General features: G+C 34.4%; 16 protein-coding genes, 3 long non-coding RNA genes and 2 pseudogenes across 62 annotated transcripts in view; 10 read left to right on the top strand and 11 right to left on the bottom strand.

Moving 5' to 3' along the window:
• LOC113712923 (uncharacterized) overlaps positions 1 to 346 on the bottom strand; it is an 868-nt gene extending 522 nt beyond the window's left edge. The window contains exon 1 of the long non-coding RNA XR_011822039.1: positions 1 to 346. This exon is cut by the window's left edge and continues 105 nt beyond it. This is a non-coding gene — a long non-coding RNA (uncharacterized lncRNA).
• A 29238-nt stretch (positions 347 to 29584) lies between these two features.
• On the bottom strand, positions 29585 to 30133 carry LOC113712962 (chlorophyll a-b binding protein 3, chloroplastic-like; annotated as a pseudogene).
• Positions 30134 to 88605: 58472 nt separating this feature from the next.
• Positions 88606 to 92001, top strand: LOC113712185 (protein IQ-DOMAIN 33). 2 transcript variants are annotated; one of them, XM_027235492.2, is made up of 6 exons: positions 88606 to 89249; positions 89464 to 89850; positions 90090 to 90293; positions 91008 to 91121; positions 91192 to 91546; positions 91627 to 92001. In XM_027235492.2, exons 1-6 carry the CDS (start codon positions 89175 to 89177, stop codon positions 91641 to 91643), a joined length of 1152 nt encoding a protein of 383 aa, XP_027091293.1. In that variant the 5' UTR covers positions 88606 to 89174; the 3' UTR covers positions 91644 to 92001. The 2 variants fall into 2 exon arrangements, with proteins under 2 accessions (XP_027091293.1, XP_027091292.1); XM_027235491.2 differs by having other exon boundaries at positions 91687 to 92001.
• Positions 89771 to 97070, bottom strand: LOC113712184 (pentatricopeptide repeat-containing protein At1g71490). 9 transcript variants are annotated; one of them, XM_072067485.1, is made up of 7 exons: positions 96868 to 97070; positions 93973 to 96274; positions 93711 to 93797; positions 93008 to 93090; positions 92728 to 92850; positions 91221 to 91468; positions 89771 to 90287 (listed from the first exon to the last, which is right to left on the bottom strand). In XM_072067485.1, exon 2 carries the CDS (start codon positions 96122 to 96124, stop codon positions 93986 to 93988), a length of 2139 nt encoding a protein of 712 aa, XP_071923586.1. In that variant the 5' UTR covers positions 96125 to 96274; positions 96868 to 97070; the 3' UTR covers positions 89771 to 90287; positions 91221 to 91468; positions 92728 to 92850; positions 93008 to 93090; positions 93711 to 93797; positions 93973 to 93985. The 9 variants fall into 9 exon arrangements, with proteins under 9 accessions (XP_071923586.1, XP_027091286.1, XP_071923587.1 ...); XM_027235485.2 differs by having other exon boundaries at positions 93008 to 93137; XM_072067486.1 differs by having other exon boundaries at positions 89771 to 89847; positions 90065 to 90287; positions 93008 to 93137; positions 93711 to 96274.
• Positions 97071 to 99261: 2191 nt separating this feature from the next.
• Positions 99262 to 112646, top strand: LOC140015006 (abhydrolase domain-containing protein C22H12.03-like). 2 transcript variants are annotated; one of them, XM_072066784.1, is made up of 13 exons: positions 99262 to 99762; positions 100457 to 100570; positions 100695 to 100721; positions 102586 to 102676; positions 104087 to 104139; positions 104919 to 105017; positions 107097 to 107154; positions 107271 to 107323; positions 108263 to 108364; positions 110333 to 110398; positions 110994 to 111115; positions 111426 to 111597; positions 112286 to 112646. In XM_072066784.1, the coding sequence occupies exons 1-13, from the start codon at positions 99616 to 99618 to the stop codon at positions 112346 to 112348; spliced, it is 1167 nt and encodes a 388-aa protein (XP_071922885.1). In that variant the 5' UTR covers positions 99262 to 99615; the 3' UTR covers positions 112349 to 112646. The 2 variants fall into 2 exon arrangements, with proteins under 2 accessions (XP_071922885.1, XP_071922886.1); XM_072066785.1 differs by having other exon boundaries at positions 99267 to 99762; positions 104087 to 104130.
• Positions 112647 to 112835: 189 nt separating this feature from the next.
• LOC113712210 (uncharacterized) lies at positions 112836 to 126151 on the bottom strand. Of its 5 annotated transcripts, none has more exons than XM_072066788.1 (6): positions 125587 to 126151; positions 121686 to 123955; positions 118096 to 118225; positions 117827 to 118016; positions 114671 to 114917; positions 112836 to 113479 (listed from the first exon to the last, which is right to left on the bottom strand). In XM_072066788.1, the coding sequence occupies exons 3-6, from the start codon at positions 118203 to 118205 to the stop codon at positions 113139 to 113141; spliced, it is 888 nt and encodes a 295-aa protein (XP_071922889.1). In that variant the 5' UTR covers positions 118206 to 118225; positions 121686 to 123955; positions 125587 to 126151; the 3' UTR covers positions 112836 to 113138. The 5 variants fall into 5 exon arrangements, with proteins under 5 accessions (XP_071922889.1, XP_071922887.1, XP_071922888.1 ...); XM_072066786.1 differs by having other exon boundaries at positions 121686 to 124109; XM_072066787.1 differs by having other exon boundaries at positions 121686 to 124117.
• A 506-nt stretch (positions 126152 to 126657) lies between these two features.
• On the bottom strand, positions 126658 to 127726 carry LOC113711225 (receptor kinase-like protein Xa21). Its single transcript, XM_072066953.1, has 2 exons — positions 127270 to 127726; positions 126658 to 127046 (listed from the first exon to the last, which is right to left on the bottom strand). Exons 1-2 carry the CDS (start codon positions 127724 to 127726, stop codon positions 126658 to 126660), a joined length of 846 nt encoding a protein of 281 aa, XP_071923054.1.
• Positions 127727 to 135087: 7361 nt separating this feature from the next.
• Positions 135088 to 140646, bottom strand: LOC140014945 (uncharacterized). Its single transcript, XM_072066649.1, has 4 exons — positions 139343 to 140646; positions 138880 to 139242; positions 135638 to 137635; positions 135088 to 135516 (listed from the first exon to the last, which is right to left on the bottom strand). The coding sequence occupies exons 1-4, from the start codon at positions 140253 to 140255 to the stop codon at positions 135161 to 135163; spliced, it is 3630 nt and encodes a 1209-aa protein (XP_071922750.1). The 5' UTR covers positions 140256 to 140646; the 3' UTR covers positions 135088 to 135160.
• Positions 140647 to 151027: 10381 nt separating this feature from the next.
• On the top strand, positions 151028 to 155382 carry LOC140015397 (uncharacterized). Its single transcript, XM_072067928.1, has 3 exons — positions 151028 to 151513; positions 154691 to 154948; positions 155043 to 155382. Exons 1-3 carry the CDS (start codon positions 151106 to 151108, stop codon positions 155229 to 155231), a joined length of 855 nt encoding a protein of 284 aa, XP_071924029.1. The 5' UTR covers positions 151028 to 151105; the 3' UTR covers positions 155232 to 155382.
• A 4659-nt stretch (positions 155383 to 160041) lies between these two features.
• Positions 160042 to 160736, top strand: LOC113711694 (ethylene-responsive transcription factor ERF020). Its single transcript, XM_027234864.2, has one exon. It carries the CDS (start codon positions 160090 to 160092, stop codon positions 160594 to 160596), a length of 507 nt encoding a protein of 168 aa, XP_027090665.1. The 5' UTR covers positions 160042 to 160089; the 3' UTR covers positions 160597 to 160736.
• Positions 160737 to 161328: 592 nt separating this feature from the next.
• Positions 161329 to 165704, bottom strand: LOC113712085 (11-beta-hydroxysteroid dehydrogenase B). Its single transcript, XM_027235374.2, has 6 exons — positions 165365 to 165704; positions 163418 to 163610; positions 162771 to 162856; positions 162283 to 162414; positions 161949 to 162113; positions 161329 to 161785 (listed from the first exon to the last, which is right to left on the bottom strand). Exons 1-6 carry the CDS (start codon positions 165545 to 165547, stop codon positions 161474 to 161476), a joined length of 1071 nt encoding a protein of 356 aa, XP_027091175.2. The 5' UTR covers positions 165548 to 165704; the 3' UTR covers positions 161329 to 161473.
• Positions 165705 to 173497: 7793 nt separating this feature from the next.
• Positions 173498 to 180192, top strand: LOC140014939 (probable serine/threonine-protein kinase At1g54610). The gene is made up of 8 exons (XM_072066629.1): positions 173498 to 175215; positions 175829 to 176113; positions 176414 to 176731; positions 177354 to 177581; positions 177858 to 177958; positions 178564 to 178666; positions 178757 to 179056; positions 179551 to 180192. Exons 1-8 carry the CDS (start codon positions 174748 to 174750, stop codon positions 179749 to 179751), a joined length of 2004 nt encoding a protein of 667 aa, XP_071922730.1. The 5' UTR covers positions 173498 to 174747; the 3' UTR covers positions 179752 to 180192.
• Positions 180193 to 180266: 74 nt separating this feature from the next.
• Positions 180267 to 182820, top strand: LOC113711732 (potassium channel AKT1-like). Its single transcript, XM_027234918.2, has 7 exons — positions 180267 to 180282; positions 180810 to 181189; positions 181316 to 181561; positions 181638 to 181736; positions 181868 to 181900; positions 182033 to 182218; positions 182366 to 182820. Exons 1-7 carry the CDS (start codon positions 180267 to 180269, stop codon positions 182477 to 182479), a joined length of 1074 nt encoding a protein of 357 aa, XP_027090719.2. The 3' UTR covers positions 182480 to 182820.
• Positions 182821 to 183611: 791 nt separating this feature from the next.
• Positions 183612 to 189749, bottom strand: LOC113712597 (uncharacterized). Its single transcript, XM_027236079.2, has 3 exons — positions 189317 to 189749; positions 185839 to 185990; positions 183612 to 184469 (listed from the first exon to the last, which is right to left on the bottom strand). Exons 1-3 carry the CDS (start codon positions 189585 to 189587, stop codon positions 183795 to 183797), a joined length of 1098 nt encoding a protein of 365 aa, XP_027091880.2. The 5' UTR covers positions 189588 to 189749; the 3' UTR covers positions 183612 to 183794.
• A 4665-nt stretch (positions 189750 to 194414) lies between these two features.
• On the top strand, positions 194415 to 196607 carry LOC113711227 (uncharacterized). Its single transcript, XR_011822143.1, has 6 exons — positions 194415 to 194957; positions 195039 to 195155; positions 195258 to 195337; positions 195762 to 195794; positions 195946 to 196059; positions 196233 to 196607. It is a non-coding gene; the product is annotated as an uncharacterized lncRNA (long non-coding RNA).
• An 866-nt stretch (positions 196608 to 197473) lies between these two features.
• LOC113710865 (uncharacterized) lies at positions 197474 to 201893 on the bottom strand. Of its 11 annotated transcripts, XM_072068120.1 has the most exons (8): positions 201443 to 201893; positions 201101 to 201171; positions 200935 to 201002; positions 198824 to 198867; positions 198650 to 198733; positions 198481 to 198576; positions 198291 to 198392; positions 197474 to 197952 (listed from the first exon to the last, which is right to left on the bottom strand). In XM_072068120.1, the coding sequence occupies exons 4-8, from the start codon at positions 198827 to 198829 to the stop codon at positions 197824 to 197826; spliced, it is 417 nt and encodes a 138-aa protein (XP_071924221.1). In that variant the 5' UTR covers positions 198830 to 198867; positions 200935 to 201002; positions 201101 to 201171; positions 201443 to 201893; the 3' UTR covers positions 197474 to 197823. The 11 variants fall into 11 exon arrangements, with proteins under 11 accessions (XP_071924221.1, XP_071924229.1, XP_071924223.1 ...); XM_072068128.1 differs by lacking the exon at positions 201443 to 201893 and having other exon boundaries at positions 197474 to 197833; positions 201101 to 201267; XM_072068122.1 differs by lacking the exon at positions 201443 to 201893 and having other exon boundaries at positions 198481 to 198553; positions 198828 to 198867; positions 201101 to 201262.
• A 27693-nt stretch (positions 201894 to 229586) lies between these two features.
• LOC140014919 (proline--tRNA ligase, chloroplastic/mitochondrial-like) lies at positions 229587 to 236119 on the top strand. Of its 17 annotated transcripts, XM_072066608.1 has the most exons (12): positions 229592 to 230180; positions 230279 to 230366; positions 230741 to 230809; positions 231302 to 231402; positions 232160 to 232297; positions 233085 to 233169; positions 233870 to 233967; positions 234127 to 234181; positions 234371 to 234431; positions 234502 to 234564; positions 234664 to 234720; positions 235014 to 236119. In XM_072066608.1, the coding sequence occupies exons 2-6, from the start codon at positions 230351 to 230353 to the stop codon at positions 233097 to 233099; spliced, it is 339 nt and encodes a 112-aa protein (XP_071922709.1). In that variant the 5' UTR covers positions 229592 to 230180; positions 230279 to 230350; the 3' UTR covers positions 233100 to 233169; positions 233870 to 233967; positions 234127 to 234181; positions 234371 to 234431; positions 234502 to 234564; positions 234664 to 234720; positions 235014 to 236119. The 17 variants fall into 17 exon arrangements, 16 of the variants coding, with proteins under 16 accessions (XP_071922704.1, XP_071922710.1, XP_071922709.1 ...); XM_072066604.1 differs by having other exon boundaries at positions 234127 to 234564; positions 235014 to 235089; positions 235775 to 236119; XM_072066597.1 differs by having other exon boundaries at positions 234127 to 234720; positions 235014 to 235089; positions 235775 to 236119.
• Positions 236120 to 238889: 2770 nt separating this feature from the next.
• LOC113712775 (uncharacterized) lies at positions 238890 to 239985 on the bottom strand. 2 transcript variants are annotated; one of them, XR_003453345.2, is made up of 2 exons: positions 239654 to 239985; positions 238890 to 239097 (listed from the first exon to the last, which is right to left on the bottom strand). It is a non-coding gene; the product is annotated as an uncharacterized lncRNA (long non-coding RNA). The 2 variants fall into 2 exon arrangements; XR_011821692.1 differs by having other exon boundaries at positions 239366 to 239985.
• Positions 239986 to 240141: 156 nt separating this feature from the next.
• LOC113712774 (cytochrome P450 CYP82D47) lies at positions 240142 to 244375 on the top strand. 3 transcript variants are annotated; one of them, XM_027236338.2, is made up of 3 exons: positions 240142 to 240548; positions 241967 to 242895; positions 243536 to 244375. In XM_027236338.2, exons 2-3 carry the CDS (start codon positions 242089 to 242091, stop codon positions 244157 to 244159), a joined length of 1431 nt encoding a protein of 476 aa, XP_027092139.1. In that variant the 5' UTR covers positions 240142 to 240548; positions 241967 to 242088; the 3' UTR covers positions 244160 to 244375. The 3 variants fall into 3 exon arrangements, with proteins under 3 accessions (XP_027092139.1, XP_027092140.1, XP_027092136.1); XM_027236339.2 differs by lacking the exon at positions 240142 to 240548 and adding an exon at positions 240891 to 241359; XM_027236335.2 differs by lacking the exon at positions 240142 to 240548 and having other exon boundaries at positions 241375 to 242895.
• Positions 244376 to 245012: 637 nt separating this feature from the next.
• On the bottom strand, positions 245013 to 245957 carry LOC113711229 (uncharacterized; annotated as a pseudogene).
• Positions 245958 to 279741: 33784 nt separating this feature from the next.
• LOC140015359 (cytochrome P450 CYP82D47-like) lies at positions 279742 to 282244 on the top strand. The gene is made up of 2 exons (XM_072067754.1): positions 279742 to 280767; positions 281405 to 282244. Exons 1-2 carry the CDS (start codon positions 279805 to 279807, stop codon positions 282026 to 282028), a joined length of 1587 nt encoding a protein of 528 aa, XP_071923855.1. The 5' UTR covers positions 279742 to 279804; the 3' UTR covers positions 282029 to 282244.
• The last annotated feature ends 6114 nt before the right edge of the window (positions 282245 to 288358 follow it).

Consider the following 288358-nt stretch of genomic DNA (forward strand, 5'->3'; position numbering starts at 1 on the left):
ACAAAATGAATGAAGACCTTCTTGAGACAAAACTATTTAATGAGCAGAAAGTAGGCAGCAGTGCCTGCCTGTTAAGCAGGAAGAAATGAACTGAACAAGCATAACCACTAGCACAAAGTTTACAAGATGCTTGAGACAAGGGCCATATTGCTGATTTAGAAGAAACAGTACTACTACTTTTGACTATGTTTGGATGCAAGTTGGGGATACTAGTCGATCTAGTAATACCATATCACAGCAAAAGGGAGGAAATTCCATTATACTATCACAGTAAAGAGTTAACTAGAAGAGGAAACTAATGCTCAGAGGGAGAGAATCTTCGTAAATTCTTCAAGAATTTTGATGATACAGACCTTCCCATCATATTCCTTCCTTGACAAGACCTCAGGTGCAATATATGCTGGTGTTCCAACTGCCGATTTGGGTTGTGAGTGCAACAAACCGGACTGCAAGTAAATGCCAGAAACCAACAAAATTTCAAATTATCCACAGAAAAAAATATGAAGTCAATTGAATCACAATTTTTTTAAATTCCAAATGCAAAGATTTGTAACCTTAGAATAACCAAAATCACATATTTTAAGACGTGGTGTTGGACTCCCATCCAAAAGTGTGTTTTCCAGCTTCAAGTCCATGTGACAGATTTCCTGCATTGAGAGAACAATGAGATAATAATAAGAGGACTCAAAAAGAATAAATAGTTCTAATATCTCACCATTGAATGACAGTAACTAACACCAGATATTAGCTGCTGGAAGAAAAAGCGAGCCTGCGTTTTAACAATAAGAAAGTCCCATAAGTATCTCTCTATAAAATCAATGCCAAAAGAAAATGAGATCAAGGCAAACGAAATATATTTTGCATGTGTTTACACCTCATCTTCATTGAATCCACCAGCACTACAATGCTGAGGCGATCCAAGGACTACAACCTAAGATTAGTGTTTGGTCAAACGGAGAGGCCAGAGATGGACCAGGTGCTGCAAATTCAGCCATGAAAGAAACAACATTAGTTTACGTTGCATTGCCACCTCTGTTCCAGACTGTGCACGAGCACACCAGTATGTTGCCTCCGGCTTGGATGGGCAGTCTACCTAGTCCTAGTGCAGGCAAGGCTATATCAAACTAGCCAGAGAATTAGATATCAGGACAGTTGCTTGTTATAGTGCAGTTTCTTAGGTGGAGATTTTCCAACAAAAAGCTTCTAGACAGTTACTCATTTCATTGTTCTTGTTAGAAGAATTTACTTGTTATTCTAGTACATATTTGACAAAAAATTTTATCACTGCTGGATTGTAGAAGAATGGTCATCCATGTCTGATTAAGTTCATTTTGTGATTTCAATTTATGTTTTTCAGCATTCCCACAAAATTTTTTTTTGTAAAATTACCTTAGGAATCTAGCACACCAATAACTTACTATGGAAGACCTTGTTCTTGAAATTTTAATTGAAATAAAAGAAAGAATTTTAAGTCCCAGGTTAGCAGGACCACTGAAGATGAAGTCTACAACTTTAGATACCTGCTTTCAGGTTTTATTAATGATGGAATTTCAGGTGCTTAAATATCACTTCTTGTCTAACATGGATTTGGGAAGTACAGTGCTAGAGATGGTAGAGTAATTTCAGTGGCTAAAGGAAGGCAAGATAGCCTGAGTTTCCTTTTATTTGCTTCAACATAAGACACATGGGTTAACCTGCCACCTCCCCACTGTCGCCCATTTTTGTTGTATGTCTACATTTCCTTTTGTGTGCATCAGCCTATGCCTGAGGGGCGAGTGATTTGCAGCTAGGAGGTTAAATCAGTAAAGTTTTAAGTCAGACAAGAAAGCTGAAAATGCAAATAATGTATGAAAAGATTTGGAGAAATTAGCTTAACTATTTATGAAACGAACTTGGATGTCATACCATAGAAAGTTATAGGCAAAAGTCTCAGTAGGAACAAGATTAAACAAGCCAAAGAACAAAAAATTACCTTATGAATCACGTAAGGTAATCCTTTATCAGAGAAACATCTTGCAAACATGTCAAAATGGAAAACCATGACAGCAAAGTAAACAAAACAACACCAGATTTTGAAGATAGTAAAATTAGCCACAATATATATCTACAAAAGGGTAGACAAATTTTCATAGCTTAGATAGAACACAATACAAAACATCAAAGTATAAATAAACAAAAGAATTGGAATATGAAGTACAGCAAATTAGCACTTTTGTGTAGATTTCAGTAAACTATAACCTTTAGGCCATAAAGAAGTCATCTTTTCCTTTAGAGATAACACGATTGTAGAAGGACTAAACTTGCTTGGTCCAATGTCACTGCCATCAGCAAGCCTGAATTTCATCTCAACCAAATCTTCCACAGCCATTGAACAACCTCAGCACATTAAACCAACCTCAAGTTTCTCGAGTCCACAAACTCAAATCATCTCCAACTCCACAAAAGGATGAAAAACAACAATCTTTCTTGCTTTTACCGAAAAACCAAATCAAAACTGAAGCGTTCACCTCTTTAAAAACTCAAATTTTAGATTTCATAAAAAGCCAAAATGGGCTAGCTCGTTTATTATTCTTTTCAATTAGAAATAGCACTTTCAAAGAGACATGAGAAATTTGACCAAATTTTGCCAAAACCCAAATCAAGATTCACAGGACTCTACCCAAAAGTCACTAATAAAGAACCAATTCATGAAAATCCAACAAATCTATAAAACCAGAACAAAAAGGGATTCAAGAACCTAAAAACTAAATCTGACAAGAAACAGAGAAGGTGCAACTAGCCATAGCCATGAACATCCCTACCATGCAATGCAAAATTAGACACAAATATTGAAATTACCTCAAACTATGCCTTCAATCCCTAACTTCCCGTTTTCCCCAAGCTTCAAGCTCTAAACTTCAGCTTTCACCCAAGTTTTCAAGCCCTAATTTCTAATTTCTTGCCACCAAGCCAATGTATCAAGCTCTTAATTAGGGATGTTGGTGGTGCGAGCTCAACAAAGTAACCCAAATTGAAAGTGGTTGCACTAATTGTTTATGGAAGACAATCGAAAACTCTAGTTCATGGATGGATTTGGTAGTGCGAGCTTGATACAGAGTAGTACATTCGGTGAAGTGAGGAGGATAAAGAGAGGGGGAGAAGATGTCTGAAAATTTGGCTAAGTGTTTTGGACATAGAGTGCATACTACTGAAGCAACGATGTCGTTTCCTTAAAATTCTTTCACCGCGCCATGCCTCTTGAATTTTTCAATTTGCCGCTCTTAGTTCTGAATATATAAATAACACGCCTTCTTCTTATTTAGATGCAAAAAATTCACGCTTTCTTCGTTCTTTCTCCTATCTCTCTATTTTTTCTTTTTCTCAACTTTATGTTATGTAATTAGTTTTTCTATTTTTTTTTACTCTCAGGTTGCATTAAAATAATAGAATATGATAATTTAGTGTGTTTGGGCAAAATTTTTTAGCATTTTTAACTAATATAGGACTCTTTCTAATTTATTATATAATAAAATAGTACAAAAACTAAAAATGTTGTTAGAAATATATTTATGATTCGAAAAAAAATAAACATTCTTTTAATCCAAATCTTTTCGGTACTCATTTTTTGGTGCTATCAATTATGTATGATTTATAGTCTAACAAAATCTGACGATTGAATTAGTTGATTGAACAAGCGAAATAGTTTACAAATACATGTACGAAACGCTAAATGTATTTGGTATAAGTACCAATTCATAAATGATAAATGTGACTATTATAATTAATAAAAACTTTTTGATCATGGAAATGTTAGGATTAGACTTAATTTCATATTCAGATATTGTTAGGTATTTGATATAAGTACCAATTCATAAATGATAAATGTGACTATTATAATTAATAACAACTTTTTGATCATGGAAATGTTAGGATTAGACTTAATTTCATATTCAGTTATTGTTAAATTCTACTATTAACAACCTCTATTTTCAGATTGTCCTATTTATTAATTTTCCACCATGTTGTCATCAGGATAAATAGGGAATGTATGAAATTTTTTTAGATTTATAACAAATTATTACCTAAATTTGGAAAAATTATAAAATATGTATACATAGTTTATTAAGATACCTTCTATATTTTGCAAATAGAAAAAAGGGCTAAATTGCAACATCATAGGGTGCCCTAACAGAATTAATAAAATTCGTGTATTACATATGGGGATAAATTGTAAAAGTTAGAGTGCCATAGTTCACTTAATGAAATTTGTGAATTAAATATGGGGCTAAATTGCAAAAGTTAGGATGTAATAATAGAATTAAAGAAATTGGTGTACTACATATAGGGCTAAAGTACAAAAGTTAAGGTGTCATAATAGAATTAATGAAACTTTTTTTTATCACATTATTGTAAATTGTAATACATTACAAACTCCAGTCATGCAATTGTCAAGATTTTTACTTACTTTCATATTAAATTTTATTATTCTCTACCATTATTTTCACACTACTATTATCAATAATTTCCCCTATGTTGTCAACAGAACTAAATAATGAATTCATGATATTTTTTAACTTTATAACTAGGTATTAGTTACATTTGGAATAATTAAAAACTAGGTAAACATCTTTTTTTATAATACCTTCCTTATTTTGCTAATGATGAACACAACCTAATGTGTAAAAGCATAGGGTGTCATAATAGAATTAATACAACCACTCTTTATTGCATACGAGACTAAATTGCAAAAGATACTAGTGTCATGGTAGAGTTAATGAGATTAGTTCACCAAATACGGGCCTAAAATATAAAAGTTCAGTGAAATAACATAATTAATTAAATTTATTTACAACACATGGGCCATATCGAAAAATTAATGTGGTATATGGGGCTAAAACGTAAAAGTTAGGGTGTCATAGTAGAATTAATAAAATTTATTTATAACACATGGCCCATATTGAAAAAATTAAGGTGGTATATGGGGTCAAAATGTTAAAGTTAGGGTGTCATAGTAGAATTAATAAAATTTATTTACAACATATGTGCCATATTGAAAATATTAGGGTGTCATAGTAGAATTAGTGAAAGTGGAATGGGAATAAACGCTTTGTACAGTGACGACTACTTGTTGTCATTAATTTAGAACGTTTCACCATATTGTGACGATATTAACAAGTTGTCACTAAAGTTGGTCCTACAGTGACAACATCTTTTTGAGTCGTCACAATGGTGATCTCCCGCCAGACTGGATAGTTGCGCGCCATCCATACTGTGACGACTTATCCCGTGTTGTCACTGTTGATGGGTGAACCCACGATCAAGAATGATGACTTTTAATGTCGTCACTAAAGTCTTCAATTGTGACAACTTTATATATTGTCACAGAGTATGTTGTCACAAAAGGCAAAATTTCTTGTAGTGAATTCATAGTAAATTGTAGGAATATTTTGCCAATAATTTGCATCCATTGTTGTATATGTTGTATTGGCTTTTCAATTGCTATAGTGTTGCCATCCATCAACTCAACAATTTATAGGCAAAAGAAAAGATTGAGGTTGCCATCACTTATTATGATTGGCCATTTCGCATTAAGTTGCATGTGGTGTTGCAAGACTGATAAATTCTAACTAATTTCAAATTTTTGAAATGCATTCTATTTTTTTTATGGGATTCAACTTTAACTTCCAGCCCCATTGCCTATAATATTTTGCTGAAAGAGATATGATGTTGATTTAGTTCAAGTGTTGTACTCCAATATGATCTTTGTTGGTGAAAATTTTTGCATCACTTCAAATTAAGATCAATTAAACATAAAATTTCTGATTGTGAAACTTGAGGACTACATACCTGGAATTCTCACCTTCTATTACAGAATTCGCATAAGATGTTATGTTGCTGAAAAAATTTTAATGGTAGAGTATTCTCGAAATGGTCCTTTGCATATTGTATACAATTTTTTGTTGGTAAAAAATATTTGTAATAGTTGGCCTAGAATCTTTCACGTTCTTCATAGCAGCTAGCAAAATTCAAGGTTTTGGACCATTCACACTTAGATTGTTTTCAAAAGAGGTGACTATCTTAAACCAACTAGAATTTTTTTCTTGTGACCTTGTATTAATTCATGTTAATTTGTGCTTTACACTCCCCACTCGTTGTTTAAATTCCGTCCACTTGACTATTACTGTATTGATTTCTTTAACCAATAGATGAGTCTTATGGCAACTTTGCAATACTGTTACACATGAGTCAGCCTGTTCTTTTTATACGTGAGTTATACATGAGTCAGACTGTTATACATGAAATCTTTTTGTCTAGCTCGTCATTTATCGTATGATAGTTTATTGTTTATATTTCTTCTATTAATAAATGTTTGCAATTTTCAAAAGTTTAGCATTATATTTCATCTTATATGAAAACTTACTTTTTATTATTATCATTATTATTTTTGTGGGAGAGAGTTTGCAATATTTTGATCCAAAAAGCAGCATTAAACACTAAAATCACATATGCCATTAAATTAACTACTACTCAAAATATTAGGAGATAGAATAGAAACAAACTAATAACTCTGAGCCAACAATTTTAGTGCCCTAAAATTTTTGGTTTATAGACTTATTATCCAAATCTAGAATGACGAAAGGAAAACAAACTAAGACACAATAGAAGAAAAAACAACAAAGGAGAAATATGCTTAGCTAACAACTTTACTACCTTAAAGGTTTTGGCTCGTATAGTTATTATAAGCAACTTAATTGGCTCTATTTCAAAGGAGCTTTAGGTGGTGGCATTCGTCTGCATGCTTCCACATATCACTTTTGCTCCCGAATCTCCTCCCGTAATTTGGACATTTGCTCTTTGACCCTTATATTTTCGATTTTAGTGATTGAGCACACTGGTGAAACCCTGAAGGGTATCATAGTTGCCATTTATATCAGTAAATTTCTCTTGTTCTTGTTTTTTATCCTCTTCCTTTTCTTGATTTTGGAGCTCTTCATCAGGAAGATTGTTGGGATACCACCCAACATCTACTTGCTCCATCTGATTGTAGAATTGTCAGTCAACACCCAATTCAATTGTCGGATCTTTCAGACACTAGAAAGCTCTGGCATGATCAAGACCCTCCTCAGCAGGATTTACTGCAAGTTAGAAGACAATGCAGGACCCTCATTCTGTTCTTGATGATCTTCCCCAATATAAAATGATAGTTGTTCTGCTTGATCCTCATTATGAGTTTCTTCCTATACTTGTGAGTTGTGGCTCTTGTTGTTCTTGATCCTTTCCTACAAATTCATAGTAAATTGTAGGAATATTTTGCCAATAATTTGCATCCATTGTTGCATATGTTGTATTGGCTTTTCAATTGCTATAGTGTTGCCATCCATCAACTCAACAATTTATTAGCAAAAAAAAAAGATTGAGGTTGCCATTAATCATCTTGACTGGTCAGTTAAAATTAAGTTGCATGTGGTGCTGCAGGATTGATAAATTCTAATTTATTTCAAATTTTTTAAATGTATTGTACTTTTTTTTATGGGATTCCATTTTAACTTCCTGCCCCATTGCCTATAATATTTTGTTGAAAGAGATGTGATGTTGATTCAGTTCAACTGTCGTACTCCAATATGATATTTCTTGATAAAAATTTTTGCATCACTTCAAGTTTAGATCAATTTAAGCATAAAACTTCTGATGGTAAAACTTGATGACCACCTACCTGGGATTCCTACCGTCTATTACAGTATTTGCATAAGATGTTGAGTTGCTAAAAAATATTAATGGTTTTTATATAAAGTCTTCTTGAAATGGTTCTTTTCATATTGTATACAATTTTTTGTTGGTAAAAAATAATTTTTTGTTGGTACAACTATTTCTTGAAATAGTTGTAACAGTTGGCCTAGAATCTTTCACGATCTTTATAGCAGCTAGCAAAAGCCATGGTTTTGGACCATTCACACTTAGATTGTTTTCAGAAGAGGTGACTATCTTAACCAAACTAGAATTTTTTTTCTTGTGGCCTTGTATTAACTCATGTCAATTTGTGTTTTACACTTCTCACTTGTTTAAATTCCGTCTATTTGACCATTACTATATTGATTTCTTTAACCAGTAGATAAGTCTTATGACAACTTTGCAATACTGTTACACATGAGTCAGCTTGTTTTTTTTTATACGTGAGTTATACATGAGTCGGACTGTTATACATGAAATCTTTTTATCTAACTCGTCATTTATTGTATGACAATTTATTGTTTATATTTCTTCTATTAATAAATGTCTGAAATTTTCAAAATTCAGTATTATATTTCATCTTATACGGTAACTTACTTTTTATTATTATCACTTTTATTTTTGTGGGAGTGAGTTTGTAATGTTTGGATTCAAAAAGCAGCATTAAACATCAAAAGTACAGATACCATTAAAATAACTGCTACCCATAATATTAGGAGACAGAATTGAAACAAACTAATAACTTTGAACCAATAACTTTAGTACCATAAAATTTTTTGGCTTATAGACTCATTATCTAAATCTAGAATGACGGAAGGAAAACAAACTAAGACATAATAGAAGAAAAAACAACAAAGGAGAAATGTGCTTAGCCAACAACTTTAGTACCTTAAAGGTTTTGGCTCAAACAGTTATTATAAACAACTTAGTTGGCTCCATTTCAAAGGAACTTTAGGTGGTGGCATTTGTCTACATGCTTCCACATATCACTTTTGCTCTCGAATCTCCTCCCGCAGTTCGGACATTGCTATTTTACTCCACATATTTTTTATTTTGGTGATTGAGCACACCGGTGAAACCCTGAAGGGTATCGCAGTTGCCATTTGTATCAATAAAATGTTCATGTTCTTGTTTTTGGTCATCTTCCTCTTCTTGATTTTGGAGCTCTTCATTAGGAAGATTGTTGGGAAACCACCCAACATCTACTTGCTCCATCCGATTGTAGGGTTGCCAATCAAAACCTACTGCAACTGCTGGATCTTCCGGAGGCCAGAAACCACCAGCATGATCATGACCCTCCTTAGCTGGATTTATCGCAAGCTAGAAGGCATTACAGGACCCTCATTCTCTTCTTGATGATCTTCCCCAACATAAAATGATAATTGTTCTACTTGATCGTTATCATGAGTTTTTTCTTATACTTATGGCTCTTGTTTTTCTTGATCTTTTTCTTCATATTCATGGTAAATTGTAGGAATATTTTGCCTATAATTTTCATCCTTTGTTGCATATACTGTATTGGCTTTTCAGTTGCTAAAGTGCTGCCATCCATTATCTCAACAATTTATTAGCCAAAAAAAAAAAGATTGAGGTTGCCATCAATCATCTTGACTGGTCAGTTAACATTAAGTTGCATATGGTGTTGCAGGACTGACAAAATTCTAATTGGTTTTAAATTTTTGAAATGCATTCTATATTTTTTATGGGATTTCACTTTAACTTCCAGCCCCATTGCCTATAATATTTTGCTAAAAGAGATGTGATGTTGATTCAGTTCAAGTATCGTACTCCAATATGAAATTTCTTGATAAAAATTTTTACATCATTTCAAATTTAGATCAATTAATCATAAAACTTCTGACGGTAAAACTTGAGGACCACTTACTTGGGATTCCCATCGTTTATTATAGTATTGCTAAAAAATGTTAATGATATTTTATATAGAGTACCCTCGAAGTGATTCTTTTCATACTGTATACAATTTTTTTATTGGTGAACATTATTTACAACAGTTGGCCTGAAATCTTTCTTGTTCCTCATCGTAGCTAGCAAAAGCTAAGGTTTTGGACCATTCACACTTAGATTGTTTTGAATAGAAGCGACTGTCTTAAATGGATTAAAATTTTTTCTTGTGATGTTCTATTAACTCGTATTAATTTGTACTTTACACTTCTCAGCTCGCTGTTCAAATTCCATCCACTTGATCATTACTATGTTGATTTCTTTAACCAGTAGATGAGACTTATGGCAACATTGCAATATTGTTATATATGAGTCAACTTGTTCTTTTTATATATGAGTTATACACGAGTCAGACTATTATATATGAATTTTTATTATCTAACTTGTCTTTTATTGTATGATAGTTTATTGTATATATTTCTTCTATTAATAAATGTTTGAAATTTTCAAAAGTTCAGCATTATATTTCATCTTGTATGGAAACTTACTTTTATTATTATCATTATTATTTTTGTGGGAGGGAGTCTGCAATGTTTGGATCCAAAAAACAGCATTAAACACCAATTGTTATAGTGCCACCATTCATCAATTCAACAATTTATCGGCCAAAAAATGAATAAGGTAGCCATTAATCATCTTGATTGGTCAGTAAGCAATAAATTGCATGTGATGCTGCAGGACTAATAAATTCTTATTGGTTTTAAATTTTTGGAATGCATCTTTTTTTCTTTGTTTTTGGATTCCACTTTAACTTCCAACCCCATTGCCAATAATATTTAGGTGAAAGAGATATGATGTTGATTCAATTCAAAGTACATACTCCAATATGGTCTTTCTTGCTGAAAATTTTTGCATCACTTCATGTTTCGATTAATTTGAGTGTAAAACTTTTGACAGCGAAACTTGAGAACCACCTACCTAGGATTCTTACCTATCTAGGTTATTATTCTGGGATCACATTGTTCTAAAAATGAATAAATTGATCAAATAGATCGGATGGAGTTGATGATTTATTAAAAAATTGACTGAATTGTCCTAAAAATGAATAAACGGGTTAAATAGATTGAATGGAATTGACGGTTTACTCGAAAATCGACTGGATTACCCGCCTATTTGTAGTCTCAAATTTCACAAATTTCGTTACAATGCATTAGTCTATAAGCCTTTTAAAATCAAGAATTGGTCTCGATATATTTATTATCTCAACGATGAGGAATCATTTGTGAATTTTTTCAATTTAGTGTCCTTTACGTCAGGAAATTTTACCAATTCTAATAAAATGGCCAAAAGATGATTATTAGATGCTCATAGTCTAATACGCTAAAGTTGCTCTGTCATCTTCGATGCCATCATTGTGGAAGGGATCAGATCCTACCTTACCTTATGCACTCTCCCTTTGGATGATGCTAAAATATAAACGTATAAGTCTCATTGAATTATATATTCAAGACGAAAGGTAGTTTATCCCTAACATGGGGTCCCCTATACGACATTCCCTCTATGGTTAATGTATGATAACAGTTTATTAAAGTGTGTAAATATATACAATGTGATAATTGGAATATGACTTAAAAGTGCCCCATTTAAATATCGGGGTAAGTTTAAAATGATGTGCAATATATATACATATTATTAATGCAATAACAAAAATTTAAACGTACTTTTTATAAAAGGCAATTTTTCCTAAACGAGTGTCACGCCAGAACTCTTATTTTTTAAGGTTTGTGAATGCAAGAGAAGAGAAAATAAAGAGAGGTTAGTTTAATTAATAAACAACACATAGCACGTTGGAGTAATAAAATGATACAAAAATATAAAAGAAGAGAAAAAGGGTAGAATCCCTTCCCTCGTGTCTAATGTGCCTAATAGGGTAAAATTGACTCGATCCTATGCGATTTCTAACATGGATGCATGAGGTTGGACTCACTAATGCATCTAGACTCGATAGAGTTTCGAGTTTCCAAACCTTCAGACCAAAAGACGAAGGGTCATCAATCCTAAGCTCTTTAGTCGGTGGTTCGAGTGATCTCTCGGACATTGCTATGCACACGTCGTGCCACGGCCACATGTCCAAATGAATCGAACATAATTCTAATAGGGAGGAGCGGCGTGATAACCACTAAAAAGAAAATAAGATGAAGGGTTATAAATAAATAGCGTATACACGTATGAAGTGTTCTTTTAAGGGGAGGAATTAACATTAAATACATGTGAAAACTCTAAGGTGATATTTCCCACCCCAAATGCAAAAAGTGCTATAACATAAATGAAAATAAATCATTCATCACACGTATGGCGAGCGAGAGGCGATTGCGCGTGTGAGATGCAATAATCCTAAAAAAGAAAAGAGAAAGAAAAAGGAAAAGAAAATGCAACTTAAAACATCCCAATGTGATATGTAAAAAAAGTTAGAAAAAGAAAAGAATCGACTAAACTAAATGTTTGGACTCTCTAAAAGTCCCCAATGGAGTCGCCAGCTATCGCACCCCATTTTTTGAAAAAATAAAAATAATTTAGGTGTTTGAAAAATGTACTTTTATTAAAAGATAAGTGAATTGAAAAAATGAGTTTTTGATTAATTTTTATTATTTTATTTTTAGAGGATAAATAAAGAAAAAAGGGTCTAAAATGGGATTTTAAAAAGTACGACGGTTTTGATCCAAAATAATAGTCTAAAAGGGTTTTTAAGAAAAAATAGGAGTTACCACTTGATATCGAGTTTCGGTGTACCAAATCATGTAAAATGTATTTTTAATAAAAAAAATTGGATAAAACTCTTTTTAGACGACTCCAAATTTTTTAAAACAAGATAAAAGAGTTCGAGTCACGGTTGAAAAAAAAAGGAAGACAAAGATTTGATAGAATCAAACCTAAGGCACTCTTTCAATCTAACCAAGGTTAGTTGCGAGATTTAGTCGAAAATTTTCTTAATCTAACCTATAAAACTTATCACATTTTGATGTTTTTGCATGGATACAAATCTAGACCTAAAGGATATCGAGAGGGTCGAAATATCTCTTCAAAGTTTAATTGGTGCAAATCACATTAATTATGATGTTCAAAATGATTCTTTGAAAAGGTCACAATATACAAAAGATCAGACTTGAAGAAAAGAAGAATTATAATGTATAAATATACATGACCTAAAAGAGAGAAATGCAACATAACGGATATGGTGGACTAAGATTTGTGACTCAATTTTGCTTTTTATAGAGGAGATACTAGCATGCTAAGGTTAACAAACCATACTCGTCCATTTTTCATATTTAAAGGGTGACTCTCTAACCTAATCAAGCGAAATGGACTAGCCTACTTCTAATTTCTTAAATGAAATGCAAGTCTAAATGTCATGTTTCGCACACATAGGAATAAGAGAGGTTATATATGGAGTCAATATCATGCAATATAAGAAAATATCTTTAAAATGAAAAAATATGTATGAAATGTGATAAATGGCACACAAAGAATGTGAATCTAGCGCGAAAACGGTCTAAAGAGTTTAGCATTGGACTAACCCATTTCTACAAGTCCTCACTAGCATTGGATTAGTGAAAAATCGAGAAAAATGGTCATAACTAGCATTGGATTAGTGTGGTAACGTCATGCATTTATTATAACTAAATAAATCATATAAAATATAAATAAAGCAAGTAAACACATAAAACACATAGAGCACATAACACTTAAGCATAATTTAGATGCAAAGATCCTAAGGAAAGTGGGTAAATACATAAGCACACAAGCATTCAAGCATACAAGCAAATAAACGCAAATAAAAACCTAACTATTACATTCGGGGCCCTAACTATTACATTTATCTAACTAATTCTATTCTTGGCAAAAATTAAAACCTATCTATTACATAACCTAGGTAAATACATGTCTTGAGCATCTATCTATTCCAATTTGGTATTTAAATGCCTCTCAAATAACCATCAAGATTATATAAAATACATGACACTTAAAATACATAAAAATGAGTAATTAAAAGAAAAAGCACTCAAAACATGCAATTACACATAAAAAAAAACACATAAGAGTACATAAGAGGATTAAAAATAATGAAAGAAAGTACCTCCCTTGAAGTAGTGGTTAAATGAGGTTGGATTTATCCTATTTATACTCCAAAATCAATAAAATGGTCAAGACACCAATTTAATTAACAAATGAATGATAAATATGTGGAAATAAACATGAAATATACCAATTAAATCATTTAAATGAAGTATAATTAACAATTAAAGAAGATAAACAACTTATACTTAAGAAATCAAAATAGTTAGGGATCTAATTGCAAAAATTTAAAAAGTTTTTAGGTTCAAATTATAATTATTACAAAGGGGTCAAAATAAAAGAAAAATAAAGTTTAGAGATCAAAATGCAATTAAATTAGTGAACTAATTGAAATAAATTAAAATTTTTTAGGGCTGAAGTAAAATAATTCAAAAATCCAGGGATTAGAATGTAGTTTACATTACCAGATTGCTTGATAAAAAGGCCATTGGGCCATTTCCATTTCTTTAGTGGGCTGAAGAGCCTGGACCGAACTGGAAATCCAAGGAAAGAAATGCAGGCCGGCCTATTAATTTTGACCAATTCAGCCCAATCAAAAGGATTGGGTTTCAACCACTCAAACCCATGCAAAAAATCCAGAAAAATAACAAAAACCCATTTGCTAAACCCAACCAAACTAATCCAAGCAAATGGCCATCCAATATTAGTTCCTATGTAGTGATGTGGTAGCAAATGAGGTGGTAAAGTTAAATTTAATAACGTCAACCACTTAAAATGATTTTGGTAAGTAATTTACACTTTAAAAATTTTTGTGAGACAGAATTAAGGAAGTCAAGAAATATTTTTAGCGAGTATGTTTTAATACATGATGTAATTCAAGTTGTATTCAGAATCAAAATAATCTTTTTCATATATGTGATTTGAAAGCCTATCTATAGGAAAAAAGCTTTTATAAGTTAGTTAGTATTAAAAATATAAATAAAAAAAACAATCTCATGACCAAATATCAAAACATTGCTATACTTTTTCTTTTCTATGAAAACAATATTGGCAATTTCTGGAAAATTTTGACTTTATTTTTTAGCCTTATTTTATTTTTTTTAATTATTGATCTTGGTTTCATAAATAAGACAAAATAAGGGTAGGCTTGGAATTAGAATTTTATCTTTCTTGCTTTTCCACGAAAGAGTCTAAAATGTTTTTAAAAATATCAATGCAAGAGAGGTAAGTGACATTTTAAAAATTTTAGAGGTGCCAAGTGATATTATAGGAAACCTCAAGAGAGCTTTTTGAAATTATTTCTTTGTTTGAGTTGCAAACCTCAATTGGACAATATGGCCCTGATGTTATGTTTTCTTGTTTTTTCATTTTTTCTTCTCTTTTCTTTGAAATATAAGTAATATAGTATTATTTTAAAATACCTATTCAATCAATTAACTTATTTGTATTACAATAGGTCATTGATAATTACATGGGAGAAATGCAGTTTTAATCTCTAATATTCAGCATATGTATTAATTTGGTTTCCAAAACAACTATGGTCCCCATACTTTTCGATTTTTATAATATTTAATGGTCAAAATCAAATTGTAGTTAGTCAACAGTTTCCCATGATCTTGAATGCTTCTTTCTTATTTTCATTTAGTCTTTTGAATTCTAAAGCATAGCTCAATAACTTGAATACTAAATTTCCTCCTTTTTCTATCTTTTCTCTTAGCAGAACTTTGGAAGCCTGATTAACGGTCTTCTGATAACCTATTTCTCACATACAGAAAAAACTCTACGTTGCATGGTCTCATGAGACGTTTCCATTGAATCAAAGGGCTATATGGGTATGTGCAAATATGATGCTCCCTGTGTTCCAATTATTTTGTCAAATTTCGGTAAGCCAACTTTTAAAAGACAGTGCTTTGATTGTGATATTTGTGCTTCTCTTTTTAATTTTATTCTCTCAAATTCAAAATTTGAATTGAATGATAACATGTATACATATCATTAAAGAGAGGGACTATGTTAGACGGAGAGACTAAAAAATGTTTTGACTTTTTCAACATAATAAATATTTTGAAATATTCTAAAATAAAAAGTATGACACTTGACGAAAGAAGTAAGTTATGAAGCTCGCCTTCCATTTATTGATGGTGTTTTTTAAATTGTTCTTGAATTTTTACCTTTTTTTTATCATGACTTATTAGGTCCAAACATAGACTTAAGCAATTCAAAAACCTCCCTTAAGGTTTCTAATAATTACCCTTTCCATCCCATAATATTATACTTACCTCCCCTATTTCATGTTTTCTATAACAAAGTCAGCCCATCTGCGTAACAAATTTATATAAGATGTTAAAAACTATTTTCTTTTCCAATTATCCTTGCCTAACTTATGAAACAAATTTAACTCAAAATGAGGACTTGAAAATGCAGAAAAAAAAGAGGAAAGAAAGAGATATAAGTTGAAGCTAAAAATTACTTATGCAATTTAATGGAGTATATAGCTTATAATGAACTCATTGAGGTAATTAAAAATATAAACCTTTGATATTTGGAAAATATCTAGTGAAATTACCGAACTCTGTTTGGGCAAATTAAGACGCCCAATTTCATAACAATCTATATATGAGGTGTAATAGTTTGGCTTGTTTCATTACTGTTAATAGGGGTAATTTCTTTCCCTTTTTCCTTTTGTAAGTTGAAGTCCTTTCTTAAAGTCATAATTATTATATCAATTTTTAGGACTAGGTATGTCCATGCATCAAGATCTAGACATTTATTCTCTCCATGGTTTCTATAACCTATCTAGTTCTTTATAAGATATCACAAGCAATTTATAAGATCAACATGTCACAAGCAATTCACAGCCTGTCTAAATTCATGGTATAGGATCTTCACATAGGCGTGCGATCTAAATGACTTTGAACCAGTTATCTTAGTGCGCAATCATACGGAGGCTTCCGTTCAACTGGGTTATAGATACCTCGCTTAACGTGGGTAGAATTGCAAACAAGTTAAATAGAGTTGAATTATGACTTAAATTGAGTCGAGCTCTGACCTAGTCAAGTTGAGCTCAACTTACTTTTACTAAGTCAAATTTCATGAGCTTTTAATTAAAATTCGGGTTTCAACTCGACATCAAATCAAGTTTGAACCTAATCAAGTTGAAACTCGATTTCAGATCTACTCGAGCTTCAAAAACAATATTATATTTTTAAATGGATAAAATTGACATCTTAACTTAATAAATAATAAATTCTGTGGGACATACACTTAATTTGACTAACCAAAATAATATATATATATATATGTGTGTGTGTGTGTGTTCTAACTAACTCAACAAGCTAATGAGTAGAGTATCTTTATGCTTGGTTTGATTTTAACAGCTCAACTTGGTCGGCTCAAACATGGCGTCGGCTCAATTCATTTGCATCCTATTGTATGATTCATACCAAATGGTGAAGAAAGCTACAAGTAAAACCGTACTTGCAGGATCCGAACAAAGCATAAAATGGGAAGTTGAACATTTGTCTACTTTTGAAATCAGAGATTCCATTTCAATTACAGGCACCGTGTGAATTGGAGAAGATTGAGATGCTTCAAGTAAATAAATTAACAAAGAATACACGTACGACGCCAAGAACTTTGCCAATTATCATTTCGATCATTTGGAAGTCAATGTACTTGGGACATTTTCGACAATGAAAACAGAGCGACACATTGAAAGAATCATTTAGAATGTCTTATAACAAGAGCCATCGTCAAGATCAGGACACGAGGAATTTCCGATGATGACTTGTGGAAAATTTATCATTATCATACTTCAACATAGTTTGAATGTAGTTTTTGAAAGACTTAGATTGATCAATCCTTAGTTTTAATGATTAACAAAACAAAATAATGATTTAGACTAATATTTCAAGTGAATTTTCCATTAGTATAATTGTTCAAACAATTGGCAAAGGAAAGTAAGTAAAACAAGAAGGAACAATGTTTTTCGCTAAGCATCGGATGATGGATCAGATGCATAACTAAACTATCGGACGTTCCACAGATTAAAAGGAAACTTTGGAACTCTTTGTTTTCGTCAGACGCATCTTTCAAACATTGTATCGGACGTTTGAAACTCCTAACAAAAACTCACTCAACACACCTTCGGATACAATGTCAGATGTAGAGCAATTGGATTGCGTAGGATCGAATGTTTGACAGCTCGAAAGGCTAATTTTTTAATAGCTAATTTTTTGACCATTGGAAAGGCTTTTGGGGTAAAATTTTACCACCTATAAATACTCCCAAGTCTGAAAATATGAAAGACTTTTGCCTACACAAAATACAAGTTTTCAAGTGCATGTGATATTTGGTTAAAAATATTTTTTGATTATTGGATAGGTGTGAAAAAGTGTTTGTAAAATTTTTCAAAGAGAAGAAGTAAAACCTTTGTAAAGATAACCCTCACTTGTAAAGTAATTCCCAATTGGTTGGGTGAACTTTTAATTATAGCTAGCTGAGGGTTAACTAGAAAATTTGTAAAACTCCTTAATTCAACTAAAGGCTTTTAGGGTGAGGAAGGAGCGAGTTTTCATTTGTACAAGTTAGATAGTATCACGATCAGTTGAAAAAGTTACTTAGTTGATTCAACTTCAAGTTTGGCGAAACTTAAAAGTTTGTTGGTTTGCATGTCTATCTTTTACCCTTTTTTATTACTTAATTATGCAATCTTTATTGAGTTTCATTGAATTAATTGAATAATTTGTTATATCTTTATAAGTTTTATTTGAAATATTTTTATTGAGTGCACATTTGAAATTACTTGTTTGATTTGCGAACAACCTAATTCACCCTCTCTTGGATTGTTTGAACCTTACAATTAGTATTAGAACTTGGTTTTTATTGATCAAACTTAACTATTTTAGAGAAAAGATCATTATGGCTACCAATATTTTGTTAGGAACATCTATTGACGAACCACCAATTTTTGATGGCAAAGATTATGATGTGTGAAAAAATAGGATAGAAACCTTTATTAAATTTATTGATTTTGAGTTATGTATGTTATACAGATGGTCCTTATAAAGTTTTAATCACAAAAAAGAAAAAAAATAAGAGAAAAAACTAAGAAAAAATTAAATAAAAAATAAAAGAATGTTGGGTCAAAACATACAAATTATGGATATGATTTGGAAATTCTTGAAGGAAGATGAACTTAAAGGAGCTAAAATGATGTGGGTTAAAAAGGATAAATCTATAATTCACAAATAAAAACTATGATGTTTATAAGAAAAATGATATTAGGAATATGTCTCTAAAATTTAAAGGTCAAAATGATAATAAAGGAAACACACATATTTGTTTGAATAACCGGATATTACCATGTGTTGAACCATATTAAAGGAATAAAAATATTTTGTGATACTTCAATATGTAATATTCATAGAAAATTTTAAGGATGAGAAATTCAAGAACTACCAATATGGTTTCTATTCATGGACATAAATGCACACTTGTTAGCTTATTTGTTAGTTTAAAAATGCTTGTATTTCTTGAATTGTATATGATTGTGCATGAACTTATATGAGGCATTTGGATAAAATGGGAGAATGAACATAAAAATGATTTGATGCACATTCTTGAAATTGATTAAAGGCTTATCGGCTCAATTATGTCATGTGGTGAAGATGTCAAAGTATGTCAAGTCAATATGGATGATGTATGTGAGTTAAAAAAAAAGTTTAGGTTGTTCAAACAAACTTGATCAATCATTTTTTTATTGTCTTAATATTTTAATTGAGTTAACAAATTGATGATAATCTTAAATTTATTTTTTTTCGTGGCACATATTATTACATATACAAGATGATAAATATATATTTTCTTACACTACTAATGCACACTTGTATAAAGTTTATGATTTAAGAATAGTGTAGTTTGAGAGTGATTTTCAAGGATTCATATTTTTTTCAAGTTAAGATAATCTATTTTCAAGTCACATTTAGAAAGTAGTCATCTAAATAGTTTGGAGGTTTGAAAAAAAAGTAAGAAACAGTGCTCTCATTTACCAAATTCAATTTTGCACCAATGATATTTGAATGCTTAATTGATGTGTATTCTAATTTGCATCTTGTGAGTATTGTACGCATGGATTTGGAATCCCTAATTATTTTGAAATACTATTCAAATATGTCCTATGTGTGAAAATATCTTTCAAAATGATGAATTTGAATATATAAATGTTTGATTCTAATAACCCCCAAATTTCTGTCAAATGTGTTCATAATTTACAAAAAAAAAAAAAAAAAGGGAAACTTTGACAAGAGTTTTTACGTGGTAAAATATCCTTTGTGCAATCTTATCATGAGCCTTGTATATGGACTATGTTAGTTATGTAAGTTTGATACAATTTAACCACTAGGTATAATGTATCTACTTGTTTAAGTGTGAGAACACTCTATCCTAATTTAGTTAAATTTAACATATTATTTTGTATAAGTGAAAGGATTGTGATGTTATTTGTCAACTTTATACTTAAATGCTATATCTATGCTTATTGACATCACGATAGAAAATGACTTAGATATCCATCTGATGAACTTCATATCTTCATTCATGTTTAGAAAGATTGAATGTTTTTAGTCTCATAATAATTGAGGTAGTTGTATTACATGTGATTGAATGTTGATCAATTCTTATTTTTTATGATGTTTTTATGTACCCCTTGATGCCCATTTATAAGTTTTTTCAAAATAGGAGGTACAATAGTAAGGATGAATAAAAATTACTTTGAAAATAATTCTTTACATGATTCCCTACTTGTTAATATGCCTTTAAAGGGAAGTAACTCTTTGAATGTGACTCATTCCTTTGTACTTACTTAATTTACATAGTTATTTTAAGAGGAAGATATTTGATGAGAATGATGATGAAAATTGATGCGACTTGATTTTAAGGGGAGTTTTACTTGCAATTATCCATAAGCAACTTCCCTTCACATTTACATGCTTAATTTTTATAATGCCAAAAGTAGGACTAGATTGAATGATATTTCTTTGAATATTGGCTTGTGTTAAGGGTGAGTTTATTTGAATTTATTTCATAAAAAAAAAAATCATCAATTTCTTTGTCATCATCAAAAAGGGGAGTTGATCAGTCCTTGTATTTGATGATTAACGAAACAAAATGATGATTTGGATTAATATTTCAAGTGAGTTTTGCATTAATATAGTTGCTCAAACAATTGAAAAAGGAAAAAAAGCACAACAAGAAGGAACAAGTTTTTCGGTAACCATCGGACACATAGTTGGACTATCCGATGCTCGACACGCAGAATTAGATGTTCGATACCTCCAATGACTAATTTTTTAATGGCTAGTTTTTTGACCGTTGGAGAGACTTTTAGGACAAAATTTCACCGTTTATAACTACAACCATTCCGAAAATGTGAAAGACATTTGCCTACACAAAATACAAGTTTTTAAAAGTGATATTTTGATAGAAATATATTTTGATTATTGTATAGGTGTGGGGAAAGTTGGATTTGTGAGGTTTCTCAAAGAATAGAAGTAAAACCTTTGTAAAAGTGACCCTCACGTGTAAAGTAGTTCCAAATTGGTGAGATGAATTTTCAATTGTAACTAGTTGAAAGTTAACTAGTGAAGTTGTAAAACTCCCTGATTCAACTAAAAGCTTTTGGGGTGAGGAAGGAGTGAACTTTCACTTATACATGTTGATTAGTATCACCGTCAATTAAAGAAACTATTTAATTCAACTTCAATATTGGCAAACTTGAAAGTTTGTTGGTTTGCATTTCTATCTGTTACCTTTTTTTTATACTACTTAATTGTTCAGTCTTTATTGAGTTTCGTTGAATTAATTGAATCATTTGTTATATTTTTGTGAGTTTTATTTGAAACATTTTTATTGAATGAATATTTACAATTACTTGCTTAATTTGTGAACAATCTAATTCATCTCCCTCTTAGATTGCTTGGACATTATAGTTTTAATCTCAAAAATCTTTAACACAACTTTTTCAAGTCTATACCTATCTATATTCCTTTTAATCTACATTGACCACAGTGACGGACCCAGGATATTAATTTAAGAGGGCGAACAAGGATCAATAGAGTTAGGAGAGTTTAAACAAGTTTAATGTTGTTGGGAAGATAACAAACATAAATTGTTAGGTACAGGTTAGTATTTGGTTAAATATATATTTTTTAAAATTCTAGTATAAATGAAATGGTTTCTTAGCCTAACGCGCATCCATTAAATAAATCTTAAACAAAATTGGTGTTTGAATTTTCTTTTGTTTTTCAAAAAAATTTTCTTTTGTCTGTCCTTCTTTTTTTTTTTTTTTTTTCCTTTTCCTTCTGATCCTAGAACAAAATTGAGTCAAAAAATACTGGATAGGAACACACTCGTTCTAAAAAGAATAAAAAGAAAATGAATGATGATGGACCCTGAGATACTTTAATTACAATTTATAAATTATACTACTGAAAGTTATTTTTCAGAAGTATAAATTACACTACTCAAAGTTATTTTTTATAGTGATACGTTTATGCTTTATTGTTATTTAAAAATGATACTAATCGTGGCCTAGAGTCACAGTAATCGTATTCGATAGTTATTACCTTAATTGCATATTAAATAAGAGTTGTACTAGTAAAAGGAAACTAGTTTTACTGGTAGAAGGATTGCGAGTAGAGAATACTTTGTACAGAAAACTAGAGGGGATATCGAGAACACTGATTATAAACGTTGAGGGAGCAAATAATTTAATTTCAATTAAGTGCTATTACTCTAAAGTTTTTTTTTTTTTGTGGTGGTGGTGGGGGGGGGGGGGGGGGGAGAGGGCAGCATTGATTGACCAGCTATGGCTAATTTTCATTTCTTGGCTTGTATTCTTATGACGCCCTATGATATTGTGAAATTCATTATATTTGAATTGTGCTTGGCATTACTGTGAAACACTCTTTCTTTGTGTGCAGCCTTCCTCGCATTGTTTTCTATGTCAACACTCCTTATAAAGAAAAGCAGTAACAAATTGTTGTAGCAATGAGTCCCTGTGAATGCTTATTTAAAAATATGTTTCTTACAATTAAGTTCAGGAGTGAGAAATTGAAGCATTCTACATTTACTACGTGGACAATACATTTGTTAATAGATTCATTTTGAGGAAAAAAGACACAAATAGTTTGACTTTGTACTTTTTTAGCCCCTTAAGTTTAAACGAAGCATTTTGGTCCCTCATATTTTAGTATTATTCTATTTTGGCCCCAACTCCTTTTGTGATCCATATTCTACAGAAAAAGTGTAGGGGCACGAATCCTTTAAATGTTTCAAGAGGAAAAAAAAAGAACAAATCATCTCTTTGCTTATTCCTAAACTGAAAACAATTGTAACTCTTTCCCCTGTATCATGCTTTCTTTTCCACCCCAAAATGTTAATCATATGTTATCATATGTTATGTCCATGTAATTGTAGGGCAAAAAATAGATCGATATGAATTTTGGGACTCAAATTTAACATTTTTGAAACATGAAACGCTAAAGTGCTTCACTTCCAGTGTGAGAGACTCAAAATGTATAAAGTAGAACTGCGTGGGACTATATGTGTGGCTTTCCCCCATTTTTTGATGTACAATCTTTGATATGTGCACTTGATCATTTTGTGTACAATATTCTAAAGTGTTTTCTAGTTTGGTACTCCAATTATCTTTTTAAATTAGCATCGTACAACCGTCAAAGTGTAGTTAACAAGAGAAAGAGAAAAAGAAAAAGGAACAAGCCCAAAAATATTAATGACTCTAAATCATTAAAGCCTCTTCATTAAGTTAACCACTATCCAAAAAGTCATAAATTATACTTCACAGGATTTGCATCTATTTTACATTGAACAAATACTTCATCTAAGTTCACAAAATAAGACTCAACTCACCTAATAAAGAAAAACTTACCTAATAAATTTGTTTATGCATCCTAATAAAAGATTTAGGGTTAGTTACACTTTGAATTCCTTATACTATATAAGATTGAGTTTTGGTCAAAGAATAGGTTGAATTTCAACCGCATAGGTGGGGGCTTTCTAGGAATGTGAAATGTTGTATATTAGTTTAAAAGCTTTAGGTACAAGTTAAAGAAACATGTATTTGAGTATGTTTACTGAAATAACCACATTTTAATACATTTAAAGTTGTCATTGATGAGCCATCTGGGTATTGATGGGAATATGTACTTAGTGTGCAACTTTTTTTGCATTTTGTACAACCCATATATGCTTGTATGTTGGTGTAATTACCAGAATATCCCTTAACTATCAATAATTTTCATTTTCAGCCGCAGATAACCGTTTGAGATGTTGCTTTGTTTGAAACATTTGAATGGCAATCGGATTTAGGAAATGAACCAACGATTTTTCTATCAATGATAAGAAGCCATTTCTATATCATTTATAATCTGCGTTTATGAACCATAAACGTTGGTCATTTTATTCCCTTTCAGCTTGAGGAGTTAAGTTTTCCTTTTTTGCCTTTATCTACAACGATTTGCCTCATCATTTTTTCTTTATTCTGAGCTCAACTTTGAAATTACTTATTATTTCGTCATTAATTACGCCCAATTCAATTGCCAAACCGTTTGTATCTTAATACCTAAACGGTTTATTATCAGTTTCTCTCTGTTAGCATTCTAGGATTGGGATAATTTTATCTGGTTTCATACTAATCAGCTCAGAATGCTCTTCAGTCCCAGCTACTCCTGGTGGTTCAACGTGAGGTTAGATTTCACCCCCCCCCAATTTTTCAGTTCCTCCCTTAATTTTGTTGGTGTGTTCTTAGTACTTACAATTAGCGACTCTTATAGCATTGCCCAGCTGCAAAATAGTGTTTTTCGCGTTGCCTAACCCCAATTGGTTTGGGTTGATTATAATCTTATAGGTTTGGAGCAACAGCAATAAAGAGCTCTCGGTGGGGATTCTGGAATAAGGTTAGTTTTTTGTGTTGCTCTACCTTTTTGCATTATCAACGACCTTCAATTTGACACAGTTTTATTGTAACGCTGTGTGAATTGATTGATTATATCGTTTATTTTTTCATACTAAGTTTTATTTCTTCTCACAATGTACTATTGTTTGTTCAACAAAAAAAATCTCCTTTCCCACAGGCACCAAACACCCGCGCGATGCGCGGGCACTCCCCCTAGTCTTGAACATACACACCAGTTGCACTTTGCCTCCCATAGACTAGGGTTGTCAACTAATCGAATTGAGCTCTAATATTGGTCTGGTCGGGTTTGAGTTCGAGTTTGAGTTCGACAAAGTTCTTACAGCTTGAGATCGAGTTCGAGATCAACGAATATTAGTTTTGTATGTTTGAATTCGATTCGTAAGAAAATTGTGAGGCTCAAGCTCGTGCTCAAAATCACTCGAATATGCAAACAAGCTTGATTTTGAGATCGAGCTTGAGCCATTAAATTTTGTGCTCGTTTAATATAAAATTATAGGGAGCTAGTTATTAGAATCAATACAATCTATTATTCTGCTCTTTAAGTCTTTACCAATTAATCTGCCATTTCCATTCAAACATTCAAGAATTCCCACAGAAATCGACAAAATAAAAAATTTCAAAGTCCAAAGTCCAAACTTAACAACTTTCAATCTCCACTCTTATTGCTCTTGCAAATCAACAAGCTATTGACTAATGAAACATCAGTACCAACCACTCGTAAATTCCAAAGTGTCAACACTTTTCAGCCATTATGCCAACGGCTATCCAAATTCATCCATACAGGGAAATGGATCCGAGCTCGGATCCAGTTCTGAACTCACACATCTGAGATCTCATTTGAGAATCTAGAGGAGTGGATCAGAAAGCAAGGGGCCGAGTTTCAACATAATTTATGAACTTCGAACTCAAGGGCCGCTTGGTTTGAGGGGTTTGGCATGTGGAATGACAATAATTCCAATATTTAGTGCTTGGTACACTGTAATGGCAATTGAAAAATTGGAATCATGTCCAATTCATGATTCCTGACTAAATTGGGAGGAATCACTCAAAATTCTCAACTCATTTCCAACAGTGAATAAATAAAAGATAAAATATTTTGTTAAAATACTTCCTTTCACCCTCTCCCAAGCTCCCACCATCGAGCCTCCCCTTCCTCCTGTCTTCAACATTCCTCTCTCCCCCATGGCATCTGACAACTCCTCCCTCTTTCCTTATCTCTGACCACTTTTCCCTCTTTATCGGCATCTAACAACACCCCCTCCTCCTTTGTTTCCAATTTTCTTCTTTTTCCATGGCATCTGACAAATCACTCTTCTTCTCCCACTGCCGGTCACTCCCCCCTCACCCCAGTTGACCCTTTCCTCTCCTCCCTCGCCATCAAATCGTCCTCCTCATCACAATCGATCTCTTCTCTTCTCTTTGTGAAGGGCTCTAACTGGATTGCATTGTATGGTGTTTCTCATAGGTTTCAGCAGAGGATGCAATTTGCCGTTTTCTTTTGCAAAATTTTTTGTGAATATTTGAAAGTTGCAGTTGCAACTTATTGAGAAAAGGAAAAAATGACAAACATCCAGATCTTTTATTGATTAGTCATGAGTTTTTGTTGGTAATTGTTAAACAAAAAACAAAAAAAGATTTGGATTGGTAGTGATTCGGTGGTGGTCTGATGGTGGGCGTGATTATCAATCCAGGAAAGAGAACAATAATTAAAAAATAAAAAATTAATTTTGATATCATTCCAACTATATTTATACCAAGCACCAGTCTGTAAAATGATACCAGGGGTTCAAACCCATACTAATTTTTTGTATATGATTCCATCTCAAATACTAATTCCAAAGCATCAACCAAGCACCCCCTCAAAATATCAAGTTCGATCTCAAGCTCGAGTTAAAAAAAAATAAATATTATTATTTTATTTTTAAAAAATAAATAAAATAATATTTTTTCTTAACAAATAATAAAATATTAGGAATATATATGTAATTTTACTATTAATATACACACACACACACACACACACATATATAATCGAGCTCGAGCCACCTCGCGAGCTAATGAGTTTAGTATTTTTAAAGTCAAATTCGACTTAGTCAGCTCGAACTCAATCTTGATAGAGCTCAAGTTGAACTCGGATTCAAGCCGCTAGTGATCAACTTGCGAGCAGCTCGATTCGTTTGTAACCCTAGTATTGAGGATGCTGCACCTGCCACAATTTATTAACATAGTAGAGAAGTGAAAGAACTGGCGAAAGGGGACAAAATTGGTGTATGTGTGCGGTGTGTCACCATCTATTGTTGTGGATTACCGTTCGTTTGAAATGTTGTACAATATGGTTCTGTGGCATTCTCCTTGTGGCATTTTCAAACTTAGCATTGATGGTTGTTTTAAGGGGAATCGGGGAATGAGTGGGGGTGGTGGTATCCTTTGTGATCTTGGGGGAAAATTCGTACTTGCTTTTTCGGCCTTTTTTGGGTATGTTTCAAGTATACAAGCTGAAGCTAAAGCAATGTTGATTGGAGTGTGAGGCTATGTTTTGAGCGTGGTTTTACAAGTTTACAAGTGGAGTCTGATTCGCAAGTCTCGGTTCAGGTTCTTCGAGCAACTTCATATTAGAGCAAATTAAGCAGTTAGGCCTTGGTTCTGATCGGTTTTTCCTTTGTTACAGGGTAACTAATAAAGTTGCAGATATTCTATCCAATGAAGGCTATGCTCATAGGAATTCTACCGTTAAAATCTATGAACATGAGGTTGATCTTCCCACTTTGGCTCGGGGTGAATTTAGGCTTGGTCGTCTAGCTTTTCCTTCTATTAGGCGATTCGGGACTTAAATATGTGTACAATTTTCAATTATTTTCCAAGTTTTACTTTTGAACATTAATCATGTACTTTTGGAGGTAAGGTTTATATCATCCTCTTATAAATTTATCTCATATTAATAAAGAATTAATATTTCCTACACTGTCAGTGTATATATTGATGGAGTTAGATAAATGCCACATCATCCGAATTTGAATTTGAACATCAAATTTTGTATATATAACATGCATCTAAACCCACTAATATATACATTGTCAGTGAATAAAAGATTTACCTTTAATAAAATTTTGGATTGGCATCCCACCCCTTTGTACCGGGTTTGCCAATTAAAAAAAAGAAATATTGTACAATAATTATCAATTATCAAAATTAGTTTATGTTCACAGTGCGTCACCATTTGTTGTTGGTGAATTACTGTTTCCTGAGAAAGTTGTATAATAATTAGCAGTTATCAAACCATGTGAAGTTGTATATCTCACTAGTAAAGACCCCTACATTTGACATTCACTAACCGTAATTGAAAAATGTCCACACTTTTGACTTCATTAATAGTGTATTTAATGTTCAATTTTACATAAAAAGACAACAAAAAAAGTAATAAAAAAAAGTTTAATCATTTCTATACGATCAATGTATACACTGACGATATTTGGTAGAACAAGATTTAACGTTTGTGTTAAAAATAAAATAGGAAAGATCCAAAACTTATACACTAACGATATATATAGAGGAAAGATTAATCAAATATATGAAGCCCTCCAAAAACTACAAGAAAGATCAGATTGTGTTTACCCTTCAAAATATATAGATTTTTGAGAAAAGATCCAAAACTTATACACTGACTATATATATATAAATATATATATATATATATATATATATATATATATATATATATATAGGGAAGATTAATCCTACAGATGGAGCCCTCCAAAAATTATAGGAAAGATCAAGTTGTCTTTACCGTTCAAAATATATAGATTTTTCAGGCTGGAATTTTAGGGCTCCATTAATTTACAAACATTCTCGTCAACTTCCATGGCATAACTTTAAAGAAGAGATCCATCATGATAAAGATTTCTCAAGAAAATTATTTTGATTAAATTCAAAGGTATAGGTGAAAACAGTCATTTCAATCTTGTTCTTGGAAAGATAAACCCCACATATATAGTAAATTAAATGAATGCACTTGATTTGGGTGGTTTTCAATTTTTTTCAACACCCTCACTATAAAGCTTAATAACAACATTATGTTTGTAAGTTGCATGGTAAACAAGGTTGAACTTATTTAACACTCCCTTGACCAAACTTATTTAATTCGGGAGATAATGAGTATGTAGTTGTGTGGTAAACAAGGTCAAAATTAAGATTAAAAAATAAAATTGGTGGCGTACGGGTAAGTCATGTGAAAGTAAAATACTGGGCTAGCTGTAAATGTACAGCATAAGTCCATCAGCACAGGTAGATCACTGTCACGTAAATTAGAAGATCTGATGATATTCGATCGAACAGGGAACCAATTTGAGATTGAAATTGGAAGAAAATTTTACCCATCTAGAGTGTTAAAAAAAAGTATAACTTTCTTTACATTAGTGACAGAGTCCACGTTCTTTCAGTTTGATTGCACTTTGCCACCTTCAACTTTGACACTAGCCATATTTTACCCTCCTAAATAGAGCTGTTAAATGAGCCGAGTCGAGCTCGAGCATAGGACAATCGAGCTCGACTCGAACCTCTAATCGAGCTAGCTCGAGCTCGCTCGATTAGTAATTCGAGCTTCACAAGGCGCTCGAGATCGACTCGATGTACTGGTAGAAAATTCGAGCTCGGGCTCGAACTCGAGTTTGAGATCGAGCCGAGCTCATCGAGCTCGAAGCTCGAGCTCAAGCTCGTTTACGGGAGACACCACATCAGGTCCCGCCACACTCGTATTTAGCCTAACAAAAGAAGATAAACTTTCCCTGATTTATCATCTTCAATTCAACATTTCCACAACACATCAGTGACCAAAATGTCCAAAACAGATTATTTATCGCGGATCCGTGACGGTACATGAACTCAATCGCTTTATATACTTGGGCAAAATAAATATAAATTAATAAAAAAGTTTCCATTCACAAATTTTAGTCCAGACAAAGCAAGAAAACTTTACGATCCGGGGACAAACTTGGTGGCATAGACCAGGCATTGTTAGCAACTGGGTTGTCAAGATGGTCCAAGAGATTTTCAATAGAGCCTTTGCCAGTGACAATAGCTTGGACAAAGAAGCCGAACATGGAGAACATTGCAAGCCTTCCATTCTTGATTTCCTTCACCTTATGCTCAGCAAAGGTAACAGGGTCATCGGCTAGACCAAGAGGATCAAAGTACTGGCCACCGTAGAGATCATTGCCCTCTTCGACGCCTTCAAGACCATTGATTCTATATCCTTCAACAAGACCCATGAGAACAACTTGGAAGCCAAGCACTGCCAAAATGCTCTGAGCATGGACAAGGTTGGGGGTTTCCCAAGTAGTCAAGCCCACCTTCTGAGAAGATCTGTGCTCCGGCTTTGAACCACACTGGCTCCTTAAAGTCCACTTTAAGATATTTCTCAAGGACTTCTGGGGTGATGCATCCCAGTGCTCCGAGCATAGCCCCTGGCTCTACCGAGGTGGCTCCGTATGGTGCTGCTCATGGAGTCACGAGAAGGAGGGTGCGGCTGCTCCGTATGGTGAGTCGGTGATAGTGGTGAGAATGGAGGGTGCGGCTGCGGGTGTGGAACTGGAAAAGAGTTGACAAAAAAGGAAACAGGGGAGGTTAGGGATGGCGCCTGGCGGTGAGAATGGAGGGTCCGTGCAGCGTGCGGCGTGTGACTGAGAATGGAGGGTGACGGCTCATGGCTGCTATGCGGGAAAAGGTTAGTAAAAGAGGAAAGAAAAATTAGGGCTACAGAGTACAGACGGGAGATGACTTAGGTTTAGTACCACATATATGATGAAATGACGACAATACCCCTACCCTTCGAGCCTCACGAGCTTCAACGAGCCGAGCACAGCTCGGCTCGTTTAATAAACGAGTATTGAGTAGAGCTCGAGCTCAGCTCGTTTCTCTCTGTAAACGAGCCGGGTCGAGCTCGGTTCGCGAGCTACCCGGTTCGATTAACAGCTCTACTCCTAAACCTAAAAATCATGCAATTTGTCCCTGTGAAGACTAGTCAAATGTTGGAAATTTTGACTGCTAAAAAAAAAGTGTTAGCAATGATATTATTTCCCTTTATTGTGGAAATTATCTGTAAATTTACTCTTATTGTCCTTTCATTGCTAAAGCATATGCATGTTCTTTATTGTATTTTTAATGGAAAAATATTAACTAATAAGAGCTAAAAGATCCATTTTCAATTTATTTGCCTTAAAATCTTTGCTTTCTCCTTTTGGGTTAATTTTTTTTTCTAGAATTATTTTCCAATCTAGTGGAATTGAAATTGGACAACAATGGAAATAGCAGTAATAAAAATAGAAATTGAATTTAGCAAAATTTTAAAAACATAAGGTACTATTAAGCTTGTTTATTGTTAAATAGTACTTTTCTACTTTTTTAGGTTTAAGTAAATTGTTAACAGAATATTACTATCATTTTTTCATTAACTAAAATTATTAAAAAGGGCTAATGTGCCAAATTTTTAAACTTAGAGAGAGCCATAGACGTTGACTTAGACCTCACTTTTTTTTCCCAGCAATATAGGGGTGAGTAAAGCACTAGAAAATGCATCCACTCGTGACGAATTAAATGGAAGTCTCTTGCGTATGCAAAAGCAAAGCTAGTCTTAGTACTTCCCTGTATTGTTATGCTACAGGAATTAAGTGCTCCAAAAGAGTTTGTTTGTTCTGAGTTCTGACGCAAAACATTTTCAACCGCAAAATATTACTATATTTTCCTATGTTTGATTGCCTAAGAATTACTTTCTCGTGAAGGAAATGTTTTACACCAAACAAATGTAACAAAAACGTTCACGAGTAATTAGCCAATAATCACCAAAACTACTCCAAACAAGATGGAAAGAAGTAGATATTGAATGGAAAAAGAGGTATTCCAAAACTATTCCAAACAAGATGGAAAGAACTAGACATTGGATGGAAAAAAGAGACATTCCAGTTCTAAGTGAAGTTATCGATGTTGGTTAATGGATGAAGAAACAAACATGTTTGGGCATACAGACAGTTCCCTGGGTATCAAGTACTTCATCAGAAATGGTTTTGGAAGATATACCGAACACCGTAAAGCATGGGAGAGAGCAGATATTTTCATGAAATTATGACCTCATCAAAAAAAATATAGATTCACATCATCTATAACCTATGTCCTTGGAGGTGGGCGCTTGTAAGGAGGATTCCACACTGTTGGGTTAAGCGGTAAATGAGGGTCTACAGTCAAATCATGAACAAACGGACAACTTGAAGCATACTCGCAGGATCCAAACAAGACATAATGGGAGCACACCCTTGCCTCCTGCATTTAGAAGTATAAAGGACGTTACAAATCCAAAAAAAAAAAAAAAAAACCATGAAAGTTAAGATGCTTCTAGTAAACAACTTAGCAAAGAACTCACCATACTGACCAACATTTTTCAGGAACTTCATAATTTTTTGTTTTATCAAATATTTTAAAACTCAATGCACCTGACATTTCTAGAATTTCAATGACAATAGAAAGGAGATATCACAACTTACCGTAAGAGTCATTTTGGGTTGTATCACAAGAAGAATCATCCTTAAGTTAAGAACACCGGCCAGGAGTTCCATAACAACTTCTCGAAAGTTCCTCATTCTCATATTTCAATGAGAAAAATTTTTTATACAACTTTTTATGCTCCCCGTAAAAGTTGAAATTTTCAAAAAGCAGCTTTAATATTTTCACAGTGAAAGTGCACAAGATTTTAGATTGAGAGAAATGCTATATGGAAGTCATAACTCCTGAAGTTACCACTTACCAAATATATCAAAATTATAATTGTCTCTTTACACTCAAACAAACATGTAAGAAAAAAACAAGACAAAGAATCAAGAAAGACCAATTTTTTATTCTCATAGAATACAATTACTTTAGATGGGAAGAGCAACAAATATAATTTTGACCTCCAAAATAATTTCCGGTAGCTAACATATTGGATTAACTAGAAAACGAACCGTGGGATAATTCCAAACTCTCATGTAGGACTTCCAACTCTTGGACTGCTACGGTGGTACATCTCTATGCGTCTGAGAAGAAGATCTCGACATTCCATGAATAACACAGCCCCAAGAGCTGGTCGCGAAGCAGGTAAGCGATTATCTGTGGCAAAATGGAAATGAGCGTACAGATATCCCATAAAAGAATACACTAGTCCTCTAGTAGGGAGCATAGGATACACCGGTGCTATGTGAAACGATACAGGAGGCAAATAAGAATACATGTTTCCCATTGAGGGATATCCAGACCCTCTGGTAGGCAACGGGATAGACAAATCAGACTGTCTAGACGGCAAGAGATGAAACTCTGGATGATTGCACTTGCATAGGACTACGCGTAAATATCTACCTTGTAAATAATTATTACAATCTTCTGCATCCTATAAAATTGCAACTCCTGAATCAACATTTTAAAGCTAAAAGCATATCATCCAAACTATAATTGAAAAAATTAAGAAACATGAATTGACGTGTTAAAGAAGCACCGGATGCAAAGGAAAACCTATACTGTTGTACATGACTCCTCGTTCGCAACCATTCAGAGGATGATGATATTTACATCTCTTCCCGTACGAACAATCACCAGAATACAGGTATTCCTATAAAAGAGCCAAAAAGAAAGAATTGAACAATAAAAAGTATGATAAAATCCTGGGGACTGAGATTAGCAGGTTAGTTTTCCCCTTGCCAATAATCCTTTCTTAGTCGAAACCTTCAATTTTATAACAACAAACCAAACAAACCAAAAAACCTTTAAAAAAGAGACAGAGACCGGTAGAACAAGCCGGATGATCAATAAAATTTTCCTTATAAACCACAGAGATTTCTCACTATAAGTTTTACCTTCTAAAAGTACAGTGTACAACAAAATAAAATAGTGCACTCCAATTCATTATAAGAAGATAATTGTGCATATCAACATGCATCAAAATTCTTTTTAAAAAACAAAGTTATTATACGTTCTCCCACTAATTCCAATTGTACTTGTCCAAGTCTCGGATAAATTTGCTCATCTCTACCACATCTAGTATGAATTATACCAATTGACTAATATTGTGTGTCCAATTGACTATGCAAAGTAGTTTATTTTCGATTGAATGTGTTTACTTGAGAATCGAATAACACATATTAGTCTCACTACTTTTCTTATTGCCAGAATACAAATTTTAAACCCAACAAGCAGAATCTACTAGTAAAATGAAAATGATACAACTACCAAAATGTTTACATTAAAATGGTAAAATGCAAAACCATCCACCGAGGAAAAAAACTAACACATATGACTAACAAATGACAAGTTTAAAAGATTAATTTGTTGCATGCAAGAACCTTCAAGTGCAAATTGCAATATGAATTTAAAAAAAAAAAATCAATGTCAGATCTCAACCTAAAGGGTTTACAACATAGAGGAAACGTACATCTTACCGGATAAAATATTAAAAACTACACTAACTGACTGCACCCCTAACTCCCATGTAGGACTTCCAACTCCTAAACTGCTGCGGTGGTACATCTCTATGCATTTGGGAAGAAGATCTCGACATTCCATGAAAAACCCCAGCCCCAAGAGCAGGTCGCGGAGCAGGTAAGCGATTATCTATAGTAGAATGCAAATGAGCGTACGGATATCCCATAGAAGAATACACTGGTCCTCCGGTAGGGAGCATAGGATACACCGGTGCCATGTGATATGATACAGGAGACAAATATTGAGGGATATCCAGGTCCTCTGGTAGGCAACGGGATAGACATATCAGACTGTTTAGGCGGCAAGAGATAAAACTCTGGATGATTGTACTTGCATAGAACTCCACGTAAGCATCTACCCTTTAAATAATCATTACAATCTTCTACATTTTGTGAAATTGCAACACTTGGATCAACAATTTAAAGCTAAAACCATATCAGCCAAACTATAATTGAAAAAAATGAGAAACATGAATTGACAAGTTAAAGAAGCACCGAGCGCAAAGGAAAACCCAATCTATTGTACACGACTCCTCGTTCGCAACCATTCAGAGGATGATGATATTTACATCTCTTCCCGTACGAACAATCACCAGAATGCAGGTATTCCTATAAACGAACCAAAAAGAAAGAGTTGAACAATAAAAAATATGATAAAATCTAGGAACTGAGATTGGCAGGTTAGTTTTCCACTTGCCAATAATCCTTTCTCATTCAAAACCTTCAACTTCATAACAACAAATCAAACACACCAAAAAATAATTAAAAAAGAGACAGAGAGAGCGGTAGAATAAGTCGGATGATCAATAAAATTTCTCCTAAAAACCACAGATATTTCTCAATACAAGTTTTACCTTCTAAAAGCACAGTGTACAACAAAATATAATAGTGCACTCCAATTCATTATAAGAAGATAACTGCGCATATCAGTATGCACCAAAATTCTTTTTAAAAAATAAAGTTATTGTACATCATCCCACTACTTCCAACTGTACTTATCCAAGTTTCGGATAAATCTGCTCTTCTCTACCACATCTAGTATAAATTATACTAATTGACTAAAATTGTGTGTCCAATTGACTATGCAAAATAGTTTATTTTTAATTGAATATGTTTACTTGAAAATGGGATGACACATATTACTCTCACTACCTTTCTTATTACCAAAATATAAATTTTAAACCCTACAAGCAGAATCTACCAGCAAAATGAAAATGATACAACTTCCATAATATTTACATTAAAATGGTAAAAAGCAAAACCACCTACCGACGAAAAAAAATGACACATATGACTAACAAATGACAAGTTTAATAGGTTAATTTGTTGCATGCAAGAACTTTCAAGTGGAAACTGCAATATGAATTTAAAAAGAAATCAATGTCAGATCTCAATCTAAAGGGTTTACAACATAGAGAAAATGTACATCTTACCTGATAAAATATTAAAAACTACACAAACTGACTGCATCCCTAACTCTCATGTAGGACTTCCAACTCCTGGACTGCTGCGGTGGTACATCTTTATGTATTTGGGAATAAGATCTCGACATTCCATGAATAACACCAGCCCCAAGAGCTGGTCGCGGAGCAGGTAAGCGATTATCTGCAATAGAATGCAAATGAGCGTATGGATATCCCATAGAAGAATACACTGGTCCTCCGATAGGGAGCATAGGATACACCGGTGCCATGTGATAGGATACAGGAGACAAATATTGAGGGATATCCAGGTCCTCTGGTAGGCAACGGGATAGACATATCAGACTGTCTATGCGGCAAGAGATAAAACTCTGGATGATTGTACTTGCATAGGACTCCACGTAAACATCTACCCTTTAAATAATCATTACAATCTTCTACATCCTGTGAAATTGCAACACTTAGATCAACATTTTAAAGCTAAAACCACATCAGCCAAACTATAATTGAAAAAAATGAGAAACATGAATTGACAAGTTAAAGAAGCACCGGGCGCAAAGAAAAATCCAATCTGTTGTACACGACTCCTCGTTCGCAATCATTCAGAGGATGATGATATTTACATCTCTTCCCGTACGAACAATCACCAGAATGTAGGTATTCCTATAAAAGAGCAAAAAGAAAGAGTTGAACAATAAAGAGTATGATAAAATCCTGGGAACTGAGATTAGCAGGTTAGTTTTCCACTTACCAATAATCCTTTCTTAGTCAAAACCTTCAATTTCATAACAACAAATCAAACACTCCAAAAAACCTTTAAAAAAGAGACAGAGAGAGTGGTAGAACAAGTCGGATGATCAATAAAATTTTCCCTATAAACCACAGAGATTTCTTACTACAAGTTTTACCTTCTAAAAGTATAGTGTACAACAAAATATAATAGTGCACTCCAATTCATTATAAGAAGATAACTGTGCATATCAGCATTCACCAATTTTTTTTTAAAAAAATAAAGTTATTATACGTACTCCTACTAATTTCAACTGTACTTGTCCAAATCTCGGATAAATCTGCTCATCTCTATTACATCTAGTATGAATTATACTAATTTACTAACATTGTGTGTCCATTTGCCTATGCAAAGTAGTTCATTTTCGATTGAATGTGTTTACTTGAGAATCAAATTACACATATTACTCTCACTACCTTTCTTATTAACAGAATACAAATTTTAAATATAACAAGTAGAATCTACCAGTAAAATGAAAATGATACAACTGTCAAAATGTTTACATTAAAATGGTAAAAATCAAAACCATCTACTGAGAAAAAAAAAACATATACGACCAACAAATGACAAGTTTAATAGATTAACTTGTTGCATGCATGAACCTTCAAGTGGAAACTGCAATATGAATTTAAAAAGAAATCAATGTTAAATCTCAAACTAAAGGGTTTCAACATAGAGGAAATGTACATCTTACCTGATAAAATTTTAAAAACTACACTAACTGACTGCACCCCTAACTCCCATGTAGGACTTTCAACTTTTGGAATGCTGCGGTGGTACATCTCTATGCATCTGGGAAGAAGATCTCGACATTCCATGAATAACACAGCCCCAAGAGCTGGTCACAAAGCAGGTAAGCGATTATCTGTAATAGAATGAAAATGAGCGTACAGATATCCCATAAAAGAATACACTGGTCCTCTGGTAGGGAGCATAGGATGCATCGGTGCCATGTGATACGATACAGGAGACAAATAAGAATACATGTTTCCTATTGAGGGATATACAGGTCCCCCTGTAGGCAACGGGATAGACAAATCAGACTGTCTAGGTGGCAAGAGATGAAACCCTGGATGATTGCACTTGCATAGGACTACGCGTAAACATCTACCTTGTAAATAATTATTACAATCTTCTACATCCTGTAAAATTGCAGCACCCGAGTCAACATTTTAAAGGTAAAATCATGTCATCCAAGCTATAATTGAAAAAATTGAGAAACATGAATTAACATGTTAAAGAAGCACCAGACGCAAAGAAAAATTCATATTGTTGTACAAGACACCTCGTTTACAACCATTTAGAGGATGATGATATTTACATCTCTTCCCGTACGGACATTCACCAGAATGCAAGTATTCCTATAAAAGAGACAAAAAGAAAGAATTGAACAACAAAAAGTATGATAAAATCCCGGGAACTGGGATTAGCAGGCTAGTTTTCCACTTGCCAATAACCGTTTCTTAGTCGAAACCTTCAACTTCATAACAACAAACCAAACACACCAAAAAACCTTTAAAAAATAGACAAAGACCGATAAAACAAACCAGATGATCAATAAAATTTCCCTTATAAATCACAGAAATTTCTCACTATAAGTTTTACCTTCTAAAAGTACTGTATATAACAAAATATAATAGTGCATTCCAATTCATTATAAGAAGATAACTATGCATATCTGCAAGCACCAAAATTCTTTTTAAAAAATAAATTTATTGTATATCCTCCCACTAATTTCAACTGTACTTGTTTAAGTCTCGGATAAATCAGCTCACCTCTACAATATCTAATATAAATTATACCAATTGACTAATACTGTGTATCCAATTGACTATGCAAAGTAGTTTATTTTAGATTGAATGTGTTTACCTGAGAATTGAATAACACGTATTACTCTCACTACCTTTCTTATTAACAGAATACAAATTTTAAACCCAGCAAGTAGAATGTACAAGTAAAATGAAAATGATACAACTGCCAAAATGTTTACGTCAAAATGGTAAAAAGCAAAACCATCTACCGAGGAAAAAAAATAACACATATGACTGACAAATGACAAGTTTAATAGATTAATTTGTTGCATGCAAGAACCTTCAAATGGAAACTGCAATATGAATTTAAAAAGAAATCAATGTCACATCTCAACTTAAACGGTTTATAACATAGAGGAAATGTATATCTTAATTGATAAAATATTAAAAACTATACTAGCTGACTGCACCCGTAACTCCCATGTGGGACTTCCTACTCCTGTACTGCTGCGGTGGTACATCTCTATGCATTTGGAAAGAAGACCTCAACATTCCATAAATAACATCAACCCAAGAGCTGGTCGCAGAGCCGGTAAGCGATAATCTGCAGTAGAATGTAAATGCGCGTACAGATATCCCATAGAAAAATACACTGGTCCTCCGGTAGAGAGCATAGGATATACCAGTGCCATGTAATATGATACAGAAGGCAAATATTGAGGTATATCCAGGTCCTCAGGTAGGCAACGGGATAGACAAATCAGACTGTCTAAGCGGCAAGAGATGAAATTCTGGATGATTCTACTTGCATAGCACTCCACGTAAACATCTATCCTGTAAATAATTATTACAAACTTCCACATCCTGTGAATTTGCAACACTTGAATCAACATTTTAAAACTAAAACCACATCAGTCAAACTATAATTGAAAAAAATAAGAAACATGAATTGACCAGTTAAAAAAGCACTGGGCGCAAAGGAAAACGCAAACTGTTGTGCATGACTCCTCGTTCGCAACCATTCAGAGGATGACGATATTTACATCTCTTCCCGTATGGATAATCACCAGAATGCAGGTATTCCTATAAAAGAGTAAAAAAGAAAGAGTTGAACAATAAAAAGTATGATAAAGTCCGGAGAACTGAGATTAGCAGGTTAGTTTTCCACTTGCCAATAATCCTTTCTTAGATGAAACCTTCAACTTCATAAACAACAAATCAAACACACCAAAAAACCTTTAAAAAAGAGACAGGGAGAGCGGTAGAACAAGACGGATGATCAATAAAATTTTTCCTATAAACCACAGAGATTTCTCACTATAAGTTTTACTTTCTAAAAGCAAAATGTACAACAAAATATAATAGTGCACTCTAATTCGTTATAAGAAGATAACTGTGCAAATCAGCATGCACCAAAATTCTTTTTAAAAAATAAGGTTATTGTACGTACTCTAACTAATTCTAACTGTACTTGTCTAAGTCTCGGATAAATCTGCTCATCTCTACCACATCTAGTGTAAATTATACTAATTTACTAACATTGTGTGTCCATTTGACTATGCAAATTAGTTCATTTTCGATTGAATTTGTTTACTTGAGAATCGAATTATACATATTACTCTCACTATTTTTCTTATTAACAAAATACAAATTTTAAACACAATAAGCAGAATCTACCAGTAAAATAAAAATGATACAACTGTCAAAATATTTACATTAAAATGGTAAAAATCAAAACAATCTACTAAGAAAAAAAAACACATACGACCAACAAATGACAAGTTTAATAGATTAATTTGTTGCATGCATGAACCTTCAAGTGGAAACTGCAATATGAATTGAAAAAGAAATCAATGTCAAATGTCAACCTAAAGGGTTTCAACATAAAGGAAATGTACATCTTACCTGATAAAATATTAAAAACTACAGTAACTGACTGCACCGCTAACTCCCATGTAGGACTTCCAACTCCTGGACTGCTGCAGTGGTACATCTAAATGCATCTGGGAAGAAGATCTTGACATTCCATGAATAACACAGCCCCAAGAGCTAGTCGCAGAACAGGTAAGCGATTATCTGCAGTAGAATGCAAATGAGCGTACTGATATCTCATAAAAGAATACACTGGTCCTCTGTTAGGGAGCATATGATACACCGAGATCATGTGATACGATACAGGAGGCAAATAAGAATACATGTTTTCCATTGAGGGATATCCAGGTCCCCTTGTAGGCAACGGGATAGACAAATCAGACTGTCTAGCGGCAAGAGATGAAACTCTGGATGATTGCACTTGCATAGGACTACGCGTAAACATCTACCTTGTAAATAATTATTACAATCTTCTGCATCCTGTAAAATTGCAACACCTGAATCAACATTTTAAGACTAAAACCATATCATCCAAACTATAATTGAAAAAATTGAGAAACATGAATTGACATGTTAAAGAAGCACCGAACGCAAAGGAAAATCCATACTATTGTACTTAGCTCCTCGTTCACAACCATTCATAGGATGATGATATTTACATCTCTTCCCGTACGGACAATCACCAGAATGCAGGTATTCCTATAAAAGAGACGAAAAGAAAGAATTGAACAACAAAAAATATGATAAAGTCCTGGGGACTAGGATTAACAGGTTAGTTTTCCACTTGCCAATAATCCTTTTTTAATCGAAACCTTCAACTTCATAACAACAAATCAAACTCACCAAAAAATCTTTAAAAAAAAGACAGAGACCGGTAGAACAAATCGGATGTTCAATAAAATTTTCCCTATCAATCACAGAAATTTCGCATTACAAGTTTTATCTTCTAAAAGCAAAGTGTACAACAAAATATAATAGTGCATTCCAATTCAATATAAGAAGATAACTGTGTATATCAGCATGCACCAAAATTCTTTTTAAAAAATAAAATTATTATACGTACTCCCACTAATTCCAACTGTACTTGTCTAAGTCTAGGATTAATCTGCTCATCTCTACCACATCTAGTATAAATTATACCAATTGACTAATATTGTGTCCAATTGACTATGCAAAATAGTTTATTTTCGATTGAATGTGTTTACTTGAGAATCGAATTACACATATTACTCTCACTACCTTTCTTATTAACAGAATACAAATTTTAAACCCAACAAGCAGAATTTACTAGTGAAATGAAAATGATACAGCTGCTAAAATGTTTACATTAAAAGGGTATAAAGAAAAATTATCTACTAAGAAAAAAAAAACACATATGACTAACAAATGACAAGTTTAATAAATTAATTTGTTGCATGCATGAACTTTTAAGTGGAAACTGCAATATGAATTTAAAAGAAATCAATGTCAGATCTCAACTTAAAGAGTTTTTAACATAGAGGAAACGTACATCTTACCTGATAAAATATTAAAAACTACACTAACTAACTGCACTCCTACCTCCCATGCAGGACTTTTAACTCTTGGACTGCGGGGTGGTACATTTCTATGCATCTGGGAAGATGACTTCGACATTCCATGAATAACACCAGCCCCAAGAGCTAGTTGCGGAGCAGGTAAGCGATTATCTGCAGTAGAATGCAAATGAGCGTACAGATATCTCATAGAAGAATACACTGGTCCTCCGGTAGAGAGTATAGGATACACTGATGTCATGTGATATGTTACAGGAGGCAAATAAGAATACATATTTCCTATATGAGGGATATCCAGGTCCTCTGGTAGGCAACAGGATAGACATATCAGACTGTGTAGGCGGCAAGAGATGAAACTCTGAACGATTGTATTTGCACAGGACTACACGTAAACATCTATTTGTAAATAATTATTATGATCTTCTGCATCCTATGAAATTGCAACACTTGAATCAACATTTTAAAGGTAAAACCACATCAGCCAAACTATAATTGAAAAAAATTAGAAACATGAATTCAAAAGTTAAAGAAGCACCAGACGCAAAAAAAAATCCACGCTGTAGTACATGACTCCTCATTCGCAACCATTCATAGGATGATGATATTTACATCTCTCCCCGTACGAACAATCACCAAAATGCAGGTATTCCTATAAAAGAGACAAAAAGAAAGATTTGAACAACAAAAAGTATGATAAAGTTTTGGGGACTGGGATTAGTAGGTTAGTTTTTCACTTGTCCATAATCCTTTCTTAGTCGAAATCTTCAATTTCATAACAACAAACCAAACACACCAAAAACCCTTTAAAAAAGAGATAGAGAGATCGGTAGAACAAGCCGGATGATCAATAAAATTTCGACTATAAACCACAGAAATTTCTCACTACAAGTTTTACCTTCTAAAAGTACAGTGTACAACAAAATATAATAGTGCACACCAATTCATTATAAGAAGATAACTGTGCATATCAGCATGCACCAAAATTTTTTTAAAAAAACAAAGTTATTGTACGTCCTCCCACTAATTCCAACTGTACTTGTCCAAGTTTCGGATAAATCTGTTCATCTCTACCACATCTAGTATAAATTATACTAATTGACTAACATTGTGTGTCCATTTGACTATACAAAATAGTTTATTTTTTATTGGATGTGCTTACTTGAGAATCGAATTACACATATTACTCTTACTACCTTTTTTATTAACAGAATACAAATTTTGAACCCAACAAGCAGAATCTACCAGTAAAATGGAAATGATACAACTGCCAAAATGTTTACATTAAAATGGTAAAAAGCAAAACCATCTATTGAGAAAAAAAAATAACACATATGACTAACAAATGACATGTTTAATAGATTAATTTGTTGCATGCATGAATTTTCAAGTGGAAACTGCAATATGAATTTAAAAAAATCAAATATCGGATCTCAACTTAAAGAGTTTACAACATAGAGGAAACGTACATCTTACCTGATAAAATATTAAAAACTACACTAACTGACTGCACCCTTAGCTCCCATGCAGAACTTTCAACTCCTGGACTGCTGCGGTGGTATATCTCTATGCATCTGGAAAGAAGACCTCGACATTCCATGAATAACACCAGCCCTAAGAGCTGGTCGCGGAGCAGGTATGTGATTATCTACAATAGAATGCAAATGAACGTACAGATATCCCATAGAAGAATACACTGGTCCTCCGATAGAGAACATAGGATACACCGGTGCCATGTGATATGATACAGAAGGCAAATAAGAATACATGTTTCCCATTGAGGTATATCCAGGTCCTTTGGTAGGCAACGAGGTAGACATATCAGACTGTCTAGGCGGCAAGAGATGAAACTCTGGATGATTGTACTTGCATAGGACTCCACGTAAACATCTACCTTGTAAATAATTATTACAATCTTCTGCATCCTGTGAAATTGCAACACTTGAATCAACATTTTAAAGCTAAAACCACGTCAGTCAAACTATAATTGAAAAAAAATGAGAAACATGAATTCAAAAGTTAAAGAAGCACCGGACGCAAGGAAAAACCCACGCTGTTGTACATGACTCCTCATTCGCAACCATTCATAGGATGATGATATTTACATCTCTCCCCATACGGACAATCACCAGAATGTAGGTATCCTTATAAAAGAGACAAAAAGAAAGAGTTGAATAACAAAAAGTATGATAAAGTCCTGGGGACTGGGATTAGTAGGTTAGTTTTTCACTTGTCAATAATCCTTTCTTAGTTGAAATCTTCAATTTCATAACAACAAACCAAACACACCAAAAAACCTTTAAAAAAGAGATAGAGAGATCGGTAGAACAAGCCGGATGATCAATAAAATTTCGACTATAAATCACAGAAATTTCTCACTACAAGTTTTACCTTCTAAAAGCACAGTGTACAACAAAATATAATAGTGCACTCCAATTCATAAGAAGATAACTGTGCATATCAGCATGCACCAAAATTCTTTTTAAAAAATAAAGTTATTGTACATCCTCCCACTAATTCCAACTGTACTTGTCCAAGTCTCGGATAAATTTGCTCATCTCTACCACATCTAGTATAAATTATACTAATTTACTAACATTGTGTTTCCATTTGACTATGCAAAATAGTTTATTTTCGATTGAATGTGTTTACTTGAGGATCGAATTACACATATTACTCTCACTACCTTTCTTATTAACAGAATACAAATTTTAAACACAACAAGCGGAATCTACCTGTAAAATGGAAATGATACAACTACCAAAATGTTTATAGTAAAATGCTAAAGATCAAAACCATCTATTGGGAAAAAAAAATAACACATATGACTAACAAATGACAAGTTTAATAGATTAATTTGTTGCATGCATGAACCTTTAAGTGGAAACTGCAATATGAATTTAAATATTAAAAACCACACTAACTGAGTCACTGGTCATCTCATCTCCAAATTTCTTAATTTTTTTAAAATGGTTGCCAATTGCTGACCTCGAAATTGTAAGTTTTTTTATCATTATTTCTCACCATATACTTTAACATTAAATCTTTAAAACTTGTGATAATTTCACATAACCATGTGGTCACATCTTAAAGAATAGAACAATCCTTTTCATATCCAAATTTTCAGATTTGGCAAATTTTTTTATGGTTGCCAAGGATCAAATTTATCTATTCTATATCCTATATGGACACGATGAGGGAAAAAGAGGGATGGGCCACCCATAAGAGCTTAGAATTTTACCCGACAATCTGCTTTGTCTTCCTGCTGCTTAAGTCCACCCAGATTCAAAGCAAGCTGCACAATCATATCAGCATACATTAATTAATGTAGTTCATCAAATTTGTAATGATACATGAAAGCATTAGTCGTATTCCAACTTTCATACTCTGGGATGATTACACAAGCAACTCTCCCCCTTGTCACATTTTCCGATGCTATAAAACTGCTCACAAATCTGTCTGGACGGAGCAACAAGATATGAATTGTTGCGGGCCATATATATATATATGTATATGGCCAACGATGGTAAGTTGAAATGGGAACCAAAAATAGAAATAGTAATGGTCATAAAATGGAAATAGTAATAATCATCACTAATTGAAAGTGAAACTAGTGTATATAAAAATAATATATATAATATACAAAGTAATGTGTATATATTTAAGTTATATGTGTAAGAGAGAGTGTTAACAAAATTATATTCATTACTCAGAAAGGAAAAATCAATTACAAAAAAAAATCAAAAGGAAAAAATACTTTTGGAAAGGTCAACATATTTAAGATGGGTTATTTAATGTAAAATTATATAAATGATTGGAGGGGTTTGTGGGGGTTTTCACTGGAGATTTTGTGGGTCCTGTAGGAGTAGAGTTTGAAAAAATCGGAAATGAATAGTAAAGATCAAATTTTTAATATTGATCAGGGATGGATTAGAGGCCAATGGGCCATTTTCTGACTTCTCCTTGGGCCAAGACCACTTGGCCCGACCGGAAGTCCAAAAAAGAAGCGGGCCAGCCCACTTGTTTTTACCAATTAAACCCAGGTATAAAACCCAATCCAAAAGCCCAACCAAAAGTGTTGGATTTTAAGCTCCTAAACCCAAGTCAAAAACCCAGAACATAAGCCAACAACCTATTTCTAAAACCCAAACAAAATACACCAGAGTTTTATACCAAAACCCAACCAAACAAACCTCAATCCAACCCTCCAACTATTTTTACTAAACCCAACAATATAAAAATCTATTAAAATTTATTAAAGACTGATTATACTCTAAATCCCAGAAATTATTTGCTCAAAAATGGGTTTGAAATATGAAAAAGAGGATTAGACCTCAATAGGGGCAGAAATGGTTCAATTGCAGAACTTTTCGGGCCATAGTGAAATTATACAAAAGTTGAAGGACCAAAACAAAATTTTAAAAAGCTCATGCAAATCAGAATCGAAGCTTTCTTCTTCATTCTTCTTCCTGCAACTTGCGAAGCTTCATGACTAGGGGTGCAAACGAGCCGAGTCGAATCAAGTTTTAAAATTATCGAGTCGAGCTAGGCTTATTTATATACGAGTTCGTAAAATGAAACTCGAGCTCGGCTCGATTTAGAAAAAGGCAAGTTCGAGATCGACTCGTTTATGGCTCGCGAGCCTAGCTCGAATTCTAGCTCGCGAGCCGCTCGATTTTCGTTTGATTTTCTGGCTCGCGTTTCGCTTGAATTTAGCTCGATTTCTAGCTCGTTAAGAACTCGAGCTCGAGCTCGAAATCAGATCGAGTTTCTGGAATTTTGGGCAAGAAAACAACATTTTTGTCCGCATATTTTTTATACAATTTGAGCATGATAATAGTAATTTTCACATATTCCTGATCTTAAGGCCTACAAATCATCCACTAATATAATCATAAACATATAAGAAATAAAAATCTAAATGTCCAGCACTTGAAATGTTCAACCATTGTTGCACGAGGAAATAAAATACAATAAGTAACCAACAAATTTCAAATGTAAATAATGTCTTCAACACTTCATCAACAAATCAAGCTTCGATGCATAAGCTCTTCAACATTAACTATATTAAGAAGCAAAAGAAACCAGCAAGTGAGCTGCCAAAAAAAAAGCGCAAAACAGCAGCCAAAAAATTGAAAGAATCAGACACGAAAAACCAGCAAAAAATAGTCCAAAGAGCCAGCAAAAAGTAGAAAGCAGGTGATGCTTTAAGTCTTGTAAAGTATGCAAAAGTATAATTATTTTAGACTTGCTACCGAGGGATAGCTCTCCATTTTGTTCAAACTTCAATTAGCAAATCAAACCCAAAGAAAATGACAAGAAAATTAGACGATCAGCAAATTGTGGCCAGAAAAAGCAATACATTACTTGAGGAGGTCTCTTGTTCAAGCGCAAGCCCACACATTTCAGGGCTAACCTGGGCGACAAATTGTCGTGATGATTCATGTTCTTCGGAGCTGCCTCCCTTAATGGATCTGTCCTCTGATGAGGCTCAAACGAGAAGCACAGTTGCTGAGGCATCCAACGTGACCTGCTTCTCCAACCCAACATGACCTCAGTACACCAACTTTATCAAAACTCCTTATGCAACTTTGGCTTCAAATATCTCTGCTAAAGTACACAGCGGAATTCGTAAAGCTCAAACCTTAATCCAAGAACTGACACCTTAATCCAAGCTCAGGCTAACGACCTCTGCAACTGCCTGAGCAGCAGCAAGAGCAGCCTCGGCAACGGCGGCGGTGGCAGCCGCTACGGCTATGGCGTGTTTGTTTGGGTCCAATTCTGTGAAGGAACTGGAAGAAGGGTTGTCAACAGGCTTAGCTAGGACTGTCGGCGAAGGAAGATGTTAGATTGGGGGCAGTGAAAGTGAGGAACAAAAATTAGGTAACCTAAGGGATATTTTTGTAATTTCACATTTACTCGAGCCTAACGAGCGGCTCGTCAAGCTATCGAGCCTAAAAAATAAAGACTCGAGCTCGACTTGTTTGTATTAACGAATTTCTCGAACTCGACTCGAGCTCGGTCAACACGAGCTCGAGCCGAGCTTTGACTCGAGTCGCCAACGCCCCTATTCATGACCCAGAAACCACACAAACAAAATCCAAGCAAACAAGACCCCATACTCATGCCTTTTATTTCCACAACCCAACACTAAACACAAACATGAACAGGCAACAATCAAGAAAATCATATTAAAAAAAAGAAACAAGCAGCAAAAGGCAGCAAACCCATCAAACCCGTAGCAAAAGATTCAAAGTTCACGTCCAAAAAGCTTATTATTCGTAAAAATGTGCTAAACCAAGCAAGGAAGGGTGAAATACTTCACCTTTAACAACTTAGAGGGTCGAAATCGTGTGTCCAACTTCGAGGAAGGAAACTCCAAGATCTGTCGCAGGAGACGCAAGAATTCCGGACCCAGCAACTTCAAGCCCCGATTCAAGGTAGTAAAGATGTTCGATTCAGGAAATTTTCTAAATAAGAGTTCTTCTTCTAGGATCGTAGATGATGCAGCAAGAAAAATCTCCTCAAAAGGAGTTGTAAAGACGGAGAAAACTGAGCTTGAAGTTTGCTAATCGGCCAACCTGGTCAAACGAAATTTTTCCACAAACTTGCTCTCTTTTTTTTCTCTTTTTGCTTTCTGTTTTTCACTCCCCCGACACTCTCTCTACTCTCTCATATGTTCTCTTCCTAATGGATGCGTTTTCATCCATTTATATGGTACAAAAATCCTGAAAACCCTTGGAGCAACGATGGGGATGAAGCTGCATTTTCTTGTGGCATTTGGAGCCGTTTGATGCTCTTATTTCCAGAATATTCTTGACATCTTCTGGTGAGTGAGGTGGCATTGTGTACTGGTAATCTTGGAGAAAAAGAAAATGAAGAAAACCCCATTTTTTTGCCTCTCATTTCCAGCTACGAGGTCCTATGCTTCATGCTGGTTCTTGTACCAGCAATGAAGGAAGAAGGCGCGCGCGTGAACCTTTTTTTTTTCTTTCTTTCTTTTAATTTTCTTTCTTTTTCTCTTTTTTCTGTCCTTTTGATTTTTAATTGTTTTCAAAAATGATTTTTCTCAAAAAATAGAAGTGAAACAAAATAAAAATAAAAATATATTTTAACTAAAAATGAACTAAAATACAAAAAATAAAATAAAATGATAAAATTTTGGTGTCTACGTATGCAGTTTTGATTGCTAAATGCATAAAGCAAAATTATGATCTTCTATTACTTTTCATCCGAAAATGGTAATTATCTTGTTAGTTACAGCGTTTTATGGGTGGTTATATTGACTCTTGATAAATATGTTTAGTAACTAGGGTAGGAAATAGTTCCGTCCTTCCTTATAAAAATAAAATGAGAGTTTTTAATGTTAAATTAATCTTTTATCCGCTATCAGTATTGAATTTTTCTCATATTGACAAATGTAGATGCGTGCAACCAATGCACAAATTAAATTACAAAATTGAGCAAATATTATGGAGCATGCATCTAAACTTGCTAATGAAGTGGAATTCTTACATTGAAAGTGTATTAACAAAAAAAAAAAAAACAAGGGTCCACCTATAAAAACGCTCTAAATCACGAACATTTTTAAGTGATAGATATAAACATGAGAATCTCTAAAATAAAAAAAGATAGGCTATCCATTAGCTTGTTTTTGTTGTTTAACTCGTCGTATGTCGCTTACTATAGAATTTTTCATTACAAAAAAAGTCAAGAAAATGTTTATATCAAAAAGCATGCCTCAGGGTCTTTTTCCTTTTTCTCTTAGATATCCGAAGATGCCTTGAACATATGCTTAAATGACCTCATGTGAGACTTGAGGATATTTTCATATATATATATATATATATATATATATATATATATATATATATATATATGTGTATATTTACTAGAGGTACTTGAGTTGTGCAAAGCACAGTTTGGACCCCCTAAAAATTTAGTCGAACACATAGCATCAAATTATTTTGGCACATGATGAATGAATAGAAATATAAGAGAAAAATGGAGCATCAAAACAATTAAAATTGACAAATGTTATTTGAAATCTCATTTTTGTTAATCACACTTCCACTATTATTTTTATCATATAGATTTTATTTATTGTAGGAATACAATTAACAAAATGTGGAGTATAAATCAAATTTCCCTCAAAATTTGTTGTGAAGAGAAATTTCATCTATGAAGTCAATCTCCCTATTTATTGTGATTTGAATAAAGATTTTTGAACCACTATTATGATGATACCCAAAAAGGAGAGAAAAATAATACACCATAAGTGTATTGTTGTATTAATAGCAGCATAATTTTAGTTGTAACTAAACCAAAAGCAATTATAATGCTTACAATACTTTAATAATGAGAAAAAATTTAGTAAGTCACTAAGACATGTCACAATCTTTAACATCAAGATAGCTTACTATAAACTTTCACATTTTTCTTTCTTTTGATAGAAGAAGCTAGTTCATCTATTTAAATCCCGCCTAAAGGTGATAATATTATCCTTCAGCTCCAAAATATAAATAGCAAGGTTAGATAAAAATATGAATTGTTACATTTCCAAATCTGCATATACAAATTAGAACTAAACCATTTTTTTAGTGCAAAAAATATTGAATTTTCTAACAATTTTTTGTCAAGTCACACACTGGCTGAAAGCCTCGATTGTGACTTCCACCACCAACTACAATCCTTATATGCCAACCCAATTGATACTACAACACTTGAGCACTTGAAAAACAAACAAAAATTAACTTTAGTTTAAATATATACAAAATCTTATTGGATCCTTCAATTAAATTGAATAGACCATAAAGTAATTGCAAAAAGGGAAGGGGAAAAGAAAGAAACAGAGAAAAACAGAGGTAGAAAAATGTCTAGTTAGATTTATCTTGGTGGAAACATCACATGATATATATTTCTCCTAAAAAAAATACACAAAATTGTAGATAATTATAAAATGTAACCAAAAAACAAAGAAAAGGAAAAAAATGTGAAGTAAGAAATCAAATCATGGGAGGAGAAAATAAAAGAATGAATTTTTGTTTCATTCTTAATAGAAGATGATCACCGGTATAAAATGAATTCTAAAATCTTTTTACATATTTTAATATTTCACCTTTTATCCATGAGGAAATACCAAATAACAGCGTCATCCTATAAATTTAGCAAAACAAACGCCCGTTGGCTATAACATTATGATCGAAGAATAGAGCAAACATGAGAGGTTAGAGATGAAGAAAAAAAGGAAGAAAAGAAAATGTAAAATGGGATAAAAAAATTAATAAAGACTTCTTTTTGCTAAGTAGCTAATCATCTTGACGAAAAAAAGAACATGGCAACAATCTTAGTTAGATTAGTTTTAAAAAATAAAAAATACGAAAGGTGAAAGATGACAATAGTTGCCGCAAGAAGAAGAAAAAGAAGGGATGAAATTGATTTTTTTGAAGGAAAATAAATATTTTAATCCTTTTGACCCAATCGAATCAAAAAGGAAAGGAAAAATTTATCTAAAATGACCAAGACTCCACTTGTCAAAAATATATACAATACATGTGTCAAAAATATGGATTGCTACTATAACTTGACTTTCTTCTTGTATACAAGACTAGAGGTACTTGAACTGTGCAAAGCACAGTTTGGGCCCCCTAGAAATTTAGTTGAATGCGGACAAGGGGCAGGGACCTGAACAGTCAACGGCCAGATTTTGGCAAAAAAAATGTGCGGTCCAGATTACAAGTTCTATATCAATTTTCACAACGTGTGTGGGGCCCGTAAATTTTTGTACTAAAGTTACACGTTATGCAAACGAAGTTACGCCGTATGCAATTAAAATTATGCGCTGTGTAAAATGACCAAAATGCCCACTGTCCGTCAAATGCATAGCATCAAATTATTTTGACACATGATGAATGAATAGAAATATAGGAGAAAAATTGAGCATTAAAGCAATTAAATTTGACAAATATTATTTGAACTCTCATTTTTGTTAATCATACTTTCGTTATTATTTTTATCGTATAGTTTTTGTTTACTGTAGGAACACAATTAACACAATATGGAGTATAAATAAAATTTCTCTCAAAATTTGTTGTGAAGAGAAATTCCATCTTTGAAGTCAACCTCTCTCTTTATTGTGATTTAAATAAAGATTTTTGAACCACTATTATGATGATACCCAAAAAGGAGAGAAACTTAATACACTATAAGTGCATTGTTGTATTAATAGTAGTATAGTTTTAGTTAAAACTAAATCAAAAGCAGTCATAATACTTTTAGTACTTTAATAATGAGAAAAAGTTTAGGAAGCTACTAAAACATGGCACAATGTTCAACATCAATATAGATTACTATAAACTTTCATATTTTTCTTTCTTTTGATAGAAGGATCCAGTTCATCTATTTAAATTCTGCTTAAAGGTGACAACATTATCCTGCAGCTCCTAAATATAAATAGCAAGGTTAGATAAAAATACGAATTGCCATGTTTCCTGGTCTACATATACAAATTAGAACTATTTTTTTATTGCAAAAACATCTTCCTAATCAAAATTGAAATTTCTAACAATTTTTTGTCAAGTCGCACTCTAGGCCGAAGCCTCAATTGTCACTTCCACCACCGATTGCAATCCTTGCATACCAACCCAATTCATACTACAACACTTGAGTAATTTAAAAACAAACAAAAATTAACTTTAGTTTAAATATACACAAAATCTTATTGGATCCTTCAATTAAATTTAATAGGCCATAAAGTAATTGCAAAAAGAAAGAAATGGAGAAAAACAGAGGTACAAGAATGCCTAACTAGATTTATCTTGGTGGAAACATCACATGATATATCTTTCTCCTAAACAAATACACAAAATTGTAGATAATTACAAAATGTAACCAAAAAACAAAGAAAAGGAAACAAAATGTGAAGTAAGAAATCAAATCATAGGAGAAGAAAATAAAAGAATGAATTTTTGTTCTATTATTCATAGAAAATGATCATTGGTATAAAATGAATTCTAAATTTTTTTTTTACATATTTTAAAATTTCACCTTTTATCCATGAAGAACTACCAAATAAAACATCATCCTATAAATTTAACAAACAAATGCTAGTTGGCTATAACATTATGATAAAAAATAGAGCAAACAAGCGAGATTAGAGATGAAGAAAAAAGGAAGAAAAGAAAATGTAAATGGGATAAAAAATAATAAAGAATTCTTTTTGCTAAGTAGTTATCATATTGACAAAAAAAAAAAAAAACATGGCAACAATCTTAGTTAGATTAGTTTTAAAAAATAAAAAATAAAAAAGGTGAGGGATGACAGTAGTTACTGCAAGAAGAAAAAGAAGAGATGGAGTTGATTTTCTCAAGGAGAAAAAATATTTTAATTCTTTAGCCCAATTGAATAAAAAAAGGAAAGGAAAAATTTAGGTAAAATAATCAAAGGTCCACTTGTCAAAAATATATACAATACATATGTCAAAAAGATGGTTACTTACAGTAACTTGGCTTTCTTTTTATATACAAGGTAGATGATAGAAAGATGCTAGCATCAATATTAAAAATTGCTGGAAAATTCATTACCTTAATTGGCTTCGCGGTGAATTGTTGTCGTTATGATTTTACTTTATTAGATTGTCATTATAGTTACTAAAAAATCTCTGGAGTTGAAAGTTAACCAATATTATATACTAATTTGTGAGTTTTTATTTTGAAATACGTGTAAAGATACATTAGCGTGCAATAGAGCAACATACATTACACAGAAGATATTTTATCGTTTGTCATGGGTCAACTGCCGATAGATTTATAAGTCAATTGCTTAATTTTGCTTATTCTCCTTCAGCTATCCAATCGAATCAAATGCGATAATCATATTTTTCAAAAAGAACAAAAAAAGAAATCCTTTGTATTTTTCTTTCTCTTCCAACTTTTACATATTTATTTGAAATGTTCTATGAATAAAACGCACACACATGTATATGATGAGATGCTGCATATTCATCAAATTTACTTACTCAGTTCATTGGAAAAATCGTTCAAAACATCCTTCACATTTCATCAAATGAATTTTTTTATCATTTATTTTAAAATTTTAATTTTACATTCCTTATAAATTCAAGTTAGCAAAATTTTGTCCCAATCTAAGGGTGCACTTGATAAAACTGAAGTCCGAATCTATTAAGTTACTGAATTGTTAAGTACTAAATCTAATATCACATTCAATGATAAATGAATAATTTATTACTTAATTTTGCGAGTAAGTTTTGCCGAGAAAATTTAATACCACTTAATTAATTCAAATGTTCAATTTTTAGTTATCAAATGGTCTGAATGTGTTAAGATTTGAATCCATTAAGTTTAAGTGATGAATTAAGTTATTAAACATGGCCTAAGTTTTTTTTTATCACTTTTTAGTTTGAAATCACCATATGACCTATATGTAGGTCTTTTTTGAATACAAAAAAAAAAATAGATCCTACTTTTTTTAATTACAAAAAAGAATATGGATTGTATCTGATGCTGCTTTTTTTTTTTAGGAAAAAAGTGAAATAATTCGGCCAAATTTTACCTTTTTTACGGATAAAAATGAATATGAATCGAATCATTTATTTAACGCAAATGAAATCTAACTTTTTTGCCACCAGAAAAAATGACCATGTGTGGTTCATGTGATAGATTCAAGATAAAATGTTGTCGAGAACTTAGATTGGAACAATATTTTACTAACTTGATTTTGTAAACGACGTAAATTTAACATTTTAAAAGTAAAGAATGAAAACATTAATTTGTTTTGATCGATTTTCGCCAACTCATCTTAAAGATCTTCTTATTTTTTTTCAATACAAATCTCCTTGAGAAAGAAAATATTATTCAAATTAGGTTAAATATATAATTAGCTTGAATGATATTCATTGAATAATGTGCATTGATGGTCCTTTTAAAATCTACTACCATAGTACAACTAATTTATGGAGTTAGGATAAATGGGCCAAAATTTTAAAACTCTTAGCCTACCGGTGAAAAAAAAGTGCATACGTACATGCATCTATACATCTATAGACAAAATGCCATTTATAGTTTTTAGCTTCCTTCTCCCTTTCCTGGGAGTAGTGATCAAGTTGGGAATTGGGGCAGGTAGCCGGCGATGGAGTGTCGTTATACCAGGTGGCCTGCGCTGTATGTATCTGATCTAGAGGATAACGTAACGGATGGCCGGCGACGTGATCCTTTTCTTCGAGGGGTTTCGACGGTGCCTGACCGGTGATTGGGGCTGACATTTGCAATGCCCCAAAGTTGGCCGGTACGCACAAGTGAAGATTTACAATCAAGGAGATGGCGAGTTAAATAGCAAAGTTAACATGAAAATTCACACTATTTTTAGGAATTGCATGCCTGTATGTGGTAGTTGAATTTGCCTTTAGCTGCCTGGGTTTGCTTTTTTAGAATTAATATGCCTAAATATACACGTTTGTGCGCGAGTCTCTTCTTGCCTTCAGTCTTTTTACCAAATCTCAAAGAAAAAGAGGTGGGAAAAATAAATAAAGAGAGAAGTAGAAAAAGTTATAGCTGTTAAGAAGCTAAAATTGTGGTACAAAGAAACAAAATTAATATTCAGGATTTTATGGCTTCTTCTTCTTCTTGATTTTTTTGTTTCTTTGGGGAATTTAATCAGTCTGGTTAGTTTACACGATCGTAATTCTGCTCTCCATATTATGCTTCTGCTTGAATTTCTTTCCCTGTTATAATTAAAGAGCGATGCTGCTTACCTTTGTGTAATTTCCTATTCCCGTGAATTTTGAGAATTTTACTGTTTCATGCTAGTTTCAAAAATGTGTTGCAATTTGCAAAGATCAGGCTGAATGTACTAGCACTAACTATCTTATCTTTTGTCCAAAGCAGCAGCGCGAAAGTGTGTTCCTTTCAAGCTTCTAGTCTACTTCTTCTAGCTAGAAGGCGAAGAATACCTTCATCACAATACCCCCACCCTTTCCAGCAAACTTTGTCTGAGCTTCTTCTGCACTTAGTGCCTGTTTAATAACATAAAAAAGTGCTAAAACTGAATTTATTCAGACATAAAGAGGTTTTGGGTGTTTGATAAATAAAAATTCACCTGCTGAACTTATTAAGTGGTGCTGAATTTGTATGTATTTTTTTCAGCTCAAGAATCGTAACTGAATGCTTAATTTGATAAGAATCAAGAGATTTACTTCAACTACTTTATCTTATCTACCAAATCTATCCCTGTTTGTTAATTACATTCAAAATTCTTATCTAATTAAACAACCTAATATTCTCTATTCAAAATCCTTATCTAATTAAACAAAACAATCATTTCTAAATTTTTTAGGTCGAATTTATATGTTATATGAATTATTGGATTGTAATGTTTCTTTTAATGTTTTGCATAATATATTTCTTCTTTTATATTAATTTGATTTAAAAATAAATATTATCTTTTTTATACCTAACAATTTTAAGCTAATTAAATCATAGGTTCTGTTTCCTTTTTGGATTAAAAGATAGAAGGGCAAAATTGTACAATTTAGCTTATTAAGCATTAAGTTATTGATATTTATCAAACAGTATAAATAGATTCAGCATTAAGATTCAGACATTCATATATCTTTTTTCAGTGCTTAAAATTCAGCAAATTAATTATTTCAGTATTCAGAATTCAGAATTCAGATTCAGTGTTATCAAACGGAGCCTTATTCAACCTTTTTACCTGTGCACATTAGGCATATGAAGCATGCATCTTTTATGTTAGAAGTTTGGATTGTTTTGCCATCATAAATATGATTCCAACTATTTGTCCACAATTATTACTTTGGGTTACTTCTTCTTCTATTGGTTGTCTTGTATCCTCTATTCTCTTGTGTATCCATAAAGAACTAGTGGCTTCTAAAAAAGATGACTTCCTCTTTCAGTTCGGCTTTCCCTTTGCTCTAGGGTGGGTCTTGTGCTTTATGAGAACAATTTACTGTTTTGGACGTTGTGGACTAGCCATGCATGTATTGTGGGGCTGCTTTTCTTGCTGGCTGGAAACATTCATTTGCTCAGATCATTCACTTTTGGTTCTTTCCAGTTGCATCTCGCACTGCTATGTCTAATCATTTTTTTCCCATCACATTCTCAGCTGATTTGGCATCAGAGAACCAACATTCTCCTCTCCTCAGTGGAAAGCCCGTTAGGATACTGCATTCTCATCCAAACCAGAGTGCCATAGAACATTTCAGCCACAATATAGTCATTGAGGTAATGAGCTGTTGTATTTTCTTCTTTTCCTGGCCAAGTTAATTGCGACATACATCCCATTCGTTTGAAGATTTTTTCCATCTAAGTTCTTCTTTATCTTTTATCTTGCCTCTTTTCCCCTCTCTTTTAACAAATGTATTCTTCCAGTTTCTTTATCCTGTCTTCTCACGACAGAATTTGGATGTTTGAGCCACCTCAGACACGCTATACGGCTATATGGATATGTTCTAGAAAGCTGGGTGGACAGGGATTATTCTGGTAAATCAAAGGGTGTTGGATATGCGTATTTTGATAATGTGGAAACCAGCCAATGGGCTATTCAGAGTCATAATGGCAAGCTGCATTGTGCAAGCAACTGCACATACAACCTTTACCCTCGAAGTAACATACAGAACTATCTGTAGATGCCTTAACATACAAGGTGTTAAAGAATGTTTCAGAATCAACCACCAACGAAGACCAAATGAAAATATGTATATTTGGATTGGTAAGTTGTGTTGCAGTAATGGAGAAGTCAAAAGGCTTTACAACCTTTGAGTAAGAGAAGCCAGAACTTGCTGCGAAATTTGCTGAAGTGCTCAAAGCAAAGGTTTTGAATAACATGCAATAGTCTTTCAGGAGGCAGAGAAGAAACATGACCAGAGCAAAAGCTTTAGATTCAGAGTCGCAAGTGCTGAAGATTCTAATAACAATAAGCAGTTCAGTTTTTATTTTAAGAATATAGATAAGAGGATTGATGATGAGAAGCACAGGGAATTGTCCACTTTCATTTAGCGAGATAGCTTCATGCAAGGTCTGTAATGTTGCATTCTATACTTGTGAATCGAAGCACCCATATGATCACTGATGCACATCTTTTTAATGAAAAATTGTTTGTCATTGCCTGCTGGTATTTGACAGGTTATGTTAGATCAGGATGGCTTCAGTGAGGGATATGGTTCTGCCATATTCTCGACTGTTAAAGAATCCCCTGGAACTGTAAGTTTGTGGCACTTTGAATTGTGTTACCAAATCTCATATATTTCTTTACTTAACGTGGTTGCATTGCGAAAAGATTATTCCCTCTGTTGCTGCAGCTATATAAAATGAATGACGAGATGCCTGTCATCAATCATCTTTTTGTTGCACATGCTTTCGAGAAGAAAGCTACAAGAGCAAGGTTGCAGGTGCAATTTACATGTTTTTCACTTCCAAATGGGAAAGAAAATAAAGATTTTCTTTGGGACCATTGTCTAGATCTCAGTTTGCTGTACAAAGTCTTAATTAGCTTCATTTGGCATTGACAGTGTAAAATTGGATTATATGATTATCCAATTCACCATGTTTTTGGGGAAATGATAGTCGGACGTCCCTATTTGATGTCTACAGACCCTTTGAGATTGTAGTAAGGTTTAGATTTCTTTTGTTGTCACTAAAACTTGCAAACAGCCTAAGGGAGATAAAAGAAATCATTCCTGCCATTGTATTTCAGAACTCATATCATTAGGCGCTCTTTTTTTTTGTCTCTTTTAATAGCGTCGTATCGTTAGTTGACCCCCCCTATCTTTGTTGATCACGGAAGCTCAAACTCACCCAACGACTACAACTAAAATTGCCTGGCTGCAATTTATTATCCATTGTATCCCCTGTATTTTAGCAGGATTACCTACTGTATCCCTCATTTATCTAAATAAAAAGCACATAAGAAAATCATCCACTGCGACCTTTTTGTTGACCAATCTATGGTAACTCTCTTGGGATACATCATCATCAGAAGGATCTCGTGTGTTAACAGAAAGATGGACCTTCTGTCTGGTGAAAGCTAAGCAAGGCCTCCCCGCTCTATTCTCAAAATTAAAACTAAATCTTTTGAATTATGTTGTCTGCAGCTTGATAAACATTAGTTGTTAGGCATGAATTACAATCAGTTAATGATAGGTTGCAATTTTATCATTTATTTTATAATTAATTTCTCCTATTACCTGACTTGATGTGGATTAATTGCGGGATTCTACTCACTTTTAGTATTTTGCATTTATTTCAGGGAGTAGAACGAAAATATAATAACATGTGCTAATTTGACAGAAAAAGAGTCCAGATGATAGAGCTTGTCCTAGGGGCATTTTTGGAACAACAAAACGTGAGCCCTTGTTGGGCAAATTGGGCCGAAGTCTTCATTTTTCCGCACAGGAGCCGCCGCAAGGAGCACTACTTTATATAGGAAAATTGCGCAGGAAAAAGAGAGCTTCTTCTTCCTCTGGAGTCCTCTCCGCAAGGGAGGGCGCCGCACAAAGCCGCCGCACATTGGAGAGCATTTAGATAGAATAGGAATAGAGATTGCAGGGAAGGAGCACTACCTTTTTGTCTTCTTTAGTTTTTCGTCTTGTAGTGTAAATGGGAACTTTGACTTTTCTTTTCTTTTGCTTCTCGTTAGTAGTTTCTTTTCGGCCGTATGTTAGGGAGAGCAAAAACATTGAATTCCTTCCTGTGGCTTGTCTTTCTTCTTGATTTCTCCGAATTGAATTTGACAATGGCCGCTACTGTTGCATCAGTTTTGTATGGGTTTTTCTCATCAACAATGAGCTAAACTCTTTTATCTGGTCAAGGGACAACGGATGCTTTGGGTCGCCTAAAATTGTGAGATCGATTTAATTTTATCTTTTTCTTTTATTTATTGGTATTCGCATATTTCCTGGTTACAGTGCTTATGATTGTTTAATTAATTAATTGTCTTGGATCCGGATAATTAGTTAATTTGGTAATCTATTGTCAATTGGGACGTTAAATCCGTAATTGTTTAATTGTCTCAAAATAGTGACGACTGGCATGATTGGGTTCGTGTCAGGGGAATACGCGGCCTAATCTAAAATAACCCGGGTAGTGCGTTATTTGATTAGAATAGGGCTCCTCTAATACGTAAGGCAATTGGGGAATTAAATTCTATGGGCGTACCTAGAATTATTTCTCAATTAGAGCAGTGATTAACGGGCGTACCTTAATCATCGACACAGTAAGGAGGGGTTGACTGTCATCGCTTGTTTGGCAGTTATAACCTATTTATTAATAAATAATTGGAATTACCTTTGCTTATCGATGATCAATTAGGTGAACCATTGCCGAAGTTATTCCTTGGCTAGATCCTTAATTATCACTAATTTGATTTTAGTAATTTGTTATTTAATTTTTAGTAGCTTTTTATATTTTAGTTGAATTTCTTTGATTGTCATATTCTGCACAAAAACACCCCATTGTCACTGTGAACTTGAAAAGAAATAATTACTCTCAATCCCTGTGGATTCGACCCTGCTTACCACGATCTACAGAAATTAATTTTAGTTTGAGCAGGTATTTATTATTGTACAGACTTCGACAACCTGTCAGTTAAAGATTGAAGATTGGACAAAAAAAATTAATTAGTTACCCCCAAAATTGTTGTGAGATTTCATAAAATGAAAATATACAGTTTAGACCATGCCACATAATTATAACACAAATGACATGTACAAGTAACTATGTATAGTAACATGAATTGGTCTCGATATATTTATTATCTCAACGATGAGGAATCATTTGTGAATTTTTTCAACTTAGTGTCCTTTACGTCAGGAAATTTTACCAATTCTAATAAAATGACCAAAAGATGATTATTAGATGCTCATAGTTTAATACGCTAAAGTTGCTCTGTTATCTTCAATGCCGTCATCGTGGAAAAGATCAGATCCTACCTTACCTTGTGCACTCTCCCTTTGGATAATACTAAAATATAAACGAACAAGTCTCATTGAATTATATATTCAAGATGAAAGGTAGTTTATCCCTAACATGGGGTCCCCTATGCGACATTCCCTCTATGGTTAATGTATGATAACAGTTTATTAAAGTGTGTAAATATATACAATGTGATAATTAGAATATGACATAAAAGTGCCCCATTTAAATGTCGGGGTAAGTTTAAAATGATGTGCAATATATATACATATTATTAATGCAATAACTAAAATTTAAATGTACTTTTTATAAAAGGCGATTTTTCCTAAACGAGTACCATGTCAGAACTCTTATTATCTAAGGTTTGTGAATGCAAGAGAAGAGAAAATAAAGAGAGGTTAGTTTAATTAATAAACAACACATAGCACATTGGAGCAATAAAATGATACAAAAATATAAAAGAAGAGAAAAAGGGTAAAATCCCTTCCCTCGTGTCTAGTGTGCCTAATAGGGTAAAGTTGACTCTATCCTACGCGATTTCTAACATGGATGCATGAGGTTAGACTCACTAATGCATCTAGACTCGATAGGGTTTCGGGCTTCCAAACCTTCAGACCAAGAGACGAAGGGTCATCAATCCTAAGCTCTTTAGTCGGTGGTTCGAGTGATCTCTTGGACATTGCTATGCACATGTCGTGCCATGGCCACATGTCCAAGTGAATCGAACCTAATTCTAATAGGGAGGAGCGGCGTGACAACCACTAAAAAGAAAATAAGATGAAGGGTTATAAATAAATATGAAGTGCTCCTTTAAGGGAAGGAATTAACATTAAATACATGTGAAGACTCTAAGGTGATATTTCCCACCCCAAATGAAAATAAATCATTCATCACATGTATGGCGAGCGAGAGGCGATTGCACGTGTGAGATGCAATAATCCTAAAAAAGAAAAGAGAAAGAAAAAGGAAAAGAAAAATGCAACTTAAAACATCCCAATGTGATATGTAAAAAAAGTTAGAAAAAGAAAAGAATCGACTAAACTAAATGTTTGGACTCCCTAAAAGTCCCCAGTGGAGTCGCCAGCTATCGCGCCCCATTTTTTGAAAAAATAAAAATATTTTAGGTGTTTGAAAAATGTATTTTTATTAAAAAATCAGTGAATTGAAAAAATAAATTTTTGATTAATTTTTACTATTTTATTTTTAGAGGATAAATAAAGAAAAAGGGCCTAAAATGGGATTTTAAAAAGTACGACGGTTTTGATCTAAAATAATAGTCTAAAAGGGTTTTTAAGAAAAAATAGGAGTTATTACTTGATATCGAGTTTCGGTATACCAAATCACGTAAAATGTATTTTTAATAAAAAAATTTGGATAAAACTCTTTTTAGACGACTGCAAATTTTTTAAAACAAGATAAAAGAGTTCAGAGTCACGGTTGAAAAAAAAGGAAGAAAAGATTTGATAGAATCAAACCAAAGGCACCCTTTCAACCTAACCAAGGTTAGTTGCAAGATTTAGTCGAAAATTTTCTTAATCTAACCTATAAACCTTATCACATTTTGATGTTTTTGCATGGATACAAATCTAGACCTAAAGGATATCGAGAAGGTCGAAATATCTCTTCAAAGTTTAATTGGTGCAAATCACATTAATTGTGATGCGCAAAATAATTCTTATAAAAGGTCACAAATATACAAAAGATGAGACTTGAAGAAAAGAAAATTTATAATATATAAATATACATGACCTAAAAGAGAGAAATGCAACATAACGGATATGGTGGACTAAGATTCATGACTCAATTTTGCTTCCTATAGAAGAGCTACGAGCATGCTAAGGTTAACAAACCATACTCGTCCATTTTTCATATTTAAAGGGTGACTCTCTAACCTAATCAAGCGAAATGGACTAGTCTACTTCTAATTTCCTAAATGAAATGCAAGTCTAAATGTCATGTTTCGCACACATAGGAATAAGGGAGGTTATATATAGAGGCAATATCATGCAAGATGAGAAAATATCCTAAAAATGAAAAAATATGTATGAAATGTGATGAATGTCACACAAAGAATGTGAATCTAGTGTGAAAATGGTCTAAAGAGTCTAGCATTGGACTAACCCATTTCTACAAGTCCTCACTAGCATTGGACTAGTGAAAAATCGAGAAAAAGGGTCACAACTAGCATTGGATTAGTGTGGTAACGTCATGCATTTATTATAACTAAATAAATCATATAAAATATAATTAAAGCAAGTAAACACATAAAACATATGGAGCACATAGCACTTAAGCATAATTTAGATGCAAAGATCCTAAAGAAAGTGAGTAAACACGTAAGCACACAAGCAAATAAACGCAAATAAAAACCTAACTATTACATTCGGGACCCTAACTATAATTTAAGGGAGAAATTAAAATAATAATAACCTAACTATTACATTTATCTAACTAATTATATTCTTGGCAAAAATTAAAACCTATCTATTACATAGCCTAGCTAAATACATGTCTTGAGCATCTATCTATTCCAACTTGGTATTTAAATGCCTCTCAAATAACCATCAAAATTATATAAAATACATGACACTTAAAATACATTAAAATGAGTAATTAAAAGAAAAAGCACTCAAAACATGCGATTACACATAAAAAAAAACACATAAGAGCACATAAGAGGATTAAAAATAATGAAAGAAAGTACCTCCCTTGAAGTAGTGGTTAAATGAGGTTGGATTTATCCTATTTATACTCCAAAATCAATAAAATGGTCAAGACATCAATTTAATTAACAAATAAATGATAAAGATGTGGAAATAAACATGAAATCTACCAATTAAATCATTTAAATGAAGTATAATTAACAATTAAAGAAGATAAACAACTTATACTTAAGAAATCAAAACAGTTAGGAATCTAATTGCACAAATTTAAAAAGTTTTTGGGATCAAATTATAATTATTACAAAAAGGGGTCAAAATAAAAGAAAATTAAAGTTTAGTGATCAAAATGCAATTAAATTAGTGAACTAATTGAAATAAATTAAAATTTTTTAGGGCTGAAGTAAAATAATTCAAAAATCCAGGGATTAGAATGTAGTTTACATTACCAGATTGCTTGATAAAAAGGCCATTGGGCCATTTCCATTTCTCTAGTGGGCTGAAGACCCTGGACCCAACTGGAAATCCAAGGAAAGGATGCAGGCCGCCCTATTATTTTTGACCAATTCAGCCCAATCAAAAGGAGTGGGTTTCAACCACTCAAACCCATGCAAAAAACCCAAAAAAATAACAAAAACCCATTTGCTAAACCCAACCAAACTAATCCTTGAACTTGGATGCATTGCGTTTAACTTCCTTGAACTTATATGTTTATCTCACCTTGGCGGCTTGGCCTGTCAATTTTATTCATTAGCACCTAACTTCCATTTGTTTGAACGGATAATTTCAAAAATCTCCCCTAAGTTTTCTTTTAATATCACTTAGCTTTTCTCAAATTTCTAAAATCTTACTTACCTCCCTTATCAGCTTGACAAGATTAGATGTCCCTTTCACTAACAATATTACCCTTACAATTTTATTAATCATTTAACTAAAATCCCAAACAAAAAGAGAACTTTTAACCCAAAAAATGTAAAAAAAAAAAAAAAAAGAAAAAGCAAATGACCATCCAATATTAGTTCCTATGTAGTGATGTGGTAGCAAATGAGGTGGTTAAGTTAAATTTAATAACGTCAACCACTTAAAATGATTTTGGTAAGTAATTTACACTTTAAAAATTTTTGTGAGACAGAATTAAGGAAGTCAAGAAATATTTTTAGGGAGTATGTTTTAATACATGATGTAATTTGAGTTGTATTCAAAATCAAAATAATCTTTTTCATACATGTGATTTGAAAGCCTATCTATAGGAAAAAAGCTTTTATAAGTTAGCTAGTATTAAAAATATAAATAAAAAAAACAATCTCATGACCAAATATCAAAACATTGCTATACTTTTTCTTTTCTATGAAAACAATATTGGCAATTTTTGGAAAATTTTGACTTTATTTTTTAGCCTTATTTTATTTTTTTTTTAATTATTGATCTTGGTTTCATAAATAAGACAAAATAAGGGTAGGCTTGGAATTAGAATTTTATCTTTCTTGCTTTTCCACGAAAGAGTCTAATATGTTTTTAAAAATGTCAATGCAAGAGAGGTAAGTGACATTTTAAAAATTTTAGAGGTGCCAAGTGATATTATAGGAAACCTCAAGAGAGCTTTTTGAAATTATTTCTTTGTTTGAATTGCAAACCTCAATTGGACAATATGGCCCTGATGTTATGTTTTCTTGTTTTTTCATTTTTTCTTCTCTTTTCTTTGAAATATAAGTAATATAGTATTATTTTAAAATACCTATTCAATCAATTAACTTATTTGTATTACAATAGGTCATTGATAATTACATGGGAGAAATGCAGTTTTAATCTCTAATATTCAGCATATGTATTAATTTGGTTTCCAAAACAACTATGGTCCCCATACTTTTCGATTTTTATAATATTTAATGGTCAAAATCAAATTGTAGTTAGTCAACAGTTTCCCATGATCTTGAATGCTTCTTTCTTATTTTCATTTAGTCTTTTGAATTCTAAAGCATAGCTCAATAACTTGAATACTAAATTTCCTCCTTTTTCTATCTTTTCTCTTAGCAGAACTTTGGAAGCCTGATTAACGGTCTTCTGATAACCTATTTCTCACATACAGAAAAAACTCTACGTTGCATGGTCTCATGAGACGTTTCCATTGAATCAAAGGGCTATATGGGTATGTGCAAATATGATGCTCCCTGTGTTCCAATTATTTTGTCAAATTTCGGTAAGCCAACTTTTAAAAGACAGTGCTTTGATTGTGATATTTGTGCTTCTCTTTTTAATTTTATTCTCTCAAATTCAAAATTTGAATTGAATGATAACATGTATACATATCATTAAAGAGAGGGACTATGTTAGACGGAGAGACTAAAAAATGTTTTGACTTTTTCAACATAATAAATATTTTGAAATATTCTAAACTAAAAAGTATGACACTTTTAATAGGACAAAAGAAGTTATGAAGCTCGCCTTCCATTTATTAATGGTGTTTTTTAAATTGTTCTTGAATTTTTACCTTTTTTTTATCATGACTTATTAGGTCCAAACATAGACTAAAGCAATTCAAAAACCTCCCTTAAGGTTTCTGATAATTACCCTTTCCATCCCATAATATTATACTTACCTCCCCTATTTCATGTTTTCTATAACAAAGTCTGCCCATCTGCGTAACAAATTTATATAAGATGTTAAAAACTATTTTCTTTTCCAATTATCCTTGCCTAACTTATGAAACAAATTTAACTCAAAATGAGGACTTGAAAATGCAGAAAAAAAAAAAAAAAAGAGGAAAGAAAGAGATATAAGTTGAAGCTAAAAATTACTTATGCAATTTAATGGAGTATATAGCTTATAATGAACTCATTGAGGTAATTAAAAATCTAAACCTTGATATTTGGAAAATATCTAGTGAAATTACCAAACTCTGTTTGGGCAAATTAAGACGCCCAATTTCATAATAATCTATATATGAGGTGTAATAGTTTGGCTTATTTCATTACTGTTAATAGGGGTAATTTCTTTCCCTTTTTTCCTTTTGTAAGTTGAAGTCCTTTCTTAAAGTCATAATTATTATATCAATTTTTATGGACTAGGTATGTCCATGCATCAAGATCTAGACATTTATTCTCTCCATGGTTTCTATAACCTATCTAGTTCTTTATAAGATATCACAAGCAATTTATAAGATCAACATGTCACAAGCAATTCACAGCCTGTCTAAATTCATGGTATAGGATCTTCACATAGGCGTGCGATCTAAATGACTTTGAACCAGTTATCTTAGTGCGCAATCATACGGAGGCTTCCGTTCAACTGGGTTATAGATACCTCGCTTAACGTGGGTAGAATTGCAAACAAGTTAAATAGAGTTGAATTATGACTTAAATTGAGTCGAGCTCTGACCTAGTCAAGTTGAGCTCAACTTACTTTTACTAAGTCAAATTTCATGAGCTTTTAATTAAAATTCGGGTTTCAACTCGACATCAAATCAAGTTTGAACCTAATCAAGTTGAAACTCGATTTCAGATCTACTCGAGCTTCAAAAACAATATTATATTTTTAAATGGATAAAATTGACATCTTAACTTAATAAATAATAAATTCTGTGGGACATACACTTAATTTGACTAACCAAAATAATATATATATATATATGTGTGTGTGTGTGTGTTCTAACTAACTCAACAAGCTAATGAGTAGAGTATCTTTATGCTTGGTTTGATTTTAACAGCTCAACTTGGTCGGCTCAAACATGGCGTCGGCTCAATTCATTTGCATCCTATTGTATGATTCATACCAAATGGTGAAGAAAGCTACAAGTAAAACCGTACTTGCAGGATCCGAACAAAGCATAAAATGGGAAGTTGAACATTTGTCTACTTTTGAAATCAGAGATTCCATTTCAATTACAGGCACCGTGTGAATTGGAGAAGATTGAGATGCTTCAAGTAAATAAATTAACAAAGAATACACGTACGACGCCAAGAACTTTGCCAATTATCATTTCGATCATTTGGAAGTCAATGTACTTGGGACATTTTCGACAATGAAAACAGAGCGACACATTGAAAGAATCATTTAGAATGTCTTATAACAAGAGCCATCGTCAAGATCAGGACACGAGGAATTTCCGATGATGACTTGTGGAAAATTTATCATTATCATACTTCAACATAGTTTGAATGTAGTTTTTGAAAGACTTAGATTGATCAATCCTTAGTTTTAATGATTAACAAAACAAAATAATGATTTAGACTAATATTTCAAGTGAATTTTCCATTAGTATAATTGTTCAAACAATTGGCAAAGGAAAGTAAGTAAAACAAGAAGGAACAATGTTTTTCGCTAAGCATCGGATGATGGATCAGATGCATAACTAAACTATCGGACGTTCCACAGATTAAAAGGAAACTTTGGAACTCTTTGTTTTCGTCAGACGCATCTTTCAAACATTGTATCGGACGTTTGAAACTCCTAACAAAAACTCACTCAACACACCTTCGGATACAATGTCAGATGTAGAGCAATTGGATTGCGTAGGATCGAATGTTTGACAGCTCGAAAGGCTAATTTTTTAATAGCTAATTTTTTGACCATTGGAAAGGCTTTTGGGGTAAAATTTTACCACCTATAAATACTCCCAAGTCTGAAAATATGAAAGACTTTTGCCTACACAAAATACAAGTTTTCAAGTGCATGTGATATTTGGTTAAAAATATTTTTTGATTATTGGATAGGTGTGAAAAAGTGTTTGTAAAATTTTTCAAAGAGAAGAAGTAAAACCTTTGTAAAGATAACCCTCACTTGTAAAGTAATTCCCAATTGGTTGGGTGAACTTTTAATTATAGCTAGCTGAGGGTTAACTAGAAAATTTGTAAAACTCCTTAATTCAACTAAAGGCTTTTAGGGTGAGGAAGGAGCGAGTTTTCATTTGTACAAGTTAGATAGTATCACGATCAGTTGAAAAAGTTACTTAGTTGATTCAACTTCAAGTTTGGCGAAACTTAAAAGTTTGTTGGTTTGCATGTCTATCTTTTACCCTTTTTTATTACTTAATTATGCAATCTTTATTGAGTTTCATTGAATTAATTGAATAATTTGTTATATCTTTATAAGTTTTATTTGAAATATTTTTATTGAGTGCACATTTGAAATTACTTGTTTGATTTGCGAACAACCTAATTCACCCTCTCTTGGATTGTTTGAACCTTACAATTAGTATTAGAACTTGGTTTTTATTGATCAAACTTAACTATTTTAGAGAAAAGATCATTATGGCTACCAATATTTTGTTAGGAACATCTATTGACGAACCACCAATTTTTGATGGCAAAGATTATGATGTGTGAAAAAATAGGATAGAAACCTTTATTAAATTTATTGATTTTGAGTTATGTATGTTATACAGATGGTCCTTATAAAGTTTTAATCACAAAAAAGAAAAAAAATAAGAGAAAAAACTAAGAAAAAATTAAATAAAAAATAAAAGAATGTTGGGTCAAAACATACAAATTATGGATATGATTTGGAAATTCTTGAAGGAAGATGAACTTAAAGGAGCTAAAATGATGTGGGTTAAAAAGGATAAATCTATAATTCACAAATAAAAACTATGATGTTTATAAGAAAAATGATATTAGGAATATGTCTCTAAAATTTAAAGGTCAAAATGATAATAAAGGAAACACACATATTTGTTTGAATAACCGGATATTACCATGTGTTGAACCATATTAAAGGAATAAAAATATTTTGTGATACTTCAATATGTAATATTCATAGAAAATTTTAAGGATGAGAAATTCAAGAACTACCAATATGGTTTCTATTCATGGACATAAATGCACACTTGTTAGCTTATTTGTTAGTTTAAAAATGCTTGTATTTCTTGAATTGTATATGATTGTGCATGAACTTATATGAGGCATTTGGATAAAATGGGAGAATGAACATAAAAATGATTTGATGCACATCCTTGAAATTGATTAACGGCTTATCAGCTCAATTATGTCATGTGGTGAAGATGTCAAAGTATGTCAAGTCAATATGGATGATGTATGTGAGTTAAAAAAAAATTTAGGTTGTTCAAACAAACTTGATCAATCATTTTTTTATTGTCTTAATATTTTAATTGAGTTAAAAAATTGATGATAATCTTAAATTTATTTTTTTTCGTGGCACATATTATTACATATACAAGATGATAAATATATATTTTCTTACACTACTAATGCACACTTGTATAAAGTTTATGATTTAAGAATAGTGTAGTTTGAGAGTGATTTTCAAGGATTCATATTTTTTTCAAGTTAAGATAATCTATTTTCAAGTCACATTTAGAAAGTAGTCATCTAAATAGTTTGGAGGTTTGAAAAAAAAGTAAGAAACCGTGTTCTCATTTACCAAATTCAATTTTGCACCAATGATATTTGAATGCTTAATTGATGTGTATTCTAATTTGCATCTTGTGAGTATAGTACGCATGGATTTGGAATCCCTAATTATTTTGAAATACTATTCAAATATGTCCTATATGTGAAAATATCTTTCAAAATGATGAATTTGAATATATAAATGTTTGATTCTAATAACCCCCAAATTTATGTCAAATGTGTTCATGATTTACAAAAAAAAAAAAAAAGGGAAACTTTGACAAGAGTTTTACGTGGTAAAATATCCTTTGTGCAATCTTATCATGAGCCTTGTCTATGGACTATGTTAGTTATGTAAGTTTGATACAATTTAACCACTAGGTATAATGTATCTACTTGTTTAAGTGTGAGAACACTCTATCCTAATTTAGTTAAATTTAACATATTATTTTGTATAAGTGAAAGGATTGTGATGTTATTTGTCAACTTTATACTTAAATGCTATATCTATGCTTATTGACATCATGAAAGAAAATGACTTAGATATCCATCTGATGAACTGCATATCTTCATTCATGTTTAGAAAGATTGAATGTTTTTAGTCTCATAATAATTGAGGTAGTTGTATTACATGTGATTGAATGTTGATCAATTCTTATTTTTGATGATGTTTTTATGTACCCTTGATGCCCATATATAAGTTTTTTCAAAATAGGAGGTACAATAGTAAGGATGAATAAAAATTACTTTGAAAATAATTCTTTACATGATTCCCTACTTGTTAATATGCCTTTAAAGGGAAGTAACTCTTTGAATTTGACTCATTCCTTTGTACTTACTTAATTTACATAATTATTTTAAGAGGGAGATATTTGATGAGAATGATGATGAAAATTGATGCGACTTGATTTTAAGGGGAGTTTTACTTGCAATTATCCATAAGCAACTTCCCTTCACATTTACATGCTTAATTTTTATAATGCCAAAAGTAGGACTAGATTGACTGATATTTCTTTGAATATTGACTTGTGTTAAGGGTGAGTTTATTTGAATTTATTTCTTAAAAAAAATCATCAATTTCTTTGTCATCATCAAAAAGGGGAGTTGATCAGTCCTTGAATTTGATGATTAACGAAACAAAATGATGATTTGGATTAATATTTCAAGTGAGTTTTGCATTAATATAGTTGCTCAAACAATTGAAAAAGGAAAAAAAGCACAACAAGAAGGAACAAGTTTTTTGCTAACCATCGGATGCATAGTTGGACTATCCGATGCTCAACACGCAGAATTAGATGTTCGATACCTCCAATGACTAATTTTTTAATGGCTAGTTTTTTGACTATTGGAGAGACTTTTAGGACAAAATTTCACCGTTTATAACTACAACCATTCCGAAAATGTGAAAGACATTTGCCTACACAAAATACAAGTTTTTAAAAGTGATATTTTGATAGAAATATATTTTGATTATTGTATAGGTGTAGGGAAAGTTGGATTTGTGAGGTTTCTCAAAGAATAGAAGTAAAACCTTTGTAAAAGTGACCCTCACGTGTAAAGTAGTTCCAAATTGGTTGGATGAATTTTCAGTTGTAACTAGATGAAAGTTAACTAGCTAGTAAAGTTGTAAAACTCCCTGATTCAACTAAAAGCTTTTAAGGTGAGGAAGGAGTGAACTTTCACTTGTACATGTTAATTAGTATCATCATCAATTAAAGAAACTATTTAATTCAACTTCAATTTTGGCAAACTTGAAAGTTTGTTGGTTTGCATTTCTATCTGTTACCTTTTTTTTTATAATACTTGATTGTTCAGTCTTTATTGAGTTCCATTGAATTAATGGAATCATTTGTTATATTTTTGTGAGTTTTATTTGAAACATTTTTATTGAATGAATATTTACAATTACTTGCTTAATTTGTGAACAATTTAATTCATCTCCCTCTTAGATTGCTGGGACATTATAGTTTTAATCTCAAAAATCTTTAACACAACTTTTTCAAGTCTATACCTATCTATATTCCTTTTAATCTATATTGACCGTCATCAGTGACGGACCCAGGATATTAATTTAAGAGGGCGAACAAGGATCAATAGAGTTGGAAGAGTTTAAACAAGTTTAATGTTGTTGGGAAGATAACAAACATAAATTGTTAGGTACAGGTTAGTATTTGGTTAAATATTTCTTCTTTTTTTTTTAAATTCTAGTATAAATGAAATGGTTTCTAAGCCTAAAGCGCATCCATTAAATAAATTTTAAACAAAATTGGTGTTTGAATTTTCTTTTGTTTTTCAAAAAAATTTTCTTTTGTCTGTCCTTTTTTTTTTTCCTTTTCGTATAGAGATACTTTAATTACAATTTATAAATTATACTACTGAAAGTTATTTTTCAGAAGTATAAATTACACTACTCAAAGTTATTTTTTATAGTGATACGTTAATGCTTTATTGTTATTTAAAAATTATACTAATCGTGGCCAGAGTCACAGTAATCGTATTCGATAGTTATTACCTTAATTGCATATTAAATAAGCGTTGTACTAGTAAAAGGAAACTAGTTTTACTGGTAGAAGGATTGCGAGTAGAGAATACTTTGTACAGAAAACTAGAGGGGATATCGAGAACACTGATTATAAACGTTGAGGGAGCAAATAATTTAATTTCAATTAAGTGCTATTACTCTAAAGTTTTTTTTTTTTGTTGGGGGGGAGGGGGGAAGGGCAGCATTGATTGACCAGCTATGGCTAATTTTCATTTCTTGGCTTGTATTCTTATGACGCCCTATGATTGTGAAATTCATTATATTTGAATTCTGCTTGGCATTACTGTGAAGCACTCACCCAGGTTAGATATCAAGTTTCAGGCTGTTAAAGAAAGAGTACAAAGTGAACAGTTATTGATAGAGCATATCGGGACAAACTCTATGGTTGCAGATCCGCTTACTAAAGGATTGCCACCCAAAATGTTTCATGAGCATACTGCTCGTATGGGTGTCATGTTATTAAATGATGTACAGTTTTAGTGGGAGTTTGTTATTTTAGATGCTCTTATGATACCTTTCGGTTATTAATGATTTAAGGATATTTTATGCATAAGTAAAATTTGGATTTATTTTATACTCTGACTTTGGTATGATTTGATCTCATGAAAATTTAAAATGGACCAATTGAAAATAGGCATGGTATGATCACATTACATGAAATTTCCATGCTACACATCCATATCATGATTCATGTCATTTAATTATATCAATATATGTGACCATTGATGAGTCGAGTTGCGAAATTGTAACAAAGGCCGCTTTGATCCTATGTTGGTATGATTGATGGACCGAATTGGTTACAAATATATTGTGGTAATGACAGTAAAGTTGAACTCATACGATTAATTACAAAACATAATTATAAGGTTACACATATAGTCCAAGTGGGAGATTGTTGGATCCTTAATCCAACATTGGATTTATATGTGAATAATTATGTAATACAAACTGTCAAATAAAGTTAAGTCCAATTAAAGTGATCAAATATGGTTTGGACTTAATGTATTTAATAGGATATGGGCCTTTAATGTGTAGTAACTTAAGAGTTCCTAATTCTATGATGGGTTAAAATAGGGTTCCAAAGGGTAACAGGAATGTTACCTATAAATAGAGTTATGATCCCCAGGTTACACGGTGTATTCTATTTGTCGTATTTCCTAGTACCATAAAAACAGCTCTCCCCTGATATCCCATCGTCAGGAAAGATATCAACGAGATACTAAAGGGTTCTCTCAAGGTTTGGTAAATATGTGTTGACCTGGAAGGCCACCCTAATTCTTTGGAGATTCAAATATCAGTTTGTCAATATGAATTCAAGTACGCTTCCTCTATTTTACTGTTAATTTATTTTTTAATAATCGCCATATAGATTTTGGGTTTAATAGGTGATGATTTTCACCAAAGGTGAAATTTAGATAACCACCCTAACACTATAACCTATGACCTTGGAGGTGGTCGCTTGTAAGGAGGATTCCACACTGTTGGGGTAAGCGGTAAATGTGGATCTACAGTCAAATCATGAACAAACGGACAACTTGAACCATACTCGCAGAATCCAAACAACATGTAGTAGGAGCACATCCTTGCCTCCTGCATTTAGAAGTATAAAGGACATTACAAATCAAACAAAAAAAAAAAACATGAAGGTTAAGATGCTTCTAGTAAATAACTTAGCAAAGAACTCACCGTACTGACCAACATTATTTAGGAACTTTATCATTTTTCACTTGATCAAATATTTTCAAACTCAATGCACCTGACATTTCTGGCATTTTAATGACAATAGAAAGGAGATAGCAGAACTTACCGTAAGAGTTATTTTGGGTTGTATCACAGGAAGAATCATACTTAAGATAAGAACACCAGGAGTTCCATAACAACTTCTGGAAAGTTCCTCAGTCACAGATTTCAACATAGTTCCAATGAGAAAAATTTTTTACACAATTTTTTCTGCTCCCCATAAAAATTGAAAATTTCAAAAATCAACTTTAGTATTTTCGTAGTGAAAGTGCACAAGATTTTAGATTGAGAGAAATGCTATATGGAAGTCATAACTCCTTAAGTTACCAAATATATCAAAATTATAATTGTCTCTTTATACCAAACAAACACGCAAGAAAAAAAAAAGACAAAGAATCAAGAAAGATCAATTTTTTATTCTACTTTAGATGGGAAGAGCAACAAATATAATTTTGACCTCCAAAATAATTTCCAGTAGCCAACATATTGGATTAACTAGAAAACGAACCGTGGGATAATTTCAAGCTCCCATGTAGGACTTCCAACTCCTGGACTACTGCGGTAATACATCTCTATGCATCTGGGAAGAAGACCTCGACATTTCATGAATAACACCAGTCCCAAGAGCTGGTCACGGAGCAGGTGAGCGACTATCCACAGTAGAATGCAAATGAGGGTACAGATTTCCCATAAAAGAATACACAGGTCCTCCGGTAGGAAGCATGGGATACACCGGTGCCACGTGATATGATATAGGAGGCAAATAAGAATGCATGTTTCCCATAGAGGGATATCCAAGTCCTCTGATAGGCAACGGGATAGACATATCAGACTGTCTAGGAATATTTTAATTTTATGTTTAGAAATATATACTATTTAGTGGCCTTACATTCATACTTTAGAAAAAAACATTAAGATCCAAATTCTTATAAAAATAAAATTCTGTGAAGTACTTCATTTTTTATATCAAAATTATATGAAATACTTAACATGAAATAATTGGCATTAAGAAGGATAATGAATCATCAAATTTAAATTTAAGATACTAAGGATTGATGGGGATGATAGTGAAAATCATCAAACTGAAGACAAAAGACATTGAAGACTATAGTGAATTATCAAATTGGAAAGTCTTAACTTTAATAGGATTGTGGAGAGTTTTGACTAATTGTTAGCGATGAGAAATCTAATTAGTAAGGATATATTAGACAACGTAAAAATACGATTATTTTATATAGTAATAAAAAGATGATTATATACTACTTTTGTTTTTGATATGATTCATGTGATAAATATTGCATTGTGCAATTAATAATTTTTCAATGTCTAAGGTTCCATTTAAACTTGATGTATCTTCAATCACTTCATCAATCAAAAATAGAAATTGTAAAATTTAGGTTTGGAATAATCACATTCAGTGTTTGAGTCAAACTTGTTTTCATTGATGGCAATTAAATAAGTAAATTGAACATGTACTTGTATGCACATTAATTACACATGTCTAAGTTATATAAATATATTAAAATATTTCTCTTGTTTCATTGTTATTATAAACATTTTATTTCTTTTGTTGCTAGAATTATCACTACCATGAAATGTACTACATACGGATATTTTTTCTCTTTGATATTATTAAAATTTAATATTTTATAGGGACAATTTCAGAAACCTCCCTTGAAGTTTTTGACAATTTCACTTAACTCCCCCCAATTTTAGAAAATTACACTAACCTCTCTTGGTTCAATAAAATGACTACAATACCATCTACTTAATAGATAATTTACCACATATGTGGGATACAAAAACCAAACCAAAAATAAAAGAAAATATAAAAACTTGCAACAACTTGTCATCATTCCCAACTCTACTTTAATTAACAGCAGTTTCTTTTCTCTTTCCCCCCCCCTTTTTTCTACCTCTTATGATTCTCTCCTTCCTACCTATAACCCCATAGTATCTTCCACCATCAACTACACCACCATCCAAACCTACCCGAAGTATTTATTTCTTGTCTATTTCTCTCTTTCCGTAGTACTTAATTATCATCCCCCCTTGTTTATTTCTTCTCTTATTATAATTTGCATATGTTAGTGAATCAGAATTTCTAAAATTACAAATTGAGGGAGCAAATGAAAATTTCATGGTCAAATTAGATGGAGATGATGAAGATGGTTGTGATAGAGAGGAAAAAAAAATTAAATGGGCTATGATTGGAAGAGAAAAAGGGATGACTCTGGGTTATGCTATTATGTCTATTACACGCTAGAATCTAATATATTCATTTAGTTTCATTTTTGTTTGATTTACAAGTATTGGTGGTGGTTTGTCATAAAGATTAGTTTCTCTATTTCTAACGCCATTGGAGTATGGGGTTGTTCTTGGCATAGACATCAATAGTGGTTGGCCAGGTATTCTGTTCAAGAAAGGTGATTTGCGATAGGTGTTGGATTTATAATTTGAGGTGTGAGTTTAGCCAATAGACAAAATATAGTGTTAATTTGGGGCGGGAAGCTTTTGAGGGTATTTTAGTTAGTGGTGGTCATTATGGTCTATTTGTAAAGTGACTCAGGTAGAGTTTGGGATTTTGATGATGCCGAAATTGATAGAATTTGGAGATTAAGCTGGAGTACGATTTTGGTAAAATTTGGGATTTTAGTGATACCAAAATTGATAGAATTTGAGAATTAAATTGGAGTTTGCTTGAACGGTTGATGAGGTTTTGGATTTACAACTTTCGTGGAAGCATAGCAAATTTGGATAAAAGTGTTTGTTACTTGTTTTTTTGGTTAAATTGATCACTAAACCTTTTTGCACTTTCTTTTGATGTTATGATATTGCATAAGGGTATTTTAAGATACATAAGTATAATTATAGCCTAATGGGTCTATAATGTTACTTAAATAGTAAAAGTAAGGGAGATTAGTGTAATTTTTAAAATTGGGGGGAGCTAAGTGAAATTGTCAGAAACCTCAAGGGAGGTTTCTAAAATTATCCCTATTTAATACTATCATTAACAAATATAAGAGTGTTAATATCAACATTTTATAAACAATATCAAGTTTATGTTTTTAGACCAAATGATAAGTATCTATATTGTGATAAGACATGTAAAAGCTTCATGAGATGTGTAAATATCATCCCCTAAAATCAATAGCATAACATAGTAATGGTATAATAAATTTTATTGATAAAAATAGATTTTATAATATTCTAACAACTATAACATATTAAAAATTATAAATTTCTGAATAAAATTTTGAAATTGAGTACCAATATATAAAGTAGCATCCTTATATTCTTAAAATATCATATAATTTTTTTTCTTTAATAATTTCCATCAAATAAGTATAGTAACTGCAGGCATGTTCTATTTTATTTTTGTTGCCAAAAAACTTGACGGGATTTTTTTTTATCAATGCAAGTTTAATTCCGAATTTACACCCGTTGGACTGCAAGTATACAGGTCGCAATTGTAGTACGAGATGTGTATCGGGTCGATCCCACGAGGAGCAATTTAAAACAATTATTAGATACTAATTTACTCTATTATTTAGACTCACAATTAATTTGAGCAGAAACTTCAGATTTTAATTCAACTACAAAAATTCTTAAATAGATAAATGCAATATCTCAAGGGGAGTAGAATTCACTAAATATTAAGATCTAGGGATGTAGATTCCACTTATGACACAAAAGATCTAAAATGAATTAATTCAACACTTGTTACTGCTCTTGTTTAACCAAGGATTCATTTCCAGAAATACCAAAATCACATTCTCATGATAATAATAGGTTAAAACAGATTAGTTTGTCCTAATCTCTTGGTAAATACTAAATCTGTTCTTATTCACACATGAAATGCAGATTTCATCCACTTGAACGTATTTCTATTCTCATGAATATACAACTCAAGTTCTACTTGTGTCATTCCATTATTTTTACCATTTCTCAATGAATAAAAATAACTATAAACCTGCTATTGGTGATCAAGCAACAACAAGTAATCCAACATACACAAGTAGATAAGTTAATACAAGACATAACAAGAATGAATAACAATCACTTCATATCATTTGGCCATAAGTTTCATCTACTCCCTAGATAAAGAAAATTAGCTACTCATGAATGATAAAACACTCATAACTTCATTAATGTAAATCATCATGAATTACAAATACAAACAGAGTAAAGAAAGTCTTAGCCAAGATATGGTGAAGCCTTCCAAAAATCTCCTTTTGTCTTGAACTTAGATGATTACAAGATGAAATCCCAATTGCCCCTTGCAAGTCCTAGGTAGAGAGAATATGTTTTTCTGTAAGAAACTAAGCTACGAATGGTTCCCAGATCTCTCCCCATATCTCTGCATAAAAAACACTCAAATGCTCCATTTTTCCAAGTCAAATTCTATCCTTTGATTCCCAAATCTCCACTTTGTTAGCATAGTCAAAAACCAATATTTTTGACTTGAAAATAAGCCACTTTTCTTGCCCTTTTGTCTTCTGAAGCATGTGCACCGAATTCCCTTGCATCTTATAGCTGGAAAGTGGTATGAACACAAGAGAATTGGCTGAGTCAAATTGCAGAATTTCGGCTATAAAACGCGCCTACACAAAACGCGGTTACAAGTCACGTTTTGTGTACTCACGTATTCACTTTGGCCTTACTTCATCTGCGATTTTCTCTATCATAAAGGCCGAACTAGCTTTTGTGCAAAACACAAAAGTTGTAGCCCTTTGAGTTAGCTTTCCAATGCTTCAAGAATCATCCAAATCGGAGCTTTGTAGCCTGAGATATGATCGAAATACTGTCACCTGTTCAAACCTCTGTTTTAACTTCCGACCACAGGGTGCAGCTTCTGTATTCCAACGTTTTGCCCATGAAGATGGCAGAAATGGATTTCGATGTCTTCATACGAATTGTAGGTCTCTTTCTTAGCTTTAAAATGGTATAAAAAATCACCTCAATCCGATAAGTGTAGCTCCAGATATGGTCAAAATACTGAAAAGTGTCAAAACTGACTTGTATTGCATTTCCTCACTTGAACGTTTTTCACTTCATTCTTCTTGTTGCCACTTAAATTCATCACCAAATCTCTATTTTTCACCTCAATTGACCTCCTTTGGTGATTGATTCATTATTCCTGCATAAAAATGAAGTTTTTACTATTAAAATCAATAGAAATGCAATATTATCCACTTTTACCAAAAATATATAATTTTACCAAAAACCTCTTTATTTTAATTATAAAACTAAATAATCAACTCAAAATTAACTAATAAAATGCACTTAAAAATACGTAAAATAAACTCTTATCACATGTGTAGCAATATAGTCTATAAATTTGTTTTGACAGGCACAAGTTTGTTTGAAATTTTTCAAAAATATTTTTTGTGCAAATTAGCCTACCTCCCTCTATTTTTGGGAATATTATTTACGAGGAAATACTTTTGTCTTTCTTTTAGTAAGTAAATAGACATGAAAATTATCTGAATTTGAGACTTACATGAAATAGGCTTTTTTTTTTGGCAATAGTTGTGATGCTAAATATATTTACTAGACTTATAACTGATTTCAAAGCATTCTCTATCATTTGTTATGTTAATCAAATAATATTTGAATCAATTAAGGTACAAAATTGGGACAAAAATTTTTATCAAAAATCTAAAACTTTTATGTTAGAACGTAGTAATAGGATATTGTTTTAACATTTTGTATGTTGTTATTGATATTTCGCTTTTTTTTTTCCACACTAACAAACAAAAATATCCATCTTCATGAATTTCATTTGATTGTTCAATTTTAAACTTTAGCGAGTATCTTAGTGTAAAAATTAGATATAATAAAAAATATATAAAAGGATCCAATAAAAAGGTATTGGTTGGAAGTTTTTGTTTCCGACAAATTACTGATCTTTTATTAAAAATCACAAAAATAATAAAGTTTGAGGGGGCCCAGACCTGACCTCGGGAAGTTACTGAGAAAAGTGAACAAAAAATGTTACTCCCTCACCCTTTGAGAGCGAACATAAAGAAAAGATCTAAAATTTAATGCTAGGACTAGGACCAACCATGATCCTCGTAAGATATAATGGGTCTCCGAGTTCAACAAGACAAGTAGCGAACGAATTTCACGTAGAATATTGCAAAGAGGCCATTTAGCCAGGGAACCTGCCTTGACTAAAGAAGCCAGAGACTCTGAATCCATCTCCGCTTGAAATGAACTATAACCTTCTCCTTGCAAAGTTGAAGACCATGCAGCAACGCCAGACCTTCAGCCAACAACACATCCACATCACCAAACTCCTTGTAGAATGCAAAGATCAAGTTACTATCATGATCCTGGAAAAATAGTAATAGATATATTATGAAACTTTCTTGTCAACTATTATTGCCAGTAATAACCAAAACATCTAGTTTTCACTAAAGTCACGGATACAATCCTATATGGACAAATGTACGACATATATTTTAATATGTAAATCAATGTAAATTAGAGCAAGAATGTTGGTGAGACATCTACATTTCTTAGAGGAACTTTATCAAAATTAGTTCTTTATGTACTTCCTATATCGATCATTTTAAAGTGTTTATAAAATTTTCTTCGACACAAACAAACGCTTTTGTTTCTACCAATATAGCGGTGCGTCCAATACATGCCAAGGTATACCATATCTCTTAAATTTGTTCCAAGAGTTATCAATCGTCTTCTAGAGTTTTTACATCCCTTTTCTTGCATAAAAATTTATTATTCTACTCCTAAAATATTGGATACAATACAAAAAATTTATTATTCTTCTACTAAAATATTAGATACAACACACTCTAAAATATTTGTTAGAATTGGGTTACTTGTAGCATAAAATGAATTAAGATCACAAAACAATATTATAATTGTATTCAAACTACATATTTTTTTCCTTACTTATTTATTATGCAAGAAAATAAAACATTTACACTCATATTACCATTAATATAAACAACATGGATAAAATTATGGTATATAGGTACTACAACTTTTATAAAGATATATTTCTAACTTTTAAACACATCTCAGGCTTCTCATAAAATAATATTCCAATATTAGCCCATAAGTACGCCCTTTGTATATCAATATACATTACAACTCTAGACATGTATTATACTATACTCAATTCATAATTATATCTAATATTATGATTTTACAAAATAAATGTAAACAAATGAAGGACTAGTTGTCAAGGTCATTTATTATCTTTGCAACAATTAGTCTTAAATTGCCTATTATAAATGCAGATATGGTTGTATTAGTCAAGGTAGATATAATGGTGTAACAGAACCACATAGAGGGACTATACCTATTTATGAAGTGAAAAATAAAATCAAACAACAAAATAGATCAAACAATTTCTTTACACCTAAGAGTTGTAGTAATACCACAAAAAACATTATCAGTCAGAGCATACCCTGATTAATGATATAAAATCACCAAACCTATATATCTATATTTTCTTGAATGACAACATTTTATTTGATATTGGATTATATGTCCATGAAATTATAACATGTCTTCTTTGATTGCTAATTTGACTTGAGAGAAACATTAAAATTTCTGTGTTAACAGAAGAATCTTTGCACATGGATATGGATATGTTAAACATGCTTTTAATAATTAAGAATAGTTTCCTACTATGAAATTTAACATTAAGTTTCATTCCAATTTTTTATGTAAATGGAAATCAAGCTAATGTTGGCATGAGGCAAATGAAACCTTTATATTTTCTTAATATAGATTCAAGAAGGATTGACGTTAAGTTGAGAAAGAGGTGATTAGTTAGATCGAGCCAGTAAGAAACATCCATATCACATGGTTTTACTGACTTATATTTCCACTATCAACTCAAATTTTGAAATAGATAGGAAGAGATTCTAAAATCATGACCAACCGAGCCTCTTCTTCTTCTCTCTTCATAGATGAAGGACTTGCAGAATCCTTTCCATCAGGACTAATTCTTTTGATGTCAAGATCGAGACTAAATCTAAAGTTTCATGGTATAAAGACTAAATTTAAAAGGTTTCATAGACTTTTATAAACTTCTCTCTTTTTCTTTTTTCAATTTAGCAAATTTATGGATGATTTAAATACTTTCTTTTGCCATGCATAATGTTGCAAAGTCAAAGATATCCTATGATTGTTTTCTTTTCACTTTATTCAAATTAATTTTTTTTATGATTGATTACGATTTTGCCATAGTAGCCTTTGTTTGCCATTTTCTAAATGATCATCTTCTTTGACTGTATTAGCATAATTGAAATCTTGTTTCCCTGTCTCTTTCATGTTTTTATTTAGTGGATAATTAAAATTACAACTTATTATAATTTAGTGTAGTTTGGATGAATTAAATCTGATTTTTTTTTTAATCAAAGTTTACTAGTCTTTTGGAGATGAAGCGGCCCTTTACTCCCATGGAGGTTCTTAATATCACTTAGGTTGTTTCTAACATACTTTAGAATACTAAGGGTTGATAATGCCTTTTAATGATAAATTATTTGGGATTTCGTTAGGAAAAGTATTGAAAATATTTTTGGAGAAATATTTGCAGGTTTTTGCTAATCTACTATGGAATCTTCTATGGGACTTCATAAAATAAAAATGTACGATATAGGTCACACCATATAATATATTCTGAATCAGCAAACATGTATAGATGATTGTATATTGTAATTGAACATTATATTCATGTTAATATGATGCACAATTTAATTACGAATGAGTTTCAATCAGTTAAAAACTAAGGAATAAATGAAAAAATTAATTAGTCATCCCCAAATTGTGATAGGACTTCATGAGATAAAAATGTATAACCTAGATCATGCCATATAACTCTAACATAAATGATATGTACGCATGATTATGTATAGTAACTGAATTTTACATTCATATTACAAAGATGTACAAATTAATTTGTCATGAGTTACAAAGATGTTAATTCCGAATCTATGGACATGTATAAATAATTATGTACAGTAATTCAATATTACATATTAATGTTAAATTTGTACATATTAATTTTATATTACAAATTGTGCGCAAGTTAGACATGAGTAACAACTGATTAAAGATTGACTAATGGATAAAAAAAAAACTAATTAGTTACCCTCAAGTTGTTGTAGGGTTTTATAAGATGAAAATGTACAATCTAGACTATGCCACATAACTCTAATGCAAATAAAATGTATGGATGATTATGTATAGTAAACTAGATTTTACATTCATGTTAGAAAGGTGTACAAGTTAATTTATCATAAGCTAAAAATATGTTAATTTTGAATCTATGGACATGTATAGATGATTGTGTACAGTAATTGAATATTACATTCATATTAATAAGATGTATAAATTAGTTAAACATGAATTACAATCAGTTAAAGATTGAAGATTGGACAACAAAATTAAATAGTTACCCCCAAAATTGTTGTGAGATTTCATAAGATGAAAATAAGATGTATAAATTAGTTAGGCATGAATTACAATCAGTTAAAGACTGAAGATTGGACCAAAAAAATTAATTAGTTACCCCCAAAATTGTTGTGAGATTTCATAAAATGAAAATATACAGTTTAGAGCATGCCACATAATTATAACACAAATGACATGTGCAAGTAACTATGTATAGTAACATGAATTTTACATTCATATTACAAAAATGCACATATTAATTTATCATGATTTACAAAGATGTTAATTCTAAATCTATAGGTAGCATAGTTGATTGTGTATAGTAATTGAATATTTCATTCATATTATTAATGATGTATAAATTTATTAGGCATAAGTTACAACTTGTTAAAAATTGAGAATTGGACAAAAAAAAAATTATTAGTTACTCTCAAATTGTTGTAGGAGATATGAAAATATATAATTTAGACTATACTACACAACTTTTATGCATATGACATATATGGGTGATTGCGCATAGTAGTTGAATTTTACATTCTTGTTACAAAGATGTACAAGTTAATTTACTAGTTACTATAGGTTTAATATACATTATACTTACCATTCCTACCACTCTCAATTTCTTCTTGTTTAAGGAGTATCTTGATGATGATTATTAAACCCGCATGGCTTTGGAAGAAGAGCTCGGAGATAGACAGTGCAACTACCTCTCAAAAGTATAAAAATTTTTACCAATTATTTGTAAATCTTAACACATAGATTTGGATTTACTAATAAATTATCGTTCATGGACATCTATACTACTAAGATTTGGATGGTCAAATCTTGACCACTAATCTATGAATGATTGTCTATGCCATTGATTCAAAATATATAATATTTATAAGAGCGCTGAGTTCTGGATGACGGTTGATCATGACACTAATTATGCCTTTGTTGGTGCTGCTTGTAAGATTTTAACTTTCAAAATTGACAGAGGAAGAAAAGAAGATGAATAATAATGTTTGAGGATCTTGAAGACAACGTTAAAAAGGAATTGATGTATTCAATTATAGTCGTCCAATATTTTGATGCAGTAATCATCGCTATAGTTTATATGCTAACTGTTTTTTTTCTTCTTTTCTTGCTTCCAAACGAGGTTAGATAGCGTACTATATACATTGGAGTTTTAAATACAATTTTTTTGGCTTCATTTGATACCCTTTTTGAGAATTTGTTGAGCATGCATTTTAATTTTTACGATTGATTGACTTGAAAACAATCGACAAAAAGTTCTAAAATACCAGTGGACTTACATCTTACAATGGACCAAGTTTCCAAAGAAAAAAAAAGAGCATTTTTATGATACTTAGTAATGAACTGATATAACTACAGATCATGTTAAAAAATCAAGTGTTTCAATATCAAATGACTTGTTCAATATCCAAAACACTTCAATAGTTGCTCTTTTTCATTTTTTTTCTTAACCACTTACAAGGTAGTCTAGTCTTTCTTCATTTTTCAATCGTCAACTCCTCGTTGATGTTTATCGTATAAAATTAAAAAAAAAATTGTAGCTACATGATAATTTTTTTTAAAAAAATTACAATTGTAGATTGGACATAGTTCACGAAAAATAAAATTTTACCTCCACCTGATTTGATTGCGGTTGAGAAGTTAAATTCCATGGGAATAAAGCATTGACAGGAAATATTTAATTGCTAATATAAGTAGAAGCCATAGAAAAATTGGAAAACATAGACATATTCGTGAAACTAGAACAATGAATATTTTGAAGTTGCAAATAATCTTCCTGGACTAAATTTGCATTGTCCTACAAAATAATCAAAACATCAACATTCAATAAAAGAAACATATATAGTACATATTAATAGAAATGTTATACAAGAGCATCTTGTGATTGTAGATTAGTTTCACTCTTTGATTTCTTTGTTCTCTTCTTTTCGCATGAGCTTTTGATATTAGTAGTGGATCTGCCTCTTAATCTCCTCTTGACAAGATAAAAAATCCGAATATCATTAGATTTAGTTTGTGATCTTCCAATATCATTTGATGAACCACATCTATTGGAGAATTTATGTTGTTGAATTTGATGAGTTTCTAGTTGATCCATGCAATTATTTACAAATTCCTTCACTTCATCACTCTCAGCACACAAGCTCAATAAATAAGAAGCTCTTTGCATCAATTTATTAAACATATAAGGTTTGAAATCATGGCTACAAACTTTAATGCTAACTTCACTGTTATTCTCTTTAATTTTCACCTTTAGTCCATCTCTTCAAAATATAACAATTTGGAATACTTGTTAAATGTTTAGCATGATTCATCACATGCAATGTATGCCTACACAACCAACCTTGCATTTCAGATAACTTACAACTACAAGTAACATTCTTATACTGTCATTGAATTGCACAATATGCTCTCTTCAATTTCCCTTATTCTTCAAAATGTAAGTGTACTCAAATGATCATCAATGTTAGAACTAATCACATGTACAGATAAACTTTGCTTGAACTTTTCTTGAAACATTTTGAAAATAACATGCATGTACACATTAGTTGCATGTTTCAATATTCCAATACTATTCATAATAATCTTTATAGGTCCTCTTACATATTCAAAATCATTTGTAACTTCTGCATCACGTATTTTTTCAACTTGAATTTTATGGTGGAGCACAAATTAGTTAGAGGCATAGATTTATGTTGCCATGTTACGGAATATATTGTTTGTGCTTTCACTTCTTTGTGTGGATATATATTATACCAGTTGAAAGCACATGAAAACTAAACATATGACTCCTTTTGTTTCTCAAGTCATAAAATCTGTTTAATCAACTATCATCATACACCTTAAATTCTTCACACATAACTTTCCATATTTGCTTAAATTCAGCTTCAAATTCATACCTATGCAAAAGTTTTGAAAAATATATATTTTTCTTTTATACCTCTTTGTCTATACAAATGATCGATATATTCTATTGCATTTTTAGAGATATACCAACCACATAAATGATATATATCATCTGAAAATAATTGTTTAATTGCATTTGCCATTGCAGCAGCTTGATTGGTAAAAATTATCTTTGGGGTCTTATTTTCATAGTTTCCAGAAAAGTTTTGAATACCCACGTAAATGAAGGTATATTTTCATCCAGTAATATATTTTTATCATCAACTGGAAAATATTAGTATATAGGGCAAATTACATTTTACCCCCCTGTGGTTTACTCTTTTTTACATAACCACCCTATAGTTTTAAAAGCTATACATAACCCCCTCATGATTTGGATTAAAGTGTCAAAGTGATGGAAATAGTCATTCGTAACGGAACTTCTAAAAATGTCGAAATTACCCTTATAAATACATGACACATTAACCCCATATACTTTTTATATTTTACCATATAACCCCATTATGGTTTAGTACTTTACCATATAACCCCCTTATGATTTTTAAAATATACACATAACCCCCCTTGATTAATACATAATTTTCAATTTTACATAAGGGTAATTTTGACATTTTAGGTGACGCCGTTACGAATGATCATTTCCGTCACTTTGACACTTTAATCCAAACCATAAGGGGGTTATGTATAGCTTTTGAAACCACTGGAGGGTTATGTGAAAAAACGTTAAACCACAAGGGGATAAAGTGGAATTTACCCTAGTATATATATTATTTCCTTCCAATTGCAAATTTATCAAATAATTCAAGAATGTTTGACAATCTCCTGCAGTAATCAAGATTACCCTTTCAGAATTTGCTAAGTTTGTAGCATCACGAGAGCAAATGAAAGATTTTTGGCACCACTAACATCATCCTTCATGCAATTATATATTATTGTAGTTCTCACCCCTGACTTTGCCATAGATTTAAACGTATCCCTTTGGTTTCACTTATCTTCCTCATTGATCTGATTAAGTGCCTCTGATTTCAGCAGTCATGGCATGATTTTGGAAAGAATTAAACTCTATCGCTTCCCAAACACCATCATCAATCTTGAATCTAATAAAAGGCGGACAGCCACATCTTTTTGCAGTTCTATAACATTTAGGAGCTTTATGAGGTGAACTCTTTAGCCCACAACCTTCATAGCAATACATAAATGTACAACTGCGCAACTTCTCTTTAGTATTTTTGTATTTTTGCCCTTTACGGTCCCCAAATCTTTGATTATATGCATAAGAATTATAGTTATTGAAAGCTTCTTTCTCGTTATTAAATACTAGCCCAATTCTAAACTCAATATCCTTATCAGTTTGACAGTCAAGATAAAATTTCGTTATTTTCAATGGACTGTCATATTTGTAAAATGAACTAATCAGATTAACAGCAGCAAAAATATAAACAAAAAAAAAAAGCATCTTTCAGGTATATAATAATCCATACCCAAATCCACATTTATGCTTAATTTGAAAAACTATTAAAAGAAATCCAGTTCTTTTGCTAGGGCAAAGGATGAAAAATATACAAAAACCTAACCTTTAAACCGAAAGGCTTCTGAAAAGTTTTAATTGCTGATAGATGCAATGAGTAAAAATGAAGGTAAAGGAGGAAAGGATTGGTATGAATATTGAATTGGATTTTGGAAAATAGCAGGAAGTAAGGTTGCAAACGAATCTAACCGCTCACGAGTCAAAACTGATCGAACTAAAGTCGAGCTCAAACTAACCAAATCGAACTCGAGTTCAAAATATTAAATTCATTAACTCGCGAGTTCGAGTATATATATATTTTTTTATTTTTATTTTTATTTTAATAGTAAAATTATATATATATTCCTAATATTTTATTAATTATTAAACAATATTATTTTATTTATTTTTTAAAAAATAAAAAAATATTTTGTTATTTTTTTCAAGTTCAAACTCGAGTTCGACTTGACTCGAATTTGAGTCAAACTTGAGCTCGAGCTTGAGCTTTAAATTGCCAACTCATCGAGTTCGAGTTTGATAAAATTAAATCAAAACTCGATTCAATTAATTCAAAACTCAATTCGACTTAATTCATTTGCAACCCTAGAAGGAAGCAGAGAAAAGGTTTACAACACAAGACAAGACATTTTTTTGGACCTCCATTTTGAATAAGCAAAAAGTCAATTCTTGAGTCAACAAAAACTTGCCATGCAGCTGTTTCTTATTGGTTCTTAACCACCGCGTCATTTTGATTAACAACCATATAATACTTTCTCACGATGGCAAATTGGCTGAGACACCCGGCCAAGCTATCTTGCATATATCATCCCTGTGGGTGAAAGCTGGATCCTGAGAAAACCTTAGATTCACATAGCTCCCTTGATCAGTAAGCAAAAAGCTTATTCTGCTCCAATGTGGTGCCAGCCATGTGCCTAAAGGGCAATGAAAAAGCAAATAAATTATGACATTCCCAGCCTTACTCTTATCTGTACAATCCTGATCTACTTTTGGAAACTAAAGACCTACTTCCAACTCAAAAGTTCTGCTACAGTAGTAGATCATTAAAGCGTACTAGTTTCAAGCACCACGTGATGATTCTATTATCAATAACCAATTCTCAATCAAGCTTGAGAGGCAAGAGAAATTTCCCTTTTCTTTCTCTACTTTTTTGTTTTCGCGGGCATTAGGGTGATAACCATCAAATGTTGTCCTTCCGCAGTGCACTAACATTAAATACATGCCCACCAGATAAACACTTGAGCATCCAATGAGGACTGCTCATACACACAAAAGCGTTGCCTGAGACTTTCCAGAGGTTCTAACACTCTGGTAGCAAGCAAACGCATCAGGAATACCAGAGCTAGGAGAAACATACCAGTCGTGCTTCCACTTTCCCTTGATCTATAGCTTATACAGAACTTGCACCATAACATAAGATATAACACACATAAACACGCACGCAAGTTCTTGTGTATAAATGCTTTAAACAGGATATATGTACTAAAGATCAAGGGCCATTGCTCTGTTATTGCTAGGCTGAGATGGGAGGTGCCAAAGCAGAGTTGGTTCGAGGTGTCTTCTTCAAAACTCGTTCTGGCAAAGCTCGTGATGGCCGTGTAAGTCCATGATTGAACTTTACTAGAGCTTTTCTTGAACTGCAATTATGAATTCGTTATGCAGAATATAGCAATAGACGTGCTTCTTTTCTTGTTTACTATAGTTATACTCCATAATTCCGCACACGTTTAGCTCTGCAAAGTAATCAAGACAGCAATCAAGTTGCCAATCTTCAATTACAAAAAAGTTTTTCTAATGATCTGATCAAACCAGGGAAGAAGCAATGCAGTGGAAAAGAAAGGATGGAGCTCAGTCAAGTCATATTTGTGTGGTGATGAATGTGCTTCGGTCCTGGGAGAAAACGATTCAGCTTCATTCGAACAGCTTGAGATCAGCTCAGTTGTCGCCGAGGAGAATTCAGCTAAGACAACTAGACTATGTCAAATTCATTCAGACTTTACAGAGGAAGATACAGCTTCCTTCAAGAGTTCCGAAGCCACTGTAACTCAACCCATCATACGAGAAATCCCAGGCAAAAGCGATAAAAAGAACATTTTGAACAGTCAAGAACTTTGGGGAGTGAAGCAAAACTCAGCCTATCAGCTCTTTCAGCAAGAAGATGCTGCCATGACCATTCAGTCAGCATTCAGAAATTATCTGGTCAATTCACCCGTATTACAAGATATTAGTCTACTTCAGTATAAAACTGATTGTTTTCATTGACTCTTATTTTAAAAAAAGAAAAATTCGTTAGATTCAATAACCAGCAAGAAATTCAAGATAATTGAAGATCACGGTGATCTTAAACATTACGGGTTTCTCCAACTAGTAGGGCCATTCAATGATGAAATACTTGTTTCATGTAGTTTGTAACCTGGCGTGGGTGCTTGAATTTTCAGGCCAGGCGTTCCTCTCGGATGAAGGTGAATGATGGAAAGCAAGAGATCATTGTGGACACAGCAATTCCAAGCCCAGAGTCTCTAAGCTCATCAATAAAAGTTCAAACAGGTGATTCAACAGGCACATCTGTAGTTGATGTTGAAAGCATTAGCCTCAACCAACCAATGCAAAAGCGTGTAAGAGTCCAAGTGGCAAAGCTGCAGGTAAACCCCAAAAAAGAACTTAAGACACATCTTTTGGAGTTTTAGCTGCAAAATACATGCATCTTCAAAAGACGAAACCTGGAGTTATAGATGAATCTTATAGCTTCCAACTAAGATTCACCAAAATGTAAGCAGTTGGGACAATAAAAGGGATGTAATTGGACAGTACATTGATGCTAGAGGCTTAACTTTCTTTTCGCATGTTACTATCACTAATTCAAGGTTCATTTGTTGACCATATAGTTGTGACTAAACCTATCAAATTGAGTTTATGGTCCTGCTGAGTTACGGCTGCTCGCTAAAAAGGTCATCATCTTTGATTGCTCTTTTCTTCTCTCTTATGCAACACCCGACATTATCATACAAAAAGCTTAGCATAATCTTTGTCAAAGGCACTCAAGAATTTAACTGAAGCAAAAATTCACCTGAATTTACCTGAATTCCATCAAGTCAGATCTCACCAAGAAAATTAATATGCAATGCTCTAGATCATTAAGACTCTCTCTATATTTTTGAAATTTCAATTATTAGTCAAAAATTGATTGCTATTCCTTTTCTCGATATTGATGCAAACCAACCTGAATGCAGTTGCAAATTACTTAATAAGCACCATAGCATTTGGATAAGAGGAAAAGTGAAAAAGGAAAAGAAAAGGCAGTAAGGAATAATTGAACAGAAAGCATTATGTATGTTTCTTCTGCGCAACTTTGACAGGAAGATTGGGATGATAGCACAGTAAGTAGTACCATATCAAAAATGAGGATTCAGAAAAGAATAGAGGCGGCAACAAGGCGTGAGAGAGCTCTTGCATATGCTTTTGCACAACAGGTACAAAAAAATAAACTCGTGAACAAGCAGTGATTAATTCAAATTTGCTATAAACAGAGGCTCTTTGCAGTTAAGAGTATGTGCAAAGAAGAAATGTACCAAATCCAATAGCTTGGATGCCAATATGAGCTGGAGCTGGCTAGAAAGATGGATGGCAACCCGCCAGCCAGAAAGTTCTTTGGTTAGTAACAATGCATGCAAGAGGACCAAGTTGGGTAGCTGCACATCACTGTCCAAAAAATTAATGGATGCAACAGCCGAAGAGGAAAGCTGTGGATCTAATGAGGTTTCTGCACACATTGATGGAATATTGGTAGCTGGTCAAAGAACACAGGATCGTATTAGGCCTGCCAAGATTAAAAGCCGTAAGGAATATCGCAAAGAAACAACTCGTTTCAAGCAGGCAGTGTGTAAAAGAGGCAAAGGTAAATCTTCTAATAAGTAATGTAATTACCAACAACTACTCTGTTATAGGAAAAAGATTACAATGACATTTTATTGACAGATAGGATCTGCTCCTAATTCTGGCCTGTATATTTATTGCTTACTACTGCTTGCTGGATAGGCAAGCAAGAAAGATTTTCTGGCAGATGATGAAAAAGAACATGAAAACAAATTCAAGCAGTCAGGGCAATAAAAAGAACTGAAATGTCAGCTTATCTTAAGTATCCTCTGATCTTGCAAGGTGCAACAACTACTGTCAACATACCTTGTGAGCTCTAGACCCCATTACCCAGTCCATAAAATAGAAAAGCAAACAAATTGTTGACAGGGATTTTCTTAGTTTACTGTGCAACTTCCAGTTTGCTGCTCTTGGAAGGCAAAATGTAAACTACAGAAGCTTGTGCAACAAAAAGAAACCATTTGCCAGTTTGTTCAAGAGTTCTATTACAACATTTAGAAGAGTACCTAAAAGAGTTCACTATAACTTCACAGGTTAGAGCTAAATATAATTTCTGCAACATAATCGCCAGAGGACACAATTCTTTTTAAAACTCCATTAGCAAAAGCAATACAAGTAAAAAAAGACAAGATGAAGAGGATGGAAACAAAAGCAAAAATATATATATATAGATTCAAGCCATTTCACAACTGTCAACAGTTTCTCCTGAAAAGAAAATGAAAGATAGAATTAAAGAAAAATCAACATACAAGCTTAATAAGCCCCTACTATAACCAGACTGAGATCTATTTTTAGGTTTAGAAGGAAGAAAAGTCCAGCAGTAATTCAAGACTTCAAAAGTTGCAATTGCGACTTAGGGAAATGTAGGAAACTAGTAAATGTAACCAAAGCCAGCCAAACCCATTGAAACTATACACTCTTTCACAATGTAAAATCAAAAGTTAAAACTTCAGAGAAAGGAATGATATAAAGAAACAATTGAATGAGCTCCTCGATCATGCTTGACAAAGTGATCTTATTAAAATATAATTTGAGCTATGGGATCATGATAGAATCAAATGACGATAAATAGATTGCATAAGAGCAAGGAAAATAAAAAGACAGAAGACTTGAAGGGCTCAAAAGCTCATGGTAAACAAGAAACAGCGTGAGAATCACAATTATAAATGATGTATGCAGTCAAAGGGGGGAGAGGCCAGTAACTTTAACTTTGGAACCTCCTCCAAAACATTCAGTCCCCTTCCATTCCCTGCTTCAGTAGGTTCTCTGCTGATATTGGGATATTCCAGACAAACCAAAAATAAAGCAACTCCAAAGCTCATCTGTCTAACAAATTAAATAAAAAAAAGAGACAAAAAGTATAACCAGTTTGTTTTCCTGAGAAATTTTTAGCTTTAAATTCTCTTATGCACAAAAAAAAAAGTAAGTAGATTTGTCAATGGCGAAGAATTGAAACAGAACTTAAAACGTCTAAAAGTCAAACCTATGTCTTGCCTTTGTCAGAAGATGGGACTTTGTAAGCTTAGAGACTGGAGGGATGGCCTTGTCCTCATTCATCGGATCACGCTGATGAAAAACCAGGGCGAGTGAAGATAGGACAGCAGGTTGCATATCTGTGTGTGGGTGTGAGAGAGAGAGAGAGAGAGGGAGAGGAATTCATGGTTAGAGAAAGGGTGTCTACAGCCAATGAGAGGAAGAAAAACACGTTTGGGAGGAGCAAATATGCTGTATAGCAAACAGGCAGTTCAGAAAACCATTGAAAACATAATTTTGGCCCCTAAAAAGGTGACAGATACAGTGGATAATGAAGGATAAAAAGGAGAGCAGAAGGAGGAGCAAACTGAAAAGAAAATTTTTCCACAACTCACAAATTATTTCCCCATCTTAAAATATTGAAAGATATAATGATTCAACACCACCAAACAAGCCAATAACAAGCCTAAGTTTCTGGTTAAGATCCTAACTTGTTTATGTAGTGCCAAAACCAACGTTTCTTACCAAAAGGGGTGGGAATGTGGTTACCAACTCGTTACTTTGAACTAAACAACCTGGCACAACTGTCCAAGAAATTTGAATTTCTCATTTCTCAATAAGGTAACGCACTAGAACTGTATCTGATTAATATTGAATGTGATAGCTAGATTACTGATAAATGAGCAATAAAAGCATGAATGAAGCATTTATACCTCCTTTTGATCTCCATTAGTAAAGCTCAATTTGAGCATGCAGCTGTCTCTACTTCTTTGTTAATCACAGCTCAACCTTGTGATAGACTAAAACAAAACTCATTTGAGACATTTCTCATGGGAAAGATAGACTTAAAAGATCTAATTTTGTAGTTTTTTCTAAGAGAGCCCTGTAATTGTTAGTACAGTCATCACTTCTAGAGAGCAAATCTCAGTTAAGGAACATGTCTGACCAGAAGAGATGATTGGCAAATTAATATACCAGTTAGCAAAAACTATTCCACTAAAAACTCTTCCTCCATAGTAGAATCTGCACAAGCAACATAACCTGCATCTTTCATTTGCTTAATTAGTCCCCCTAATAGAACATATATTTCATTTGTTTGACTGCTAGAAGAGTCCTCAACCAGGAACGGGGAAAATCCACCACCAACATCAACCCAAGCACAGCCAGGGTCCTTTCTGACACCCAAGTCTCTCATGAAAGTCCTCACCTTGGCCAGTTTGGTCCAAGACCCAGCAGCTGCATACATGTTAGCAATTAACACATAATATCCAGAATTCTGAGGCTTCATCTCCAGTAGCTTTTCAGCTGCCCATTCTCCCATATATGTATTCCCATGGATCCGACATGCTCCAATGAGCGTCGCCCACATCGCAGATGTTGGTGCATACGGCATCTTTGTGATAATTTCCTGTGCTTTTTTAAGTAAACCTGCTCTTCCATAGAGATCAACCATGCAAGCATAGTGCTCCAAATGAGGAGCTAAACCATAGATGGTTTGCATCTTTTCGAATAGTATCTGACCTTGGACTACAAGACCTGAATGACTGCAGGCTGACAAAACAGCAACCATTGCTACATGATCTGGTTCAATATCAGACCTAATCATCTCTTCAAATAGTTCAATTGCTTCTTTTCCTTCTCCTTGAATCCCATACCCAGCTATTAGTGAAGTGTAAGTGATAACATCTTTCTTTTCTAGCAGATAAAAAAGTGTTTTGGCAGTTGAAACTTTTCCTGATCTTGCATATGTGTCCACAAGCGCATTCCATAGCAACAAATGGTCTTCAAACCCCTCATGCTTTATAATATAGCAATGAAACTCTCTGCCATGCTGCAGATCAGCCACCCGAGCACAAAGGGGCAGGATACTTGCAATAGTCACATAATTCGGTTCTACACCAGAAAGCAACATCTCTCTGAAAAGAAAGGAGGCTTCATCAGATCGATCCCAGTGTGCATAACCAGAGATAATGGAATTCCATGTGATTACACTTTTAGCTTCTAATAATCGGAACAAAACATGTGCATGCATAAGGTTGTTGCACCTAGCATACATAGTAATTAATGCATTTCTAACGTTATCAAGACTACCATAACAACTACGAACAGCCAAACCATGAAATTGTCTTCCAACTCTTAATATACCCAAGTGTGAACAAGCACCCAATCCTATAAGCACAGCCACAGGATCCAAAGGAATACCGCCAGTTCTCATCTGAGAAAGCAACTCAAGTGTCCCTTTAAAGTTACCCGTCCTCAAGCAACCTCCAGCAATGGTATTCCATGTTAAGAGATTTATTTGTGCACCATCTTTTCTCATGTCTTCAAAAAGCTCAAAGGCTTCAATCCACCTACCTTTAGAAGCATATCCAGAAATTATTGTATTCCAAGAAACTGTATCCTTATCAGGCATCTTATCAAAAATCTTGCGAGCAGCATCAATTTCCCCAAATTTCCCATACATGGAAACTAATGCATTTTGCACAAATATGTTGTGTTCTGAAGAGCTGCCATCAATATAGCTGTGAACCACCTTCCCATAGTTCACATCCAATTGCTCACCACATGCCTTAAGTATGGAAGGGTAAGTAAATTTATCAGGTCTTATTCCCTTATTCAGAATACGTTGGAAAGTAGAAATAGCTTCCTTGCTAAGCCCATTTCTGACATATGACGAGATAAGAAGATTCCAAGGCAATGGGTGCAAAAAATTTGATATTTCAGTTATAGTACGTGCATCAACAAGCAAATCGAAGCTAGTGTAAAGAGTTATCAGTTTTGGGACCAGGGCTGGGTGCTCTTCAAGACCCAAACTGATAGCTTGGGCATGAAGTTGCTTACCTTCTGGAAGCAACTTCAGGTTAGTGCTACTTACCAAAAGAGAAGACAATGCCTGTATAGTAAGATCAAACGAGAAGGATGCTACTGTGTGACTTCGAAAACTTGAAAAAGTCCTAAAGGCTTCTGATAAGTGGCCTTGACAGGCAAATTCCTTCAGGGTTTTCAGGAGGGTATCCACCATTGATTCCGTGCGATTGTTCTCACCTATTTTCCACTTTTTGGGAACAAATTTTTGAACATGGGACAAAGAGATGTGTCCTGGTAACCAACTAGATACAGAAGGCATACAATGTAGCTACTGAAGCTATAAAGAATACAGACACAGTAAATGAACAATGAATGCATAGCTGCACTAGCATTGGCAACACTCACAAACAAAATATCCAGTAATATATTGATCAATCACCTCCAAATCTCCCTCTCTGCACTGCAAATACTGGAATAGGAAAGGAATACTATCAGCTAAACCATAGAAAGGTAAAAGGACACATAAAGTGAAAAAAAATTATAAAGCCACTTCTCCACGTATCAATTAATTAAAAAATAAAAAGCAAATAATCCCATAGAAAGATTTAAGTTATTGCCTAAAACCAAGTCCCTCTATACTGCCAACCAACAAGGATACATGTATACATGGTCTTCAAAAAAGAAGTTTCTTTTCCTAATGTGGCAAAAATGAGAACTTGCAGGAATTGAACTGAAAAAAATGTGAAGCCAAGATGCAAAGAATAGACAAAGAATTACCAAAAGGCCGCACCATACACAGCGAAAGGTAAAATGAGGCACATATTTTTCCGATTTGGGGAATCTGATAGACAACTTTGAATCCCTTTTCAGAGTCGACAAAGAGCGTATAATATACTACCTAGTAAGCATTAAGCTCAATTCAATTGGAAAATGCCAGTAATTGATATCCATGGCTACCCAGTTTTTCGAAAATAACTTCGACATTTGTGCCATTAATTGTGAAATGCCAGTACTGATATCAATGGCAGTATTAGACAAGAATTAGGAAAAGTAAAAACTTACCCTGAAGAGTAAAGCAGCAATTGAATTAATCCCGAAGTAGACAAGAGATGAAGAGGAGGCAAGGGGGTTGAAGGGAGAAATCGCCGGGAGAAGGGGTCTTCTGTTTAATGCAAGATTGATTCATAAAGATGTTCTTTTCTATGGGGTTTTAGGGGGGTTTTAGTCAAAAAAAAAAAAAGGCTTAAACCCCAAGTCTACGAGGCTCTTGGATTTTCCACCGTTCTTCTTATTTATCTATATATTTATTTATTTAATTTTTCCTTTTTTTTTAAATGGTTTTTCGCCAAATCCCAATTAATCTTTCAGTAATTTACTTCTATAATTTTTCCTGATTTTATAATCTCGTTGTAACTTGACTTAACATTTAAATTTTTTGTTTGGATCAGAGATTTAATGTCTACGTATTATATTAATAACAACTAAAACACATTTGACATCACCATTTTTCTAGCAAAATTTTAAGAGATTGAATTCAATGCAATTGTCGGAGCAAGTTTAGATATGTTTAAGAGCAAATCGTGTAAAATGTCATCAAATTATACATTTGTACTGACTCAGGTCACTAACGAAATCCATAATATGATGGCGGTTGGGCAAGTAGGCCTCTACGTCTAGTCGTTCAGAACATCTCTTTTTCAAGAAGGCAGCGAAATTCGACTTTTTCTAAAAATAGAGTACTACGAAAGGAAGTTAATCATAGATTATCAATAAATCTAAAAGTAATTCTTTCCAAGTCGATGCCCGAGCGGTTAATGGGGACGGACTGTAAATTCATTAGTAACATGTCTACACAGGTTCAAATCCAGCTCGCCCCAATAATTCGTCAATCCAATCTATCATGAGAGGATATAACCCCCTATCTTTCGTAAAGAGTCAATGTGGAGATAAAAAGAATAAAAATATCTGCAAGATTCCTTTTTTCATTGGGGTTGTAGTTCAATTGGTCAAAGCACCACCCTATCAAGGCGAAAGCTGCCGGTTCTTTATCTCCACTTGCGGCTTGATTTTGGACAAGTATAATCTCCGGTTCACCTCGTTGGCTAACTTTTGTGAGAGGGTAAATACTTGGGTAAATTTGGTCTACAGCCCTGTTCGTAGATCGAGTGACCCAGAATTTACCACGTCATCAATGCGAATTCAATACTTTTTTTTTGTTTTTTTTTTCCTAACGAGAATAATTGAATTCAATACTTAGAAACCAAAAATTTTTCTCTCTCTACTCACCATTCTGATTCGCAACACCACCAATTGAATCAAGAAGCTCTTCTCTTAGAGCTTCTGGCATCTCTTCGGTGCCTTCCATTCTTGTCTTTATAACATCAACCAATTTTGCCTTCCAATCAAGCTTACATATACAGAGCTAAGCCATTCAAAGTTGGAATTCATTCTTAAAATCATATGAGAAAGGAGACAGAATGAAAAAAAGTAAAAAAAAAAAACTTGCTGCAGAAAATTTTGGGAAAAGAGAGGAAGAAAATCCACCAGTCACATCTTCCATTTGATTTCTAGATCTATTTAAAAAAAATTATATGTCTTGCACTTTTGGAGGACATGAGAAACTATAAAGTAAGTGATGGGACTCTTACGATGGAGAAGAAGAGGCCAAAACAACTAGAGATGTAGGCTTTAATGAGCTAATATCGTTGATACCTAACATATCCATCTTCTTAACACTGAATTTTTTAATTAATTAGGAGAACATCATGTTCTAGTTCCAATCTACTAGGTTCTTCAAATTCTTTTTTTTTTTTTTGGAAAATCTTTTAATTTAGAAATAGAACTGCCATTGCTTTATACAGCTATAGATAGGATTGTAATCAAATCGAACCACTCGTGGTAAGGTTGTAATCGAATTAAATTACTTGCAAGTAGCTTAGTCAACAACTCGACTTGAACTCAGGTAGCTCGTAGGCCCTAAGTCCCCTAACAAGTCGAGTTCGTGTATCTAATAGTAAAATTCGAACGCTCGTCAAGCCTTATCTAACTTTTTAATTTTAATTTTAAATATATTATTATTATGAAATCACTTTTGTGCGCACAAGAGTGGTTGAATTTACAAAAAGTTTTAGATTGTATGAAATTTTTTGAAGGATAATGTTTTTTCGCTCAAAAATTATCAAAAAAATGAAATCCCCAAATCTTCATAACTTGAAATCGATAAGACTCGCTTTGATTTGAACCCATGCAAGTCGAGTTCGAGCTGCAATAATGCTACTCATTCGAGTTCGAGTATTCTTCGTACAAGTCGAGTCGATTTCGAATACGACCGTATTCGGGATACTTACCTCGACCCGACTCAATGGACTCTATTACATCCCTTGGCACTGGGGCTGCTTTGTATTTACAATTAACTAATAACCCCCAGCAAATTTCCTCCTCAGCGCTCCCGCCCAGGAGGGGCATTTCCGTCAACTAAATCCTTCGCCACATGCACATTTATTTCATTGAACACGTTGAAATTCATAGGGTTCTGTTTGGAAATTCTTTCCACTTGTCTCCACGGCCCCACCTCTGAAGTCTGAAATCCAGAACTAAAAATTCTCTGCCCAAACAGGCACAAGCAAAGATTTGAGACAGAGGAGAGGCGACCGACGCCCACGCGCTCCCTTGCAAACTTCTTAGCTGCCTCCGCCCCGCCCACCAGAAAAATAAAAATGCAATTTCAGAAACTCCATTGATTGCTCCACCGGATTTTCAACTCAGATTCTGAAGCTCTATCGCCTTTGATTGATGGTGGATTTTTGAAAAATGTGCGGAATTACGGCGACCCTGCCCTGCCCAATTCGGTGCTATAGTAATGGTTTTGGGGAAAAGAGGCTCGGTTTTGCTGGTACCGTAGCAAAGGATGCTCAGAGATCGCAATTTCTCAAAATATCCAGGCCTTTTCTTCAGGAGGTAACTTCTACTTCTGAGTTCTAATTCTGTCATTTACTGCATTTTAATTTGATTTTTTTTGTTAAGGTCTGTTTGGTTAGCAAAGCACAAAGCGTTTGATTTTTTATTTATTTGTTTTGTTTGTTTGATGCACTTTGAAAAATCATCAAGAGTTTTGATAGTTGTTACTCAAAAGTAGTGAAATGGTGGACGACAATTAACACATGTTGCCCCTTTCATTTTGCGAAAATTCATTTTTTTTTTACTCAGAATGTAGGATGGAAATGTTAATGTTTTCTTTCAAGAAGAGTACATCGCAACTTTGGCGTCTCCAATTATGAAAAGTAAAGTTTATCTGTATAAAATAGGATTTAATTTATCATATTCTTTATTATAATTGGACAAAGGACTCCTTTTTAGTGTTAAAACCTATTATGGTTGTAAAAGTCCTTGGAGCATGCTAGAGAAGGTGGGATACCTGTCACTTTTTATGCAAAATTGTAAAATTTTCTAGAGAATTGTTTACTTTTACAATTAAGGGGCAGATGTCACTTTAGAGTGTTTATTATGGTCCAGCGACCCTTTTTTGGTGGATTTTACTGTTCCCTGAGGGCATTATTATAATCGCTCGAGCTTTCATATAAGGAAACTGGACATTGTTTTTGTTTGATCTATGTTGGCTTCCTATTGAGTTGCCTTCCACTTTTCTTGTTAGGAATTTCCTAAACTTTCAATGAGGGCGGCATTCAAAGGTAGAGGTATTCAAATGGCATTGGCAGATGAGAGACTTCTGCAAAGGAGAGCTGTAGTAAAGCCTGCTGACATTTTGGTAAATATGATTAGCTCCTTTTGAGATTGCCACATATGTGAGGTTGGAATATTTTTGGAACTTTGGTTTTGGTTTGAATTGCAAAGCCATGTAATTGATGAAGGGTGGTAATTTCTCTGTGCAGGCATATGATCTTGTCCAAGGAGCTGATGTAAGTTAAAGTCTACTTAGTACACCTGCTTTTTAATGGGATTACAACACTTGGTTGCACCAAAATATCATTTCACCTTAAGTTCTCATTAGTTGCAATGAGAAATCTTTCAATACTACTGTTATGATGCTTTTCCAGGAAGGTTTTAGAGTTAAAGATGCTAGACAAATGTTTATGCTTTCAGTATGTCTGATAGTTACCATGATAGTGAATCAAAATATTTTTATTTACTAAAAAATTTGTAGTAGCAGAGAGCATTTGTTATGTCGGTGCTGTAAAGTGCTGTAATTCATTTCAAATCTTCTCTGATGCCAAGAGGTTGTATAATAGGTTTAAAGTCCTGCAGTTAGACCTTTCTCCAGGTCTCATGCGTGGTTCTTTGACTATTGATTTGTTGGTTTTACTTTCCCGCAACAAGATTGAAAACAGTAATGCTACTTCAAACAAAAAGGGAAAAAAAAAAGGACCCAGTTTGGATAATGTTTAATTGCAAAAGCGAACTTTTTCTCTACTTTATAGACTTCTCTAGTTGATTGCTAAGCTTGATGTTCTAGAATCTGAATGTCTGTCAGATCTGGTTTTGCTAGTTTATGGTACCCACCAAGCTCTGTTGTGCTATTGCATAACGATTTGACTTACAGTGGAGAGAGTGACCCTTCTTACAGTATCTGGAAATTGTTTTGAGAATTTTGGTGATCTTTTACAAATGTTTTGTGTCTTAACTCATCGAGTATTTCCTATGAAATTTTGGTATAATCAGAAATTGAACGATTCACATTCTTTGTAGCCTTTTCTGCCATTGAGGATATTTTAGAACAAGAATATCCCATCTAAGATTAAATGTACATTGGAGTCAGTTCAATTGGTTCTGAATTCAATTAATTCTGTTGCCTTCTGACTGAGAATGTCTAAGATGTTAGTAAGATTCTTGATTTATATGCAAGTCCTCTAGAGAGGTCAATAATATTGATCTTTTCTTTCAATTTCAGGTATCTGAGAGAGCTTTAGGACAATATATTATCTTTAGTGAGTAGTTGGATTCCTAGAAAAAGAAAAGGTACATGGCCTTGTTGAGATTAGATTTTCAGGTTTTAGTGGGACTGGAAGGTACTATTGATAAAACCTCAATTTGCAGTACTCTGAGACATTAAGAATGGGAGGACGGCGATGGCTTTTTTGAATTAGTTCATGCAGAACCCTTGCTAGCCTTTAGGATTTAGAAGCCACTATTGCTTTAGGTATTTCAGCAATTCTTCTTCATGTTATATGAAGAGAGATGGTGTGAGCAACTCTTTTCTTTAGAGGACTTGATGTCATCTCTATATGCTAGTGTGTGTGTGTGTGTATCCGTTTCTTTCTATTGTCTGTTAAATGTATTTATTTCAAGAGATAAAATGGAAGGAGGACAATTTTGACCTTTTAAGATGTCACTATTGTATTATCATTGAGTTTTGTTTTGTTTTATTTTGTGTTTGTATATATGAATTGCTTAATGCAAGTAAGTAACAATAAGATGATTTACAATGACCGATCGTTTTACTGGAGCTATTGTGCGTTTGCTTGCATGTGTCTGAATGACTGCTTATAATTACCAGAAGGAAAACAAGAAAGAAAAGAAGTGATTTCCCATCCATCTTTGTGCAAATGGCACTACACAAAACTTGTTGGCTTTACAGTTATTTTCTCTTGCTGATGACATTATGGCATAAACAATAGAATTGTTAAACCATGGTGGCTACTTAGAAGTCACTCTATTTTTCTGATTAATGTGCAGAACCTAAGACTTTGCAAGATAGTCTACTGATTACATGTACTGGTTGAGTTTCTCATTCGAAACTTGCTTTGATCTGATTGCATGAACCAGGTTACATGGAGTTATATTCTGGGAAGATCAGTCCCTGAGCCTCCAACAGCTGTTCTTCTACATGGCATTCTAGGAAGCAGAAAAAATTGGGGTAGGTTCTGTTTGCAGCTAGTTATATTCAATATTATGCAAAAGCTAGTCATGATTATCGTATGCACTTGTTACCTATTTGTTTAACTCTGTAGTTTCATGATGTCAAAGTCTGCCTCTATTTAATCCTTTCTTCTTTTTTTACATGACATGTGATGCTATTACACAAATTCAGCATGTTGTTTGCTTTGTATCTTCTCAGAATGACAATATTAGTAGCATCCTGTAAGATCTGGCTTATGTGTTTTACATACATGAGCATCTACCCTCAATGAGAGTTGGAGGATATACATTATCTTGTGTGCATTCTAAGTGGCAATGGATTATACTTTTGTGGCAATGTAGTTTTGGGGATTTTTTTTTCCTTTTCATTATATGGATAAAAGCAGAAAGTGCCTTAACGAGTGCAAGGAATCCTACTAATGGAACAAAAAATCCTCAACAATCTGGGACAATGTCTCCTGACCATATATTATACTTTTGACCTCTCTTGTGCTTTGCTAAGGAGTTCTATGTCCTTCAGTCTCCTTTTGTATGGTCTTGTTTGAGATGTCCGTCTATGGTTGTTAACATCTCTTGTTGCTATTTCCAGATCAGCCTTTACCCCTGTGAATTGCTTTCATGAACCGAATCTTTCCCCAAGACAGCTCCTATTAAAAATGATTTCTATTCCCTCAGTACTCTAATCAATACTTTCCCCATGTCATTTGGATTGTTTCAGTTCTTCAGTTTATAACTCGTGATTTTCATGGATTTGTGATGCATTAGTTGAGAATTTTTAGTTAACTTGGTCATGTTAATATTACATAATTGCACAAGTTATTTTCATGTTGTTTCGCATTATTAAAAAGGGAAATGACCAAGGGTGCCTACTGATGTTGTAGAACAGATGGGTGAGAGTGGCAATTAGTCAGCTTCTGCAAAAGTACCACATTTTATTCAGCGTTCTGCACTTTGTGCCCTGACATTTTGTAATATTCCTTGCCATAATGTTTAATTAGCCATATAGAATTGAATGGAGGCAGTCAGCCCCGTTACACTTTGGGAATAATGCATAATAAGCTAGGAAAGGTATAAACCTTTTTAAATTTGTCAAGTTGTGCTGTTCTTAGATCTTGTAAGCTTACCTTCTGACCCTCCTTCCCAAAAAATTGGCCATAGAACATTAAAGAATGCTATACATTACTGTCCTCTGGTGGAAATGGTGTTAAACCAAATTGAAATTGGAAAGAGGACTTTCTGAAGAGGTGAAGCCAAAATATCTGACTGTATACCTGATCTTCAAATTAAATCTAGTCTTCTAAACAAAAATCTAAACTTTATTGTTGAAGTCATTGTCGAAGTAATCTATGATTTCTTCTAACATTTATCCAGTACTTACAATGGCAATTCTCATCGACACTTTTCACAGGTACATTTGCTAGGAGATTAGCAAAGGAATATCCGAAGTGGCAGGTGCGTCAGGCATGTGTGCTTGGTTTAGTTTTATTGTCACTTAATGCAGCTGTGCAAAATACTGTTTATCAAAAAGTAAAGTTTCCTATTTGTCATTCATCTATGTGATATAGGGATTAACTTTGTCTACACTGACAATGTAATGATTTTCTTCACACTACCAGGCCTACATGCATGACACTTTACCTCGATTTAGTGTTGAAATTCTTTTGCATATTTGACATGCATCTAGACCCAATGGTAAAAAATTCTTTACACTGTCTGTCCAGGAAAGGTTAATCATGATGTTATGGAAGGAACTTGTCATCCGCTGGTTAACAAGTAAAAGAACAAGCACTTTTGTGCATGCAGCAACATGTTAGAGATAACAAAAACAAAAGAAGGGTATTGCTATCATCTTGTAAAAATATGAAAGGAAATACTATGAAACAGCTTTAGAAGATAGTGGCTTTGCTTTTTAGGTGTTTCTATTCTAAATACTTGGGTGGATTTTCAGGATAGTTTGAGTTTTCTCTTGATGCTTCTTTCCTGAGTTTCCCTATAGCAACAAATTCTGAAAATTAGTACCCTGTTGTTGGAGAAAGCATTTTCAGGGCAATCTAGGTCATGGGAGTTCTTAGACTTGTCCTTTTGATCTAGAGGATGAGTTATGTGTTTAATTGCTTTTGTTATTTCATAGGCCTTTAGGATTGCAATTCAGCATATAATTTGAAGATAGGGTGTATTGAAGCATTGTAAATGTTACATTTATTAAAAGCTTACTATAATTCACACATTGGTTGACTCAGTTTCTCTTGGTAGACCTGCGATGCCATGGTGATTCAGCATCTATCAAAAAGCAGGGACCTCATACTGTTGCAGCTGCTGCCCTTGATGTCTTGAAGCTTGTATGTAATGGTTCAGGTTTGAGCTATCTTCTACATACATGTAAAACGGTTCCCCTGTCAAGTGTATTTGTTTTGACAATGTTGCTTTGATGCGATGGATTGTTCACGTAAAACTGTTTCACTTGAGTGTGTGTGAATATATTGTTAATTTTTTTTTTCTCTTTTTAAACTTTGTTTGCCTCTATGATCCATGGTATTGCTGTCTGGATTTTAATTAGTTTGAATAGTATCAGGTAAAATGTCACTGCCTGGATACCAACCCAGTTTGCTGAGCAGTGTTCTAAATTTGTAGTTGGACCCTTGTATGGACATGATTGATTGTTTCTATCAGAGGCATATTATGCAACACAAGGTTTAAGCCTCATTGTATGGTTTATGTATTAGTCATCCAAAACCCCTTTCAAGTATTTGGTTTTTGTCTCCTGGATTCAGCTAGCGTAGATTGTATATCTACAAGTATTGAATTTGCAATTGATGCGCTGATCTAGCACTGTTGTAGTGGTGCAACATTCTATAAATGAACGTGTAATGGGTACCTGAAGAAATGAAGACAAAGGACATTATAAAATTTGGAAACAGAAAGTGTAGTGGATATTTTCCTGGCAAGGGTAGGGCTGGGACATGAGCTGATGCTGGACCCCTGTATAAGCATAAGGATATTGGGAATTTCTTGTAGAAGTGGCTTATGAACCTTGAAGCTGTTGTTCTTTGTGTATGTTGATGGTAGTGTTGTGTTATTTAATGTCATGACTGGTATTACAATGACATCAAATCCTGATTCTGATGTTAAAATGTATGCATACATGCAGGCACAATGCCTCACATAGGGATAGTTTTAAGTCAAGTGAGACCAATTTGGATTTTAGAACAGGAGATAGTCTATGAGCCTTATGACTTTAAAAAGCTTGCCATGGTTCCATATCCTTTGCTCTTTTTGTGTTTTAGTGTGCCTCATATTAAAGATCAATCCTATGTAATAAAACATTCTTTCTGAATAGCTTCTGAAGAGTAGTCTGCTTTCCTATTCTTTGCCAATATGTAGTTCCAGTATGGGTTTTGTTTAAACAATTTGTGTGAGAATCAGTTTTCATTAGAATCTGATGCAGAATAAAGGATTACTCTAGTATGATGATAAGAAGATGATTGCGGATTGCAATGGAAACAACCTCTCTTTATGCTTTCATAATTGGTATTCTATAAGTAAAACATCATTTCACAAAGGGTCTATTTTCTATAAAAGTAATATTTGTGCTGTCAATGTTATTATTCAGCAAGAATTCTCCACAAGTTTTAAGAGGAAATCTGAGGAGCTCAGTTTCATGTAATTCATTTGGTTTTGGCTTTTCTCGGGATTTTGCTGTATCTAATATGTAATCAATAAGAGGGTTAGACTTGTACATCTTATGATTATTTATTCTTTGTTTCATATTGATCTAAAATAATTACAATGAGGATAAAAATATTGATTCATGGTATCTGTAAATCCTTTATCTCATAATTCTAGTCTGCTTTTTTAAGTTAAAAATGCTTAGAATGCAGAATAAATTGATATAACTTCCTTGGTGAAGAATCTCAATCATTCATGCCTCACTGAACTTGTCTGTGATGTTTAAAAGTAGAGATATATTCCCTTTGCATCCTCTACAGATTATAGTGACATGTAATACTGCATATTTAAACATTTGAAAAGAGATGAGCAATTTCTCCTAAGACATTGTAGATATAAGGAGCTGTGATATAACTTAGTGGGTCATGAATTTGAAATTTCTATGGTTTTTGAAATAAAAAAGAGAAGAATAGTTCTTTTGCAATTAAGTATGTGCTTCTTTAAATGGTATTCATGTCTATGGTGTGCTTGATTTATGCATACCTCTTCTGAAGTTCTTTCCTGATGAAGCTTTCTGAGTTAGTATGTCTAAGCCTCTGCTTTATAAATCTTGTGCTTTTTCCCCCATGTACAATTCCTGTTATTCTTATCAACGCTCTCTTGAACCTAAAGCACAATTACAAATAAATATGGGAAGTAATCTTTTACCGCTTTTAACCGTTATGTGGTAACACTTGTTTTTCTTTGACTAGCTTGGGCAGCTCAGATTAACTCCTCGGGTTGTAGTTGGTCATAGCTTTGGAGGAAAAGGTAATTTCTTCTAAAACGATTTATTGATAAAAATAGTGCACATTGGTCTAAATTCTAAACACCAGGATATGCAGTGTCAGATGTATGCAGTTGATTACATTTTTCTTTCTGTGCAGTTGCCTTGAGCATGGTTGAGCAGGCTGCAAAACCACTTGCACGACCTGTCAGAGTACGTCAATGAAATTCCGAAGATTACTAAAACAAACTTCCAATTTTTCATCTTTTGTGATTTTAAAATGAATTGCACCTTGTGGTAAGTTTTGTCATAATAGGCTCTACCACTGCTATTTGCAAAGGTAGCAAAGATTACAGATCGAGGTGAGCTTAATGCCTTACAGCAGCTCTATTCTTGAGAAGCAAAAGTCTTTTATAACTTTAAGTCATAGGTCTCCATTTTTCTAGGGTGATCACTGGCACAAAGAATTAAACTTCATGACGTGGGTTTCTGTTTTCAAGAATTATATTTAGTGATAAGAGAATTTTAACATTTAATTTTATCATTCATCATGTTACCCCTTAATTATATAAATGGATTCTAAATCCATGATTATATGTACATTAAACCATAGCATAAACCAGATATATGTGTATAGCTGTCAAGTATGCTTGAGTAAAGTTTTGGTTAGATCATCTCTATGTTGATGGCTATGGGGCAAATTCTATTTCTTAACATTTCCATGCCCCTTTCTAAGTATCCAAAATGTTGACCATACGCATGAATTTAGCTTCTTCTGCCTCCTTGGTAAAAATTTTCCCTTTCCCACAAATTTTCTGCAATCTAGTGTGTAATTAAAAGTGAAGAGTGTTTTACATAATGGCATAGAATCAACCAAGTCTTTTATAGCTTATTCTAGTTGACTACCCTCTTGCATTGTGAGATAGCATAAAATTTTGTAATCGAGTTCAAAATGTAAGTCTGTGGAAACATGATTTATGGCAAGTTAATGCAAAATTGTGGAAGATATTGATTAATCTTGATGCTGAGAATACTTTTAATCTGTATGGAAATGATGGATAAGTTGTAAGCTAGAGTTGTAAGGCTGTCTTTTATAGTCTTTGTTCATTCTCTAGTCATCTTTATTCTGTTTTTAACTAGATTGCCATTCAGGTTTGGGTTCTAGATGCAACACCTGGAAAAGTTCGAGCTGGTGGAGATGGAGAAGACCATCCTGCTGAACTGATAGCTTTTCTGAGTAAATTGCCTGATGAGGTCAGTGCTTGTTCTCTTTTTTTTTTCTTTGTATTTTTGTTTGGTTCATTCTTTCAAACATTTTGAATTTTTAAGAATAACATTTTGGCATTGAGTCGGCTTTGATGTCTTTATGGTACCTTTTCCATGGTGGTCTAACAATATCAAAAGTGACTTAGGATTGCAGTTGTGTTGACTTAGTTTTGAAGTGTGGCCTTAACCTATTCTTATCTTGTCATGGTGCTCCATAGTGCTTTGATGATATTTAATTCAGTTATGCTGTTTAGGAAGAATGTGGGATGAGATTTGTATTATTTGAGTAATGCCTCGGTAAAGCAGAGAATATGCTAGAAATGGAAGATCGGTTATTAGCTTTCTCATTTTACTATTCACATGTTCTAGACTTGGACTGAATGTTCTCAACACTTCAGTTTTGCAATTTTTAGCCATAGATTTGTTGTATTTCCGTAAATTTGTAATCACTGTCTTCATGGGCATGGTACTGCTTCTTGATTATTAACCATCTTGGTAGAAACATGAAGTCCATTCTGTGCTTCCATTAAATTTGACAAGTTGACAACAATAATAGCCTTCATACCAAAGACCTAGCTTAACCAGATGGGACAATAACCAGGCAAACATGAGCTTTCTGGATCAACTCTCAAGCACTCCTTTTTCCCCTAGTAATGCTTTGTAAGGCTTAAGAGTCTCCCTTGAATCGAAATTATGGCCTCCAGTTACAGTGACATCTTCTAACTAGGTTTGTCTCACTGTGGAGTTTGCGAAGAAAGACAGCTGATGTGAGGGTTTCATCATAATAACTTCAGTATGACAAGTAGTCCACAGGTGTAGGTGCCTAATATGTAGTAATAGCAGATCCTAGATATAATGTTTTCTTCTTTTTGAGGTAGATGTTAGCTTTCTCTTAATTTGAAGACCCTTGCTTTGAGTTTCAAGTTTTGTTACATAATTTGTTTATTATAAGTTAGCTTGACCACTTACTTTAAAAGGGTCAGCACATTCCTGTTTTCGCAGACCAAAGCTAATTTTTTCTAATGGAGGAAAGTGGTTAATCCTTTATACTTGTTTGGAACCGTTTAGTCTAATGTTTGACCATGTATTCCTGTAACATCTTATTCAAAATTACTGACTTAGCTGTAATTAAAAGACAGCTGGATGGGATACTGAAACATTTGATACATTACAGGTTATCTACTTCATTATTTATCTGATTGGTTGGATAGTAATTTCAATAGCACTTTGAGAATTATACTGTTACAAATAGCCAGTTCCACTTTGAAATGTCATATAGCTTGTGAGCACCATTTTGTAATCGGAAAAGTTTGGCCCCTTCTGGACATCATTGTCCGCTACCATTAAATTAAGCATACAAAACTTGAGTCTGATTTGCAAGCTTCACAGGATCTGCAAGTCTTTTTATCTTTTTCTTGTTTTTTGCATTTTCTTTTCTTTGTCTACACATCTGTGCCTATATCCTTTTTACTTTGAAGCACATTAGTCATGTTGGCTCCAATAACATGCCATTCATTTCAACAAAGATCATCATGCTTTCTAAGCCAGTGGCCACCCCGCCATACAAATCACAACTAGCATTACCAAAACTCTATCTCTACTTACTTCTCCATCTCAAATTGAGATCTGCTCAAGTCTAGCAATGACAACTATCGATTACCAAGATCTGCTGACACAATGCAAGTAAAAGTCACAAAGTCTTGGATTTCGGGAGCTTAACAATAGTCATGTCATCTTTTCATAAAAAAGTTTTGAAATCAACTAATGATACAGTTCAAATAAATGTTGGTGTTACTACATGCTGTTAGATGAACTTCTACAGTGGAAGGAATAAAAGAATTTTTTTATGTGGAACTTGAGGAACATTTAAATCTTTTTTCCATGTCATCTTTTAACCTGTCTTTTCCATGCTTTATACATATTCCGCCTTCTGTTAACTATTGCTCCCCAAGCCAGGTCTATTCAAAAAGGGATATTGTAGATGCTTTAGTACAGGAAGGTTTCTCAAAGGATGTGGCACAGGTATAATTTGCACAACTTTTGAAGTCTTATAAGTGAATCTTAGATTTTGATCATGGACAGTTTGCATGTGATCATATCTATTTGGTAATCTTGCATACACTTCCTCATCCTCATCTCTGAAGATTTGCATAAAACTCACGCCTAGGGCGCTCACATTTTCCTGTACATTGTGTCACCTTAGTGGATATTGAAATGTGTATGCTTATGTGATAGTCCTTTAGCTGTTATCAATGTTCATAAAATTGAGAATAAGTGATTTTAGGTTTTTCAGATGTTTCTCTGGCCTTTAGTATATACTTTCTGTTCCGACAAAAATATCATGTTTGTGGATAATATGTTGTTTTTACTGAGTATACTAGTCCAAGTCAAGGATGAAGTCTGGTGTTTTTAATCAGCTACAGTATAGCAATGGACAAAGATTGTTACATTCTGTTTCAATGCAAAGGGAGTGGCTGCAGAATCACTTTTTTGAAAAAAAATTCCCTTCTGAAATGAAACCTATAAAAAGAAAACTTAAATGCTTGTTTGCATATCAGCAGCTTGTTTGTCTTGTTCCTGGTTTTCTTTACTCTCCTAACTTTTGAATCGTTCCTAGTGGGTGGTAACTAATCTGCGACAGAGTGGCCCTCCTGGTTTGCCGTCATCAAGGTTCTCATGGGCATTTGATCTCAAGGGCATTTCTGAAATGTACAAGTCATATGAAGAAACCAATATGTGGTAAAATATCTTCGTCTTTTCCAGAATCACATGGTTGATCTTATGAACTTATTGTCTGATTATATGTAGCGTCGTTTTGTAGCCTGGAGCTATTTAACATGCTAATTTTATTTTGACTAAATAAGGAGGGCATGTCAATATTCCTTTCACATTTGAACTTCAGAAGAGTATATTTGCAGATCACATGAATTATAGTGTTCAACTTGACCTGAACATGAGAGTAAAAAGACATGTTAAAAGTTCTTCAATTCTCGTCGTGGTAAAATCTTAGCTCTTGAAATGCATCTTCTTATCTCTCCAATATCTGCAGGAAATTAGTGGAAGATGTCCCTCGGGGTGTACATGTTAACTTTTTGAAAGCAGAAAGAAGTTTGCACAGGTGGGCCCTTGAAGATCTTCAGAGAATTCATGCTGCTGAGGAGCAAGCAGTTGAGGAGGGAGGTGGAGTTGAAATGCATGTCCTTGAAGATGCTGGTCATTGGGTAAGTCACATTTTCACTGACGTTTTTTATTTGCTTGCTCAATATTCTCTTGGCATTTACCCTTTTTCACCTCTTTGAATTTACAGCATCTTTGTCTTGTGTTTCATGTCATGCATTTTCTTTCCATGGTGATAAGCTATTATACTTTGTTTAGTTCACACACTTAATTTATGTTGACCCTGTTCAACATACGTCTGTCTTCCTAAATGGGTAGCCTAATGCAATAGATTTCTCTATTTATTGAGGATTCAAATCAGGGCCTCTGGGTGTGCGTCTGTGTCTGTGTCTGTGTCTCCCGATCCCCTCCCACACCTCCACCAAAAACGAAAGCAAAATGAAAAGAGACAGCTTCAGCTACACCACCTTACAAACTTGCTTAGTTGCAACACAGAAAGCAAGAAGTGGACTAATTTATTTCCCTTCTTTGTAGTAAGAGATGGTAAGACATATGGCCATTTATCATGTCACCTTCAAGCACAGTAAAACAAAGTAGTACTCGACGTAGGAAGCAAGGACACTCCCGCAAAGATTACATATATGTATCTGATCATGTTTGTATCTCAAGGACAACCAAAATATGGTGACATAGTTTTAGTTCAATTTGCATATGCTTGGGTAATGTAAAGGGTTCTTTGGGAAGGATGCATCAGCTGAACATCCTCTAACAGTACCATCATTTGTCACTCAGGTACATGCAGATAACCCTGATGGGCTCTTCAAGATTCTTTCATTCTCTTTTCAAGGATTTTAGGCTCTTAACTTCGGCAAGGATCTGTCAACTTCAAGGGTGTAGTCTCCGAGCTACTGTGATCATTCTTTTTGTCCACCGATTGCTTCTGACTTTTCAGTCTTCTCTTATTCTTTTTCCCTCCCTTGATATTTGCATCATTTTGTTCTATGAAAACCTGATCATGTTGTTGTATTACGGGTTTAAGTAGTAGGAACTCTATACTTGCAAGGTTTGGGGAGCATTGATATTGTGAGATAAGTATTTGTGATGATGGGTATAAATTTGATTTTATGAGAAAATTTGAGAATTTAGGCATCAATTACAGGGGTAGCCTGCTTGTAGAGGGCTAACGTTTTTCTTTTAGAAAGATGCAGATATATTCACATATAGCTAGGGTTGAGTTTTCCAGCCTGACACCATATATTTCCTTCCATGCCCTAAGACCATAAATTATAGGAAGACCCCAATTGGGCACTTGACCCAGACTTGCGAGCGCTTGAGCGCTAGGCAACAGTAAAATTTGTTTAAATATGTATATTCTGAATATGTCATTTCTTATTTGTAACAAAAATGAATCAGCAAGAACCCTCACTTGCACCTCTCTCTCTCTCTCTCCCTCCACAAATACTCAGTTCAAGGTATACGTACTCTGACAAAACTCAAACTAAGATCTGCAAAAGTACAGAATTGCTGAAAGTACAAAACTTTCTCTAGGATCTCCAAAACTTTTGGCTGGTATAGAGGACACTCTCACAACGCTAGTAGTAGCCGGCAATAGAATAGGGTCGAACTCCATCTGTATATTTCTGCTTCAACCGAGTTTATTGGCTGAAGAAGAAGATTGATGCTCATGCTTACTTTGGTTTGAAGCTGACCATTTCATCTGCATGAAACTCATCTTTCTCCATGGACCTAAATGAATGTTTCTTTCTGCTGTAGACCTTTTGGCTGCATCACACATTACACGAACAACAGCATTTAAATGTTCAGGCTTGCCAATATAGGTCTCTGGAAGTTGCTCTATCAATTTGTTATAGTCTTCACAAGCGTTTGCCATTTTGAATTCATCCCGAAATTCAATTTCTATCAAAAACCTGATTTTCCTCTTCTTTCCTTGAGTACTTGCAATTACTTCAATGTACTCATGTCTCCCTGTTAAAAGCAAGAGTCCACGGAGCTTAATATAGCAAGACAATTTCTTGTTTTAAGGCTTAATGTTAAATGGGAGGAATGGAGGGGTTTTGGGTGGGATTAAAATGGGATTTGGAAAAAAGGGTCCAGTACTCGAACAGTCCCATTTAGTCAGTAAGGCTTATTTTCATGCCGCCATAAATATCCAATAAATCTTATTTTAGTTTTTTTTTTTAATTTTCAAAAAGCAATCTCCTTTTCCTGTTCACCTATCTCAGACTACTTCAATCTACAACCAATTTTTTTTTTTTTTATTGTTCTGGATCTGTAATATAGATTTTCTCGGTACACCGTTGTGAAGATTTATTGCATACCAAATTATTTTGTATTTTTAAGTTTTAGAAAAAGCTTATCAAACCAAATTAGTGACTCAATTCAATGCAGGAAGTGGTGAACAAAAGGAAAAAAAATACAAAAAGATGAAGTTGAATCCGTGGAATGTCATAAGAAAAGTAATTAAAATTATTGACCTAAAAAGCAATTAAAGTTATCAAATTATCTCGCATATTTTGACAAAACAGAAAATTCATGAAAAATGAATCGAAAAATCCAAATTCAAAAGAAAATTGTGTATGAATTGTCAAAGTTAATAATCAAATGATATTCACAATTCAAGCGATTGTACGACGAAAAAAGAAATAAAATAAACAAAAATGGAATCCAATATAAACAAATCTAGTATGGAAAAAAAGGAATTTTTTTAAAAAGAGAGAGAGAGAGAAAAAAAAAAGCAACAACAATGTGTCCCATCGTAAACTCAAATAATCCTAATTATTCCTATTTTTCGATGGACCTAAGTTCAATTCCTTGAATTCATCCTGCATGAGTAGTCTATTGGGATTTGGAATTAATTGTCATCACTAATGTTGGTGAACATATAATTTCTTGTTAAAGATGTGTTTTCTTGTAAACAAACTAAATTTAAAAAAAAAAAACCTATATATGACAGTATTATAAATTTAAGAAAAGTATAATCCCAAGAGTTCTTATTTTGGTCTTAGTTTTCAAACAAGTTTTTGGAGGTAGATATTGTACAAAAAAAGAGTAGTAACATTTCAATTAACAGCCTCTTTCGATTACTGAATAGTCTAGCACTCAACATATTAGTATACATGCATCTCTATACGTGGAGACAAATTAGGAAGATTTTACCTCCTGGTATAGAATGTGTTTTCTTCCACATGGAGGTACATATGCTGGCATTAATTCCTTTCCCGCGCAGAAAATTCACAATTGCTCTCCTTGAGCACTTGGAGCAATCATCTACATCTAGGCCAAGACATTCGCATAATTTAGTATTTCTGGCTAACTGTACGAGGCTGCTAAGTTCTTCCCTGGACTTGGAACCGCTCGAACTGTATTGTTCCAAAATCTCCTGTAAATGTTGAACTTTCTTCAGCTATGGAAAGAGGAATCATGTTTTAGACTTCAATACTCCACATTATTATGCTAAAATTCTAAGAATACGAATTACACTATTTTGGACTTAAAAGGTACTTGTCATAAGTTAAGGGATAATTTCAGAAACCTCTCTTGAGATTTCTGATAATTTCACTAGTCTCCCCTGAAGTTTGCAAAATTATACGAAACCTCCCATGAGATTAAGGTTTTGATTAAAAAAAATTAGTCCAATTAGAAAAAGTAACATTAAAAAAGTATTTTAAGGAAAGAGATGAAACTTTTATTCCATAATACCCCTTATGTATGTATATAAGTTGTATTAGTAAAAGAATAAAAATAATTAAAGATTAGAAACAATTAATACACACATTTCACTACTCAAAAAGTTCACATTTAATAAATTAGATAACATAAATAAAGAACAAAACTACTAATGATCACAAGATTCAGCAAAATAGAGTAGTCATCTCTTTTAACATGATGTTTGCTATGATTCTTGTGATTTTGAATAAAATAATTTTTGAATTTTGCCTTTTTTTCCCTCCTTTCTCGTTTAGTTCCATAAAATTACTTTACAATTATCACATCTTTAAGAGTTTCAAAGAAATATCCTCATAAACAACCTTCTTTTGGCCTATTTTTTCTATTATCGAATACTTTTTCTCACATTGTGTACAATTGATTTCTGATCATTGTCAAATTCTATCAATCACAAAATAGCGTCATTAGATATATTAGTTGATGTTATTTTGTAATTACAAGTCATTGTACATCATTAAAGAAATTTCCAACAGTTATTTCCATTAATTAGTTACAAATAGTTAATTAGTGCTCTAATTATTTAACTGTTAGATATTAGTAAAGGAGAAATGAGGGAAAAGAAAGGCAAAATTAGAAAAAAAATTTTTGTTCAAAGTTACAAGAATCATAACAAACATCATGTCAAAAGAGATGACTAGTCTGTTTTGCTAAATCTTAATCATTACTATAGTTTTATTGCTTATTTATATTGTCTAATTTATTGAATATAAACTTTTTGTGTGGCGAAATATGTGTATTAATTGTTTCTAACTTTAATTATTTTCATTCTTTTACTAATACAACTTATATACATATATAAGGAATATTTATGGAATAAAAGTTTTATCTCTCTCCTTAAAGTACTTTTTTAATGTTATTTTTTCTAATTGGACTAATTTTTGTTATCAAAACCTTAACCTCAGTGGAGGTTTGTGTAATTTTGCAAATTTCAAGGAAGGCTAGTGAAATTGTTAGAAACATCATGGGAAGTTTCTAAAATTATCCCAAAGTTAAAAGCCATTTCTCTAACTCTTATACAACTCAAAATATCAATCCTCGACCTTGAGCATTTATTACTACTAAAAAATATATATAAATACATAAAACAGAATTCGGTTTATATCTTTTTTTATTAGATAATTGAGGAATTATACAGAACCTTCTCATTTTAATTTTGTGAGAGTGAAAGAGAAAAAAAAAACTCAAAGCATTGATGGATCATGGATATCAAGATTGCTTCCTGGCTTTGTAGAGTCGGGAAAATGAACGTAATCAATGATGTAGTTGTTCATTAAGAGCATTTTATTTCAGTAGTATATTCTTTCTATTTCCCCCTTAGATTTCAGTGGTATATTCGCAAGATAATAAGTAGGCACTCGACAAAATTGGTTTTCCATCGTCCCCCCACACCACATATTTAGTCATTAGTTGCCCAAGGCCGAAAATGACCATTGCAGATATTCCTGTGGTGGAATTTCAATTCACCAGACATTTGGCTTGCCCTTGACTAGATTCTTCCCCTCCATCTTTATAAGCACTCACTTTAGAAAGTGCGAAAAATAATAAAATAGGAAACCCAATAAAGCACTAACAATTATGGACATAAAGTAATGGACAACTAATTGTCCAATTGGAGATTCATAAAGACAAACAACATATGAATATTAACATAGTTTATTGAATAAATTGGTTAGGAAATTTTCAGCCACAACAATTGAAACAATTTTGTCCTGAGGCTAGCTATTTGGTGGTACTACTGGTTAGAGTTATTTACAGTGTTAGGTCTTCAACTTGTTCAAAATCTTCCTTCTATTCCAACGAACTTAAGAAACTTGATGAGAAAAGATACCTGTCCCATGTTTCCAACCAATAAAAAGATTAAAAAAAAATTAAGTGTTGTACAAAATTAATTACTTAGTGTTAATGAAATTCATACCATTAATTTTCAGACACTGCATTTAATTTCACATTATGAAATAAAATAATTGAATTTCTACTCTATTAGTGTTAATGAAAGTCATACCACTCATTTTATAAACCAACCAGGAGATAACTTCCACAATTTTAATGCACAATACTAAAGAAATTTTCCCTATTGGAAGACAAAGAAATGAAATTTCTTGGCTGCCCAAGTTGTCTGAAAAATGTAGGTTCACTAAATCCAAAAGGAAAAAGCAGTTGTATAAGATGTACTAAATATAATTATTGGACAATGCTCTTTGCAATCACTTAAACAACATTAAAGCAGCAAGCCTCAATTTGTTAGTCAAATACAGTAATAGATGGTAGCCGACCGAGCTAATCATATTCATCGTCCTTTTGAAACTAGTTCATAAGAAGAACGAACTCTTGAATTTATTTTACTATGTTAAAAAGGTACTTAACGTTACATTACATACCAAAGTAAAGAATCATGCATGGCGCCTAAACTGTTTATCTCTTCAATGAAATAATGGAAGCTAAAACATGCATAAAGACATCAATAACCAGAAACTACAAAATTGATTATTACACTTTTCATGAGGACAAAGTTTGATGTACAAGTCAAGTACAGCAAAACTATGAAAAGCTTACTTTTAGAATCTAGATAGATATACAAATACATACCTGGAGCAAAGCTTCTTGTGATTCCCAATAGAGGGTTCTCTCATCATGATCAAAGGGTTGGTAGTCGTTGCAATCATCATCCTCTATTGCATGACCATTGGTTTCATGATGACCATCATAACCAAAAGAATTCTGATCTTCTTCATCGTTTATATTTGTGTCTATACAGTTAGTATAGCAGCCATGAAAGCTGCCAAAGAAGTTTTTATGATCATTGTCATGTTTTATGAAAGCCTTCTGATTATATTGAAGGAGCAAATGGCCATTACCTCCATTTCCCCCCCTCATGTTCTTGTATGATATTTGAGAGAGCGGTGGACATTGATGGAGGGCCAAGCAAGAAAGAGAAGAAAATGTGAGGAGAAGAAGTGATTGTCATGAGCGGGTAATATATATTGCCTGCCACGTTTGCACATATTGAATAGTGATCAATATTATGGGCAATGTATATCTGTCCATTTTCAAAGGTTGTCTCAAAATTGAAAACGCAAGAAATGTATGGACAAAAGCAGAATTTTCTTTCAAGACTCGAGAAGGTACATCTAAGAAATCTTCTGAGAAAATCGCAGTTATGGTACATTAATTTCGATCAATTTGACTTATATATATATATATATATATATATATATATATATATATATATCTCTTATCTCATTTTTGTATTCAAGTATTTGAAACATTTGACCTTAATACCTGATGTCCATATATAGCCCTCATAACATTGACAATTTGATACATTATATCACCTCAATTTGTAATTCTTATACTGTATTAATTGTTCTCAAGTACGAAAATATGGGACCAATTTGTCAATCTCCAAAACATTATTGTCGCGCCCCATTTTTCGCAATGGAAAAAAAAAAAAGATGTTTATAAAAGATGTGATTTTATTTAAAATAAGTGAAAAGAGGACCTAGAATGAGACTTTAAAAAAAATACGACAGTTTGGATTCAAAATTTAGTCTAAAAAGGGCTTTTAAAAAAAATTAGGAGTCGCTACTTGATATTGAGTTTTGGTGTACCAAGTCATCCAAAAGTGTTTTTAAATAAAATAAAATAAAACCCTTTTCGACAACTCCAGGTCTTTAAAAACAAGAGAAAATGAGTTCGGGAGTCACGGTTGAAGAAAGGGAAGGCAAAGGTTCGAGTAACTCAAACCTAAGGCACCCTTTCAATCTAATCTAAGTTAGTTGCGAGGTTTAGTCAAAATTTTCCTAATATAACCCTTAAAATTTATCACATTTGGATGTTTCCTACATGGATGCAAATTTAAAAAATATCGAAAGGGACAAAATGTTAATTCAAGGGTTTAATTGATACAATCGCATTACTTGCGAAGGCCAAAATAATTCCTTGAAGGGGTCACAAGTATGCAAATGATGAAATTAAAAGAAAATTAAAGAAAATTAAATTATATACATAAGGTATAAGTGATCAAAGAAAAATGAATGTAGCATAATGGGTATGGGAGGCAAAAACTCAAGACATAATTTTCTTATACAGGGATTAATGGGTATTTAAACTAAAAACTTATAATCACCCATTTCCTATGTTCAAAGAATAATTCTCCTAATATGAACAAGCAAATGAACTAGTTTAAATGAGATGCAATTCTAAATGTTATGATTAACACATATAGAGAGTAGGGGATAGAGGATAATACAATAGGAAATATCATGCAAAATGAGAAAAGATCCTAGAATAAAAAATATGCATGAAATACATGAATGTCACACAAAATAAATCTAACGCACGAATAATCTAAGGGTCTAGTATTGGACTAATCCATTTCTATAAGTTCCCACGTGCGTTGGACTAGTGAGAAACGGAAAAAGGGCCACAACTATCGTTAGACTAGTGTAGTGACGTCATGCATTTAGTATAATCAAATAAATTATATAAAACATAATAAAAGCAAATAAACACATAAATCACATATAACACATAACACATAAGCATGATATTTAAATGCAAAGATCCTAAGAAAAACGAGTAAATACTTAAGCACACAAGCATGCAAGCACACAAGGCCAATAAGAGCAAGGAGAGGCATAACTATTACATTTGAGGGCCCTAACTACAATCTAAGGGGGAAAGAATAAAATAATAAAATAACTATATAATTTTTACATATTCTATATAAATACATGTCTTGAACCCCCTAACTATTACAATTTGGCATTTAAATGCCTCTCAAATAATCAAAAACTAAATTATACAAAATTAAAAACAAATAAAGTGAATAAGTAAATGAACAAAATAAAATAAAAGAAACATTCAAACAAAAACATGCAATTACACATATAAAATCACATAAGAGCACATAAGAGGATTTAAAGATAACACAAAAAGATATCTCCCTTGAAGTAGTAGGTAATTGGGTTTGGTTTTACCTATTTAACTCCAAAAATAACAAAAATCATCAAGGCATCAATTTAATTAACAAATAAATTATAAACATGAAATCAATCAATCGAAGCATTCAAAAGGAATATAATTCATAATTAAAGAAGAAAAGTAACTTCTATTTAAAAAATTCAAATCTATTAGGGACCTAATTGCAAAAATTAATAAAGTTTTGGAGGTCAAATTAAATTATCACAAAATCTAGAGTCCAAATTAAAGAAAAATAAAGTTTAGGGACCTATTTGTAATTAAATTAGGAACCTAATTGAAAGAAACCTAAAGTATTTAGGACCACAATATAATTATTCAAAAATACAAGGACTGTTGTGCAATTTCGTAACCAGGTTTCTTAACCAAATGGGCCACTCTCATTTATTATTTGGGCCAAAGGCCATTAGGTCCAGACAAAGGTCCAAGAAAAAATACACAGGCTAACCCGTAGTTTTATCCAAATCAACCCAATCACAAATGCATGGGCTCTAACCTCTTAGCCCAAGCGGAAAAACACCAATAAAATAAACTAAAACCCATTACTAAAACTCAAACAAAATAGCCCAAATTTTTATACAAAAACCCACCTAACAAACACCGAAACCTCCAACTATTTTACCAAACCCAATCAAAATAATAAATCTATCAAAATTATTAAATCTTAAACTCCATCCTAAAATTCATAAACAATCTGTAAAAAATCATATTAAAATATGCCAAAGAAAATTAAATTTGAAGGGGCAAAATTGATTATTTGCAGAAGTTTTTGAGTCACATTGAAATTAGGTAAAAGTTGGGGGATGAAAAACAAAATTTTCAGAAATTCATGCATCCTGCCCGAAGCTTTCTTCTGGAGTTTCTGGGTTTACTTGTTCGGCCAACTGAAACTCTGGCAGCCATGGTGGCGCCGACGCCTGTTGCCTGCGATTTCTCCGGTCGCTAAAAATTACAGTATTAAAATATATACCCCCACTCGATTTTTCACGTAGATTTCATTTTTGAAGTTTATTTTTACAAAAAAATGAATCAAAAATGGCGATATTGCCAGATTATAACCACGATTTTTATTTTTTTTAAACACACTACAATCACCACTAAAAATAGTAAAATTCATACCAAAAATACTACTTGTGATTTCTATAATCTAACATGAACAAAATTTGTAAAATAATCCAATTTAATTCAACTCTTCATCTTTGGCATATTTTTTTTTAACAATTAACATACATATACAAAAACTACTTCTCTGTCAATTAATCTAGTTTATGACATTCCCAAATTTTCATCCATACAACAACAACAAAACCAGCAAAATAAATCAACGAGCAAGCCACCACACATATATTCAATCTAGTTAATTATATATATATATATATATATATATATATATATATATATATATATATATATATATATATATATATATATATATAAAAGAGCTGGAAAAAGGGAAAAGAAATACCTCAATGAAGAGATTGATCCCCTGACCAGAGTTCTTTTTTTCAGTGAAATTGCCAGGTTCCAATAGCCTAACCAATAGCTGTCAGAACTCTTTTTGTTAAAGTCCTCTCTGTTGGTGTGTGTTGTCTTGATTGAGAGCAAACAGAGAGCCACGAATGTCTTCTTTTCTTCTTGCGTCTTTCTGTCCAAGTCCCCCAGTCGAGAGAAAATTGAGAGGGAGAGTTATGAGGAACCTGAAGCAATTTTTTCCTTCTTCTTCTGTGTTTTCTGTTGGCAGTCAAAGAAAAGGCCGTGAGAGAGAATTGAGAGGGAGTGTTCTTTTTTTTTCTTTCTGCTCCGTTGCTCCTTCGAAGACCGCCGCTGCAAAATTGGAGCATTTCCTCATTTGTTTCGTTACTTTGGTCAAAAGGAGTGGATTGTGGTGGCATCATGATGACCAAGATCATCATGATGTCTCCACTTTTATCCCACTGACCGTTTTTATTTCGTTGGGTTTGGGTTATATCCCACCAACCTCGGCAGGTTTGAGTTATATCCCACTGACCGTTTTATTTTATTGGACTCGGGTTTTATCCTACCAATCTGTTATTTCTGACAATCAAATTTAATTTAATTTTCTGTTGGCGAGTCTCAGCGTCCGCCGCGCACTCTTCTAACTCCCTTCTTGGAGTGTAACTGCATCCCTCCGTGCATCTTTTTCTAGTTATGATAATTTACTTCTTTTGACTGTTTTGATTAACAATTGTATTTTCTCATTCATTTTGTGTTTCATGTTTAGAAGTTTTGAAAGTTCCGACTTCTTATACTTTGCAAAGATCATATATGGTCAATACACTTGTTTCATTATGGTTCACTAGTATTCGAACTATGTTTGCCCTGATTCCTATGGCGGGATACGAGGCAACTCTACATGAGTTCAGTCATGTTTTTTTATAATTTCATTGCATCTTTTTGTTTTATAATTTTAACCAAGTATTGGCTTGTTTATTTTAACTCAGGTGCAGTTAGAAGAGACAAGTAAGCAATTTGGTGTCTACGTCTTTGTCTAGCTTGAGTTTCTTCGAAATTCTAGACAAAGAAAGGCAAGTTGTAAACACCAAATTTTTGTAAATTTTTAATGTTTTCTTGAATTTTTTTATTTAATAAGTTATTTATTTTCTTGCATTTTAATGTGCATTTTTCTCATTTTTGCAGGTTTATTTTAGAAAAAAAAAAAAAGAAAAAATTGATTTTAGTAAGAAAATATAAAATATAAAAAAAATAATAATAAAAGTGGAGACATCATGATGACCTTGGTCATCATGATGCCACCACAATCCACTCCTTTTGATCAAAGCAACGGAACAAATAAGGAAAGGTTCCAATTTTGTAGCGGGGGTCCTCGAAGGAGCAAGGGAGCAAAAAGAAAAAAAAAAAAAGAACGCTCCCTTTGAATTCTCTCTCACAGCCTTTTCTTTGGCTGCCAATAAAAAACACAGAAGAAAAAGGAAAAATTGCTTCGGGCTCCTCATAACTCTCCCTCTCAATTCTCTCTCGACTGGGGGACTTGAACAAAAAGACGCAAGAAGAAAAGAAGACATTCTTGACTCTCTGTTTGCTTTCAACCAAGATAACACACACCAACAGAGAGGACTTCAACAAAAAAAGTTCCAGCAGCTATTGGTCAGGCTATTAGAGCTTGGCAATTTCACCGAAAAAAAGAACTCTGGCCAGGGAATCAATCTCTTCATTGAGGTATTTCTTTTCCCTTTTTCCAGCTTTTTTTATATATAATTAACTAGATTGAATGTATGTATGGTTGCTTGCTCGTTGCTTTATTTTGCTGGTTTTGTTGTTGTTGTATGGGTGAAAATTTGGAAATGTCATAAACTAGATTAATGGACAGAAAAGTAGTTTTTGTGTATGTATGTTAATTGTTAAAAAAAAATGCCAAAGATGAAGAGTTGAATTAAATTGGATTATTCTGTGAATTTTGGTCATGTTGGATTGTAGAAATCACAAGTAGTATTTTTTATATGAATTTTACTATTTTTAGTAGTGATTGTAGTGTGTTTAAAAAAAATAAAAATCGTGGCTGTAATTTGACAATATCGCCATTTTTTATTCATTTTTTGTAAAAACTAACTTCAAAAATGGGATCTGCGCAAAAAATCGAATAGGATTGTATATTTTGGTAATTTTTGGTGATCGGAAAAATCTTCGGCGATTGGCGACCGGTAGTGATCCGTCATCGAGCAGCCATTGCCACCGGCAAGAAAATTGCTGAAACAACTGTGGCCAGAAATGTTGCAGAAAGAAGAAAAAGCTTCATCGAAACTTTGACATGTTTCGATAAAATACCGGCAAGAAAGAGCACATAAGAGAATTTAAAATAAAACAAGAAGATACCTCCCTTGAAGTAGTAGCTAATTGGGTTTGGATTTGCCTATTTAACTCCAAAATTAACAAAAATCATCAAGACACCAATTTAATTAACAAATAAATCATAAAAAATGGAAACAAACATGAAATCAATCAATTGAATCACTTAAATGAAATGTAATCAATAATTAAAGAAGAAAAGTAACTTCTATTTAAGAAAATCAAATCTGTCAGGGATTTAATTGCAAAAATTAATAAAGTTTTAGAGGTCCAATTATAATTAACATAAAATACAGGGTCCACATTAAAGAAAAATAAAATTTAGGGATCTATTTGTAATTAAATTAAGGATCTAATTGAAAGAAACATAAAGTATTTAGAGCCATAATATAATTACTCAAAAGTACAGGGACTGTTCTGCAAATATTTCACCAGATCACTTAAGAAATTGGGCTACTGGCCCATTTTTATTTCTCCCTCGGACCAAAACCATTTCGGCCCAAAGAAAACCCAAATGAAAAGAGATGGACCAATCCATTTTTATTTACCAATTAAACCCAACCAAATTAATCAAAACCCAACCAAATTAATCAAAACCCAACCCAAAGTGTTGGATTTTAACCTCTTAAACCCAAGTCAAAACCCAGAAAATAAACCCAACTTTTCTTATCCAAACCCAAACAAACAAACCACAACCCAAAGCTACACTTATTTTTCCAAAAATCCAATAAGATAATAAATCATCTAAAAAAAAATAAGATTTAATTATAACCTAAAATCCAGAATTAATCTACCAAAAGATTACTTAAACATATAAAAGGATTATTAAAATTAAAAAAAAAACGAAACTGGTTTAATTGCAAAAGCATTTGGGCCATAGAGAAATTAATTAAAACCTGGGGGAGCAAAAATACAATTTTTGAAAACGAACAGGCAGCCGGTACGAAAAAGCTTTCTTCTTCTTGCGATAATTTTTATGCAACTTTGCTTCATCAGCTGGCAGCCATGGCTGCCAGTGGCAGACCGCCACGGCTGCCAGTGGCAGACCGCCACCAGTTGCCAATTGCCGGCAATTTTTTTTATTTTTTTAGAAATTATTGAAAAAATACACTTACTAGATTTTTCATGTAGATTCCATTTCCGGCTCTCACTAGAATTTTCATGTATATTCGATTTTCGGAGTTAGTTTTTATAAAAAATGAACAGAAGGTGTCCAAAATGCCAAAACAGTTCGGTTTTTATATTTTTTTTTAACACTCAAATCTTCATCAAAAACCATAAAATTTATACTACAACACTCCTTATGATTTCCCACAATACAACTATGATTTTAATTAAGCAAGAAAACAACATAAAAAGACTAAATTAAAGCAAAACAGCCCCTAAAAATAACAACAACAACAATAATAATAATAATAATAATAACAATAACAATAACAGAAATAGGAAAACACAAATTAACAACTACACATGCTTACAATATAACTAATTAAAAAAAAAAGAAAAAGGCTGGAAAAAGAAATAAAAATGAATGGGGATACCTCGATGAGAGTATTAGTTCCTTGTTAAAATTTTTGATGAAATTTCCAAGCTCCAATCCAACTGGTTGCTGCTTGCGATTTTGTTGAAGTCCTCTCTGTTGATGTGTTGTCCTGATTGAGAACAAACAGAGAGCCAAATATGTCTTCCTTTTTCTTCTTGCGTCTTTTCTGTCCAAGTCCCCAGCCGAGAGAGAGAGAGTTCAGAGAGTTTTTTTTTTCTTTCTTCGTGTGTTTTTTGTTGGGAGCCCAAGTAAGGGCCGAGAGTTGGGAGAAAGAGTGGAGTCCTCTTTTTTTCTTCTGCTTCTCTTGCTCTGTCTTTTTTCATTGGGAGCTCCAAGCGAGAGAGGGAGAAAGGGAGGGAGGCCTCTTTTTTTTCTTCTGCTTCTTTTGCTCTCTGGAAGTCCACAGAGAGAGGGAGTGAATTGAGGGAGCCAAAGAGCAGAGGGAGAGGGAATTTTTCGTCCGTTCCGCTCAAAAGTGAACCAGGGACTTCCTTCTGCAGAAATTCTTTCTTCTGCCCGTTGCCTTCGCCCTTTTCTTCTTTGGTCAAAAGAATGGCCATCATGATTTTGGTGGCATCATGATGACTTGGTCATCATGATGTCTTCATTTTTATTTTTTTTTTATTTTTAATATTTTTTTTAAAAAAAATTTTAGACAAACCTGTAAAAATAAGAAAAAATGCACATTAAAATACAAAAAAAAAAAAAAAATCATCAAATATAAAAAATTCAAAAAAACATTAAAATTGATAAAAATTTGATGTTTACAATTATTAAGGCAGAAAGTAAGATAAGGCCAAATATGAGAAATGTGTAGCAAATGAAACATGAAATATTATCTATAGTAGTACTCAATGAAAATAAAGGATTAAACTAGAAATATGCACTTATTGGTTCATTGGACGCGTGAATTGTCAAGACTTTGCAGAGCTTCCGACCAGAAATAAACATATTTCAAGGATTATAAATTACAAAGCATTTATTAGCTACGAAATGGCTTGGGATTATGATTGCAGTTCAAGAAAATGTACAATGGTAAATATAAAAGATTGAGACTAAAATGAATATTCTAATTGCCAAATGAACTTTTGCAACCAATCTTTTTAGCTTGTATATGTTTCAGAAGTTCAACTTTGACAGTTGTGAGTCTAGTCACAATTTCCCTCATGTTGGTCCTCTCCCTGGGTGAATCAGCTAGACAATCTAGCCCAAGACGAAGGATAGAGAATAGACATTGTTCCCTTGCGTAGAACTGCGGATCTTCTTGTGTAATTAAATTGCCGTCAACCACAGATACTATTGACTTTGCTTGGATTGATTTGCTAAACCAATGCTTGAGGTTCAATTCTTCTCCAAATAAATGATCAGTAGGCTTTTTCCTTGTGAATGTTCCAAGCAAGAGCACAGCATAACTGTATACATCACCACTTGTGGACACTATGCCTTGCATTCCATACTCTGAGAAAGCATCAAATATAGGTTATTACCAGTAGTTGTAAGATAAAAACTTACTGTTGATCAGAAAGAATGCTTATGCTTTGTAGGAAATCGATAATAAAAAATTTAGATGGAGTCTGTATAGGAAAGAAGTATCACCTGGCGCATGTACCCTATTGTGGCTAAGGTCTTGTTTGTACCGTATTTTCATCTTCACCAAAGAGTTTAGCAATACCAAAATCACCTGTGTGCGCTACCATATCCTCATCTAGAAGGATGTTGGTAGGCATTAAATCACAGTGAACTACAGGCGGTTTGTGATCATGGTGGAGATATTCCAAAGCTAAAGCAACATCTATCAGTATGTCTAACCTTAGTAGCATGTTGGGAAAACATTTGCTCGAATGCAACCAGCTTTCTAGGCTTCCATTATGCATATAGTCGAGTACCAGGGCTTTGAAGTCTTGATTACTGTAACAGCTTATGATTCTAATCAAATTTCGATGATGGATATTTGCAAGTACTTGGCATTCATCATCAAAGCTCTTCTTTGATCCTTCTGCTTGCAAGTGGAATACCTTTATACCAACCCTGGAGCCATCAGAAAATACTGCTCTATACACGGAACCAAAACTTCCAACGCTGAGAAGGTTGTTTTCACTAAAGGAATCTGAATTTCTTGATAAGAAACTTTTCTCCATGTTTGACACATCCGGACTTCATTCTGCTGTAGTACTTCAACCCTTTGGACATTTCTTTTTTTTTTTCCATCAAATTGTAGTGGCTGCTAAAAGTAGGATAAAGAGTAAAATAGGTGGCAGAATGTACTTAGTCAATGAAAAATATTTTGCTGACCTTGATTTGAAGACATCTTTTGTCTTGCAGGATGGAAAATGTAATCTGGCTGAACAACACAATGCACAGTTATTCATAAAAGATTCATCTGTTAGGTTGGAAAAAGGTCCACCTTCTGGAATTTCCCCTTCCAGTTTATTGGAAGATACATTGAAGAAATTCATGTATCCAAGCTTCTCTAATGGCTTTGGTATCATTCCAGTAAATTAATTCTGAGATAGATCCAAATGTTCCAAACTTACTAGATTTCCAAAAGATTGAGGAATATTTCCTTGAAATTTGTTTTGCGCCAACGACAGATAAACAAGTTCTTGTGCACTCCCCAAGGAACTTGGAATATCGCCTGATAATTGATTCCATGACAAGTCTAGTTGTGTTATGACCTTCAGATTTTGTATCTCTGTTGGAAGATGACCACTTAAAGAGTTTGAAAACAGGTTTAGTCTTAAGAGATCTTTAAGGTGCCAAAAACCGAATGGAATGGTGGAATTCAAACTGTTGGATTGCAAAAAAGAGTCTTGATTTCACCAAAGCAATCAGGTATTGGACCATAGAGCATGTTTTCATTCAGCTACAAGTCGCCAAGATTCTTCGGTTGGCAAAGCTCGGTAGGTATATGTCCTTGCAGTCTATTGTGTTCAAGATATATACCCTGAACACGACTTAAATTCCCGACTGATGATGGAATATATCCAGTCAAATCATTGTTATCGAAATATATGGCTTCCAAGCTGCTAAGATTCCCATTTTCACTTGGAATAGTACCACTGATCCTGCTTCCAAAAGCTGTGAACAGTCTAAGAGATGAGGAGAAATTCCCAATTGACGCTGGAAGCAGACCATCAAATTGATTCCCCGATACAACAACATACTCCAATTGTCTGCAATTCGTCAAAGAAGAGATAAATCTCAATTCTGGAGTTGAAGATTCCCTTGTCAAATTGTTGTCTCCTAGAAAAAGATACTTCAATGATCTTACATTACCAAGTGTGCTAGGTATAGGGCCAGTAAAAGAGTTCTGTGACATGACTAGCATGGTAAATTTAGAATAATTGGCCATAGGGCTTGGCAATCTACCACTGAATTTATTGGAGTTAAGAAAAATTTCTTGCAGTTTTGGAAGTCTAATTTGCATACTTGATGCTGAAGGAACAGAGCCTGAGAAGTAGTTAAAAGCCAAATGCATATACACGAGTGATGACATGTTGAAGATCCCAGGCTGGATGAGGCTGGAAAGGTTATTGTTTATGACAGAAAGTATTTCAAGAATGTTATTTTTACCAATTTCACCTGGAAATTCACCTGCTAAAGATGAGCAATTCAGTCAGTTGTGAAGCTCTTATGATGCCTTTGATTCCTTGTGTCTGATTTGTGATGTAACCAGTGCAAACCTTTGGGGTTCAGTTCCACCAATTGACCAAATCTAAGTGAACAGATATCCATACCTTTCAAATTGTTGTGACCCAAAGCAAAGTGAGGTTCCCAATCCTCTTAGATATGCCACCTGTGAAGTTATTTTCTGCCAAGTATAGGCGTACAAGAGTCTTGCAGTCCCATATGAAAGAAGGAATTGGGCCATTGAGCTGGTTGGTTGAAAGATATAGTTCTTCAAGTGCCGGAAGATTGTACCACATGTTTAATAGAAAGCTTCCTGAGAGATTGTTTCTGGAAAGATCAATCGCTTTCAGAGACGACACGTTGAAGATAAACAAAGGAATTTGACCGGTTAGCAAACTACTGCTCATGCTAAATTCCTCCGAGTAAGATTACCAATCTCTAATGGAATCCCACCTGTGCATACAGTAAAGGAAAGATAACTCAATTTGTTAAGTATGCTTGAATTGAGAATGCACTTGTTGCAGAGAAGAATGGAGTCCAGTATATACCACTGAAAATGTTACCACCAATGAATAACCACTTGAGCTAGGTCAGGAACCAAGTGTTCTTGGAATATTACCATTGAATTGATTGCGGCCAAGTGACAAAAACTCGAGGTCTCTGCACTTGTACAATTCTGAAGGAATTGCACCTTGCATATGATTGTAAGACAGAAAAAGACCGGTCAGTTTGAACTGATTATTAGTACAGGGGTCCGTTGGAAGATTACCTGATAAACTATTATTGGTGAGATCAATTTCTTCCAACAGAGTCATGTTGAAGATCCCTAATGGTATGGAACCACTAAACTGATTAAATCGCAGGGTTAACCCCCCTCAAGTTGGAAAGATTAGCAATCCCTTGTGGGATACTTCCTTCAAGAAAATTATAGCCCAAATTTAAACTCTCCAGCTTTGAGATATTGCATACAGGACCTGGTATGACGCCTGTGAACCTATTATGGTCAAGAAGAAGGAGCTCAAGTTCAGGCAAGGCTCCAAGCCATGATGGGATCACTCCAGAAAAGTTGTTATGTCCAAAATTCATCTGTTTTAGACCTTGTAAATTAGCCAACTCATTTGGGATGAAGCCACTGAAGAAGTTGCTGCTAATGTCCAGTGATGTTCGGAATGTTAGGTTTCCCAATTGCGGTGAGATAGTTCCTCCAAGGTTCCAGCCAGAAAGATCCTGTTGGGATATGCAACTTTTCCTACATATTTTGCTAGATTATGTTTGATATCAAAATAATTTAGTTATTAAAAAATAAGGATATTTGTTAACCAAAGATCATGTTGGTTTGTTAACAAATATTTTAGATAAGATTTGCTAGTAGTAGAAGATTATATTTTGTTGAGATCTTTAGGATAATTAATAGTTGAATATTTTGCTAGTTTGTTTCATATAATCACTATAAATAGTGAGTTGATGAATGTAGAATATAAGCTTGTTTTCCACCTTCAATACAAGTCTCTTATAAGCTTTTTTTGCAACACTAAGGTGTTGTTTCTTAGTTCATGCCCCAAAAAACCAACAGATCCAAGGCCATGATTCTCTTCCGGAGATTGTAATAGACCCCTGCCCATTTGCAAATATCAATTGTTGAAAACCAATTAGCCAAGATTGCAAAAGGGTCAGAAGTGATTTGGCTTCCGGACTCGAGAAGAGAAAATTCATCAGTGGTGAGGTTTTGATTAAGAGGCACAATTTCTTGGCTAAATGTGGCACAATTTGCCATCATTATAGCACCAGAGAGGAGAAGTTTTTTGTCCATCTCGACATGAACACTATGCTAACATTAATTTTTGAGAACTTTATATATAGATTAGACATTGAGTGATATAAATAAGCCAATTAACTATGATTTGTAATGATTGAATCTTAACAAGAAGAAGAGGCGACATGCTACAGGCCATAGCATACATGCATGTCTGTCAAATTGAGTCAAACCATCAGTAACTCTTTTGTTCATTAAGAAGCCGTCCTTGTCAATTCTAACAGTTGGCCCATAGTCATTACCCTGTTTACACCCTTCAATTATACCTAAGTTATCATTTTGGTCCCTAAACTTAAAAATGGGATACTTTAATCCCTAAACTATAAAATTTGTCCTACTTAAGTAACATTATTAAGGAAGTGAGACAGATTTTATGCCTAAGTGGTATACTTTAGGGACTAAATTGGGACAAATTTTATACTTTAGATACTAAAACGGACAAGTACTATACGTTAGGAACTAAATATGATAAATTTTATAATTCAGAGATTAAAATGTCCCATTTTAAAATTCAGGGGTCAAAGTGAGAATGTCGTATAGTTAAAGAGTGCAAAAGTGGAATTAACCCTATGATGAATCATGAAATTCTACACTGATTGGTCAAAATGGTAATTAATAGGAGTCTGGGAGTTTTTTGGAAATCAATTAAATTTCATTTTTTAAATTTGTTTCTATAATTGACAATATATACATGATTATTACTTTGCTTACCTTTTGCACAGGAGGGTCCAATTCTAACCAGTGGGTTGGGGACCAATACAAAGTCACTCACTGGTGATGATATAGGCTCTAGAGGGAGAGTTGGATTAGGTGATAAGGTAGGAGAAATTGTAAATAGGTGATAAGGTAGGAGAAATTGTAAATAGGAAGTTCGGTTAGAAAAGGGCATTAGATTAGCACCCGAAAGAATTTAGTCCTTTTCTATGGGCAAAACTCTAGTCTCACATTATGTTAATGAAAGGTAGTCCCTATTCAAGATTTTCAAAAAAGAAAGAAAGAAAGAAAAGATAATACAAGCTCCAAGTAGAAGTACTTTTTTATTAAAAAAAAAATTTCATTAACATATTACTTTTGCTTGTACAAGTGATATTAGATAGGGAAATTGATTTAATTTGGAGACAATAATGTTTTGTTAGGCTTCGTTTGGATTGAGAAATTTGATGAAGGATTTGAAATTCATCTAAATCGCTCTCATTGTTTAGATTACTTAATAAGAATTTGGATTTGTAATATATCAACTATTAAAATATATTTTAAATACTAGAATAATTAGTAATTTGCAAATCCAAATACCCTCTAAATAATATAAACAACTAGAGGAATTTGAGAAAATTTCAAATCTTTTATCAAATCTCTCAATCCAAGTACAACCTTAAAGAATTTCTCTAAATCAGGAAGGTGACTTATTGTGGAGACAATAATTCAGGTCCGTTTGGAGGGATATCCCCCGGCCACCCCAAGTCCAACCGAAGGAAATGGCGCATCTTGCAGGATTGAAGAACAAATTCTCCTAAGAAAAGAACAAAGATAAACAAATGGCGAATAGATTGATGTTTCATTAAAAAAAAAAAGATAAACAAGTTCTGCTTAATGCTTTTGTAGTTCTCATTTCACCTTTTTTGTATAACATCTTTTATATTCCAGTGGCACTAGCAATTCTTTCTGTCAATGGCCAACACACCGGCTAAGGAAATAAATTCAGATCTTCTACAGTTTGTTTCACAAAATAATTCCCTCATCAACCACAACTATTACATAACTTAAATATATATTTTAAAAAATATCATAATGCATCCATCAGTATAATGCATCGTGCATCGTCCATCAGAACACCAACTCATTGTCCATCGTCCAATATTTACATATTCCAAAAAACAGCAACCCAAAATCATGTAGTTTTGTTTTGCTTGATTTATGTGGCCAATATTTAGTTCATGTTTTTTTTTTTTGGTAAAACAAAACATGCCCCGACTCGAACCACTTAAGACCCGAGCTGACACACCAAACCAGAGGAATACGCCACAGTTCCATGCAACGTACCCCGGACGAGTTATGAGGATTCAAATTCACGGTAAAATTCAAACCCAAAACCAAAGGAGTTTTTAAGAGTTCGCTTAATACTGGACCACCCATATGGGGGCTTAGTTCTTATTTTTACTTATTTGCATCCGCATGTTATAAAAGATTCAGTTATTGTTCGGGGACAAAAGCAAGAAGGAAGCCCAATTCCAGTACAAAGAAATGCTAGCTGGCTCCATATTAACCATCTAAAAGATTCACATATATAATTGAGTAAACCAAACCGGTCCTGATTTTTCTTTTTTGTTTTTGGAAGCAAAATACGAAGGATTGGGGACAAAATTAAAGGGCTGACATAGATTGATACTGCTGGTGGGAAGATGCAGTAGGACTATTAAGTAACATTTTTTCATTAATGATTTTGGAAAATGTAGGATTGATGAATAATTTTATTTAATTGACTAGGTGAAGAGTTGCCTAGTGAGTTTGGAGATATTCATGATTCACAAAAAGTGTGTCTATGTAATATTGTACACTTTAGTTATTTGAATGCTAATAATGCCTGGCTCTACATGCGAGTTTCTTTTCGAAAAAAAAAAAAACAGCAAATCTCTATAAATCAGAACCTTGCTTGATTATTTATGGAAGTCATCTTGTCTGAATTCATAGATGAAGCCAGTTTTTTGCATGAGTGGTGCTACAAGACCGATCCTCTATGAAGTAATATTAACTTTTCTTAGAGGAGGTAGCATCATATATAGTTACTGTGGTCTTTTGTTTCACTGAATTTAAAGATTTGATTTTTAACTTTTGATTCTTAAAAAGTTATTTAATGGGATTCACAATAGCTTTTCATAATTCATATGCTGATTTTAGATTTTCTGGACCCAAGAAAAATTGAAATCAGAAGTAGGTCTTTTGTTGCTTTTGAATTTTGATTGTGGGCTACTTTTTTCATGCAAACAAAACCTAAGGGCGCTCTCCCCATTCCTCTTTGTTCTCATCCCACTTTTAGACATATTAAATCACTTATTTAGTTCAATTTGCATGAACTTTAATTAATATTACATCAAATCTCTATAGGTAGAGTAATTAATTACTTCAAAGAATTAGCATAGAAATTCATTTATGCAGCATATAAGGGGCTACCTAGTCATTAGTTGGTCAAAATTAGCTTTTGCAGCATCTTTTAAGAGTATGGTCGAACCTATATAATTGGCCAACTAGAACATATACTTCCTCTGTTACGTTAAAAGTGTCGTACTTTTCCTTTTAATCTGTTCCGAAGCTACTATCACTTACCTAAAATGGTAAACAAAATTTTCATATATTTCCATTGAATACCTTGTCAATCACAATTTCCTATAAAGGCCTCACAAACCACCTTAACTGAGTTAAGATGTATGCTGGAGTGGAGTAGCAGCGTGATGCTCAAACGACAATAAAATTTTGTATTATTTTTTAGTGGGGGTTCCCACAAGCATTATAAGGTGGCAATACTCAAAGTTGATTCAAATTAGAAAACATCAATGTTAAACTTTATTCTTATTAAGTTGGTTACTCGAAAAGTGACCAAATTGATGGGATGAATGGAGTATAACATTCTGAAAAGTCTAATTTTTGAAAATCAAGTTATAAAATTAGCATTTACAAAATCATAATCAAGTTATTGGAATGCATTACTTTTCAAGCTTAATCAAAATGGATACCGTTTGATTGAGGGACAAAACAAAACAGATAACGTGAACCACTTCTAAAGCTTGAGGTATTGATGTTCTGCTCTAGTATGCACCAGTCTGCGCATCCCACTTATCCCAAGAAATTCATGTCCTCTCTTGTCTAGTAGCATCACTTTAATCATGGGGTAATCTGCATATGCTGCATGCAAGTTTCTATTTACTAATCTTACTCTAACTATTGGCATTTGTTAGTACCTTGATCTCTTCCTCTTTTTCAAGTATGCAGTGTCCATGAATTGCAAACAATTGACCATGTGTTCAGTCAAGTGGCATTGTATTTTAATACGTTACACAATAGTAGGAGAAAAACGATCTTATAGCGAAAAGAAATGATGATATTCTAGCTAGTGCAATTCGTAAAAATTAGATTGCTACTTCTGTACATTTTTCTGAAGTGTTTCTTTGATCATTTTCAGTTTACTCACAATGTCCCTCATGTTAATCCTCTCCTGGGGTGCATCAACTAAACAATCCAGGCCTAGACCAAGGATAGACAGCACACATTCTTCCTTTGCATACAACTTCTGCTTTTCTTGTTGAATTAAATTGCTGTCAACAACTTCCTTCATTGAGTTTGCTTGTATTGATTTGCTAACCCAATGCTTCAAATCTAATCCTTGTCCAAAACAGTCATCAGTTGGCCTTTTCCTTGTGAATGTTTCTAGTAAGATTACCCCATAACTATAGACATCGCCACTCGTCGATACTGTCCCTTGCATTCCATACTCTGTGAAAGCATTGAATAAACGTCCATTATGCTAGCAATTGTTACATTACGACTTTTGTAGATCAGAAGAATTTCTAGGTTTTAGAAAATAAACAAAAAAAGGTTAAGAAAGAAATATTACCTGGTGACATGTATCCAATAGTTGCTAAAGTCTTTGTTTGAACCATAGCTTCCCCATCATCAAAGAGTTTAGCAATACCAAAATCACATATATGTGCTGTCATATCTTCATCTAGCAGGATGTTACTAGGCTTTAAATCGCAATGAACTATGGGAGGCGTATGATCATGGTGAAGATATTCTAAAGCTGATGCAACATCGATCATTATGTTTAGTCTTTGTAGCATGTCCAAAAAGGAATTCTCTGAATGCAACCAGATTTCCAGGCTCCCATTATGCATATACTCTAGTACCAGAGCCTTGAAGTCCTGATTGTTGTAACAGCTGATGATTTTAACTAAGTTTCGATGGCGGGTACTTGCAAGTACTTGACATTCAGCATCAAAGCTCTTGCTTGATCTTTCTGCGTGAAAAACTTTTACTGCAAAAATGGAGCCATCAGAAAATATCCCTCTGTAGACAGAACCAAAACTTCCAGTCCCAAGTAAGTTTCTTTCGTTAAAGGAATCTGTCGCTCCCAAAATCTCTTGATAAGAAACTTTTCTCCATTTAGGAGGCAACAGGTTATCACTCTGTGGTAATTCCCTTCTTGGAATTTTTCTCTTTCTGCACGCAAATGAAATGGCTGCCAAAACTATGATACCCAATATAATTAGAGGTAAAAAATACTTGATCATTGAAATAGCTTTCTTTGATCTTGATTTGGAGGCAGTTTTTTTGCAGGGTGGAAAATGTAACCTGCCTGAACCACACAATGCATAGTTATGCATGAATGATTGGACTGTTAAGTTGGCAAAAGGTCCACCTGTTGGAATTTCCCCTTCTAATCTATTGAAAGACACATTGAAGTATTTCATGTAACCAAGCTTCTCTAATGACTTTGGTATCACTCCAGTAAAATCATTTTGAGATAGATCTAAATATTCCAAACTCACTAGGTTTCCAAAAGATTCAGGAATGTTTCCTTGAAATTTGTTGTGTGCCATGGACAGATAAGCTAGTGATTCTGCACTTCCCAGAGGACTTGGAATATTTCCTGAAAATTGATTCCATGACAAGTCTAGTTGCGTTATAACCTTCAGATTTTTTACCTCAGATGGAAGACTCCCGCTTAAAGAGTTTGAAGACAGGTTTAGGCCGAGGAGATCTTCAAGGTTCCAAAGACTAGATGGAATTGTGGAATTTAAATTGTTGGATTGCAAAAAGACGGCTCTCAAGGCCTTGATTTCACCCAAACAATCAGGTATTGGACCAGAAAGCATATTTTCATTCAGATACAAGTCACCAAGATTTTTCAGTTGACAAAGCTCAGCAGGCATTTGCCCTTGCAATCTATTGTGTTCAAGATATATACGCTCAACACGGCTTAATTTCCCGACTGAGGGTGGAATAAATCCCGTCAAATCATTGCTATCAAGATATATGGCTTGTAGACTGCTCAAATTTCCAATTTCAGTTGGAATTGCACCCTTGATCTTGCTTCCAAAGGCCCTAAACGATCGAAGAGAAGTAGAAAAATTCCCTAATGAAGTTGGAAGGAAACCATTGAATTGATTCTGTGATAATTCCACAACCTCCAACTGTCTGCATTTTGTTAAAGAAAAGATAAATCTCAACTCTGGGGTTGAAGATTCTCTTGTGAAGTTGTTTCCTCCGAGTAAAAGATACTTCAAGAGTTGCAAGTCACCTAGCGTAGTAGGTATAGGACCACTAAAAGAATTTCCAATAATGCTTAGCTTGGTAATCTTAGAAGCATTTGATATGGCAGCCGGCAATATTCCGCTGAATTTATTGTCGTCCAGATAAACTTCTTGCAGCTTTGGAAGTGTACTCCAAATACTTGAAGGAAGAGAGCCTGAGAATTGATTACCAGCCAAATCTATATACACTAGCGATGACATGTTGAAGATACCAGGTTGGAGGAGGCCCAAGAGGTGGTTGTTTCTAAGAGAGATGACTTCAAGATTGATGTTTTTACCAATCTCACTTGGTAATTCACCTGCCAAAAATACGCACTTTCATCAGTTCTCAGTTCTCAGCCTTTTAGGATGCTTATGGCGTCTTCTTTCCTATTTGTAACTAATTATAATGCAAAAAAGAATGCAAGTCAGATGCATACTTTTGAAAAATCTTCCAAAGCTCTTCCAACTAGAAAGTGAATCGGCCAAGGAGATTCCCACCCAAATAGGTTAAAGCAGCGGATTTCAGAGGATGGAAGATCAGATATAAACAAAGATTTCTACTCAGATACAGCATGCTGTCAAAAATATGTGAGTGTGACGTTCTTGTTAGGATTGGTTCCAAACATTCCACTTTCTGGCATATTCTATGCAAGATATCTGGTCACACATCTTTGGATAGCCAAACTTGTGGTACTATAAGTACGATACTTATGATGCGTTCTGAGGTAAAAAGCTTACATCACTTTTTCCCTTAATCCACTACATTATGGAAGTTAAAGGAGCTCTTTCGGAGGATCACTAATGTGCTTCAGAAAGTCTGCAAAAATGGCACCTTTGCCACTGAAGTCTAGATTGTTTCTTAAGGACTCACGTGATATTATTCACAAGTATGCTCACTCCTTTATCTATGAAGCTTCAATGCTTTTTTCCATCAAATATACTTGAAATACTACTAAGGAAGCTCCATTAGTTCAAAATTTAAGAAATATTTCTCTTTGTTTCACATATCCAATAGTTGAAATTGACAAGATTACAACATTGCTTGGGGCATGGAAAAAACAGTGTTCTACAAGGCAATAAAACTAGAATACACTTAGCAACTGCCAGCTAAACCAAAGTCCAAACTAAAACACAAGTACAACGCATGAGGGCGAAAGAAACAGGGTGAAAATGGAAAAAAGAAAAATGAACGAGGGCGATTCATATAGTGCATATTTGATTTCTATGAGAAAACGACAAGTAATCAAATACAGATCGTTCACTTTAACTGGCATGTCCTGATATTTGGAATCTTGATGGAGATGTATTTCTAACCTGACATAAGTTCAAATCGTATTTTACTGTTGATTCCTGTGGCTTTCTTTTTCTGGCTGCAAAAATTGTCAACTAACTGAATAGATGCATGGTTTTGTCTCGTTAAAATCTTCTCTGTCCAAATTCCAACAAAGCCAAGATGGGGAGTTTCGCTAACAAAATAGTGATGTCTTGCATGCAGTTACATGTTATGCCAAAGTAGTAATGCAAAAGGACCATGTCTACTTGAAATAATGGATATTCAAACCTTTCAACTTGTTATCGTCTAGAATTATCTTTCTGAGCGAAGTGAGGTTCCCAATCCTATCAGATATGCCACCTGTGAAGTTATTGTGTTTCAGTCCTAGGTCTACAAGAGCCTTGCAACCCCATATGAAAAAGGGAATTGAGCCATTGAGCTGATTGCTAGAAAGATCCATCTGTTTTAGTGCTGGGAGATTGTATAACATGTCTACTGGGAAGCTTCCTGATAGACTGTTGTTAGAAAAATCAATTATTTCCAGAGTTGATATGTTGAAGATAGAAAACGGAACTTTCCCTGTTAGCAAGCTATCCCTTATGCTCAATTCCTCCAAATGTGTAAGATTACCAATCCCTGAAGGAATCTCTCCTGTAGAAGTAATAAAGAAAAGAGGTTCAATTTGCAAAATGAACTTCAAATGATCATTTAATGCAATGTTGTAATAAAGATGATGGATTTCAGTAAGTACCAGTGAAAATGTTTCCCCCAATATATAATTCCTTGAGCTGGCTCAAGTACCCAAGTGTCCTCGGAATTTTGCCATAGAATTGATTGTATGAAAGTGACAAATATTCAAGGTATCTACATTTGTACAATTGTGTGGGAATTTCACCTTCAAAATGATTGTAAGACAGATAAAGACCTTGTAGCTTGGAGGGATGATTGCAGATGTCCATTGGCAGATTTCCTGATAGGCTGTTCCTTGTGAGGTCAATACGTTGCAAGAGAGTCAGGTTGAATATTCCAGACGGTATAGAACCTTCAAGCTGATTATATCGCAGATTTAATATCCTCAGGTAAGAAATATTAGCAATCCCTTGTGGAATACTTCCTTGAAGAAGATTGTCGTTCAAATTCAATCTCTTCAGCTTCGACACATTGCATAGCGGAACAGGAATGACACCTGAGAACCTGTTGCTGTCAAGGAGAAGGAGCTCAAGCTCTATGAAGGTTCCAAACCAAGATGGGATCTCTCCAGAGAAGTTGTTGTACCCAAAATCCATCAGTTTCAAACCATGCAAATTAGACAACTCATTTGGGATGAAGCCACTGAAGCTGTTAAAACTAATATCCAATAATGTGAGGAATGTGAGATTGCCTAGATGAGGTGAAACGGTTCCTGAAAGGCTCCAGTTTGACAGCTTTAAGGCTGTGATTCTCTGATGGAGGTTGCAAGAGACACCTATCCAGTTACAAACATGAGTTGTGGAAGACCAATTGGCCAAGATCCTGAAAGGGTCAGAAGTTACTTGGCTTTTGAACTCAAGAAGAGAAGATGCATCAGTGCTGAGGTTTTGATCAACATGAAGAACTGCTTGGCAGATTGTAGCACAGTTTGCCGTCAGTATAGCAGCAGTAACGAAGAAACAAAATTTATCCATCTTAGGAATAAACCTCAAACAGGATTTTCAGACGACACACATAGGCAAATGGTAAAGTACTATAAGCCTACAATTAATTCAGCTTCCTCTGATTTTATTGATGGAATGCTAACAAGAAAGGGGCATGATATATTTCAGCATGCAGCTGAGTCAAACCTTGAGGAACATCTTTGTCTTTAGGTTTGTTGGACTCATGAGAAGAAGCTTAAATAGTCCTATGTTTAAGTACTTTTCACAGATGTAAAAGGGGTAATAGAATTGGAGCTCTGGATTGAAGGGTAGTTCTTAGGAGATTTTTTGTTCCTTTTTCCTCTAAAATGGAGCTACTCCATCCATAATATCCTTATTGTTGTCAAGATAAATTAGTTTTTGGAGCAAATATTTCGTTCATTTTAAGAACCTAAAAGGAAATTCTCACCAGTTAACTAATGTGGCCATCAAATGCTTACTTCAAATATACGCAATACATGTTACAAAGGAAAAGGGTGATGAAATTGTTTGACCACAGGCTACAAAATTGTCAACCAAGTTACCTGACTTTTTCAGCCTTAAGCAAATACTTATTAATTTACTCAAAGAAATATGTGTATATGCTTAATAATTATTAACTCAATAGGGCGATTTCAATCGTCTTTAATTCCAAAAAAAAAAAAAAAAAGGAAAAAAAAATCGCACCCAAGGGTCAGTATTACTGTATCAGATTCAAAGCATTCAATTTAGGTTGGAACCCGTAGTAATCAATGGAGTGATGTTTCCCATGTGCTACAAAAGTAATCTAGCTGTGGTTGCATCCATGCTAAGAGGAAGGACAACATTTTCTGGCTATTTCATCAATGAGGGATGGACCATTGATTTTGATGGTCTTTAATTAAGCAACAAATCTGGTCGCAGATTTTAGGTAGAAAGAAGTGATACAACAATGCAAAAGCAACTTGGCCAAGGAAAGACTGTGTAGCTATTGCTGGAGAAGCTAGAGGTAGACATGGTGGTTTTGGTACAATTCAGCCTTGTCACGAGTCATTACACTGCAGATGGGAATGATTAGGGAAAAAATGGGGAACAGAACAAATAGATATTAAACCACTGAGCCGAAGACAACAAATAGATATTAGTCACAAGGGGAGCTCTTAAGTTCCTTCTTGGTCTATAAGTGAGGATTCAAATCCTACTTGTAGCCAAAAAAATTTAAGGATTGCGTCAAAACACTCTCTTGATCTAGTAAAATTTGTGTACTTGTTAGCTCCAAACACAGCCTCTTCAGGCTCCCCCTCCCCTCTAGTTTAGGATAAATAAATTATATAATAGTTGTCGTCTGCGGAAACAAATAGATATTATAGTATTTCTTGTTTCAGTTTACATAAAAAAAAATTCATTAACACTGTTGATCATACTCCATGTTTGCATTAGACTTTTCAAAGACGATAAGCTTTCATTTCCTTGTTTCAGATATATAAAAAAAGATGGAAAACTAATAGCACTCTAAGAAAACCAAAGAAAGGAAGAAGTTCGCATTATAATTGTAATCCAAGAAACCGTTTATTTCAACTGAGTAACATCAGAGATCATTTAATGCATCCCTCATATCTATCAAGAAACTCCGTTTGGAATCCTCAACTCAACCTGTGTGACATCTGTTTCACCAGGTTGATCTGCAAAATTTCATATGAATACTTTCATATCAATCTAGGTTGTAGATAGATTGAAATGACTGCATGCTAACACTTTATATACTTTTGCAATTTGGTTTGCAAGATGGATTCTTCAGATTTGTACAAAAGAGATTCTATTTTTTTGCCCAGATAAGAATTGATTCCGGTCCACCAAAGTGTCTTTTTCTTTTTCTTTTTTTCCTTCTGTTGGCCCATTTCTAATTGGGTGCACTTTTCCGGTGTCTTTGGAGCACACACTAAAAAAAAACTCGCAAATATAGACGGGGTCTTTCCATATAAGATAACTTATAAGATAAATGTTTGATCATCCTGTCATTTGGTGCTTTTTTTCACGTCATTCTCTATAATTTTAAAAGTTATATATAATTCTTTCATGATTCGAATTAAAACGTTAAAATAATCGAATTTGCATTTTATGACGAAGTCAACTAAAATGAATAACTTATTCTAGGAGTGTGTCTAATCAAGTAATGAATGCTGGTTCGGTTTTCTAAATGTCTAATTTATTAAGGCTATAAGAGGTTAGGTGAAAGGTGGATTGAAGAATACAAGTTATATCTGTCTTCCATTGATTTGTGCCCTGAACGGATTTTCTTGCTATCTATTATAGGAGAAGGAAAAATTCAAAGCTTAGGTGAAAGGTGGATTGAAGAATACAAGTTATATCTGTCTTCCATTGATTTGTGCCCTGAACGGATTTTCTTGCTATCTATTATAGGAGAAGGAAAAATTCAAAGCTTAGGTGAAAGGTGGATTGAAGAATACAAATTATATCTGTCTTCCATTGATTTGTGCCCTGAACGGATTTTCTTGAAATACTGATTTGATAGGTGAAAGGCTGATTTGAGATTGTGGTGCTTTTGCTTGAAAAAAAAAAAAAAGTACCATTGAAATACTCTCTCCGTCCCATTTTGATAATTTTGTTTTCATTTTTTATTCGTCTCAAATTATAGTCCACCTTATAATTGAGAAATATAGTTAACTTTTAACTTGTCTAAAATATCCTTATTTAATATACTTCGTTATTAGTAAATATACCTATCTAATTTTATACAATCCACTTTTCTACCAGTAATTGCTTAGATATATGTACTGAATGGTGTAATATACTATCATTATTGTTGTTATAATTAATATAAAGGTATAATTATTAGTGATACTCGCAATATTAATGTAAGGACAATTTAGGAAAATAATAGACTAGATTTATTTTTCAACAAAGTTAACTAATTTTTTTTGAACTGTATGAGAAAAAACCAAGACTATCAAAGTGGACAAATTGTTAGTCCCAATAATAATTATGAGAAAAACCCAAGACTAACAATTTGTGGATACACTTTTTTTACCAAGAAGGGTAATAACACATACACACACCCAGTTTAGAACAAACACGGGAGTAACCCGAAAGAGCGATCCGAAGATGATCTAAGGAGGACCCATAAGAAATACCTATCCAACCAATTGGTGACAAGAAACCCAATTTGTGGATACACGTACACTGAAAATTTATCTTGACTCTGCTACCGCTCTGGTCTACGTTGAAGATGGCCGTACAATCGAATATTCCTTTTTTTTTTTCCTTTGTGCATGTTGTTTTTCCACTTCAAAGTTCAAACCTCTTCTACACTATCTTATCACTTCTCTCACTGTTGGTCTAACCAAGTTTGGCACAAGCCTATCCTTTAAATTCTTCAATAGCATTTTTAGGTCGTTTGCAATTTTAATCCACAGCATGACCTTAACATATAATTGAGGACCTAACCTTAAAAATCAATAAAATCTTTATTGATTTTTTTAATCCAAGTTTAAGGACTTAAATGATGCATTGACAAGCCTTAAAAAATTCCCGAATAAGTTGGCTTGAATAATTTCCAATCACCTAAAATGATTTAGTGTCTTATTATTACTTTAGGCATCTATACTTCACCAATTAGTGAATATATTCCCATTCCCTTCCCAAAAAGTAAAGGCTACAAAAAAAAAAAAACACAAATGAGCTTTAACCTTTTTAATATGCTCAATTGCTAATTATAGAGGGTTTTTCAAAATGAGTTCTGTGCTTAAAACCAATGTTTTTAAACTCGGACCGGTCAGTGAACCGGAGAGGTGGCCGGTTCGCGGTTCGACCGGTCCGACCGGCCGGTTCAAAGGTTCACTGTTTTTTTTTTTTTTTTTTTTTTTTTTTTTTTTTTTATAGTGTTAAGTACTAAGCAGGTTTCATTCTACACTTGAACTTTACCAACATAACTTAATTTAAGTTATGATAATAATAAATTTTCTAAAAGTTATACACAAAACATGGAATGATAAATATAATTAAAATATCATAATTCACCACAAGTTTTCATAAATTCATTATAAACATAAATAGATACAATCCAAATGGGCAAATGTGCACCAATTATCACAAATAAAAACACAAAAAATAAATTAATTAAATATTGAAATTCTTTTATAACCCTTAAAAAAATCCATAAAAGAGTTCAAGTTAAGACAAACTATTTGAATAGCAAACTTTTATCAGTGGCATGATAAGCAACCACACCACCTTCACAATTTCATCAACTTAAGCTGAAAAAGTTAAAATTTTATTATAAAAATATAAATCTAATTGCTCAAACTAAAAAAAACTAAAAATTTTTGAAAAACAAATATATAGTTAAACACATAAAAAATTAATTGCTACTAAACATTACTAATTAACATGTTATATTAAATTCAATGATCCTATACCATTAATTATTTTAAATTCAATTATCAATAGCTTCGATTATGTGCCAACTACCATATTTTTGACCAACCCAATGTTATTATTTGTAATTCTTACCCAATTCCTACACGGATGTGCACTACTTTTGCAAAAATTTCATCCTTAATTAATCGAATAAAAATAAAACAAAAATGAGGGAAACATATGAAAATTGAGGGGAAAAAGAAGAAAATGCAAAAAATCAACTAAAGATAATAATATAGAAAAAAACCTTGAAAAGAAAAAAATTAAACTTACTAAAATGTTGGAAAACAAGAAAAGTTGAAATTTTCAACTTGTTTACAATCTGCTAAAGATAATAACCAGATAATAATGGTGAAGACTTGAGAAAATCTTGTTGTGGATATTTGGGTTAAAAATGGTTAAGAAGAAAAAATTGAAAAAAAAAAAAAAGAGAAGAACTTGATGTTTTAATATATTTTTTAGTCAAGTAGAATTCTCAACAAACTTAAGTACAGTCTAGCGGTAAGATTGTCATATTTAAACTTGGAGACCCAGGTTCGAATCTTAGCTACACCATTCTTGATATTTTGTTGAAGAATTTAAAAAACCGCCGGTTCACGGTTCTTAACGGTTCGTCCGGTTCGTCCGGGTTTCAACGGTTCTCCATGAACTTCCGGCTTTAGCATTAGACCGGACCGGTGACATGGCCGGTTCGCGGTCCAACCGGTCGAACCGGCCGGTCCGGTCCGGTTCTGAAAACATTGCTTAAAACAGAAGAATATCAACACAAACTATTTCGAGGAGAAAACTTACATATATCAGTTTTTAAAATTACGTAGAAACATCATTATGTGAGATACCAAATTAATTAAACTATATCTACCAACTCTTGTGGGGCAAAACAAGTTCTATAGGTTCTCAGCATCACTTTATTTTTCTTCAACAAGTAAATGATACTAGTAAACAAATCATAAGCTGTGAAAATAATAAAGACTGAAGGAAATAAAGGGAGTATTAGTGGTCCACCTAGTAGTTAGAAGAGAATTTTTAATATCCTTCATACTATCAAGTTTAGAATTCAAATTCTATACCTGATAGTTAGAGATGAGAAGGATGTCGAGAGGGATTGTAGGGTTTTAAAAAAAAAGACAAAAAAGGGAGTACTGGTAACAAGTAACAACCACATCCATACAGAATTGTAATCTAATCTTATCTAGTGAAATTTATTAAAATTTGAGGCCAACGTTGGAATAAATATAATCACTAGTCGTTGACAGTTTTGTAGTGTTAATTACCAGACATGATTGGAGGAAGAAAAGAATTAAAATCACATATAAGTTTCTGGGCTACAAGCGTAACACCGTTAAGAGTTCGAGGGCTATTTGGGTGATTTCCCCCCGCTCATATATTCGGCATCCAATTTATTTCGTTTCTCTTAAATTCTTTTCAAGTATACTTGGATATGAAGTTTCAACTTAAACCCTCAGCAGCTTCCGTCAGTGCAGATATGATTAGCTCCTTTAACCATTCCCTTATGATCGTTTGGACAACCATCGTATTCTATTTGACTGTGAAAATTAAAAAACTGAATTCGTGCACCTGAAGAAAGAAGGAAGAAGAAAGGCTAGTTATAGATTGATTGATTCTAGTAATTTTTTGTAAATGCGTCAACTCCTTTGAAATAATTTACCATTTGAGTTTCTAATTTAGAACTAGGGACATTGACAAAGATAAGGTGGTGAAGAACGAATGGTTTAAGTTTGAAATTGGACTAATTCCACTTTCCTAAACTTGTACCCCATTTTCATTTTTGGACCCTAAATTTCAATGTTGAATACTTTGTATCCTAGCATGTAAGATTTATTTCACTTAAACCCCATCAATACGAACGTTAAGAAAAGTAATGGAATAAAGGACCATGCATGCACCAACATGTTTTTTTGTATGACTAGTAAGGATTGTGAGATCTATCTCCTAATAGATTGACAAAGGCATATGTTGTGTGTATGATCCTTTTATTCAGTCTGTTTTCGCTAGCATTGTTGTTAATTGGACTTAAGTGAGACAAGCTAAGAGGATAAGATGCAAAATGCCCAAAATTAGATTTTAAAGTACACAGTAAACTGGGTACAAGTTGAGAAGTATGAAATGGAATTTGTCCTTTTGTAATTATATGTTTGAGCAATGGAATGGTTGGGTGTGGTTGTGCTCTGCGTATTTGAGTTTATTCATAGTTACGATGGCTAAAGTTTGGGGTTCTTTAATTGATTGGAAAATTCTATAATTCCTTTTGATACCATTCCCCTTATTTGTATTTTCATCAGAGATATTAGTTTAAATTTTAAATATTTAACAATGTTTATTCTAAAGATCAATAATGCTTCTTTCACGACCCAGTGGTGAATTTTATTTGTGGATATGATACCTAAAAAGTACTATAAAATCTCCATAATTGATAAGTGGGTGAGTTGAAATGTTCGATTTTGGGTTTGTGATCTTTCATGATTAAGCTTCTAAATGCTTGGCCTTTTTGCATATTCTAATTTTGTGATATTTGATGATATAGGTAATTGGGTTGTGGTGGGAAATGGTAACTTTTATAGGGCATTTGAAGCGCAACTAATCTTCTGTCCTACTCGCTGTGTCACTTTCTGTCCCATTTTTTATTATATTGCTATTTCTCCTTCATAAACATTTATGTTTTAGTTCATTTTTGTTTCTTTAAGATCCAATAACTATTAATTGAGTAATACACAAAATTTAACAAGCTCAAAAAACCAAAATGGATAAAAATGAGATTTTTTTATGAATTCTGCTGTGTTTTTAATTTTCTATTATATATTGCTTTTTTTAACCTGTTGTATTTAATTTTTTACTTAGTTATTAGTTATTAGATCTTAAGAAAATAAAAAAAAACTAAAATATGATGTTCATGAAGAAGAAATAGTAATATAATAAAAAGTGAGACAGTGAGTGGCATAGGGAGTAGAACGGAAAATCTGTAGCACATTTGAAGCTTGATAATTGGCTTGGATGCAACAAGCATTATGTCTTTGATTTAAGATTTTGTATGTGGTGAATCTTTTGAATGCTTTGGAAACCAAGTATAATGTAAGTATCAACACCCAATTGCTAACCACCTCTCCTCTTCTCTAACATCTCTTTACTACTTCCTCGTCTTCTTAAAAGGCCTTTCTTTTTTGGAGGGGGAAGTACCATGGTCTCCCTTCTATGGATTCCATTTTATTTTATTTTTTAATAAAGCCTCTTTTACAATTTCTTAGTGAGATTTTGTTATTTTTCTTAGGGGTTCCTAGTAAGAATTTTTTGTTCTCCTAATAGTTCTTATGAGATTTTTGTATAGTTTTTTCTTATTTTGTTGTTAGATCAGAATTTATTTCAAATCTAGTTGTCAAATCTGAAATTTTTTTGGATATTGAGTCTATCTCAATAAATCTCATCATCGTTATTGGAGCTTAAAACAGTTGATTGGAGTTTAAAGCAATTGATTAGTAGATCTGATGATTGCAATACAAACAGAATGAAGCTTCAGTAATTTATTTTATTAGAAAGCATTTTGATATTCTTATAAATTTCACATCTGTTCATAATTTTTTAGATTTTATAGGGTTAAATGCAAAATGCACCCTTGAATTATACTTGGTTAGCGACTTGCTCCCTAAACTATCAATTGTAGTGATTTCTAATTTGCACCTTATACTACCGATTTCATTACAGATTGCTTAAAATAAGATAAGGTGACGAATTTGTCCTAATCAAAAAAAAAAAAGTGACCAACTATCCAAATTGGCCACATCTCTCCTCCTCCTTTCTGCTCAAAACTTGGCAAACTTTCTCATCCTTCTCTTCCAAACCACACCACCAAGTTATTATCCATTCCATCCCTTTCATCAAATCTCTAACATGGATTACTCTTTATGTTTCCTACTCAAATCAACCTCTTAAAGCCCCTAATCTCACAAATCTATCATCACCTCCCTCTCTTGAGTGCCTTCTTTTTAAATATCCGTTGTTTCTCAAGTTCCAAAATCACAATCCACTTCAATTTTACCAAGCCTCATTGCTACTAGCTAGTCTCCTGACACTTTTGATTTAAGAGGACCAAACTCCATCATGTTCTATCCTTCTAATTTCTGTTATTGTCAATGTTATTGAGTGTTTTTATTTTATTGGCGGCATATTGAAGTTTGACTTAGTGTGTGAATAGTTCTACCTATGATAAGATTGTGTTATGAGTTCTGCTATTTGAAGATTTGGTGTAGATTTATGAGGTGCATCTTCAATATTTTACATTGGTGACTGATGGGTTTCTAGCCTTGATGCAAAGTTTTGATTTTGCTCTAGTTTAGAGGTGTCAAAATGGGTGACTTGGGCGGGTTTGGGTTGGGTAAAATGGGTAACGGGTATAAGTGAGTCAACTCATTTATACCAATTTAATTAAATGAGTATAAATGAGTAAGTCAAAAAATGAATTGGGTAATCCAATTACCCATTTATAACCCATTTATTTTAACTTTTTATAAACTCATTTAAATTCATTTTTGCAAACTAAGTTATCAATTTATACCACTCTTTGTACCCATCATTAGTTTTAAATATTTATTTATAATGTTCAATAAACTTAATTACCAATTTTTTTTCATTTATACTCTATGTCACAAAATTACCTATTATTTAATAATTGAATAATAAGAATATAAAAATTTGAACTAAGTACTATAAAAATTAATATAAAAACTTAATCCAAAAATTTTGAACTCCTAACATTTTTTTCATATATAAATTTAAAATTTCATTTTAGAAAGATAAGAAAATAGGCTAAAATTTATCATAAATTAATGAGCAAGTTAACAAACTAAGAGAAAATAAAATAATAAGATAAAACCAACAAAAAAAATAATAATAATAATAATAATGAAACAAAAGTAGTTAACATCATGACAAAATGAAAAATTAGAAAAAAAAAATGGGTGGGGAAAAAGAAGAGTCATAAATTAATGAGCAAGTTAACAAACTAAGAGAAAATAAAATAATAAAATAAAACCAACAAAAAAAAATAATAATAATAATAATAATGAAACAAAAGTAGTTAACATCATGACAAAATGAAAAATTAGAAAAAAAAAAATGGGTGGGGAAAAAGAAGAGACTTGGGGGAAAGAGAATTCTAAATGGGTTAATTGGGTTTGATGGGTTACCCAATAATATCCATTTAATAAATGGGTATTATTGGATAACCCATTTATACCCATATACAAATATTTAAGATACCCATACCCATCTATTCATAGACGGGTATGGGTAAATTTAATTAAGTGGGTTGATTTGCTATCTCTACTCTAGTTTTATACAATCTAGTCTTGACTTTTTTCTTCTTGTATTGTGGTGGTTCAATGGTAGGTATTTTGTTGCAGTGATAATGGCAAGAGGTGAAAGATTGTTCAGGGTTGAAATAATAAAAAAAAAAGATAAAATAAATTTATGAAATGGGTATTCTGGGTAACACATTATTTGTGGGGTTATTGTTGTCCTTTCAATAAAAAATTACTTGTCACATTATTCTAGAAGATTGTGTTGGATAGAAAATAATTTGAATTTTTTTGAAAAATATATTATTATAGTACTTTTTATGATATATATATGTATGTATGATATACATATATGTCTTATATATATATGTATGTATGATATACATATATGTCTTATATATATATATATATATATATATATATATGTGTGTGTATATATATGTATCAAAATTTTTTTAACCAAATAATGACTTATCCAAACAATTTTACACGGTATTTTGCGAGGTTAAAATCGAATATGTGAACTTAGAAAAATGTTCTATGAATTTTTTTTCAATCATCGACCAATTATCTTTATCATGCATAATAGTTTGGAAATTCACTAAACACAATTTTTCATTACAGTAAATAAAAGATTTTTTCCAATTAATCTCCAATGTGAACACATTTCAAGAACAAGAATCAATAGACATAAAATACTAAACTTTTTTCTGATATTAATTTCGTGCTACCTTGAAAGTTTGAAATTCTTAATTCTTGAAGAAGAACACATCCCAATAAAACTTCAAATTTGAAGAAATCTACACATATTTTCAGTTATCCCATGAATTATGAATTTGACATTCTGAATTAAAGAGCACAAGGACAAAGTGAAAAATAATAATAGTAAAAGCGTTCTCAAAGAAAAAAGAAAAATTAATTAAAAAACAGAACAAAAGAAACGAACCAAAAATATAAAATAAAAACAAGTGGAGTTGAGAGCCATAACTAATTATATTGTCATTATCTTCTTTTTCTAATTTCTGTGGCCATCGTCTTCTTTCTGTCGTGTCATTTTTCCCTCCTTCTTTTTCCCTCTCAAAATGTACTATTCTAAAAAATAAATTAAAATAAACAAACTAAAAAAAAAATTCAATAATGGCTGCTGCCACCGCCGCTTCCAAACTCACCACCGCCTTCTTAACCGTCCCATCTGCATCCCACCACCACCGCCATCACGGCCAACCGCCGCTAACAACCATAAAACCACCCTCATTTTTCAAACCCAAGAGACTCCTCAGCATTTCACGTAAGGCCACTGACGTCTCCTCTTCCTCAGTGCAGGCGGAGGAGTCCTCCTCTGCGGCAGCTCCTAAGGACAATACTGAGAACTGGGTTCCTGTGGTGCCGCTGGCGGCTCTTCCCAAAGGAGAGCGGCGCGTGATTATGCAAGATGGAGAGATTATACTGCTGCTGTGGTATAAAGATGAAGTTTTTGCTATTGAAAATAGGTCCCCGGCTGAAGGTGCCTATACTGAGGGCTTGCTCAATGCCAAACTCACTCAGGTCAATTTCGTTCACTATTTTTGAATTAAAAAATGGAGAGGAAGAAGAGGAAAGGGGGGATAGGTAATCGAGTGGAGTTGAGCTCGAGCTCTCAATGAAATTGAGTCTTAGTTGAGTTTGAATTCGAGCTTAATCGAACCTTTTTGTACCTACATTGGACTAAACGGGTTCTCTCAAATTTTCCACTTGCCTTAGTTTTAGAAGTGATTGTTTGTCCTTAGTTCAGCATTGGGTATAAAGGGTTTTTCTCATGATACCTAATAGTTACTCTGTTTTTTGGCTACTAATTTGCATTGCCAGATTGCCCTTTTTAGGGGAAGGTTGTAGGGTGAAGGGAGAATGGATGGGTGAGAGTTGAACCTTGTTCTAAGATGAGGAATAATTGTCTTAACCATTGGGTTGTACGCAATTCTTGTTTTGCCTCTTCCCCTTTGCTTTTACTCCTGTTTTTAATGTTGTTAGTTTATTTTACCTTTGTTTTGTTTGTCGGAATATGTTTGTCTGATATGGATTTTATTTTTTTGGGTGCAATAGTGACATGGGATGGGTGATCATTGTTTCATTGATTATATTTATTAGGCTGTCAGATTGTGGCCAGCAGTATTAGATGTTTCTGATGTAATTGTGGTCTGTGGTGTACTCTAGAAATTCCTAATGGTGGAAACATAGATTAATAGAGGACTTGGGATATTTGGAGGGTAAGCAAACACTGAAATTTGCTGCAGAACATTAGATGGGGAGAGTGAATTTAAAAATATTTTAGGGGCAAGAATGTTGTGGGAGAGCTTCTGTAATGTTGTTAACATGTACCCAAAAGTATACTGGGAAAAAGAGATGTTTTCCTAAATCTTTCGTTGATATGTTTAGTTATCTTTAGATATGATCATCTGTGTGATTTGTTACATTTGTACAGTGAAGTTTTCATTTTTAGTGATATATGACAAATGCTATTGTTTATTTAGTTTTGGGAAGGACCTGGATGCTTGCTACCGGTGATTGCTGAATATATTTGTGTAATTTTATGAACATTGTCAGCAACAATCTCATGCAAATATTGCTGTTTTCTTCCTCATAATTTCTAGTTTTGAGAATTTCTTTGCTTCCCCCTCCTCCCAACCCCACCTAAATTTTCTTCTGGAGTTCTGTTTGAAGATTAACTATGGCTTCCTATTAGCCTAGTGCACTACTTAGGATCTCGGTTCCCAATGATAACTTGAGTTGCTAGACTTGCAGGAGAGGTTAGATATCAACTAATGCACGTGGTGGCCCATCTGTTGTATAGTTTGCAGACCTTTAGAGTGTACCTGTGTCTGTTGTAGACACATGTTATTCTCATTTTAAGGATTTGGAAGTGTCATCATTTGACTTACATTTGTGGTTGTGATCTTTTGAAAATCATTTTAGAATTATGGATCACGCTACTTGAAAAACAGAGAGCAAATAATTACATTAAATGGTTTTCACTTATGTGGTTATCACTGTTGCGGCTATTTTAGGGTGAACATGAACTATACCTGCATTGAATTTCTCTTTTAAAATCATGGGCATAAGAAGCAACATTATGAATTTGACTTACTAGTCATCTTTTGGCATTTTTCTGGCTCACAAGGATAGGCTAAACCTCCAAATATCAAGGTGGAAATGTTTAGAGCTAGTTTGAACATTTTATCCCAATATATAAGCCTTTCTAAAAGAGCAGTATGGTTTGACATTTATTAGTTGGACAACCTTTTTCCACTTAATAGGTTTGTATACAAGGTTAGATCCTGCTCCTTGCTGTGAACCGGTTCTCCTTTCCCTCATCATCTTCTTCTCCCTTCTCTCTCATTTTCATTATTGAAGCTCCTACTTGCATTGAGTGTATAAGTAGACAGCAGAGAAGTTAGAGGTCCAATGGAGGAAATTTTCTTTAGATTTTTAGTGTTTTTTAACTTTTATAGTGGGGACTTGTAAAAGGGATGTCAGATTTGGAGTTTTACTCCACTACAGCACTAGGATGAATGGATGTGAGCTTCAATTTGCTTTTCTAAGCACCACTAAAGGTCAAGAATTTGGTGATCTAATAAGAAAGCAAGATAACTTCAAATGCTTTTATTCAATACCTATGATGACCGGCTGAACATATGTGAAGATACACAGCATTTCCAGATGGGTTTAACCTTGTCAGCAATTCATGTGAGCAATCAGGAATTTGAAGGATGAATAAAGAAATTGAGTTAAAAAGTCTGCAGTCTTTTATTTGTTTTGACCCCAGGTTTCTCTTCTAACTAAAATCAAAGCTGTTAAACAATAAAATCATGTGTCAAGGGCCAAACTTATTTGCCTTAAACCTTAGGGAGGTCTTGTGTAGTTAATCAGTCAAATGAATGAAGCTGGCAATGTTTCAAGAACATATTTTCTAGGACCCTGTTTTAATTTATGTTTTGTCAACATAGATCTTGAAAATGAAATTCTATTAAGTAAATGGCAAAAGGAAACTGTTGCATAGATAAGTTTTGAGAGTCAAAATGTTTCTTCAGATTCTTCATCAACAATTGAGGGAGCTCTTTGTTCTCCTCTCATGTTACTGGCTTTAGTTTCTATTTGATGAGTCATTGGATGCTGTCTTTGCCTTCTTCCCCCAGCCACCCTTTTATTTCCTCCCATCTCTCTGGGGCTGCATGCAGCACATGCAGTGATAAAAGTGTGATGCTAATAACCATTTTCAGATGCTTATATTTTTCTATAAAGCACTTATCATTTTTCATGTAAATGATGACTGTATTTCGTGTTACCTGACCTTTTTCATGACCAATTTTTGGGTTTCTCCTTTAATTTTGTATACCAAAATTTTGCTATTAGTTGAAGCAATTATATTTCAGTTACTATGTCAACATTTAGGCTGATGTTCCTGTAAGAGAATTTCAGGGTATATCCAAGTATTAGCATGCGTAAAATGAAGTGTCCTGTATAAATATGTGCATATGCATATATTTCGTTTTACACTCGTAATGGATTGAGAGACATGTTAAGGATTTGGTTTACTGTTAGCAAAGTCTTTGTTTTTTGGGTAGGGGGATATGATACGCTGAGTGATCTTATCACGCGAGACCAGATAGTTTTCTTTCTGTGATCTTTATTTTATACACCTACCAAATGATTAGAGACTAAAGAAGAAAACCTGGTGCTTGCATACAGGATGGCTGTATAGTTTGCCCAACAACTGATAGCACATTTGATCTGCGAACTGGAGCTATTAAAGAGTGGTATCCTAATAATCCCGTGCTGAGGGTTCTGACTCCGGCTTTAAGAAACTTATTTGTTTATCCAGTGAAAGTAGAAGGTGAAAATATCTACATAAGCTTAAAAGGTGGTGCAAGCGATGCGTCTGCAGAGATTGTCTTCAGTGGAAAAGCTCAACCTGGTTTAACAGCAACTGATGTCAATGTCGAAGAGGTAATAAACAGCACAGCTCTACATTATTCATGTGATTTCTAGTCAAGACAGGAGAGCAACTTTCTAACTTTTAAGATTCTGTTATCCTTCTCAGGTGAGAATGGTGGTTGATGAGGAGCTGGAAGGCTTTGGATTCACAGGGACAAATGAATTGATAAATGGAAAGGCAGCAATTATTGGTTTTCTGTTGCTTTTAGATTTCGAGCTGTTGACTGGGAAAGGCCTACTTAAGGGAACAGGGTTCTTGGACTTCATTTATTCGATTTCGAATGCTTTCAATTGAGAGTCTGTTCGAATCTCACATGATGGAAAAAATTTCCACGTACTGCTATTGTGGTGAACCAAGAACATTCATAGTACTTGCTTTCATACCTTGACAACTTCTGTATTCTGTCCAAACTACTTTGATTCCAAAGTATGAGACTAATGATGATTCTTGTATATGATTCAATAATCAAAAGTATTGACACAGCTGTAGCCATATGAACGAATTATCGGCTTTCATTTTCTCATATGATTAGTTCTGTATATCATATTCTGTATTCTTCTTCCTCATTGGCCATTGTTGTCTTCTGAAACTTACATCCATTTAAATCAGCAAAATCTTCCCTTCTTTTTCCTCTTGATTGTTATGTATGACCAAACTCTTGCCTGGATATAAATCTGGTGCAGAGTCTCTCACTCTGTTTCACATTTTCTCCACTGGCCGGGACTTTCACTTGTCAACTCTTTTTAAGCTGCGGCTGCTTTTGTTTTTGCATTTCCTGAGTTGCCCGACTGCCGTCGGCCTATTAGGCTGGTTCTCGGGATTTTACCCTTTGATGGAAATAATTGGAGCGTAGAGATTATACGTTGACATTCCTTTAGACCATGTGAACACAATTGACGTCCGGTTGTCATCAATACCTTAAAACGGGAGAGGGCTGTGCAGTTGGACTCAGGTTAGATTTGGTCCACTTATTGTATTCGAGGTAAAAGTGGCGTACATGAATAAAATATTTAACATATATTCAGTATGATATTATGATATATTTATATATTAAAAATTTAAACATATATAACGATTGAACGGAATCACATAAAATACAATTGTACTGGGTTCTTATCCTAAAATTTATATTCAAATATCAATTGCATGAGAAAAGACAACTAAAGCGAGCGCGTTATATAAAATGATTAATATCCCCAAATGCTAAAATTTAGCACGGAAAATGCCACCTATGCGGTAACTAGTCAATTGCTGATATGTCTTTCATTGGTTAATGCAAAACTCCAAATTGAAAGGACAATGGTTCGCCTAGATTAGGATGCTTGATGATCATGATCAGGGTCGCAAGATTTGGGTTCACTGGGTTGGCCCAATAATTTTTTGAGCGGAAACTATGGGATCAAAATAGTTTGTTTAAAGTTACCAATAGTTCAACGGGTTCAAGCATATATGCGAAGTATTTTCTTCGTGCTAATCCAAATTGTCTACTCACTTCTGCTAGGATTCTAGATATAGCCCCCGCCTAATGTAATTAAGGGATTTTAGAGGTGGCTTAGTTCTACATAACACTTAGTTTCTTCACTCTTTTTCTCGTATAGTTGAAATTATAACACATTGATTCAGACTCACCCTACATAAAGACTGTGTGAAGTTCATTTTGATATTAATTATAATGCTTCTATTCCTTGGACTGGTCGAATAACTTTTTGGCCCAAAGTATTGGATTCAAAATGGTCAACGTGAAGTTGCTAACAGCTTAATTGGGTTCAAGCATATATACCAATTTTTTCTTCTTCACAAGTTGACAATTTGATGTGAGACATTTCGTTTGGATTCTCAATTCCCACAAGGGGCCTCACAAGTTGAGTTTCAAATCATTTCATGCAATTCTTATAACTTTTGGTATAAATTCATATAATTTTGGGGTAAATTTGAATTTTTCAACTCATACAACTAAGCTGGTGATTACATCAAAATTGTACAAGTTTACACCAAATGTAAAAAGAATTATATAAACCTATTTAAATTGGACAAAAGTTGATTTGTGAAGCCCTTAATCTGGATACTTATCTTTTAGAATGCAAACAGTCCAAACAAAACTTCAAGTGTAAACTGGAAAGTGGAAAAAAAAGAGAGAAAAACTTCAAGGGCATGATGTGATATTAGTCCTAACATTTACTGGCAGTGGTGGTGCCACATAGGATTGAGGGTTGGCAATTGCTCCCCCTCAAATTTAATAAAATTGTATAATGGCCTTGGAAATTTTCCAGAGTTTTAAGTCACCCCTTGAATTTTATAAAATTGCTCCTCAAATTTAAGTCACTCCTCAAATTTAAGTTTATAAAATGGCCTTGAAGTCACCCCTCAAATTCAATTGCTCCCTCTCTTTTAGTTGTATTGCCCCCCTTAAATTTAAGAAAATTCCTTTATCCTTTGAAGTTTTATATATTTCCTCCTTATTCTATATTTACCTCCAAAAAAAAAAAAGATATTTTGTTGATTATCTCTAACAAAAATTTTGGACATATTTCAAATTAAACGTTAACGACACTCTAATGGGAGAAGATGATTTGACTTTTAAAATCAAAGTATATACTATATTTCTTATATGAATAAGTCTAAGAGCATGATTTACGTTGAAGTTGATCGTTACATTCTCTTATCACGGGTCCTACTTCCTAGCTCCATCACTGTTTACAAATACATTGTTGTTTACAAATACATTGTTGTATCTAACAATACAGTACCATTATGATTCCCCCATTCGACATCCAAGGAGCTGAAATAGACAGTGCATCATAAGTCAATTTGGTGTGGGAAGACTAACTTAAACAGTAGATTTGACTTCAGAGTGAATGAAATTAGTTTGGAAATCCCACAAAGGAACGACTTGTTAATAAGGACCACCGTCCCGGTTTCAGAAAGAAGAAAAAGAAAAGCAATTTACTAGTGTTGGTATGAAAGATTATAAGATGTAATTAGAATGTGTCAAACTTGGAAGCCATATTTAATTTTTGGATCAAATTTCAAACAGCTGAAGAGTTGGGCTGCTCCTAAATTCCTAATTCCTACTAACCGTTTTTCCATGTTGCATGTTGCACCGACATGCTTCGTGACGCAGCAGATGATGAATTTCGATACCAACGTGCCGCGATGTTTACTCTGCCGAGGTTTTACAGGTCCTCCACTGACCCACCAACCCAAGCCCCCACTGATGTCACAGGACGGGATATTGTATGGTCTCTGCACCCCCACATGCATCAAAACATAGTCACGACTTACAAATCTCGTGACACTCATAATTGATTTTTCTTTCGAAGAAGGATGTCCTACGCGTATTAATTAAGTAACATGCGTATAAATTCAAATTGAGATGACGTGGTGGCAATTGGCATACGGTTAGCCCTACGTTATCGTATACATCGATCTTATACTTAATTTATTATCTAAATTCAATTACTTAGATTTATTGTCCAGAGCTTGTTCGGATAGAAGGTTATTTAAAATATTTATTTGAGATAATTACTGTTATACTTTATGTGATGTGATGTGATGTATGAGAGATAAAAAAAAGGTGATTGAAAATTGTATTTATGATGTGAGTAGAAAAAAAATTTGAAATTTTGTTTGCAAATCTTCCTATCCCGTAAACCATCTGTGTTTGATTTAGATATTTACTCAATTTTTTTTTTTAACAAACGATAACAGTTTATAGATATTAACACTTGAAAATACAAGAGTTAATTACAAAAAGGAATAACTACCCCCATATCTTTTCTAGCTAGATCAGTTAGCCATGCTGGGAAAGAAGTATCCCAATCAATGTTTCTAATCACCTTGGTTGCAAACTGAGCCATTGCATGACTACACCTATTCGCAGTTCTGGGAACAAAAGAGAATAGGCAACTGTCAAAGCTATTCTTTAGGGCCTTAATGTCCTCTAGGATTGTTTGTAACTTACAACCCTGAACATTACCCGCATTAATAGAGCTCAATTGATTATGCTATTAATTAGAGTGTATGTTGAGATTTGGGATTGTTTGGATTGCGGTTTTCCATCGAAAAATTACGTCGTTTTCCGTGATCACATTTCCCTATTACCTTTTTTCCTCACATACATCAAATCGTTACAGTAATTTTTCTATGAAAAATCATGAAAAATGCAATCCAAACACAACACGAGCAGTACATACACAAGGATCTTGTGTGTTCTTTAAAAGAGAGAACCAGGACTAGAAAAGGCCGGACACATAGTGCCATTTCTTTGGATATGGACCTATGTGTATTTGACTTCTCCATTTACTCGAACAATTATCTGTATGTTAAAAAAAAAAAAAAGAAGAAATAAATAATGGAACTTAATAAAAAAGAAAAATTAAGCGTAATAGTTAGTTCATGACCATTAAAATTATTATACACTTATAAAATGTTTACTATATACTCCTTTCATGTGTGATATTTGAAGGGTAGACAGAATATTTAGGATCTTGAGAGTGGTTTGTGAAATGATTTCTAGAAGGCACTTAAATCAATCATAAAATATTGAAATACATTATTAATATTTATAATTTTCAAAAGTCTATTATTTAGCCTTAGTTTGCTTGCCTTTTTGGTGAATAAAAAGAAAAGTATTACTTAGTAAAACAAAAGCTATGAATTGCTTTTCTTTTCCTTTCCAAAATTATGAACTAGTGCTTGTGCGGTGCAAATTGTAGAATTCGTTGACGGAGTCACCTGCAACAGGCAAAATTCACCTTTTTGGCAATAAATACACGTGCATTTAATTCATAAACCTCAAAATCTCCTCAAAAAATCTAAGCCGCCACCTTGACCGCATCTCCTCTCAGCTGCAAGTTGATGATCACATGAGATCTCACCAGTCAGTTGTTTCTAATTTAGACGTGTCCTAGAAGTTTCAAATGGCAAAAACAGCTAATTTTTCTGGTTTGTCCAAGGTCCAAGCTTCTGACCTTTGAAAGTTTTGACTTTTAACGATAAATAATAAATCAAACAAACAAATAGTCAACCCCTCTTGCTCTATTCAACTTATAAAAGCCCGTATCATATCACACATTTGCTAGAGCTCCACTTTCCATACACGAATTTTATCTTAAGAAGTCCATTACTTTCACACCAGTATTATTCTAGCAAAATGAGCAGCTCAGATGAAGGTGGCAGCAGTTGCAGCACGTCCCAGAAAAGATTTAGAGGGATTCGACGGCGGAAATGGGGCAAATGGGTGTCGGAAATTCGAGTTCCCGGCACGCAAGACCGCCTTTGGCTAGGCTCTTATGCAGCTCCGGAGGCTGCTGCGATGGCACATGACATTGCATACTATTGTTTGCGGGAGAATGCATCATTGGATGATTTCAACTTTCCTTTGATGCTGCCTGCTGGAGTTCAAAGAGGAATGTCGCCCAGGTCCGTCCAGAAGGCAGCCACGGATGCTGGCATGGCTGTAGATGCACAAATAATAGCCAAGCGTCCGGCGGATTCTCCCGTAAAAGTGGAGGAAAATGTGGTGAATTCTAGACCGGAGGAAAGGTTTTCGCCATGCGGGAATGATGGTTTTTCAGACATACCATCGTGGGAAGGCAAAGAGTTCAGCAGAGAATTAGGTGATCAAGCTTTGAACATTTCGGTTGACGATTATCTCTGAGTAATATTCTCTCAGGCTTAGATATATTGCCAAAACCTGTTTTATGCCCCCGAGAAAGGTAATTCTTTGTTGAAAGTTACGCAAGGAGTTCAAGCTCTACGATTGTAACATGCAATTCAATGCTTTGTATTCAAAATCAAGCACGGGCAATTAATGATTGGACTCATTATGACGTGCGTTTGACTCGATACAGAAAAAAGGGAAATGGTTTCTGCAGAAACTGAAACAATTCCCTATATTTGTAGTCAAGCTTCAGTATGTTCCGCCCCTAGCCTAGGACCCTTGTCATCAAATCATATAGAGCAACTAAATATTGATTTTTATAGCTATACCATTTGCTGTCCGAGTGATTACAATAAAATTATGGGACTGTGTCATCAAACAGTTATTATCGTCCCATAATCCCAGCAGGATTTCTGCCTATGTGCAATTCATTTGGGACTTGTTGACATTGTACATGATACAGCAGATTAGATGCAGCTAGCCCTTCCAGATAATGTGGAGTTGCATAAAAACACTGGTTTCTTTCATAGAGGTGCAGAAAACGAATTTGAGGGGTACCCAAGAATTCAATCTGCCATGAATCAATTGGATTCAAGAACCCCCGTGATAGGAATCTTGAGCTGTCTTACATGTTAGTTTAAGGTGTCGTTTCTTTCCTATGGGTAACAATAACATGTCCTGCAGCAGTAGCTGATTACAAGCTATATTAGGATGAAAAAAAGTTTGATGTGCAGACAAGATTATTGAGTTATTCATCTACAGAAATTGATAATACTCTTTTACAGTTGTCTGAGACAAATTTCTCCAAAGTATCACAAGAAAACAAAGTAAACATCAAAACCGGTAAATAATAATGATCATGACTATAACCCTCTCATTCCACTTTCTGCTGCTGGTAAACGGGTACTTGAGACTGAGAGGAGGTACCAGGACTTGCACCAGTGAGAAGTTTCCTCGGAGGGGAGCCCTCCAAAAGAGGCCTTCCAGTGCCGATGAAAGAAGTTCTTCTTGAAACATGACTTGTGGAGAGCAAGTGAAAGGTCCAGTACAGGACATTAGGAGAAAAGACCCTGAAAACAAAGAATATGTCGTACCAGCTTGGGTATTTTACATATGCAGCTTGTCGGCAAGCCCCACCCACGATCAACTTTGCAAAATCCTCTGCGGGACCACCAGTCACTTGTACCTAGAATGGAAATGGATGAAATGGTTTAGCACCATGAACAATTTCAGAAATGGGTATTACCAGACTAGAGCACAGGAAATCGTTAGTCTGTAAAACTCCGATTGCAAAATGAGGTTTAGAACAAGAATTGATGGGAAACATGACATGGAGGAGAAAAACTCACTTCTCTTTCTTCTTTCCATTGCATCTCTGCACCTTCTTCAACCATGAATCTTCCACGGGTCATTTCAGTCCCTATCCAACCATGGGTTGCGATTGTTATGCCGACTTCATCCTTCACTTCAAATCTCAGGGTTTCATAGAAGTTTATAAGTGCAGCTTTGGCCGCCTACATGAGAAAGAAAGCCACGTATAAAAAAGAGAGGAGGAAAAACGCACAGATATGTTACAACCACAGAGATGGATTTTTCAACTTTTGCCTGAAATGCCAACTTCAGCAGCAGGTGCTTGAAATTAAAGGAGACCTTAGCAGGAAGAAACAGTACATATATACTTACAGAATATAAGCTCATTCTCGGCAAAGGTAACCAATTTTCAATTGAAGCATTCACAACGATTCGACCATTAGTTTGCCGGAGATAAGGCAGAGCCACATAGGTTGGATACACATTCCCCCAAAAGTTTATGTCCTGAGACAATTAGATGTCATAATATTGTGACTTACTGCAGTCAATTACATGCAGGATCAACTGTCAAGACTCTTAAGAAGAGAAAATTGGTAAAAATGAGTAGATTCAATAACAATATTAAAATTTAAAAGCTGATTTGAGGAACACCTCCTTGAGCTAAAGAACGTGTACAATTTAAAACCATTTCTATGGAAATCATAGAGTAGCAAATTTCAGAAGCTGTTAACATTTTTTTTTTCCTTAGTGTAAGTGGGAGGTCTCGAACTCGGGATCTCTCACTTACACACCCTCCCTCCATACCATCCAACATGTTAACTATCAAAAGATGCACTTGATATTTGATGGTAATATCTTACCAATAAAATCGGAAATACTGATGCATCTGTAGCTTCCTCGAAAAAGAAAGTATGCCCCAAGCTAGCTGTGTTTACTAGATGGTCCACTGCAAAAGGAAAGAGCCAACAGATACTCTGTTGATGTTACAATCTGGTCACAAAAGATTCATTTATGTCCACCAATAAACAGAGCTCCACTGCAGTGAGAATGCAGCATTTCAAGGGTCCAACAGTACGTAGTAGGCAAAATAACTTGGTTCAGATAATAAATTAGTCAGGAGCTGTGTATCGGAGGTAGTCTTCCCATGTTGATCGTGCATAACAAGGAAGTAGACATGCAAGGGTTAGAAAACAAGGTAGGATTCTGGAGTTCTTTTATCTTTTATTTTGGACTATATAAAAAGTTTCCTTAAGCCTCAGATGTATTATCATGATAACAACCTTTGTATGCTGCTGTAAAGGCACTATACCTTACGTGCACACTGTCTCTAGAACTGACCTTCAAGTTCATCTTAATCTTTCAGAACATTTTAATTTTAAGAAAAAGGTAAGCCTGACCAGTGGCAAAGGCACTTCGAGTAAGGCATGTTCACTAGAGAAGCATGAAATATTTCTAAATGATGTTATGAATAAAATGAGTTGAATAAACAATACAATTCCAGGCCTACCACACCCAAAGTAGTTGATAGTTTCATTGATGAATCTTCTACAATCTTCTTCCTTGACAACATCTGCAGCCATTATCAACACATGCCTTGAGCCCAAACGTTGAGCGTTATCAGCTATGCCATGGAGCCTGTTGTCTCTTCGTGCCACCAGTACAAGATTGGCACCCCTTTTTGCATATTCATAGGCAATTTGCTGTGACAGGAAAAGGTTCTTAGTTTATAACATTATCGGGTAATAAAATTTCTTTATCATTTCTTATGTAATGACAGTTAAAAGAAATCAAAGAGGAAATACACGGAAGTTGGAATTTTTTTAGCTGAAAAGATATACGACTGACTCTAGCAGTGGTACAAAGTCTCTCATAGCAAAGCTAGTCTAGATAGCCTTTCCAGTTCAAATGGTTACTTGACATGATTCGCTAGAGGAAATGCGACGGCTACAAGAATGAAAATGACCCTTTTTCTAGTACCTATAACATCAGATAATCGCACCAAAATCTGAAAGTGTTCAGTCTAGAAAGATTTCTCAAGTTGCATTAAATGTGGCCAGGGAGAAATTAATTTCCTTTTGAAGTTTTAAATTAGTTTTACCATGCATTGCTGTTAATCCTTCTTATGTTTATACTCTTTTTATTCATAATTGAGCAGGTCTGACCTGGTATCCAAGCAATAACACACTTCAAGGTAATTATCTAAACCTGGTAAAGTTCCCTTAACATGTTTGCAAATGCAGGAAAATTAGTTATCCATCATTCCAGATGTAAAAAATTTTAAATTAATTAGTCATGTAAATGAGTGAGGACAACCCCTAGCATGAAGCAGAGGAAATTAGTTTGTGGATTTTTTTTAAAAAAATTTCTGCCTGTGTTTTCACTGAGTGCCATCCATGGTTGCATTGGAAAAGAGAAATGTATAGATTTCAAAGAAAGGAAACAAGAAATGTTGTATTAGCTGGCTATGTACTGTTGCCTAGGTGAAATTGCTTCTACTTCCGGTGAATGCTACAACCTACACAAGGTGCCTCTAGCTAGATAGCACCCTCCCAATTAAGCTAGATGACTTCGTTGTGGACAGTGTATTCCTATGAACTTGTATGTTCTTTCACAGTCCAGTTACCCCTTTTCTACCACTCTGCCTGATGCATTTAATCACTAATCACTACTGCGCCTTTTACTAATAGGTAGTGGACAAAATTAGGTCCATTACTTGTTTCATGAATGGTTTTGTTCAAATATCAGCAGAATACTATGGCAGAGCGTAGATGAAACTTCCTTGGTCTTACTCTGCAATGGTTCCTTGGATCATTTTACGTGCGTAATAAATGCGTCTAAGTGCATTATTTCTGCGAAATGGACGTGTGTGGATTCCAGTTATGCAACCTCCAATTGTTGTTCTGGTCACCCTGCCTTAGCACCTCAAATTCTAATTCGGAAAATATGGGGCATCCATGACCAATCCAACTTGACCAACCTTGTGGCAAATCATGTGAATATAAACACAAATGATACGTCAAAATGGAAGATACAGATTATGTGGACTGCAGTGCTGCAATTACCATGATCAGCAAAAGGTTCCATCCAAGAATTGGGTTGAACTGTAAGGCCGTGTGGTATTGATTGTGCCAAATTGTCACACACTAATGTGTGAGAGGAAAAATTCAACAGCATACCATAAAATCCCCACCTCAATTTACAAATAAAAGTCCCCGATGCTAAATTTCTTTACCCAAAATTTCTATGCAGTTGGCATCCGAAATTAAATGGAAGGACCTGGTATCCCGGTTATGTTATCAGAAGCTCCTAAACCTGTCAACCTCTCACCCACCAAAAGCTATTAAAAGGAAATTTAAAAAAAAAAAATCCAATTAAAGAATTAAATTGTCTAGAAAACTTGGACACAATGGAATAACTAGAAGTAGATACAAAATTTCTGAAGTAGGGGGCTTACTTCTCCAATCCCAGAAGAAGCTCCGGTGATGACAACCACCTTGTTGTCCATCTCTTCACTGAAGTAAGTATTGTACAGCCATTCACAAGCATTGATGAATGACAAAGTTGGCCATGCAAAGGCAAGCATAAGTAAACTTGCAGGTGGCACCACCAAATTCAAGACGGAGTTTATCAAATCCATATCTACCAAGAACTAGCTTCAAAAAAAAAATTCTTTTTTTTTTTACTTTTATTTTTTGGGATTATGTTGGTGTCAAGCGAAGGACGAGGAGAGAAAAGCTAAGAAGAGCACCAGGAAGAAGAAACTAACAAGAAAGAAAAAGAAGGAAAACAAGGAAACGGTGATGGAAGCAGCTATCTTGACATTTAGTGCTAGAAGATCAACACCAAGACTGCCATGCAAAAGAGTGATGTGTTCTGTTAACACGTGTTTCTGTGCAAAGCCAAATGGCAATGGATGTAGGCGTTGGTTCAGTCGGAGTTTCTGCATGAAATATTGTACATGAGACCAGCACAGACAGAAGAAAATTAATTTCTCATGCTTACATTTTATTATCGAGTCTGATTTTACTCTAGGAAAATTTTACCATCCCTGCTCTGTTATTCAATTAACTCTTGCCGTATCATTCAATAATACAAACTCTTAAATCAATGTTATCTTTTTTTTTTTAATATATCTAACAGTAAATTCATGCCCATTGATATGGTTATCAAAAGAACCTTTACTCTTACATGTAAATTCATCCTTTTAGGTATGTTGGTAATTTTTTTCTCATCTTTTTAATTGACCAAACTTCCCCAATTTCTCTATAAATTCATCATGATTTTTTTTTTATAAGCTTTGTAATGGTCTTATATCTAGGTTCAATCGTGATTTTTTCTTTAAACAAAAGGAGAAGCCAAAATATGCCATTAAGTAAGGTCGAGTTTTCTCTTTTTTTTTTTTTTTTTTTTTTTTTTTTTTTTTTTGTCAACGCAGTGGGGTATCTGGGTCCATGGACTGGTAATACCGTACGACCCAACTAATCCCCACTGCATGGCCGGAAGAGGCTGCCCAACATCACTGACCAAGTAAACCCGGGGACTCGATCCCTGGACGTGGCTCTTCCCCAACTGGGACTACAACCACGGAACCGAACACCGAAGGGCAGGTCGAGTTTTTTCTCACTTGTAGTCATGCTCGGTTTTACTGTAATCGTACATGTAACATTCATCCTTTATTATGTCAACAGTTTTTTTTTTTCATCTTTCAAATTGATGAAACTTTCCCAATTTCTGTCTGAACTCATAAATATTGTGTATAAGCTTTTCAATTCATGAAAATTTCCAATTTCTCCGTGAATTCATTGCATTTTATACGAGTTTCGCAATGCTCTTGTATCTGGATTCACTGGAGATTCCACTTGTACTGTTGGACGGATCAAGAATTTAAATTGGGCAAATTATAGTTTATCCCCATGTGGTATAGCTAATTTTTATATGATCCCCTTGGAGTTTTAAAAGCTATATATAACCTTCTTATAGTTTGCATTAAAGTGTCAAAATGATGGAAATGATCATCCGTAACAAAACTTATAAAAACATCGAAATTACCCTTCTTTAAAATCTAAAATGGTTGAAGTAATTAAAATATATAAACATAATATGCATGACTCTCTAACCCAATATGGTTTTATATTTTACCATATAACCTTCTTATGCTTTAGTGTTTTACCATATAACTCTCTTTTGGTTTTCAATATATATACTCAACCCTCCTGTGGTTAATAAATAATTTAAAACTTTACAAAGGGGTATTTTAGATATTTTAGTTGATTTCGTTATGGATTGTAAATTACGTCACTCTGACATTTTAATCCAAATCATGAAACCATAGGAGATAGTTTTTGACACCCTAGGGGGTTATGTAAACAAACACTAAATCACATGGGGGTAAAGTGTAATTTGCCCTTTAAAATTCTACTATTTGCTCTCAACAATTTTAAAATTTGCAGTTTACCTTCTTGAAATTTACATGTCATCAAGAATTTAAAAATCTTATCATTTGCTCATGAAAATTTTAATTCTTCAACCATTTAAAGAGCATAGCTTAATGTATTTAGCTCAGAAGTGTTTCGTATAAATGTACCCACAATTCTGCAGTAACTATTCCCTTGCAGATTAAATGCGCATAGAGAAACATATCAACAAGAAAGCTAAAAGGTTTTAAAAATCATTTGGTCAGTAAAAAACAAGATGTTATGCCGTATCGATTGGCCATGTCGACTAATAGGATGTTCAATTGAATTTTGGTGTACTATCATTTATTTACCCGTTTGCATGCATGTGGAAAAGCCTCATTGTATAGAATTCTGCTTTTAGTGAATGCAGCTGCTGTTTACTGCATTTGGAAAGAAAGGAGTGCAAGGCAATTCAATCTTTGCAGTATTCAGGTATAGATTGTTGATGCGGATACGGGTGTGCAATAATTAACTTCAACCTTGGGTCAAGGATCCTTTGGTCCACATTGGCGGTCCGATGACAAGATCAAGATCCAAGAGGGTGAAGGAAACTTTACAAGCCTTGATCATTCACCATACAAGCAAGGAACAAGCTAAGTTTGAAGATTTGATGGACCATGAAGTTACTTTGTTCACTTGTACGTTTGAAGTAAAGGAGTGATCTCATACTTGTTAGCTTAGTTGGTAGTTGTTTTAAGACTGTCCCGTTTAGTAGTTGTTAGGCGTTGAGTATTTTATTACTTATCGAGCCTTATCGGAAAGCCTTAAAGAGCTAGCTCTTTAAGCTCTTTTATGCGGACCGAATCTCTTCCAGGTTTATGTGGGCGATTTTGCCCTAGTTTTAGCCTATAAAAAGGCACCTCTTGTAAGAGTAAAAGACAGAGATTATTTACAACCAGAAATCGTGAGGAATTTTCCTTCAAGTTCTTAATCGAACTTACTCTTGAATTCTTGAGTTCATTGCTTAGGATTCAAATCTGACTTTATCGATTAGTTTGTTCCCTAATCGTGGTGTCGCTTCATCCATCCTTATTTGCTTAAGGTTACTGATTACCTTTGTGTGTCAGAGGTCTTGAATTCATGAGAACAATCGAGTTCAATTTCTGTTGGGAGAAAAGATCCAACTCTGATAATTATAAGGTTGGGAGGTTCTAGGAGGGTCATCCCCTAGGGTTGCCTATACCAGTACTGGTAAATGAGAGTCAAATTTCGGAATTCTCCCTTCATGGTGGATTTGACGTGATTCCCCTTTGGTATGGACAGATTTGAATTGAAATTGTTCCATGAGATGATTCCAAATAGATTCAATTCCTAAAAGACAAACTCCATGGAAACTAGTGAATTGTACAAGTGACTTTGGAATGGAGCATGTCATGACTAACTTCACTTGACTTTGTTTAATCTGCAAAAATGAAGAAACACTAAATAAAGCAAAGGTAAGTTCGTTAGAAAAACAATAAGCCCTCACATTTTTGCTCAAAATCGTCTCACTTTCTCTCTTTTCTTCCTTTTTACCACTCATCTCATCAGATTTTTCCATCTCTTTATCTAGTTTTACGCCCTCGATTGTTTTCTCATCATCAACCTCCTCAACAAATGGTTCAATAGGATGAGATACTCATTTGTTGGGAATAGGGTCAGCTATCTCCTTCTTAGAAAACTCACTTTGATTCACTTTGATAGCATCCATTTGACTCCATTTGTTTTTGGTGTAGAAGACGTTGATATGTCTCCCAAAATGACTCCGCATGAGGTGGTTCAACTCTAAGTTTAGTCTTAGAAAATGCTGAATGAACCTTCTTATCACCTCTTGCATAAACCGGCTTTAAAGAGGTAGATTGCATGGAACCCCTCCTCTTGAGAGATTCATTCTCTTGCTTGAGTTTATGTTCGTTCTCTCGACTGTACAAGTCTGTGGTATAATGGAAGGGTACAAATCGTTTCCTCATCACTTGCTTCATTTCAGTCCAAGTGGCAATCGGTTGTTCCCTATTTCTCCTTCTTGTGGCACATACTTGCTCCCACCAAATAGATGCATAATCTTGAAATTCAATAGCTGCAAGTTTCACCTTTTTCTCTTCGGAGTAATTGTGGATTTCAAACACTTGCTCAACTCGCCTAACCCAATCTAAATAAGCTTCAGAATCATTTTTCCCATGAAAGGTAGGCATCTTAGTCTTGATGGAACCAAGCTTGTCATTGGTTCTCCTAGGTCGGTCTCGGCCTTCCCTCGCTTCCCTGTGGCTTTTCCTTGATCGGAATGAGGTGTTAGAATGATACCCCTCATCATCCGCATCATGATCAGCACTCTGAACACTCGAAACCCTATGGTGTGTATCTCCGGTACCTCGCATCGCAATGGCAGCCAACCTGTCGGATATTTGTGCCATCGCAAATTCATGTTTCTCCATCGCAAATTCATGTCTCTCCGCTTGTTTTTGAAGAGTTTGGAGCACCAGTTTGAGTGACACGTCGGTCTCAAACGGCTCAGGCATGTTCCTCTCTTGAGACATATTGTCTAACCTGCAAAACAAGTGTATCCTAGTCGATCTTGCAAAGCACTCGTGTATCACTCAAGGAAAACACACTCACTCTCAATTTTCCTTCTCGAAGTTCTTAAGACAACTCAACTCTCAAAAATTCCAGAATTAATTACCCTATAAGCAAGTAACAAGACGCAAAGCAGAATTTTACAAATCTTAGAAAAAACTCTACCCGAAACTGGAACTTTTTTTTTTTTTTTTTAGCTGTTGTTTTGCTGAGTTTCTGGTCAGTACTTTGGAAGGTAAATGGTGTTTCTGGAGTGCTCAAACAATCTATGAATCAGTCCTCAAATTTCAGTCAAATCGGATGGCAAAACTAGCTCAACCGTTTTTAGAAACTCAAGAACTCCCAAGGCGGTTTGGGGCTAAGGTGTTTGGTTTGGTTTTGAAAACAGAATCTGGTGTGTTTGGGGCTGGTGAGGTCGTTTAGGGTCTCTGGAATTCAATCAAGATTGGAACTCAAGAGTTGGAAACCAATCAAGATTAGGAAACTCAAGTTTTGGGAAATCAACCAAGATTTGGAGATTAACCAAGATTTGGGAACCCACCAAGAATTGGAAACTCACGATTTTTTTTTTTTTTTGAAAACTTGATTTCCTTTGTATGAGAGCCAATTCCTTCTCTTTTTCCTTTTTTTTTTCTTTCGTTTTTTTGCTCCTTTTTTTTTCGGCTCTTCAAGGAACACAAATTCAGATCACACCAACAAGTTCAAGAAAACGGATGAAAGGTTATGCCAATTCCAAGAAAAATCCTAGTTCTTGGTTTATTGTTCAAGAATTTTCAAAACAAGACTTGGTGGTCCAAGAACTTCAAAAATTTGTTCAAGAAACACAAGAATTTTCCCAAATTACGTTGTGGTGTTTAGGGTTTGCAAGAACAACAACCAATACTCAAGAAATAGGCAAAACAGAATTTCAGCAATACTCAAAAGAAAATTCCAGTAATACTCTAGCAACTTGGACACTAAAACAATATAAGGTACGTGACTCTTTTTTTTTTTTTTTCTTTAAACCCTAACAACCCAAACACAAGTATAACAAATCCAAGAACTTGGACAGAAAACACAAAAAGACAACACCCAAACAGTTTTTTTTTTGACTCGGATGAACAGTAACGTGAACAGTACGCTACAGTACGGTAAACAGTAATTCGGAACAGTAACGATGAACAGTAATCGCTACAGTTTTTTTATTTTTTTATTTTTTTGACAAAAGACACAAACTAACAAGATATGAACAACTTCAATTAAAAGAGAATTAACCTGATGCTCTGATTATCAACTGATATAGGCAACCCTAGGGGATGACCCTCTTAGAACCTCCCAACTTTGTAATTATCAGAGTTGGATCTTTTCTCCCAACAGAAATTGAACTCGATTGTTCTCATGAACTCAAGACCTCTGACACACAAAGGTAATCAGCAACATTAAGCAAATAAGGATGGATGAAGCGACACCACGATTAGGGAACAAACTAATCGATAAAGTCAGATTTGAATCCTAAGCAATGAACTCAAGAATTCAAGAGTAAGTTCGATTAAAAACTTGAAGGAAAATTTCTCACGATTTCTGGTTGTAAATAATCTCTGTCTTTTACTCTTACAAGAGGTGCCTTTTTATAGGCTAAAACTAGGGCAAAATCCGGCCCACATAAACCTGGAAGAGATTCGGTCCGCATAAAAGAGTTTAAAGAGCTAGCTCTTTAAGGCTTTCCGATAAGGCTCGATAAGTAATAAAATACTCAACGCCTAACAACTACTAAACGGGACAGTCTTAAAACAACTACCAACTAAGCTAACAAGTATGAGATCACTCCTTTACTTCAAACGTACAAGTGAACAAAGGAACTTCATGGTCCATCAAATCTTCAAACTTAGCTTGTTCCTTGCTTGTATGGTGAATGATCAAGGCTCGTAAAGCTTCCTTCACCCTCTTGGATCTTGATCTTGTCATCGGACCGCCAATGTGGACCAAAGGATCCTTGACCCAAGGTTGAAGTTAATTATTGCACACCCGTATCTGCATCAATTGTTCTCCTTCAAAAAAGGTCGAGAGAACGGATACGAATAGATGATTGTAAAGGGTTTGGTTGTTGTCAGAGAGCATGTATTTGAGTTGAAAATCTACGGTGTTAATGGCCGCTAATTGTTGTTTTTGGGTACTAATAAATTCTTACATACCCAAATAATAACCACATAAAACCCTACCTCTTGTAACTGTACTTCCTCTGGTTGCATTCGCCATAGCCTTTCACATTCTAGGACACACTGTTGGAAGTCTACTTAGGACGTGTATCATTCCATATTCTTAGGAATTTGAACTAAGATCAATGAGAATGATTGAAGAACTTTATATGTCTGAGGCATCCAAGAGAACAGGGAAATGAGCCTATATTACAATTATAGTCGGATTAGTCTTTTTTTTTTTTTTTTTTTTATCTACTGGCTGATCATGGCATTCTGATGGGGATTGATGATATAACTAGTTTGGATTGCCCAAAAAAAAAAAAAAAAGAAAGAAAAAAACTAGTTTGGGTTGTAGTTTAAAATAGTCTTTGCTGGCTCCTGTGTTTTGTGCAGATTTTCTGTAGTCAATCATCGTCTTATCAACAAACTTAACTTAGTTCACCAAAAAAGTGTTTCGTTCTCAGCTCAAGCGTTTTATAGAGGTAACAAAAGAAAAAACCGCTATAATTTCACCTTAACTATCTAATTTTGATGAGGATGCAAGGAAAATTTGAATAAAGCGTAGCAGGAAAAACATAAAATATTTACAAACACCATGTGAGCATGAAAAACTTTGAAATACATCAATTTGCGTTGTGCTGTTTAGAAATAAGTTTACAAAAACGGTACTCTAGCACTTTTGAGATGTAATGTATGTATTATGAAGATGATTAAGAAATGTGGTTAAAGCATATTTCAAGAAAACAATGGCCAATCCAAAAGACATTTTTCGCTGGAATGTTGCATAATATAAGATGTTAAAAGGATTTCAATTTTAATTCTTTAGGAGAAAAAAGAAAAGAAAAGGACTTAGTTCTTTCTTATATTGAATTTGTCCAAAAAAAAAAACTGAAATAGAGTATACTATTAGTTTTACGAGTAACTGATTACCGCATAGGTAAAGATATTTAATGAAAAAGGAAAAAAATAAATATATCTTCTCCAAGATCTAACTGAGGGTAAGAATTTTAACCAGCTACATCCCTAAAATCCAACTTCATTGATAGTGACTTTAGTCAGGAAATCATGGCCACTGATTCGACTTTCAAACTTTTCCCTTTTCTCTTATGCCGCTTGAATTTTTTTTCTTAAAGCAAAAAAACTATCAGGCTTGTGTTCCTACAAGGTGGCTAGGATCCCTTTAAATAATAATAATAATAAGGAAGCTATTTGTAGCCCGTAGGCCCTTGATTTGGTCAGAGTGGACTGTTAGATGGAATTAAATCAATTGATCGGGGTTACTCTAAAATGTCACAATGAAAAGGACTAAAAACAAAATTACTAAACTTAAAGACCCCCAACCAACAAAAACACAAAAGTTTGGCTTCTGTGGTTTACAGTTACACCATGGAAATCTGACTGGATTCCACATGGCATTTAAGGAGAAAATTGGGGCCCCAATATCTCATGCTGGAGCATGCGTCTTCAAGTTCAAGTTGCTTCAGTCCTGATCTTAATCTTTTCTTCAGTTCTTCGACCAAATTCACGCAAACGTTTTGTCAGAGGATGAAGATGAAGATGCATTCACAAATGTGAAGAAAATTTCGTTTAAGCAGCTACTGAGAAGCTTAGAAGGAATGCATGCACCAATTTACGTTGCCGTTTTTAAGGAAAGAAGATTCCAAAACGGAAATGCAATCTTATGTATAATCTGTCACAACTTTAACAACCTATGGTTCCTCGCATTTGATGGGCACCCCACAAATATTCTTTCCTATTTTAATAATTTCTCTCAATTTCCGGACTTGTTGCCACATATTTTTCAATAACTTTATTGCAATGGCAAGAACTAACAAAGAATTTTGTTTTGTTTTTTGAATAAAAAAGTTGAATTTCAAGGAACCAAAATTTTTTTTGGAACCTTCAATTTCCCACTGGGCTACATTTCCTCCTGGACCAGAGCTCTTCATCATCAATTCATAGGCTAATGCAATTGAAACATGATTTTCATACTGGATTCTGGTCTGGGTATCTAATATAGTTTGACTGGATGATCTTTTCTTCCATAAATTATTTTGGAGCTTCCAATTCCCTGAGTCTCATTTTTTGGTTGAATGTTTCCCTTCTCATTGAATTCTTTGCATAGGTTCATTTGAAAATTTGGTGATGCTATGTAAATTCTTGCAGTCCATTCTTGTAAATTCTTTTCTCTCAATAGATTATCTAATTTTATTGGAACAGCAAAAGGTTTGGAAGTTTTGCATTTTATCCATCTCTCCCTCCCATTCTTTTGAAGATTGGCCTTCCTGGAAGGCTCAGAATTTGGGATTTTGAAGAAGAAGTTGGAATATTTTTGAAGGCTGAGGGGTTTATTTTGGCTTAGCCATAGCCCAGGTGCCAAAATTGTCAGAGGAGATTTTGGAATTTGGAATTGATTTTCAGGTGTAATAGGAGGTGGAAAGTGATCATGCCTGTTTTAGGTATCAATCTGTGGTTGGCTGAATTTTGCAGTGGTTTGATATCAAGTGATCCTCAATATTAATCAGTGCATTGCAGAAATTGAAGCCATGTTGAGAATTAGAAGTGCCATGATAACATAACCTTTGGCCTTGTATGGTCCATTAAATATATGCAATCCATCTGTTTGACAAAATAGCAGATTTTTTGGGAAATAAATGGGCTGCATTTGCTCAAAAGAATCTGCAGATGAACCCATACACGAGAAAGAAAAACAGCCAGAGGTAAGCAAGTCCTCAGTTCAGTTGGTTGCTCCCTCAGCCAGAGAGGAGGTTATTGTAGGAGTAGCTAATCCAAAAAATGAAGACTCTGTTACTTTAAAACAACATTTGTCATCTCCGCCAGCAGAAGAAGCGAAGGGATCTGTTCAGCCAGGAAGACTTGAGGACGATGGAAAGAGTAGAATCATTGAGAGGCCAAAGGCTGGCCATCATCAGAGGCGTTTTTCAACCGATATGGGGATGCCTCAATTGCAGCAACCAATGTCGAGGCTTTTAAGTGTGCCACACGGTGCAAGAGGTGAACAGGCTGCGGCTGGATGGCCATCATGGCTGACTTCTGTTGCTGGGGATGCCATTCAAGGGTGGGTTCCAAGAAGTGCAGAAACTTTTGAAAAGTTAGACAAAGTCAGTCCTGAATAGCCTTTTCCATATATATTATTTCTTTTTAATAATGCCTAAATTTATCCGCTCTAGTCTAGAAGTATCTGCTGTTTCCAGTATTTATTACTTTGATTTTCCCCATGTTCTGACATTTTGTTCTTCAATATTCTTTTCAACATTTGGTTGGTGATTGTTTCATGATTGTTCATGTGATCACTCACTCTGTGTTTGGTTAATTTCCTTCCTGATCAATAACTTTTTTTATTATAAATTCGGGACACCTTTTTTGCATCTCTCTCTTGTTTGATAGTTTCAAGATTGTCACAAAATTAACATCACAGAAAACATTCCCAGATATGTAATTTTTGGTATAAAAGAGGATAAGATATTATGCAATTAGAGAGCCATGATCAGAAGACTTGAGTGTTGAAGAGTTTACATTTTTAGGGCCACATTGGCCTCTGAAGCACCATTCAAATTGTTGAAATGGCCAATAAATCCAGGATTGGTGCACATACTTTCTGAATCCTCAACAATAAAATCATGCAGTTAATCATATATTCCATGAAATGATTTTGAATATCTAAGATCTTACTACAGATTAACTTTTAAAAGTTCACTTGTGAACTTTGTGCAGATTGGCCAAGGGACATATAGTAGTGTATACAAAGCTCGCGACCTTACAAACAATAAAATTGTGGCAATGAAGAAAGTAAGGTTTGTTAACTTGGATCCAGAAAGTGTTCGTTTCATGGCAAGGGAAATATGCATTTTGCGGAGACTTGACCATCCAAATGTCATGAAGCTTGAAGCTCTGGTTACATCCAGGATATCTGGAAACCTATACCTTGTATTTGAGTACATGGATCATGACCTTTCTGGGCTCGCAACAGCACCAGGGGTCAAATTTACTGAAGCACAGGTACACCTTTCTCTCCTTTTGGCATATTGGGGGCATCTGTTGTTATCAACTTGCTGTTTACCTGTGCTTAATCCTCAACTATAGTCTTGCATGGAACTGATTCATATATAGCAAAACATGGATTTTTTTACCATGAACCCAAAGAAGCCTTTGTAATATGCCTGCACTTTGTTAAAAGAAGAACTAGAGTGGGGTGTAATGAATGAACTGCAATGGATCATCATGGCAATTATGTTTCCACTAATCCACTTTGTTGCATCATCTTTCTTTCTCATATGTCTCTTTCAAACTTAATTGCAGATAAAGTGCTACATGCAGCAACTGCTTCATGGACTTGAACACTGCCACAGTCGGGGGGTCCTTCATCGTGACATTAAGGGTTCGAATCTATTAGTTGACGATAATGGGGTGCTAAAAATTGGAGACTTTGGTCTGGCTACATTTTTTCAACCCAACCAAAAGGAGCCATTAACTAGTCGTGTTGTAACTCTTTGGTACAGAGCCCCTGAACTTCTGCTTGGTGCAACCGACTATGGCATAGCAATAGATATGTGGAGCATTGGCTGCATCCTTGCTGAGCTCTATGCTGGAAAACCAATTATGCCTGGGAGAACAGAGGTATTTCTTATAGGTGTTTAAGGATGCAATCTGATTTCTTCTTTACCAATTCTATATCTATGTCGCGTTGATATGTAGAGAACATCGAAAGATTTAATTTAAGTTGAGAAGGACTAAATCTCATCAGATAAAAGGATCCTTATTCCTCTGTAAGTAACCATTCATCCATATGATTTGGCAAGACCTGTCAGATTACAGAATGTCCCTAGTGAAACAATGAAATAGCTGAGTGATGGAATAATTTTTAATGTTTAGCACAAGTAAATGGACATTTTCACAACTTTTTGTGAATTTCCTTGTGTACACAATGCGTCTTTTGACATTAGGTTTGGGCGTCCAAACACATAACTTTCATACCAAAATCAGATTTTTGAACAGTTGTCTTATGTTTTGAAACAAATTGCATGTCTTTACGTGTTACAAGGCCTAGGCCAGAATGTTTTGTTTGGTGAAGTCTTGTGGTATTCAAACTTTGCATCATAAAATGCAGCAAAACTGATAAAAGTAAGTCGATCACAAATCAAAGTATCAGGCCAAGAAATGGTTAATTGTGGTCAGATAACTGAGTTTTCTTTATTTTTTTTCATCTTGTTTCTAACTGAATTTTTAAAATGACTGCTAGGTTGAGCAAATGCATAAAATCTTCAAGCTATGCGGTTCACCTTCTGAGGAATATTGGAGAAAGTCAAAGTTGCCTCATGCTACTAGCTTTAAGCCCCAGCATCCATACAGGCGCTGTGTGGCTGATACATTCAAGGACTTTCCTCCACCAGCTTTGGCTCTTGTAGAAACACTCCTGTCTATCGAACCAGAGAAGCGGGGTACTGCTAAATATGCACTGAATAGTGAGGTAATACAATAAAATAAATAGTTCTATTTAATGGCAGTATATACATGTTTCTTTTGCTTTTGTTCTGCCAATTATTGTTGTAAAAAATAAAGAAACAATAATTCGCCAGACTCATGGAGATACTAAGCTGTTTCAATTAGGTGCTGGAAATCATAAGTTAAACAAGAAAATTGATCCTCTAGAAGTTCAAAATTACATATACTTTTACATCATTATGTCACGTTATCATTTTGCAGCTAATTTTAATACTTTTCATTACTTTTGTATCTTTATCAGTTCTTCACGAAGAAGCCTCTCCCTTGTGATCCATCTAGTTTACCAAAATATCCTCCAAGCAAGGAATTTGATGCTAAACTTCGAGATGAGGAAGAAAGAAGGTACGTATAGATTCATGTGTTATTGTTCTGCTTTTTATTGTCTAATAACATCTGAGCGTGAAAGGTTTACTTGGTTTCTGACCTAATTATTTCCCTGTGATTTGTCTTGCTTTCCTGCAATATCTTCAACTTGCCTTGTATAAGCTCTAAGCTCAGAATTTGGACTATAACATTTAGGATCAGAGTCCAAGTTATGTGGAAAGTAGGCAGTAAAAGAGATTCAGAGAGACATACAACAAAAATTGATTTCTCTTCCCTGTGTCCACTTGTATATTGTCAGCATACTCTATTCAATATTGAAGTGTAATTAGAATACCGTTTAGTAGGTTCTTTCTCAGAATACATAAAAGCTTATACTATAGCAGTACTTGAGCCCTTTTCCATCTCCTGCAGACCATGGTGGCCTATTTTGCTTCACGGTACAAATGCGCAAAGTTATATAGTTCACAGTTAGAGAGAGAGAGAGAGATAGAGTACTTCTTGACTAATCAGTCATCAAATCTATTTGTGTTCGACTTTCTACTCCACAAGAGACTGTAATTTCATTTGATCTCAGTTCTTGGTTTCTCGACATTGCTTCATGTGTATGATCTCCCTGGTTTCAGGCGAAAAGCTGAGAGCATAAAAGGACATGGAGATGTATCTGCAAGGAAGGTTTCAAGAGAACCGACTGCCGTAAACACACGAGATTTTAGTACTCAGGGACAGGTTTCTTTTCTGCTTTGTACATTTAGGAATGAATCTATTCTTTTTCCTTGGATTTCTTAGGTTGAATACATAAATCTTTTGACACACCAGGGACATTCAAATAAGTGCATTAGTGTAAGATTAAATACAATGGAGGATAGTGGAGCTGGCTTTCCAATTGAACCACCTAGGGGAAGTAAAAACGGATTCTCTCACTCAACTTCAATGATTCATCCAAATGCAATTGGTGCCTTCAAGAGTACAAAACAGGGGAATGAAGGTGGTACAATCTCAGGTAGTACATATAGCCATTCACAGCATGACAGATCGATAAAAAAACAGGGTTCTCAGAAGTCTCAAGTTGTACCGGGCTTAACAAGCAATGATATACTGTTGAGACAGGCAACACTGGTACGTTTTATGTCATTTCAGCTTTCAATTTTTCCTGTGTTAAGTCAAAAAGTTTCTAAATTTTAACTCTGTATCATTCTTCACATGCCCTCTCATTTGAACCTCCTAATTTCACTATTACGCAACTCTTTTCATGAGTCGAGGAAAGCCCAGTTATGTGCCGGTTTTGAAGCCAAATTTTATATTTCTGCTTCATAAATTAAAACCTTTTGTCACCATCATTTGTGCGTTTCAAACATTCATGTCTTAGCATATAAAGGCTCTTAGCATATGCAGGTATTGTTATGCCAGACAGGCGAACACAATGTAGATAAACATACATAATCATGTCATTGTTTAACCATGTGTCATATCTGCAAGTCTGAGAGGAAGCACATCGATTGGCACAGATTTAAGATGACAGTATTTCTTATGTATCCTTTTACTGCTGACTCTATCAGTTTTCCTCTTGGATTACATTGGAACCTACTGAGTTGACTTCTCTGTCATTTTAGAATTCTGGATCACAAAGAACCAGGATCCACTGCTCTGGGCCATTGGTGCCTCCGGGAGGAAACATGGAGGACATGCTGAAAGAGCATGAGAGACAAATCCGAGAGGCAGTTAGGAAAGCACGGCTTGAGAAGGAAAGGACCAAGAAGAACTTATATGCTCACGAGCAGTCGTTTCACCAAGGAAATTTTGGATATAGATAGCACTAAAAATTTCTGGCCTTGTTGGACAAAGGTACAAGCTGGCTAAGTTTTGCTGTTCAAACATTCTCAAGGGGACCGAGAAAGGCAGAAACACATGATTTGTCATGCTAAAGAGAAGAAGCTCTTCTGGTTTTATTCACAGTAGGAGCTTGACATTCCTTCTGGGGAATTGGGGGAAACGTTGCAAATTAGATGTAATTGTACCTCGTGGGTTGGGGACTTTTCCTACTTGTATAGTTGGAAGAGGTGGTTCGGTTCATGTTCATAACAGATGCTATTTCATACCATGTACATTCCTTTTGCGTAGTAGCTAGCAAACTGTAATAGTGGGAACAAAAAGAGAGAAACGAAAATTAGCTGTCTGGAGCATCTAAATTCTAAAACCACCCCTCCAAAACAATATTTAAGAACAAAGGAAAGAGTACATGCCTTGTAAATTTAGCTCTGCCTTTCATTTCTTTCCTTTTCCTCCAAAATCAATAATCTTTTCTATTTCTATCTTATTTAGCAAGTCAATGCATACGCAAGGAGGTATGCATCTGTATAGCATACTGCAATTAGGCATGCATAATTGCCTTCAGAAATTATAAATCAAATTAAGAGAATTCATGTTTTGTCTCCAGACAAATGCTTCTTGAACCGGCAGTGTATCAAATATTAATCCATTGTTTAATTATCCATCAGAATCATAAGCGTAAAAGGAAGTAGAATAAGAACTGTTTTAGGACGTAGGCTACTGCACAAGAACATAAATCGGCCATGCCTTCCTGTCTTAAGTCAAGAAAAGACCATATTGTTGGAAAGTAGGGAAAAATCCATTTTTCATCCTCAAACTTTGTGACTAAGACATATTTGGTCCCCAAACTTTTTGACCAGACATATTGAGTACATGTATTAACTATTTTTTTGCCACATTTAGTCAAAAAACGGGAAAATTTTCAATTTGGACGGTGAAACCCACGTGGCCGTTAACTTATGCATCGGGAATCAATGCAAGTCAGACTAAAGTCCACACATTCTCTTTCTAATGCAAGTCGACACAAAATGTTGACTAAAAGTACACTCAAAGTCTAAGGGTGGAGCTCTTTTCCTCTCCAAGTTTATCTCTTTCCCACCGAGCTTGTGGAGTGAAAAGCTGCGTGAGATTAGCAGAGGTGGGTATCTGCTTGCTGCTCGTTATCACAATCACAAGAAGACATGGATTGGGGCTTCTATGGGGGACTTCCTTCGGGAAAGTCTGTGGATCCGTTATGTAACCTCAATGTACTGGTCCATCACTACTCTAACTACAGTTGGTTATGGTGACCTACATGCCGAGAATACGAGAGAGATGATCTTTGACATCGTTTACATGCTCTTTAACCTGGGGCTGACAGCATATTTGATAGGAAATATGACCAATTTGGTTGTTCATGGAACCAGTAGGACCAGAAAATTTGTGAGTAATACCTATACATTGTTTTTTTGTGATTTCTTAGAGTCAAGTCTAAGTTTAGGATATTTATGTTAACTGCTTGCACATGATCTTCAATTTTAATGAGGCCGTGCATTCATACATAAACAGAGAGATACCATTCAAGCTGCATCAAGTTTCGCTCAGAGGAACCAGTTGCCTCTTCGCCTACAAGATCAGATGCTCTCTCACTTGTGCTTGAAGTTCAGAACTGACTCAGAGGGGCTGGAGCAGCAAGAGACTCTAGATTCTCTTCCAAAAGCCATCCGGTCAAGCATTTCACATTTTCTCTTTTACTCCCTAGTGGATAAGGTGTACTTATTTCGTGGCGTGTCCAACGACTTGCTCTTCCAACTGGTAATTCTTTGGAACGGTAGAACATTTTCACTTTTCAAGTTTGAGGCCTTATAGCATATACTTCCTATACTGCCAGGTTTCAGAGATGAAAGCTGAGTACTTTCCTCCCAAGGAGGATGTAATTCTGCAGAATGAAGCTCCAACAGATTTTTACATTATTGTGTCAGGAGCAGTGGTAAAATTGGGCTTCCTTTTTCATTGTGATTTATCGAAAGTCATGTGCTTGTAATTTGTTACCCTCATTTGGACTTGTAAAAAAGCTGTTGACTCATAAATGCCTGCTGCTGATGTTTGAACTGCTCACAGGATTTACTGGTTTTCAAAAATGGTGGCGAGCAGGCAAGTGCAATGCATATGCTCGGATCAAATACTCCCCCCTTGTTTTTCCCTGGACTAGACTATCTACTTCAACAAATAATGAAAGATTTAGACTTTCCTCTTATATTGAAGATGTTGTGACTGAATTTTCAGATTGTTGGGGAGGCAAAAAATGGTGATCTCTGTGGTGAGATTGGGGTTCTTTGCTATAGGCCTCAGCTGTTCACTGTACGAACAAAAAGACTGAGCCAGCTATTGCGACTGAATCGAACCACATTTATGAATATCATTCAGGCCAATGTTGGAGACGGGACCATTATCATGAATAATCTCCTTCAGGTCCGTCCGTATGCTTCGTTAACTGGAAGACGATTTTCAATTTTGATTGAAAATTTTCGTTACAAGGTCCTTTTGGGTTCACTACTGCACACACTCTGTCATTGACTATCATTGAATTGCTTTTGGCTTTCTTCATTGGTTGCGCAGCATTTGAAGGAGCTAAAGGATCCAATCATGGAGGGAGTGCTGATAGAGACAGAGAACATGCTAGCTTGTGGAGTGAAAAGCTGCGTGAGATTAGCAGAGCTCCTAAAATTATGATTTGTATTATCTTGATGTTGGCCATGCTACTTATGATCTCTGTTGCTGGGAAAAATAGGGGACATGCAAGAGAAGGAAAATTGGTACTAAGCTTGGAATGAGTTACCGAATCTGGGGGTGATGACTGTGGTTCGTTCCTTTCATGGGGCAGAACTTTGACTGAATTTGTAAATGTAGAAATAGGATGCTTTCATGGGGCATGCCTTTCCTAAAATCTGCACTATCATATGTTTCATGGGGCATGCTTTGTAAACGTAGAAATAGCATGCTTTCATGGGGCAGAACTTTGACTGAAGTTGTAATAAAATCTGCAATCCCATATGTTTAGTATATATTCTTTATTTCATGCTTTTCCTATTATTAATTGCGTGAAATGGTTGTTGTGCATCTTCATATATGAGATTGTGTGATATGAAGATTGTGTTATCTCCTCAGTGCTTTTTCTACTTAATGGTGTAGGAAAAGAATGAGTTTTTGTTTTCTTTTTTTTTTTTTACTTGTTCATTCCAAAACTTTGTCTCATAATCAACTTGAAACGTAATTTTTGAGGGATATCAGTCCATGAACATGAACCTTTAGAAACAATAAATATAGTGATCACAAGAACTACCAAAAAGAGAGCTACATGAGATCAATAAACAAAAAGATGTAAGAATTACCCTGTGAAGAGCTCATTGTAAAAAAAAAAAACTGCAGACCTCAGAACTCATCATTTAGGAGCTCCACCCTTAGACTTTGAGTGTACTTTTAGTCAACATTTTGTGTCGACTTGCATTAAAGAGAGAATGTGTGGACTTTAGTCTGACTTGCATTGATTCCCGATGCATAAGTTAACGGTCACGTGGGTTTCACCGTCCAAATTGAAAATTTTCCCGTTTTTTGACTAAATGTGGCAAAAAATAGTTAATACATGTACTAAATGTGTCTGGTCAAAAAGTTTGGGGACCAAATGTGTCTTAGTCACAAAGTTTGAGGATGAAAAATGGATTTTTCCCTTGGAAAGTAGGCCATTTTGGTTCTATTTTTATGCAAGACCTTGAGAAGAATGTGGTTTAGCAACTAACATATCAGCAGGAAAACGTCTCTGATCATAATATAAACATTTTAGCTTAAGAAAACAACCCATCTCTAGTTAGATGTAATAAAGATAAACCACCACTAGTACAAACTATTATTTAATTACATGCATGCATAAATAGCAAGTTTCTGAATAAATAAAAGAAGGGATTGCTAGTTTTTGATCTATTTCTCCTGTACATTTATCTGTCACATAATCAAGCACAATTCCTTGTTCTGATTATTGACTTGGTTAGAACTAAAGATCTTGCTTTGGCTTGCGGCTCAGTTCTGAGTAGTGACCACCCATAAGTTGCAAAATCTCTTCCCATAAACCTTCCGAGGAAGAATTTTGTGAACCCCCAAAGATTAGATTTGCGCTACATGCGGCAACGTACCAATAATCTGATTCAATCTCTTCCCTCAACTGCTCATGCTGCCACCCTGCATATCCAACAAAGAATCTGAAATCATGAGGCTTAAGCACTCCCTTTTTTACCAATGCAGAAGCTTCGTCCAAACTGTTTCGAGCACCAAAACAAACACCAGGTATCACCTCTTCAAAACCGTGGAGGTCTGAATTTTCCCCTGCTCTTAGCAGAAACATGCTTGCCTCGAGAGGCCCCCCAAAATGCAAGGCGCAATCAGCAAATGTTGTTTGCAGATCAAGATTAGTGGGTTTCATATGTTTGATCCTTTTGTGAAGGGGACGACTTATAACAATTCCAAATGGCCCTTCTTGTGGGTGTCTGGTTCCAGATCTGAGGAGGAGAACTACAGTTCTTTCAAAGGTCCGAACTCCATCAAGTTTTTCTGTAGCAACAAGAAGACAGCCATTTTCGGGTGCAGATATAGGGTGGGCCCACTTTTGAGGGAGAGTTTTGGGCCCAATAGACGCCTGGTCTTGCTTGTGATTGTCAGAGATGGTTTCATCCTGGCATAAAAATTTAAACAAGAAGCAATAAATAAACTTCAAATATAACAGTTAAATCTAGTAAGACCACAGTGCTCTCCTTTACTCTCAACTTGAATTTTTTAAGGGTATGCAAACGATTTCTACTCCTTGATAATGCAATTAAATATGCGGAATCTCCCAGCATGTGCAAAAAGATGGCATCAAAGTAGAAGGATAATTTCAACATGTAGAGCGACAGAAGTTTGCAATAGTTTATGATAAAAAAGAGCACAATTTTGGCAGCAAAATCCAATCTTCAAACTAAATTGTCAAAAGAATTATCACAGACTTTCAAAAGTCGCAGTCTCTAACTATCCAGATTGCTTAGGAGTTCCCATGAGGATACCAAATTTTCTTATAAATAGTACTTAAACAGATGAAAAACCATCCAACAATTAGTCAAGGATCAGAAACAACTTTGTTCTTCAATTCACAGGAAATGTATTAGAGGTGCAATGGAATCTATAGAAAATCCAAGATAGTACATATGATCAGACTTGACAAGCACATGTAATAGATTGATGCTGCAGATGTACGTGAGAGTCCAAAAAATTAACTGAAAAATTTGTTAAATTTGTTATGTTGAACACTCATAATTGAATTTTAGGTAATTTTATGATGAGTGATCAATCTAAATGCTCATTTAATCAAATGCACTAGGCAAGTTCATATTTACATAATGCCACTAAACATAAGTAGTCATGCTGCATTTAAACATGTACAAAACATCATAATATGAAAAGCCATGGAACAAAAAACCATTCAGGTAGAGATTTTTATGCACAATGCACTAATGACATGGCATGAGCAACAGCCAACTCCTCCAACATTGATTTTGAACACCTAGAAATAAGGGATAAAACATTCTGATAGTAAGTTAATCCAAATCACATTTAGTGCTGCGGGATTGTAATTATAGCACAAACAAAGACATTTTTTTCCCTACAAAGAAAATGAATAGCACCTCCATTTTAATGCCTTAAAACTCCAAAGCAGGCAACGGGTAATGACCAAGTATTAACCTAATGCTATTTATTATGGCTTCCCCACTCTAACAAAAGACTGATCTTGGAGATACTCTCCTCTGAGGTTTGATAATGGATTCAATCAAGCGGTTACTCTTCCAAACATCATGTGAAAGAGGGATCATATTATCACATGGATACTACCACGAGATCATTCAAACAAAGCGTGACATTGCTCACTTAAGATATAAGCACCACAAACTGTCTGGGAATCTCCAGAAAGATGCCAGCTTTATGAAGACATTCAAAAATTCTTTTCTTACTATTTTCAAATGGGTAGACAGTAGGAATATGTTGGAAGGATCTTAATTTAAAAAAATTACCTGTTCCTGAATATAAAGGCTTGCCCTGAACTCTCTCCAGTCCAGGGGTTTACGATGGGACTTCTGAGAACCAATGTCTTTTGATTTGTTACTTTCAGATGGATTACTTTCTTTCTGACCATCTCCTTCTGGTGATGATTGATTGTCATTCCCTGTATTAAAAGAAGTAAACATAGAATGTATAGTGTAAAAAATAAGGCATCTCATGGAGATAATTAGAAGCATGCAAGTTGTGCATGGTAGGAGAAAAAAAGCACCTTCAAATCGTACCAAAGTAGACAACAGCACAGAAATGAATAGACAACGAGGGTAAAAGAAATTATGGCATTTAAATTTTTCTATATCTTCTGGCTCAGGGTTTATTATCTATCTGCTATTTATTGTTTTGATTATTACAGTTTCTCTTTGCTTTCATTAGTAAATTGGGGGGAGGGAGAGAGAGAGAGATACAAACAGACACAGATAGATAGATAAACAAAGCTTTTTTTTTTTTTGGGGGGGGGGGGGGGGCGGAGTGGGAGACAAATAACAGTTGCTCAAATCGAATAAAAAATTTAGTCAAATTTTTTAATTTACAAAAAGAATTAGCACCGATAAGGAGTCTGCTGAATGTCGGCCTGATTAGCACTATGTCTATCCAAGATGACACTTGGCAAAATAAAAGTCTAAATATTCATTAAAATTACTAGAATTGAAGTTGAGAAACAAGTAATAATTAAAACTTTAAAAAACTGCGTAATTTTGTCATCGAGTACTGAGAAAAGCGTGCCGAAAAACATTCAAATTGTCATGCTTTGCTAAAAGTTATGATTATCCACATGATTTTATATATATAAAATGTACTTTGTGTTTTGCTTTAATTTTGTCAATCTCTTTGATACATTACTAATTGCTACTACTTTCTGAAACAATTACCAAGGAATGCATTTGGGATCCATGCAAGAAGAATCAAGGATTTCAATCTTGGCAAAATCCACAAAAAGAATACTGATTTTCAAACCAGAGAGACGATTAATGAGTTCACAATGTAAAGGAAGAAAAAACAGACACTAAGAATCACAAAAAAAAAAGAAAAAAAAATCTGTATCTACTTTCATCATGCTGAAATTTAATGTTTTCAAGACCATTTCTGCCCGAAATTTTTTCAGGTAAATGTTTATTGTATAAATTAACTGCAACATACCCTTTCCTGAAAAAAGAGAAGGAAGAAAAAAAGAAAAATGATGAACTACACAAAACAAGGGGCAGTCGACATCTCAAACTCAGTTTTCCGAGTCATTCTAATTCTTTCAGTCAAGCCTCAATTTATAGCAATCTAATTAAAGAAAAAGATAGAGAAGTATTCATGGATTCTTCATAAACCTTAGTTGGACTCGCTGTTACATGTGGTAACCCTTAATCAAAGCCCTATTTCACGTGCAAAACCTTTTCATACCTAGAGGTCTTGGAGTCTCATTGTCAGCATTAGATGAATTCAACCCATAGTTCAAAGTCTGTAATTCCACTTAAATGCCCCACCCAACCCTCAACCCGCCCCCCCCCCCCTCCCTCCAACAACACAAAAAAGGGGAAAAAAGGTCAAGGCTCAAAAGAAATGATGAGGAAACCATAGATCTTAAACCCTACTGCTAGCGAGATTAACTTCTTAGTATGCAAGACAGAAACGCATCACTTTATTTCAAAAGGTCCCTTCTTTTTGAAAGGGCATTAACATGAGAAATTATTGAATAGTTGCCATGTATGACACATGGTACCCGACTTCCAGTGGTTTATGTAAAACTAATACTTTCAGTGATGAAAGTTAGGTACCCACTGTCCTATCTCACAAGTACTAGATACTTATTCCAATACCCTTACTATTATATTTTTGAACAAATTAGTTGTCAATACAAGTGTTAATGGTCAAACTACGTTTCTACTATTGCATGACTACCTACAGCTTCTGCCTTATTAAAAACATTCAGTCTTCCCCCCTTTTACACTAACAACAGCTAGAGCTTATTTTCTCCAAAAGCTGCCATCCCTAATCCCCAGAAGAATAACCACGAGCATACCATTTAAAACTGCCTATCTATTTCTCTTTTCCACCTCAATATCATGACTAAGCATTTCAAGAACCCTTTTGCTAAAACATTATGTCCCAATATAACATCATTATGTCCCAGGCTTTTCTCTGTCACATTACACTTGGCCTATGTTAAGAGGAATCGAGTACGAAAGTCCCAATGACACGGCTACCCTAGGCCAAAATGAAGATCAGACACAGGTATGGTAGGACAAACTGAAGACTCCTATAATATAGCACTTGGCCACCAAAGTCTCACTGCACCTTCCTCCACCCAATACGTTCACCCCATTCAGAATGAGGGTTTAACTCCCAAAAGTAAATTTCCAACTTTGGAGCAAAAGGGAAAAAAAACTTTTCACATTAACAATTGATCATGAACCCCATTAGCACTTAAAGGGTCTCAATGTAATTTAAAAAAAAAATTACACTTTGAACTGGTAAACACCAATACTAATAACCTTAAAAAGCAAAATGATAAACAAAAAGCAGAAAGCAATCCAAATCCCCCTCTCTCAAACTTTCTTCACTTTCTAAGCCTTGTTATAAGTGCTAGCGATTTCACACTTTCAGTCATTATGCTTCTTTCACTTAGCTTATCTTACTAAAGGAATCCAATCAGGAAAATCAATTATAAAATTCTTGGATGTTAATCCACCCTGAACATGGTAATGGCTATAATAAAATTAGCATCAAATAAACCAAACAATTCTTGGATTCTTTCTACACCCTGAACATGGTTGTTTGTAATGTTGCTTTTCATAGATCACTGTCAAAGCGCAACCTCTAGCCCAATTCTTCACACACATAATTTTAGTCAAACCAATTCCATCCTAGAAGATTAAAAGCCAGCAAATACCCTTTAAAAACTGCCTATTTATTTCAATTCCTGTCTTGATTTTACGACTAAGCATCAAAAAACTCCATTGACAAGATTTATATGAGCTCATTGTGTCATATTTAGAACGGCCAACAATGTAGAATTCCAGCTTCCCCATACTACAGGTAGTCCAGAGTGTTGTCAGAGTTGGGGATCGAGTACCACAAGAAATTTTCAATTCTCGGGCTATGAAAACTGAAGAAAGCTTCAAGATTTACAGCTGAGGATAAACTCATCGGGGCTATGAAAACTGAAGAAAGCTTCAAGATTCACAACTGAGGATAAACTCATCAGCACTTGAAAGATATAAAAATTAGCATAACCACACGAATTACCCTGCACACCAATACTCATTTTTCTTAACAATTTAATATACAATGCATTTATAAATTTGTCAATTATACAACAAAACCAGCAAACAATGCCAAAATAGTAAGCACAATACTCCACAAGTAATTGACGCCATAAGAAGCAAAACAAATTGCAGAAAAGAAGGAAGAAGAAGAAGAAGGAAGGAAAGGAAGAATCTTTACCATAAGAAGAAGAGAAATTATCAGAACTACTATTACTACTATCGCTGTTCTTCTTCCCCATGGCTCTGACCATTAAGGATTGGTATCCACAAGGCCTTTTTCTCGAGACCCTGATCTCAACAACCCTCAAAGTCCCACAAGCAGAGGAAATCCCAGCAGCCATCACACTTCTTGAGCTCCATTTGGAAAAGGGCTTCTGAGGAATTGAATTTCTCAGCAGAAAAGGTCCCCTATTGCTTGTATTCTTCACATTAATGGACCATAGATCCATAATTCCCGCAAAAATTCAAAACCCTCTTTCTTTTCCTGTTTCCTATCTGAGTTTTTTCCGGGGAATCCAGAACTCTTGGAGATGATGATCTTTAGGAACAGGACGTTATGGACAATGATGATGAGAAAAAAGAAGATGAACAAATGGAGTGAAAAAGACAGCAAGAAAGAGGGAGTGATATCACTGATCTGTTGACAGAATATGCTTAGTCTCTTGGGCTCTACAGTGTAAGGGGTAGTGGGGTGTGGGCTCTACCGAGGAAGATAGGGTAGTGGGGTGTGGCTGGGCTGAGGTGTGCTGGACGGCTAGGACTAATCTTCTTGATGATAAGAAAACAAGCCCATCGGGAATCGAATCACCAGCACAAGTACTATCAGTCCTAATCCAAGGATAAAAGGCCTGGGCTTGTGTGGTGTCCAAGAAAATGTGTGGTGAGCACCTCTCAATTATTTGGATCTAAAAGTAGGGCAGTGGGGTTTGGCTGGGCTGAGGTGAGCTGGACGGCTAGGACCAGTCCTCTTGATGATAAGAAAACAAGGCCATCAGGAATCGAATCACTAGCACAAGTACTATCAGTCCTAATCCAAGGATAAAAGGCCTGGGCTTGTATGGTGTCCAAGAAAATGAGTGGCTGACTACCTCTCAATTGTTTGGATCTAAAAGTAGGCCTGGGCTTATGTTTGGACTGGTTTTTTTATTCTAAATTTTTTAATTAAATCCCATGTTTTTGAGCTTGAAAAATGGAGCATGCCTTCCCAAAATGAGCTCTGTTGAAGTTCCTGGTTCTTCCAAATCCGAGGGCACTTGTTAATTAGGTAGACAATGCTTCACCAACAGTTATTGGGTCAAGTAACAAAGAGTTTGATATCCTTTAAGTATGATATTGGATACGAGTCTTCTATATGGAGAAAATAATGTTAAAAAAGCTATTTTTGAAAGGGATTCGACAATGCTCGTCTCCAAATGCGGTCACTGGACACTGTACGATTTACACATGAAACAAAAAATTGAGAAAATACTTTTTTTTTCTTGTATTTCCTAACCACCAAAATTTCCTATAAACAGAAGATGGCAGTTTGGCGATATAAACATGGACATGTTGGTACAGGAGTTGCTTCCATCTCAGGTTTGAGGACATTATAGATTTTTGGGCTTTTGAGCTCATTAAGTTGTCCAAAGCATGAAATTTTGTCTGCGGCTTGCCAAAAATGTAATCCCAAATATTTTCTCTATGACCACATTCTTTCTTTGAGAATTGAGACTCAAAGCTTATAACACTGATCTTCCTTTTTTAATGTACCTTGAACATTTTTGCTTAAAGAAATTGAGTATTAGATGCATTCATCTGGTGCCTAGTTCAATTATGATAACTTAGAAGTCTGAAGGCGTTGTTCAACATTGAATTACTCCTCCTAAGTGGCCCCATATAATATTGACAAATTATTCGGATGGCCACTAAACTTTTGCAATCGTTGAGTTTTGGTCATTGAACTATTAAAAGTCTAGTTTTGATCACTGAAATGTATAAAGTTAAGATTCGAGATCATTCCATTAGATTTAGTCGTTAAGTATGCCAGATTTGAGTATCGGCATAATTCCCAAGACAAAAAAGGGACAATTTAGGAAGTTCAAGAGGGAACATTATTCAAGGGGCAATTCAGAAAGTTCATCGGGAAGAACAACTTTGGCAATCCCAAGACATTGGACCACACACGAAGGAGGATTTGGATCACCATTGACATCAATCTCCTGCTCAGGTTTGCCAATGCAGGAAGCAAATGTATCCTTTTTCCTCCTCCTTTTGCGGATGTGACGCGGGGTAAGAGGTACCAGCCAAGTAAAATCAACATGAATCCTGAAGCAGAAGACCCAATTATAAGCAGCAATTCACGCAATTGCTGTTGGTGCTTCGGCTTCATCTCAGGCGAAAATTGGAGCCCATAAATATCCCAGCAAGAGTTGTTCTGGCAGAGGGAGCAAGCCGTGCAAACCTTGTCAGCATCCTCAGTACGAGCACTCGAAGTGAAAAAATCCTGCGGAACAATTCTGCGCACAAGGAGAACAAATCTTGAGATCTTTCCGAGCACACTAGTTGGTCAGATCTAGCTCATTGAGAATGCTGGCGTTGAAGGCAAATTTTCCTTCACCATAAGTAGCAGGGCTGCATAATCCGGGACTGCATAACTGCAACGGAGGATCATAATCTAAAGGTGGAGTACCATTTGCAAACTAACAATCAAGTACTAGATTAGCCTCCCTGATGCCGCAGGTAACAAAATCTGTGGAAGCAAGGGTAAGAAAACCAGAACTCTTTGGAGACCAAAGACGAATTAAAGTTCCCCCAGCATTCAAGTTCGTGATCATCTTCTTGAATCCCACAAAAATGTTTTGCTCCAGCTACCACCGAAATTAAGCGAATCCCATCTGGTAGAATGCCAAAAGAATCATTATTACCCCATCAATTGCCTCCCTGATTTGCCCTTTTCTTTTGTTTTGGGAATTGCATGAGCACTCAGATCTTGCATACTTAATGATTAAATCTAACGGGGGTAGCCTTAAATATTAACTTATACATTTCAGTGATCAAAATCAGACTTTTAATAATTCAGTGGCTAAAACTTGACGATTGCAAAAGTTTAGTGGTCAATCGGATAATTTGCTCTATAATATACTAAGATTCATCTGCCTAAAGTAAATGAGAAATTGAAGGGCTAGTTCTGGAATCTTAAAAACCCTTGATAGTTATTAAGACCTTTGTCTCTAGCTCTGAATTAAAGTCGGGACAACAATTTAGGCAAAATATGATGAGCAAAGCTGGAGACAGGATCATCCATCAGGTAGTTGGATATTATGAAAATGAGAACCATTAAGATGAATAGAAAAGAGCAAGAAGATACACATTGATCTATCCAACTTAAAAATTTTGGACCAAGATCCAGACACTTTTTTTAATCTTTTTTTAATATAAGTGGATTGTTTTAAATCCGAAACCTCTCATTTACAATCTTTTTTTTCCGTACTATCCAACCCATCTCTCTCTCCATTGAGACGCCCCATGATCATTAAAAAAATAAAAAAAAACATTCCATTCAATCGTATGCAAAGAAAAAAAAAATAAATCTTTCCTACCATTCGAATAGCTCAAAATATTTTGAATAGATTATGGGCAGTCCGTTTGCCTGGAACACGGGCGGCGAGTGTGGAAGCAATAATTTTACTGAGAATAGCCTTAGACACACGCACACACTACTTGGTATAGTACATTATCCAGAAATTGGACCCTAAATTACAAAAGGATTTTATTGCTTCATATTTCAAAGGTTATTAATACTTTATTTTACGAATGCCAATGACGTCAAACTCAATGTTTTAGTTTGACTAAGTACGAGTTCTAAAAATTTTTAAGGATGTATAATTGCTTGAGAAAATAAATTTGTACATGTGGGCCTCATTCGAACATGTAACATAGGTAAAATTTGTGGGGATGTGTGAGAAACATCTTTTAAAAGAAAATAAATAAAAGCACTGATTATTAATTAGGTTCTTTTCGAGCACACAATAGAAAGTAGACCATTTGTTATTTTACATGTAAAAGTTTAAAATTGTAACTCTAAAATACATGTAATTTGTTGGGTGGATGATAATGTTAAAAAGTGTCATATTGAATGAACAACCCTTCTTTTTCAAAGTGTTTATCACCGAATGAAAAAAAAAAAAGAACCATAAATTCACTTGGTACAACAATTATGAAAGACGATAAAACTTAATTAATTCTTTAATTAATTCTTAAATATATAGAATATAGAATTCGAGGTAGGTGAGGTTAGATTTCTGTAACTTAAACTCCAAAATGCAAATCGCTCTAAAGATCAGCTTTAGGTTCAATAGATGTGTCCAAGTCCAAATGGCCGACAAAAAATCAGGAAAGGAAAAAGAAAAGAAAGTGTCACTACAACAAAAATGGTCTTTCCTGACATATCTGTAAGGACACTTGTTGGTTTGTGTCATTATAGCACTCCTATCATGACACTTATTAGCAATTCAATAATATATACTCTAATTTTTTTTATTTTATTAGATATAAAAATAATAATGTGCCTTGAGACTATCTAACATGACACTTGAGAAAATATGAGATACACCAAAAAAAAAGAAAGACACTAAACGGCATCATTTGATTTTGGCGGAAGATTCATTCGCCCTAAAACACTCAAAAATTTCATTCTGCCGGCCAAAACACTTACTCAAAATTTTCATTTTCCAGCTCCACCATTTCCAGCCACCCTCTCTCTGTCTCTCTATCTCTCTGTTGTCAGATTCCGATGTAGTTGGTGGGAAAAATGGGTAGCAGCCAAGCAGCAGTTTCCATGAAACTTCAACCGTGGCTCCCTCAGGCAGCTAACAGCAGCATCAGCAACAAAATCTCTCTCGAAGGAAACCCACTTCCGGGTCATCATCATCTTCTTCTTCGAATTCGGCTCAACAAATTTCTCCCCCGACTCGAATAGTTTATCGAGAATTGTCTTCCAAGTCCAATCTCAATTTGCCCTTTTGGCAAACTACCTGGTTCATTGGCTTACTTTTACTAATGGCAATCTAGTTTTTCGGTCTCGCCATTTTCCTTTTTCTTACCCTTGACTCCGATTTCACCTCTTCCCCCATCTCTACCGCTTCCGAAGGCATCCAGGTAAGCCAAAAGCCCACTTACTACTTCAAATTCATGGTTTTTACGTTCCTGTAGTTGCACAGATATGCGGTGCATCTTTGTGTGTGTGTGTGTGTGTTTTTCCCCCTATTTGTTGAAATTGTACGCGGAAAGTTGTTTTATAGTTATTTTTGGTTCAAAATTTTGACCAAGTTTGTGCTATTATAGGCATGTGATGGTTATAAATTACAGCGCTTCAGAGGTTTATAAGCTAAAAGAGAACAGGGAAAGAGGAAATGGAGTTGTTTGTGTAGAATTAGTAATAGCCTTCGACATGTTTGATGAAATGCCTCGATAATCTTTGTTGAAAATCTAGCTGGGTATCAGTTAAAAATTGCTATTTGGATTTTTTAAAGAGTTGATTTATGAATTAAATTTGATTTTTTTTCCTGTTTTATAGTTTGAGGTTTCCGTTGTGTGGCGAAAATAAAAAATGGTGTATGATGCTTTGAGTTCTAATAGTTGTATAATGGGGCTTTGTGCTAAGTCATTCTTATTTTGTTCGGCATCTGTGATTTTGGTAGATTACTTATGGGTCAGTGATCAAGTTGATGCATGAGAGAACAAAGTTTAGGCTGCATTCGCATGATGTACCATATGGCTCTGGTAGTGGGCAGCAATCCGTCACTGGTTTTCCCAACGTTGATGACTCAAACAACTATTGGGTATGTTTCTTTTTCTAGTATCTATTTTTTCTAGATCATCATAATTTTCTAAGTTTAGGTATGATTAAACTTGGCTTGCAGATTGTTAGACCCGTACCAGATACCAACGCCCAACAAGGGGATACAATCAAAGGTGGTACCATCATCAGGCTGCAACACATGAGGACCAGAAAATGGTTACATAGCCACTTGCTAAATGTAAGTCTTACTATGATGCCTATTGGCTTCTAATGTATCAAACCAGCAACTGATACTCGATCGTACCTCTTTTGATCACTTGTGCTTTTTCATACCAAAAAGGTACCCAGCAGACCTGTTCGAAAGAGCTGAGATCAACTCAGTTTTAGACTGGCATCACGCCAATCTACGACATAGTTCAGGTGCCCATCTTAAGTTTTGGCTCTCTATTAAATTATTACTAATCTAGCTGTACATTATTAGTTTGTCTTCCCTTATCAAGAGAATTGGGATTTGTCCAGCGATGTCTAGATATAGTCATTCCAAGTTTCATTTTCAGTATTTTGCTTATAAATGATACATTATCATCAATATTAATGTTGTACTCCTTGATGCATGCGCTTATTTTTCTTACAGCTGGATTAGTCTTCCATAGCAAATGGATCTTTTTTGAAGTCATTATGATCTCATCCCATGAAATAATTTTACCTTTCTTTGTTATTTGATTGTTGCCTATGAACATTTTGTGTGCTTCCAGTTAATTGATCTTTAGGAGAGTCATTCTAGATTTATTGTCCCATAACAATCTTTAGCTAATATATTACTGGTTTTCTTTTGGGTTGGCAGACCACACTTTTGGATTACATCAGGAAAAACAAGGTATGAATCGATTATTTTTATTAATGTTCACATTGAGGTACATTATTTGTAATGCCATTATGATTTGATGACTTTAGAAGAAGTACCTTATTCTGTCTTATGTTATGATACTTGAATAGCTGGGAACTAAATCTTAGACAACCTACTGTAGGTGGCAGCATCTGAAACATGTGGAATTACTCAAGGCATGAGGGCATACAAGGTACAAGTACCTTTTGATGGCAAGCCACAGACTTGTGTTTTCCTTGACACTCCTGGACATGAGGTAATTAATGATGTAGCACTGGTTCTAACTTTTAACTGCTTATTCATGCAAGTTTTTTTTTCTTTTTTTAAAATTTTTATGTCAAATGCTCTTCTTGGAGATTTTGCAGACATATCTTAAAAGGCCTTTGTCAAGATGAATTATCTAACATAACTGTAAAAATGGTTGGATAGGCATTTCGAGCAATGAGAGCTCGTGGAGCCAGAGTAATAGACATTGCTGTTATTGTAGTTGCTACTGATGATGGAATTCGACCTCAAACAGAAAAGGCCATTGCTCATGCCAAAGCAGCTGAAGTGCGAATTGTTATTGCTATAAACAAAGTGTGCTTGCATTTATTCTGAGATTTTCCACTGTGTGTTGGCTTGTATATCATTTAGTCTCATTTGCATTCTGCTTTTGATGTATGAAACATGATGACAAATCTCCTCTTGCTTATAGGAGTTGGCATTTTCAGTTCTCATAATCACAGTACTGCTCAAGTTTGATGTTTCTAGATTTTTGCATCATAGCATATTATCTTATATGCATTCTGTTCTTTGGGATAATTTTAAAAGTCCTTTGGGTTTCTGATTGACGGAATGTATAGCAGGGAGCATTACCTGCAGGTTGCTTCTCTCTCAAAAAAAAAAAAACTCCTGACAATTAAAAGTGTCAGCATAGAATTCGATATTCTAATGTTGTACTATACCTATCCTGACACTTTCAATTATCAAGAAAAGGGATTTTTGTTGGCAGATGGGATGTTATAACAGCATAGTTTTCCTGACATATTGAATAGTACGAGTCTATCCCCACATTGGAAGGGACAACACTCGCCCTAGGTGTGAGGATAGATAAAGTGTCAGGTTAAATTATCTATACTGACACTTTTAAATGCCGTTAAAAGCCATTTTTGTTGTAGTGTGTAAATCAGTCCAACTAATTATTATTTTTATGAAAAGGTATCTTTTATTGAGAAATATATATATATATATATATTTATATATACTAGAGATTTTCAATACATTGTGCCGAAAATATTGAAGAATTTCCCGGTATTCTCATTTCTCTAAACAATGATATGTAAATTCTTGCCAAGTTATATGTAGTGTCCACGCAAATGCATAACTTGTAGAACTGAAGAATTGAAGTAACTGTTAACTTAATTGGATTGCTAATTAAGCTGTTTAATGGGCGAGACCACAGTGGTAAAGTTCACTAAAAATTCTATCAGGAAGACATGTTAATTTTTGCTCCTTATATTTTAGACATCAATCAATTACTTCTCATATTGGCTGGCAAGGAAGAACCCTAAGAAGGGATGTAAATCTTATGCCATTCTGAACCATAATGAAGTGCTTGCATACTTTCACATAAACCACGAAGAGTCCGGACAAAGGAGCACATATGCAATATGAAAAATAAACATGAATGAAGAACACAATAAACGTAAATTAATTAAGTCACAGTACAGAAGAGTCTCTCTCTCACACATTTTTACGATAGTTTGTACAGCTCCAAAAAGTATTAGAAGGAAAAAAAAATTCAAATCTTGGGCTAATTCAACCATCTTGGACTTTAAATTATCAAATATCCATAACAAAGATAGTTAAACAACACCACAACAAATTAACTGAATCGTAGAACAATAGTTCATAACTTCACAAACACTTTGAAATTCCTTACAGCCCCAAATGTTTGATGCCAACAAGTGTCACGTTCATTCCAGTCCCAGACGGCGCCATGTGGACAATGGCTTTCATATAGCACTTTGAAATTCCTTTAGAGAGTCCTAACAATGTCAGCATTGATATTAAAAAGGTCATCTTTAGTCATTGCTGGTTTCCTAGGAACTCCAACAGGAATGATCACAAGATGCGTGCGAGTAAAGGTATCCTCCAATTGCTCTTTCTTTACAAAACCATGCAATTAGAAATGTAAACCATACATTAGTAACAAGTAACTTGAGGGTATTTGTTGGGTAACGCCAAAATACCAGCACCTTGCACACTGGTTTTACAAAACAGTAATGCCAGCTTCAATATCACTTAACAATACTCTGCTAGTCAAGTGGCACACATGAAATTTTAAGGTATATCTCAATTAGCTAGGACTATCTACTTGAAATCAAGAAAAAAAAATTACCTCAAAGAATCAATTCATTCACTCACCAACTAAAGGCAAATCAAACCATAATAAATAGCATTTTAAGAACCACAAACACAAATATTTAAATTGCAAAATGTTACCTTCTTTTGTGGGGTTTTGGTAGGTTCTTCCTCATCCTCAAAAGTTTCTTCTTCATCTTCGGAAGATGATTCATCTGAGCTGCTTATCTTTGGTTGCACAGGCTGCCAAAGTTAAATTCAAGCATTGAACATATAAGTGAAATGTTAAGGTCCCACAAAAGTCAATGCGATTAATAATATATGTTGCTACCTTGTTTGCCTTTGGTGGTTCCTCATCTGAACTTTCCTCTTCATTACTACTTTCTGTTTTCCCGCCTTTAGCACTGGATTTCAGAACACCAGTGGGCTAGAGAACCCCACAAAGAAATAATTACAAAAGCCAACGGATATGTTAAAAGGCAACAAAATGCATACCATACCAAAACTTTACTCTTCCTTTTCTGAGGCTCCTCATCTTCACTTTCCTCATCAGAAGTGTCTTTCTCGCTACTATCTTTATTCGCCTGCACTTGCAAAGCTAAAATAAAAATACACCTGATACCAGTCAAAAAAGCATGTCCTCTTTAAAAACTTTAAGCATGTGAAGCTATTACTTGCATGTTTTTCGCTGCAGAGGATGGCCTCTTAGGAGAAACAGCTTTAGGAGGTGGTGACAGCCATTTGATAAAGTAGCAAAACAAGGAAATATCAGGAGTTAGAAAAAAAAATGTAGAAAGAACCATAATACCTCTCTAAAGGAATATATGTCGTCCATATTTAGAACAAAATGTAGAAAGAACCATAATACCTCTCTAAAGGAATATATGTCATCCATATTTTTAATGAAGCCTCAGCATTGTAACATTCATCAAACCACTCATCTACTAAACTAAAGCCTTTACTTGCATTCCTTTTTCTTTTCATTTTAATGAAAGTAGGAGTAACGAAATGTGACTAATGATAGCTACTGAAGAGAGTAAAGCTAACTTTTATATATATGAAATCCAAACTGCTAGATATAAGGAGCTGACCAAGAGATACAAATGTGAGACTAATTATTTGACACTGTCATATTCAACGAATCAAAGTGATTAAATAATAAAAGGCACGAGGTGAGAAAGAAAAGTGATATAAGCATAGATTCAGTTATGACAATAGAAAGAAAGTGATATGAACATAGATTCAGTTATGACAATCTCCAGGGTGTAGTCAAGCAAAGCAAGATTTAAGCACAAAAATTGGAGGATGTAGTGAAGGAATAGAAGAAATGATCTTGCATTGAAGCAATTCCTTAATACAAATCTCTCAACCCTAAACAAAAGCCTCTTTAGCACCTCTTTTAAATTGTGGCTAAACCCCTGAACAAAGTTGATAACCAAAATAAAGTATAGAAGAAAGGTATAAGTCAATGTAAAGCTATAAAAATTATCGAATATGTTTAAACTATACTCACAAGGGAAAAAAACTAAAAAAAGAGAAAGGTATGTTTAGGCACACTTTGAATGAATGTCAATATGCTAAGGAGAAAAGCAGCTGAAATATTAAGAAATACCAGAATGGACATATCAATAATTTCATCCACAAATTTCAATGCCGAAATTCAACCAACCAGAAACACTAAATCAGGACAGTAGATATAAAACCAACATCATGTATATAGTAATTTAAAACTGCAATAGTAGACCTAGATTCAATTTAATGCCAGAATATCACAAAAACTTTTCCTCAATAAAGATGTGAATTTTATGCGATCAACTTCTCATATTGTGGATTTAATATTTGAGAGTTCTGTGGAACAAGAAACATTGCCTCTAGAAATAACTTTCAGGAACTAATATTCTACGCTTTTAAGCCAGTCACAAAAATTGCTAGAAACTCAATATTAGAATTCTCTGTTTGAAATTTTGTTTCTTCTATCGCCTACCTAACCTTTGTGAATAATATCTCTAATGTGGGGCAAAATTTTAATGTGTAAGACTTTATCTTTTATTCTCATTTTGATAAATGGGATTTTAGCATGGTTTTCTTGTATCTTTAATACATGGATGGCGGTATTCATTCTGATGCCTTTACATAAGACTGGAACTTAAGCTTGAAGTTAAGGTTGAGAATTTAATTTGTTTTAGCTTAGTTATCTCTATTTAGCAAGTGATGACAACGTTTCTTGGTTAATTAGTTGTAGTGTATTACTAATAGGAAAAGAAAAAGTAAGAAAGTGTATGAGAACTATGTAAGATTCTTTCTCTAAAGCATTTATAATTTCCTTTTTAAACTTCCTCTCTCTTTACTGTGACGTGATTGTTTCTCCAATTTTATTTACTTATTTATTTTTAATTTTTAAAGAAAAAACTGGAAATATGAGATACATAGTGCCTTAGCTTTTCCTATCTCGTCTCTTTTTGTTCAACAAAAGATTATGTGAACATCTTTCCCATTACTTTAGAAGCAGATGCACTATTATTTCCTGTTGTTATTAGTAATGATAGCTAATGGTTTAGTACTCTTAAACTTTTCATTCTGTCACCCTAGGGTGCATGAAAATGTGAATTTTATGCAATCAGCTTGTTGTAACATGTAACAAGAACCCTATAGACTTTTACTGTTAAATAGCAGAACTTACAACCTATGGACTTAATACTCGCAAGAGAACTTACAACTACTAAGAAAAAAATGTAAGGAAAAAATATTCAGTTGACAAGTAATAAGTGAAACCAAACGAACTTACAACTGAAATCTATGAACGCTAAATCAGAAGCTCTTCTGCACCAATTCTTTGAAAGTGCAATTAAACCCCTGAAGAAATTTGGCAACCAAAATGAAAAGTATATAGATTATCCAATCTCTTGAATACTCATACGGGAAAATATTACACAAAAAAAATGAGTACTTACCTTTAGTAGGAAACATTGCAGAGGAAAAGGAGGAAGAACTGTAGAGTTTTTTATGAGCAGTGTTTGTGTTCCTGATGTATATAGAGACACAAATTTTATTAGTTGTTTGGAATTTTTCTTTCACTGTCAATAATTTGCCAACTGGCCAACAAAAAGGAAAACAAAAGGACAAATCTATATCCCTAGAAATGGTATTAGCCGTCATGAACACAATAGATAATGACGCAAAATGGATGAGTTGTTAGAGATTTTTCTTCTCACTCTTGATAATTTCTCAACTGGCAGACGAAAACAAAGGCAAAAGGACAAACCTATATTCCTAATAATGGGTAGAAATCATACCTCATACTTGATTTTTGTGGAGCAATCCCACAGTTGGGATATGGATAGGCAGCCATAATTGACTCTTTGTGGAACAATCCCACGGTTGGGATACGGATGAGCAGCCATAATTTGGGAGAAAAGATCGTCAAATTGTTGACCAAGTGCTAGAGCAGTTCAATTGGTACTTTTGTTTGTCGGAACCAGAAAGAAAATGAAAGAGAGAAAGGAAAGGAAGCAGAGAGAGAGGAACAAAGGAGAAAAAGTATAGTTGAACATGAAGACAAAACGAAATCTACAAACATGCTTCTTCTGAAGCAAAAAGAAAACGAAGCGGAACCACTGGCAAAGAAAAGAAATGGAAAACAGAGAGAGAGAAAGAAAGAAGAAAACAAAAGATGATGGGCTAAAATGAAGCAGAAAGGGACTGTTTTGCTTTCCTGCCACATCGGTGAACTTCCATTTTTTTGTTTGACTATTTGACTTCTTGTCTCTCACAACGGAGACAAAGGAGAAGTGGAGAACAACAGAATTGATGGCAACTACCGCTTTCTTTGGTCTAAGAAAAGAGGGGAAGAGACGGGAAAGAAAGCAAAGACCATTCGCGAAAAGTCAAAAATAGCCCTCAACAGTTAGTTACTGTTTTGGGGCTAGTTATTTTTATCTGGGTAAGGTAGTAATTTCATGTAAAAAAACAAAAATGACCTCAACAGCGATATACTGTTTGGAGAAGTAATCACCGTTCCCGAGACATAAACGGAAGGAAAATTTTCTTCCACCCCTGACATCACCACGTGGCTCAATGTGGAAGTAGAAATCTTAACTCTTTCTATATATGTAAGATAAGATAAGATATATATATATATATATATATATATATATATATATATATATACTTATTAAGTCAGCTCAAAGACTGGCTGAAGAAAAATCAGAGCATTAAATCCATATACTACAATTAGGAATTGACTTTTCACAATAGCTTGAACCAAGATAAGGCTAAGGGCACTTCTCTTGGATGATTTCAATCATGAATGAAAGTATTTGCTCGTTTTATCCAAAAAAGAAAAAAGGAAAAAGATAAGGCTAAGGCGGCCAGTCAAGTCAGTACAACAACACTTGGTAAAACGCCATTTTTTCCCATACCCTCTCATTATCCAAGATATTAAATTTAAAAGTTCAGTTATAAGGTTGAATGATTTATATCCTTTTAACAATTTTTAATTGGGTAAGATACCAATGGGAGAAGTTGAAAGTGTTAAGAGGAAACACCTCGAGAGAAAGAATGGTTAAGGACTCATGAAAGGCCGTTAGTGGATAAGATGGAGCCTAAACCCCAACATTAAAATGAAATAAAAAAGAAAAGGAAATTCCAATATTTATGTTTTTTTGGGTTTTATTTTTTGGGCGAGGGTTGGCGGGTGGGAAGAAACTACTGTAAGCCCAATCTAACTAATTTATGAAGGATAGTAAATGCTTGATCTATATATGGCCGTGGTTCCAAAACCATAGATTCAGTTTAAAAATCAATGGTTCTAATTTTTTATGAAAGTTGGAACCTGAACTAGCCCTTATAGGGATGTTATAGTTACGATTCTCAAACCTCTAGTTTCAGACTAATTTCAATTCCAATTTGATTTTAGTTACGGTTTCGATTCCTTCTTGTTATGGTTCCAGTTTTTTTAGTTATGTTTAAACATTTGTTGTTAAAAAAATTAATTCTAAAAAAATATGGAAATCAATGTAGGAAAAAATAAGAATTGTATAGTATTATCATGTGCAAGGAAAAAAATAATGCAAATTTTATTTTAAAAAATCTCATTGTTGATTAGATTGGATTCGTCTTTAACTTAATTTAGTTATGAGGTATAGACTTACTAATGAGATGTGATAAGAGGTTGTTGGGTTAGGATTGAGGCTATTGGTGTTGGGTATTGATTATTGATATTGAACTCTAAATTGACCAAATAGGTTTAGGTAGCAAGTATTTTTCAAACGGTTTGAATGCATCCTAAACCATCAGTTCCAATTCTAGTTCAAAGTTTTAGTGAACCTGAACCTTGAGTTACAGTTATGGTTTCATTCCAATTTTCAAAATCCAGTTCTGATTTCAGTTCAACAAACCGCGGATCCAATTCCGATTCAGATCTAAATTGTGGCCATCTCTAACTTGATCTGGATGGAGTTCTTGAAAAAGATTGAAAGTCAAGTTTTGATTCAAATCTAAATTCCGATTCAAATCGGAATTGGAATTGGATCCGCGGTTCTAATCATTATATTGCTACTTTGACTTTCAATCAAATCAAAATTTGAAAGGTATAATATCTGCATAATATATTGTTCTTTGTTGATGTTATTTGATTATGAATTTTGTTCACACAGTATTTAGTTTCAAATTACCCTTCTAGCAAGTGATTTTGCAAACGCATTTAGACGTAAAAAATGATTGGGTATTGTAAAGTTAAAAAGTAAATAATTCTTAAATGGGTAATTAGATTACCTAAATCTATTTTAACCACCAATTTATAATCATTTAATATAAAAATATGAACGGATTTGTTCAACTATAACCAGTATCCAATAACAGTTTGCCCAAATTCATCCAACTGACTCGTATTAGCTCTTCTTCTTAGGATGTTTTTTCCTTAAGGTTTTCACAATCATAATTTTAAAATCGGAATTTACAAAGGGTGGACAAACTCTAGGAAACACTACTATAAATATTCGAATCTACCATTTTGTTGGAAAGTATGTGGACAAGATAAATGAGGTAAGGTGCCTTGAAAGTATAGGATAGATTCAAAATCACCAGAGGTATATTCACAATCATTATCAGATCTAAAAAGCTTTATAGTTTTAGATAACCGAGTTTGCACCATTGCATTAAATTCACAAAAAATGGAGAGGAGTTCAGAACGGGATTTTAAGAGATAAATCCATGTATATCGGAAAAAATCATCAATAAAAATAATAAAATAAGGAGAACCCCCCATAGTAGGAATTGAAGTTGGACCCCAAACATCATAATGGACCAAATCAAAAGATGCTAAAACATGAGAATCACTCTTATTAAAAGATAAAGCAGATTATTTTGCCAATTGACATGGCATACACTCGAAAGATTCAGACTTGACAATCCCTAATCTACCATCAGATATTAAAGCTTTTAATCTAATAGGAGAGAGATGGCCTAATCTGAAATGCCATATGGACATAGTAGGAGCACCAAGTGCACAAGAAGGTGAAAGACGTGTCAATTCGAACAATCACCCAATCTTACGTACGGTCCCAATTATTGTTTTCGTCAGTGGATCCTGAATAAGACAACCAGCACCGGGAAAATAAGATGTGAAGATCAAGGTCACATAATTGGCCAAAAGAAAGAAGATTGAGAGACAATTGAGGAACAAAATAGACATCAGATAGAGAAATATAATTAGATGAGATGGTGCCAGTATGTATAGCAGGTATAATAAAACCATTAGTTGTGGAAATGGAAGTAGGTTGCGAAGATAAGGATTTTGAGGAAAAAGTTAAGATTTATTGGTCATATGGTTATAACATCCAGAATCAATGAGCCATGAAGAGGTACCTGATGTGGCAGAAAAAGCACATGCAAAACGTTGAACAGTGTGAGTAAGAACTTGAGAAACAATGGCCTCCAAATCAGCAGCAGAAAGAGCAAAAGAAGCAGCAGGAGATACAGGTCCAAGAGGTGTGGCAGTAGTAGACTTAGCAAGAGGGTAGGTTATATCAGTGCTTGCTGCAGTGTGAGGAGAAGAGTTCCAAGTACACTGTTCTTGACCTCCTTTTTTACGTTGAAGTTTATGGCACTTAGAAATAGAATGACCTAAACGGTGACAATACCTGCACTCAATAGTTGATTTTGAAGCAGAAGATATAGGAGGTTGAGATGCCGAATAAGTCTGACATGGAGTGGCAAGGACCATATCAACATAGCAAGAAGAGGTTATATGCCTTCGAGTTTCTTCAAATATCAAGTCTTTAAGAGCAGCATCAAGGAAAGGCAATGGCTTTCTATTGAGAATAGCAATTCAAGTGGAATCAAACTTGTCAAGTAAGGCCACCAGAAATAGAATAAGGCGATGAGAATCACAGTAGGCATAGAATTTTTTTGCTTCACTAGGGTAGCTCCATCGGGGGTTCTAATTTAGCAATCTCATCCCAAAGACAGCCCATGTCAGAGAACAAATCCTGAACAGATTGACCAGGCTATTGTTTCATGGCATTTAGTCGAAGGGAAAGTTGGTATTGTCGAGAGAGATCGGTAGCAGTGTCATGATCAGTTAATAAGTTCCAAACTCCCTTTGCAGTATCAAATCACTTAAAAAGGCGATTAATGGCGGGCACAGAGGTATTGGTAATCTAAGTGATAATTTTATGATTATCACTATCCCATTCTTCGAATAGAGTGTTAAATTTTTCAGAAGATTCTCTTTCAATAGCAATAGGGAGAGTGACACCACCAGTGATATATTTCCAAAGTTTATGACCACGAATAGTGCTGTTAATCAAGTTGAATATTTGACTGCCGAGCTCGACTTGTACTTAGCTTGAGTCAAGCTCGAACTCACTTCATTAAATGGACAAGCCTTGAAGTGTGTTCAGACTCGGCTCGCCAAATAGGACATGTGACTTGAGTTCAAACTTGAGCTCAACTCGTTTATCACATACAAGCTGAACTCGAGCTCATGCAAATTGATCACAATAAAAACTTGTAATTTTCAATTTCTAGTTTTTGACTTGTGAAATGACATATATGCCCTTCTTTATCAAGCCCAAACAAGCCACTCGAATAACAAACGATTCGAGCTTACTCGACTCGTTAATTAATCGAGTAAATTTCTAGTTCAAACTCGACTCATTTACTAAAATTGATGAGCCGAGTTCGAGCCTTATCGAGTCGAGCTCAATCAAGTTTTCGAGCTGCTCATTTTGTTTAACAACCCTAACCACGAAGAAAATTTTGGAATGTTTGGGCCTAATGAGAATAGTTAGTGCCATCAAGAATGATATGAATAGGTTGAAAAACATCACCTTGAGCCATTGGAGATGACAAATAACCAAAAATATACTCCAAGGAATGGACAAATAACAATATAGTATTGTAGAGGAAAAAATTGAGAAAATAGGTGCCAAAATTGAATTCAGAATGTCCAAAAACCTTGAAAATCATAATTTTTATTACTTGCTTACAAATAGAGCGTCTTCAACGCTAGTGAATGAAAATTTTGTCCATGCACTTCTCATGCGTCATGACTTGCCGTATGGTTGTCCTAATTTTGGTCAAATATCATGACTGAAAAGCCAGAAATTTGGGGGGCCATTCTATTCATGTCAATCTCATCTAAGATGAGGTGCATTAAAAGACCATCAACCCCTGGCCTATGGTATCACCCAATTTTTTTTTATCAAAAATAAAAAAAATAGATATACCACCATTACACCCCAACTATATTTAAGTGGAAAAGTAATACTATAATGGAGGAGCAATTAAAGATAGAACTATCCTCCAAGAGGTCATGTGTTTTCGAAATTTGCTATTAATATAAATATTGTATTGATGGATAACATATAAGTATCATCATCAGTGATAAGAGTTGAGACCATCCAAACGTCTATATAATTTTAAGGGTAAAAAACAAAAAAGCCCCCTGTGGTAAGCCTAATACACAGAAAAGCCCCTTATGATTTCAAAATATACAATACGACACCTCATGCTTTGAACTAAATTATAAAGGTGACGGAATCCGTTAAATTTAACGGAAATAATTTATTGGAACCTAAAAAAAAAATTTATGCCTAATTTTTATCAAATATACCTATTCTACCCCTTAACCCTCAATTCTCTCTACTTAGAGAATAAAACAAATGATTTTTTTGAGCTGTCTTTTGCTTAATTATATCCGTGCATTTTGGTCATTTCGTCCATTTCCGTTAAGTTTAACGGATTCCGTCACCTTTACAATTTAGTTCAAAGTATGAGGGGTCGTGTTGTATATTTTGAAACTATGGGAGGCTTTTCTGTGTATTAGGTTAACCACATGGGGTTTTTTTGTTTTTTACCCTAATTTTAAGGGAAAAAGAAAGCACATGAACAAACCACCATTAGAAACCCTATTCCCCTTCCATGAACATGTATCGCCCGAAATGGAGAAAGAGAGGGTACCATTAGGTGGAAAAGTAATGCCACCTCAGATCCTATGTACTTTGGAATTTTGTCCGCCTACCATATTTGCAATTGCAGACTCTTGACTTTGACAATCACTTGTTTATTTTCGAAGACTAGAACCCTTAATTCTTTATCATTCGCCTGGACGATAGCGGTCTTAAGATAAAGATAGCACTGGGGATGAATAGTCAAATGTAAGAATCATAAGAATCGTCATTCATAACTTTCCAAATTGTAGTAATACTAATATGCAATGTTAGGGTGTTCGTTTATATTTAACTTTTGGTAAAAATCATTACTTATTAAATCTAAAATCTATATGGTGATTATTAAAAAATAAATTAACAGAAAAAATTGTGGAAGCGTACTTAGATTCATGTTGACAAACTGGTACTTGAATCCTCAGAGATTTTGGGGTGGCCTTCCAAGTCAGCACGTATTTGTCAATCTTTGAGAGAGCCCTTTAATTTATCTCTGGTATCTCTCCCGACGATGGGATATCAGGAAAGTGCTATTTTGTGGTATTAGAAACTGCGACAATAAGAATACGTGTGATCTGAGGATCAGAACCCTATTTATAGATAACATTCCTGTTACCCTTTGGATCCATATTTCAACCCATCATAAAAATAGGAAATACCCTTAAATCTCTACACATTAAAGACCCACATCCTATTAGATACATTAAATCCAAACCATATTTAATCTCTTTAATTGGATTTAACCTTATTTGACAGTTTGCAATACATAATTATGATCCAACGTTGGATTAAGGATCCAATAATCTCTCACTTGGACTATATGTGTAACCTTATAATTATATTTTACAATTAAACGTATGAGCTCAACTTTACTGTCATTATCACAATGTATCTGTAGCCAATTCGATCCATCAATTACATCAACATAGGATCAAAGCGGCCTTTGTTACAGTTTCATAACTCGACCCATCAATGGTCATATATATTGATATTATTGAATGACATGAATTATGATGTGGATGTGTAGTATAGAAATTTCATGTAATGTGATCATAACATGCCTATTTCTAACTGGTCAATTTCAAATTTTCGCGAGATCAAACCATACCAAAATCAAAGTGTAAATAAATCTGAACTTTATTTATGCATAAGATATTTTAAATCATTAATAATCAAAAAGTATTATAAGAGCATTTAAAATAACAAAATTTCGCTAAAATTGTATATTATTTAATAACATGACACCCATACGAGCAGTATGTTCATGAAATATTTTGGGTGGCAATCCCTTAGTAAGCGAATCCGCAATTATAGAGTTTTCCGATATGCTCTATCGATAACTGTCCACTCTGTACTCTTTCTTTAACAGTCAGTAATTTGATATCTATATGTTTAGATTTCGTCGAACTCTTGTTATTATTGGAATATAGAACTGCTGACTTATCGTCACAAAATAATTTGAATGATCTTTCAATACTATCCACTACACGTATCCTGTGAAGAAGTTTCGCAGCCAAATTTCATGGTTGGACGCCTTATAACAAGCTATAAACTTTGCAGTCATAGTAGAAGATACTATGAGGGACTGTTTAGCACTCTTCTAAGATATGGCACATCCAGCCAACAGGTAGATATAACCTGACGTTGATTTCATAGTATCTTGGCATCCAGCATAATGGTAATCAGTATACCCAATGATCTCTAACTCATCTGACCTCGGATACGTGAGCATGTAATTTTTTATTTTCTGTAAATACTGCAAGACTCGTTTGGTTGATTTCCAATAATCTAATTTAAGATTACTTAAATATCTACCCAATATTTCAATAATGTACATAATATCCGGACGCGTACAAATTTGAGCATACATCAAACTCCCTACTGCTGACGCATAAGAAATCTTTTGCATCTCTTTTTCCTCGAAAGCATTTTTAGGACACTGTTCAAGACTAAATTTGTCTTCTTTATCCACAAGGGTGTCACCCAATTTATAATTTTGCATGCCATACATTTTAAAAATCTTTTCGATATATCCCTTTTGTAATAGTTTTAAAATACCCCGAAAGCGATTTCGGCGTATCTGTATGCCTAACACAAAAGATGCATCACCAAAATCCTTCATTTCAAACTTCTTAGTTAAAAATTTCTTGATTTCATACAATAGATCCATATCATTGTTGGCAAGTAAAATGTCATCAACGTACAATATCAAAAAAATATAGTTGCTCCCACAGAACTTATAGTATATACAATTATCTACTAAATTTATCTCAAAACCAAAGGAGATGATGACTTGATGAAATTTGAAATACTATTGTCGAGACGCTTGTTTGAGCCCATAAATGAATTTTTTAACTTTGTAAATCATATTCTTTGGATTTCCTCATACAGTTTTCTGGTTGTATCATATAGATCGTTTCATCAATGTCACCATTGAGAAACGCTGTCTTTACATCCATCTGATATAACTCAAAATCGAAATGCGCCACTAATACCATGATAATTCTAAAAGAGTCATTTGAAGAGACCGGAGAGAAGATTTCTTTATAATCGATATCTACTTTTTGTGTAAATCTCTTGACGAGAAGACGGGTTTTGTATCTTTTCACATTATCTTTCGAATTCCTTTCGATTTTAAATATCCATTTACAACTAATGGGTTTCGCTCCTTCTGGCAATGGGACAAGATCCCAAATATCATTGTCTTTTATGAATTTAATCTTCTCGTTCATGGTATCGATCCACTTTTGAGAATTTGAACTTTTCATAGTTTGACGGAAGTTGATTGGATCATCTTCCATCAATCCAGTGTCATCCTCATATTCTTGGAGAAAAATAATGTAATCATCTGGCACTGTACTTCTCCTTTCTCTAGTGAATTTTCTTAATGGCACTGGTTCTTGGAGAGGGAGAGTTTGTTCTTCTATAACAGTTTGTTTTCGATATTGTCTTGATTCGTCATGTCATGATCAAGTTTAGGAATAGGATCCTGAACAAGATCAATGACACCTGTGAAAATATTAATATATTTCTCTTTAAAAATAATATCCCTTACTGTATTTTCTCCCTCAAACTCGACATTCTCAAAGAATCGGGCATTTTCTGTCTCAAAAATTGATTTAGTCGTGGAATCATAAAACTTGTAACCCCTGGATCTTTCAGAGTATCCAATAAAATAACAATTAACTGTTTTTTAATCCAATTTTTTTTCATTTGGCCTGTAAGGTCTTACCTCAGTTGGACACCTCCAAATATGTAAATGTTTCAAACTGGATTTTTTTCCAGTCCAAAACTCATAAGGAATTTTGATAATTACTTTAGTTGGAACTTTGTTAAGGATATATGCTACAGTCTTACGTGCTTCTCCCCAGAGTGACTCTGATAAGGTAGAATGACATATCATACTCCTTACCATGTCTTTAAACATTCTATTTCGTCTTTTAACTACACCATTCGTAGTGAGCGATCCCGACATAGTATAACGTGGAACAATACCGTATTCCTCTAGGTATTTAGCAAATGGTCTTGGACGTTGTTCATATGAACCGTCACATCTACCATAGCACTCACCACCACGGTCAGATCTAAAATTTTTAATTCTTTTATTGAGTTGATTCTCAACTTCAGCCTTAAAATTTTTGAACACGTCTAATAACTGTGACTTTTCTGAAATGAGATATACGTAGCCATATCTTGAAAAATCGTCTATGAACGTTACAAAATATTGTTGATCATTCCAACCACATGTAGGAAATGATCCACAAATATCTGTATGTATAAATTCTAAGACGTCTAAGGACCTATTGGTTTCAAATCTCCTTTTCTTGGTTTGTTTCCCCTTTATATAGTTAATACAATCATTAAAATATGTAAAATTGAAGGAATCGAGAATTTCATTTGACACAAGTCTTTCCATTCTTAGTTTAGAGATATGTCCCAATCTTTTGTGTCATAATGTAGCCGAATTTTCGTTGGTTAATTTTCTCTTTACTTCTCTAGTACTTAAATGCAGAAATTCATTAAATGAGGTAATTGTATCAATTAAATATAGATTATCGTAGTCCATTAAAGATTCAGAACTAACCAATTTTGAATCATGAAATAATTTAAACTTTTTATTTTCAAATGAACAAAAATAACCAAATTTGTCCAAAGTAGAAATAGAAATAAAATTTCATCGAAAAGACGGTACAACAAATGTCTCATTGAGATCCAAATAAAATTCAATCTTTAACAATAATCTAAAAACTCCTATTGCCTTAACTAATAATCTAAAATGATCTAAAGGGTGCAAAAACTCCTATTGCCTTAACTATTCTTTTCAGGACTTGAAATTTGTGCCATTCAACATAGGAATATTATTGATGTTGGTAGTAATATTTTTAAGATCATTTGCAACTAAATAGAAAACATAAAATAATTAAAACTATGCTCACATAAACCAAATAATAATAAATTCAAATAATGGTAACTCCATCTCAAGATATTAATATTCCATTAATATTTTGTCTTTGGACAAAAATATTAATTTTTAAGTGATATTTTGGTGCAGTAATAAATAGTGATAATAATAACATGTCAAACAATAAATTTTCCTTTGAGTCAATTTATAATTCACATGTAAAAAGTCGAATAATTATCACATGTTTATTACCACAAGTGTACATGTAATTTTATTAAATATTGACATTCCTTTGACTCGATCAATATTCATAAAATCACAAGTACTCAACTAGTTATATTCTAAAATAAATTAATTTTTACAGTAGAGGTCACTTTGGTGGCATATTGTTTCAATTAATTTATTCCAAAATATATATAATCATACCAATATTCAAATTTAAAATTATACAAATTAAACAAAAATTTTGATCAAAGTCAACTTTGATCAACTCTGGTCAAATCAGTCAATTGGACCAAAAGTCCATATCCATAATTTGACCCAAATTTATCATGCAAGTCCAAAAATTTTCTTGAAATCCATAATGTCTTATAAAACTATATATTTAGTGGACCAAACACATGGGGTTTATAGGGCTTAAATATCTTGTTCGTCTTTATTAGGGTTCACTTAAATTAGAGAAACCCTAATATCCTTAACATAAATATAGGCATATTGTTTCTCAAACAAGAAAATAAGTCACGAAAGCTATATAATCAAATTGCTTAAAAAGAAACCCACAGTAAACAAGACAATCCACAGGTCCCCAAGTAAATATGAATGGTGCCTTTAACATATAAATCATGTGGATCCTACGATGACTTGTGCAATAACATGATAACTGTAACATGCCTTATGTAAACAATTATGAATATGAAAGCTTTGTGAAGACTTGTCCATCATGGTGGGATCCACAGATTCATATGTAATAAAAAAAAACATTAAATCATGAAAGCCGAAGCATGAAACCGAAACATGAAGCCGCATCATCGAGAAACAATCATGACACGAATAAGAATCCAATTAGTGAACAATTGGCCATTACCAAGAATTTTCTTGCTGACAACCATATAACCAAAACCCAATTCGTGAGACATAAAATATATATACATATATAAATTATTGAATCCAAATTATTTCCCAATAATCAACCATATAGGCTCTGATAACATTTTGATAGGGTGAAACACCTCGAAATAGTTCATCAAAGAGTCCAATATATAAGTCAGGAACCCAACTCTGATCCAAAAGCTCAAACTATTAGGTTTTGGACCCTTACTTACATATTAACGACTCTTTGTCTATCTCTCGGACCAATGTGGAACGTACTCTTTTTACTCATGAACCTAACAAATTTTCCTCTTCATGAGTAACCCCCACATTAAACCCAAATTTACAAGCTCTTTTCGAGACCACTTTAATACTCAATGTAAGCCCACCTTATCACCTAAGATCACCTCTTCTTCCAATCATGGACCCGCTCTTCTTCAACATTTAAACTGCATTATGGACCCTTGCCAACCCTTGGGTCCTTGGTCTAATCCCAACCGAACCCCCTGCCAAACCCATTGCATACCTGGTCCAACACTAGCCAAACTCCTTAGCTCTTTGCCACTTCGATCCACTATCAAGAAGAGAATTTTTACCGGTCCAACTCCGAGAAGAATTCATTTGCCCATGAGTAGCCCAGTCTCGTAACGTGAAACTCTGATACCACTTGTTAGGGTGTTTGTTTATATTTAGTTTTTGGTGAAAACCATCACCTATTAAACCCAAAATCTATATGGCGATTATTAAGAAATAAATTAACAGAAAAAATTGTGGAAGCGTATCTGGATTCATGTTGACAAACTGGTACTTGAATATTTAGAGGTTTTGGAATGATTTTCCAAGTTAACACGTATTTGCCAATCCTTGAGGAAGCGCTTTAGTTTCTCTCTAGTATCTCTTCTAACGATGGGATATCAGGAAAATGCTATTTTGTGGTACTAGAAAATACGACAATGAGAATACGTGTGATCTGAGAACCATAACCCTATTTATAGATAACATTCCTGTTACCCTTTGGATCTCTATTTCAGCCCATCATAGAAATAGGAAATATTCTTAAGTTTCTACACATTAAAGGCCCACACCCTATTAGATACATTAAGTCCAAACTATATTTGATCACTTTAATTGGACTTAATTTTATTTGACAGTTTGTAATACATAATTATTCACATATAAATCCAACGTTGGATTAAGGATCCAACATGAAATACCCACTGTTAGTAGAAATGTTGACGATTGTACGTACAAAATGAATATTTCAATACACACTGTTATCGCATTCTTTGAGTCACCTGGTCACCTCTATGGTAGTACCTGCAATACCAATCGACAACGAAAGAAATGAAACAAATTCTCTAGTCAAATTTTTACTATGTTCCATGCTTTTTTCCATTTTTGGCAAGAGCTGCAAATAGCAGTCAACTTTTTCTTGCTCTATTTTTTCATATAATAATCACTACATCCACTATATAATGCGAGTAGGTTTTGCAGGGAACAGCATTCATCGTTTCATTCTTGGCTCAAAATTCAAATTCATCTACATTGATTTTGAACTTGCGGGCAAGATGATGCATTCTCTCTCTCACAATGCCCAGATTCACCTTATTTCTCGTAATAGTACACAATCTTATGGTTCAAGAAGACCTCGCGTCTCAGCTTCGGGTGTGATTTTACTTTTAAACTCCTTTCTATTACTAGTATGTTAATACTTTACCGCATCATCTCTAGTTAGGGTTGAAAAATAAATTGAGTTACATGATATTTAAATCAAGTTCGACTTGGTAAGAACTCGTTCAAGTTTGGTATGCCAACTAGTCAAGTCAAACTTAAACAATGTTTTTTATTTGATAACTTTTGAATTCGATAAAAAAAAAATTTCAAATTCGATTCAGCAAATAAACAAATTAAACTTGAATAAAATTTGAAATTCGTTAAAATAATCAAACAAATTTGAATATTAAGCATTGATTAGACTCGTTTACACCCTATCTCTAGTGGTCCTTTGGCGTCATGGAAGAAATATTGATTTTCCGTGATGGTCAGTTTGTTTCGACAGGAAATATGTTCTAGAAAATGTTTTTCCAATTTCTTTTTTTTTCTATGTTGAGTTGCCTTGTTTTGGCGTTAGTTTCCTGATGTAATCCTGGATTGTGTAAACTTTGTTGCTATATCAACTAAAGGTGAACCAATTTTAGCTATATATATATATGTATATGTATATGGTGCCTGGCAAAACTTCAAAACACATAGCATTGTCCATGTTTGTAAATTAGTTCGTCCATAGTTTGAGAGAATTGTTTTGAGCTTCTTCAAAGCACCAGAAACGAAGCGTAAGTTTTACTATAACCAGAAAAGGAAATTTTACTACTACGTACTATAACCAATTTTATCACTTAATTAACAAAACTTATTAGTTATCTAACAAGATTTACATGCACTTTTGGTGCATTAAAAAATTTCAAGGCACCACAACCTTGTCGGCAAGGGAATTAAGGCTTCATAAGCGGTGGCTGTTGTGACCTTTCCGTCATAGTTATTGAAGTGCACTGTGCTATCTTGTTAGTGCATGCTAGAGATATTCTTTGATTTTCATAGAGTTCATAAGTTGAATGTTCTATCCCTCTAAAATGTGTAAGTCAAACAACTAAAATTCTTGCCACAATTGTTATGAAACTTTGAGAGCTATATTAGATGGAGTCTCTGAAGTTAATATGAAGGTACTTAATCTTACTTTGATTAAAGTTTAAGGTTTCATTGGCAATAAAAAATTTTTTTTTTTGTTCAAGAATATTTTCCCCCTTTTTTCTCAGCTCATTGATTAATCTTTCAAGCGTGCATTGTTTCGGTCGTTGCATTCATTTGCTTGAGTTGACAGCCCATGCACACCACCATCCATTGATGTTTTCTCCATCTCCCGAAAATTTTGTCTTCAACTTTAGAATTTTATTTTAGCTTCTAGTAAAACAGGATATATTAGCTGAAATTAAACAAAGAACAAAACTAGATCTATTGGCATTTCAGTTAAAAGCAAAATGTCCTATTGTGGTTCCTTTCCAATTCTTGGTAGCCAATCAGCACATCAATAAGCTTCACATATGGGGCCTTTTAGAAGTTACATAGGTGAAATGACACAAAACCAGAACTGTAGGAAATGAAGTGAAACTTTGAGAGGGGGGGGGGGGAGTGAAACTTGGAAATGGTTGGGTTATATGGGTTTTCTGAGAAATAACAAATGTGCTTCTAGAATGATGCTATGCATGTTAGTTTATAAGCGTTTTTCTAATTGGTTCTGGTGGGCACTAGTTAGTATACCAAAACTATATCCAATCTAAACTTTATTATCGTGCTCTTTTATATTTATATACTTTCTTAAATTAATTTTACATTTTAAAAAAATTAACACGTCAATTTTATTTTAATGAATGCCCAGTAGGCACTTGTAAGATGGACCTTTAGTACAAAAACAACGCTTAGATAACGTTCAAATAAATTAGTAAAATGATCAGGATAATAGACATTAAAAGTTAAATGGGTAAATTGAACAAAAAAAAAAAAGAAAGTAAGAAAGTTCAAGTGACTTGCTCTAACCTAGTCATAAAACAAGTTTAATGTGGATGGTGGACCCCAGACAGAAGATTTGAAGGAAAATTCTGTTGACGGATGTTCCGTCAATGATTTTTGATTGCTTTACTATTAGTTCTAATCCGTGTAGACCTTTACTTCATTTTTTTTTTAATTTTTAAGTGGAAGGTTTTGATAATTAGGTCTATGACTCACCAAGGTCTATTCTGGAATTCTCATTGTCTAAAACTTACAGTCTACATACTTTGAAAAAGAAAACTCAATTAATATTTTAATCGTCTACGTATTAATTTATGTCTTGTACAATTCAAGGAATTTGGAATTTATTCGAATCAACGGATTTGATTTTCTTCTTTTTCGTATTATGCCACAAATCATTAATTCTAATTGTGCTCTTTTTCTTTTTCTTTTTCTTTTTTCCTTTTGAGCAGTTATTTTGGATGCAGGAGTTCGAGGAATATCACTCCCTAATTCTCCTGTCATAGTATGAGTTCTCAAAAACACATCATATACTATCATTTCAAATATTTTCAGGTGGTTCTTGTAATCTACAGTAATATAATTCTTGCTTTATAAATCTTCATGCAGAGCATTGATGAGACTAAGGAAAGAATCAGGAAGTTATTTCATGAAGTTGACTATTCTGTTTCCTCCTATGATACTGCATGGGTAGCTATGGTCCCTGATCCACATTCTTCGAAGGCTCCCCTTTTTCCCAAGTGCATAAATTGGATAATAGGAAATCAGCTACATGATGGCTCTTGGACTCTTCCTCATCACCATCCCCTATTGCTTAAAGATGTTTCATCCTCTACGCTTGCATGTGTTCTTGCACTTAAGACATGGGGAATTGGTGTAGAACAAATGCACAAGGGTTATGTCGACGATCTCCCAACTTTAAGATCCACAAGAACAATTTTTTAAAAAAAATTTTCCAATGGGCTTTTTTTTTTGGAATTTAAACATTTTTGTATAAATTTGAAGTCTAATAATTGGAGGTTGGGAATGTTTTCATTTTCACTGGATTGATAGAAGTTCCCTATTTATAGGTATTCGCTTTATTGAGTCTGATTTTGCTTCAGCATCAGAGGACTGCCAGTGTTCTCCAGTTGGATCTGATATAATATTTCCAGGAATGCTGGAACATGCAAGAGATTTGAATTTAAATATTCAACTAGACCCTAACCTACTAAAGGCCATGCATCATAAGAGAGATATGGAGCTTAAAAGGTACATCTCTCATGTTGTAATAATAGCCAATTTATGGTCTTTTTGTCTGACAAACTCATGCCCCTAGATATACAAAAAGTTGATAAATGAAGTTATTGTAAGAGAATAATTAGTTGGAATCGAGAAAAGGAGCTAAGATCTTGTTTGGATTGCAATTTTTTGGAGTTTTTATAGAAAAGTACTGTAGCGAGTGATATATGTGAGGAAAAAAGGTAATTTGAATACGTGTTCAGGAAAAATATAGAAATATTTTGGTGAAAACTAGCTTTCCAAACAAGGCCTAAGTTTTTAATATCATCTCCCTAGATCTACATCTCTCACGTGAAATATTGTTCTATCAAAATTTTGAATTACATTAGTTTTGCACCCTATATTTTTGCATATTTCCATTATCATAAAATTACCGTTAATATTTTTGAATAGGTTTCTACCCCCTCCCTTCTAATTGCCTTTTCAATTCCAACAATTTACCCTATGGATATATATGCACCCTTTTCCTTGATGGAAAAATCTAAAGTAACGATCGTTATGGTAACGGAACTGTTTTTACCTGATATAACAGGTAAAAACACTTTTAGCGACCATTTGATTACCTATTAGACTGGTCACATAAATAAGATAGTACCTAAAAATTCGGTTAGTAAGTTTTACATAAAAAATAATAAGTTAACTCAATAAATTAGTAACTTTTATGTCTCAAAAAGTAAATTGTAATAAATATGGAACTTACTTTTTTTTTTGAAATAAATTACTACTCTATATCTGAAACTTACTTTTTGGAGAGTAAGTTTAGTTCAAGTAATAGTAAGTTTTTATAGATTAATAGTAAATATTGTTGATAGAGTAGTAAATTTGGTTAGTGGTCAAAACCTACTAGTTTGTGGTATAAATGTACTATTTTACTTAAAAAACTTATATGAAACAAGTATTAGGAAGTTTATTTGAAATAATGCTAAGATTTTTTTATTAATGATTAAAACTCAATATTATAGTTAGTAATTACTCGTAATGTAAATGTATGATACACAATTGTATGTATCATTTATAAATGTTATATGTTTTAAGCATTTTAAATATACTATGAAAACTATATTTAAAATGCTTAAAACATATAACATTTATAATATGAAAACTATATTTTTTTTTGCACATGACCTTATAAAATATTTAAGAATAATTTGTCATATTATAAATTTTGAATTATTTTTGAATTTGTGAAAGGTTAGAAAGTTTGGATGACAATAACAACAAATCTTTCGAGTTATATATAGAATTGCGCTTATCTATACATCACAATTTCCATATATTAATACCTATGAATATAATAAAATGGTAAATTTTTAATCAATTTATTTACTGGGTCACAAGTATAAAAGTTAAAGTTGTATTATAATAACAGCAAATCTTTCTAGTTGTATATAAAATAGCACTTACTTATACATCACAATTTTCGTATATTAATGCTTATGAATTTAATGAAACGGTAAAATCTTAATAAATTTATTTTCCGGGTCACAAGTATAAAAATTAAAGTTGTATTAACGTAGCATAATCTTTGAAAATTATAGTAAAATTACCCATATGTTAAGTTCTGTGACTTTCAAACATACTTTGTATCATTTACATTATGGATTTGTATCCATATTTTTTCTATCAAACTCTTTTTTCATTGGCGAATAGTATGTGAATTATTATAAAATGTCATGTTATAATAATCATAATTTTTTATAAATGAATGTTATGTAAACTGTTAAAATTATCAATTCACAAATGACTAAATCTTACTACTTTATGGCATATATTAGTCTAATTGACTAAAACATTATTGTAATAATGTGTATGTTGATTGTTGAATTGAAATTTCCTTTATTATTAGTACAAGTTCTTCTAATCAAAGCAAAATAAAATCAAATATCTTTTCCTTTTGTATGCAGTAGTTATGCTTAGTAGAAAATTATTAAACCATTTTTACAATACATAATTTCTCCTAAAATTAGTAAAATTTTCCATGACCTCTAACCTTGTCAATAATACTAACCACCAACATGTAGATAATCTTAAAAGCAAAAGCCATCAATATGACAAAAAAAGAATATTTTCGTGCTGAACGAAAAAAATACGATTCTATATAGAATCGAAGAAATTCATCATGAATGAGAATGAATTGCAAAGTTATCACATTTCAAATTTCATATGCATCCAGAATTTCACGCGGCATTACTTTCGAGGAACTTTCCTTTTTCACACTAAGGAACCAATCCCAATCTCTACGTCTCTTTTATTTTTTCTTTAACCATTAAATGGGGCCAAAGTTGTCAACAGTAAAATACTAAATAAATTTAATTCCATTTCAAGCTCTAGTTAATTGTATACTAATATTTTACACCACAATCAATTGAGCACCAATTTTCTTTTTTTTTAAGTAGCTATTATTTATTTTATTACTTAGGTTAAATATTTACATATAAAATAATAGCAATAGAATGTCAATCCTCGGATCAATGGAACCTCAATTATTGTTAATAAAACTAATTTTGCATTGATAAAAATTAGTCTACAGAATGAAAAGTCAATGGCAACAACTGCTAAAATATAGCAATTATTAATTATGGGAAAATAAACAACTAAGTTCCCAAAATATATCACTTTTATTGTTTAAAAAATCTCAACTTGTTAACTAAATTCAAAATAATTCTATTTTCAAAAATATTTTTCCTCAAATTAACTTTAATGATTAGATGTGAGATACAAATATGGTAAAATATGCCTCATACGTATGTCATGGATATTTGAGACTTTTAGAAAAAAAAATTTTGTTGTTAAAATAACATTGTATCATAGTGTACTAATTATTTTAGGATCATTTTATACGTGAACTAAATTTAATTTAAATTACACAATAGATTATATATGCATGTGATTTTCATTTATAATTGTTGGATCCCATTTTTATGTATAATCTCCCAAGGAAAAAAGTCCAGATCATACTGATTTTCTTATATTAATTGTTATATTAATTTTGTCATTCTTATTGTTATATTATTTCTTATTTTGTTTGGGCTTTAAATCTTATTATTTCTTGTGTCCTAGATGTAAATTTATTAAAACTTTATCATCTTATTATATTCATAGGTGTTAAATTATAAAAATTGTGATACATAAACAACTGATATTCTATATATAACAAGAAAGATTTGTTGTTATTGTTATATTTCAAACTTTTCAAAAATTAATAATGATTAAAAACTTATAATACGATAAAATTTTATTACATATTTTACGAGATTATGTGAAAATTCAAACTATTTTTCATAGTATTTTAAAATATATAAATATAAAAATTTTTAAATTATACCTATAATCATGTTATATAGGTATATTATGAGTACTTACTAACTAAACTACTAAGCATTAATCATTAATAAAATATCTTATCGTTATTTCAAATAAATTTCCCAATACTAGTTTGAAATATGTTTTAAAGTAAAATAGTACATGTCTCCATAAATCAGTAAGTTTTGATTATTAATCAAATTTATCATGTTATCAGTAAGAATTACTATTTACGTATAAAAACTTACTATTACTTGAATTAAACTTACTCTCTAAAAAGTAAGTTTGGGATATAAAGTAGTAATTTATTTATTTAGAAAGTAAGTTTAATATTTATTCCAATTTACCTTTTGAAGTATAAAAGTTACTAATTTATTACGATTAACTTACTATTTTAAATGAGAAACTTATTTTCTTATTTTAAGTGTTATCCTATTTAGGTGGATAGGTCCATCAAGCAATCAAATGGTCGCTAAAAGTGCAACAACCTGTTATAGTAGGTAAAAAACTATTTCATTACCATAACTATCGTTACTAAAGCATTGTCCTTCCTTGATTGACAACCTTGAGAGTCTTGGAATTTGTCGACATTTTCCTAATGAACTTCAGAGTGTCTTGGAGGATACATACAGGTGGTCTTCTAATTTAAATTTCAGGACATATGCATGTTTACTTTGGATTTGAGGCAAACCCACATTCAAATTATTGTTTTATTTGTTTTAACTTAACATAGCATATATGGACCCAAAGAATTTATATTGCATTATATGGTTATACAAATTACTATTTTAGTTGTACCATAATCAGATGTTTTATGCAACAGTCCAATATTTCTTAGGCTACACATGGGCAAAACAAGGATGTCATGCATTCTAGAGCTAATTTGTTGATCAATTTTCTTGATGCTCAATTTATTAATACGCCCTTCCCACGGAAAAAAAAAGATGCTGGCAGCAGGTTTTTCTCCCTCTAATCCCTTCGGTTCAGTTGGACTCTCCCCTAGTATAGATTAGAATAGGAGTAGAGTATAAATTTTGCCGATTAACAAAAAAAAAGGTTAAATTAGGCTAGTGATTAAAAGGTTCTTGTTTTTTTATCTGATATCTAGAATTCTATCATAAATGAAATAATAATCTCTATTAAAAAAGAATTCTATCATCACCATCTCTTTTTGTACATGTACCTTTCTTGCATAGGCGTTTTTTTAAAACTGTGGTGTAGATAAACATTGACAGGAAAAACTAATCACATTTCCCTCCGATGGTGAAGATTAGTTAGCTCCGAACGAAAGATGATCCCAAAATCGAAATTAGAGTTTCATCCAAGTCAAATCGTGACCATTATTCAATTGAAAATGAAGTACTTTGTTAGATTAGTAATTAATTTAGTACATTTTATGATTTGTTTTATTGTTTGATTAACAAATGGTAGATTCAGGATTATTACCATGTCCACGTGTGACAGTTCCTGTCGGGGAATCCAATCCACCTAGACTACACGCTGATTCATACACAGTACAAGCGTTAAACATCCAAAGAAGATGTGAGAGAATTCACGTTGTAAAAGACTTGTGCTCGATCGCATGCAGGGTACAGTTTCTTGATCAAGCTACATATGATCACAAAAGACCGGTGCCTCAAAAGTGTGATTAGCTACAATTGCATTCTTCCTAAACAAAAATTGAAGAAAACACCAAAACTCTCTTGCTAGATGATATTCATGACTCATGAGCATGACAATGAAAATAACTCAATGCATGAACCAACCAGTTAACGTCTTCAAAAGCAGAATTGATGTAGCGATTGGAAGACAAGTGGCAAATTTCTCAAAATAGTTTTTTTCCTAGATTAGCGGATATGACATGGGACGATATTTCAAATGACTGTACACTTTTGTGCTATCAAACTCTCTTAACTTCTCAAAGGACGGCATTATTGGTTGGCGGACTAGTGCCTTGTTTGGCAAGCCACTTTCTACCAAAAAATTTCTACTTTTTCATGAACATATTTTTCAATCACATTTCTATCTTACATATATCAAACTATGACAGCACACTTTTCTACAAAAAAACCTAAAAAATTGCAATCCAAACAAGACCGCGTGAGATTATAGTGATAGATGAATAATGGTTTTGTTTCTTTTTTTTTTAAATCAATGGCCGAAAATAGTGGTGGACAAATCTAGCATGTGATTTGATGCCATATGTGATTTAATTCCTAATGATAAACAGCAAATTCTAGTATTTTCTTTAATATTTGGACGGGTATTAGATTAATTAAACAATTTAGTAGATGTGGGGCAATGGTGAAATTATATTATTTTCTCTCTTCTAATATCACTTTTTAATTATTTGTTAGACCTAGGTGTTACAAAATAATAAATCTCAAAGGAGATTAGTGTAAGTTTTAAAAGATAGAGAATGTTATGTCCTGATATTATCCAAGAAGATCATTTGTCGGTTGTGCCAAGCTGGCGTCCTAGCTGGAATTAGTTATGAAGTTAGTTAGGAAGGAATCTTTTCTGTTAGCTGGTAGTTATTGATCATTAGCACAGTTTTTGTATAAATAACCAAATGGTTGTATTGGTTCGGCAGCTAGAAGATCAATTGCATTCTCATTCTATTTTCAGATCATCTTTCCATTCTCTCTGTCGCTCTCTCTCTCTCAAATCTGTTCATTTTCTTTCTGCATTCATCTGATACTTCCTTGCTTAGGAAGTTAACCACAACAGTGGTATCAGAGCTGGTGGTCCTCGGACTATTAGCTGAGCATAATCATGGCCGAGGGGACTAGAATGAAAAGTTTCGAAGAACAATTACGCAAACAGGAAGCATGGATCCAAACCATTTTGGATTCTACAGCAACATTGGAAGAAAAGGTGGGAGATACCTTCTAGGATATGAAGGCACTGCTAGAAGCTAATAGATTGGAAATGAAGACATTCATGACAGATATGAACAATCAGTTCAGTACCTTCGTGAGGAGTGTGCATGGGGATAGGGGAACTCTGGGGAACCCCAGCCACAGTCAAGGGACTCAGGCGGGGAGGATGGTTGAAGGAGGAACTGGTGAGGGAGTAACGGTGAGGAATCACTACACAGTAGCTGTTCCTAAATTGGAATTTCTCCAATTCAATGGGAACAATCCCAGAGAATGGGTGAGGAAGTGCGAGAAATTTTTTCACCTTTGCAGAATCTCTGAAGAGAACCAGGTAGACATGGTAGAATTACACCTGGAAGGGCGAGCTGATCTATGGTACCAAAACTTTAAAAAGGACAAAGAAGGAGTTGCTTGGAGCGAATTCAAGGAGGAACTTTGTAGAGGATGACGCCATTGAGGAGTTCAACAAGCTACAACAAACCATATCTGTATTAGCGTATCAGGAAAAGTTTGAGGAACTTAGAGCTCTGGTGATGGCTAAGGTTCCCAATTTGTCAGAATCTTATTACGTTTCTTGCTTCTTGAGTGGATTGAAGAATGAAATCAAGACTATTGTTAAAATGCACAAACCAAATTCTCTTCAATTAGTTTTTGAGAAGGCTAGGTGGCAGGAGCATCTCTTGGAGCACTCTCCAAACACAATAGAGTGACTTACAAGAATCCACTGCCATCAAGTTTCAGTGGGGGACATATTGGCGCCAATGGGAACAGAAGGATGTAACAGCACAATAATGAAGAAACAAATAAAAGGAATGGTTCTCAGTCTGTCTTCAAGAAGATCTCACCCTCTGAGTTTCAGTACAGGAAGGACCAGAATCTGTGTTTTAGATGTAGGGATAAGTTTTCCCCTGGTCATACTTGTAAGAACAAGGAGCTTCACATTCTATTGGTAGATGAGGATGAATCAGGTAAAGGAGAGGAAGAGGAAATCATTGAATACAGGGGTACTAATGCAGATCAAGCGGTGGTACTAGCTTTACATTCTGCTTTAGGTGAATTGTCTTCTAGCACCATCAAAATGCATGGTCTGTATGGTAGCCATCAGCTATCTGTCTTAGTGGATGGAGGGAGTACTAACTGTTTTATCAGACCTGCAGTTGCACAGTTATATCCTGAGAAAATCATGAAACATAAACCTTTCAAAGTCGAAATTGCAGATAGGAAGGTTTTGCATTGTGATCAGTGGGTACCTCAGATGAAGTGGGAGATCCAAGGCCATCAATTTGAGCATGATGTATTTGTTTTGGATCTAGAACCTTATGTCACGATAATTGGAGTTGATTGGATAAAGAAGTATAGTCCCCTGACATTTGATTTTAAAGTATTACAGATAACCTTTGACAAAGAAGGAGAACAGGTGCTATTGAAGGGTAACTCTGATACTGCACAGGTGAAGCTCATAAAAGGAGAGGCTGCTAGCAAAGTCATCAGGCACAAAGTTAGAAGAGCTCTGCGACAATCCTGCATGGTGAAGGTCCACAACTATCAGGTGACTAGTGTACCTAACTCTCTTACTGAATTACTGGCTGAGTATGAGGACATATTCTCTGATCCTAAAACCTTGCCCCCATCTAGAACTCATGACCATAAGATACCTCTTAAAGTAGATGCTCGATCCTTCAAAATTGCTCCCTATAGGTAAACCTATTCTCAAAAGAGAGAGATAGAAAGACAAGCTAGGGAAATGTTAACCTCTGGTATCATTCAGAAAAGTCATAGCCCTTTTTGCCTCTCCAGCCCTTTTGGTAAAAAAGAAAGATGGCAGTTGGAGGCTCTCATTGATTACAGACAACTGAATAGCTTGACCATAAAGGATAAATTTCCCATTCCTATAATAGATGACCTCTTTGATGAGCTACATGGAGCCAAAATTTTTTCCAAAATAGACCTCAGATCAGGTTATCAACAAATGCGAATGGCTCCTGATGATATCCCAAAAACAGCTTTTAGGACACATTCTGGATTGTATGAATTCCTTGTCATGCCTTCTGGTTTAACAAACGCCTCTGCCACCTTCCAAGCTCTAATGAATTCTGTATTTGAACCTTATATCAGGAAGTTTGCCCTTGTGTTTTTTGACGACATCCTGGTTTTATAGCCCTGACCTTACAACTCATTTACACCACCTATCCTTGGTATTGAATACCCTCGGAACACATTCTCTCTATGCTAAATTGTCCAAGTGCACCCTTGGCCAGAATCAAGTAGAGTATTTAGGTCACATAGTCACTGAGATAGGTGTGAGAGCTGATCCAGCAAAGGTTGAAGCTATGCTCTCTTGGCCTACTCCTACCAATGTCAAGGCACTCAGGGGATTTTTGGGGTTGACAGGCTACTATAGGAGGTTTGTGAAAGGCTATGGAGAGATTGCCAGACCTCTTACTGAGCTGCTTAAGAAGGGGCAATTCAATTGGAGTACAGAAGCAGATAAAGCATTCCAGAAGTTAAAAGGAGCTATGAGTACTACACCAGTTTTGGCTCTACCAGACTTTACTAAACCATTTGTTTTGGAAACTGATGCAAGCCAAGCTGCAATTGGGGCTATTTTGGTGCAACAAGGGAGGGCCATAGCCTATATGAGTCAGGTATTGGGTAAGAAGAATCAGACCTTGTCTATATATGAAAAGGAATTGTTGTCATTGATAACTGCAGTCCAAAAATGAAAACATTATCTGTTCGGGGGGCACTTTGTGATCAAGACTGATCATGAAAGCTTGAAGTACTTACTTGACCAAAAAATAACTACACCTTTACAACAGAAATGGTTGGCCAAGCTTATGGTAATGGATTAAGAAATTCAATATAAAAAGGGAAAGAAGAATGTGGTGGCTGATGCTCTATCTAGGAGAGCAGAGAGAATGGAAGGAGGAGAAGAAAATGTGGAAGTAACAGTGCATGCAGTGTCAGCAATGGCACCTCAATGGCTATCATTAGTTGCTGCCAGTTATGTTGGTGATGATAACATCAAGGAACTGCTGGCAGCTTTGACCACAGGTACCAACTCTCACCCTGAATACACCTACCAAAAGGGAGTCATAAGGCACAAGGACAGAATCTTGGTAGGCTCAGGATCTGACCTCAGGCAAAATCTGATTGCTTGTTTCCATGATACCTGTTAGGCTGGTCACTCAGGGATTCAAGGCACCTATCAGAGGATGAAACCTTTCTTTTATTGGCCTAATATGAGGAAGGATATAGAGACTTATGTTCAGAAGTGTGATATTTGCAGCAGGAGCAAATCTGAGAACTGTCCATACCCTGGATTGTTATAGCCCCTAGCTATTCTAGACCAAGCTTAGCAACAAATTTCGATGGACTTCATAGAGGGTTTGCCTAAGGCCTTAGGCAGTGATGCCATCAACGTGGTAGTGGATAGACTTACTAAATATGCACATTTCATTCCTATAACCTCTCATTACACTGCTAAGGGCATTGCAGAAGTTTTCTTTGATCAAATCTTCAAGGTCCATGGACTACCTTCTTGCATTATGTCTGATGGGGACAGGGCTTTCACCAGCATTTTCTGGCAAGAGCTCTTCAAATTGCTAGGGACTAACCTCAGCTTCTCCTCTGCATACCATCCCCAATCTGATGGACAAACAGAGAGAGTCAACAGGTGTGTAGAGACTTACCTTAGGAGCATGTGCATGCAACAGCCAGGCACATGGAAAAAGCGGCTACCTACTGTTGAGTGGTGGTACAACACCAACTACTATACTAGTCTGTTAATGACCCCTTTTCAGGCTCTCTATGGATACAAGCCTTCACAACTCACTCTATCACCTACAAACACACTGGCTACTGCAGTGGAGAATTGGGCCAGAGAAAGAGTGGATTGGAATACCTTACTTAAGGAAAACTTGTTGCAGGCACAGAATAGAATGAAGCAAATAGCTGACAAGGAGAGGACTGATAGGAACTTTGAGGTGGGAGATTGGGTGTATCTGAAGTTACAACCCTATAGACAAACTTCTGTGGCTCTGAGGAAGAATATGAAATTATCTACCAAGTATTATGGACCATACCAGATTGAACAGAAGGTTGGATCTGTGGCCTATAAACTTAAGTTGCCAGATGGATGTTCAGTGCACCCTGTCTTCCATGTTTCTCTTCTTAAGAAATCTACCAATGGGAGCCAAATCCATCCTACACCCCTCAAAACAGTTGCAGAAGGAGAGTTCAAGGTAGCCCCCAAGGCAATTCCGGATTGGAGGATTATTTACAGGATGGGCCAAGAGGTTGAGCAAGTGTTGATTGAGTGGGAAAATTTGGACTGAGATGACTCTGCTTGGGAGGATTGGTCCCTTATTCGAGTGCAATTTGCAGAAATTGAATCCTAGAGACTAGGATTTTTTGAAGGGGAAGGCAATGTTATGTCCTGATAATATCTAAGAAGATCATTTGTTGATTGTGCCAAGCTGGCGTCCTAGCTGGAGTTAGTTAGGAAGTTAGCCAGGAAGGAATCTTTTCTGTTAGCTGGTAGTTATCGATCATTAGCACAGTTTCTGTATAAATAACCGAGTGGTTGTATTGATTCGGCAGCGAGATGATCAATTGCATTCTCATTCTATTTTCAGATCATCTTTCCATTCTCTCTCTCTCTCTCTTAAATTCGCTCCATTTTCTTTTTGCGTTCATATGATACTTCCTTGCTCAGGAAGTTAACCACAATAGAGGAATGCCAATGAAATAATCAAAAACATCAGGGGAGATTTCTGAAATTATCCCATTAATTTGTACTACTCAATTAAAAGCACGTTGCCCGTGCGGTTGTGCAGAATCTCGAGTCTGGACGTCCTTGTGTGTGGTTTGTTGTGCATCATATTATCAATTTCCTTCTTAATTCCGATAAAGAAAGACATTTATTTATTTTACATAACTTGTCACAGATGTTGTACGAGGAGACTGTGCAGAACTCCATTCACCATCTAGCATCCTTTCCTTCCTTTACTATTGGTCGTCATAAAACAAACCAACAAAAAAATGGAAGAAAAAATCGTCATCAAAGCACTTCGGACGAACCAAATTAGAAGAAATAATGACGATTTTTTTATCCCAAGAGACAATTAAGTGATTTTGGATTTGATTTTAGGTTGATAATGACTTGTGTGGTTATTCTTTAACCATATAGACTAAGGACGGAAGCCCGGTGTCCACGTCGGCGTGGTCGTCCTCCGCGTGGCGCCTGGTGATTCGTTTGTTTTATGGTGCTAACTTTTTTCCCTTAGCCTTTCCTTCCGTTTGTTGATGTGGTGGCCCGGTTCCTGGTCAAACAGTCACGCAGTTGTTTCGTAAATCGTAATGTCTTGTCTTCTTCTCTTTGTTGGGCTGGGAGGTTTGTTGATATTACGGTTTTAGCCCTTTGGTCTGCAGCTATTTACATCCCGACCTTTTGTTGTATTTTTGAGTTCTTTTGTTCTTTGAGGGGTGTGTTGGTAATGTAATGTTTTGTCACATCCAGTCTGCTTAGCCAGGAGTTCTGCCTCTGCGGTTCTGCTGAAACGAGCAACTGCTCCACCAAGTCTACCCATTTCAGTTCCAGGCGTCCTCACTGGGAGATTGGTGGCGAGTTTGGTCGCCTTCACTTCATCTTCAATTCTTCTCTTCTATTCCCCTTCGTTTCTTGCTTCTTCCTCTGTTGTCAGAGAGCAAGTGAGCTGAGGGGAGTGGTTGTACCTTTGCAGAGCACCGATTGTGGTCTATCTTCTTTGTCATTCATTTTCTTTTCCTTTTTTTTTTCTCTTTGCCCTTTTCCAAACCACACGATTTTTCTTTTGGTCGCTGGCTTTAGTCTTATCTTTTGAGCTTCCGCACATTCTCTCCCCCCATTTTTTCCCTCTCTTCTGTCTCTTCTCTTCAGAAACTGATGGTCCATTACAAAAAACTCAAATCAGGTGAAATACAAGCCGAAAAGAAGAAAAGCCTAAATCCATGGAAGCTTATAACAGTAATGAAGATTTCGCAGTAGGATGCATAATTTTCAAGCCACAAAAGATTCTGCTATCAGGTATTTCGAATTAATTTTTTTTTAAAATTTCTGACCAAGTTGTGGATTTGGACTATTTTGTGATTATTGCGGTTGATTTTATAAGTAGCATTTTTTAGGCAAGCTGAGTTGGAGGCTGAAGGATTTGGGATTAGTGTTACAGCTGAAGCTCAGAGCTCAGAGCATTTTTTATGCTCTGTTCAAAACGTAGGTTTTTATGTTTGTCATTTCTTTATTACTGTTTCTTGATCTTCTATTAGCGGTTTGGCTTTCTCAATATAATTTTTCGGTATATTTTATGTAGTTTTTTCTTTCCTCTTGTTCTAATTGAAAATATTGGTTCTTTGCAGTCTTGACTTGTTATTTCTATTTTGTGATAAATAAGTTCTGGTAATGCTAGTGTTGTTATGACATCCAATTGTTGACAAAGAGCAGATTTTTGCATGAACTAAATGGTATGTTATTTCAAAAATTAACTGTTGTTATACAACTCCAAGGGTTTATCGTAAAAAAGAAATCTTTACTAATCAAAATAATTGTTTCTAATGAAAGATTTTTGCGTTTGTTCTTTTATCCGCCAGATCCAGGTTCTTTATTCTTCGGATCCAGTCTAAGATGTGCAGCAGCACAGAAAATCACATCAATTGAAGGTTGGTTTGTGGCTCGAGGATTACAACCATCAAAGTCTTCATCTTTTTTTTTTCCTTCTCTGATTTCTGTTCCTCCTCTGATTTTTGCACCATTGAGGGTTGGGGCTTGGTAAACACTCCCCTTCCCCATCCCTCCATCTCTTCTCTCATCAAATTTGCCGGCCGGCCAATATTTCTTCCATACCTCTCCGATTTTCTACATAATTTTTTCTCAAAAAATTAATCTCAATAACAGCCACAGATGGCCTTCAATTTTCTGGCTTTTTTTTCGATTTTCTTGGGATGATATGAGCTACAAATTACTTGTAAATTTACCCAGCTTTTCTCTGTTCTTCCAATGGTCTCTATTTGCTTAATAATTAATAAAGCTTGGTTGGTAATTCTGTTTCAATGCTTTTTTTTTCTCGGACGATGAGTTCTGCTTGTTTTGTGTCAAACTTGAGATCTTTGATGTCTCTTTTTGTAATTTTATTATGGATCTTTGTCTGACAGGCTTTGGAAGAACTGGACGTTTGGTTGCTAGAGTTATCTTGCAGAGGGATGATGTAGAACTTGTTGCTATTAATGATCCATTTATCACCACTGATTACATGGTAAGTTCAACAACCACTTGTTATTGCAGTTAATTATGAGTCAAGATTGAATTTTTACGCGATTCTTCTTTAGGAATTAGGAGATCTGTAAAAGTTAGTCCCTTTGACAGTAAAAAAAGTGTAATTGTTGATCGAGTTATGGTCTAGATCTGTAGTTATGTGCTTTTCTGAACTGTGTGATCTTTTGCCATGCACAAATTGTAGACATATATGTTCAAGTATGATACTATCCATGGACAATGGAAACATCATGAAACACCAGTCAAAGTCTTTAGACTTGGGTACGGTGTTTCCTAAACTTAGTTTAGTCTGTGTAATTTGGTCGGAAGATTTGATTATTTTGGCCAAAAAAGTTATGCATTAAGTGGTTTTCTGGTGTATGTTTCAGGAACCCCGAAAAGATCCCTTGGGGTGTTCTTCTTTTTATATTTTAAAAACAGAATGTTTCTGACCTTGTTGCTTCGTTTCTCCAGTTGATTGCTTGTATGCAAGTTAAAAAGTTGACTGTTATCATTTTGTGCTGTGTATTGAGAAAACTTTTGTTTTACCATTTTACCTTTTGTGTAATTTTCTATAAGTTGTGCAATTGGTGTAATTGACGATGATGCTAAAATTTATTGAGCTTTTTTCATTGCTGAACACTTTTGCAAAATATCCTATCAGATATAGTTGTTTTGCATCAATTTTTTGCTGTTCTATTTTTGGTATTTGAAATATGAAAGGTGCAATTCCCTAAACAGTCTATCTGTTTGTTTAGTTTACGGATGAAAATGGACAGCGGCAACATGTGTGGCAGACATCATGGGCTATTAGTACGCGATTTGTTGGAGGTATTATCATGACTCATGGGGATGATACTGGCTTAATGCTTCCACCTAAGCTGGCACCTGTACAGGTATTCAAAAAGGTCTTCTACTGGTTGTTTGTTTTATTTCTCTGATACTAATGTTTGCCTGTGATCTGTTTTATGTTAGCCTTTGCTTGTTTTGCTTTTAGCGTTAGCAGTTTATGTGACTTTGTACTGGTCTTGAGTGCTAACTGTGATTTATCAAATGCCTGAGTTGGACTTTAACTTTTTCAAATCTTTGTTGCACAAGAGCTTCTCTATTTATTAATTTTTCATATTCATTACATACATGCAGAGAAGAATCTTCTTCTAACAGAGACTGATTAATTGTTTCTAAGCGTACTGCTTGTTTTTGGTTGTTTTACTGATTAATTGTTTCTACGCTCCTTGGTATGCCTGATTGGCTGATTCCTCGTGATTTCATTTATTTGTTATTTTTTGGGGGATTTTTTTGGTCATGGTGAATTGGATGTAAGTTTTTTTTATGGTTTTGATGAATTAGAGCCTGATGTGTTTAATTACTTTTAGATCCGTGTCTTTTCTTTTCTTTTGATTGTAATAGTCGAATTCGGATCTTTGCGAATAAGATTGCTGTGATTTTGCTCTGCTGTATATTTATGTGTGGATTCATATGCACTGCCAGTTTTTTGTCTGTTGCCGTGTATGATATTTAGGAGACAGATGGACTAGCATGGAAGACTACTGTGTTGGAATGCGAGATTGATTTTTGACATCATTATATTTGCTGATTTGAAGTGATTTTGAGCTGTTCTTGTTAGGGAAGATGTAAAGAAGTTTTTTTTTCTGTTTTCTTTTCCCCGTGATGAATTTGTAGGTGTGGGCACTGTAAGAAGCCTGCTCCAGAGTACGAGAAGCTAAGTGCGAATTTCAAGAAAGCTAAATCTATTTTGATTGGAAAGGTTAGCTCTTCTGCTCTTTTATGATCCATTGACCCTTTCAAATATGGTAGGAAAAGTCTCATTTTTACTCTAGGTTCATAGTGTTGCTATATCAATTAGAACATTTCCCATGGGTTATTAAGTAGTTTAGCTAAAGTCTCATTTTTACTCTAAAGCTTGTAACTTCTGGGAATGTTACTATTGCATTGCTGTAGAGAGCTCAGATATGATGCAATATTCATGGCTTTTGCCATGCTATTGTGGTGGGTTTGTTTTAATGAATTTTGTAGTTGTACATTATTAAGGGTTTTGCCATTTTATGAATCATCTATCTTTTTGTTTTTTTCTGATCACTTTAGGAGTTGTCATCCTTGGAAGTTTCATTAATATAGAGCAAGATGCTATGGCAAAACTCTCTCAGACAACCTATACAGTTATTTCATGTTAAAAAAGTGCTTACATTTTTCTTTTCATCCTTGCAAACTAGATATGCTCTATTTGATTTCCATCACTAAAATCTTGAGAAAATGGAACCTGAGGTCCATCGCTATCTGGTTGCTTGTTGGCATCAACATCAGTTTAACTTTCTTAACTGTTGTGAATCTTCTATTTTGCATCTGATTTAATTTCAATACTTAAAAGATTAATCAATGTTTTCGCTGTGAATTATAACAAAAATAAGTTTAGGTTTTGAACTTTTATCAAATTGTATCTGTTGTAGGTGGACTGCAATGAGCATAAGAGCCTTTGTAGCAAATATGGTGTTTCTGGTTGCCCGACCGTCCAATGGCTTCCAAAAGGTTCTTTGGAGCCCAAAAAGTGAGTATATGTGAAATATTGGAGTTTTCAAAGGGTCTTTGTTTTTTTTACTTGCAATGTTGAAATGATATCTGTCTTGATGTTGACTCTATGTAAATATAACTTCCATGCCTTGAGTTCATACAATTGTATTCCTCATGAATTTATTTTTATTCTCAGATATGAAGGTGCACGATCTGCAGAAGCCTTGCTAAGTTTGTGAACAGTGGAGAAGGTAATGTTATTGGCTAGCTGGCTTGTATTTTGTGGTCCATAAGTGTAATCCATGTTAACAAGTTTGGTAGATTTACATTAAACCATATTTGGGTAAAAGTGTTGAATAATCCACGAGGTTGTTAAAATCCAATCCATACCACTATTTCTTTAATTCTTTCTTCTATTTCGATTTTTCCCTTACCAAAAGGTCTATCTACAATGGATTATTTCCGGTTATGATAGCACTGAAGGCTACGATTAAGAGACAGGTTAGTTTTTGATTTGCTTCTTATGTGGTTTTAATTCTTTTTTCTGTTACTAACCCTGAATTGCTACCAGTGATGACAAAGAAACTGTTCAGCGTAATTTTAATGGTGGCCAAAGTAGCCAGCTTAAGAAGTTGTATGAATTCAGCCTTATTCTTTTAACTCCGATTAAATATCAGCACCTTGGCCATGTGATTTTCTTGTTTTATTCTTTATTGTTTGTTTCACGGGATAGGTACCCCTCGATTACCTTGAAGCTGGTGCTAATATCGTAATATCTGCATCATATCAGGTTATATGGCTGTCTTTTTAAATTTTTCCATTTTTTGGGCCTTCCTAAAGATATCGTTTAATTATTATTGAAAGAATTTATCATGAAGTTGAAGCTTTTGATTTGTCTTGTTTGTCATTGCTATAAAATGATGGAAACCAAATTTGTCTTGAAATATTTCAATCTTTGAAAATTTAATGTAATTTTCTTCTTCTTAAATTTAGTTATGCGGATGATGTATTTCAAACACTTCCAAATTTAGTTATGTGCATTAAGTAGATCTTAATATCCTTTATTCTGATGTCTCTCTGTAGCTTGGGATTGCTATGGTTGAACGGGCACTTAGGCACTCTTTTTGCAATACCGACTAGAATGCTTTAAGATTGTAAGGTACGTAAGCTCGGTGTCTTGCTTGCCTAAGGACAAGAAGAGACGTGTAGCTTGCATATCTTTGCTTTTTGTCTTCCTTTTATCTTTTGATTTCCTTCTCTTACTCTGCATGAGTTTTTATTAGTTAAAGGTAAAAAGTAAAAACCATGGCGGGTTCATTGTAATGTTATTTTTTTCTTTCTTTGTATAAAGTTATTGATTACTCTTATTTGGAAAATGGATTTCCTTGTTCAGAAAAGAGAATTGCTTTTATATTGCTTTGATATTGATGATTCATTTGGAAGCTAAATAACTCAATTTTTTTTGTAAACTATTGGTTGCATTTTCTGGAACCTATTGGAACCTTTGATATTGAAGATTCCTTTGAAAGCTAAGTAACTCAATTTATTTGGAACCTTTTGGTTGTGGTTTTTGAGCTTCAATCAACTCAAAGCAAGGACTGTTCTTTTCTCTTTTTTTTTTTTGGCTCTTTTATTTTTCTACAAAAGTGATTTAAATGCCTACTTTTTTGCTCTTTTTTTTCATCGGCTATTCTGTTTTTCTGCAAAAGATGTTCTTATCCTCCTGAACTTCTTGAATTTATTGCATGAGAAAATAATTCAAACTTCTTAGCTCGATCAAGCATTGATCTATAGGTCGACACAAGTAATGTTTAGTAAATTGAAATTGTCTTTATTCTATTTAGGTTGTGGTCTTCAGCTCATTTTCTTTTTCTATGCCTGAAGTTACAGCAAAAGTAGAGAGTTGAACAGTGTGAAAATTCTACAGAACCTGCCTACTTTGCAACGGTTGCTATATGGTCTTATTGGATGTTGGGAAATTTTCCTGCTAATAATTAGTCTACTTTTGATCTTATTAGTCAGTTATTCTCTGTCCGTTTTCATAGCTGCTCTTTTAAAGACTTCGGAATGTCTAAGAGCCATAGGCAATTAACACTAAGAAACTTGTTAGAATTCTTAGTTTTATGGGGCAGCTATTCACAATTATGTAATTCAATTTTTGGTACATTTTGTCTTGGCACTTTTGCTTCTGTTTACGAGTTCATAATATTTTTTTATTTATTTAGTCAAGTAGGATTTTGTGAAGGTTAAATTTAGAACATGACTCCAGAACCTGTCACCAATAAATACAAGAAATTGAATTTTTTCAGGATAGTGTGGATAAAGGTACAATTAAAGGAAAAGTAATTTTACTATAAGTAAGAGTAGTAGCAATGGTCTAACAATTGATTGGCCTATTTACTTATTTGATAATTCCTTTGTAATATTTGTTTTTTATTTGAGTTCTGTCATTTTAATCTGAATCATGTGTTTCTCGAATTATCAAGTGTTTGGTTTCAAAAATTTATCAACTATTAGATAGCATCATCCTTAATTTTCATAATAAAATGTGAAGCTTTGATTGTAACATACGAAAGTTAAATTCATAGTTGATTTTGGCACATACAAAGTCCATGGTGACAAAGTACATTATCACACTCGTATAAATGCAAGTCGCATACCAATTGAGGATTGATATTGCTTGTATATATGCATCATAGCTATCAACTCCCTAAATAATTAATGCAAAACTAATTTTTAATTTAATATCATTACGCAAAATTGCATTTATACATTGACACCCTTTTAACTCATATGATTCCCATAATAATATCTTTTTCTTTTTTTTATAGAAATAATGCAAACTTAGTAGACATAATTGAACAAATAACTTATATAATCTCACACCGCGCAAATGCGCGGTGTCATCCTCCTAGTTTGTTACTACATTTCTAGTGAACCTAAGCAACCCAAGGAAGGTTAAGGGTGAGCTGGCCAAAACAATATATGGTGCTGGTGCACATTTAAATATGCATAGATTCTTGGCTTCTTTGTTTTTTTTCTTCTTGGCGGATCTTGGAACTGCCGTTGCCCCTACTTATTGGTTCTTACCTTGCTGTTGCTCTCGATGTTTGGGCAAGGGTCGCAGACTCGCATGTGGTGGTCTGCCCGGTCATTCATGTACAGTGAAACTGACATTGACATTGACAGTCACGTGAATCACGTAAATGCTTGAATGTGATGTACCACCTCCCCAAGTTCACGAGAATGCAACAAGGCCACTTGCTATAAAATAAAGCCTTGAAATTGGCACTTGTTCAAGGGTAATTTGAAAACTTAGGCCATGTTTTACAGCAATTTTCTAAAGAAAAATTGCTATATTTTACGTAAACATATTTTTCAATCATTTTTTAAAATCATATATATCAAATCACTATAATAATTTTTCTACAAAAAATCTATAAAAATGCAATCCAAACAAAGCCTTATTTGTCCACTATTAAACAGTTAATTATCATGATTGCGAAAAGATAATGCATTGACAAAGTTAAAATAAAATACCCTTCAAAATAAATTAGTTGATGATTAGCCCAGCTAGGTAGGGATTATTAGTTAATTAAGGTATTCTGTTTAAGTCAGAAATTTAAATTTCATCTTTTTTTAAGATAATCGATAGCGATTTTTCACTTATTCTTTAATTATTCGAATCCGTGACTCATCGATTACAGATAAAAAAGATTTGAATCTCATCATTAAATACGTGGGGACATGATCCTTCTCGCTTTATATTAGTACTAGATTTTTAGCCCTGATGCCATGCATCAGGTAGCTAAGACTCGTTATTTTTCTATTATGTTTGTGTGTTTTTTTTTCTTTGTTAGATATAGTAGTCATGTAGTTGAGTGTGTGTTGTTTTTCTAATTACACAGATAAACATGACAGTGGCAATGACAATGGCAACCAATTCTATCATCTACCAGTGGCAATGACAGACCGTATGCATGTGTAAATTTAAAAGGAAAAATTATTAAATTTTTTTAGTAATTGTTGGAGATTTTTTTCTTTTTTAAAAATATGAATGAAAAAATTGTGTTTTTCTTCTTTTTTCTTTTATAGGATGTTGTTGATTTTTTTTTTTTGTGTCAAATATCAACTTCAATATATAGATATAGGAAGTTGTTGATGGTTGTTGCTTTATTGGAAGTTTTGTTAGGTCGAAAAATGGGTGTGCATTTGTGTGTGTTTATTTTAGGGAGATGCCGGTACCATTTCGCACTTTATTTAGAGGGTAAAATAAGAATTATTAAAAATTATACAAAAAGTTTACACCAACCCCTCCTCTCTCTCCCTTTATATATAGTACATAGATATGGTATATATGCTATACATAAAAGAAGAGGAGGGAGTGGGTGTTAACTATTTAAGTCATTTTTTATGGTTCCTAATTTGCCCTTCAAATAAAATGACAAAACGGCATTACTTTCTTTCTAAAATAAACACACACAAAAACAAACACACACCTCTATTTTTCAATCCTAATAAAATTTGACTTAAGGCAATAACAGCCAACAACTTCCTATTTTGAAAAAAAAAAATACTTTCATTCATATGTCTAAAGAAAGCCTCCACCAACTACCACAAATTTAATAACTTTTAAAATGGACTGTCTGTGCAGTGCTTTCCGGCTAAATTAATAATGAAATCCATTAAATTGACCACTAACACAGCACTTTCATTGCTTGAGTGACACCATTTCAGTAGTTCATTGGTATGGAATATTTTTGCCCAAAAGAATATATAAATTGTTAGCATATTACAGGATAGTTTTGTCCCTCAGGGGTTTGAGTGACACCAAAAAAAAAAATAAAATAAAATAAATTGTTTGTGTGTGTATTGTTCTCCCACATAGGCCAACCTAATGGGAAATAGATTGATATGGGAAATGATAGTTAATAGAAACAAACTGTAAACAAAATGCAGTAAAATTAAAAAGAAGATTTATAGTGGTTCAGCACTAAAATCGACGTCCACTATCCAAAGTCTTTCTTCCTAACTGGAATCTAAGAAGCTAAATTCCTTTGACAATTGTAATGCAAACTGATTGATATAAACCTGCTCAGAGATAACAAAGTGAGTCCCTTCCTTCCATTTGCCTTTCTTCAACAAGTTTCAACTTTTCGAGAATATACTGTTTACAAAAAAAAAATGGTACAAATTGATTAACGGGAAACCAACTGAAATAAATTCCACAAAAAAAAAACATAAACAATTTGATTGTAAAAGGGCAAACAAAGACACAATTTTATGTAAGCAAAGCAGAGGAAGAGGAATGGGAGGGGATTAAGCTCCAAAAACCAAGTCCAACCCATCGCACGAAACAAAAGCTGGTAATACACATAGTTGGTGCTACTGCGCCCGCAGCCGAGTTTGAAGAGGGGGAAGGTTTGAACGACAACCTGCGGTGGGTTTACTAAATTCCCCTTCTTTGAAAACAAGATTGACAGCGGACTCCTAAATCGACAGTTCGCTCACGCTTTTCGTGTTCATGCAGCTATGCAGTGGAAGGGAAGAAGAATGAAAGCTAAGAAGACGCGGACTTCTAGATCGATAGTTCACTCATGCTTTTCGTGTTCACGCAGCTATGCAGTAGAAGGGAAGAAGAATGAAAGCTAAGAAAAAATTGCTAAGAAGAATGAAAGCTGAGAATGAAAGCTAAGAATAATGACCGCGCACCGCCCACTGACCGCTAAGAATCGGTGAGTGCCAATATTGTGAGCAGAAATTTCTGGCTAGCAAAATCGTCCCCCACCGCCCACTGACCGCTAGGAATCGGTGACTGCCAAAATTGTGAGCAGAAAGTTGCTGACCGAGAATGAGAGAAATTGCTGACCGCCACTGGCCAGAGAAAGCTAAGAAGAAGAATGAGGAATTGAAGCGGTGCTCCCAAGACCAAGAACAGGCCAAGAATGAGAAGAAAAGCATGAGAGCCACGTGGATGAGAAGAAAGGAATGAGAGCCACGCAGACAAAGGAAATTCCAGCGCAGCCACTACCACCGAATGACAAAGGACCAAAACGCTCCTAAAGCCACAAAAATAGGACCAAAACGCCCCTCAAAGCCACAAGAATCACGCGATAACCGGCTCATCCTTCACTGTTCACAAAGGCTATCGACGCTTTATATATGTAAGATATTGTTTATAACAATGTGGGTTAAGTTGATTGTAATCTTGAAATATCTTTCAAGATAAGGAAAAATAATTGGCCACTTGTTGGCTAATAGTCAAGAACCTCTCTATAATTTAATGTTTCCATGCGGTAGGTGTAAATTAGGCCGAACAGCAAACAGCAAACTAGAATGCTTATATAAATAACTGCTAAATTCCCATCTAGCTCATACTTTCTTCCTCTAGCAACTTCATTCACAAATCTAACTATGGATCTGATCCAATATTTGGTGGCAATTCCAGTGGTTTTGGCTTTATTCCTGTCCTACATACAATGGAAACCAAGGTCACAAATTTCCGATGAAAAGAGAAAATCACCCCCGGAACCAGAAGGTGCCTGGCCAGTCATAGGCCACCCCCTTCAAATGAATCCCAAAATTCATGCATCATAAGAGAAATATGGAGCTTAAAAGGTACATCTCTCATGTTGTAATAATAGCCAAGTTATGGTTTTTTTGTTTGACAAAATCATGCCCCTAGATATACAAAAAGTTGAAAAACGAAGTTATTGTAGGAGAATAATTAGTTGGAATCGAGAAAAGGAGCCAAGGTCTTGTTTGAATTGCAATTTTCTGGAGTTTTTATAGAAAATATATTGTAGCGATTGATATATGTGAGGAAAAAAGATAATTGGGATATGTGTACACGAAAAATATAGAAATATTTTGGTGAAAACTAACTTTCCAAACAAGGTCTAAGTTTTTAATATCATCTCCCTAGATATACATCTCTCACTTGAAATATTGTTCTATCAAAATTTGAATTACTTTAGTTTTGCACCCTATATTTTTGCATATTTCCATTATCCCAAGAGACAATTAAGTGATTTTGGATTTGATTTTAGGTTGATCATGACATGTGTGGTTATTCTTTTATTACTACATTTCTAGTGAACCTAAGCAACCCAAGGAAGGATAAGGGTGAGCGGGCCAAAACAATATATGGTGCACATTTAAATATGTATAGATTCTTGGGTTCTTTGTTTTTTCCTTCTTGGCGAATCTTGGTACTGCCATTGCCCCTAATTATTGGTTCTTTCCTGTCTGTTGCTCCCGATGCTTGGGCAAGGGTCGCAGACTCGCCTGTGGTGGTCTGCCCATTGACATTGACAGTCACGTGAATCACTTAAACGCATGAATGTGACGTAACACCTCCCCAAGTTCCCGGAATCGCAACAAGACCACTTGCTATAAAATAAAGCCTTGAAATTAGTACTTGTTCAAGGTAATTCGAAAACTTATTTATTCACTATTAAACAGTTAATGATCATGATTGCGAAAAGATAATGCATTGACAAAGTTAAAATAAAATACCCTTCAAAATAAATCAGTTGATGATTAACCCAGCTAGGCAGCTAGGCAGGGATTATCAGTTAATTAAGGTATTCTGTTTAAGTCAGAAATTTAAATTTCATCTTTTTTAAAATAATCGATAGTGATTTTTCACTTATTCTTTAATGATTCGAATCCATGACTCATCGATTATAGATAAAAAAGGTTTAAATCTCATCATTAAATAAGTAGGGACATGATCCTTCTCGCCTTATATTAATATGTTGTTTATAACAATGTGGGTTAAGTTGATTGTAATCTTGAAATTTCTTTCAAGATAAGGAAAAGTAATTGGCCACTTGTAGGCTAATGGTCAAGAACCTCTCTTTAATAGAATGTTTCCATGGGGTAGGTGTAAATTAGGCCGAACAGCAAACAGCAAACTAGAATGCTTATATAAATAACTGCTAAATTCCCATCTAGCTCATACTTTCTTCCTCTAGCAACTTCATTCACAAATCTAACTATGGATCTAATCCAATATTTGGTGGCAATTCCAGTGGTTTTGGCTTTATTCCTGTCCTACATACAGTGGAAACCAAGGTCACAAATTTCCGATGAAAAGAGAAAATCACCCCCGGAACCAGAAGGTGCCTGGCCAGTCATAGGCCACCTCCTTCAAATGAATCCCAAAATTCATGTAGCAGAGACCTTAGCAGCCATGGCTGATAAGAATGGCCCTGTCTTCAGCATTCGGCTTGGAATGTTGCCAGTTCTGGTGGTGAACAACTGGGAATCAGTCAAAGAATGCTTCACTACAAATGATAAGGCCTTTGCCTCGCGGCCACCTTCAAGTTTCGCCAAATATCTTTGCTACGACTATGCAGCATTTGGTATTGCACCTTATGGTCGATACTGGCGCGACGTGCGGAAGATGGTTTTGCGGGAACTGCTTTCGACTCAAAGGCTTGAGAAGCTGAAGCAGGTCCGAATATCTGAGGTGCAAACTAGCATCAAAGAAATATTCTTGAATATTAGTGAGGTCAACAAGCACGGTAATGAAATAAAAGCTCCAGCTAGAGTGGATCTTGGTGATGTGTTTGAGAAATTAACTTTGAATATTGTCCTGAGGAAAATTGCTGGGGGCAGATACACAGACAGCGACGTTGGCAAAGAAAGAGATTCTGAATTCAGAAGAGTTCTTAAGGAATTTGAAGCTTTTGCAAGGGTACTTGTTGTCTCGGACATTATTCCCTTCCGATTCTTGAAATGGCTCGATCCTCAAGGGAATATCAAGTCGATGAAGCGTTTGGCTAAAGAGCTTGACAAGTATATGCAGATTTGGGTGGATGAACATAAGGAGGGAAGGATGAAAAATAGTGGCGATGGTGATGATGAGCTAGGCTTCATAGATGTGTTGCTTTCAACAATTAAAGACGAGTCCATCTGCGGGTTCTCCAAGGAGGTTGTGATAAAGTCCACAATATTGGTAAGCCACTCTTGTACATGCATCTTTTGGACTGTAAACAATACCATTTATGGAAATTATTTTGCAAAATCATATGCTTGTATCTTATACCATATTAAAATCTGGAACATAATTCAGTGTTTGACAACTAAAATTGAACTGGCTCCCTCCCTAAAAGTTACTATTCCCTTAGTCTCCTTTTTATCATGTTGGCTAGCTAGTGTCACATCTAATTGCTTGCGAATGACAGTAACTACATCCCAAGAAATCCTAACCTTTAATTGACATCAATATAGATGCAAATTGTATGGAAGGTCATTTCAAATAAGAGTGGTTTGAAATAAACGCAATATTGATTTCCAGAAACCATTATTCTTTTTCTTTTCTAGAAGGTGTACATCCAATAGTAGTAGGAGTTGGGTTTCATGGAGCAAAACCTAAAATCTTATATTGCCATAAATTGTCCACCCTAGTTTCTTTCTCGTAGAACTTCTCCCTTTTCTGATATTCTAAGCGCGCTCCACAACTAATTAGGACAAGTTAAAAAAAAATCAAAACTCAAAACTCTTCAGCTAATCTATTCTTAGTGTATAACTAATCTTTGCCAGAAATTTCTATTTGTTACTTTTCATTGTTATTATTATTATTTTTTTGCTTGCAGGTGCTTATTGTAGCAGGAACTAGTACCACATCAAGGGCGTTGAGCTGGGTTATCTCCCTACTACTGAACCATAGGCACGTTTTGCAAAAAGCCCAGGAAGAGATTGACTCTTTTGTTGGTAAAGAAAGATGGGTAGAAGAATCTGATATCAAGAATTTAGTCTACCTACAGGCCATTGTCAAAGAGACAATGCGACTACATCCACCAGCACCTGTACCTATGCCACGCCAAGCCGACGAAGACTGTAACGTAGCTGGCTACTTCATTCCTAAAGGCACCCAATTATATGTCAACGTATGGAAAATTCAGCGCGACCCGAGAATATGGCCGGAGCCTGAAAAATTTTTTCCAGAGAGATTCTTGAGTGGTGACCAAGCTGGCGCGCAGCTTGATTTCTCCAGTCAAAACTTTGAGTTGAACCCTTTTGGTAATGGCCGACGAATTTGTCCAGGAATGTCATTTGCATTGCAGGTGATGCACTTGACGCTGGCTCGGCTACTCCAGGCTTTCGACATCTCCAGGGTTTCAGATTTGCCAGTAGATACGGCCGGATATGAAGGTAAAGCCCCTCCATTGGAGGCACTGATGATGCCCCGCCTGCCAAATCTTGATCTTTATGGATAGTGGACAATAGATTCCTTGGATGGCGGAAGTTGAGTCTACACCTGTGACATCAGGGCAAAGTTGCTGCATTGTTTCAATTTTAGTGCGCTCATTGACTGAGAATAATTATGACGTACTATAGGTGGTTAAATTTGATAAAAGAATGGGGACTCAGTAGGGTTGTATTGCCATTATAATATTTTTATATATTGAGAAGCTGCTCTTTTATTTCGCGTACATTCTTTCCAATAAAGTTGCACACTAGCTTTTAATATGTATATATACACACACACTCCAAAAACGATCATTCAGACTAAGTCATCATGTGATGATCGAATTAACATTTGATATGAAAACTATTACTCCCTAATGAATGTAACAAGCTATTTTCAGTGTATCCCACACACAAGACCAATTTGCTTTGTTCGATTCCAACTAATTTAAATTCTAATACACTTCTCACTAATTCTTTTTAGAGGACAAATTACATGAGGATGTTGGCTTTTTTTCTTTTTTAAACTAGTAAACATGAGTAGTTGGTTTAACCTTTTCTCTTTTCGTTTGTAACTAATACAAAACTTTCTAGAGCTAGCACTTAAACATTTGAGCAAATTATCCATTTGGCCCTTGAACTTTTAGTTTAAGTAAAATTAAGCTCTCTAACTTATTTTAGTCAACTTTCAGCCCTCAAACTTGTAAAATTGGGAATCCGTGACCCTTTTACCTAGTTTATCCAGTTTTGCAACCAAAAAACCAAATCACACGAATGGCAATATGCTTTAAAGGAGGGCATTTTCGTCTGTATATTCTAAGCAAAAAATGAACAGCTCTATCTTCTTCCCTTTCCCTAACCCAACCTGCCATCGACGGAAGATCAGCCTCCAAGAACCCCAAGACTTACAAATACTACAGTAATGCCATCATTCAGAGATTCAGGGACAACCCTCCTCCCCCCCCAACAAAAAAAATCACTTTTTTCGAAGTCCGCAAGACCATCGTTGGAGACGTCGGCTCCATTCGCGGGGTTTTTGATTTCTTGGAGGTCTGGGGTTTGATTAATTACTCTCCCTCTTCTTCTTCTTCCTCTTCTAATAAGGCTGCCGCTGCCCCCCCAACAACTCTCCCACAATGACAGCAAGGACTCCTCCTCCTCCGCCACCAAATCTGCTAAATTCAAGGAGGAAGCATACTCCTCAATTCCAGCTGTGAACACCACAATCTCAAATTTATTACTCAGGAACTCCAAAAATTCTTCCACAAATGGCCTTTTTAACACGAAGAAATCCACTCTTTCTCCATCTATCACCGGCCTAACTATGAAATCATACCTTTCTAGAGTAGGGCCCGGCTGGAAATGCACCAGAGTCTTGTCCAAATCAAGAAAGACAGTGTTTTTCTCTAGCGAAACGAGTGGTGGAAGTGCAGAACTTTTTTCGTCATCAAATAGAGCTCTTTTGATGCTACTTTTGGGATCTTCAGAACCCTTTTGAAGTAACTGATACCCTCGTTTTCTTGGGCTCTTCTTCTTAATTGGAGTTGAAATGCGTGCTAATTTGGAGAAAATCTTGATGAGGCGGTGGTGGCAAGTGTAAATGGACTTGTTAATCGACGCAAGCACCACTAAAGCAGCGGCGGAGGCATTCTTTACGGGGGATTTTTTCGGTGTTGGTGGCTGTGGTGATGGTGGCGCGGATTTTTTATGGACTTTGTTGGGGTTTTCTTCACAATCTTGGACACCATTTTTGTTGGATTTCGTGGAGAAGATCGAGAAATCAAGACGAAAGGGGAAAAGAAGAGTGGTTAATTGATGCGATTTTTAGTGGGGGAAAGGAGCATATGGGGAAACCAGGAGAGAATAGAGTGGGGAGTTTTAAAAATTTTGCTTAGAGTCGGACTCAATTATCCCCAATTTGCAGAAGCTTAAGAACTCTAGAAATCTGTGCCTGTTTGGTTGGGTAAGGGAAAAGGAAGAAGATGGAGTTGTTCATTTTTGCTTAGAAGATACGGACAAAAATGCCCTTCTTTCCGGTTGCAAAACCGGATAAACTAGGTAAAAGGGCCGCGGGTTTCCAATTTTACAAGTTCAAGGGCTAAAAGTTGACTAAAAATAGTTAGAGGGCTTAATTTTACTTAAACTAAAAGTTCAAGTGCCAAATGGATAATTTGCCCTAAAAATTTTGTTATCATATTACACCAGTGGACAGTAAAACCTAAACCCAACTCTTGTATAATTTTTCTTACCAAAAGCACTCTCTCACATCATGTATATGTCTACATGGTCACTAACGGATGTAAACAGGGTAGGGAGGGTAGTCACTCGTCCAAGATTTTACAAATCTTTTTGTGTAACTTAAATATGTTAAGGTTTTCATCTATGTCCTTATAAAAAATAAGATTTTGCCCTCTCTCCCCCAAGATATGTGTGTGTGTGTGTGCCTTTTTCAAATATTAAATGTTTTCACATATGTCCTAGAAAAAATTAGACTTTCCCTCTTAAACTTTTTACAAATAATAATTTCTATATCTCTCACACACACTTTCATGTGAATATACTCTCTCGCACACATCTCTTTGTCTCTTTGTCTCTCTTTCTCTCTCTCTCACACACACATACACACAATCACTCTCTCACACACACCCACCTGTAATAGCAAACACTTCTTCTCCAATGCACATTTTAAAACATAATGTATTTATTACACAATAAAAACACAAATTTTTTCTTTACAAGAAAAAAAATTTCACACATAAAAATATCCTCACACACTCTCTTTCTCTCCCACACATATAAATTCACTTTTCATATTAGTCTTCGATTCATCACTACTAAAATTAGTATTTTAAAAATTAATTTAACATAATAGTAAAATAAGATTTTGGTATTAAACTTTATAATATGCATAAGATATAATACTTCAATCCGATGGTCAAATTCAACAAATTTGACTTTATGAATTTAGCAAACTTGAATTTCATTATCTAAATTTCAATCTTTAAATGTTAGATTTAAAATTTCAATTTTTTCATACATCCTTAAAGACTTTTTTTTCTCTTCCTGGCTGAAATTTGTAATCTTTAAATTCAAATTGTGTCGAAACCCTACAATTGTATACATTGGGAAGCTGTCACAATAATGCTGTAAGTTATTCTTGCCTTCCTGGTCTTGTTTTTAAGGGTATATTTGATAAAACTAAAATTTGAAAACTGAAATTTAAAATTTAAAGTTTGGATCTAATAAGTTACTGAATTGTTAATTATTAAAATCCTCACATTTGAGAATTTTTTTTTTAATGAGAATCTCTTTTTTTATTAAAAATTTTGGTAGAGTTTTCCCTTATAAATGGACGAAACTCCCTGCCAACAAACCCAATCTCATGAAAATATCCATATGACAGTTATTTAATACAAATTTTTAGCTAAGCTATAGAAATTTTCTACAAAATTAGGAAAATCTAAAGTATCCATGATAATCTCCTCACGGACAGTAGCCGGCAAATAACGAAAGTCATAAAAAACATCCTCTTGCTCCAAATTTGCACCAAGGTTAGCTAGATAATCAGCGGGTTTGTTCGCCTCTCTATAGCAATGGGTTATGTCACGGAAATGATGCTTGAAACTGAGCAATTCATCCACTTCCCGTTGCAGTCTCCAAGGGCAACCATGTGTCCCTTGGAGTATTTGCACCAAGACAAGTGAGTCAGATTTAACATGCAAGTCTTGTAAGTCTCGAGCAACATAGAGCCGCACCCCAAAGAGTATGGCCTTGAGCTCCGCATGTAAACTGGTCAATAAACCAAAAAAATAGGAATAACCAACGATAAATCTCCCTTCCCCATCTTACACAACTCCCCTACCCCCACTAACTCCTGGGTTCCCCTTTGCACAGCCATTCGAATTCAACTTATACCCTGCCTTAGGAGCTGACCATGTAATCGATAAAATAGAAACCCTTCTTTTCAGAGCTACCAATGAAGAGTGAAGAACATCTCAAGAGACGAAAGAACATTTCCAGAAAATTACAATGTAGTAAATCACATAACTGTTGAAATACCTGATCTACCACCTCCGTCCACCCTAACTTCCTTCCATCAAACAGTCCCCTGTTTCTCGCTTTCCATAACTCCCAGCAAACGAGCATAGGTAGTGTATGATAAACGAACTTGAGATACACGTTGTGCCCCTTAAGCAGCCACCCTCGTAACACCACATGTCTCAACGTGGACATCATATCTAAATCTCCTAGGACACCCTCAAATCTATTCCAGACCACCTTAGCTAAATCTCCTATTAAAAATTTGTGATTAACCTCGTCATTTACAGGTTCAGAACAACAATGACACTTAGACGGACCCTGTACCCCAAATCTACGTAGCAGATTCATTAGGGGAAGACGCAAACGTAGTAACCATAATATAAAGAAGGAGATTTTGATAGGAAACACCTTCAGCCACACATGCGAAACCACTCAAGAATAATTAGAAGCCTGCGAAACAAGCGTGTAAACTGAAGAAATCGAGAATGAACCATTCTGCGTTAAAACCCACACCATCCTATCAGAGCTATGAGCGGATGAAGGGGGAATCTTCACAACTTGCCTAACCAACTCAGGCTCTAGAACTTGATTAAGGAGTCGCATATTCCATTGCTCTTGGAAGACAAAATCTGACACAACATGCTCGTGAAAAATTTTCACCTGATGACATATAGCCCCGGTTCCCATCCAATTATCATGCCAGAAATCCATCGATCCCTCACCGATGACCCAGGCAAATATGCTCTTCTGCCAACTGTTGAATCGAACATAACCTTTTTCAAGTGTGAGAAAGCGAATAGCCCTCTTTTGCCAAACAAAGGTGCATCCCTCTACTATATTTTGTTGTTAAAAATTCAACCCATAGGGATCTCCTTTGTCGAAAGTTCCACCAAAACTTAATGGAAAAAGCATCATATACCTTCGCCAAGCTACGAACTCCAATCCATCCTTCTGATGTGGGCGGCACAACTCCCCCCAACTTAACCAATGAAATTTCTGGCCTATATCCGTTGAGCTCCACAAAAAATTTGCCATCACCCTTTCTAAGGAAGCAATGACTCCCTTCGGAGGAGATGCCGCTGCTAACAGATAGATTGGCATTGAAGACAGAACACTCTTTAACAGCACAATCTTGCCCCCAAATGAGAGGACCCGATTCTTCCATGATAGGATTCTGGTTGTTACCATGTCGCAGAGTTCGGCAAAATAATGCATCCATCTTCTTCCAATATAAAGGGGGCAGCCAAGATATTTGATTGAAAAAAATTTATACGAGAAGTCTGTTACCATTTCAATCATTGCACGTCGTTGCAAAGACAAGGTGGGGTGCACCAAATAACAACTCTTCCGACAATTAACACGCTGCCCCGAAAATGCACAGTATCCATCGAGTACTCCTTTGACCAATGTTATTAAAGCCTTAAGGCCGCTAGTGAAAATGACCACGTCATTTGCATAGGCCAAATGTGTGACCATAGAACAGCCTCTAGGGACTTTGAATGATCTGAATCTTCGATGCTCCACCAGCGCATTGAGTGAACGGGACAAGACCTCTGCACCAATAACGAGCAAGGCTGGCGAAATTAGGTCACCTTGTCTCAAACCCCGTGAGGGCTTAAAGAAACTGTGGGGTAAGCCATTGACAATGACAGAAAACCAAACATTCGATATCAGTCTCCATATCATATCGATCCAAACTTCGCTAAACCTAAACCGACGAAGCACTTGTATCAAAAACAACCATGACACTCTATCATATGCCTTCATCATATCCAACTTTGAGCATCACATTCCCTCCTCTATTAGGTTTTTTAATATCATTCAACAATTCTTGCGCTAATAGAAAATTATCTGCCATTTGTCTGTCTTGTACAAAACCACTCTGCTGCGGTGAAATAATGTGAGGAAGAACCTTTGCCAAGCGGAAAGATAAAATCTTGGAGATGACCTTATTGATAAAATTGCATAAACTTATCAGGCGATATTGAGTGAAATCTTGAGGGCATTGTATCTTGGGAGGTAAAACAATTGAAGTAGCTGAGACACTTCTTGGCAACGTTGCGCCACAAAAGAAACTGACAATGGCCCTTTGAACATCCTTAGCGATCACCTCCCAAGCAGATGTGAAAAGCTTTCCCGTGAAACCATCCGGACCCGCAGCACTCTCCTCGTCCATTGAAAAAATTACTTTCTTTACTTCCTGCATGGATGGAACCTCAGTCAACATCTCATTATCCTACTCAGTGATCAACTTTGGAATAATGTCTAGCATGTTATTTGAGGATTGTCCTCCCTCGTTTTTAAACAATTCTTGGAAGAACGAGACAGCCTCATTACAAATATTTGACTCGCTAGTCACGCAGTCACCATTTGTCTTCCTAATTCTATGAATCACTGACTTGCTTCTCTTCTCTGTCACCACAGCATGAAAAAATTTCGTATTCTTGTCCCCGTCTGATAGCCATTTGATACGAGCCTTCTGCCTCCAGAATTCTTCCTCAATCACCAAAGTATGCTTCAATCTTGCACGTGCCTCTTGTACAGCCACCAACGACCTTTCTGACGGATGGTTATCATGATCTATTTCAGCTTCCAGCACCCTCTATTCTGCTGTCCGAATTGCCAAAAAGATGTCACCAACAGATTCCCTTGACCATAGTCTTAGTATCTGTTTAACCCGTCGCAGTTTAGCCGACAAAACCTGAAGGGAGGAACCAAGGGAGGAAATAGACCAACTCTCCTTAATCACATCCATAAAACCTGGTTTTGTGGTCCAAATATTTAGGAATCTGAATGGCCGTGGCTTGTCATCTAATCTCGTTGATGCGGATATCAAAAGAGGAGCATGATCAGAAGGGTCTCTCCCTAAGTGCTGCACTAAAATATTACTCTCCATAAGCATAGAAGCTTAGTTGAGCAAAAGCCTGTCTAGCCACTTCCAAACTCTTAAAATACCCTGCCGATTGTTACACAATGTGTACCTAGACCCAGAGAACCCAGCATCCCCAACTTTCACCAATAACATAAACTGTGATAATTCTATCCCCTGAGCATGTCTAAAAAGTAGGTCATCCTTTTTTTCCTCTGCATTTAAAATAACATTAAAGTCCCCCACAAGAAACCATGGTTTTACCTCCGGCTTATCATTCAACAGCTCGATCCATAAACCTTCTCTCTCCTGGACGGTGCACTTCGAATGAATAAATGAAAAGTAGATCTCCTCAGCCAATAATTGGGATCAGAGGCTTAAAGTGAGATGTTGATCCGACTCACCTATCGTTTGGCAATCAAAGAAAGATTTATAAAGCACCCAAATGCTACCCCACAGGTTTGCAATAGAAAAATCCATCTCCATTTTCATCCGAATCATATCCATGTTTGCAATCGAGGTCTTAGGTTCACAAATCGCTACCAAAGAGATAGAGTGCATTTTAACTAATTTACGGAGTCTCTTAAGATTAGGGGCATGTGAGACACCCCGAATGTTCCAAAAGATAAAGTTAATCATTAGATAACATTGCAAAAGAATTTTGTGAAGAAGTCACCTTAGAGCGTAACGTGCGGTCTGATGGAAAAGGCAGCCGAGTACCTCTTTTCTTTGGTTGAGATAATGCAAGCAACCCAGCTTGTCGCAACGTGGAGTTCGATATGAAAACAGGGTCCAGATTGAACGCAGCAAAGGATAAACTATCACCACTCATCCTTGCTTTATTAGATTCTCCCCTTGGAGACAAATTGCCCACCCACCCCTGCAACTCATTAAGCTCTTCGTCCTCTGATGCCACAGCAGCAAACCTATTCATTTCTCTCGCTGCACATTGATCCTCTGGTTCCCTTCCAAAATCAGGCTGCGATACATCCTTAACCCCCTCCACTGACGATACATCGCTCTTTTCCATGTCCACTACCGCTGCTCTCGCGCCCCGCAACTCGATGGTCAGCTCACCTTGCATTTCCTCTAGTTGCAATTCGCTATTGGGTTGCGATGTCTTTGCACACCCACGCAAGCTATCAGGTTGCCCCTCTACCAGACACTGCCGTGGTTGGCCCTCCCGCACAAATGCCACCGCCGTTGTCCCATGCGTTGTGGTACGAAGCTCTCCTCAAATGCCCCATCTTCTGCCTGCATAGTCACACACTCACGTTCCTCCCTCTCCCTACCCAAACTCTCGCTACCCCCTGTCTTTCCCCCCACTCCCACCTGTGATGCCTGAGGCACCATCTCCCCCTCCGCCTGCGCACCAACCACAAACTGGGTGTTCATAACCGTAGCGGAAGGCTCCTCCACTGGAGCTGCGGTCACGGACAGCGGTGCGACCACTGCGGCCAAATGCCCACCCACTTCATCCTAGTCAGTCTCCTTGCGTTGGCATACCTCATTTGGCTGTAGGCGAAACTTCCTATCTTTCTCACCCTCCGTTTTAGATACCCGGAGGTCTGGGTGCAAGACATGGCACCCCTCCACTCCATGTCCCTGCTGAAAACAATGGGAGCAGTATTGAGGGAGATTTTCAGGAATGAAGCTCTGCCAAAACCCATCGTTTTCACTGTTCCCAATCCATATACGTGATGGCCGAGGCTTGAGCAGGTCAACCTCCACACAGACTCTTGCACAACTTGGACAAGTCGTCTCCGACGTTGCCACATCCACCAATAGCGGATTACCCAGCGTTGAGACGATCTGAAAGAGAACCTCCTTATTGAAGTAGTGCACCGGCAGTTTTGGGAGCTGGAACCAAATGGGGGCGATAGACGGTTCCTTATCCACATGAAACGCCTTCGACCACTTGAAGACTCTCATCGGATAGCCATGGACATACCAGATGCTTCTGGCCCAAAGTCTATGAAAATCAACTTCATTCCCCAGCTTTATGAACACATGCCGTGAGTCAAGCAAACCCACCCAAGCAACTTCTCGTAAATCTAATAAGAGGAAGAACCTGCATATCTTCTCCATTTTTTGTCTTCCCCTGAGAATTTCCCCACTAGGGCATACTTGTAAGGAATGGCCAGCCGATTGAGATCCTCCTGTGAAAACATGAGAGCTAATTCCCCCTTATGGGTTGCAGACGATGCATGGATAGTTAGAGCCGGCTGTGAAGAACCGGCTGAGAATAAAGCAGCAAATGATTTGCGTTGGAAGGCTTGAGAATGAGAGGGACGCCCCCCAGCAGGCAGCTGGAGGGTAGACATGGCTGTGGAAGACAACCTACTAGCGGCGCACAAGACGCAAACGTTGCTGTTCCTATTTTCTAAAACTATAAGAAAACTTTTTTCAAATCAGATTTAACTTGGACATTTTCTCAAACATGTGGAAGGCATGATTTTAGCTCACATGCTTCTTGAAATTTGGCCGAATATAAAGCCCAAAATTTTTTGCCAACAATCAAAGGTTGAAAATAAGAAAATGTATGAAAGGAATTGTAAGTGCTTTTGATATTCGAGAAAATTCAGTAGAATATCAGTATAGCAGCACCTTCATAAGTGATGGAAAGTCTGAAGCCTTCGTTGTGAAACTCTAAGACTATGTTAGTTCAAGGGTCTGATTAGGGGAAGAAGGAATCAGTTTCTTTCATGAATTTCTGCACCATCGAGCTGATCAACTTTCCCTATTTCAACTCTGAATCTTGGAGCGGCGGGGTACAAGTGAAGTTAGAATAAAATAAAGTAATCAAATTCAGGAAAGTTATAAAAGTTAGGTTATGTGATTGAATGATAAATTATGCGCAGAATTTCAATGTATATGTATTCATTACATTTGAGAATATTTTACATTAAATGATAAGTGAATAAGTTATTACTTATTTTTGGAGTAAGTTTTACCTAGAAAATTACGTAACACTTAATTAATTAAGATTCTCTATTTTTAGTTATCCAACGCATCTGAATATATTAAATTCTGATAATATTTTGCATTAAATGATGGTGAATTATCACGTATTTTTTGAAATTTTGCCTAGAAAATTAGGTGTCACTTAATTAATTAAAATATTTTATTTTTAGTTGTCAAACGTATCTAAATATATTAAAATATGAACCCATTAAGTACTAAATTGGGTTATAAAACAAGGTCTAAGTCACCTTTTCAATCTATGCTAATATAAAAGATCAACTCTAGTTTCATTATTTATTGAATTTTCATGTATTTAATAATAGGACATATATTGGATATCTCATGATTCACACCTCACGTATGAAAAATATAATGTGTATCTAAGAATTAATATGTTACCAAACCAAAATAATGCAATAGCATTACTTACCCCACCCACCAACCCAACTAAATAAAAAACAAAAAAAGAAATGGATTAGCATCTTAAACTTTACTTATTTGTGGATGATGCTGATAATTCAGCCCCACATCACGAACTATATAGTTTGAAAGCTCTCTGAGTAGAAACTGCAATAGAATTCAGCTATAGAGGTCCATACCATACCATACAAGTGAAAATTAAAGAGTAGGGGGAGAATGGCAGAAGAGAATGCGTGGGGTATACATATACAATTAGCTCATTCTACAATCAAGTTTTACATTTATACTTCTTAAATGTCCCACACGCGATTTATCGCAAGTATACGAATCGTGAGCGAGTATAGGGTATTAAGGGTCGATCCCAGAGGGAAGATTGCAATTACCGGTGTTTTTCGAACTCCTTTTGACGGGTATTTTACATACGTACAAGTTAAAAAAAATCGAATTACATCCGTTCACTGCAAGTATACAGGTCAACAAGTAGTTTAGGGTATATATCGGGTCGATCCCACAGGGAAGAGTGAACAATTACCGGTATTACTAAAGTTTCTCTATTATTTAGACTATCAATGAATTATAACAAATTTAACCTACTGAAATTATACAAAATAACAAATAAAAGCTCCTTAGGTTGTGGTATCCCTAACTAATGCAAATGCTATATTTGGATCATTGAGTACTACATCTAGGCTAGTTATGGTGTAATTTCCTTAGACATTTGAATCCTACTTTCGTAGTGAATCAATTATACTTATAACTAATCCATACCTATTCTCATGGTTATGAAATTAGCTACAAGTTTATTTCTTCAGTGAAATTACATGAAATGAATCACTAAAAACCACATAGGTGCACCTCTACTTTCGTGAGTGTACTCTCTATGTTTAGCACTTCTTGAACTAGTGTTAAATCTCAATTTTCATTGCAGTAACAACACCTTAGATAATCACAATTAATGGTACCAGATTAATCATGATTTAAAGAGCCAAAGTGATAAATAACTTGCTCAAATCATAGCAATCAAATAACCATAAACACTAACAATTATAGAAAGTTCAACCAATCCCAAGGCTTAAACTTTAGAGATACATATTAAACACAAAATCCAGAACTTTTATATTAACTAAACTTGGAATCAAGTACAAAAGATAAAGATTTGGAAGGAATACAACCCTTGTCACATGAGCTTTCTTCCTTGCCTTCTTCATCCTCCATCTTCTTCTTCATCTAGCTAATAACAAGAATGGATGAACTATCTTACTCTATACTAAGCTAAACTAACACTAAGAGAATGGAAAAGCTACATTTTTGCAGACTCCAAGCTTCTCCCGTATATCATGTTTTTCTCTGGTTGCTCTCTATATAAAACTGATATGAGGCTCCTTTCCACCGGTCCAAATTTGCTGCTATGATTCTTCAAATCTCCTTTTGTTAAGATAGTTAAAAACCATTGTTTTTGACTTGAAAATAAGTCATATTGTCTGCCATTTTGTCTTCTGAAGCATGTGCACCGAATTCTCTTGCAACTTATAGCTGGAAAGTAGTCTGAACACAAGAGAATTGACTGAGTAAATTGCAGAATTTCGGCCAGAAAACACGCCTACATAAAACGCGGCTTGGAGTCGCGTTTTGTCAACTCGCGTTTTCAATGCTGTGTTTTTGGCTTCATTTCAACTGCAATTTTCTCTATGATTGAGGCCGAACTAGCTTTTGTGTAAAACACAAAAGTTTTAGCCCTTTGAATTAGATTTCCAATGCTTCAAAAATCATCCAAATAGGAGCTTTGTAGACTGAGATATGACCAAAATACTAATACCTGGTCAAACCCCTGTTTTCAACTTTGGACAACAGTGTTGAATTTTGGTATTTCGACTTTTTGACTGAGTAATCGGCTGAATTGGATTCTGATGTCTTCATACCGAATTCAGATCTATCTCTTAGCTTCAAAATGGTATAAAAATCACCTCAATCCAATATGTGTAGCTCCAGATATAGTCAAAATACGAGAATGTGTCAGAGTTGTCAAAACTGACTATTCTTGATTCAAATTGCATTTCTCCTTTTACCCTTCATATTTTATTTTCACCACTTTAATCCATCTTCAATCATCCAAATATCTTCTCAATGCACTTCATTTGATGATTGAATCATTAAACCTACAAAATATGAAGTTTTTATCATAAAAATCCATAAAATGCAATGTTTAGCCACTTTAACATAAAATGTTGTTTTTTACCAAAACCTTAGTTATTTTAGTTATAAAACTAAATAATCAAACCAAAATTAACTAATAAAACACACTAAAAAATACGTAAAATATATTCTTATCAAATACCCCCACACTTGAACCATTGCTTGTCCTCAAGCAATAAGAAATACAAACCAACAATGATCCAAAATTTGAAAATAAACATATGTAGTATTTCAACTCTGTTTCCTCAAAACAAAGTAAATAACCATTATGCAATTATTCAATTAAGTTCAAGTACTCATAATATCAAGTAAAGGAGAGCCAATTATACCGTCATTACAACAAATTCAAATCAATTTTTCATCCTTACCCAATCTTACAAGTAAGTAACTCATATGGTCAATAAAATGCTTCTGAAACTCATGATCATCTTTTTATTCCACTTAAACAGATATTTATTCATTAACGTAGCTAAATATTACTTAAGTTGTGAAAGTGTCTTTTGACGCGAGAATCGACATTTTTAGATGAAGATCACCGGTTACTCAACACTTCACATACTCAAATTGCTTTGCATACTCTTAATTCAAGTACCGTTTTACGCGAAAGTCGACATTTTTAGATGAAAACACCCGGTTACTAAGTACAAGAATCATTGGAATAGAACAAATCTTATTCTATTTTCGTCTTTTTCTTTTTTTCATCATTTTTTCTTCATTTTTTCATTTTTTTATTTTTTTATTTTTTTTTATTTTTTAGTAAAGATAATAACATTCCCCTGAAAACATAATCATGAGAAGAGTATTGCAATTATTGACCATATTTATCACTTAACTTATAAAATCAAATAAAGCGAAGAAATTTCATCAAATATGCAAAAAAATATTGGCATAATTTTCTCCACTTTAAAATATATACTTTCCTACAAATGCAAAAATTATAATCACATAATAGTCATTTCCAAGTTAAATGAGAAAAGAAGTGCTTAAATCACATATATTTATTTCAAATGTAGAAGGAATTTGAACTACTAATGGTATGGAACTTGTTACCCCTTGGATAAAATCGAAAAAATTTAAAAAATTTTTGGGCAAATTCACAAATTTGGACAAGATTTTGAAAAAATTTTGAATTTTAACACAAGTCTAATATTTGCAACTAATAATTCAATCACATACAATGTATATAATCTCAATTCTTCCCCCCACACTTAACATACACATTGTCCTCAATGTGTAAAAAGAAAAATCAAGATAAAGAAAGTAATACTCCCCTATGACGTGATTGACTATGAAGCTTCAAGGTACGTTGTTCGTCTGTCTTCATCGCTTCATGAGTTCCATTTGGTAACCATTAGTGATATAAACCTAAAAATGGAAAATGAGAAAAAGTGATAACAAAGGCTAAGGAAAACAAAATGGGGATCCGTAACTTCAAACCCTTGTTTTCGTGATGTACCTATAAAAAATACACAATAAGCAACTCAAGGTACAAGAAAATATATGAGGAAAAGAAGAAAAAGAGAATCAAGGAAGCTGCATTTTTTTTTTCAAAAAAAAAAAAAAGTGCTCAGAAAACGTGGCTCAAGAAAACGCGCCATCAAGCCGCGTTTTGTGAAGTCGCGTTTCTTCACATATCTTGCAGGATCGAAAACGCAGCAACGATTAAAAACGCGACTTCATGTCGCGTTTCTGAAGGCGCGTTTTCGATTTTTGATCAGGCTGGAAAACGCGACTTGGTAGAAAACGCGACTTTCTGTCGCGTTTTGAAGGCGCGTTTTCTTCATTATGGGGGCAGAATTGAAAACGCGTTTCTACGAAAACGCAATTCAGTGGCGCGTTTCCTTAAAAAATGTGTTTTCTGCTGCGAAATTTAGCTGAAATTTAACTTTTGAATAATTACAAATGATACCCCAATTTTCTAAAAAATGCATCATAGATCATTTGTTTGCTAAAATACTCAATACATGCACATGTAAAATGATCAAAATATGCATTTTAACCCCTTCTAACAAATCAAAAACAACAATTACTCAAATCGAGGGGTTGAGTTCCTTGATCAAACTTCGCCTTTTTCACCTCATTTGGTCACTTTTGCTTTCATTTCCAATACCTATAAATGAAAAATAACGAAATAACTCAAACACATACTTTAAACATAAAATCACACCAAAATAACATAAATAGCCAAAATATTGAGTTGCCTCCCAATAAGCGCTTTTATTTATAGTCGTTGGCTCGACTATTGAATCTCATTTTTCAAGGAGGCTTTGTTAATGAATAATCCACCATTTTAGATCGTGGTGGATTATTAAAAGGTGACTTTATAGCAAAAGTCACATGTTCTAATGATGTGAGAGATGGAAGTGGCTTACCTATTCCAAGTGTTTCATAAATATTACCTTGAAAATACACCACTTGAGAACTTACCAACGGGAATGCCATAAGAGTATCTTGGGTAGCAATACCCTTAGAACCTATACTTTCCATGCACTCCTCAAGAGGGGTGAAAAATGAGTCATTAAAACTCACATCTTGAGGCTCAAAGTTAGTGCCAAAGATATTATCTTGTGAAATGGATATTTGCTCATTAAAACACACTTGAATTCATCATTTTCATCAAAATGCAACCCATTTTCACATACAACATTCCCACCATTCATGCTAGGATCATTTTGCAAATTATTAGAGGAAATAACTTCACACAATGCATTCAATTGCTCATGTATTCTATCAAAGTGAGAAGTTATTTCATCTATTTTTTCCTCAATCCTATCAAAACGGTCGGAAGTTGCATTTGCTAGCTTTTCTATTGCTGAATCAAATTGATTAGAAAAATTTCTACAGCTAGCTCCCAAGATGCATTAGAATCATTAGCTAATGGTTCACTTTCTAACTCCCAAGGTAGAGGTGCATTAGCTAACTTCTCTATTGCCAACTCCCAAGATGGTTTGGATTCATATTGGACACTTTCAGATTGGTAATCAGAAAAATATGAATAATCACTATAAGTACATTGATTATCCCAACCATAAGCAGGAGAATTGCTCCAATTATATTGTTCAAAACAGGGATTGTAATGCTCTAACTTATCATAATAATCTACATTTTGTGCTTGCATACATGTATTAGTAGTATGATAACTTCCACACAAGTCACAAATCACATGATAAGAATTAAAAGCATTAACATTCCTCCCTTGCTCAATTTCATGCATAATTGTGTCCATTTGAACTTGTAACATCATTACATCAAATTTTGCCTTTAAGCACTTCAAACCATTTTCAAAAGATATACCTTTAATAATTTCTTGGTTACCTCTGTTGAAGGAGTTTTGCACTTGGTAACCATCCATTGCCGATCTTCCACTTCTCAAGCAGTTTTCTCCAAATTCACCTACCCTCCTCATCACCTAAAATTACTTTTAAACAATCTCAAAAGCAAGATTAGTTAAGAAAGATAGATTTCAAGACACAAACTAAAACAGAAAAAATAAAATTTGACTCAACAAAATACTAAAAATGACAATAAACACGTAAGATACAACAAAAACAACAAAAATAAGAAAAATTGTCTAAATTAATAAAGTTGTTCTTCACACCGATATTGCCAAATCTTCCCCGACAATGGCGCCAAAAACTTGACGGGTATTTTACATACGTACAAGTTAAAAAAAACCGAATTACATCCGTTCACTGCAAGTATACAGGTCAACAAGTAGTTTAGGGTATATATCGGGTCGATCCCACAGAGAAGAGTGAACAATTACCGGTATTACTAAAGTTTATCTATTATTTAGACTATCAATGAATTATAACAAATTTAACCTACTGAAATTATACAAAATAAGAAATAAAAGCTCCTTAGATTGTGGTATCCCTAACTACTCATGCAAATGCTATATTTGGATCATTGAGTACTACATCTAGGCTAGTTATGGTGTAATTTCCTTATGCATTTGAATCCTACTTTCGTAGTGAATCAATTATACTTATAACTAATCCATACCTATTCTCATGGTTATGAAATTAGCTACAAGTTCATTTCTTCAGTGAAATTACATGAAATGAATCACTAAAAACCACATAGGTGCACCTCTACTTTCGTGAGTGTACTCTCTATGTTTAACACTTCTTGAACTAGTGTTAAATCTCAATTTTCATTGCAGTAACAACACCTTAGATAATCACAATTAATGGTACCAGATTAATCATGATTTAAAGAGCCAAAGTGCTAAATAACTTGCTCAAATCATAGCAATTAAATAACCAAATAATAAACACTAACAATTATAGAAAGTTCAACCAAACCCAAGACTTAAACTTTAGAGATACATATTAAACACAAAATTCAGAACTTGTATATTAACTAAACTTGGAATCAAGTACAAAAGATAAAGATTTGGAAGGAATACAACCCTTGTCACATGAGCTTTCTTCCTTGCCTTCTTCATCCTCCATCTTCTTCTTCATCTAGCTAATAACAAGAATGGATGAACTATCTTACTCTATACTAAGCTAAACTAACACTAAGAGAATGGAAAAGCTACATTTTTGCAGACTCCAAGCTTCTCCCGTATATCATGTTTTTCTCTGGTTGCTCTCTATATAAAACTGATATGAGGCTCCTTTCCACCGGTCCAAATTTGCTGCTATGATTCTTCAAATCTCCTTTTGTTAAGATAGTTAAAAACCATTGTTTTTGACTTGAAAATAAGTCATATTGTCTGCCATTTTGTCTTCTGAAGCATGTGCACCGAATTCTCTTGCAACTTATAGCTGGAAAGTAGTCTGAACACAAGAGAATTGACTGAGTAAATTGTAGAATTTCGGCCAGAAAACGCGCCTACACAAAACGCGGCTTGGAGTCGCGTTTTGTCAACTCGCGTTTTCAATGCTGTGTTTTTGGCTTCATTTCAACTGCAATTTTCTCTATGATTGAGGCCGAACTAGCTTTTGTGTAAAACACAAAAGTTTTAGCCCTTTGAATTAGATTTCCAATACTTCAAAAATCATCCAAATAGGAGCTTTGTAGACTGAGATATGACCAAAATACTAATACCTGGTCAAACCCCTGTTTTCAACTTTGGACAACAGTGTTGAATTTTGGTATTTCGACTTTTTGACTGAGTAATCGGCTGAATTGGATTCTGATGTCTTCATACCGAATTCAGATCTATCTCTTAGCTTCAAAATGGTATAAAAATCACCTCAATCCAATATGTGTAGCTCCAGATATAGTCAAAATACGAGAATGTGTCAGAGTTGTCAAAACTGACTATTCTTGATTCAAATTGCATTTCTCCTTTTACCCTTCATATTTTATTTTCACCACTTTAATCCATCTTCAATCATCCAAATATCTTCTCAATGCACTTCATTTGATGATTGAATCATTAAACCTACAAAATATGAAGTTTTTATCATAAAAATCCATAAAATGCAATGTTTAGCCACTTTAACATAAAATGTAGTTTTTTACCAAAACCTTAGTTATTTTAATTATAAAACTAAATAATCAAACCAAAATTAACTAATAAAACACACTAAAAAATACGTAAAATATATTCTTATCACCTTTATTATCTAGACTACCATAAACATATAAAAGTAATGAAAATTAGTACTAGAAAACTCCTAGAGATATGGAATTTCCTTATTACTCTTGCAAATGAGATTACCGGTTAAGTGAATGCTATTATCTTAGTTAGTTATGACGTAATTTCCTAATGTATGTGAAACCTACTATCGTAGTGAATCAACTATATTTATAGTTAAATCATACCTACTCTTGTGGTTATGAATTAACTACAAGTTCATTCATTCTATAAAATTACATGAAACAAGTCACTTAAGCCACATAGGTGCACCTCTACTCTCGTGAGTGTACTCCCTAGGTTTATCACTTCCTTGAACTAGTGTTAAATTCCAATTCTCATTGCAAACTTAACACTTTTAGATAATCACAACTAATGGCCGGTAATCATGATTAGATAAGCAAAAGTGATAAATAACTTGCTCAAAATAATACCATCAAATAACCAAGTAAATATCACTAACAAGATATAGCAAGTTCAACCATAACTCTAGGCATAAACTTTAACTAAACATGATAAAAACACAAAACCAAACTTGTATTATAGTTAAACATGAAATCAAATACAAAAGAGAAAGTGATAGGAAAGAAGTCACCCTTGTCACATGAGCTTTAACTCTCCATCTTTACTCCTCCAATTTTCATCCAAATCTAACTACAAATACAAGAAGGAAACACTACACTAATTACTCTATACTACCCTAACTAATGAACTAAGAAAACTCTAGTGAAGACTACATACTTTTGGAGTTTCTTTAGCCTTCCAAAGTTTTTAAAATATCCTCCAATGGCTACTATTTATATAGGACTTTAAGCCACAAGTGAGTTGTTTCTTGAATTGGCAAAGTTGGCTTTTGAACTCTCAAAGATTGCTTCTCAAAGTTTCCATGCTCATCTGATCATTTCCAGCCGGAATCTTTGCAGAAAAAGTGGTCAAAAAGGTTGTGTGAAAAGAGCATAAGTTGCAGAGCAAGTTGCAGCCGAAATCCACTAAAATGCAGGCAGAAAACGCATTTTGACGCCCGTTTTGATGCCCGTTTTGCTCTTTGCAAGTTTACACTTTTTTGGGCAGAATTCATTCTTACTCTGTTTTTGGTCCAACTTCAATTGATATTTTCTTGATGTTAGAGGCTGAACTAGCTCTTGTGTGAAACATGAAAGTTGTAGCCCTTTGAGTTAGCTTTCCAAATGCATCAAGAATCATCCAATTTGGAGCTATGTGAACTGAGAAATGACCCAAATAACCTTGACTGGTCACAGCCTTGTTTCAGCTTTCGACCATGAAAATATACTTCTGTATTTCGACTTTTTGACAAGAAAGACAATTGAACTGGACTTTGATGTTTTCATACCAAATGTATATATGTCTCTTAACTTCAAAATGTTATAAGAATCACTTCAATCCGATCATTGTAGCTCAAGATAAGTCGAAATACCACAAGATGTGAAAGCTGTGAAACTTACTTCCTTTTGTTTTTGATTGCATTTCCTCTTTCACACTTCATATTCTCTTTTTATCACTTTAAACCATCATCAATCATCCAATTATCTTCTTAATTCCTGCCATTTGACGATTGAATCATTAAACCTACAAAACATGAGGTTTTCACCATAAAAATCCTTCGAAATGCAATCTTTGCCACTTTAAACCATCAAATGCATATTTTCACTAGAATCCTAGTTAATTAGCTATAAAAATAGTTAAAACACACCAAAACTAATTAATAAAACACACAAAAAACACGTAAAATATCTACTTGTCACAATGCATCACAGATTGTGTCGAAAAATCATGTCACAGGATATCTAAAAGAGAGTGATCTTGAGGTGAAAAATAGTCCCCATGTATCCAAAGCTGTGCTAGTGAAAAACCTCTACTTGGCATGCGATCCTTACATGCGCCATTTGATGTCCCCTCCCAACACCGATTTCCCATCTTTGCTTACGCCATTGCCCACAGGATCGCTAAGATAATCTGTAAGTTCCTTCATTTATTTAATTTTTTCCACAAGAAGTCAGACCTTATTTTACTTTTGTCCCTTCTTCTACAATTTTTTTTTTGTTTCTTTGCATTTTTTTCTCTTTGGCTGACTTGTTGAAGATATTAAAGGAAAATAACTAATGCACAAAAATTGGCATATTTGTTATCGAGATATCATTTTTCAATTATGCTCATTATCTCGACATTAATTTGTTCCATGTTCTTGTTTAAAAAGTAGGATTTTTTTTTCTCCTTTTTTTTTGGGTTGGTAGGACAAAAATCTGGGACAATAACATGCACTACATGTCATGTCTATTCAAACTAAGACATTGCCACAGTGACGGATTCCTTACCTCTTTTATTATTAGTATGATTATTAATAAATATGCTTCATTGTACTTACCATATGTATGTTGTTATTGCCCAGTAGAGGGTTGTTTGCAAAAAAATGTATTTGCTTACATTACAAACACATTTTTTGACACATCTCACATACATCACATCCGTAAAAAATGTTACAATAATTATTTCAAATAATATTTTAAATGATCCGCAATCCAAACACACTATCATTTTTTAATTTTGCAAATGTTTTCCGGCTCCGCCATTGCCTTGGCATTGAATGCAACACGAATGAAACCTGATTCAGCATAAGTCACTTTTCAAGGAATATTTGCAAGCCTCATTTTGATCTTAAAGATCTGCTGCTGACTGTTTCACTGATTTCATCAGGTACTAGTTGGTTATGGAGTGGCCAAGGTGATAAAATCAGGCGATCCAGCATTTGATGAGGGAGATTACGTGTGGGGAAAAGTCGGTTGGGAAGACTGCAGCATGATTCATAACACTAATCTGCTGTTCAAGATAAGATATACAGACAGATGTTCCTCTCGCATACCATGCGGGCATTCTAGGTACTTTAAATTGACCATGAATTATTGGTACAGGTAATTGCTAGTAGTATAAATTGTAATGTCCTTTACATTGACCATGAACTATTGGTACAGGTATGCCAGGGGTTGCAGCCTATGTTGGTTTTCATAAGGTATGCACCCCTAGGGAAGGGGAGGTGGTGCATGTTTCACGTGAAATAATGACATGTTTTTTGACAACCATTATCATAAGAATCTGGTGTTGACCCACAACAGTGGTCATATCTTGTGCCCTGAATCAAGAAAACTGAGTTGTCTACCAAATTTAATAAAATGATAAGGACTTATTTACTCACATAATACGATTCGAATCTAGTGTGGCGTGACAAAAGCAAATTGAGTGAAAAAGAACTTGATGGAGAGCGGTGATTAAATTAATAACGCAATTTGATTAGATCAAGAAATTTACTTATTTGACTATTAGCTTAATTAAATTTCATAAGTCCTCGTGGTTCACATATGCTTGCCAAAGAACTTCTCAGAATCCACCTAATTAATTTAGAATTGGATTAAAAATTTAAGATGTCATGTATTACGTATACTGCATTTTCGAACGCTTTAGCCCTTGATGTTCCATAGATCCAAAGAGGAAGTCATCTCGCATGCGGAATTCCTCCTCAATTTTATATTTGACAAGAATTTTATGTTTTCAAGATATAGCAAATACAAAAGTATAAAGAATGATTTATAAGGGTTTACTTTTTTAAACAATTTTGTCATCATAACTTGTTGTTTTGTCATAAGGAATTGAAGAAAATGGTCTACGAATTATCTCATTGAAGAAATAAACTAGCAGCTGGAACACTATTAGTAAAAAGGAGAGAGGAGTCGAGTAATAGTGCTAAATTATAGATATCCTAGAATACTTAAAAATTTAGCCCTACATCACGAACTATATAGTTTGAAAGCTCTCTGAGTAGAAACTGCAATAGAATTCAACTATAGAGGTTCATACCATACCATGCAAGTGAAAATTAAAGAGTAGGGGGAGAATGGCAGAAGAGAAATTGGGCAATGCAATATGAAGTGCGTGGGGTATACATATACAATTTACTCATTCCACAATCAAGTTTTACATTTATACTTCTTAAATGTCCCACACGCGATTTATCGCAAGTATACGAATCGTGAGCGAGTATAGGGTATTAAGGGTCGATCCCAGAGGGAAGATTGCAATTACCGGTGTTTATCGAACTCCTTTATTATCTAGACTACCATAAACATATAAAAGTAATGAAAATTAGCACTAGAAAGCTCCAAGAGATATGGAATTCCTTACTACTCTTGCAAATGAGATTACCGGTTAAGTGAATGCTATTATCTTGGCTAGTTATGGCGTAATTTCCTAATGTATGTGAAACCTACTCTCGTAGTGAATCAACTATACTTATAGTTAAACCATACCTACTCTCGTGGTTATGAATTAACTACAAGTTCATACCTTCTATAAAATTACATGAAACAAATTACTTAAGCTACATAGGTGCACCTCTACTCTCGTGAGTGTACTCCCTAAGTTTATCACTTCCTTGAACTAGTGTTAAATTCCAATTCTCATTGCAAACTTAACACCTTTAGATAATCACAACTAATGGCTGGTTAATCATGATTAGATAAGCAAAAGTGATAAATAACTTGCTCAAAATAATACCATCAAATAACCAAGTAAATATCCCTAACAAGATATAGCAAGTTCAACCATAACTCTAGGCATAAACTTTAACTAAACATGATAAAAACACAAAACCAAACTTGTATTATAGTTAAACATGAAATCAAATACAAAAGAGAAAGTGATAGGAGAGATGTCACCCTTGTCACATGAGCTCTAACTCTCCATCTTTACTCCTCCAATCTTCATCCAAATCTAACTACAAATACTAGAAGGAAACACTACACTAATTACTCTATACTACCCTAACTAATGAACTGAGAAAACTCTAGTAAAGACTACATTTTTTTGGAGTTTCTTTAGCCTTCCGAAGTTTTTAAAATATCCTCCAAAGGCTGCTATTTATAGAGGACTTTAAGCCACAAGTGAGTTGTTTCTTGGTTGGCAAAGTTGGCTTTTGAACTCTCAAAGATTGCTTCTCAAAGTTTCCATGCTCATTTGATCATTTTCAACCGGAATCTTTGCAGAAAAAGTGGTCAAAAAGGTTGTGTGAAAAGAGCACATCCAAAGGCTGTTATTTATAGAGGACTTTAAGCCACAAGTGAGTTGTTTTTTGGTTGGCAAAGTTGGCTTTTGAACTCTCAAAGATTGCTTCTCAAAGTTTCCATGCTCATCTGATTATTTTCAGCCTGAATCTTTGCAGAAAAAGTGGTCAAAAAGGTTGTGTGAAAAGAGCACAAGTTGCAGAGCAAGTTGCAGCCGAAATCCACTAAAATGCGGGCAGAAAACGCGGCCTGTGCCCGCGTTTTGACCCCCGTTTTGCTCTTTGCAGGTTTACACTTTTCTGCGCAGAATTCATCCTTACTCTGTTTTTGATCCAAATTCAATTGATATTTTCTTAATGTTAGAGGCTGAACTAGCTCTTGTGTAAAACATGAAAGTTGTAGCCCTTTGAGTTAGCTTTCCAATGCATTAAGAATCATCCAATTTGAAGCTATGTGAACTGAGAAATGACCAAATAACCTGGACTGGTCACAACCTTGTTTCAGCTTTCGACCATGAAAATGTACTTCTGTATTTTGACTTTTTGACAAGGAAGACAATTGAAATGGACTTTAATATCTTCATACCAAATGTATATATGTCTCTTAACTTCAAAATAGTATAAGAATCACCTCAATCCGATCATTGTAGCTCAAGATAAGTCGAAATACCACAAGGTGTGAAAGCTGTGAAACTTACTTCCTTTTGTTTTTTATTGCATTTCCTCTTTTGCACTTCATATTCTCTTTTTATCACTTTAAACCATCATCAATCATCCAATTATCTTCTTAATTCATGACATTTGATGATTGAATCATTAAACCTACAAAACATGAGGTTTTCACCATAAAAATCCCTCGAAATGCAATCTTTGCCACTTTAAACCATCAAATGCATATTTTCACTAGAATCCTAGTTAATTAGCTATAAAAATAGTTAAAACACACCAAAACTAATTAATAAAACACACAAAAAACACGTAAAATATCTACTTGTCACAATGCATCACAGATTGTGTCGAAAAATCATGTCACAGGATATCTAAAAGAGAGTGATCTTGAGGTGAAAAATAGTCCCCATGTACCCAAAGCTGTGCTAGTGAAAAACCTCTACTTGGCATGCGATCCTTACATGCGCCATTTGATGTCCCCTCCCAACACCGATTTCCCATCTTTGCTTACTCCATTGCCCACAGGATCGGTAAGATAATCTCGAAGTTCCTTCATTTATTTAATTTTTTCCACAAGAAGTCAGACCTTATTTTACTTTTGTCCCTTCTTCTACAATTTTTTTTTTGTTTCTTTGCATTTTTTTCTCTTTGGCTGACTTGTTGAAGATATTAAAGGAAAATAACTAATGCACAAAAATTGGCATATTTGTTATCGAGATATCATTCTTCAATTATGCTCATTATCTCGACATTAATTTGTTCCATGTTCTTGTTTAAAAAGTAGGAGTTTTTTTTCTCCTTTTTTTTGGGTTGGTAGGACAAAAATCTGGGACAATAATATGCACTACATGTCATGTCTATTCAAACTAAGACCTATTAGTGGATTCCTTACATCTTTTTATTATTATGATGATTATTAATAAATATGCTTCATTGTACTTTCCATATGTATATTGTTATTGCCCAGTAGAGGGTTTTGGACCCGAATTATTTGCAAAAAATGTATTTGCTTACATTACAAACGTATTTTTTGACACATCACATCCGTAAAAAATGTTACAATAATTATTTCAAATAATATTTTAAATGATCCCCTATCATGTTTTAATTTTGCAAATATTTTCCAGCTCCGCCATTGCCTTGGCATTGAATGCAACACGAATGAAACCTGATTCAGCATAAGTCACTTTTCAAGGAATATTTGTAAGCCTCATTTTGATCTTAAAGATCTGCTACTGACTGTTTCACTGATTTCATCAGGTACTAGTTGGTTATGGAGTGGCCAAGGTGATAAAATCAGGAGATCCAGCATTTGATGAGGGAGGTTACGTGTGGGGAAAAGTCGGTTGGGAAGACTACAGCATGATTCATAACACTAATCTGCTGTTCAAGATAAGATATACAGATAGATGTTCTTCTCGCATACCATGCGGGCATTCTAGGTACTTTAAATTGACCATGAATTATTGGTACAGGTATTTTAGATCTTTCCTTGTCAGCTATAAAAAGCCAACGATTCAATTTACCACATTAACCGAGTGGTATAAATTGTAATGTCCTTTAAATTGACCATGAACTATTGGTACAGGTATGCCAGGGGTTGCAGCCTATGTTGGTTTTCATAAGGTATGCACCCCTAGGGAAGGGGAGGTGGTGCATGTTTCACGTGAAATAATGACTTGTTTTTTGACAACCATTATCATAATAATCTGGTGTTGACCCACAACAGTGGTCATATCTTGTGCCCTGAATCAAGAAAACTGAGTTGTCTACCAAATTTAACAAAATGATAAGGACTTATTTACTCACATAATACGATTCGAATCTAGTGTGACGTGACAAAAGCAAATTGAGTGAAAAAGAACTTGATGGAGAGAGGTGATTAAATTAATAACGGAATTTGGTTAGAGCAAGAAATTTACTTATTTGAATATTAGCTTAATTAAATTTCATAAGCCCTCGTGGTTCACATATGCTTGCCAAAGAACTTCTCAGAATCCACCTAATTTAGAATTGGATTAAAAATTTAAGATGTCATGTATTATGCATACTGCATTTTCGAACGCTTTAGCCCTTGATGTTCCATAGATCCAAAGAGGAAGTCATCTCGCATGCGGAATTCCTCCTCAATTTTATATTTGACAAGAATTTTATGTTTTCAAGACATAGCAAATGCAAAAGTATAAAGAATGATTTATAAGGGTTTACTTTTTTAAACAATTTTGTCATCATAACTTGTTCGTTTTGTCATAAGGAATTGAAGAAAATGGTCTACGAATTATCTCATTGAAGAAATAAACTAGCAGCTGGAACACTATTAGTAAAAAGGAGAGAGGAGTCGAGTAATAGTGCTAAATTATAGATATCCTAGAATACTTAAAAATTTAATGTCAAAATTTTCTTGAAATTTTATGGTATAAGGAAATGTTAGATTTTCATTTACTTTAAATAGAAAACAAAATTGAGGAAGCTATTGATGCCTGACCCCTAGAAGAAAATGCAAAAGAAACAGCGTACTCTCAAATCCGTGATTAAACCTGAGATGACGGGATATAAATTAAGTAAGGCTTTTTCTAGCTGGTGCTCAATGGGTACAAAATCAACATACACAAAAATATTGTCAACACACTGTTAAAGCTAAAAAAAAATTACCACCCAATACTTTCACAAAGAAGTTTACCCTTTTGTAGATAAATAAAAATCAAATCCGCCTTTTATTGACAAACAATTGCAAAATTCATGTGAAGTAACTAGTTGTGAATCACGTCCAATTAGTCTAGCAAATCAAATGGCAATGACTTATTTACTCAGATAATATGATTCGAATCCAGAGAGGTAATTAAGTTACAAGTTGATTTTAATTCTGATCATCTTAATTCAAATTGGCTATCATTTTTCCGTAAATGTACCAATAATTAATTCATTAAGTAATTATTTGCTTTAAGGTTATGTCTGTTCAGTATCTAGTGAGCATTCGTGTAGATGTAGTTCAGCTATTAATATTTTGAAGATATAAAGTTAGATAAAGAGAACATATAAATGCAAAATAAGATAATCATTGTTAATGTATGTATTCATATAATAGGTTACGTGTCATTTAGATATCCTAACAAGTGTCCATTGACCGCTCATTTGAAAAATTCAATGACGGTAAATTGAACAATGATATGACATTATTAAAGTGATTCTTATGTCCTAAATTTTTTAAGAGAATTGTAGACTATCTTAAGGCTAAATCAAATGGGGACTTATGATATCAATGACATAATCAATTAGTTATTAATTCCACAAAGGGCCAATAATTCAACCCAATGATTCATGACACTAATGACACGTTAACTTATTCAAAATAAAGACATGGTATAATATCAGGAGGAGAGATCTGGTTGACAACACCTTGTCAAGCTACCCACTGGCACTATGGATAAACAAACTAGAAATTCAACCCCTTTCCTTGATTGACAACCTTGAGAGTCTTGGAATTTGTCGACATTTTCTTGATGAACTTCAGAGTGTCTTGGAGGATACATACAGGTGGTCTTCTAATTTAAATTTCAGGACATATGCATGTTTACTTTGGATTTGAGGCAAAACCCACATTCAAATTATTGTTTTATTTGTTTTAACTTAACATAGCATATATGGACCCAAAGAATTTATAATGCATTATATGGTTATACAAATTACTATTTTAGTTGTACCATAATCAGATGTTTTGTGCAACAGTCCAATATTTCTTAGGCTACACATGGGCAAAACAAGGATGTCATGCATTCTAGAGCTAATTTGTTGATCAATTTTCTTGATGCTCAATTTATTAATACGCCCTTCCCACGGGAAAAAAAAAGGTGCTGGCAGCAGGTTTTTCTCCCTCTAATCCCCTTCGGTTCAGTTGGACTCTCCCCTAGTATAGATTAGAATAGGAACAGAGTATAAATTTTGCCGATTAACAAAAAAAAAGGTTAAATATTAGGCTAGTGATTAAAAGGTTCTTGTTTTTTTATCTGATATCTAGAATTCTATCATAAATGAAATAATAATTTCTATTAAAAAAGAATTCTATCATCACCATCTCTTTTTGTACATGTACCTTTCTTGCATAGGCGCTTTTTAAAACTGTGGTGTAGATAAACATTGACAGGAAAAACTAATCACATTTCCCTCCGATGGTGAAGATTAGTTAGCTCCGAACGAAAGATGATCCCAAAATCGAAATTAGAGTTTCATCCAAGTCAAATCGTGACCATTATTCAATTGAAAATGAAGTACTTTGTTAGATTAGTAATTAATTTAGTACATTTTATGATTTGTTTTATTGTTTGATTAACAAATGGTAGATTCAGGATTATTACCATGTCCACGTGTGACAGTTCCTGTCGGGGAATCCAATCCACCTAGACTACACGCTGATTCATACACAGTACAAGCGTTAAACATCCAAAGAAGATGTGAGAGAATTCACGTTGTAAAAGACTTGTGCTCGATCGCATGCAGGGTACAGTTTCTTGATCAAGCTACATATGATGACAAAAGACCGATGCCTCAAAAGTGTGATTAGCTACAATTGCATTCTTCCTAGACAAAAATTGAAGAAAACACCAAAACTCTCTTGCTAGATGATATTCATGACTCATGAGCATGACAATGAAAATAACTCAATGCATGAACCAACCAGTTAACGTCTTCAGAAGCAGAATTGATGTAGCGATTGGAAGACAAGTGGCCAATTTCTCAAAATAGTTTTTTTCCTAGATTAGCGGATATGACATCACTACAAGAAAATTTCCCTATTATGGCATACTTGTTAGGGCACTATTCAGTAAATGCCTCAAATAAACACTTATTAAGGCATTAGGTAGTTTCTGCCATATTAGCACCTATTAATTAAATAAAAAAAACAATGTATAAGGGACAAACCTTGTAAGAAAAACTGAAAATAAAAAATATAAAGAAAATATTTGTAAAGGCATTTTAGAGATGTGCCACAACAACTATTAAAAGGAAAAATAATTATTTCATGGGACGATATTTCAAATGACTGTACACTTTTGTGCTATCAAACTCTCTTAACTTCTCAAAGGACGGCATTATTGGTTGGCGGACTAGTACCTTGTTTGGCAAGCCACTTTCTACCAAAAAATTTCTACTTTTTTATGAACATATTTTTCAATCACATTTCTATCTTACATATATCAAATCATGACAGCACACTTTTCTACAAAAAAAAAAAAACTTAAAAAATTGCAATCCAAACAAACCAAAAATAAATGGAAGAAAAAATCGTCATCAAAGCACTTTGGACGAACCAAATTAGAAGAAATAATGACGATTTTTTTATCCCAAGAGACAATTAAATGATTTTGGATTTGATTTTAGGTTGATAATCACGTGTGGTTATTCTTTTATTACTACGGGCCTGTTTGGAACCTGAGTTTTTTGGGGGTTTGTCTAAAACTTTACTGTAGTGCACTGTAGAAGTTTTTGAAAAAATTTTGTAAAAGTTTTTTATAAGGTGAAAAACTTTTTTATAGGAGTTTTTTTGTAAGGCGAAAAACTTTTTTTCCTTTTTTTTTTTTTTCTCTTTCTCTTTTTTTTTTCTTTTTTTTTTTCTTTCCTTTTTCTTTTCTTTCTTCTTCTTCCCCGTTACCTCTGCCTCCCAGCAGCAACGCAGCCTGCTCCACCCCCTACTCCGCCACCGGCCCCACCTCTAGCACCTCCGGCCACGATGTTCCTGATTTCGCACCCCAACAGCTGCTGCTCCACCGTGTGCCTCTCCACACTGTCCGTCCCCATTCCGTCCTCCAGCACATCGAACAGCGCCGAGTAGTAATGCAGCGCCTCCACGAACCGCCGCAAGAAGCTTCCCCCGTGGCTCAGGTCCTGCTGGTTGCTGGCGCGTCGAGACAGTTCATGGCCACGCACTCGGCGCATTGCAGGAGGAGGCCCAGGAGACAGAGGCCGGAGGACTTGGTGTCGCCAGCTGCTGCTCCACCCAAGGAGGCGGTTGCGGCGGCGGCTTCGAGCTCAGCAACGTCGTCGTCCTCGTTGTCTAAGTCGATGGTTCTGTCAGCGGAGGTGGAAGGGTTGTCGGGGCCGAGGGAGGAGTGGCGGCGTTTGAGGAGGAGAGGTCTTCGTGGTGGGCAGAGGAGGAGCGCTTGGACTGCATAGAGGAGGAGGAGTTGGAGGAGGGACGAGCGTTTCTGCTGGGGGGAAGGAGAATGGGAATGGGAACGGAATTAATGGGGTTGGAAGCAGAAGTAGCAGTGGAATTGGAGTGGAGCAAACTCTGGAGCATGATAGATGGATAGATTGAATTGGAAGCGGTAATTGAACTGGAGTCTAGCCCGGAGAGGTGGTGGTGGGTTGGGATGGGAGAGGAAGAAGAAAAAAAAGGGAAGGAAATTTTTTTTTTTTTTTTGTGTTTTGTATATTTTGAAGTGGGTAGGTAAAAAACTTCTCTAAGTTTTTTGGGGTTCCTGTAGCAAAAGTTGTTAAAAAACTAGTAGGTAAAAAACTTGCTTAAAAACCTGACTTCCAAACAGGCCCTACATTTCTAGTGAACCTAAGCAGCGCAAGGAACGTTAAGGGTGAGCTGGCCAAAACAATATATGGTGCACATTTAAATATGTATAGATTCTTGGCTTCTTTGTTTTTTTCTTCTTGGGGAATCTTGGTACTGCCGTTGCCCCAAATTATTGGTTCTGTCCTTGCTGTTGCTCTCGATGTTGGGGCAAGGGTCGCAGACTCGCATGTGGTGGGTGGTCTGCGTCAATCATGTACAATGAAATTGACATTGACATTGACTGATAGTCACGTGAATCACGTAAATCATGATTGTGATGTACCACCTCCCCAAGTTCACGAGATTGCAACAAGACCACTTGCTATAAAATAAAGCCCTGAAATTGGTACTTGTTCAAGGGTAATTTGAAAACTTCGGCCATGTTTGGACAGTAATTTTCTAAAAAAAATTTATTTCATTTTTCGCGAACATATTTTTCAATCACTTTTTTATCTTATATATATCAAATCACTACAATAATTTTTATACAAAAAATCTAGAAAAATGCAATCTAAACAAGGCCTTATTTGTCCACTATTAAATAGTTAATTATCATGATTGCGAAAAGATAATGCATTGACAAAGTTAAAATAAAATACCCTTCAAAATAAATCAGTTGATGATTAGCCCAGCTAGGCAGGGATTATCAGTTAATTAAGGTATTCTGTTTAAGTCAGAAATTTAAATTTCATCTTTTTTTAAATATTCAACTAGAGCCTAACCTATTAAAGGCCATGCATCATAAGAGAGATACGGAGCTTAAAAAGTACATCTCTCATGTTGTAATAATAGCCAATTTATGGTTTTTTTGTTTGACAAAATGACAGGTTGTCGGTGCTTGTGCAATAATAATAATGAAAATCCTAATTGCCAACAAAAATAGTTTCGAGTCAATTCTAGTACTGGAATAGGGATTCTAAATGTGCAATAAGTTATTAGATTCATCCTGACTCCGAAGAGTTTGTTTAATCCGATACACCAGAATTTATTCACAAGAACTTGTTAATTTGTATATAAGACAAGTAGGGTCGAATCTACAGAGACGGGAAGTAATTTGTTTCTACTAAAGTTCAAGTTAACAATGGGGGAATTTTAGAAAAATTAACAATAAGCTATACTAAAGTACCAGATCTTAGGTCGTCGTCGCTTAGTCTCACAAAAGAAAACTGGTGAAGTTGACTAAGCCAGTGAACAAAACTGGACTGTGAACATCAAGTCTTGAAGTACGAGATCTTGGTACTCTACAATTATTTTGAGGGGATAATTGCAGAAACCTTCCCTGAGGTTCTTGACACTTGTACTGATCTCTCCTGTGGTTTGAAAAATTGCACTGACCTCCCCTAAACTTACTAATCATTTACAAATTCAGTCCAAACTATTAAAATATTGTTTTAGATAGTGAAATTAGAATTTTGTACCAGATTTGCCTTTTGTGCTACATGTCCATTGAATGACAAAGTGCTACAAATTAATTAACAATTAATAAACTTTAAGAGGTGTAGTTTATGGGCAAATACACATTACCTATTTAAAGTACCGGCTCTTCATGGGTAGTTTACTTTCAAACATGTAATTTATGATAAATATATCAATATTTGTAAGTAAAATTCAAAAACTGTTACAGTAATATTCTTATAAAAAGAAAATCGGTAGGTTATCTATTTAATATAAATTAAATATTTTTTAAAAAAAAAGAAATGACCCAAAAGTATTAATTCTTTATGGCTTTCATCCATTAGATGAGTAAAGTATTGGCTCTTTATAGGCATTTTATTCTGAATCATTTAATTTATATTAAATACATAAATGTTTATAACTAAAATTGAAAAAGTATTACATTAATATTTTTACGGAAGGGAAACTGGTAGGTTTTGTATTTAACAAAAATTAAATATTTGAGAGTATACTTTATGGGCCATTTCTTTTTTTTTTAAAAAATATTTAATTTATATTAAATAGATAACCTACCGATTTCCTTTATGTAAGAATATTACTGTAACACTTTTTTGAATTTTACTTACAAACATTGATATATTTATCACAAATTAAATGTTTGAAAGTAAAATATCCATAAAAAATCGGTACTTTAAATGGGTAATACGTATTTGCCCATAAACTACACCCTTTAAAGTTTATTAATTGTTAATTCATTAGACATGTAGCACAAAGGACAAATCTGGTACAAAATTCTAATTTCACTCCCTAAAATAATATTTTAATCATTTGGACTAAATTTGCAAAGGATTAGTAAGTTCAGGGGAGGTCAGTGCAATTTTTCAAACCACGGGGGAGGTCAGTGCAAGTGTTATAAACCTTAGGGGAGGTTTCTGCAATTATCCCTTATTTTGAGTAAACTAAAGTACCAGATCTTGGTACTTTCGTCGTCGTCTCTTAGTCTCTCGAAAGAAAACTGGTGAAGTTGACTAAGCCTGTGAACAAAACTGGACCTGTGAACATCAAGTCTTGAAGTACGAGTTCAATTGACTAAGCACCAGATCTACCCTAAACTTCACTTCATAACTAAGCGACGACGAAAGTACTACTCTACAATTTAATCGTTTTCTTTTAAGTGTACAGCAATTCGCATTTACTGCTCATTTTTCAGATCTGCATTTTCATAATTTAGCTTTTCCCCCCTTAAACCATTTTACCCTAGCGTTATTGATCCCTTGCGAATTGATTACGTTATAATTCTGTTTCTTCTCCGCCCCCCCTCCTAACCAACACAAGGTTTTGGCGTATATTTTGAATTGGTCGTTTGTGCTGTTATTGTTAATACCTGGAACATCTATTTTGAAGTTGAAATACTGGTCCTGCGGATTTATTTACTATTTGTATTTGTAGCCCTGGGTTAGTTCTTCACTACATTAATTTCGATGACATCGGTTAATTTTGGCTCAGATCTGCTTTAGCCTTGGGAATTTGTTTGAACCGTGCCTGAGTTTAGCGGTCAATGAAATGCGATGTTGTAATTTCGACTATTTAATCTGTAGTGGATTACTCTCCATCCATGGGGATCGAGAAGGGTGCTGTTCTGCAGGAAGTGAGGGTCTTTAATTATCCTCAATTGGATCCTAGGAGATGTTCACAGTTCCAGTTTTCAGCCTGCCTTGTTACCTAATATTCGACCTGCTGATATTCTACCTGCACATCCAGTTAAAGGTTAATTTCCACTTTAGTTATGAAGTTTAGGGTGTTTATGTGTAGGTTTATAAATGATAGAGGGGTAAGGTGTCTTTTCGCGAAACCACAATAGGGTTCCTTGTATTTTACCCTATTTCAAATGACTACACACTTTTGTGCTATCAAACTCTCTTAAGTTCTGAGAGGACGGCATTATTGGTTGGCAAACTAGTGCCTTGTTTGGCAAGTCACTTTCTATCAAAAAATTTCTACTTTTTCATGAACATATTTTTTAATCACATTTTTATCTTACATATATCAAATTATGACAGCACACTTTTCTACAAAAAACCTAAAAAATTGCAATCCAAACAAGACCACGTGAGAATATAGTGATAGATGAATAATGATTTTGTTTCTTTTTTTTTTTTAAATCAATGGCCGAAAATAGTGGTGGACAAATCTAGCATGTGATTTGATGCCATATGTGATTTAATCCCTAATGATAAACAACAAATTCTAGTATTTTTTTTAATATTCGGACGGGTATTAGATTAGTTAAACAATTTAGTAGATGTGGGGCAATGGTGAAATTATATTATTTTTTCACTTCTAATATCACTTTTTAATTATTTGTTGGACCTAGGTGTTACAAAATAATAAATGTCAAAGGAGGTTAGTGTAAGTTTTAAAAGGTAGAGGAATGCTTGTGAAATAATCAAAAACATCAGGGGAGATTTCTGAAATTATCCCATTAATTTGTACCACTCAATTATAAGCACGTTGCCCGTGCGGCTGTGCAGAATCTCAAGTCCGGCCGTCCTTGTGTGTGATTTGTTGTGCATCATGTTATCAATTTCCTCCTTAGTTCCGATAAAGAAAGACATTTATTTATTTTACATAACTTGTCACAAATGTTGTACGAGGAGACTGTGCAGAACTCCATTCACCATCTAGCATCGTTTCCTTCCTTTAATATTGGTCGTCATAAAACAAACCAAAAAAAAAATGGAAAAAAAAATCGTCATCAAAGCACTTCGGACGATCCAAATTAGAAGAAATAGTGACGAATTTTTTATCCCAAGAGACAATTAAGTGACTTTGGATTTGATTTTAGGTTGATAATGGCATGTGTGGTTATTCTTTTGTTACTACATTTCTAGTGAACCTAAGCAACCCAAGGAAGGTTAAGGGTGAGCTGGCCAAAACAATATATGGTGCTGGTGCACATTTAAATATGCATAGATTCTTGGCTTCTTTGTTTTTTTCTTTAAATGTATAGATTCTTGGCTTCTTTGTTTTTTTCTTCTTGGCGAATCTGGGTACTGCCCTTGCCCCTAATTATTGGTACTTTCCTTGCTGTTGCTCTCGATGTTTGGGCAATGGTCGCAGACTCGCATGTGGTAGGTGAATCACGTAAATGCATGAATGTGATGTACCACCTCCCCAAGTTCACGAAAATGCAACAAGACCACTTGCTATAAAATAAAGCCTTGAAATTGGTACCTGTTCAAGGGTAATTCGAAAACTTAGGCCATGTTTGGACAGTAATTTTTCTTTACATTGTCCGTGAACATATTTTTCAATTACCTTTTTACCTCATATATATCAAATCACTACAGTAATTTTTTTACAAAAATCTAGAAAAATGTAATCCAAACAAGGCCTTATTTGTCCACTATTAAATAGTTAATTATCATGATTGCGAAAAGATAATGCATTGTCAAAGTTAAAATAAAATACCCTTCAAAATAAATCAGTTGATGATTAGCCTAGTTAGGGGTGTTTCGCGAATCGAGCCGCTCGCGATCGGATACGAGCTTGACTCGAGCTCGTCAATTAATTAAGTCGATCTCGAGCTCGAGCTCGAGCTCAAAAACATTAAATTCGTTGGCTAGCGTCTCAATTATATATATTTTTTATTTTTTATTTTAATAGTAAAATTACATATATATTCATAATATTTTATTATTTGTTAAAAAAATTATTATTTTATTCTTTTTTAAAAATAAATATTTATTTTTTATTTTTTAAAAATAAAAAATATAATGTTTCCATGGGGTAGGTGTAAATTAGGCCGAAGAGCAAACTAGAATACTTATATAAATAACTGCTAAATTCCCATCTAGCTCATACTTTCTTCCTCTAGCAACTTCATTCACAAATCTAACTATGGATCTGATCCAATATTTGGTGGCAATTCCAGTGGTTTTGGCTTTATTCCTGTCCTACATACAATGGAAACCAAGGTCACAAATTTCCGGTGAAAAGAGAAAATCACCCCCGGAACCAGAAGGTGCCTGGCCAGTCATAGGCCACCTCCTTCAAATGAATCCCAAAATTCATGTAGCAGAGACCTTAGCAGCCATGGCTGATAAGAATGGCCCTGTCTTCAGCATTCGGCTTGGAATGTTGCCAGTTCTGGTGGTGAACAACTGGGAATCAGTCAAAGAATGCTTCACTACAAATGATAAGGCCTTTGCCTCGCGGCCACCTTCAAGTTTCGCCAAATATCTTTGCTACGACTATGCAGCATTTGGTATTGCACCTTATGGTCGATACTGGCGCGACGTGCGGAAGATGGTTTTGCGGGAACTGCTTTCGACTCAAAGGCTTGAGAAGCTGAAGCAGGTCCGAATATCTGAGGTGCAAACTAGCATCAAAGAAATATTCTTGAATATTAGTGAGGTCAACAAGCACGGTAATGAAATAAAAGCTCCAGCTAGAGTGGATCTTGGTGATGTGTTTGAGAAATTAACTTTGAATATTGTCCTGAGGAAAATTGCTGGGGGCAGATACACAGACAGCGACGTTGGCAAAGAAAGAGATTCTGAATTCAGAAGAGTTCTTAAGGAATTTGAAGCTTTTGCAAGGGTACTTGTTGTCTCGGACATTATTCCCTTCCGATTCTTGAAATGGCTCGATCCTCAAGGGAATATCAAGTCGATGAAGCGTTTGGCTAAAGAGCTTGACAAGTATATGCAGATTTGGGTGGATGAACATAAGGAGGGAAGGATGAAAAATAGTGGCGATGGTGATGATGAGCTAGGCTTCATAGATGTGTTGCTTTCAACAATTAAAGACGAGTCCATCTGCGGGTTCTCCAAGGAGGTTGTGATAAAGTCCACAATATTGGTAAGCCACTCTTGTACATGCATCTTTTGGACTGTAAACAATACCATTTATGGAAATTATTTTGCAAAATCATATGCTTGTATCTTATACCATATTAAAATCTGGAACATAATTCAGTGTTTGACAACTAAAATTGAACTGGCTCCCTCCCTAAAAGTTACTATTCCCTTAGTCTCCTTTTTATCATGTTGGCTAGCTAGTGTCACATCTAATTGCTTGCGAATGACAGTAACAACATCCCAAGAAATCATAACCTTTAATTGACATCAATATAGATGCAAATTGTATGGAAGGTCATTTCAAATAAGAGTGGTTTGAAATAAACGCAATATTGATTTCAAGAAACCATTATTCTTTTTCTTTTCTAGAAGGTGTACATCCAATAGTAGTAGGAGTTGGGTTTCATGGAGCAAAACCTAAAATCTTATATTGCCATAAATTGTCCACCCTAGTTTCTTTCTTGTAGAACTTCTCCCTTTTCTGATATTCTAAGCTCCACAACTAATTAGGACAAGTTAAAAAAAAAATCAAAACTCAAAACTCTTCAGGTAATCTATTCTTAGTGTAGAACTAATCTTTGCCAGAAATTTCTATTTGTTACTTTTCATTATTATTATTATTATTATTTTGCTTGCAGGTGCTTATTGTAGCAGGAACTAGTACCACATCAAGGGCGTTGAGCTGGGTTATCTCCCTACTACTGAACCATAGGCAGGTTTTGCAAAAAGCCCAGGAAGAGATTGACTCTTTTGTTGGTAAAGAGAGATGGGTAGAAGAATCTGATATCAAGAATTTAGTCTACCTACATGCCATTGTCAAAGAGACAATGCGACTACATCCACCAGCACCTGTACCTATGCCACGCCAAGCCGACGAAGACTGTAACGTAGCTGGCTACTTCATTCCTAAAGGCACCCAATTATATGTCAACGTATGGAAAATTCAGCGCGACCCAAGAATATGGCCGGAGCCCGAAAAATTTTTTCCAGAGAGATTCTTGAGTGGTGACCATGCTGGCGCGCAGCTTGATTTCTCCAGTCAAAACTTTGAGTTGAACCCTTTTGGTAATGGCCGACGAATTTGTCCAGGAATGTCATTTGCATTGCAGGTGATGCACTTGACGCTGGCTCGGCTACTCCAGGCTTTCGACATCTCCAGGGTTTCAGATTTGCCAGTAGATACGGCCGGATATGAAGGTAAAGCCCCTCCATTGGAGGCACTGATGATGCCCCGCCTGCCAAATCTTGATCTTTATGGATAGTGGACAATAGATTCCTTGGATGGCGGAAGTTGAGTCTACACCTGTGACATCAGGGCAAAGTTGCTGCATTGTTTCAATTTTAGTACGCTCATTGACTGAGAATAATTATGACGTACTATAGGTGGTTAAATTTGATAAAAGAATGGGGACTCAGTAGTGTTGTATTGCCATTATAATATTTTTATATATTGAGAAGCTGCTCTTTTATTTCGCGTACATTCTTTCCAATAAAGTTGCACACTAGCTTTTAATATGTATATATACACACACACTCCAAAAACGATCATTCGGACTAAGTCATCATGTGATGATCGAATTAACATTTGATATGAAAACTATTACTCCCTGATCAATGTAACAAGCTATTTTCGGTGTATCCCACACACAAAACCAATTTGCTTTGTTCAATTCCAACTAATTTAAATTCTAATACACTTCTCACTAATGTTTTTTAGAGGACAAATTACATCAGGATGTTGGCTTTTTTTCTTTTTCTTTATTAAACTAGTAAACATGAGTAGTTGGTTTAACCTTTTTTCTTTTCGTTCGTAACTAATACAAATCTTTCTAGCGCTAGCACTTAAAATTTTGTTATCATATTACACCAGTGGACAATAAAACCTAAACCCAACTCTTGTATAATTTTTCTTACCAAAAACACTTTCTCACATCATGTATACGTCTACATGGTCCCTAAGTAAACAGGGTAGGGAGGGTAGTCACTCGCAACGGATCTTCTGTCTCACACTCTGTGTCATTCTCTGTCCCACTTTTTATTATATTGCTATTTCTCCTTCATAAACATCATGTTTTAGTTCTTTTTTATTTTTTTATGATTCAATAACTATTAATTCAGTAAAAAATAAATACAACAGTTTCAAAAAAGTAATATATAATATAAAATTAAAAAATACAGCAGAAAATGCATACAAAATCTCATTTTTTATGCGTTTTGATTTTTTGAGTTTGTTAAATTTTGTGTATTACTGAATTAATAGTTATTGGATCTTAAGAAAACAAAAAAGAACTAAAACATGATGTTTATGAAGGAGAAATAGCAATATAATAAAAAATGGGACAGATAATGGTACAGAGTGTGGGACAGAAGATCCGTTGCGGTACAGAGTGTGTTACAAATCTTTTTGTGTAACTTAAATATGTTAAGGTTTTCATCTATGTCCTTATAAAAAGTATGATTTTGTTTGGATTGCGGTTTTTCGTCGAAAAATTATATCGTTTTCCGTGATCACATTTCCCTATTACTTTTTTTCCTCACATACATCAAATCGCTACAGTAATTTTTTTATGAAAAATCATGAAAAATGCAATCCAAACACAACCGATTTTGCTCTCTCTCCCCCAAGATATGTGTGTGTGCCTCTTTCAAATATTAAATGTTTTCACATACATCCTAGAAAAAATTAGACTTTCCCTCTTGAACTTTTTACAAATAATAATTTCTATATCTTTCACACACACTTTCATGTTAATATACTCTCTCACACACGTCTCTTTGTCTCTCTTTCTCTCTCTCACGCACACATACACACAATCACTTTCTCTCACACATCCACCTGTAATAGCAAACACTTCTTCTCCAATGAACATTTTAAAACATAATGTATTTATTACACAATAAAAACACAAATTTTTTCTTTACAAGAAAAAAAATTTCACACATAAAAATATCCTCACACACTCTCTCTTTCACTCTCACACATATAAATTCACTTTTCATATTAGCCTTCGATTCATCACTACTAAAATTAGTATTTTAAAAATTAATTTAACATAATAGTAAAATAAGATTTTGGTATTAAACTTTATAATATGCATAAGATATAATACTTCAATCAGGTGCTCAAATTCAACAAATTTGACTTTATGAATTCAGCAAACTTGAATTTCATTATCTAAATTTCAATCTTTAAATGTTAGATTTAAAATTTCAATTTTATTGTTGACCTTGGTCGATCAATCCTTGGTTTTGATGATTAACAAACTAAAATGTAGATTTGGGCTAATGTTTTTATGTGAGCAATTTGTTAGAACAGATTCTTGTGGTACAAAAGAAGAAGCAAAAACAGGGCACTCATATGGGACGTCCGAAAGGAAGCTATCGGACGTCCGAAAGGATGAAGAACATCAAGAAGGAAACTCTGTCGGACGCTCGTGAGGAAGCATCGGACGTCCGGAAGGATCGGACGCACGCATCGGACGCACATCGATCGCATCGGACGTCCGAGAAATTTCGCAAAGATTTGATGACTCTCTGACGACGTTCGGACGCATGGTTCGGACGTCCGACAGGTGGTTTGGACGCAGGGTTCGGACGTTCGACAGGTGGTTCGGACGTCCGACAGGCCAACGGCTAGTTTTGACAGCATTTAATATTTGACCGTTGGAGAGCCTTTTGGAGCCATTTCTCACCTTCTATAAACACCCCAAAGCACAAGAAGCCACGAGACTTTTGCCAACACAAAATACAAGCTTACAAGTGAGATTTTTGAGTAGAAAGATTCTTTGTTGGTTGTATAAGGGGTTGGGGAAGTTGGGTTGTGAGGTTGCTCAAGTGAAGGTTATTCTCTAGGAGGAGTAAAACCTTGGTGAAGGTGAACCTATCACTTGAAGTGGTAAAACCTTGGTGAAGGTTGCCTCATTTGTATAAAATAGTTCTTAATTGGGTGAGTGATCTTTCAAGTGTAGGCTGTTGAGGGTTAACTAGAATTGTTGTAAAACTCCTTGGCTCAACCAAAGTGTGTTTGGGGTGAGGAAGGAGTGAGCCTTCACTTGTACATCTTGGTTAGCATCGCCATCTATTGAAGAGGCTATTGGATTGATATTTGGTTTGCATTTCTTATCTTTTCTCTTTAATTAAGTTTTCTTTATTGTGCTTAAATTTGATATATCTTTGTGCATCATTGTGAAATTGTTTGTACTCATTAGGTTGCACCAGACCTTACAATTGGTATCAGAGCTTGGTCTCTTTTGATCAAGCTTAACCGCTTAGAGTAAAGATCATGGCAACCATAAAAGTTTCTTTTTTAGAAGGGCAATCTATTGATAGACCACCTATGTTTAATGGTTCTCATTTTAGTATGTGGAAACAAAGAATGATGATTTTCTTACAATCCGTTTATATTGAATTATGGTATGTGGTAGAAGATGGTCCTTATGAAGCTAGAATAGTTGACTCTACCACCAATTTGAGTAGATTAAAGACTAGACAAGAATTGAATGAAAAAGACAAGAGATACCTTTCTTTGAATGCCAAGGCCATGTGTATATTGTACAATGCATTAGATGTAAATGAATCTAGTAGGATTAAAGGTTGTAAATCAGCTAAAGATATTTGGGATAAATTGTGTGTATTTCATGAAGGTAACCAAGATATTAAAGAACAAAAGAAATCTTTGCTTGTTTCTCAATATGAATTTTTCAAAATGCATCCTCTTGAAAATGTTGATGAGATGTGTAGTAGATTTTGTGACATTATTGAAGATCTTAAATTGCTTGGAAAAGAATATTCTTTGGGTGAGAAAAATAGAAAGATTTTGAATGCCTTGCCAAAAGAATGGGAAAATAAAATAAATGCTATAGAAGAGGCAAAGGATTTAAATTCTATGTCCATTGAATCTCTTGTGGATACCCTAACCTCTTATGAATTAAAGCTGAAATTCAAAGTGCAAGAGGAAGAAAATGCAAGAATGTATAAGAGAGGCATAGCTTTTAAAGCATCTCAAGTGGGGGATAACCCATCCTTCATGGGTAATGAAATCATGGAAGTGGACAATGATATAACTCCTCACATCAAAAGTTTCAAGAAGATCTTCAACAAGAGATGTTCAAGAGGAGATTGCAAAATTACATGGGATGAATGCAATTCAAAAAGAGAAAAAAAAAGAGTTGGCCCAAATGGCACTAATGGCCGTTGGAGAAGATGAGGTAAGTTCTTATCACTCTTCTTGTGATGAAGATAATGAAGATGATGATGTGAAAATTCTTATGATTAAAATGCATAAAAGTTTGAGAAAATCTTATGCTAAAAATAAAGATTTGAAAACAAAAATAAATGATTTGTTGGAAGAAAACTCCAAACTTTTTCAAGAAAACAAATGTTTGAGAATGGAAAATGATGATTTAAAAAATCAAAAAAGTGTTTTTGATTGCAAAAATAATTTGAAAAGGAAGTTGGAAGAGAAAACAAAGTTTTATGAAAAAATGTTGGAGGAACAAAATGTGTTAAAGAAAAGAATTAATGACTTGAACGAGTTTCTCCAAAATGAAAAACAAACGTTTTCTCAAACAAAAGAAAGCAAATCTTTTCAAGGTACAAATAAGTTTGCTATGATAAGAAGTAAGAAAATTAGTTGCATTAAATCCACCTATGTGCAAAATACTTCTATCATGTGTCACTTTTGTTGCCAATTTGGACATATGCAAAATGATTGCTATGTAAAGAAAAATATGAGAAAAGGTATGAAATCCATGTGGATTGCTAGATCATGTTGTACTAACTCCCAAGAACCCTATAAAAAATTACAATTGGTATCATGAAAGTTTTGTCATTCTATATGGTCTTGATTTGTAAAATAAAGGGGGAGTTTGCTTTTTGATTGATGTCAAAAGGGGGAGTAGGATTTATTGAAATTTCTTTGTATGTTGGCATTTTCTAAGGGGGAGTTTTATTTGAACTTATTTGATCAAAGAAATTAAGAAATCTTCATTTTGTTTGTCATCATCAAAAAGGGGGAGATTGTTGACCTTGGTCGATCAATCCTTGGTTTTGATGATTAACAAACTAAAATGTAGATTTGGGCTAATGTTTTTATGTGAGCAATTTGTTAGAACAGATTCTTGTGGCACAAAAGAAGAAGCAAAAACAGGGCACTCATGTGGGACGTCCGAAAGGAAGCTATCGGACGTCCGAAAGGATGAAGAACATCAAGAAGGAAACTCTGTCGGACGCTCGTGAGGAAGTATCGGACGTTCGGAAGGATCGGACGCACGCATCGGACGCACATCGATCGCATCGGACGTCCGAGAAATTTCGCAAAGATTTGATGACTCTCTGACGACGTTCGGACGCATGGTTCGGACGTCCGACAGGTGGTTTGGACGCAGGGTTCGGACGTTCGACAGGTGGTTCGGACGTCCGACAGGCCAACGGCTAGTTTTGACAGCATTTAATATTTGACCGTTGGAGAGCCTTTTGGAGCCATTTCTCACCTTCTATAAACACTCCAAAGCACAAGAAGACACGAGACTTTTGCCAACACAAAATACAAGCTTACAAGTGAGATTTTTGAGTAGAAAGATTCTTTGTTGGTTGTATAAGGGGTTGGGGAAGTTGGATTGTGAGGTTGCTCAAGTGAAGGTTATTCTCTAGGAGGAGTAAAACCTTGGTGAAGGTGAACCTATCACTTGAAGTGGTAAAACCTTGGTGAAGGTTGCCTCATTTGTATAAAATAGTTCTTAATTGGGTGAGTGATCTTTCAAGTGTAGGCTGTTGAGGGTTAACTAGAATTGTTGTAAAACTCCTTGGCTCAACCAAAGTGTGTTTGGGGTGAGGAAGGAGTGAGTCTTCACTTGTACATCTTGGTTAGCATCGCCATCTATTGAAGAGGCTATTGGATTGATATTTGGTTTGCATTTCTTATCTTTTCTCTTTAATTAAGTTTACTTTATTGTGCTTAAATTTGATATATCTTTGTGCATCATTGTGAAATTGTTTGTACTCATTAGGTTGCACCAGGCCTTACATTTATCATACATCCTCAAAGACTTTTTTTTTCTTTCCTGGCTGAAATTTGTAATCTTTAAATTCAAATTGTGTCGAAACCCTACAATTGTATACATTAGGAAGCTATCACAATAATGCTGTAAGCTATTCTTGCACTCCTGGTCTTGTTTTTAAGGGTACATTTGATAAAACTAAAATTTGAAATTTGAAATTTAAAGTTTGGATCTATTAAGTTACTGAATTGTTAATTATTAAAATCCTCACATTTGAGAATATTTTACATTAAATGATAAGTGAATAAGTTATTACTTATTTTTGGAGTAAGTTTTACCTAGAAAATTACGTAACACTTAATTAATTAAGATTCTCTATTTTTAGTTACCCAACACATCTGAAAATATTAAATTCTCATAATATTTTGCATTAAATAATGGTGAATAGATTATCACGTATTTTTTGAAATTTTGCCTAGAAAATTAGGTGCCACTTAATTAATTAAAATGTTCTATTTTTAGTTGTCAAACTCATCTGAATATATTAAAATGTGAACCCCTTAAGTATTGAATTGAGTTATAAAACAAGGCCTA

This window comes from Coffea arabica, chromosome 10e (genome assembly GCF_036785885.1).
Source record: "Coffea arabica cultivar ET-39 chromosome 10e, Coffea Arabica ET-39 HiFi, whole genome shotgun sequence".
Classification (NCBI taxonomy): Eukaryota; Viridiplantae; Streptophyta; class Magnoliopsida; order Gentianales; family Rubiaceae; genus Coffea; species Coffea arabica.

Bases quoted from the DNA above. Each gene is read 5' to 3' on its own strand.
- LOC140014945 (XM_072066649.1), bottom strand. From the start codon at position 140,255: ATGGATAAATTTTGTTTCTTCGTTACTGCTGCTATACTGACGGCAAAC. The intron at 139,243-139,342 runs GTACTTACTGAA...TTACTTCTACAG, and splicing joins TGGGGGAAACATTTTCACTG to GAGAGATTCCTTCAGGGATT. The intron at 137,636-138,879 runs GTTTGAATATCC...TATTTTTGGCAG, and splicing joins AGACGATAACAAGTTGAAAG to GTGAATTACCAAGTGAGATT.
- LOC113712185 (XM_027235491.2), top strand. From the start codon at position 89,175: ATGGGAGGTGCCAAAGCAGAGTTGGTTCGAGGTGTCTTCTTCAAAACT. The intron at 91,122-91,191 runs GTACAAAAAAAT...GGCTCTTTGCAG, and splicing joins CATATGCTTTTGCACAACAG to TTAAGAGTATGTGCAAAGAA. The intron at 91,547-91,686 runs GTAAATCTTCTA...CTTGCTGGATAG, and splicing joins AGTGTGTAAAAGAGGCAAAG to GCAAGCAAGAAAGATTTTCT.
- LOC140015359 (XM_072067754.1), top strand. From the start codon at position 279,805: ATGGATCTGATCCAATATTTGGTGGCAATTCCAGTGGTTTTGGCTTTA. The intron at 280,768-281,404 runs GTAAGCCACTCT...TTTTGCTTGCAG, and splicing joins TGATAAAGTCCACAATATTG to GTGCTTATTGTAGCAGGAAC.
- LOC140015397 (XM_072067928.1), top strand. From the start codon at position 151,106: ATGGCTGCTGCCACCGCCGCTTCCAAACTCACCACCGCCTTCTTAACC. The intron at 151,514-154,690 runs GTCAATTTCGTT...GCTTGCATACAG, and splicing joins TCAATGCCAAACTCACTCAG to GATGGCTGTATAGTTTGCCC. The intron at 154,949-155,042 runs GTAATAAACAGC...TATCCTTCTCAG, and splicing joins CTGATGTCAATGTCGAAGAG to GTGAGAATGGTGGTTGATGA.
- LOC113712210 (XM_027235534.2), bottom strand. From the start codon at position 118,205: ATGACAATCACTTCTTCTCCTCACATTTTCTTCTCTTTCTTGCTTGGC. The intron at 118,017-118,095 runs GTAATGGCCATT...CTTCTTTGGCAG, and splicing joins CATGAGGGGGGGAAATGGAG to CTTTCATGGCTGCTATACTA. The intron at 114,918-117,826 runs GTATGTATTTGT...CTCTTTCCATAG, and splicing joins CACAAGAAGCTTTGCTCCAG to CTGAAGAAAGTTCAACATTT.
- LOC113711732 (XM_027234918.2), top strand. The intron at 181,190-181,315 runs GTGAGTAATACC...ATACATAAACAG, and splicing joins CCAGTAGGACCAGAAAATTT to AGAGATACCATTCAAGCTGC. The intron at 181,901-182,032 runs GCAAGTGCAATG...CTGAATTTTCAG, and splicing joins TCAAAAATGGTGGCGAGCAG to ATTGTTGGGGAGGCAAAAAA.
- LOC113711225 (XM_072066953.1), bottom strand. From the start codon at position 127,726: ATGGAGAAAAGTTTCTTATCAAGAAATTCAGATTCCTTTAGTGAAAAC. The intron at 127,047-127,269 runs GTGATTTTGGTA...ATGCTTTCTCAG, and splicing joins GGATATGGTAGCGCACACAG to AGTATGGAATGCAAGGCATA.
- LOC113710865 (XM_072068120.1), bottom strand. The intron at 198,577-198,649 runs GTATGGTATGCA...GGGGTTCTCTAG, and splicing joins AAAGGAAGAGTAAAGTTTTG to CCCACTGGTGTTCTGAAATC. The intron at 198,393-198,480 runs GTAGCAACATAT...TAACTTTGGCAG, and splicing joins AACCACCAAAGGCAAACAAG to CCTGTGCAACCAAAGATAAG.
- LOC140015006 (XM_072066784.1), top strand. From the start codon at position 99,616: ATGTGCGGAATTACGGCGACCCTGCCCTGCCCAATTCGGTGCTATAGT. The intron at 99,763-100,456 runs GTAACTTCTACT...TTTTCTTGTTAG, and splicing joins CCAGGCCTTTTCTTCAGGAG to GAATTTCCTAAACTTTCAAT. The intron at 100,722-102,585 runs GTAAGTTAAAGT...TGCATGAACCAG, and splicing joins ATCTTGTCCAAGGAGCTGAT to GTTACATGGAGTTATATTCT.
- LOC113712184 (XM_072067485.1), bottom strand. From the start codon at position 96,124: ATGCCTTCTGTATCTAGTTGGTTACCAGGACACATCTCTTTGTCCCAT.
- LOC140014919 (XM_072066603.1), top strand. The intron at 230,810-231,301 runs GTTGGTTTGTGG...TTTGTCTGACAG, and splicing joins GAAAATCACATCAATTGAAG to GCTTTGGAAGAACTGGACGT. The intron at 231,403-232,159 runs GTAAGTTCAACA...CTGTTTGTTTAG, and splicing joins TTATCACCACTGATTACATG to TTTACGGATGAAAATGGACA.
- LOC113711694 (XM_027234864.2), top strand. From the start codon at position 160,090: ATGAGCAGCTCAGATGAAGGTGGCAGCAGTTGCAGCACGTCCCAGAAA.
- LOC113712774 (XM_027236335.2), top strand. From the start codon at position 241,933: ATGGATCTAATCCAATATTTGGTGGCAATTCCAGTGGTTTTGGCTTTA. The intron at 242,896-243,535 runs GTAAGCCACTCT...TTTTGCTTGCAG, and splicing joins TGATAAAGTCCACAATATTG to GTGCTTATTGTAGCAGGAAC.
- LOC140014939 (XM_072066629.1), top strand. From the start codon at position 174,748: ATGGGCTGCATTTGCTCAAAAGAATCTGCAGATGAACCCATACACGAG. The intron at 175,216-175,828 runs GTCAGTCCTGAA...AACTTTGTGCAG, and splicing joins CTTTTGAAAAGTTAGACAAA to ATTGGCCAAGGGACATATAG. The intron at 176,114-176,413 runs GTACACCTTTCT...ACTTAATTGCAG, and splicing joins TCAAATTTACTGAAGCACAG to ATAAAGTGCTACATGCAGCA.
- LOC113712597 (XM_027236079.2), bottom strand. From the start codon at position 189,587: ATGGATCTATGGTCCATTAATGTGAAGAATACAAGCAATAGGGGACCT. The intron at 185,991-189,316 runs GTAAAGATTCTT...CTTTTAATACAG, and splicing joins TAATTTCTCTTCTTCTTATG to GGAATGACAATCAATCATCA. The intron at 184,470-185,838 runs GTAATTTTTTTA...TTTTTATGCCAG, and splicing joins GCCTTTATATTCAGGAACAG to GATGAAACCATCTCTGACAA.
- LOC113712085 (XM_027235374.2), bottom strand. From the start codon at position 165,547: ATGGATTTGATAAACTCCGTCTTGAATTTGGTGGTGCCACCTGCAAGT. The intron at 162,857-163,417 runs GTAGGCCTGGAA...TTCCTTTTGCAG, and splicing joins TATCAACTACTTTGGGTGTG to TGGACCATCTAGTAAACACA. The intron at 162,415-162,770 runs GTAAGATATTAC...TAATTGTCTCAG, and splicing joins CAGTATTTCCGATTTTATTG to GACATAAACTTTTGGGGGAA.